Genomic DNA, 288,358 nt, shown 5'->3' with positions numbered 1-288,358 from the left:
GGGATGATTTGAGGGTGGAAGGAGGGTGAGGATGGAAGAACTACCTGTGAGGTACTATGCTTATTACCTGGGTGATGAAATAATCTGTATACCAAATTCCTGTGACACACAATTTATCTATATAACACACCTACACATGTGCCCTGAACTTAAAATACAAGTTTAAAAAAAATGTGGTACATACATACTATGGAATACTATGCAGCCCTAAAGAGAATGAGATCATGTTCTCTGCAGCAACATGGATGGAGCTGGAGGCCATTATCCTAAGTAAATTAACACAGGAACAGAAAACCAAATACCACATGTTCTCCCTTATAAGTGGGATTACACGTGGACACAAAGAAGGGAAAAACAGACACCAGAAACTACTTAAGTGTAGAGGGTAGGAGGAGGGTAAAAATAAAAAAACTACCTGTAGGGTACTATGCTCATTACCTAGGTGATGAAATAATCTATACACCAAACACCTGTGACATGCAATTTTCTCATGTAACAAACCTGCACATATACACCATGAACCTAAAACAAAGGCTGGAAAAAAATTGCTAGATTATTAGTGCCAACATCTACTTAATAAATACTTCTCTATGAAAAACCTCTCAATGCTATAATGAAGAAATCACAGATTTTTAAAATAGAGACTTCAGTTCATATCCTCACTCTGAAACTTTGTGAGTGAGTGACTTAGGACAAGTAACTTAAGCCTTCTGAGTCTCAAATTCTGTAATTGAACACTGAAAGTGGTAATCTATCTCATTATACTGTCAGAAGATATTAAGGTATATGGACTGACTGTTTTCACTTACATGAGATGATCCCAGACAGATGAACTCTTGTAGCTAGAATTTTTTTTCTTACACATTACTGTCTATAGTGAACTTCTTTATGTTTGGGGAATGCCTCACTTCATGAGTTTGGGCTGCAATCCAAGACCAGCTCCCTTTATAGGAGCACAATATGTTGGATACTTATTTCTCCAGCCTCCCTTGCACCGAGAGTGAGGCATGTTAACCTTGAATCTGCCAATCAAAGTGCCAGACTTAGAGTCTAGACATGGGACATAAGACAGCAAAAGCCTAGGCGGTTTACATTTTCTCTCCCTGGCAGTGTGTACAGAAGCGAAGACTACAGGCTGAAATTCCTGATGCAGAGGTAGCTGCATTGCAAACAGTCACTTCTGGTGCTCAGATACAGACCAGTTTACTCATGAATGGTTCTGCAGCTTGATTTTGAATCTGGTGCTTGGGAACTTTGCCTTGAGCCCTATTCTCCAGTCCTTCCAATGACTCTCTAATCTAGCCAATATACTCAATAAACACCTCATTGCTTGCAACTAAGAACCTAACTGATAGGCTGCACAGTTTTATTTTCTAATATTGTTATCTTTTCTAGCAATCCTTGCTTCTCCCTAACCTCAAATCTTCACCAATAAAAACCAAAGATGTCCAGAAGAAAACAGAGAAGTGTTTTAAAACAATGTGGTTCTATATGACCAGAGTTTGCCATTGTGATCACAGAATTGAGAATAAGATAAACGTGAATCATGCAGAATGAGAGAACCATAGAAAGATTAGAATCAGGGAAAAGATGCAAAAGAATAGGACAGCTCCAGAAATTGAAGGAAAGTTCACCCTACCAAAGTTCAAGAAAGGAATACTAAAGTCAGCCTCTAGAAGAGTTTCTACCATATATCATAGTATGACTTTATGAGCTTTTTGGGAAATAAAAATAACATTCACTATAAGCCACCATAAATTCACCAGTAAACCATGATAAATTGACCTTATTTTTTTCATCTAAATAAATTAAGCTGGTAGATTATGGGAATCCAATAGATATAGTGTAAATGAATTTCAACAAGACATTGGACAGGGTTTTTGATATGCTGTGAAAAAGATAAAGAAATATGGCTTGTATGATGTTGCAGGCAGACAATCTGCAATCAGTTGAAAGATTATTTCACAATGGATTAATTGATGGACTCATAGCAACTGAAGAGAAGTTTCACAAGGCTTTATTCATTGCTTGTCCTATTCAAGTGTTTGCCTGAGGTAGGTAAATGCACTGAAAGTCTGCTTATAAAATTTCTGGATGATACACATTGCGGATCAAAGACATTATAACCTTATTGCTTACAAACCAATCAGTCCCCATGGCATCCAACTATTCACTGGATTAAGCAAATAACATACCTCAGTTGGCTACACTGACAGAGTTCAGAGCCTATAGTTTCATAATATTCTTTTCAGTGCCTCATCACTGTATGTAAGCTAATATTTTGTGCTGATGTCATCAGCATTCAATGGCTTAATATACATGAAATGCTTAGAAAAGGGCTTGGCTCATAGTCAGTGTTTAATAAATATTAGCTGCTATTATTATTATTGTTATGGTTATTAAACCTAGCTAAAAACGACTTGGCTTTATGCTCATAAATATAGATTGCTAAAAAAGACCATGATAAATGTCGTAGTTACAATAGGCACAGATCTCTAACCACAGAATCACTCAGTCTGAAAGGGAGGTGGTATTACTGAAGGAATCACAACAGGGCTGAAGAAACCATGAAAGAAGCTCCAGTAAAAAACCTGCAAGGAGACACACATGTAATATATAGGCTCTCACCTGTGCTTCCCTGTACCTTGTATTTTAAAAATATCTGTTGATTGAATAAATGAGTACATGTTAATTGGGAAATTTACAGGGCATAGACAATGAGAAAGAACACTAAGAAAGAAAAAAGAGCCATGGGGTGTCTGTGTGTATGAAGCAGACTGTAGTGAGGTTGTCTTAACAAGAGTGAATGGCAAGTATTGGAAAGTAGAGGAAATAGGTGGGATAGAGAAAATAAATGGGTCCAACTAATGTGTGATCACAAATACCAAGCTAATAATGAACTTGGACTTGACTCTGTGATATGGCTTGACTCAGTGTCCTCACCCAAATCTTATCTTGAATTGTAATCCCGTGTCGAAAGAGGGAAGTGATTGGATAATGGGGGCGGTTTCCCCTATGCTGTTCTTGTAATAGTGAGTGAGTTCTCACGAGATCTGATAGTTTTATAAGGGTGCTTCCCCCTTCGCTCCCTCTCTCTTCCCTCTGCCTCCTTGTGAAGAAGGTGACTGCTTCCCCTTCGCCTTTCGCCATGATTGTAGGTTTCCTGAGGCCTTTTCAATCATGTGGAACTGTGAGTCAATTAAACCTCTCTCCTTTATAAATTACCCAGTCTGGGGTGTTTCTGTATAGCAGTGTGAAAATGGACTAATACACTTTGGTTCTTAAAGAGCGGAGATAACATAACTAGAGTCATGTTTTAGGAAGATTTTAGCAGACTGCTAAAGGTCATGAGCATGCCACACAAATGACATAATTCTAAAGTGTGATGAGGACATTCACATGTTGAGATAAAGTACAGACATAAAAGTCTTTATTACATCAAGCTTTAAAAAAATTGTATCTCATTTTTAATTGACAAATACTAATTGCATATATCTATGGAGTACATGAATATGTTAGCATTAAGTCAAGCTAATTTCACATATCCATCACCTCCACATATTTATCATTATTTTGTGGTGAGTCAATTTAAAATCTACTCTTTTAGCTACTTCAAAATATAAAATACTTTATTATTAACTCTGATCACTATGCTGTGCAATAGATCACTGAATCATATTCCTCCTCTCTGAAATGTTGTACCCTTATCCCCTGGTAACCACCATTCTACTCTTTATTTCTATAAATTTGACTTTTTTAGATTCTACATTTAGGTGAGATGATACAGATCTACATTTAGGTGAAATCATGAGATCTTTCTGTGCCTGGCTTATTTTACTTACTGTAATGTCCTCTGGATGTATTCATGTTGTCTCAAATGACAGAATATCTCTTTTTTTTTTAAGTTAAATAGTATTCCATTGTATATATCTACAGCATGTTTTCTTTATGTATTCATCTGCTGATAGACACTTAGGTTGATTCCACAAAGTGGCCATTGTGAATAGTGTTGCAGTGAACATGGGAACACAGGTATCTCACTGACAATCTGATTTCAATTCCTTTGGCTATATATCCAGAAGGATTCCTGAATCATATGGTAATTCTATTTTTAGACTTTTTTAGAAACCTCCATACTACTTTTCATAATGGCTGTACACATTTATGTTTCCACCAACAGCAGGCAAGAGTTCCGTTTTCTCCACATCCTAGACAACACTTATTATCTTTCTTTTTTTTGTAATAAGCTATTTTAACAGGTATAATGTGATCTTATTATGGTTTTAATTTTCATTTCCCTGGTGATTAGTGATGTTGAGCATTTTTTCATACATCTGCTGGTCATTTGTATCTTTCAAGAAATGTTTAACCAGGTTCTTTGCCTTTTTTTTTTTTTTTTTTTTTTTTTTTGAGACGGGGTTTTTGCTCTTGTTGCCCAGGCTGGAGTGCAGTCGTGCGATCTTGGCTCACCGCAACCTCCGCCTCCCGGGTTCAAGTGATTCTCCTGCCTCAGCCTCCCGAGTAGCTTGGATTACAGGCATGCACCTCCATGCCTGGCTAATTTTGTATTTTTAGTAGAGATGGGGTTTCTCCATGTTGGTCAGGCTGGTATTGAACTCCCGATCTCAGGTGATCTGCCCGCCTCAGCCTCCCAAAGTGCTAGGATTACAGGCGTGAGCCCCCACGCCTGGCTCTTTGCCCATTTTTAATAGGGTTATTTGTTTTCTTGTTGAGTAGTTCGAGTTCCTTGTATTTTGGGATATTAATTCCATATCAGACATATGATTTACATATATTTTCTCCCAGTCTGTAGGGTCTCTCACTCTGTTGTTGCCTTTGACGTGCAAACTTTTTAGTTTGATGCAATCCTATTTTTAAAAATTCAGATTGTATAAATCTTTCACCTTTTTCTTCAAACTTTAAATGGGTAATTATTCAATTTCCATTATTTAGTCAACTTAATTTACTTTCAAATTAAAGTTTCATGTTAGCATGTAGTAGCAGCTCCAAAAGCTTAGAATAGGATATGTTCTGATCTGTTGGGATAATTAATATCTCTTAAAGAAACTACATATTTGAACGAAATAGAATCTCATACTTTCTGCAGGTGGTGGGGAATGTTAGAGCTGAAGGAACTGTAGAGGTCATCTATTCCAACTTCAATGTGGGGCTAATAGTTTATCTTGATTAGGTAAATTCAGAAACCATTGGTAAAAAGAATTTATTTCCAGTGTGTTAACTAGAAACTTTATTTTTAATAAAGACATGTTAATTATTTTTGGTATCCTGGTTAATTTTTACCTTCCTCATCCTCTGATTATTCTTTTATTTCCATTATATAGTAGAAACTTTTTATACAAAAGTTTTCTCGGTTAATACACTAAAATTTTATATCCAATAATTTTCAGATTTAAGTCCATTCCTCATGTTACAGTACATTAAAATTACAGCCAGACTCCCCGTCTCTACGAAAAATAAAAAAAAATTAGCCGGGCATGGTGGCTGACACCAGTAGTCCCAGCTACTTGGGAGGCTGAGGCAGGAAAATGGCATGAACCCGGGAGGCAGAGCTTGCAGTGAGCTGAGATCGCGCCACTGCACTCCAGCCTGGGCGACAGAGTGAGACTCCGTCTCAAAAAAAAAAAAAAAAAAAAAAAAATTAGAGCCAGATTTTGTCCTGATACAACCCCTATGATAATATTCATTCTAAATTGTTTGCCTATCCCTTTGACTATGATCAAAAGTGTAAACTTCTTGTATCTGGAACCATGAAAATCTCTTCCAGATATTTGAGAAATTAAACCATTGAACAAGTAGTCAGATATGACCAAGAAAAAAAAATCTCGTGTGTTAGACAATCTGGAGGTAACATTTGTTAAGCACTGAAAGTCTTTTTGTTTATGCATGTATTTGTGCAATCTTGCAATCTAAACACTTAAATGAAAAGAGAAAAAGGTTTTTTATATGTGTTTGTGTATAATTAACATCAAGCAAAGCAATATCCAGTGATGTGTTTATATATTACAGATTAACATCCCATAAATTACCGATGTGTCATTTATGAGCAGTTTCCAATTTTAAATATTTTACAAACTTGCCAATAAGAAATAATTTCAAAGTTTCCACTCCATGTAGGTGCTTCTGAAGCACATGAACTGTGCATATTTTTCCCAGAACTAAAACTCACATGATCTATTGAATTTCCTTTTTTCTAGGGTACCATTATCTCCTGCTTCTCCACACTCGGGTCTCTTATTTTTCTCTTGTATCTCCTTCACATCTTCTTGCTGGCACATCCTAGGGTTCACCTTTTGAATTTCCCTTCTATTTTCTATATACTCTTACTTTTTTGATTATCCATCTAAATCACAGCTTGAAATTCTATCTTTACATGGGTGAGTCTGGAATGTTACCTCTAGCATAGGTTCTGTCTCTCAACTCAGAAATTCAGTGCCACCTGAGTGTCTGCTAGGTATCTCAAACTCACCATGTTGAAAGCTCAATTTTTAATATTCCTCCTTAAACGTTACTCTTGCCCCAGTTTTTCTTATCTCAGTTGATAATACATATATTTTTTCAGTGTTTCCACCAGTGGTCACAGAAATTTTTCAGTAAAAGTCTAGAGAGTACGGCTTCTGATGCACATTATTTGTGGGGTTTTTTTGAACATTTTTTAAAAATGTTAAAACCATTCTTAGCTTCTGGGTCATACAAAAACAGATCATAAGCCAGATTTGGCCCATGGGCCATTGTTGGCCAATTCCAGGCTTAGATCAAAACCCTAGATCCATCATTAATTTCTCAATCTGTTTCACAACCCATATCCACTCCATCAGCAGATGATGAGTGCTCTACTTTCAAAATATATCCAAAATCCTGCCACTTCTCAACACCTCCTCTTCCAACAACTCATTTGAACCACCATCAGCTCTCATCAGGGTGGTTGCAAAAGCCTTCTAACTGGTCTTCCTGCTTCCCTCTGCCTGGAACATTCTTCCCTCAGATGTCCAAAGGGCTTACTTCCCCTCCTTCTTCAAGTATTTACTCAGATGACAGCTTTTCAGTGATCAACATGACAAAAATGGAAACATTCCCTCAATTTCTTACCCACTTTTTCAGCTTTTCCTTTTCCATAGTACTATATAATCCACATTCATACTGTATATTGTACTCATTAATTTTGTTCATTGTCAACAATAAAGTTCCAAATGGGCAGGAAATTTTGTCTCTTTTACTTACTGTTATATACTCATCACCTAGCATATTGTAAGCATTCAATAAATACATGTTGAATTACTTAGTTAATCTAGTGAGGATAGTAATTTCAACATAGTTCAATGACTTATCAATTGTTCATGAATGTTGGATCAGGAACAGCAAGAAAAGATCAAGTCCTTTAAATACCACTGGCATCATTGAAAGCCAGGTAGAATAATGTCCTGGTTTAAGAACACATACTTAGCAATCATAGGAGTACAAATCCCACCTCTACCACTTTCTGGCCATGTGATAGAGGGAAGGTTACTTAATCTCCCTGGATCTAAGATTTGTTTAGTCTATAAAATGTGTGTGAAAGCTCTTGGATTATTAATACAGTTGAATACAATATGCATATTAAGTGCTTAGCACAGTGCATGCCACATAAATAGCCTCAGTGATTTGTAACCATCATCATCACAATTATAACCACAAAGATAAGATTAATAAGAAAATGGATGGATTAACCCTTTAGGCTTCTTTGTCCTTGTTCATGTACCTGAACCACTCAGCCCAAACGTGTCTGTTGAAAGTGCTGGACTTCTTTTAATTTACATATTAAAAATAGACAAGCAAGTAGTGAAATTGTTCTGTATCTTGATTGTGGGAGTTGTTTCACGATTGTATGCTTTTGTAGCAAAGCTGTACAATGAAAAGAGTGAATTTCACTGTATTTAAGTTATGCCTTATTTCAAAAAAATAAAAGCATTATTGCAGATGTGTGGAACTAATCATACTCATCAGAAATAATTACTTGCTTCCCCCCAACAATGAGAACCAAAACCACAAGGAAAAATTTAATTACATCAGAGATAGAAAATTTCCCCCCCTCAGGGCATAGGAAACACAAAATGGCTATGCTTGCCTGATTTCAGGCAAAAAACAGTTATTTCATAACAAAACAAAAGTATGTGCTGGCATTGCAAAATCCTGGACTGATTCTCTTTCTCTCTTACGATGCAAAAGGAAAGGTGTCAATTACAAGCCTCTATTTATCCAAATATATGAGATAATCTTATTATAATGCATGTATAACTTTATAGTTCCTAATGCTTTAGAAGCAGATGTAAATTAATGTGGAATCATTCTTAAACGTAACACCACCCAGAAATGTGTTTTTATGGTTATATGCTGAAGTATTAAAACATATCCAAATTTTTACTATTCTTTGATAAATTAACTAGCAACGCAAGTTAAAACATCTCGACTCTAATGATATTGCCAGGTCTACTGAAATTTACACAAATATGTGTCAATGAGTAGAACAGAAAAAATATTTTTAAAATAAATTTTTTTAATTTAAATGATGTAGTTTTCTCAAACATGAAAGCTATAGTTTCCAATGTGGCACCATACAATGTGGTCAACAGGGAGAAGGGAAATCCAAACATTTATTTTTAAAAGAGATTTTATTTCAAGATAAACTTCCATTTACATTCATTTTTTATTAATTTTCCCTAAATTTTTGGCAAGGCCGACTGGCTGCCATATAAAGAAGAGGAAATAAAAAACAACAACATTTTTTACTTAAAATAACCCAACTTTTGTAGGAAAGTTCCATTAGCATCCAGCTTGAAAGAAAAGAAAACCAACAATTGGAATTTTCTAATCCCTGTTTAAGGACTCAAGCCAAGATTACTCAGATATTTAGCTAGACATCTTAAATAAATATAGCAGAAACAAGGCCCATTTGAATTTAATTTGAACAGCTGTCTGTGGTGTCTAGACCATAAATGATGATACTGTATTTCAAAAACAAAATGCTAAATGGTTACGTATTTCCAGAGCTTAATCTAGAAACACAAAGTAAACTCATTTCTTTGTAAGCTGCTGGAGTTTCCTAGGTATTTCTAAACGCCTGTTCCAAAGAAATATTTTCTATGTTTAAATGGTGAAAAGATCTGAATCAAGGAACAAGGTGACTATGACATGGGCTTGAATTCCTAAACTAATGTATGTGAGACAGCAATTGGCAAGGGTAGAATTTTTTTTCTAGAGAAAGTAGTCCAAATGCAATTTAATAAAAGGCAGATGGCAAATTGGAAGAGGGGATGGTTAGAATAATGGAATATTCGCGGTTCATTTTTTGTCATGAAAAGTATTTACAAATGAAAGATCAAGTATAATTTTCTAATTTCAAACCACAGAGATTAACACAAGGCTGAGCGGTTTATGAATAGTCCTTCTCCTTGTAACACAAATCTCCGTCTTGGTACTGATGAGCTCTTACTGCAAGTGTCATACAGGGCTTCCAGGCAAGCTGGAAATCTGCTATGGTATGGAGAGAGTTTAAAATGGTTGCAAAGCAGACATAACAAATAGAAAAGTAGAAGTACTTCCTCAGACATCTCCTCAGGGGTCCTCAGAGCATCTGTGGGATCTTACTTTATACAGCATGGCATGGTCACTTCACAGTTAAATATTGTGCACATTTCTGGTTTCCACAAATTACAAGGGACATGTTGAATTAGCACAATGTTCAAAGCAAATCAATACAGATAATTAAAGGGTTGGAAAACAAGGCCTATGGGCAAAGGTGAAAGGAACTAGAACTCCCTTCTTTAGCGCCTTTGGGCAGGGCTTTTGCATCATGTCTCTTTTCCATCCCCTGATCCATGAGTGTAAAATACCAGGTGAAGGGAGTCCTTGGTAAAGTCCCATTAGTTGGCCTGGGGGGATAAAAGTGAAAAGAATGACAACAGTCTTCAGATATGTGAGGGGTTATTATTTTTTAAATGGTAACCAGCTGCATCTGCTTCCACCCAGTTTGGTGCAAAGATAGAAGGCAAAAACTAAGCAAGAAAGGTTAGCATTCATTTATAATGGGACCAGCTTGTCCAAGCTTGCCCAGGGCCTTCAGGGTTTTAGCAATGAAGATCCCATCCTGGGAAACTCCTGCACGAACCTGGACAGTGGGTCATCTGATGTTGCAAATGTTTAAAGTAGGAGAAACACTAAGTGTCATTTCATGGGCTTTCCAACCCTATGATTCTGTATCATTACTATCACATGTATAATTATCAGGGACAATAATGACAGTGATAACAATAGTAGTGATTTTATTTTCTACCTGTCAAAGTGAGTTTATCCTAATGTTAGTTCACTGAAATCCCTTTAAATGCATGTTTTGACCCTGAACAGAAGAGCTAAGCCACATCATTAAAGTCATAAGAAAATGAGTGTGAACTAAAAAAACTGAGTATTTGTAGATGCATAGCAAGCCAGTCAGTGCTCTGTCGTGCTTGAGATTGGTCAGGCCAAATAAAACATGGCCTCATGGTTAACAGGAGAGCATGGAATCATGCAGGTCTGGGTATGAGTATTACAAAATGGCCTTGGACCAATTACAGAACTCTCTAAGCATCTGCTTTCTCATGTGCAAAATGGAGACAATAACGTCATTACCTACTCACAATAACAAGTTTATAAGATATTCTTTAAGGACCCTTACTGCAAAGTGATAGCATAATGGAAAGCAGGTCTATGAAATAAGAACATATTTGGGTTCAGGAATTGAGGTCTGTGGTTATAACATATATATTTAATATACCTTATGTGTCAGAAACTTTCTCAGCACTTATCATGCATTATACATTGAATATAAGAAGCTTATAAGGATTATTATTCTCATCCTTATTTTATAGATTAGACAACTCAGGTATGGAAAACTTGAATATTTTGCCCATGATCACATAGGTAAAGAGTAGCAGAGTCCATAGTGTGTAACCCCAGGGCCTATACTTATAAACATGACAGTATATTAATATTATATCTGGATTACCCTCAGGATGACCATGAACCTTTGTGTGAATTGAAATTTTCTTTTAAAAATAATACATAAATGCAACTTCTCTCAGTAAAACTTTTAATAAGTCTTCATGGCAGTCAAATTGAGGTTAAATTATCTGACAAGTACCTAAAATACTGTATTTTATGATTACAAGAGTGAAATATTCAGACCTTCAGACATAATTTGAAGGGATAAATACAATAGCTCCAATCCATTTTTTATCTAATCCAAAACTCATTTTTATTAGTACCATGTGCTGTCTATTATGTGATAACTATTATTGATAAATTAACTGCTAATATAGCCCCTGTTGATCATTCCAGGTCCAGTTGGCTCACTACTTCATGCAGCAAGCTACTTCAAATGATAGGTTGGCTTTAGGGGTTAAAAACATTTTTCTGATAGAAACTTATTTGACTTCCAAGCAATATATTTATATTGGACAAAACTTTCCCCATAGTCATAAACTCTGGAAAAATATAAATATAAAAACATTATTTGAAGGCACTAGGGAATAATCAAAAACAAAACTGGTGAGAGGGGACTGAAAACAAAACAGGGAACTGCACAAGGTAAAATTTACATATATATGGCTTTTCACTTAAGTCCTCTACTGCTCATTTGGCATGGACAGGCTAGAACTCAAGTAGAAAGCCATAATCTTATTAGCTTGAGAAGCTCAAAGACTGAGGTTGCCAGAGGAAGCTCAAAGATTGAGGTGGAAATCTTAGAAAGGAAGGAGCAACAGAAAGGAAATATTAAAATCTACACGTATTCACGGTGAATTCTATTAAACATCTGAAGAAGAAGCAATAGTAATATTACATAAACTCCTTCAGAAAATATAGGAGAAAACATTTCACAACTTGTTTAGGCCAGTCTACAGCCTGATATGAAAACAAGAAAAAAATTACAGACCAATATCCTTCAAGAATATAGATATACATATCTTTAAAAAAAACTGGCAAATAAAATCCAAGGATATTTAAAAGAGATAATGCATCTTGACCAAATGAAGACCATTATAGTAACACGAGTTTAGTTCAACATTCAATATACAATCATTGTTTTTTATAATATCAAAAGACCAGCAAAAGAAAATATGATCTGTGATATATACAGAGAAAGCATTTGATAAAATTGAAAATCCATTCTTGGTAAAAAGCTCTCAGCAAAACTAATAATAAACAGAAACTTTCTCAACATGACAAAGGGATTTTACAGAAAACCTAAAGCTAAAATAATAGTGAATAATAATGAAATATTTAATGTTTAAGATTGGGAAAAAAAGGAAAGAAAGGATATCTACTCTCACCACTTATTTTCAACATTTTATTGGTGGTCCTAGTCAATGTAATAAGGCAAAAAAAATTAAAAAGAAAAACTGTCTCTATTTATTGACTGTAATTTTCTACATAGAAAATTCTAAAATATCTACAAAACATCTACCATAATTAAATTTATCAAGGTCATAGGATATAAGGACAATTATAAAACCAATTGTATTTCTCTATTTTTAAACAATTGAAAAACATAATTTTTAAAGCTTCTCTCTCTCTCTCTCTCTCTCTCTCTATATATATATATATATATATATATACATACACATATATATCAGAGTATTCTTTAAAATACAATACTCAGGAATAAATTTAATAAAAAACTGTGTAAGACCTCTACACTGAAAAACAATATTGCTGAAAGAAAGTAGAGAAGACCTAAATAAATGGAGAGATAAATCATGTTCATAGATTGGAAAACTCAGTACTAGATGTCAATTTTCCCCAAATTAATCTCTACACTTCAAGCTGCTCATATCAAAATTCTGGCAGGCATTGTTAAACAGAAATGTATATAAGCTAACTCAAAATTTAAGTATGAGTACAAAGAACCTAGAATAGCAAAAACGTTTTTCGAAAAGAACAAAGATGAAAGACTCATACGACATGCCTTCAAGACTACTATAAAGCTACAATAATAAATATATGGTGGTTTAACGTGAAGATAGATCAACAAAACAGAATAGAGTTCAGAAATAGACTCACAGTTATAAGGTCAATTGATTTTCTACAAAACATCAATTGTTATGTTTTGTTTCTACAAAACATAATTCACTGGGAAAAGGATAATCTTTTCAACTGGCATACAGCTGAGAAAAAAAACGAATGTTGATCATCACCTCACAACACACAAGCCAAAATAATTTAGATGGATAATAAACCTAAAGACAAATACAAAACATAAAACATCTAAAAAAAATTTTGGGTTTTCATGACCTTGGCATAGGCTGACTTTTTTTAGGTAGAATAAAAGGAAGCAAAAACCATTAATGAAAATATCTGTATATTAAACTTCATCAAAATTTAAAAATACTTCCCAAAAGTCACCATGAAGTATATGACAGCCAAACATACACTGAGAGAAAATATTCACAAAACATGTATCTGGACAAAAGATATAATAAAAATTGGCAAAGGACTTAAGCAGACTCTTCACAAAGGAAGATATACAACTGACCAATAAGCACATGAAAAAGTGTTCGACATAATTTGTCATCAGGAAAATGCGTATTAAATTAGCTAGTAAATATTAAATTGAGCAATTGGCTACTATTACACACCAACTGAAATGGCTAAAATTAAAATATTGACAACCTCTAATATTAATGAGAATGTGAAGCATAAGAATTCTCATAGACTGGTGGGTAGTGTTAAATGAAACAATCAATTTAGAAAAGTGTTTGTTAGTTTCCCATACGATTAAACACAAATCTACCTATGACCTGCATCTCACTTTTAGATACTTACCCAGGAGAATGAAAACTCATGTCCACAAAATAAACTAGTACATGAATGTTCATAACAGCTTTATTTATAAAAGCCCAAAACTGGGAACAACACAAATGTCTATCAACAGGAGAACAAATAAACAATCTGTGATATATTCATACAAAGAAATACTACTCTGTAAGAAAAAGGGGTGAGCTTTTAATACACAACAATATGGATAAATCTCATACCCAATATCCTGAGTGAAAGAAACTAGACATGGTAATCCCTGCCTTATCCTCGGGAAATATGGTTGAAGACCTGAAACCCCAGACACCACCGAACCTGATTGACCTCTAGGAATGGTATGTAATTTAAAAGTTACAAATTGTTTATTTCTGGAATTTTTCATTTAATATTTTCAGACAGCAGTTGACAGGATAACTGCAGAAAGCAAACCACAGATAATGGGAGATTACTGAACATACCATATGATTCTCTATATAAAGTTCTCCTATAGGTAAAACTATTTATTTGTGATGAGAAATAGAAAAGTGAGGAGATTAACTGGGAAGTATCTCCAGGAAGCTCTCTGGTGGATGGAAAAGTCTGTGACTTGATAGTTTATGGGAGACACATGTATTTATGTATTTGTCAAAACATATCAAGGTAGATACTTAATATTTGTACATTTAACTGTATGTAAATTTTATGTCAAAAATGTAAACAATGAAAGGGTTGGTTTTGGGGGTTTATTCCTTCCAGATTTTACCTTTTTGTAACTTCTTCATTTGTTCTGGCTCTTAACTTAGAATAACTAAAGCAAAACTACTCCTCCATTTACACATGTGTGGTCCAGCATGGTGGTTAGTCTTAAATTGTGGTCTAGTATAGTGAAGGCAAATGAGTTCCGGTTTGAGAGTTAACTTTGGTTAGTTGACAGTAGCTACCCAGGACAATATTTATAGAAAGAATTTGTGACTTTGTCCAATTCCTCTGTTATAGACTGAATGTTTACATCCCCCTAAAATGTATATGTTGAAGCCCTAATTCCCAATGTAATGGTATCTGGAGGTGGAGTCTTGGGGAGGTAATCAGATTTAGATGAGGTCATGAAGGTGAAGCCCCAACGATGGAATTAGCACTCTTACAGAAAGAGGGAGACACTCTTTCTATCTTCACCATGTGACAATACAGGGAGAATATAGCTGTCAGTAAACCAAAAATAAAATCTGCTGGCACCTTGACCTCATACTTCCCAGCCTCCAGAATTGTGAGAAATAGACATCTGCTGTTTAAGCCACCCCATCTGTGATACTTCGTTATAGCAGCACGAGCTGACTAAGACACCCTCTGAGGGATTTGAGATTAACTGCTCTCAGTGGATGAACATTATCCGTCAGGCAAACAGGAGAAATGATGAAGAGGCCCCAGCCCATTCAACATCTTCAACCCTTATCAATAGCAAATTTCGTCTAAAACATCCAAGAGGCTGCCTTTTATATACTTTTGCAACATAAATATCATTAGGTCAACATAAGGGAACATCACACACTGAGTTTTCTTCATATCATGTCATAATAAATTGCAGAGCAAACTGAGGATGAAGTCGTCTGATGACATGTGTTCCTGTCTAACTTTTTACCTAACTACATGTCACAGACCTGAAACTACTGATTATTTATTTTATTCATTTTTATGTATAATACAATACAAACATATACAATGTGTATAATCTATACATGTATTATTATAAACAATGATAAAATGAACATGAACCACCTACCACTAAGCTTAAGAAATCAAGGAATACCAAATTGGTGAACTCCTGGGTGTCTTTCCCTATTATATTCCCCTCATCACTCCTATGATTTGTGGATTTTTTTCCCAACATTATGTTTTTGAAATTAATTCATGTTGACATTGGTAGTTATGGTTCACTAATCTTCACTGCCATAAATTATTCCATCTTATCGTACTTTATCCATTCTCAAAGTAGTAATTTTTGTTGTTTCCAGTTCATCACTACTACAATTAATGCTTCTATAAACGGTGAACATAGTCAAGGGTTTTGAGAGTGTATTATAGTAGCTCAATTCCCATGCCAAAAATTGATACTCAATTTTACAAGACAATACAACTTGCTTCCCAAAATGGTTATACCAATTTACACTTCCATCCATTGCATATAAGGTATTTCTTAAAAAATTCTTAATAGTCTCCAGTGTGCTTTGTTTTTGTTTACATTGAGACAGGGTCTCACTCTGTCACTTAGGCTGGAGTGCACTGGCACCATCTTAGCTCACTGCCCTCTGCCTCCCTGGTTCAAGTGATTCTCCCACCTCAGCCTCTCAAGTAGCTGGGATTACAAGCACCCACCACCAAGTCTTGCTACTTTTTGTATTTTTTGGTAGAGACGGGGTTTCACCACATTGGCCAGGCTGGTCTTGAACTCCTGACCTCAGGTTATCTGCCCGCCTTGGCTTCCCAAAGTGCTGGGATTACAGGTGTGAGCCACTGCACCCAGCCTTCAGTGTTTTAATGTTTGACAATCTAGTGAATGGAAAATCCTACTTGACCATGGTCTTAATTTTGTATTTCATATTACCAGTGAGGCTAGGTATATATTCATGTATTTCTTGGCCTTTTGTTTTTTCTTGTAAGAAAAGTTTATCTGTCTTTGCCCACATTTTCTACTAAATTGTTTGTTTTCCTCTTATTGACTTATAGGTGGTTATTTTTCACAGGCTCAAATCCTTTGTTGGCTTTATACATTTTTCCCAGAATTGTGGTGTCTTGTTGCTTTTTAATGATGTCCTTTGATGAACAGATGTTTCTAATTTAAGCAAAGGAGAAGTATTAATCTTTTCCTTGATGATTTTGCCTTTCTGTGTCTTTCTTAAGAAAAATTTCCCTTCACGAGGCCATGAAATTTCTCTCCTATATTTCCTTCTAAAAATTTTTAGTGTTTTTATATTAATATATTTTAAATATCTGCAATAAAGTTTTTAGTATAGTGTGAAATAGAAATTTTACTTTTTTTCCATATGGGTAACCAATAACCCAAGCACAGCTTATTGAAGAGTTCACCTTTCTTCCTTTGCTCTATAGTTCTTTGCTCATTGTATAACAGATTTCTAGGTATGAATGGGTCACTTTCTAATATTTCAATGTCTTCCATTGACCTATGTATCCTTTCCTGTACTATTGTTACATTATTAAATTGCTACAGTTTTATAATAACTTTTGATATCTTTAAATTAAACCCCCTCACCTTGTTCTTCAGGTGAGTCTTGGCAATTCTTGGCCTTTCGCTCTTTCATGGCAGTTTTAGAATAATTTATCAAGTTTCATGAAAAATTCTGTTATTAAATTTGCTTTGATTCCACGTATCAATTTTTATAGATCTAACTTTTTTTGTAAGTTATACTCTCTGTATCTTGCCAGAGCATAGAAATGCAATTAATCTTTCTATATTAGTTTTACGGTAAGCTTGACAAATTTTGCTGTTTTTTAATACATTGGTTAAGCTATAGTAACACAGAGACTCAAAATTAGAATGGTTTTTCACAAGATGGAATACAGTTTCTCTCTCATGTAATAATTCAAGTTAGGTAGGAAGCTCTCTCCTGTGAGGTCATCTAAGCAGGACCGTCTCTCAGAGCAAATGCAGTGGCTGCCCTGGGACCTGCTGTGGATTTGACCAATTCACCACATGTGTATTGGCTATCTGGATATACTGTTTCCTGTACCCATTCAAACATCTTGCTTATTTTCCACTGGTTATCTAATTTGATTAGGATAAATCCTTTATATGTTCTGGATATGAGTATTTGATCTGGTATATGTGCTACAAAAATCTTATCTGATTCTGGAGTTCTGCTGCTTAACTCTCCTAATAGTGGTTTGATAAACAGATTTTAAAAATTTGAATATAGTCTAATTTATCAATCTTTTTCTCTGTGGTTAGTACACTTTTTCTTCTGCTTACATAGTAATTCCTGACTCAAGATTATGAAGATATCCTCCCTCCCATATTAGCTTCTAGAAGTTGTATGTTGTATATGTCACATTTAGATTTACAATCCATTAAAGATTGATATTTGTATATGCTATGAGGCGGGTATAAGGTTTTGGTGGGTGTTATATGAATATCCATAAACCCAGCATCATTTATCAAGAAGTTCATTGGGAGGCTGAGGCGGGTGGATCATGAGGTCAGGAGATCGAGACCATCCTGGCTAACAAGGTGAAACCCCGTCTCTACTAAAAATACAAAAAATTAGCCGGGCGCGGTGGCGGGCGCCTGTAGTCCCAGCTACTCGGGAGGCTGAGGCAGGAGAATGGCGTGAACCCGGGAAGCGGAGCTTGCAGTGAGCCGAGATTGCGCCACTGCAGTCCGCAGTCCGGCCTGGGCGACAGAGCGAGACTCCGTCTCAAAAAAAAAAAAAAAAAAAAAAAAAAAAGAAGTTCATCCTTCCCTACTTCTCTACAAAAGTCACTCTTTTAACCAAGTTGTCTACCTATGTTTGAGTATTTTTCTGAACTTTATACACATATAAATGTCCCATTCATATTTCTTTAAAAAAGTCCCATTCATTTATATGTGTATAATTATACTAATGTCACAATCTTAATTATTAGTGTTTTAATAAAGTAAATCTTCTGACTTTGTTCTTCCTCCAGCTAGTCTTCATTATTTCTGGTTTTATTTACTTCTCAATAAATTTGAGAGTTTAATTTCTTCAAATTAATACTAATTTAGAATTATATAACTTCCCAGGTAACTTTATAAAACACTACTCTTTAGCTCTGAGGATGCTTTCTGCCTAAAATCTGTATTATATAATAAAATCATACTCGTACTAGTCTTTTTGCGTATATTATCCTTTTAATTATATATTATATTTTCACTTTCAAACTTTCTATGTTCTTATATTTAAAGTGTGTCCTCTTTAAGCCACAGATTTTTCAATTTTACAATCTTTGTCTATTACTTTCTCCATTTACATTTGACATAATCACTATTGTTTTTGGTATTTTGTCTAAACATAATACGTTTTTATTTGACCTGTACTTATGTTTTTTTTCCTACTCTTTCTGTTTTTTGGGTTGATTTTTTTAAAAATCAGATATTTATTGAAATAATCATATATTCACATGCAGTTGAAATAATTGTAAGAAATAATATGGAGAAATCCTTGTATTCTTTGCCCCATTTTTAAAAAAGATAACATATTGCTAAACTATAGTATAATGTCACAATCAAAATATTGACACTGATATAATCTGCTGATCTTATTTAGATGTCCCCAGTTAACTTGTGCTCATTTGCATCCATATATTAAATTCTATATAATTTTATCACCTGTGTAGGCTCATATATTCATCATCACAATAAAAATACAGAACTGTTCCAATGCCACAAAAATTCTCCATGTTGCTCCCACCCCCGTTCTTAATCCCTGGCAAATATTAATCTGTTCTTTATTTCCAAAATTTTGTCATTTTTAAAGCCTATCTTTCTTCTACTTCTTGTTTTTTTTTGTCCTAAAAATTAATGGTACATATTTGTGTGACTTTGTTCCTAGGTTTTCTATTCTGTTCCATTGAGCTGTATGTCTACCCTTCTACCAATATTGCACTGTCTTGACTACTGTAGCCATATAGTAAGACTTAATATTGGATAGAGTAATTTCCCCCAACTTTTTATTATTTGTAAAGATTGCTTTAGCTATTCTAGGGTCTGTTCCTTTCCACATAAATTTTATGTAACCTTGTCTGTGTCTACACAAAACTTTTGATGGAGCATTGGCAGGAACCAAACTAAACTGATAGATATGAGAAGAATTGATATACTTACTATATTAAATCTTCTAATCAATGGACAAGATAGGACTTTTTGTTTATTTAGATCTTCTTTCAGCTTCTTCATCGGAATTTTATAACTTCCAGCATATATACACTCCTTGTTTCATTAAGTGAATACCTAAGCATTTCATTTAGAGTGATTATAAATGGTATTATATTTATTTTTAGTTTCTGCCTGTTCATTGACAGTGTTTAGGAATAAAATGGATTTTTTTGTATGTTGGTCTTGTACACTGACACCTTACTGAATTCACTTATTTCTAGGAATATTTATAAATTTCTTGGCACTTCCTATAAATAAAATTATAAATAAAAAGTTTCACTTTTTTCTTTCCAATCCTTATGCCTTTTCTTTTTCTTGGCTAGTTCCAGCCCTATTTTGAATAAGAGTGGTGAGAACAGACATATTTGCCTTGTTTCAAGTCTAAGAGGGAAAGCATTCGATCTTTCATCCTTAAGAATAATATTAGTTGTAAGTTTGTTTGTTTGTTTCTGTAAAGGCTATTTTTCAAGTTGGAGTAATCTACTCTCTATTCTTGACTTGTAAGAAGTTTTTCTCTTGACTGAGCATTGGATTTTGCCAATGCTTTTTCTGCATCAATTTTTATGATCATATGATTTTTCTTGTTTAGCTCGCTGATTTGACGGGTTAAACTGATTTATTTCCAAATATTGAGCCAGTCTTGCATACCTGGAATAAACCTCACTTGGTCACAAAGTAAAATTCTTTTTATAATTGGTTGGCTTCATTTGCTAATATTTGGTTAAGTATGTTTGCATCTAAATTGATGAGAGACATAAATTAGTACTTTTATGATGGAAGAACCTTATACTTCTTTCGTTGCATTCACTTTCTTGTGGCTTTCATGCTCTTTCATCTTGTATTTTAGTCCTACATATATTATAAATCTCATAAGATAGTATTTTTATTATTTGAAACATCAAATATTTAGTTCCGTTTTTCTATATGTTTGAACTTTTTACTTCTCCTTACCCCTTTTCTGTATCTCTCATCATTCTTCTTCCCCTTGAAGAATACCCTTTATTATTTTCTTCAGCACAAATGTTATGGTGAAAAAAAACCCTCAAGTTTTGTTTCTTTGAAAATGTCTTCATTCTACCTTTATTGTTACAAGATATTTTCACTAAATATGGAATTCTAGATGGTGTATTTTCTTTCAGCACTTAGAATCTATTATTCCATTGTGTCCTAGCTTCCCCTAGTTTTTATTAAGAAGTCTTAAAAACATTGATGGTATTATTGTTACTCCTTTGCTCTTAATGAGTTGGTACATTTATCCAGTCAGTCATTATCAAAAAAGAAAATCTGTCATCACTTCAATCATATTAAGTTCAGCTGGTTTCCTTACAGGTCCACTTCATGTCACTCTCATTTTCTTTCATTGCCATTAATTTCCAAACTTTAACTTCCTGACTTTGATATTTATTCCCAAGGCAGTTTGAGTTTTCTATTTTACCTACCACTTTTATTTCAGTTAATTAAGTTATGCTTACTATGTTTTATTTTCCCTTTTTTGTAACCCACAGACGGGAGGCTCCTATTCTTTCTTCGTGATCTGGGCAATACATGTCTTGCTGTTATTGTTGCTTATTCAGGACACATATATTTCTCAGTGTGAAGACTTTTTAGAATGTGTATTCCATTCATATTGATGGAAGTAGGAGTCACACAGATTTCCGGTAACTGTTAACACTTTTTTAAATGAAACAAATTTGAACTTGTTTTCTTGTCAGTGTTGCTTCAGAAAAGCAACGGAGTGAAGAAAGCCCTTCTGTTGTTCACCAGGTCAGACTTAGAAGTCACACCCAGAAAGGAACTCACCTTCGACTCTTCAAAAGGATACCACATAGCCCTAAAATAAGGTAGGAAAGAAAAAAAGAGCACCCCCAAACAATTTTTATGTGAAGATACCGCTACAATACTTCCAGACCAGACTGTTTTTAGTGCTGCCATCCCAGATTCTTCACAGTGAAGTAACACACATACAGATTACTCATTTCGACTTAATTTGTGACATTTCTGACTGATACAATTCTTTCTCATTTCTAACCAGTACTTTCCTATTAGTATGAACTCCACGATGTTGATTAGAAGTTCACGGCATAGTTCCTTTAGGTACAACTCCATGACATTACCAATGGCACCTTTAATATCACTGTCTTTTTTCTATGCTAATTATCTTTTTTGTTTCTTTCATAGAACCAGTAGTTCATTAGCTACATACGGCTTACCAAAAGTATTTAAGTCATTGCTAAAGACCATAATAATAAGTCTGATGAGGATAGCTTTTGTAACTGCTTATTAAGTAGATGAAATCAAATACAAAGTTTATCTTCCTTGTGTGTCTGTTGCAACAAGAGAGAAAGGAGAATATACAAACATCTGCCACAGTTAAAGCAAACTCCAAAAAGCTCTAGAGATTAACTATATTGGACACCAACTTGGAAAAATATCAGTATGATATTTAGAAAAATGAAATCCAGAGTTGCTACCCAGCTTCTTCCAGAAAATGTTTTGCCAACTTAAGTATAAATACACATGGTAATAATCAATGCCTATGGCTTTTCTAGGTTATTATTAAATACCCACTCTAAAAGGTATGCATTTATCTTTAATGGCATATTTCTTAATTTAAAACTTAAATTCTCTATTGTTTTAAAATTATATTTGTTAAGATAAGACTAACATACTTCAAATAAAGAGGAATACTAGCAGAATGTGAAGAGAGTAAAGAAAAAGGAGAAAGCAAAAAATAGGAAAAGTAAAAACGCTAATAAAGAAGGAGAGACAATGGGAAATGAACAAAAAATGGGGGCAAAAGAAGTAGTCTAAGAGTAACAGATGGTTTGAGGTTGAGAAGCGATAGACATAGTAAAATTGCATTGGGTGGTTAAGTTATTCACCTATTTGTAAATTACTAACAAATCTATTGCTAAAAACTATACCTTCCCTCTGATCTCCAAGTTGATGTTTATGGTAATTTTCTGCACTCGCCCATGGGATGAGTCAGAGACACTTCAAAATCAACAGGTTTGAAATCACACCATCTATCCTGAACACACCCTTCTTCCCTAAACATATACATCTAAATCTGCTGCTCCCAGTATTTTTTTTAAATCAAAGTAAGTAGTACTGTACATCCTAGTCATCTACCTAGGCAGTTGTGGTAAACCCTATTTTTTTTACTTCCTGAACATAAATAGAAAATATTGCCAAATGATTTTCTTGATACTACCCTAAAAACACAGGGAACAAAAGCAAAAATACACAAATGAGATTACACCAAACTAAAAAGTTTCTGCACAGCAAAGAAACATTTAACAGAGTGAAAAGACAAGCCACAAATTAGAAAATATTTGCAAACCACATATATGATAAGGAGTTAATATCCAAAATATATAAGAATCTCAAATAATCCAATAGCAAGAAAATGACCCTATTAAAAGATATGCAAAGTACCCAGATAGACATTTTTAATAGAAGACATAAAAATGGCTAAAATAGATTGTGAAAAAATGTTCAACATTGCTAATCATCAGGAAAATGAAAATTAAAACTAGAATTAGATATCGCCTCACATCTGTTAGAATGCCTGTTATCAAAAACATGAAACAAAACAAGTGTTGGCAAAGACATGGAGAAAAGAAAACCGTGTTACACTGCTGTGGGAACGGAAACTAGTGAAATCATTATGGAAAACCATCTGAAAGTTTCTCCAAAAAACCAAAAATAGAATTTCCATCTGATCTAACCATCCCACTTCTGGATATATGCTCAAAGGAAATACATTCAGTATGTTAGAGAAATATCTGCACTCCCATGTTCACTGCAGCATTATTCACAAGAGCCAAGATATAGCGTCAACATAAGTGTCTATCAATGGATGAATGGATAAAGAAAATGTAATAGATACACACAATGGAATACTACTCAGTCTTTAAAAAGAAGGATATTCTGTCATTTGAAACAACATGATGAACCTGGAGGATATGATGTTAAGTAAAATAAGCCAGGCATAGGACAAATACCACATTATATCACTTATATGTAGAATCTGAAAAAGTTGAATTCATAGGAGCAGAGAGTAAAATGGTGATTACAAAAGTCTGGTGTGGTTGCAGGGAGGGGTGATATTGGTCAAAGAATACAAAATTTCAGTTACATAGAAAGAATAAGCTCAAGAGATCTATTGTACAATATGGTGATTATAGTTAACAACAACGTATAATATCCTGGACAATTGCAAAGGGATTCATTTTTTTTTTTTGAGATGGAGTCTCACTCTGTCGCCCAGGCTGGAGTGCAATGGCATGATCTCTACTCACTGCAAGCTCCACCTCCCAGGTTCAAGCGATTCTCTTGCCTCAGCCTCCCGAGTAGCTGGAATTACAGGTGTGCACCACCATGACTGGCTAATTTTTTGTACCTTCAGAAGAGAAGGGGTTTCACTATTTGGCCAGACTGGTCTCGACCTCCTGACCTCATGATCTGCCCACCTCAGCCTCCCAAAGTGCTGGGATTACAGCTGTGAGCCACCGAACCTGGCCAAAGGGAATATATTTGAAGTGTTCTTGCCCCCCTCAAAAAAGTATGTGAGGTAATGCATATGTTAATTAGCTTGATTTCACCATTCCACAATGTATACATGTATTGAAACATCATGTGGTATAACATAAATATACACAATTTGTATTTGCCAATCTAAAAAATATTAAAATATTGCCCAGACTTTTCAGTTAGGTGTAGCCATGTAGCTGACTCTATCAATAGCAGAATGTGGATACAAAATACATTTGTCCCTCCCAGTTCTTAATTCTTTATATTCTACCTCCCTTTGTCTGACAGCCACATGCACAGAATCCAGTGAAGACAGCAAGGCACTGAGATATGGCAAGGCACTAAAAGGAAAGAGCCCAGGTCCCTGAATGACTGTTTAGAATAGAACCATTCCCCATGACAGACTATTACTAGACTGACATATAAGGAAGAAACACTTTATTGTATTGGGACATTGAGGTTTGGGAGATTATAATGATAAACGTCTGCCTTTCCTAATTAATTGGAATCTTGAAGTGAGAAGCTATGATAATAAATACCAAAAATACATGGCATTGGCTTAGCAGTTGGAAATCGAGCAGTAAAGATAGAGCTGTCATAGGTTTTAGCTGCCATAGGTTCTGCAAAGATGGCAAATCATGTTATGCAACAGGAAAATATTTAATAAAACTGTTTCCCATGACAATTTAGAAGACAGACCACTTGCCAACAAAATCTCAAGATCTAGGAGAAGTAGCCAGAAAGAATCAGAATGCTGTGTGTTGCCTGTTATGGGCTTGCTTAGGCAAGGTATTATAAGAAAGCAATGAGTTTAAAAAAGAATTGGCTTGCTTACTAATAGAAATGGAAGAGAGTATAGAAGTTTAGAAAAAGCTACTGTTACTAGACCTTTAATAATAAGAGATAAATTGAGAAAGAAAGCAAAAAATGTCATGTAAAGCTTCTCAGTTAAACAAAACATCTCAACCTTGGCAAAAATTGATTAAGTGTCCTAACCTCCTCTCCATGATAATTATTGCATATAGACACAAGTAGCCTCTGTTATACTGAAAGAAAAACATGGAAATGAGAAATCATTTTAAAATGAAAAAAAGCAAATCTGAGAATTAGTTAGCAAAGAAACTTGAATGTGGTTATTGGCACATTGAACTATCTGGAAACAATAAAATCAGGAGGCTACTATGTTTTTTTGTTTTTTTTTTGAAAAGTTGCTCTGACAAAGAAATGAATACCCTGGTCAAAAAATGCATGTGAGTGTTCAGTGAGCCTTAAAACATCCCTCAAGCAAGAATGGGCTATGAAGCAATGCTTTCTTCAAGAAAGGCAAACTCCCCAACATCTGCTTCAAATGTGGTCAAGGAATATACAATAGGCAACCTCCCAGAGGGCAGAACCCGGGATCATAGACCAGAAGCTGCTCCCAGAGAAGAGAACCAGAACTAATCAAGGAACTTCTCCTGCATCCAAGGAAAGGGCTTTTCACAATGTCTGTCTAGTGGATTTCAGAATTGCTATACACCAGTGACTACATGTTTTCCCACTGTCTCTTTCTAAATGGGAGTGTTTATCTGTGCTTATTCAGTCTCTATCACACAATGGTATGCGGGTGTGAGGGAGGTAGAAAATTTGTTATTATAGACCGTAAGTCACCAAACTAGGAAGGGACACATCTCTCACTGTAAATCATCTGAAGATTCTGCACTTTGAGCAGAATGAGTGACTGGATGGGACTTTAAGCTGTCTCCACTGGAAAAAGAATAAATGTCTTCTAAGTGAGAGAGGAATAGTGATAAATATACTCAGTCATTGGAAAGACAGTCTGTGCTTATGTCTTCAGCAAACTTCATTTTCTTCTCCTCCTGGACACCCAGAGAGACCAACTTTTCTAGGCTTCTTTGCAATTAGGCATGGCCATATGACTCCGTTCTGTCCAATGGAATTTCAGCAGAAGTGAGATGAACAATTTCCATGCCTGGACTCTATAAAACATCTTACAATGCCCTAGGCTTGCTTTCTTTATTAACCATCTGACTCTGACCCAGAAACGGAGTCCGAAGCCCTGTGGCAGAGCCACTAAATAGAAGAAGTTTGGTACCCTGAATGATTGTATACAGCAAGGACACCCCTATCCACCACTACAAAATTGGGCTGTCCCATGAGAAAAAATAAACTTTTATTAGGTTAAGCACATTAAGATTATGAAGTTATTGTTGCAGCAGTAAATCTACTCTAATAGATCTCTCAAGCTGAACACTGAAAGCAATTCTCATTTTCCACTCTCTCTCACTGAGATGGTTTGGATTTATGTCTCTACCCAGATCTCATGTCAAATTACAATCCCCAATGCTGGAGGTGGGGCCTGGTTGGAGCTGAGTGGATCATGGGGGCGAACTTCTCCTTTGCTGTTCTCATGATAGTGAGTAAGTTCTGACAAGCTCTGGATGTTTGAAAGTGTGTGGCATCTCCTCCATCTCTCTTTTTCTCCTACTCCAGTCATGTAAGACATGGCTGCTTCCCCTTCACCTTCCACCATGATTGAAAGTTTCCGGAGGCCTCCCCAGCCGTGTTACCTGTACAACCCATGGAACCATGAATCAATTAAACCTCTTCTTTGTAAATTACCTAGCCTCATTTATTTCTTTAGAGCAGTGCGAGAACAGACTAATACACTCATCTCTTACATATGATCATTTTTATGTCTGTTTTGGCATCTAAATATTTTTCAATTTTTTCTTTTTCTCACTATCTCTATTACTACTGCCTTAATTTGGGCCCTCATAAACTTGCACCAGAATTATTGATATAGTCTCTGCAAATGAAAATAGACATACAACATACCAAAATGTATGGGATGCAACAAAAGTAGTTTTAAGAAGTTTATAACAATCAATGCCTACATTAAAAAAAATTTCAAATAAACAACCTAGCATTATGCCTTAAATAACTAGAAAGAACTAAGCCTAGAAGTAGCTGAAGAAAGGAAATAATAAAGATCAGAGCAGAAATAAATAGACACTAGAAAAAGATTGAAGGCATCAATAAAACTAAAGTTTTTTTTTGAAAAGATAAACAAAACTGACAAAACTTTAGCCAGACTAACAATAAAAAAGAAAAAACTCAAACAAAATTAGGAATAAAAAAGAGACATTAACTGATACCATAGAAATATAAAAGATCATAAGAGACTATTATGAACAATTATATACCAACAAATTGGATAACCTAGAAGAAATGAAAAAATGTATAGAAACATACAACCTACCATAACTGAATCATAAATAGAAAATTTGAACAGTTCAATAAACAAGTAAGGAGATTGGTTCGGTAACAGTCTCTCATCAAAGAAAAGTTCAGGACCTCAAGGCTTCACTGCTGAATTATACCAAACATTTTTAAAAGAATTAATGCCAATATTTCTCAAACTCTGCGGAAAACTTTCTAATTCATTTATAAAGCCAGCATTACCCTGATACCAAAACCAGGTAAAGACACCACAAGCAAAGAAAACTGCAGGTCAATATCCCTGATGAAAATAGATGCAAAATTCTCAACAAAATACTAGCAAATCAAATTCAACAGCATATTACAAGGATATTCACCATGGTCAAGTGGGATTTATCCCTGGAATGCGAGGATGATTCAACATATGCAAATTAATAAATGTGATACACCATATAAACAAAATGAAAAACAAAAACCACATAAACCTCTCAATAGATGCATAAGAATCATTTAACAAAATTCAACATCCTTTCATGATAAAAAAAGAAAAAGCACTCTTAACAAATTAGCTATGGAAGGAATGTGCCTCAATACAATAAAAGCCACATATGATAAGTCTGTAGCTAACATCGTACTCAACAGTGGAAATTTGAAAACTTTTCCTCTAAGATTGGGAACAAGACAAGGATGCCCACTATGTCATTTCTATTTAACATAGTACTGTAAGTCTTCACCAGAGCAATTAGGCAAGAGAAAGAATTAGAAGGCATCCAAATTAGAAAGGAAGAGTTAAATGTCTCTGTTTACAGACAACATGATGATCTTATACAGATGGTCCTTGACTTAGAATAGGGTTATGACCCAAGAAAATATCATAAGTCGAAAATGCATGGCTGAGAGCTGTGTCTCACTGCTTCTGCCCAGCATCATGAGAGAAGTACAGTTTCCACTAAATGTGTATAGCTTTCATACCATCATAAAGTTGAAAAACTAAGTCAAACCATCATATGTCGGGGACTGTCTGTATATACAAAACCCTGACAAATCCCCCCCAAAAAAAAAAAGAAAAAAACACTTTTAGGATTAACAAATTAAGTTAAATTGCAGAACATCAAATCAACATACAAAAGTCAGCAGCATTCTATACACTAACAATGAACTATCCAAAAAATAAATTTAAAAAAAATCCCATTAACAATAGCATTAAAAAATACTTAGGAGTAAATTTAACCAAGGAGTTGAAAAATCTATACGCTGAAAACTAGAAAATATTAATGAAAAATTTGAAGAAAACACAAAATAATGCAAAGATATCCCTTGCTCATGTTTTGGGAGATTCAAATGTCCCAAATCTCCCATCTTAAATTGGTGATGTTAAAATGTCCATACTACCCAAAGCAATCTACAGATTCAGTGCAATCCTCACCAAAATTTCAATGCCATTTTTACAGAAATGAAAAAAAAAAGATTCCAAAATTTGTATGGAGCCACAAAAGACCTCAAATAGCCAAAATGTGGAAGCAACCTAAGTGTCCATCAATAAATGAATGCATAAAGGAAATGTGAATATATATAACAAAGAAATACTAGTCTTTTTTAAAAAAAATGTCATTTGAGAAAACATGAATGAACCTAGAGGATATTATGTTAAGTGAAATTAGCCCGGTACAAAAAGACAAATGCTGTATGATTTCACCCATATGTAAAACCTGGAAGTCAACATCATGGGAGAGTAGAATGGTGGTTACCACAGGCCCAGGGTAGGTGCAGGTTGGGAGCTAATAGGGAAAAGGGGAGACATTGGTCAAAAGATACAAAGTTTCAGTTATACAGGAGGTAGATAATTATATAACATATGCTGTGTATAACACAGAGGGGTGACCATAATTAATAATGTATTGCGTATTTCAAAATAGCTGAAAGATAGATTTTAAATGTTCTCACCACAAAAAGTAATGATAATAAGTAGGGGAGGTAATGGATATGCTAATTAGCTTGGCCTAATCATTCCATAATATATACATATATTGAAACATCACATTGTACCCCATAAATGTATAAAATTATTATTGGTCATTAAAAAAATAAACAAGCTGGAAGCAGTGGTTCATATCTGTAATCCCAGCACTTTGAGAAGCCAAGGTGGGACGATCGCTTGAGGCCAAGATCTCAAGACCAGTCCGGGCAACAAGGTAAGACTCCATTACTCAAAAAGGTAGCCAGGCATGGTGGTGTGCACTTGTGGACCCAGCTACCCAGACGGCTGATGTGAGAGGGTCACTTGAGCCCAGGACTTTGAGGCTTCAGTGAGCCACGATCATAACACTGCACTCCAGCCTGGATGACAAAGTGAGATCTCAACTCTAAAAAAACAAAAAAGAAATAAAAGCACTCTTTAAAACATCAGAATTGAAAAACAATTATTGGAATAGTCTTCTAATTAATTGCCCTATATTCCAGTTCTGGACTATACCCATAATTCATCTTAGACACTGCTTCCAAAAAATGTTCTAAAATTAAAATCTTCACACTAAAAATCCCTCAGTGTCTTCTAAATAACTTCAGAGGAATTCCAAACTCCTTAGCATAGACTATAAGGATGTTTGTGATATTATCACTGTCTGCCTCTCCATCCTCATTTCCCTCCATGCTACCACACACTCTCAGAACTTCTTCCATACACAGATATTTCACAGGTTTTCCAAATATGCAGGTCCTTAAGTAACCACCTACAGCGTGTTTGCCTATTTAGGGTGTCATTAGAAAACAGATTCCTGCTCTCAAAAAATTGTCATGAAACTGTCATGCTTTATCCACTGGTAGCCTATTTCTTACTTCTCTCTCTCCCTACCTTTCATTCATTACCCCAACTTCTTTTCTTTATGCTGAATCTTGGGTTCCTTTTCCATTCATGTTTTAATTTCACACTTATATCTAGAATAGTGACTAATCCTATTTCTCCTAACTGTAGTCTGACTTTACTTGACCTTATCCCTCAATTTTGTATTCCTACTAATGTCTTTCAGCCTCCCCCATACCAATGTCTCCTCTCTCTGGTCTTTTGAAAGACCATCAGACATCTGACATTTCTCCAAGTCTGTCCACAGTGGAAGCCTTGTCCATGTTCCCCACCTTGCTGGGGTTGAGAAGAAGACTTGAGCATTTGCTTCTTTAAACTCCCATTCCAGTGTCCATACTCTTCACTCCATTTGGAATGTCTTCTTTCTATTTTACCTAGAAATGTCTACTCATCTTTAAATCCCAGCTCAAATATTACCACCTCTGCAAGATTTTTCTTGATCCTCAAAGCAGAGTTCTATCTTCTCCATGATCTCATAGCATCTTTTAAATACTCCTATTTATCACTAATGTCATTATATTTTTAACATTTTGTTTGCTGTTTATCTCCTTCTAGAGAGTAAGATCTTTAAGGACAGAAAATATTCTTCCTTATTCTTGTATCTGTGGTTCCTAGCACAATGCAGCTGTGTTTCTTAAATAACTCAACAGATAAAATCATTCTCATAAAAAATATAGTTGAGGAAGAACAAAAACAGTAGGATACAGATTGGTAGCATTAAATGCTCACAAATAGGCTAAACTGGGTCAAAAGACCTGACTCTGTCACTAACTCCAGGAGCAATGAGAAAGCATTTTATTTTTTTATTTTTATTATTTATTTCTTTATGTATTTATTTATTTTTTGAGATGGAGTCTCGCTCTGTCGCCCATTCTGGAGTGCAGTGACGCGATCTCGGCTCACTGCAAGCTCTGCCTCCCGGGTTCACACCATTCTCCTGCCTCAGCCTCCCGACTAGCTGGGACTACAGGCGCCCGCCACCACGCCCGGCTAATTTTTTTGCATTTTTAGTAGAGACGGGGTTTCACCGTGTTGGCCAGGATGGTCTCCATCTCCTGACCTCGTGATCCGCCCACCTCGGCCTCCCAAAGTGCTGGGATTACAAGTGTGAGCCACCGCGTCCAGCCAAGAAAGCATTTTAAACTGCCTAGATCATGGAGTCACTAGATCAACTTTAGGTATTTATCCAACTGCAAATTCTAGTATCACATTGCGGGGGAAGGGGAACACAGGCAACAATTTTTTATGGACAACACCAGACTCTGCAGAGAATTCCTTTGGAGTTTGGTGACCAGTTTATTTTCTCACACATTGGCAGCAGCAATTCTGTTGATTAGAATAACTTATCAAATACCATCTTCTGCCTCCAGTAAAATATAAACATGTTCACTGCTTTTTCTAAACCCTATATTTTTATGAACATGCTTTCTTTAAGTTTGTCTGATCACTGTCCAACTTCCAAATTAGCAAGAGCTTCTGCAAAGGATTATCCCCATTTCACCGATAGTTACCTCTGAATATGTAAACAGAAGTGCATTGGTTTTAGAAATAATTATTTCTAAGTCAGAAGTTAGCTGCTTCATGAGAAATATCTGATTCATAGAAGAAAATTGCCAATGATATTTGGCTTGGTTTAGTCCGACTTGGATAAAGGTTCCAAATCTGTCATAAATGATACTTGCCCAATCTTAAAGGGAGGAACATATGCATGTTATCAAGTCATTATCTCATTACTGCCGTCAGTTCTACACGTGTGCTGTACAACATGTCTGTCTACCCTAAGCGTGAGAACAAAATCTTAATGCCAAATAGTTATCAGGCCGCTGAGAAAATGGCAAAAGCTAGACTGTGGTAAGATTAAGATTCAACTATCTATGCAACAAAATTGAGAAAGTTTGGTGAATAAGTTTGATTTTATGTTCCTTTAACATATTTAAAAGTTTTAATATGCACACATAAATACATCAGTTTTCCAGCAAGGCCTGACATCTCTGCAAACTTAATAGAAAAACATTTTTTATAAAGTTCATGGTGACCATAGATTGTAGTTAGAAATGTGTCTTGAAGTTCCCATTATCTCTGGGAAAGAAATTTCATCTTGCTCCCTTTTTATTTGAGAAAGATGTTTTTAATAAAAAAAAAATCAGAAATATGAAGAATGGGGGTTTTTAACAGGAGTTTTCTTTCTTCCTACAAGGTCTTAATTACTGGGGATCCTAGATCCCCTTTCCTCCCATATCAGTGGGAGTTTCACAAATGACACTAAAGATTGTGGGAATACAGACAAAAGTCTGAGTTTTCCATGGATTTTTCTCCATTAAGCCAGCGCCACATGCAACTGGAAATTGCTGTTCCTTTGGTTACATGCTTTCAAATATATACTATCTGTTATATTAAATATAAGTGCTGGCCGGGTGCAGTGGCTCACACCTGTAATCCCAGCACTTTGGGAGGTCGAGGAGGGCGGATCACTTGAGTTTGAGACCAGTCCTGTCGACATTGCAAAACCCCGCCTCTTCTAAAAATACAAAAATTAGCCAAGCATGGTGGTGGGCACCTGTAGTCTCAGCTACTCAGGAGGCAGAGACACGAGAATCGCTTGAACCTGGGAGGTGGAGCTTGCAGTGAACCAAGATTGTGCCACTGCACTCCAGCCTGGATGATAGAGTGAGACTCTATCCGAAAAATAAATAAATAAATAAAGTGCTATATTTCTCTGCATTCAAGAAAACCCAAATACCCCAGTGAAATTCAGTAATCAGTTATGGAAATATCCAGCACCTAGGTGCTTAGGAATATTTCATAACAAATGTAATAATTGACTTCCATGTTGTGGTGACCCAATTTTCCTTCCTTTAAATTTAGTAAAAGAGCAAAACTAATGAATACATACATCAATTTTGGTATCTTTAAAAACTATTGCCGTCTCTGTTCCCTGATTGACTCTACAAATTTCTGAAACTAAAATTTTTTCAATACAACATAATGGTGCATTCAAGGAGGGGAAAAAGATGTAAATAATGCCCAAATACCTTTAGCATGAATAAGACTCTAACATCTAATGGACAGCCCTAATCTCTCAAGCCCCAAATTCTTGAAATCTTTAATGGTGGTTGCAAACTCTTTGCTGTTCCTACCATAGAGAGCTACAGTGTAATTCCCCTCTCTTTCCTTGAATATGGACTGGCTTTGGTACACTGACCAACAAACTGTATTAGTTTCAGCTGAAAGGCAAAAAGATTACAAAATGAAACAGACCTTTGAATCTTTGAATTTCCTTGTGGAGAAAGCAGGCTAAAAAACTACTCAGCTGGAAAAAGGGACTATTTATTATGGAAAGGGGTGGGAGACCAAGGGCAGAGGCAAGAATCCATGAGGAAGAGTGAATGGCCACAGAGAGTCACCCCAGGGAGCAGGTCTGGGCCCTAATTAAGAAGCAGGCCACACATGTCCAGCCAGATTTCATAATTGCTCCTTACCAGTGACTACCTATGTCGCTTCTGTTTCCCTCTTTTTGAACCAGAGGGACTATTTGGTTTTCCTAGGCCAGGTCTACTATTTTATGTTGGGTGTTGCGAGGAGGAGGAGAAAATATGACTGTAGTTCACAGGCCTTTGTTTGATACGAATTGTACCCAGGGAAGTGCACCTGAGGAACTCATGCACATCTGGACCTGATTTGGCTACTCAGATCCTAGGCTTCAAGCCAATGCTGAAAAAGAATGAGATCCAGGGGCTTTGGGATATATGAGTGTATTGTGTGTTTGGTAGGAATGTAAATAATTTGTGGCCAAAAGCGGACTATAATGGATTAAAGTTCTCCACAAAATCTTTGCTGCTTCTCCCATTGAATCTTGAATGGCCTTAATGACATGCTTGGCCCAGAGAATATAGTAGAAGTGGTATGCTGGGACTTCTGAGGCAAGTATGAAAAGCTTTGCAGATTCTGCCAGGGCTTATTGGAACACCAGTCTCTGACAGCCCTAGGCCACCATCTTAAAGCCACCTAGCTGTGGGAAGCATAATTCATCTGCAGGGGCCCTGAAGTTAGGTTGATCAGCTGGGGCTGCTATAACAGAATTCTATGAAGTAGGAGGTTTAAGTGACAGAAATTTATTTCTCAAAATTCTGGAGGCTGGGAAGTGCAAGGCCAAAGTGCCACCATATCCAGTGCCTAGTGAAGGCCTGCTTCCTGGTTTGCAGGTGTCATCTCTGGCAGAGAGCAGAGAGAGCAACCCATGTATCCTCTTTTTATAGTGCACAAATCCTATTCCTGAGGGCCGAACCCTCCTGACCTCCCAAAGGCCCCAACCCCTAGTACTATCACAATGGGGGTTAGGATTGCAACACACGAATTTGGCAGGGGAGGGAGCAAACATTCAGTCCATAGCAGTGAGACACCACGTGGAGAGAGAGAGAAAAAGGCCAAGGAGCACTGATGTGCCAAATATATGGATAAAGAAACCATCTCAGAAGTGGATGCCACAGCCTGAACTGCCCTGGAGTAATCCCTGTGGGGCCATTCCCAAACTCATGATCTACATTATGGAGAGGGAAAAGAAAGAAATGGTGACTTTAAACCACTGAGCTTTGACAGTTTGTTATACACAAATAGATAACCAGAACATTTTCCATGCTTGTTTTCCTACCATATTCCCTCCCAAGTTGAAATCTTTCCCTTTTAGAATCTTTCCCATGAGTTTAAGCTTTTAGGCCACAGTAAGATATAAAGACACATACTTCTAGAATTGCCCTAATTGTAGAACTCATTTTATAAAGAGTATTTCTCCTTTCACATTAGATAATAGTTTACAGGAAACTATTATGTATGTAGTAAAAACATTTTACTACAAACATGAGGGTTTATTATTTTATTCTTTCAAATTATGCTGCCAAAACTGAACTTGTAATTCTACAGAGGACTCCATTTTTTAACCACAGCATACATTACATGTTATCCATTCACTGGGAAATGCCACTTTGTTCCTATCCTTTTTAGTAAAAAGTAGATAAAATTTCAGTAGACTGTCTTACAATGTTGACTCAGGTAATTTTCCACATAGCTTAAAAATTACAAATTTTCTCCAACATCTGACTATTGCAACTGAAATTTAGCATCCATGTTGTGAGGAAGCCCAAGCCACATGGAGAGGCCTTGTGTAGATTTTTCAACCTACTGTTAGGTAGTAGGACTGAGAATTAAGAATGGAATTGAAAAGATACATCCAGTTGGATTTCAAAGTCTCTTTGTACCACTCATTGCTGTATTCTTCCCATTTCCCTCCCCCCATTACCCTTTTTGAATGGGAATGTCAATAGCAGTTGTCTGCACTTGCCCTCCCATGGCATATGGATTATATAAGAGGCAGGTCATTTATCTCTTTAGTTCACAGATCTTTAGACCAGGAAAAATAGGCCTCAGAGACCTGATAATCTACACCCACAGAGCCTCACCAGATATGGATTTCATTTTAATAGTGAGATTCTGAATCCCAAAACCAAGTCTGATGCTGAAACAAAAATGGGATTTTAGAAGCCTTGGAAGAGGGCAAGTGTATCTTACTATTATGTTGTAATAGTCAGAGGGCTGATGGCAGACATTTTGTTTTCCCAAAATGACCAAAGCAATATTTTCAGTCCCACATGCTCTTCCAGAAATTGCCACTCCCCCATCAAAAGGTGAGATTTCTTTTGTTGTCCTTGAAATTGGGCCACCTTTTGTGGGATTTCCTGAAAAAATAGAATATGGCAGAATTGATGCCTGTATAACTTTTGAGGTTAGGCCATAAAAGGCAATATGGCTTCCATCGCTCTTCCTCTCTCTTCTATCTCTCTTCTCTCTCAAGATGCTCACCCTTGGAACCCAGTCACTATGTTGTAAGAAAACCCAGGCCTCATGGGGGCCCATGTGTATATGTTTGGCAATGGTCTCAATCATGGTCTCAGCCAACAGCCAGCACGAACCATCAGACATGTGGATAAGCAAACTTCAGATGATTCCAGCTTCCACACTTCAAGCTGCCCCAGCTGAGGCCAAGTTGGAGAGAAACAAACTATCACCAACAAGCCTGCCCAAAATGCAGATTAACAAACAAACAAAATGTCATTTTTTAAGCCATTCACAGTTTTGAAAAATAACTGATTTTGGAACTCATCACAAAAATTATTTTTCTTTCTCCCACACCAGGAACACAAATATCTCTGTCACAACCTACGTTTATAGGAACTATTGCCTACTTAGATGAAGAAAAATTAGACTTTTCTATGAGGGTCCCCTACCCTAGAAATTCATGAGGATCATCTACCCCACACAATCTCCCAACCCTTGCCACAGTTGAAAAGAGTAATTCTATTTTTGAAAACAATATGCTCCTTGAGTATAATTAAATGTAACATGATTTGGGTGAGGTTGGGACTGAGGCTCAAAAAGCCACAGTATGAGGTCAGTCTCACTCCACACACTGCAGTACCACAGTGCTTGTGTTCAAATGATCCTTCTTTTACTTAATAATGGCCCCAAAGCACAAGAGTAATGATGCTGGCAAATCGGATATGCCGAAGATAAGCCAGAGAGTGCTTCCTTTAAGTGAAAATGTGAAAGTTCTCATCTTCATAAAGAAAGAAAAAGAGATTGTATGCCGAGGTTGCTAAGATCTACAGTAAAATAAAATATTTTGATAGCGATAGAGACCACATTCACATAATTACCATATATTAAAATTGTCCTATTTTATCATTATTGTTAGTATTGTACTATGCCTAATTTATAAATTAAACTTTATCATAGGTATGTGCATATAGGAAAAAAAAAAACATAATATATATAAGGTTCAGTACTATCTGTGGTTTCAGACATCCCCTGGGGATCTTGGAATATATACCCTGCAGATAAGAGGGACTACTGTATAGATAAAAGTTATAGACGAAAGTGGAACAGGATAAAGAAGGTTGGGGTGGTAGGAAGAGCAGCTTGCAATTTGAAACAGGGTGCCCAGGGCTGGCCTCTATGGCAGGATAGCATTACAATAAGACTTGAGGGAAACAAGGCATTTCACCATACCTGGAATGTTGTGGTCACATGTGAGTAGAGTGCAGTGAGTGAAAGGTGAGCCATAAGAGGTGAGATCAGATTTGCAAAGACCTTTAGGTCTTCATAAAGACTTTGTCTTTGATTAGGAGTGAAATCAGGATCCCCTGTAAAATTTTCAGCCAAGGAGTGACAAGATCTGACAGCCAGAATCACTGGCTGCAATGTCAACAAATAGACTGTGGGGAGCAATGGTAGAGGCAGGGAGATCAATCCAAGGCAATCACAGTGATCCATGTAAGAGATGGTGGTAGTTTGTCAACAGTAGTAGCAGTGGGTAAGTGAAAAGCAATGACTCTGAGTATGTTTGGAAAAATATAAGAAGAAAAAAGTGCTTCTTTACTGATCCAAGAGAGAGATGAGCTGTGAGTGAGAGTTCTAAGGTGGTGGCAAAAGGCAATATAGAAAGCCCAAGGAGGACCAGTTCCACCATATAGGTGGTCTCAATGGAGCATGAAATGTGCAGTACCCCAGTAAAGCAAGCACCAGTGCAGCAAAGACCTGGAGCTGGTTGTCCCAGAACTCCACAGGGAACATTAGCAGAGAAACCAGGCACACACAGCTGTTGAAAATTCTTATCCTAAGCACTGTTTGCTAAAATTAATTATATAATTTGGAAGGTCTGGCATGATGCTGTCTGTCCTGAATTCTATATTAAAACTATTAATTCAGGTTCCCCAATGGCAAAACCTCAAAATTTCATTGAGTTAATTTTTGTAGCTTATATGTTTTAATTTCACTTTAGCCAAGCACATAAAAGTATAGAAAACAAAACATTAAAGACCAGGATAAACTGCAAAACAGAAATTGAAAACTTCAGAATACACATCAGCCCTGGTAAGCATGTTCCTTGTCACAGTCTAGCTTCCAGCTTCCATTTTTGGGGTCTCTTTCTTTAACCTTTAAAAGATGCAGTAGCAGCATTGGCTTAAAGTTGTAATATATTGAGATCTCCCCTTAGATGTGTGGCAGGTATTTACATTTGGGGAAATATTTTCATTTAATATCTATCTTATTAATAAGATGAGGTTGTAATCTCCATGAAGCTCTGTGGACTTGTACATTAATACAAAGATCTCCTGAGACAATGTATTCCCATGACACAGTTTTCCACTGTTTTGTTCTCTACCCAGCCAGAGAGGTAGTCAGAACCTTGTTTCTCCAAACATCTATGATTAAATAAAGAAGAAAAAATGGGGAGCTAGAAAAGAAGGGTAGACACCATATTTGTCTTACTGATTCCTTTTCCCTTCCCCAAGAAAAAAGAGCCAACTGACACTTTTCTCCTAAATCTCCAGCAACTGTCAGACTAAAATTGTTAATGTTCCAAAAAACTTGTTTTGATAGATGAAAACATTTCAAGAATACCTTTAAATTTTTGATAAATTTCACTTAAATGGATTATACCTAGAGGGGGAAAAATGGCTAAGTGGGTTTATTTCCATCTTTAGAATTAACATTCTCCAAACAGAGAATTTGTTTTCCATTTTTTCCTCCCTCCATAGTCGTGCAGTCATGCTTCTATATTAATATTTCTTTTCATAATATGTCTGTAATGCTTTCACCACTCTTTGGTATCTTCCTTGATACCACTGCTTCCCTCTTTACCCTGAAATCACAGGGGTAGTCCTAGATCTGACTTTTGTACCTATTCTTTCCCCTTCACTCTGCCTGCCAAATTAATCTTCCTAACACATTTTTGGTAGGTCACTACCCTGCTCTGAAACCTTCCATAATTCCCAAGTACCTACAAAACTAAGCCTAAAAGCTTTACGTAGCTGCCCCCTAGTGGCCATCTTCTGACTCACTGTCCTGGACTCAGTCCCTACAAGCTGCCGAGAATGTTTTCCATTCAAGGTGGAATGGCTTTTTATGTTCTAAAGGGAGGCAAGGGTGGGAAATTAAGAAGGTAGAAAGAAGCCTTTACTATCACAGCTATGGCAAAGAACACAAAAGGGGAATAATCTCGTGCTTCCAAGGAGGCATTTGTCTTACCAAGAGCTCCTGTAGAAAGAGCTCCACATGTTAAGAATACTCTTCTGCATTATTTCCACCTTTGATGACTACGCCAACAGTGGAATTTTCTGTACAAAGCATAAAAAAAAAACGCAATACCTGATTTACAACCTAGTTGGTCCCCTGACCTTATTTCCTAAAGGCACAATGTTGTAAATCAAGACTCCACTCTTGGACTAGACCATAACATAAAAATAGCAAAATTGATCAGAAAATACACTTTTAAAAACACAAAATTTGCCTTTACAAATATTAAGAATGTAAAACAAATATTTAATGTCACTTCTCAAATGTTCCTTTGGGGTATATTTTTCTTTCTGTGGTCTGGACAAGCTAAAGTGTCTTAAGTTGTAAGTGCAAAAGGGTTTTAACGTGAACTATTTTGGTCTCAGTCTCAGCTGAGGTCTTAATACAAGGAAATGCCAGTTACTCTGACATTCAAAAATATAATCCCATATCACTTAGGCAGAATTAGCAAAGGAAGTGGGTAAAAACCAGGTTGCACCATTGACCCCTCAAGCCTATTATAAGGTGTAAAAAGGTTAAATTTGAAGAGCCAAAAGGAATTGGAAATGAGAGAGAAGATTTCTTTGAAGACAGCTGTAGCTGTGTGGGGTCTCCACCCACCCACACTTTGAGAGTGGAGTGGGAGCATCAGGTTGTCTCCTAACTTAAAGCCTAATTAAAAGGGGTTTACAAAGATCACTTAGAGAGCTTGAAATGTGTCCCCTGAAGTTTGAAAAACAGAGTGGACCTGTGTATCTGACTCATACCTGAGTACTCTAAAAGACAAGGGTCTGGTTGGGGCACAGAGAACAAACCGTAGTTTGAAAAATAATCTCATTCTTTGGACAGAGAGTCTCAGATGTGCATTTCTCATACACTAAATGTGAGTCATGAGCAAGCAAGTGGAAGAGAAGTTATCTTAGATCCTGTGCAACAGAGCCTCTGGGAGGAGCAAAGAAACATCAAAGGAAAGATGCTGGAGGAACCGCTAGCATTCTTGGGAAATGACAACTGAATCCCAATGATCATGAAAGAGGATGCATGCACCCACACTGAAGAAACTGCATGTATAAGATCCAATGCAATGGCAGGGGACAGAGAGGATGTCTCCCAAGAACCCAAGTGCCCCTGAGATGCCACCATGGTCAAAGTAAACCTTTATCATGTCTGAGATGTTTAAGAACACTTCCTTCTGCCCTTCTACCTCTCCTTTCTCCCTTCAGTTAACTGTAGAAAAACCAATCCCGGGACAAAGGGAGAGGAGCAGAGGCACTAGGCATGGAAATACACAAGGTAGCCGTGCCCCTTAATCCCACTGCATTTGACTAGACATATTTCTGAACTTAGACATTTGGTGATTAAAAGCTACTAGGAGGATTTGTATTTTTGACAAAAAAAAAAAAAAGTTATGAGTCTACATTTTATTTGAAAACAGAAAAAAAATAACATTCCAATTGTATTAGGGTTCATGAATAGTAAAATACTGGTGGTAGGATACTTGTCATGTAATTTAATTACATTTTTGTGTTTCAAAAATTCCTTATTTTTCCATTTGAGTAAGATCTACATAATTCAAGAGTAAATACTTTATAGTTGCTTCTTGTTATTATTCCAGATATTTTATAACACAAGAATTTATCTACTGTAAAATTAAGGAAAAAATGCTAGTCAACTAAAACAGTTATTTTAATATATATCAATTATGAATAACTCACGCAATGAATCCAAGATTCAGAACTTTATAAAGTTACTTTTCATTATTTTCCAAATAAATTTTTTTCCTGAGTGTGTCTGAACATGCAAAAACAAAGTCTACTTGATTTATCTGTACTTTAAGAAAATTTTCCTTGAGTCTGGAAATGTAAACATCAGAGATTAGATCATTGCTACTTTTAACCCTCAGTTAACTGTAGAATGGATCTTGCCCTAATAGCCTTATAATATGACTTAATGTGAGTTATGGCAGATTCAACATCTTTGTATCCCAGCTATAAGAAACCTCAATCACTGTTAGGTCCAGAAGGTGCCCACAGGCCAATCATACTCAGCAGGCCACAGGGGATTGGTGATCACTCCATCTGCCCCTTAAGTTGGTATAATATTTAGCAAGCATCTACTAAATGAGGGGAGAGGTAAGATATATTGAGATGGGAGGATGGGTATTAAAATTAATTGTTTGTAGCAGATTGGTTTTCACTTACTATCTGCTATTCATCTTACCAAGTGAAGAGATAAAATTGGTTTCATTTCATATGTATTTTGAAAGATAAATATGCTTTTTCAATTAGTACTACTATATCTAGAATTTACGTAGCAAATTTTTATCTACTAGGCTATAACATCTGCAAGGGAGAGGGACCAACACTCTTTTTTCTTACCCATCCAAAGATACGTGAAGTGTTGGTTATGCTAGGCTTGAACATATGAGTGAATAAGCAATCTAACTAAAATACAATTCAAACCCAAAAGTAGGAGATAAAGACAGATAGGTAAAATGTGACCTAGATATAAAGATATTGACTTCTACTTTTAGTCATCTATTCAGGGTAAAGTGGCAGGGACTGGATTAACCCATCTGCCTTAATAACAAGCAGATAAAATATATAAAACAACATATTTCAGACTTTGGACAGCAGGTAGTGTAAGACATGATCCTTGAGAGAAGGTAAACAAGGTGAGCTCTACAGGTGACCTAGCTGACTCCCGTCTCAAGCCTAGAGAGTGTTTTCAGTGTGGTAGAGGTAGAGGGAGCCCAGACACAGCCTGATAATCTCCCTGAGTAGAAGACACAGAGCTAAAAAATAGGAAGCTATGCGGCTAGAATTAGCAGGGCAGAGCACCATAGAGGAGAGACATGTGAAAGCAAGCAGGCTCAGGAATCCGCAGAGTGTTGCCTTGCTTCTTTGAGTACTGAATAGCATGTAGGAAACTGTCAAGGCCAGAGAAAGAAATACCTGAAAGGAGCAGGAGGAACCATGCCTGGAGCTCACAAAAAGATAGGAAGAGTTCCTGTTCCCACCAAGCGAGAGAAGAAAGACCTCAGAATACACAGAGCATTGAGGAGTGTCCTCCGAAGGGTTATTACCCTAGTAGCGGTGCTAAATCGGGCATAGACTACAGACTACAGGCTACTCTGGACCTGCCTAAGAATGTTTAAAAGCATGCCTCAAAAGGATCAAACTGATGCTAACCAACTTAATTACACCACAGAGCAAAGCCCAAAAAGATTTAAGGAAATACAAAAAAAAAAAAAAAAAATCCAGCAGCCAACAATGCAAAATACACACTGTTTGGCGTTTGATAAAAAATTATCAGGCACAGCAATATAAGCTATAGCTAGAAAAATATAAATTAATATAAAGAATCATAAACATCATGTGAGGTGCTTTGTACTTGGTTTCTTGAAAGGGAGAGTATGGGGTTTAAGGGTAGAGAATGAAGGATTTTAATGAAAGATGCAAGAACATAGAACCTCTGTCACAAGATTTAGGAAGAAATCTTGAAATGAGGTAATAATGTTCTGCTCAGGAACTGCTGCTTTCGAAGAAAGAAGAGATCAGTTTCAAATGTATGATCCATAGAGCTTGCATGATTGTTTACATATGGCAAGCCATGAAGAAAAAAGTTAAAAAGCTCCATTGTTTTTGAATTAATGTAACTTAGAAAAGAACGTTATCATAAACCAACAAAGGAAAGGTAGACGACGATAAGATCGGCGGATATGTCGAGTGTAAGGTCATTGTGGAGCGTGTCCAGTGGAAGATAGGCCATATGAAACTAGAAAATGATGGAAAGAACAAAGTAAATGGTGGCAGCCACTGTGCTGCAGGCTCTTACTTGCTTTCTGAGAATCAGAAGCCTCAGGCATGTGGCTTTGTTGCTATCCTATGCGTTGTTAAATCACCCAAGTAAAAACTAAAGAGGAAACCCTATTCAATTGCACAACTCCATGGAAAAACTAGACTTGCTTCTGAATGGTCTATAATTTAAAAAGGAATTTCATGTAAAATTGGACTTCTGGGAAAGCCTAGAGACTTCTGACTTGAATCTTTCATCATGGCCTCTGGACCCTGGCACTGATCCTCACTTCCCTAATTTGGGGTCTGGTTTTTATCCCCTGCTGACCTGATGCCTTTGTGCAGCTTTGGCCACATTGAGTGGGTCCTTTGTAGACAAGCTCTAGGCAAGCTCCATCCTGCCTGGGCCTTGTAGCTCACCTCCTTCTCAATCTGTGTCATTGCAATTATTTCCAGTAAGTTGATTACCCTCCCAGGTGTCTACCTCATGTTCTAACCCAGTGCCCAAGAGCTCTCAGCTAGGGGAATACCAAACCAGTGAATTGACCTGTACTGTCTTCTGTTTTACCAGCTACATTAAATTTATGTTCAGTTTCACCTGATGGGTAAGTCCTAAAGACTTGTTGGCAACCCTTTTCCCCTAAATGTCAACATAGTTTGCTTTTGTCATTTGTGCTCAATTTAGTCTGCACTGTAGAATAAAAGAGCTATAATCCTCAAAGCTTAATTTCCCCATCACAATATTTCCTATGAAAAATTATTGTATTATCTTTTAGTGGTTATCAGCCTGGGATCAGAGAACTGTAGACTATATATGATTAGTTTCCATAGACATATTATGTTTTATGTTTTATGCATACACAAAATATTATTCTGAATAGAGACTATGGGTCTCAACAAACTGTTAAAAAAATCATCGGGGCACCAAAAAAAAAGGCTAAGAAATCCTATGAAATCAATAGTCTCATTACAAAACTCTATTCTTGAACTCATTGATATATTTGAAATGTCGAGTACCTAGGAAGGCCTAAGGTAGTTTGTGGGAAAAATGGAGAAGATCAAGATGTGTAAGGCATGGTCCTGGGTAGTTCAAGTCTACTTGGGGATAATAAGCCACATATTTTTATGTGTGCCCCTCATAAAAGCTAGACAAAGTCACTCTCCACCACATGTTCCTGTTCTATTTTCATCAGAGCACTAATAATATTTGACATTATCTCATCTGTTTCCACTTTACTTACTGTCTGTCTCTCCTACTAGAATATCTATCTGTCTTATTGACTGCTAAATGTCCAGACCTAAAACAGTGCCTGGCTCATAATAGGAAGTCAATAAATATGCAACACATGTTTACATGAATAAATGAACAAATGAAAAGAAAAGTGAGAGTCGCCCTAAGACTAAACTAGATACTGGTTATGGAATGTTTATGCAGCACCATGCCAAAAAACTAAAAAACATTCCTGCTCATTATTTTCAGATAGCCATTTATTCCTCTCCCTAAAAGCCCACACTGAGAAAAGTCACTTGCATTTTCTTCCTCACCCCCTCTTTCATGGAGTCCTCTCACCCACATGCAGTGTTCTCTGTGTTATTCCTTCTTTGTCCTCCCAGAGCCAGTTCACAGCCTGCCTTCACCCACTCTGTTCTCCACAAGTGACCTTTCTTGCCAGACAGCCACTTAAAAAATCATTCTTTTCCCAAGAAGCAGCAGCCCCCAGAATTTCTGTTGGATAAAATTTTCCACCTTGCTACACAAACACGAAAGGCTAAATTAATAGTGCAATCTCGACAAGTGCGTATGAGTTCAAAGGAGAGAAATATCGGCAGGCCCTGGAGTTGTCAAGAAAAACTTCATGGCAGGCGTGTGACTTGAGCTGGTGCTTGAAGGATTAGGTTGCAAGAAGTTTGTACCATGCCCTGTCCCAGGAGAGGCTCTCATGCAGTACAGATCAGCATTTGTAGCACTCACTGGCTGACATGCAAACTGTTCAAAAAGGGAATTGGAGCTACTATTTAAACAGGCCCAGAAGGATCCTCAGTACTGTGGGTCCATTCACGCTTTAGTTCAAATAAAACTGAACTCTAAATTCTCCAAGTAAACTTCATCACCTCTCAAACACTTATCCCTTCAGCAAACCGTGGCATATTCCCTGATTTATGAAATCTTTAGAAGGTGCTAAAGGGCCTGGAGGAGGATATTCAATTGCAAATTCCTCAGTGCCTCCCTGCTCTGGGACTCTATAATGACAGGAATACTAATATTTAGATTTTGACTAGGACTTTCCACGTAAGGTACCCAAACTCTTCACACATATTATCTCCTTATAATTCTTACTGGAATTCTGCATTTTAAAAATGCTTCAGGAAGGCCTCCTGTCTCTCTAACATTTCCTTAGGTTCTAGTCCCAAAGCACCCACCTATCTGCCTCCATGATACCTGAACCATGATGGTCCTCCTTCCTTAAAGTGGTATATTTCCAACAGGTCATTTTTAAAATACCAATGCATTTTCTGGGATGGGTCAGACATCACAAACTGATGGAATACTTTGTCAGATCCAGGCTGGTCTCTTAAAAAGTAGAGAGAAAGGTATTTAAAAAATGAAAACAAAGGGAATAAATTTAGATTGTGGGGAGTAGAAAAAAGAAGACGAAACTTCCAGATCATAAAAAAAAAGCAGTATATGGGACTGTTGGGCAACACAGTCACTAAATGAAGTCAACGGAAACTCTAGGATGAATAATCTAAAAGAAAGTGGTACTCCGCAAACTCAAGCTGAGCTTATTGGACTTGTGGGGTTAGTATAGCTGCCCTGACTGCTAAGAGCAGTTGTTCAAGAAGTAATGGAGCTGGTAGTTGCACCAGAATTTATTATTCTTAGTGATGATTTTAGGAAATGCACAAGAATTTCGCTGTAAAACACGACTGAGTGAAAGTCAATTCTGATTCTGCTATCATCTCATCAAAGCTCTGCTATAAATACAGTAAAGAGTACAGCAGACCTATCCATTCTGAAATTGTTCCCAATAATAATTCTCATAAACACGCTCTCTCCACTCTTTCCAGTCTGTTCTTCCTTCCTGCTGAAAATGGGTTGGCATCTCTGCTTTCAGCTCTCAACTTAGACCTACTTCTACTCTTTTTGGGCTCTCAGTTTGGTTGCTTCTGCCACCTCCATGCCCAGCATGGTTCCTCTTAGATCCCTTCCTCTCTCTATCCTCCTCAAGGGCAGCAGCAGGTCCCCTGATGTGAATTCGCCATGCCCCTGCCTACCTCTAAAGGCAACTGAACTGACGGTGCTAAAATTCATCATCTTCCAAGTCTGTATGCTTTAAAATTAATTTATAATTCCTAAAATCTATCTCTTAGTTATAAAGTGTATTTCTCCCATGTAATCTGTATCTCTCTCAATTTAGCAAGGTGAGGTAGACAGATTCTGTTGAAAGAGATGTGTTATTTAGAATGATTATTTCCTTAGCAAATTACTATCATTTGTAGTTGTTTCCACTCTAAATAAAATAAATATTCTAAATTTCATCTTTTCTTTTCCACAACGTGCACCGTAACTCTTAGTGTCTTATTTTGGGGAACACAATATTAATCTTAGTTTTTCTTTCCAGACTTTTTAGTTCTGTGTATCTAAAATTTTCATAAAAAGATAAGCAAACACTACAGGTTCCCTCCAGAACAGAATATTCTCAATCAAAAGTCACTTGGTCTTAAACAGGGAACCCAGAACAATGAAACATGTGTTTGGCTCCCTTTCAAAAGAAATATTGCTTCCCCGTTCCTCTCACTGCCAGTCCCTCAAGGCAAGCATTGATCCCCAGAGATCTGTGAAGTTTCCACACCTCAATTACTTACTTTAGAGCTTAAGGGAAGAAATCTTTCCAAATTGCCCAGTACTAACTAATCAGTTTAGGTAACGTGCTATCATTTCTTTCTTCTAAAGTGTCATTCTCTGGGGTTGGCATTACTGCTCTCTTCCCAGCACTTCCTTTTTTTTTTTTTTTTTTTGAGACAGAGTCTTGCTCTGTCTCCCAGGCTGGAGTACAGTGGCACAATCTCGGCTCACTGCAACCTATACCTCCCAGTTCAAGGGATTCTCCTGCCTCAGCCTCCCAAGTAGCTGAGATTACAGGCATATGTCACTATGCCTGACTAATTTAGTAGAGACGAGGTTCTACCATGTTGGGCAGGCTGGTCTCGAACTCCTGACCTCCAGTGATCCCCCCCGCCTTGACCTCCCAAAGTGCTGGGATTACAGGCACGAGCCACCGTGCCCAGCCTCTTCCCAGCACTTTCATACTTTGTTTGCCTTGGATGCAAAGATTAATAAAATAATATGATAACTTCTGTGAAATAAAATCAACTGCTTTTTTTCTCTTTTTTCACCAATACTTCTTCTTGTCATCCTAAGTTACATTTTGTTGCTAAAACCAAAGATTCCTTCCTTAGAAGACCATCAAATTTATCATACCATGCTGCATTGTGGAATGAACATTCAACGACGACTCAAAACACCTTGGTTCTATGCCAGAACCAACCTATCATTATGTAATTCTCCTAGTTCCACTAGGTTTCAACTTCTTCATTAGTAAAATTAGCAAGGCAAGCTGAAAGCTACTATTCTCTTTGCAAACTTTGTTATTCATTTATTCAGTATTTATTGAGAACCTACTATATGCCAGGCACTGTGCTAGGTACCAGATATATAAAATGCCATGGCCTCCAGGAGCCCACATGAGAATGACAAGTAAACAAGTATCCACAGAAGAAGGGGAGCTTGAGAAATACACAGAGAGGAAATCCTACCTTCACCTGGGGATGGGAGTGTGGGTGGTGCAAAAGAGGTGACAGCTGAATGGCCCTGTGGGTTAAATAGTAGTCCAGGAAAGAAAAAAGGCAGGATAAGGGGCTCTGGGTGGGGAAAATTCTAAACATAGAGAAGAGAATGCATAACAAGATAATAAGCTGGAAATTCTTTGGCCTTTCCAAAAGCACAGACATATGAAAAGGAATGACAAGTTTGGGAACTGAGAGACATTTGGATTAGCTGGAACTCACTGCCTGGTAAGGCATGGCCACAGATGAGCCAGAGAGAGAAGCTGAGGCTGAGGCCACGGGGCCACACTGTGTAGCAGTCCTATGTGTATCAGGATTTAGCCTTTATCCCAGGCAATGGGAAGCAGCGTATGTTTTATGTTTTAGTTTTTTGTTGTTTTTTTGTTTTTTGTTGTTGTTGTTTTTAAAGAGACAGGGTCTCACGCTGTTGCCCAGGCTAAGTGCAGTGGCTTGATCATGGCTCACTGCAGCTTCAACCTCCTGGGCTTAAGCAATCCTCCCACTTTAGCTTCTCAGTTAGGTGAAACTACAGATGTGTACCACCATGCCAGGCTTTTTTTTGTGTGTGTGTGTGTGTGTTGGGGGATGGGGGGCGATGTTAAAGAGGGGGACCTTGCTATATTGCCCAGGCTGGTTTTGAACTCCTGTGCTCAATCAAGCCTCCTGCCTTGGCCTCACAAAGTATTGGGATTACGGGTGTGAGCTCAACCAGGCACTGGTTTTAAAGCAGGGGATCGTGTTGGCAGTAGGGTGGGGATGGGCTGGTAGAAGCAAGCCTTGCAGTGTCGAGAGCAGTTGGAATGCTCCTGAAAGAGTCTAAGCAAGACAAAAGAAGGGCTCAAAACAAGGGGGTGGCTGGGGGATATGGAGGAGGGAACATGTATGAGAGGTACTTGTGAAAGATCATTGACTGGCTTTGCTGACCACTAAATATGGACAGAGAGTGGGAAGAAGAAACTGGGAAGCTATTTGGGTGATGACCCCACTCACCAGGATGGCACAACCAGGAGGAGGAACACTTATGAGATTAAATGTTCAACTGAGGATGTGAAGTGTAGAAAGTGTCTAAGGAACATGCAAATAGAAATATCTGTAAGGTAGTTATACAATCAGATCCAGAGTTTGCTAAGTAGGGAAAGAGTTGGAGGTTAATACGGACATCAGTCATAGCACACAGAGAGTAGTTGAAGCCATGAAGCTATGAAAGTGGATATTTTCCAAAGAAAATATGTAGAGTAAGAAGGAAAGTGGGTCAAGAATGGAAACAAATAGAATAAGATTGGCTCTTAAACTGTTTTAGGTAACAGACCATTTGAGAAACTGATTATAGCTATGTACCATCTATATCCCCAGAAAAATGTTCACATAAACAAATTTTAGCATGGAATTTGAGGGATTCACTGACTGCATGGTTCAAGGATGCCAAGTCAAGGACAGGGAGCAAGAGAACACAAATAATTTCTATTTTTCCATTTTGCTGTTATAAATCATATTTCCAATGATACTAATTGCCAATAAATGAGACACTCAGAGTTTATTTTTTTTTCCTGCCACTAAAGAGTCTCTGTAGTATGATTCCTCACATGAAGAGATAGTTTCAGATTCCATACTGTGGAAGGTTTGCCTCTATCTGAACATGTCTGTCTGAGGCACTGGATTGTCCGATCAGCCACCTATTTCAAGTAATGGCAAAACCAAAATTCTGGCAGGAAAGTGGCATTGTATCTTAGAGGTAACTGTAATGTCCCAGACAGCCCATCTGCCCCACGTCTGAAGAATTTGAGACCTGAGCTCTGTCTGACATCCAATTATCGAAGGATAATTCTACTTGTGCCTCTCTTCTTTTCTCTTGGCTCACTTCATTTTCCATCCAAGTCCTTTTCTCCTTATAGAACTTGACCTTGACCCCCTGGTCCAAGAAAGACATCTGGCATCTCCCTACTTCTGAGTCCAGCACTGTTTTCTTGCTTTTCTCATTCAGCTCCCTGAGCTCCAGGGTCACAAGGTCAGGATCTCTCTAAAGTACACTATGCCTGCAGGAAGCAACAGTGCCACCACCCCCAATGGAACTCAGAAGCAGATAGATTACTGAAAAGAGCTCAGACAGAAATTGATTTTTCTTATCTAAATTATGGGCCACGTGAAAGTTTTCAATGCACTTTGAATTATAAGGAAGCTGTACTTTTCTAAGCATAAATAGGGGTGAGAGAAGTTTGTGCCCCTTTTTATCTTATCATCCTACCTTAATCCTAAACTTTCCCACCTCAAAGGGACACACAGAATGAAATGTTGCCTTGCCATTTTCTCTCCAGATTCTATCACCTTTTATCATTTACATACGGCCAACTGAGGCTGAAAACTACTGCAGCTTCCTCAATACTTGCCTGCACACATGTGCAGTAAATGACACCAATGTTAAATGTATCATTTAGTATTCAAGGAGATGAATCCCTACTTTCAGATCACACATTCATTGGTACATTATCCTGAATCTCCCTACAGAGCACTATATTCTTTTTCTCAATCCACTAAACTCTGAACTATGGATATTTCTTCCCAAGGATTCTAGGAAATAGTCTTGTGATATGGCACTAAACAAGGATGCTTTGTTTAGGAATTTTTTAATGGTCAAATTGGGAAACAGTTACTTCCCTTTGTAACTCCAGGTCCTTTTTTCAGATTACGAGAGCAAGCAGTCTTTAGTCCTGTAAGTTTTCTGAGGATTAGGAATACCACAACCATTCACGAAATAAATCAACAAAAAAGCATTCAAGAGCTCCTAATTCTAAGTCCAGCATGGTGCAGGGGATATAAGAAAAGCACTGTTAAGGAGAAAAGAAATGAAGCCAACACATCTCTCTAAGTCTCAGTCTTTTTATCTATAAAATGGAGGTGTTATCTACTACTGTGTTATGCAGTACTATGCAGTGTTCTTGAAAGAATTGGAAGACACTGTTGGCAAAGCCCTAGCCAAGGTTTGATCTCCCTGTCATATAAGTTCTTTGAACTTTTTCTTTATACCACCTACCATAATAGTAATTATATTGCTATTTGTGTAATTATTAACTGTCTCCCCCATAACACTATAGTCCTTAGAAGAAATAAGGTCCATCTTACACTATATTCCACAATGCTCAACATGTGGCACAACCTTAATAAACGTTTGTTGAATAAATGAATGGATGAACAAAGGCCAATAAGTTTTAGCTCTACTTCAGACTAAACTAAGAGTCTTGTGTATTATTTTATTTGAGTACATCCAAAACTATACCAAAAAATATAAGATAGATTTTACTATTATTTCACACATGGGATGACAGAAGTTTAAAAGGAAGCTCACCAATAAAATGCAAAGCTGAAATCCACATTTTCTGACTTCCACTTCCCAAACTCTTTTTAAAATTGGAGCAAATTGCCTCATTTGACTATTTTCTGTACTCAAAGAGTTCTCCTTAATTACTTAAATGTTATAATAAAAACATCTGTAACTAATTAGAAAAAAGAGAAATATGGGGAAAATAAGAATCACTTTTTTACCCTGCCCCCTTCTAGCCAAAACATAAACTAGAATTTATACTCCTTTCACCCAACAATATGCTTACAAGCTTTTTTCCTAGTTGTTTCATTGTTGTGTTATTTATTTTATTAACATTCCACCAGGTTCTGTCTCTTGGGGTGCTTTGTGCCTTTGGCCAGAGCCTTGTCCCATATTCCCAAGTGAAACACCATGGTGTCTTTAACGTCCCACCCATGCCACACTTTCTCTTGATAATTCCACACTCCTAAGGCATCAGGGTCCTCAGAAAATTTACAATGTCCAGTCCTCAGGAACCCAGGTAGACTAGAAGCTCCAAGCTTTTCTTAATTTCTGAATTTCTTCAAATCCATCCGTTTAATATTTGTCTCTGAAAACTATAATCTGGATGTTAGCAGGTTCATCAGATATACGTGTCTTAAGTAAATAATATGTGACCTATCCAAAGAAAACAAACAAAAATCTTAGTTAATAGATTCTTATTTTCCAAAAGCAATTGAGACTCCATTTTAAAACTCAATTGCAAATTCTGTGGAGATGTTGAGAATGATGTTGAGCATGACATGGCATGAGTCTGTTTTTATGACCATTTATGGCAACAATTTTCCAGCAGTGCCAGGGCTCATGAACACGTAGCTCATTTTTACCTGATGGACGAACACTAAGAATTGTAAAATGTGTACACAAGATGTTTATACATTCCACACGTGAGATTCCATACATATATAACTCTACAACAGTTATGGAATACTATACAGCAATAAAAACAAACAACTGGCATATGCTGTAACGTGTATGAAGCTAAAACACAATGCACTATGTCAAAAAAGGCAGACACAAAAGACTACACGCTGCGTGGTTCCATTTATATCAAATGTCCAGAAAAGGCAAATTTATAGAGATACAAGCAGATCAGCAGTTGCCTAGGATGGGAAGTGGCAGTGGGTCCTTTCCTTAAACAAATAAGGAGAAACTTTTTCAGGTGATGGAAATGTGCTAAAACAGGATAGTGGTGGTACTTGAACAATTCTGTAAATGTACTAAAAGTCACTGGATTGTACACTTACAATAAGTGAAAATTTTGAATCTAAGTTATACCTCAATCAAGTTGGTTTTAAAATGATGTCTTTGGGTCAAGTGCAGTGGCCCATGCCTCTAATCTCAGCAGTGTGGGAGGCTAAGGTGGGAGGACAGCTTATGTCCAGGATTTGAAGACCAGCCTGGGCAACATAGGGATACCCTGTCTTTACAAAAAAAAAAAAAAAAGAAAGAAAGAAAGAAAAATTAGCTGGTTGTGGTAGTATGCATCTATAGTCATAGCTTTCTGGGAGGCTGAGGTAAGAGGATTGCTTGAGCCCAGGAGGTGGAGGCTGCAGTGAACTGTGATGGCTCTAAGGCACTCCAGCCTAGCATAGTGACAAAGCAAGATCCTGTCTCAAAAATAAATAATAAATGATGTCTCTGAGAGCCAATCAGCACTTCAGGATTTAGAAATGGAGCCTTGATACTTGAATGCACTGTTTCATGATGCAGTATTTAGACTTTATATTCATAAAATCCTTCTGTACCAAGTTATGGATTGGTTCTTTTCAAGGAGTCCTATTAATCTGCTGGACTGCGTCTGTTGTGATTTTAAGAAGATTTACTCTAACAACTATCTTGCATTAACTCTGGAAATCGTTATAGTAATTCCCTGTGGTCAGGAGGGAATACGTGACTGTGAGGTTGATACCCTCAGCAGAATTCAATGAGGATCACTTCATTATGTTACCATCCCTTGGATAGTTGGAGTGGTTTGGCTCAACATAAATAATTTTTTTGTCTTTAATATTTGCTTAAGTAGAACCATCATCATTATGCCATTAGGTTGAATTTTAAGATGTAGGCTCGTTTCGTTGGCTTTTGGCGCATTTATTTTTGGCTTTCTTAGGAATTAACCGCAAACCATTAGTGAAAACAATAAAGCAGCCAGGAGAACTGTACAGAAAGCCTGGGCAAAGACAGTTGAGGAGGTCTTTAGCAAAGTCTCCCAGATTTTTGCCTGAGTTACCCAAATACATTGACAAATATCTCTATTTTAAAGTCATTAAAAAGGAAAAATATCTGGAACAATTTCTGCAGAAATCCCTCGGACTTTCCTCATACTCCCCCTAAGCCCATGCCACAACATGTACCACTAGACACACATGACAAATTACCAAGACCACACCATTTAAAAGTAAAACAAGATTAAGTTTGGTTGTCCATAAAGAGGAAAGATCTGGAAGCACTTTTTAAACTAATCTTCCACTACCACCGAGATTCTGATGAGTGCAGGAGGGAGAGATGTTAGAATATATTGGGCATGGGAAGGCTGTCTTTGGAAGAGTCTGACCCAACCTCAAGTGGGAGGGGGCATATATGGGAATTAGAGATGAAGATGAGCATGTGTCCTTTGAAAAATCTACCCAGATAGTTTGCCTGTAGGAGTTAGATATTTCCTCTTTAGTACTTTCATACCTCTTTGAATCAGATTCTATTTTAATCACAATATATTGTTGTCCTTCTTCCTCATTACATTAAAATCCTCAGAGATACAACTAACGGCATCTTACACATTGTTCTATCCAAAGTTCTGGGCGTACTGCCTCCTCCCCCGCCACCCCACTCAACTTTTAAGTTCGGGGGTACATGGGCAGGATGTGCAGGTTTGTTATGTAGGTAAACATGTGTGATGGTGGTCTGCTGCACATATCATCCCATCACCTAGGTATTGAGCCCAGGATCCATAAGCTATTTTGCTTGATGCCCTCCGTTCTCCCACAGGCCCCAGTGTGTGTTGTTGCCAACTATGTGTCCCTGTGTTCTCATCATTCAGCTCTCACTTATGAGTGAGAACATGCAGTGTTCGGTCTTCTGTTCCTGCATTAGTTTGTTGAGGATAATGGCTTCCAACTCCATCCATATCCCTGCAAAGGATATGATCTTGTTCCTTTTTATGGCATACTGCCTTTCACACACTGTGTTCAATACCCATCCCTAGGAGAAGTGTATTTACTGTAGAAAGACTATTACAGAAGTTTTTACAAATAAAAGTAATTATGTAGTGAAATGAATTTATTGGAACAACTACATTGGTTAACACATTTTACCTAGGGAAAGAATGTACTCATTTGAAGATTTTCCATCAGGTTTTTTACTTAATATCCATGTAGTTATTTTTGTAAGCCAGTTGCTTATATACAGCCAGTTGCTTATGTGCAGCATACTACATACATTTAGCACCAAAGAATCATGTCATGCTATCACTAGGAGGTTCTCTAACTAATATCATGTCAGAGAAACTTTCAAGCATGCTTTAAAAATGCTTATGTAAAATGTTTCCCTGGCCGTGATATCATGTCAAGTCTAAATATAGAACTTGCTGTCTGTAGTGTTTTTAGTCTTTGGTACTGTTCCCTTTAGCTATAGCTGTGCAACTTGTTTTGTGAACCAGTCAACCTGTTACGATGATGTCAGTATTGAAGTTATATAATAGTTTTCCTTCAAAGATTAAAGATACATGACCAATATTATAAAATATATAGATCTGACAGAATGCTTTATAATTAGATGAAATGTGCTTTGGGAAAAATTCTAATAAAACGTACCAAATAAATAATGTGACAAACCAAGCCCATGAAATCATCTCTTACTCTGTGTAACTCTTTTCGCTCGGTATCATGATTTTTTCAGATACGCAGAACTCTAATGATCAAAGGTTTATTAGTAAGACAGGAAAAGGAAGGGAGACAGAACCAAATCGGTTAATACTATATAAAGCTACTTTCTATCACATTTAAAGTATATTAGGAAAAGAAAATGTATTGATTAAATAAGTTATCACTAGTTATTCTATTACTGTTAAACAGGAAAGCTAGACTTAAAGTAAGCTGACATAGATCTGCCGATGAGTACATAGCAGGGGAAGTGGCTGCATGCCACAGTCTGCCATCTGGTGACACCTCATTGAAAGAGAGATAAGGAGCAAGAAAAATTATTGTGAACTTTCTTTATCCCGGATAGTTAGGATGTTTACTTCCACTCACCTTAATGGCTACATATCACTAGTTCCCAATATCTGACCTAGAGTAAACAGACTTTTTATGATTTATTTTACTACATTTCAGTTTCTCATGAAGACTCTATTGAGTATGAATTCTAAAAAGATTGGTCCTTAGGCAACAGGAGCGCTCAATGCCCAGTTAGAAAGATAACACAGCTGTTTGTTCAAACACTTTTCTAAGTGATCCGCAGTGGCAGCAGGAAAGAAAATGATGTCTCCTAGAAAGTAACAACTTGGCTAAAGTTAAACTAGCTTCAATAAAGAACATAAGAGAGAAAGATTCAAAAGAATGCTTGAAAAACTATCCTAAGAAGCTCAACAACCAACTTTACTTATTTAAATGTCTAAGAAGCAGACATTTGGGTGTCTCTTTAAATCTTCTAAAATAAAATGATGATCGTAGGTTAAATACAATCTGAAGTGTTAATTAAATGATTTTGTTTTTAAACCCATATTTTAAGATATATGTAATTTATTGCTTGTTTGCATTAAGTATAATTTTTTTTTAAGGCAGGATCTTGCTTCATCACCAAGCTATAGATCAGTGGCACAATCATAGCTAATTGCAGTCTTGAACTTCTGGTCTCAAGCAATCCTCCTGCCACACTGCCTCAGCCTACCAAGTAGCAGGCACATGCCACGATGCCTGACTAAATTTTTTTTTATTTTTTATTTTAGAGACAGTGTCTTTTTCTGCTTCCCAGACTGGTCTCAAACTACTAGGCTCAAACAATCCTCCTGTCTCAGCCTCCCAAAGTATTGAGATTATAGCGTCAGCTACTGCACCCAGCCCCTGAATGCAATTTCAAAGAAATATCTGATGTCAAAAATGTGTGACAAATTTTTTAACAAGCCTTTTATTTCCCCTAAGGCTTAGTAATGGTTGTTTTTCCCCAGTAAAGGTAGATCTAAATGTATTCTAACCTCAGAATAAATTCAATTAACTTAATCCATGGCCAAATGATTTTCCCATTCTTTCAGCAGATATATTCTCTAAAAAAGCAAGCATACTATAAATCGCTAGGCTTCTCTCTGGCCAAGGTGCTGCTACTTTAAAATAACCTTCTCTAGGTTTGTCCTAAAAGTCAGCCTTGCTGCATGAGAAAAGAGAATGGAGTCTAAGTAAGTAGATCTGGAGTGAAACCCAGATTTTCATCACCTACTCATGGTATGACCTGGTAAAACAGCTTATCTTTTCTTAGATCTGATTACCTCCTCTGTAAGGCTTTGTAGGCCATTGTAAAGATTAAATGAAATAGCGTATTGAGAGTATCTGGCACATATTAGACCTTTAATGAATACTAGTTTGCTTCCTTCTTCCTGTAACAAACATTGAAAATAATACATTCTGATATATCTAATGGGTTTTTATTGGCACAAGATTTTACTAACACTAGAGAAGACAGTGGACTCAGACAAAGTGCCTATCTTTGAAAAGCTTATACCTTTTTCTATGTATCGAAAGAGTTCCATGAGGTAAGACAGGATTTTCCTCTCATTTCTTTGTTCCATCCCCTCCACAGCCTGGGTGTGAAAGAAAATTCACAATAACTCATAGAAATTGCATTTTAAAGGGCTGGGCGCGGTGGCTCACACCTATAATCCCAGCACTTTGGGAGGCTGAGGAGGGTGGATCACCTGAGGTCAGGAGTTCAAGACCAGCCTGGCCAACATGGCAAAACACCATCTCTACTAAAAATACAAAAATTTAGCCAGGTACAGTGGCTCACGCCTGTAATCCCAGCACTCTGGGAGGCCAAGGCAGGTGGATCACAAGGTCAGGAGATCAAGACCATCCTGGCCAACACGGTGAAACCCCGTCTCTACTAAAAATACAAAAAAAAAAAAAAAAAAAGAAGAAGAAGAAATTGCATTTTAAAAGAATGTCAGTATAAGCTTTTAATTTATAATCATCCACGATGAAGAATCAGAAACAGTAGGACTTACAGTCTGGCGAGGGTCAGCCACATGTAGAACTGGAAGGACTCTTTCTCTCTACATTGACATGAAAGCTAGCAACAGTCTGGCACCCTCTAAGAGTACTGGCTTTGAAAGAATTGGAATGTGACACTTTAGTATGGATGCTGGGCTTTCCATGATGGATCTCAGGCACTTCTAACAGTAAAGATACCTCCAGTCATTTCAAGAGCAGAGGACATCAGCAAAAGGAAAACAGAGAGGGAGAGAGAGAGAATATGGCAGATTCCACTCATCAACTGGAACTAGTAGACTGGTTGCCTTCCCTTCGGGGGCTTCAGAAATATTTGAGTTATTCATGTAACATAAACTTTACCTTTAAACTGTATAATTCAGTAGCTTTCAGTATGGTTACAGAGTTGTACAACTGTGACCACTATCTAATTTTGAAACGTTTTCATTACCCCAAAAAGAAACCCTAAACCCATTAGCAGTTAACCCAATTTTCCACCACCCACCTGGTAACCACTCATCTACTTTCAGTCTTGACACTCTTATCAAAGTGCTTCATTTTTTAAAGAAATCGGTATGAAGTAATCTTTGGTTTTCTTCTTTGCTCTTCTTTCTCATGTATTTTTCATTTTTGTTAGCATTTTAAATCTCTACTTTGCCCTGAATTTCTCCTTGCCTGTCCTTCTTAGCTGACACTCCTGCTCCCACACTTTCTAACATGCGTCAATGTGTCTTAATTCTTTTGACTCCAAGGCTCAGAGGCAATGGCCATTTTATCATCAAAACATGAGTGAGAAAAACTAGTGTATGCTTAAGTCTGGGATTGCTAGGGCAACTATAGGTAGACTGAGAGTGTCCCTCAGGTTCTTTGAGGAAGCCATTGGAATAGTGTTATGCCAACTTTCACCCCAGACTCCAGCTGGTACTGTTCTAATTCTCAGCATTTACACAATGCCTGGCATATAGCATGCCCCAGTAAATCATTGTTGAGTAAAAGGAATAAACATCTTCCTCTGTGATGTCTACTGGTTTGCCCCTTCCGTAGAACCATCCGGCTGGAGCACTATTTATTTTCCTTCAAAAATTGTCTATTAAATGCCATCCTGGTGCTTAAAAGACTGTAATAAAATATAAAGAAATATACATATGTCAACATGGAGTATTTTTCCTAGATTGCTGAATCCAGCAAATTCAAAGCCCCTAGAAAATAATAGCCTGTACTTTTTTCTCCATAGAACATGAAAATATAAATACATTCATTTACAATGCACATTAGTTTTTCATTAGTGTTTTTTCTAGATGACTCCTCAGCCAGTGCTATTCAGGGCATGCAGAGGATTTTCCAGTCTTTGTGATATTCTTTAACATGTAGATGGGAAGGGAAGGAAAAGAGGTACGAGGCAGTGAGCTACAAGTCTCCACACAAACCTTTCTTTCAGTTCAAGTAAGAAAAGGGAGATAAAAAGCCAAATGTAGGCATACTGTACCCAGCAGGAGCCAAGAGCTACCTTTAAGATTGGCAGTTCCAAAAGGCATCAACAGGAATCCTTTTGGTAATTACCAGTTCGGAAATGTCATCCCATTGATTGTGACAGACATAAACCAGCTGTGCTTTGTTGAGGGAGAACAGAGGCCCAGCCTGAGCAGAAACAAACAGCGGGCCAGCTGCAGCCTGCACTCCGACTTCCTCCCCACAGAACTCTCCCACTTAATACTTGCCAAACTCTGAAGCAATTAATCACACAGCAGAAGTAGATCTGAAATGTCTGAAATTGCCTGTTGAAGATTAACTGAATCTATCATATTTCCAGCCTCACTGGGAGGGAGGGAAGAGCGTCTTTTCATTGGAAAAGGATTCTCAGTCAAATGAATTGCTAAGATCTCAGGCTGGACCTTCCAATTCCGACTGGAATTTAGAGAATCTTTTGGCCAGAAATCCTTATTCTTAAGTACAAGACAGGGAAAGGACATAGATATTTGCGTTTATGAATTCCTGGGGCAGAACTGAAGGCACAGCTTCAAGCCAACACACATGTCCCTACAGCCTAAATAGCTATTTGAAGAGCAATTTTTAATTTATTCTGCCTATTGTTTATAAGAAACAGCTCCTCTCCTCCAATACCCACCCCCTCTTCCTAGGTGGAGAATTGCTGTATATGTCAGGGGTGATGGGGGCTCCCGTCACATGTGCCACCCACCTCACCTTCAGGGGAATGTGGGCCTCTCAGCTGGAGCTGTAGTGCAGCTCTCAGCATCCAAAATAGCTACTGCATGGAAGTCGCACTGCTTCAGGCTCAGGAAAAATCAGCTGCTGCCATGTAGCTGCCTGGTGCAACTCACCCCCATACACCTGAGGCAAAGGCTTCTAGTGACTCCAGCCCTGGTGTATGGGCAAAGGGTGAGGGGTGGGCATCTGCCCTCAGGGCATCACTGATGTCCCAACCCTGAGTGGTGTGTCTTGGGCTAACCCAGGGCATCTTTATATCTTTATATCCTTATCTCATCACTGTCATTAGATACCCACACTAGGCCTCCAGGGAAGGCTGGGAGATTGCCATTTCTTACAGGGAAATGATCATGTCTTCTTTATACCCAACCAGAGTGTCTAGTTTAACTCTCTGCCTGTTCATTCCTTTAAAAGTGTCATCATCGTGGGATCTAGAGACAAATTTACTTCTTCCTGTTTTAAACTATTCATTTACATAACATTGATTCCTGCCAAAAATGCTATTGTTTTTATTTTTAAAAGCTTTGTTTACATAAATATCTTCTTAGTGACATGACTTCTAAACAACATCTGTGGCATGTATTAACTATCTTTTAAATAGAATGAATGGCCTATCGGTTCTTACATAGGATGAAAGCCCCAAATATGCTAGAAAGTAAAAAAGCTACCACAGAATGTTTTGTATGAGTTTGTTTTCTGAAAAATAGTCATATATATATAATATAAATATAAAATAATTTAGAAGACTGCACACTGAATTTTGACAGCAGCTATCTTTAGGAGGAAAGAATATTGGGAACTTTTGATCCCTACATTTTGTATTTCTGTCATGTGTAATGTTTTTATGTCAGTTCTTAGTAGTTGGAAAAAATAAAAAAGTAATTATGAGTCAACGCCAATCATTAGTTGTGATTTGAAAACAGAGAAAGCCTTAGCCCCACTGGGTCTTCCACTCAAAATGTGGTCCCTAGAACACGAATAGCAGTATGACCTGGGTTCTTCTTAGAAATGCAGAATCTTAAGCTCTATCCTGTGTCTATATTCATGTTCACATTAAGGTGGGAAAAGCACTGACTACCCACATTAACTATTGCCTTCTTCTCCAGGCATATGTAATTCCTTGTTATAATTAAAAAAAAAATAAGGCTGGGTAAAGTGGCTTACACCTGTAATCCATGCAGTTTAGGAGGCCAAGGCAGGAGGATTGCTTGAGCCCAGGAGTTTAAGACCAGCCTGGGCAACATAGTGAGACTCCATCTCTATTAGTCCACTTTTGGACTACTATAAAAGAATACCTGAGACTGGGTAATTTATAAAGAATACAGGTTTGATTGGCTCACGGTTCTACAGGCTATACAAGCATGGCACCAACATCTGCTCACCTCCTGGTGAAGCCTCAGGAAGCTTACCATCATAGCAGAAGGCAAAGCAGGAGCAAGCACATCACATGGCAAAAGCAAAAGCAAGAGAGAGAAAGGGAAGGCCCCAGACTCTTAAACAACCAGATCTCATGTGAACTAACTGAGCAAGAACTTATCACCAAGAAGATGGAGATAAACCATTCATGACAGATCTGACCTCATGATCCAATCACCTCCCACCAGGCCCCACTCCAACACTGGGAATCAAATTTCAATATGAGATTTGGAGGGGATGAACATCCAAACCATATCACTGTCTCAAAAAAAAAAAAAAAGGTGGGTTTTTTTTGTTGTTGTTTTTAAGTTAGCTAAGAATGATGGCACATGCCTGTTACCTGTAGTCCCAGCTACTCAGGAGGCTGAGGTGAGAGGATCACCTGGGCCCAGGAGGTTAAGGCTGCAGTGAGCCAGGACTGTGTCACTGCACTCCAGCCTGGACAACAAAGATCTTGTCTCACTAACATTTAACAAAATTATCTACGGTTACTTTATTTTAGAACTTGAACTAAGGCATAAAAAGATTTTTGTAAGAGTATATTTTTAGCCATTTGATGGCAATGAACTAAGCTCCCACTGAGTACCTGTCTTCACTGGAGAAAGTCAAGATGGAGTCCATGCCTCCAGGTGCATATAGTCAAGTAAAAGAGAGAGACAAATAAGTGGTTGAATGGGAAAATATGTAAAACTGGTATAAATACGGGCAAAAAGTGTTAAGGAGCCACAACTAATCAAATTTTGTTATTTGTATTATTTGGTGAAATGAAGAATGTTCAATAATGTCTTTGCATACCTTACTGATTTTTTTAATCACTCAGAAGTAGAGGAAGGATATTGGAGCAACAAACTCTAGACTTAATTATGTCCACTAGGGAAAAACACGTTGGAGCTATAAAAACAAAAAGGAAATGTGGGGTGGGAAAGTAGCAATATTGTCTTGATCTTATGATATTAAAAACAAAACAAGTAAACACAGAAGAGCACTGAGTACATCCAGTTGTTAGACAAGCCCCATTGATCTGAGAGTCTAAAATGAATACAGTTCAATTGGAGTGGGACATTTTGGAAATGAATCATTTGGTCTATACATCTGCCCAGAGTCCACATTGGAAAAGAACAGAAAGGGGGAAACTTTTGCAAAAAAAAAGTAAAATAAAAATATGTGTGCCTCTGTACCTAAAAGGGAGCTCTCTGGTGATCTAAAGTTTTAAAGGTCATTTACAAATAATGAAAGAATGGGCATTTGATCAAGGAGATTTTTGACACTCCCCTTTAGAATACTTATATTTGACTTTTGGCCTATGTGAAAATGGAAATAATATTTGCAATTTTGTTCTAAACCCAATTCAAAGAAGCTTAGACTGGTGAGCTGAAAATGTAAAACTCTTTGGGAGAAATCTATCTGTGTGCTCCCTTGGGAATTGGAGACTTGCATACCGACAATAAGAGAAAATGACACACTATGCTAGTCATTTTCTGAAGAAGGAAAATAAAAGGCTAGATTTTAAAAAAGGTGCTTTGAAGTATCATTACATGCATGACTTTGGTGGACAGCCCTGGAAGCTAGGGAAAAAGAGGATGCACTGACCATTTAAGAATCAGGGGCCAGTCGCGCCTACAATCCTAGATTCTGCCCACACATCTGGAACATTTCAATAAAAGACTTGGAGATAAGATTGACAGCTTCATGTCAGACACAATTAGAGGAATGAGGGTTTCAGTCCCTGATATGTAAGATGAAAGTAAAGTCAGACAAAAGCAGAAATAATAGCAACTCTTTAGATAAAAGTGAATAGGAGAGAGATATTTGTGAAATAAGTAAGAGAGAGTCACCAAAATCATTCTTTCAACTCAGCAATGTTTTGACAATGCTTGCTGACATTCCAGCACTTGAGTCTGAAGATGTATCTTAGCAGAATCTTCCACACAGTGTTCTAGTCATTTCTTATTAATACTCGTCATTTCTAACAAGCATTATCATAGTTTATTAACTGATCTTTACAATACAGTGTACCTAAATGAAAATATATGAAGATTGCATTTTAAATATGGCTCTAACACATAGCTTTTTTTCCCCCACAAAAAAAATAAGAACTTCTGATTCAACAGATAAAAAGATGCCACATCATTAGAATTATTTAATGATGGTCTCTTTCACTTGAATTTAACTTTCAACTTAAAGCCTTCAATGTTTTAAATCAGTGCTATCTGACTAAAACAATAGAATGGAATGCATTTGTTCATATTTTACCTCTTTCAAGTAAAGAAAATTTGAGGTGACTTACAGCAGAAGACGTACATGGTAAAAATCTAGTAGATATTCATTAGAATATTTAGAAACTTACAGAAAAATTAGAGCCCAGGACAAAGATATGCCTTACAGTTTGCAAGATTGTTGTGAATGAGTTGCAAGCATTGCCCCACTCTTCCTGGTAAAATATCATTGTTTTCATTATCGTGAAAAAACTTTGAACCTCTACCTATGAAATGATGTATAAAAAAGTGCATGTTGTTTGTGTCTTTCTTTTGTTAATATCATGGAAAAGGCAGAGTCAACATTAACCTCTGTCCTCAAAATCCTACAGCTGTTTATACCATTCCAAGTGTGTTCTGTGGACCAGCAGCATTGACATCACCTGGGAGCTTGCTAGAAATCCAGACTCTCATGCACCATTCCAGACCTGCTGAATCAGAGGCTGCATTTTATCAAGATCCTCACATGCTCTCCTGCATATCAAAGACTGAGAAGAACAAATCTGTAACACTAACCTTCCAGCAAAATTATCATTACCTCAGAGCAGAAACTAGCTTATTCCCTTCTTTTTTTCCATGACAAGTACAGTAGAGAAAATATTATACAGGTTGAAAAAAAGCTAAATAAAATTATTTTAAATGAATGAACAGTTATAAAACAAAAAAATAGACCAAGAGGATCAAAATTCAGGATCAAAATCAGTTCATTACAATTCAAAATTAGACTATGAGTTATACATTTTAATAATGTCATTTTAAATATTAATAATGACTAACATTTATCACTTATGTGTGACAGATACTAATAAGCACTTTTTATCATCTTCCTCACAACTTTATGAGGTAGTATTACCCCATTTTATTAGTGAGGAAATTGAGATTTGAGATTAAGCAAATTCTCCAAGTCCACTGTTTGAAAGTGGTAGAACTACAAGCTAAATACAGGCTATCTGATTACTTGGCGCTCTGAGTTTCTAAATGATGTAAAACTCTAAGACCACATGAACTTGGAAACCTTGCAATAGATCAGGTGATTGAACCTTACCAAAGTTTGGATCAAACAATTGAATCTGATCAAAGTTGATACCTGAGTAGTTCACATTTTTAAAGAACTGTAGCTTGCTTATATGTTTGTGACTGTAAAATCACAGGCCTGATTCTACAAATTTAAAAAGTATATTCTAGTATCAATGGAGATGAAAAATAGGAAATAAATTGAGTAAGAAATGGCAAGAATGCATATATATATACAAATAGATAATATCCATCCACATTTCAAAATATTTAATACATATTCATCCTTGTGGATGTTTCTAAGTATAAGCTTTCTGTTTCGCTTGACAGTAGCTGTCAAGTGTAATTAATCCTCTCTATAGCTAGAGAAACTGAGGTTCCAGTCAGTCAATGTGAATCAGGGTCCTCTTCAGGTGACGTGTGGACTCATTGTCAAGATATTCGTGTTTATCATCACTCTCTACATTTGGTTTCTCCTGTTGGTGGAAAATGTAAAAGAAGACAGCAGGTGTGTGTATCTAATTACATGAGTATGGACCATGTGTATAATGAATGCTATCACACACAGGTAGAAAGATACATGAAAGGTGGGGTCAGTGATCCATAAGGGAGAAGAGGGTACATTCCTCTGTAAGGGCGGGGACTTTGTTTTGTTCTTCATGATATCCCCAGTGCAATGCCTGGTATTTAGAAGGTATTTGATTCCTTTGATTGGGTGAATATCCATGGGGAGTTTCACCACTGGATACTCAAAAATTATCCATTGAAACTTTGTAATCAGACATATCTGGACTTGAGTATCAGTCTTACTAGTTCTATGATTTTAAGTAAGTTGTTTAATCTTTAACACCTCAATTTCCTCATATATAAAATGGACATAATGACGCTAATCACATTAAGGTAAGAGGATCAAGTGAAACACTGTGTAAATTGCTTAGCATGGCTTATGGCACTTTGCATGCCCAATAAATGTAGCTGGAGATACCAGGTCTCCAATGGGGTTACATTGAGTCTCAGTTTTTACCATGGGATCCTAGCCTAGCTTATGATTTTTCAGATGTATAGACCAGAAAGAACCATGAACTGACAGCCCTTCAGTGGTAGAACCATGACCATGAGCAGGCCCTTGACTGTGTCTAGCCCTCCTCATTCACAGTTCACAGAAGAAAGTCTTTCTTTAAAATCAGATGGGCTGGGCACGGTGGCTCATGCCTGTAATCCCAGAACTTTGGGAGGCCGAGGCAGGCAGATCACTTGAGGTCAGGAGTTCAAGACCAGCCTGGCCAACATGGCAAAACCTCATCTCTACTGAAAACACAAAAATTAGCCAAGCGTGGTGGCAGGTGCCTGTAGCCCCAGCTACTCAGGAGGCTGAGGCAGGAGAATTGCTTGAACCTGGGAGGCGGAGGCTGCAGTGAGCCAAGATCGCACCACTCCAGCCTGGGCAACAGTGTAAGACTCTGTCTCAAAAAACAAAATCAGATGTAGCGTTCTTCTCTGGATGTCTTTCACCATCAGAAAGCATCTCTTCGAGCCTCTTTCACACTCCCAACAGCTGAGTGGATTCCCACCTAAACAACAAAGACCACCCTGCAGAGGAGTTGTGACCACAAAAGTCAAAGTTGCCCTCTTCATTTGTGAAGAGGAAATATTTCACTTCCCCTGCTTATTTAGGCCACTCATTCTTGGGTACCGTGGAAATAATTCAGATCAACTACCCCTGTATTTAGATTTCCTTGATATTTAGAGGTTTTGAGTTCTGAGCTGTTTATATTCCTTTACCCAGGCCCTAAGGGGATATATCTGATAGAGAAATTACCTGGGAACTTGAACCTACTGTTGCATACTTTTATGGATGCTGAAAACAAGAGGAGGTAGATCCAACGCATGACAAAGGAAGAATTAAGCCCTTAAGATGCCATAATTTCTGAGGTTATTCTGAGTGTGACAATTACGATGTTGCCAAGAGGCAGTGTGATGGTTAGTTAGAAAGCTATGAGCTGTGAGACAAATTTGCCTTATGGTCTGTTTTTATATGACCTGCAAGCTGAAACTAAATTTTATATTTGTTAAGGGTTATAAAAGAAGAAGGAGGAGAAGCAGCAGCAGCAGAGATCATATGCGGTATACAAATAAAACATTAAATATCTGGCCCTTTACAAAAATAGTTTGCCAAGCCCTGGTTAGACTTCAGAGCTACACTGCCTGAGATCAAGTCACACTAGGACATCTTATGGTAAAAACTCTACAATTCAGCTTCTTCAACTTCTAAATGAGAAAATAGTATTTACCTGTTTCTGGCACAAAACAAACCCCAATTAAATATTTTCTTCCATTACCTATGTTGAGGCAAACAAAGCAAGATAAGTGAATTTAGCTCAACTGTGGTTTTCTTTTTCCTCTTCTAATTCTGATTTATCATTATATTTCCAGCACTTGGCACATAGTAGATGTACAGTAAGTAGTTAATGAGTATTTTATGAGTTAATGGGTATTAGAGTCTTTGATTTTTTAATGTATTTTATGTTCCAAATTAAAAATATACCTGTTGGCCAGACAAATAAATGAAAGTTTTTAAAAATAAAGTTTTTCACATGTAACTGATCTTCCAAAAAGTAAATTACAGGAAAAAAAACAAAGAGAAATCCAGGAAGTAAACTATAGATTAAAAGAGAGTTAATAAGGGTTAATAAGATTAACACAATGTATAAATCTTAATTTTGAATTAAACATTTTTTAAAAGTTATTTATAAAATAATCAGAAATGTGAACACAGAATGGATATTTGATGATATATCAAGGAATTATTATTAATTTTTACATGATGTATTATGAATCATTATTATGTTAAAAATAGAATCCTAATCATTCAGAGATAAACATTGAAATATATATAACAGAAAACATATGACATCTGGAATTTGCTTTAAAATAATATGAATCATTATATAGTCTATGCATGTAACAAAATATCACATGTATCCCATAAATATGTACAAATATTATGTATCAATTAAAAAATTATAATTGAATCAATTATTAAATGGGGAAGAAAAGACAAATCCATGCAAAAGAATTTCAAATATCTTATGTAGATACCCCCTCAAGAAGAAACATACCTTAAGTGTGGACTGGTTATAGTGACTTCCTTAGAGGGTGGGGTAGATTTACTGTAGAAAAACCTAACAAACATTACTTCAGCCAGGTGATCAAGGCGAACGTCAGCAGTCATAAATCATGCTGATAGTGCGACGTGATGTGATGTGATGAAAATGGCACTTCACCTCTGTGAATAACCCATAACCTCAATCTTATGTCATGAGAAAAAAAATCAGACAAATTCTAATAGAGTATTCTAAAAATATCTGACTGGAACTCCTCAAAACTGTCAAGGTCTTCAAAAGCAAGAAAAACTGTCACAGCCAAAGACAACTAAATACAACATGATATTCCAGGTAGGACCCTGAAACAGAAAAAGGGCTTTAGGCAAAAAATAAGGAAATCTAAATAAATGATGGACTTTAGTTAATAATATTGTATTGATATTGGTTTATTATTTGTAACAAATGCATCATAATAATGTAAGATAGTAATAATAGGGGAAATTGGGTGTGATATATATAAGAACCCTCTGTACTGTCTTCTCAATTTTTCTGCAAATCTAAAACTATTATAAAAAAAATAATTTCTAAAATATGGGATGAGGGTTGGGGGGTGGGGAATTGATGCCTGAATAGATGAAACAAGATTTGTCCTAGAACTAACAATTGTGAAAGTTGTGATATGGGTACAGACAGATTCATTACACTGTTCATGACATAGTCTACTAAACATATTTAGTAGATTGTGCTGTCTATTAAATATGTTTGAAGTTTTCCACTGAAAATGTAAAAAAAAAAACTTTCAATCAGAAGAGAAGGTTAAGAAATAGTGTCCTGAAATGTGGTATACGTATATACACCATGGAATACTACTCAGCCATTAAAAAAAAGAATATGAAATATCTTTTGCATCAACTTGGATGGAGCTGGAGGCCATTATTCTAAGTAACTCAGGAACAGACAACTAAATACTGTGGTTCTCACTTACAAGCAGGAACTAAGTTATGGGTACACAAAGGCATACAGAGTAGTTTCATGGACATTGGAGACTCGGAAGTAGGGAGGGTGAGAAGGGGATGAGGGATGAAAAAAAATACCTATTTGGTACAATGTACACTATTCAGTGATGGGTACATTAAAATCCCAGACTTTACTAATTGTACAATTTATTCATGTAAACATAAAACCACTTGTCCCCCTAAAGCTGATGAAATAGAAAAATTAAAATGGAAAAAAGAGTGTCCCAAACTACATTTTTCCTGACAGTTATACATAAACATCTTACTGATGTATACTAAGTTTCAACTATTAAGAAACCATTAGAAATAAGAAGTTCGATTTTGACACTCTAATTCAATATAAAGCACCATTTGTTTACTAAACAGCTGTCTCATGTGATATTTATAACTACTGCATGCAAGAGACAGCTGTGATCTCTATTGAAATAGATTTGTGCTATATATAAATTTGTAGATGATATGCATCTCTTTATTTATGGAAGAGTCATGCAAATTAAATTATTCCATATTAATACAAAGTTCATCTACACTCTACCTCCAATATTACTGTTTCACATTACTTTATGAACTCCATCCATTAAGCATGGGATCAAGGCTGTGCTAATGAGTTGTGAGTGACTATAATTCAGTAACCACTACAGAATCCCCAAATCATATATTTCACATAATTTGTTACATAATGGATGTATATGTAACATTCTTATTAAAGTTGAGTAAATATGAGAATAATGGTACTTGATATGTTAAAAGTCTTTAAAAACAATCATTAAACAAGAAAAAAAATTTCTCTCAGATAATTCATCTTCTAAGATACTTTGCTCTCAAATAGCTCGTCAAACAATGTAACTAAATGCAATAAAATAATAATTAGTGTAAGAGTAACTTACAAAAAGGATAGAGGTAACCCATTTTGTTAATAGGGAAACTGTGGCAATGAGAGGCGAAATCCAAACTCACAGAACTGTTGACTGACAAAGCCAGATATATAAACACAAGCTTGAGTGAAGTTAAAGCTCATGGTTTTGCACTATAACAGATGCCTCTCTTGTGAAATATTCTATACAAAAATCCAAACTGAAAAGGCTCAATTGCTCCATTACCCTAGCATCGGCCCCATCTCTTCTCCTATAAGCCAGGTCAACAAGGGTTCTGACCATTAGGCCATCAAATGTAGTAGACATGTATGTAGCCTGGGTGTTGTTCTTGTTTTCCCTCAATTTCCTTGTCAACTCATTTTTCTATATATTTCTCAACATATTATAATCATTTTTATCACTATATTCTTTGATCCCCAACAACTATTTTCACCTGTTTAACTACAACCATTGGTAAGTTGTGGATGTTTATGGAGTTAGTGAGTTCCTTCTTGTAATGCAAGGGATTTTTGCTATCATTTATTAAATACATTAGACTGATGATGTGCAAAATAAACATTTGCAATCAAGGTTGACTGTATTTAAGAAATTGCCTATAATAAGAGTTATATAGGAGTTGCAAAATCTGTACTTTCTTAATGCTTAGTAGAGTCTGCATAATAGAATGGCCTGCTCTAAGATTCCCTCAGTCATTCCAAACCTCACCTCTTTCATTCATACATTCAGTCATGTAGATGAGACATAACCCCAGAAAAGTTAAAGAAAACATTGGTTGTGAATAACATCTTCAGCCAACTATGTACTTTGTCTACACCACTTTTCTGAAGGGGTAATATTTCACACTTGCTCAACGAAGGGTTTGTTGGAAAAATGAATGAGATAATCCCTGTAAATCCTAGAAGCTTTCTGAACTAAGGTTACCATATACAGATTTTACCCAGGTAACACTTTAACAAGCTGGGTCACTAAGAAAGCGCTTCCTTTTGCCCTGAAATCATTAGTTGGTGCTTCTATATGTAAAAGCCAGTATTTTGTCAGGGGCCTCAATAACATGTAGGGTTCTCAGGAACACTGAATTCTAATGCTGTGGTTAATCCTCAGCAATTTTTTGAAAGTGTGTGTTTTAGCTTCACCTACAAAAGACCTAACAGAGATTTCCTACAGAACAAACATCAGCAGAGAGGATAATTGTAGTGCCCTTTACAAAAACAACTGTTATGACTATTTAGCCAGAGCCAGCAATGTTGGACTTGTCCCCACTTGCTGAGAAACTCAGGAGTTGTTCTACTGAGCTACCCTTACTCACACAGTAGACAAGCCTCCCAGCCTGGCTCATGATGGGTCTTGTCGTAATTCAGCTGGAGCCACTGGTAAATATCCACCTGTCTATTACTCATTAATAGAGAGAGACAGGATGTCAGCTGTTTCCGTGACTTGGAGAAACATAGGCTTTTACCACCTTCTGGCTTACTCTCAAAGTATATTAGAAACAATAAGGCAGACAAAGATAAAAAAGAGCAGGAAGATGCAATGTCAAAAATAAAAATAAATCATCATTGGCTGAAGGATACAAAGATTACAGCCTTTAACTTGCTTTGCAGGTTTTCATAATTCAACTTTGGCAGTTTAGTCATCTTAGAAGATAGGGAAAAATAGACTCCAAACTGATTTACATATAGAAAAATTTATTCTGCTAATGCTAATAGATATTATAACATTTGTTTATTAACCCCATCACTAATATTTAGATCATATAACTTGTGCTTACCTGTTTGAACAGTAAATAACTTACATGTCACAATATGCTTAATTATGATAAAATAAGGCAGACAAAATTGCTTCCTGTGTTCAATTTTAATCCCAGAAATTGTTTTCTGTGTCAGTTACAAAACTAGTGGTCTTAAACAAACTCTAAAATTCAGTGGTTCAACACAATAGTTTATTTCTCACTCATCTAATAGTTCAGGGCAGGTGTTCCAGGAGAACAGAGAGCTTCCTGTTACATGAGCCGTCAAGACTCAGGCCTCATCCATTCTGCGGCTCTGCTACCCTTTAGAACTGTGTCATCTTCTGCCTTCAGCAGGAGGAGGACATAGGGAGCATGAAGAAGACACAGCACTGATCACATTGTCCAGGAAGTAACACACATCACACATGGGACCTACCTAGAGGCAAGAGGACTCAGACATGAAGTCTTGGATGGGCAGCCACTGCCCTTGCCCTCTACACCTTGGAAAAGGAGATATATACTCCAAAGGACAGTGAGCCACCTCTTCCACAAGCACTAATCTATAGAGATGAGGCACATGAAGAAAATTATTCCCAAATGCCTCCCCGTTCATTGGATAATGCCTGAAATTTTACAAAGTTTCATTAATTTAAGACTGACCATCTGTTATAAGGCAAACATTCTTCCAACTGTTTATTTACATTGTGAATGACTTTCTGCTCCTATAGAAGAAATTTATAGCATTAAAGGGGCTTTAAAAGAAGAAATCCTGAGACTATGGAGATGAGAGAAGAGTGGCAAGAGAGCTTTGGAATCCCTCTCTCTGAGGTCACCTCAAACCTATAGGCAGAGCCCTGAGACCCCCTATGGATGCTCTCCTCCCCAACTAAACTAAGAGACACTTTCTGTCTCTAGCAGTAGAAAACTCAACAACTCTAGAAACTCATGGTTAGTCACATCTACAGCCAGTCAGGCTCTAGTCCTGTAACCAGGACTAGTACTTGGCCTTTTTTCAGCAGCTGTGACAAAGCCCATGCCTTGAAACTTTTCCTATGACTGGATCCTTACCTCCATATCTGAATAATTACTTAACTTTGCATGGGAATTCTACATATATCAGTCTCATACAAGCTTTGCAATAATTAGTAAGTGAGGTAGGTATTATTATTCTCTTACAAAGATAAAGAATCACAGGGAAGTTAAGAACACACTCAAGTTAATGCAGCTATTACATGGCAAAGCCGAGACCTGAAGTCAGACCTCACGGTCCCCAGCCAATATTCCTTCTACAATGAAATACTGTCCTACTGGATACACCTCTCTCTCTCTCTCTCTCTCAGCCTGAGGCTTGAGGCCCTGCTTGTTGACACAGCCCTCTAGCCTTCCATGTCTAGAGTTCTATTCCTTTAATGTCTTTATTGCACAGATAATTATGGATCAATACTAGGAGCCAAGCACTTGGTTTGTGACAAAACAAACATGCTGCTTCCCATTCGGGGGTTAGCCTACTCACCAAAAAATAAATGTATAATTTCACATAATCATAAGCGCTACAAAAGAAAAGTGGTGCAATAGAAGCAAGCAGGTGGCGGGAGGGCACATAGGGACAGGAAACCTATTTTGAGTGGGGCTGTCAGGAAAACCTCTCTGTGGTGTTGACATTTAAGCCAAGACCTGAAAAATGATGTCAGTGGTGAGAAGAAAGTGATGATATTGGTGGGGTAGGAGTCCCTAGATCAAGAAAGCTTTGACAGTACAAGAAAATGAGAAGGAGGCCAGTGTGCCTGAAGTATGGCAGGGAGGGGAGCAGAGATGCATTTGGAGTAGTGTGCCTGCCCAAACATAGAGGAGTTAGGATTTATCGGATTGACAACTGGGATCCACTGAAGAGTTTTAGCAGAAGAGTAATATGATCACATTTATTAAAAGATTATTCTGGTCTTTAACTCCTGACCTCATGATCCACCTGCCTTGGCCTCCTAAAGTGCTGAGATTACAGGCATGGAGAAACCCTGTCTCTACTAAAAATACAAAAATTAACTGGGCGTGACGGCATGCACCTGTAATCCCAGCTACTCAGGAGGCTGAGGCAGAAGAATCGCTCGAACCCAGGAGGCAGAAGTTGCAGTGAACCAAGATTGCACCACTGCACTCCAGCCTGGGTGACAGAGCTAGACTCTGTCTAAAAAAAAAAAAAAAAAAAAAAAAAAAGTGAAAAAAAAAAGATTATTCTGCAGGTGCTTTGGAGAATAGAGGGGAAGAAGGCATGGATGATGGCAGAGAGGCACAGCAGTGGCCCAGGGATGAGATGATGCCTTGGAATATGGTAGTGGTAGACAGAGGAGTTAAATATGTAGAGTTGAGATGCACTTGGGAGATAGAAGTGCTGATGGATGAGCTTTGAGGAGCAAGAGAAAGGAACACATTAAGTTTGGCTTCTCAGGTTTTTGCCTTTTGCAACAGGACCAAGCTCAGCTTCTGAACTGGGAAAGGATGAGACTTTGTCATTTTATAATGACCATATTTCTCAATGCTAAGATGCATTTTTTTCCTGCAATTTGGTGTTTCTGAAATCGATATGTCTTACAATCAATATCAAAGGAAAACTCCAGAGAAGCTGTGACAACATTGTCTTCCCTTACAAATATGTGAAGTTGGCCCAAGGTGGAAGACATCTATCCATTCATCAGATTGTCACCTAGGCTATTTGCACTGACTGCACAATACATGGTGCATCTTAATTTGCTTTACTTAACATGTTTGCATAGAGATTACACTACAAAGCAGCCTTGAAATGATAAGACATTGTATATGCAGAAGAACAAGAAATACATTAAGTAAATAAAGTTGGAGAACACAAATTTACCATAAATGAAGCACATATTTGCCCCTGAAAAACTTTTTTTTTTACCATAAAACAATGAGCTAGTGTTTTTCAGGCTCTGAAAATTAAAGATAGCCACAAGAGATAAACTGGGGCTCATGGCAGGGTAGTAGTGAGGCTGAAGGAGCTGTCATTAAGATATGTACAAATGTTACCTAGGCTGGGCACCGTGACTCATACTGGTAATCCCAACACTTTTGGAGGCTGAGGCAGGAGGATCACTTGAGTCCAGGAGTTCAGGGCTAGCCTACGCAACATAGTGAGACCCTGTCTTTACAAATAAATATATAAAAATAGCTGGGCACGGTGGCATGTGCCTATAGTCCCAACTACTCAGGAGGCTGAGATGGGGGGATCCCTTGAGCCGAGTTTGAGGATACAATGAGCTATGACACTGCGCTCCAGCCTGGGTGACAGAGCAAGACAGTCTCAAAACAAATATATATACACATACACACACACATACACACACATACACACACGTATGCGCATATATATGTATATATATGTATCTTGTCATATACCAGGTAATATATTAAAGGCAATACCAATTGTTCAGTTCTGAGTATTTCATAATAGGATTTTCAATGATAGGAAAGATTAACTTGAGCCTTTCAGACGCTAATTATCTATCTGACTAAAACATTCAGGTGACTTTCGAAGAAGCTGTTTGAATGCCAGTGAAACGAAGTTTGATTAATTTAGATAAGAGGATATGCCAAACATTTCAATTGCACTTCAATTTTCCCTACTTTTTTTTTTTTAAAGAGCATTTTCACTGTGTTGTGGGGAGCAGAGGGTATTCCAAGCCCCATCTAAAGAGGCATGTGGTGTCTGACATCTAGGCCTTGCCCAGTAGGCAATCCAGTGTGACAAGGAAAGACAGAACTAGCTCTTTGTATTCCAGCAGGTTGAATGCAGCCTGATCTCTGAGTGCATGACCAGAGCTAGAAAGGAGTAGCCAACCTGGGTCCTAAAACTTCAGACTGAGGAAGCAACCCCTGGCCCTGAGAAGTGGTATCTTTCATCAGGTATGACACTTATGGAAGAATCAGCCTCACAAACCATGCTGACCTGTGCCAGGAGCCAGGCATGGAAATAAATAAAGACCAAGCAAATGAGAACAGATAAAGGCTATTTATTCAGAGCTATAGGGAGGGAGTTAGCCACCATCATTTGTCTGTAAACAGAAATTCAAAGGAGTGGAAAAGCATTGTAGTGGGGAAAAAAGAGAAGGCTTCAGGTGTGCCCTGACTGGAGGCTATTGGCATGGGAAAGCTTTAGGCGGGCTGACTAGAAGCAAAGCACCCTCTGTAATTGGTTAGGGGTGTATATTAAGTTTTCTTGGGTTGGTCTGAAGTTGAATGCAGAGACAAAAATAAGAAAAGATGTTACTAATCAAGTCCTGGGCATCTGTAGCTGATTGTTGCAGGGGCTATTGTTTAGGTTTCTAGGCTGGTTGCTGGACATACTGGTCTGACTTCCTGAAAGTCTGACTTATAGATAGGCTGGTGTTCTGGGCTGGTAACTGTAAATAATTGAGTTCTAGGCTGGTTGCTGCAGATTGTAGGTCAGAGCTCGATTTCTTATATGTTCTGACCATTCTCAGTTTGTATATGTCAGTCTCTCATAGGGCCACAGAGACCTTACTCCAGTGAGGACCAGCAAAGTCTCAGGCAGAGGAAGGCTATGCTTGATAGCAACACCATCTGGTGAGAAAAGCTGGTATTTGTAGCAGCCGAGTTCCTTCAGGAGGACCATATATAGCACTGCAGTCACTTCAGGAGTAGACATTTGCTGTAGAACTTATCCAGATAAGTACTGAGTATTTATTTCAAAAGTACTGAAGAAACCTAGAAATGGATTTCAATTAATTTCGGATCTGAGCTGAATTAGGAGCAGGTGAGGAAGAGAATAGGTTTCAACAAAACAGTGAAAAGTTTTGATAGAACTCAACTCCTGTGAAATACCATCTTTGCCATCAATTTTACTTTACTTATCATCTATGATATGCATCTGAGTATAATTAAGCAAAAGCTTCTCATCATTTAAAAAGTAGCTAACAGGACTAGGTTAAATGGTGAACTACCAATGGTGGCCACCCATGCAGTGTTCTTAGACATATCTTATAGTTCTTAAGGCAACATGGAATTATACATGTGCTTCATTATGAGAAAAATAATTACAAAAAACCCAGTTCAGCAAACAAAAATGGCATCAATGTTACAACAATAATGAAAAGTACCAACAAGCAGCATATACATATATATACACACACACACATACATACATATATATATTATATATATATATGTATATAAAAATACAGATGGGATTGAGGATTTCCTTAAGGAAGACTCTATTCCTCCTTAACATTGCATTTTAGTTGAAGACAACATCAATGAAAAGTATTTTATTAACATATTTTTCTAACAATTATTTGAAGGTTCCCAACAATTGGTCTGCGTTGACCTCACATGTGCCAATATTGCATTCATTGTTTGCCTATTCTGAGCAAGGTACTGTGTTTTTTATTTTTCCTTAAATATTAGAATCTTGTCTATCACAACCATTGCATTATCTCAAAGTTCTTTCTAATAAATTTTAGAACAACCCCACACAATAGGTATTATTATTCTCATTTTACTAGTACAAAAACTGAGGCTTCAATAGGCTCTGAGACTAAATCAAAGTGAACCAGCCAATAAGTGTGAAAGTCACTTTTCTTCCCATCTAAAATAGTCTTTGTTTCACACAGAATTTTGCTTTTGAGACTTAGCCACATAAATACATATGGATCTGGTTCATTCCACTAAAGGGTTACACTTTATTTCCTTTTTTCTTGGCTACTTAAGCTGCTTCTAATTTTGCTCTTAAAAACAGCACTGCAGTGAACATCTGTATATATATTGACATGTACACTAAAATAAAAATATTTGTTTAGGCTCTGAATATATATCTAGAAGTAAAATTTCTGGATTATTGAAAATATCAACTTTACTAGAGATTGCAAAATTACTCTGCAAAGTGGTTGTACCGATTTATACTTCTCAGTTGTTCCTTTGGGTTTCTTCACTCTATATTCCTCCAAAATAAGTCAAACTGATACATATGAAATGGCATTTTATTGTGATTTTTTAAATGTACATTCTTTCATGTATTTAATGATCATACAGGTTTCCTTTTCTGTGAGCCACCTGTTATATACTGTTATGGTCTGAATTGTGTGCCCTCAAAATTTTTATGGTGAAATTCTAAACCCCAGTAGCTTAGGACATAACTCTATTTAAAGAGATAGGGTCTGTAAAGAGGTAGTTAAGATTGAATGAGGTAATAAGAATAGGACCTAATCCAGTATGGCTGGCATCCTTATAAGAAGAGAAAGGGACACCAAGGGATGCATGCACATAGAGAAAAGAGTATGTGGGGAACACAGCTAAAAGGTGGAGAGCCACTTTCAAACAGTGTTGCCTTCCTCTTCAAAACTCAGTGCTGCTGGGCGCGGTGGCTCATGCCTGTAATCCCAGCACTTTGGGAGGCCAAGGCAGGTGATCACTTGAGGTCAGGAGTCAAGACCAGCCTGGCCAACATGGTGAAACCCTGTCTCTACTAAAAAGACAAAAATTAGCTGGGCATGTTGGCACATGCCTGTAATCCCAGCTACTCGGGGGGCTGAGGCAAGAAAATGGCTTGAACCCGGGAGGTGGAGGTTGCAGTGAGCAAAGATCATGCCATTGCACTCCAGCCTGGGCAACAGAGCAAGATTCCATCTCAAAAAAAAAAAAAAAAAAGTTAGATACTGTTAAATGTTGGAAAGAATATAGATCAAGGGAATCTCATCCACTGCTGGTAGGAGGGTTACCTGGTAGAGTCTCATTTGCAAATAAAGCTGGAGGCATCGTGCTACCTGACTTCAAACTATACTACAAGGCTACAGTAACCAAAACAGGATGGTTCCAGTACCAAAACAGATATATAGACCAATGGAACAGAACAGAGGCTTCAGAAATAACACCACACACCTATAACCATCTGATCTTTGACAAACCTGACAAAAACAAACAATGGGGAAAGGATTTCCTATTTAATAAATAGTGTTGGGAAAACCGGCTAGCCATATGCAGAAAACTGAAACTGGATGCCTTCCTTACAGCTTTTACAAAAATTAACTCAAGATAGATTAAAGACTTAAATGTAAGACCTAAAATCATAAAAACCCTAAAAGAAAACCTAGGCGGTACTATTGAGGACAAAAGCATGGGCAAAGACTTCATTACTAAAACACCAAAAGCAATGACAACAAAAGTCAAAGTTGACAAATGGGATCTAATTAACTACCATCAGAGTAAACAGGCAACCTACAGAATGGGAGAAATTTTTTGCAATCTATCTATCTGACAAAGGGCTAATAGCCAGAATCTACAAAGAACTTAAACAAATTTACAAGAAAAAACAAACAACCCCATCAAAAATTGGGCAAAGGATATGAACAGACACTTCTCAAAAGAAGACATGTAGCCAACATATGAAAAAAAGCTCATCATCACTGGTCATTAGAGAAATGCAAATCAAAACCACAATGAGATACCATCTCACACCAGTTAGAATGGTGATCATTAAAAAGTCAGGAAACAACAGGTGCTGGAGAGGATGTGGAGAAATAGGAACACTTTTACACTGTTGATGGGAGTGTAAATTAGTTCAACCATTGTGGAAGACAGTGTGGCGATTCCTCAAGGATCTAGAACCACAATTTCATTCCAGCAATCCCATTACTGGGTATATATCCAAAGGATTATATATCATTACACTGTAAAGACACATGCACACCTGTTTACTGCAGCACAGTTCACAATAGCAAAGACTTGGAACCAACTTAAATCCACATCAATGATAGACTGGATAAAGAAAATGTGGCACATATACACCATGGAATAATATGCAGCCATAAAAAAAGAATGACTTCATGTCCTTTGCAGGAACGCGGATGAAGCTGGAAACTGTCATTCTCAGCAAACTAACACAAAAACAGAAAACCAAACACCACATGTTCTCACTCCTAACTGGGAGTTGAACAATGAGAACACATGGACACAGGGAGGCGAACATCACACACCGGGGCCTATCGGCGGATGGGGGGCTAGAGAAGGGATAGCATTAGGAGAAATACCTAATGTATACCATGGGTTGATGGGTGCGTGTATACCTATATAACAAACCTGCACATTCTGCACATGTACCCCAGAACTTAAAGTATTAAAAAAAAAACAACACATACTCAGTGCTCTTCCTACTCCTTGTTTCCATGAGGCAAGCTTCCTAAGTGGAAGAAATATTTAAATGAGACTATTATCAGATACACCAGAGCAAACATAAAAATGTGTGCTGTGCTTCAAAGTATTAGGCTGGGGCAAAAGCAACTGCAGTTTTTGCCATTAAAAGTAATGGCAAAACTGCAGTTGCTTTTGCACCAGCCTAATATTTACATCAGGGAGCTAACTACCTATTTGAACTTTGAACTCCGCTTTTGGAAACTGCCTTAGAACTTGTTTACATGCTTCAAAAGATAGTGAGCCTCAAGCTTATAATCACCCTTTCACTAAAATATAATCATCCCCTAGAACAGGGGTAAGCAGCTGTCTCCTTAGGGTGACTTTGAAAGGGATGAAAAATGCTTCAGTGTTCCTCCAGATAACTCATTCACCCACTGGGTGAAGCCTGAAATTCTGACCCCTCCCCATAAGAACTTAATCCCTTTAAAATTTGATCCTTTATTAAAATGGAAAACCCTACAAGAAGACTAACAAAGGATCTAAAAGCAAAATATCAAGCTGGATTGCTCTCGGTGTAATTTATACTAATTTCCTCTCTTACCATATTTGTAGAATGCTGACATATTCACATTTTTCTCACTTTGGCTCCTTACTTTGAAAACCATAGCCACACTGGACTGTTATTATATATGTCTTGGTACCTAATGTCTTACTTGTTCAAGGTAATTTGTATTTTAACAGTAGTCCTCTGTAAGTATATTTTATTGGTAAAATATTCAAGCCAATGGTAGAAAATATTTTTGCAGATGTATCTTCCCGCCCTGATCATCACTCTTTCTCAATGTCTTGAATTTCACTTCTTTGGGTTAGCATACGGTTTTGGAGATGCACATGGAAGTTGGTCAAAAATTCCAACTACAGGAAACTTCAATATATACCAATTTTTTTCTCTAGGAAATTACTGTGACTTTTTATTTAATGTGAGTAGAGCTCATTCAAAGAAATAATGATTTATACAATTTATCTGCTATTCCTTTTAGCAATCATGCAGAATTATTCATTTTGCTCCTAGAACTGGAATATCAAAAAATCTTATCTCCAAGTCACAGAATATGATATTTTAGAATTTACAATGTGGATGTTTTTATCCCCTTACATGACCAAACAGAAAGTTGTAAGCTGTGTTCATGGGACTGGACTTAAGATGTGAAAATGGACCATACTAACTTCCCATTTTGTTGTTTCCTCAAGTTCTGCGATTTATTTACTTAACATTTACTTAAGACTTAACAAGACATATTTAACATAAAGGCTTTCCACCAAAGAGGCACAATTTAGACCATGTATTTGCTTACTCTGTTTCTAGGTCCTGATGCAAGCAGCAATGAAAATTGAGCTATCTGTTCTCACACCCAGCCTGTAGTAATCAGTATTTGAAGCAAAAGGAAAAAAACAAATACCCTACTTAATCTTTAACCTTAACTTGTCCCTACTGAATGGATCTGGAGCTAACAATATTAAGAGTTTTTTAAAAAACTGGGAAGAATAAAACAAAAAAACCGGAAAGAGAACAGAGAAATAAGAAAATAAAATGGACATACCAGAGAGATTTGCACCTGCTTAATGGAAAAAAAATGATGTCAGACCCTCTTTGCCTTCTCTCCCTTAAGTACAGGGTTAGACAATTTGCAAAATGGTAGAGCAAATAATTTGTGTTTCTTCATATATTCTCCACTCTTGATCTCTCAATACTTTCAGTTAGCTTTTTGGTTCATCAAATCCTTTCCTCAGATTCTATTTAAATGACATTAACATTTGCTCACTGGGAATAGGACTGATATTATCAACTTACTTAACAAGGGCTATGAAATTTGAGACAGACTGTGGGAAAATGTTGGCTCAACGGGTAGTACTCTATTTCTGGTTCTCTTTTCTGGGCCAGAATGTCAGAGAGATAAGTTTCTGAATTCACACGAGTTACTTTCCCTGCCCTGGCTGCACATTGCATGGCAGATGGCCGAGTGCGGACTAATGTTCTTTAGTAACTTAAGTGTGGGATGGAACCAAAGCCAAATTATTATCTTCACTTTTTTTTCTTGATCAGAGAAGCAGCCTTGAAACTCATGACCCCATTCTTAAACAGTGAAATGTCTTTTAAAATACTGGTTCATTTTAAGTAACAAACCAGCAAGACACTATATTCTATGGATTTATCTCTAAGCTACAAAGAAAATCCTAAGAGCAAAGGCTTTTGATAAATTAGTGGTTACGTTTCAGGCAATATTTTTGTTTCGTCTAAAACTGTTTATTTTTAATTATATGCTATATAATACATGCCAAATAGTATATAAAACATATTATTTTATTTACTTTTTATATAGAATATATAGAGAGAAAGAAGTGTTATCAGTAGATTAAAGAACCCATGAGTACCTCTCCCTGATAACCACTTATTTCCCACTAGGGATGATCACTGTGATAAATTCATTAATTACTTCTTTTCATAATTTTGCTTTATATGTATATCTTTAATGTATGTGTATCATTGAACAATTACTGTTTTTGTTGAGCCCTACATAAATAAAATCATAGAATGTGTGTTTACATGGCTTGCTTCTTTCACTCAACAGATTTTAAGATTCATCCATGTTGACACTTGCAGCTTTCATTTATTTATGTATACTATATACATAACATATACTCTATGCTATACTACATACCATGCTATGAACATATAGTATAAATACATCAATATTTATTTGTACATTTTATAGTTGGTGAACACTTGAATTTTCCTGGTTCTTGACTACTCAGAATCATGCTGCTGTGAACATTTTTGTACATGTCTTAAATGCGCTTGTGCAGGAAATTTTCCAGGAGTTGTATCAAGGAGGGGAAGAGCTGGTCATATCCTATGCACAAATTCTACCCTTACTGGTAAGACTAAACTGTTTTGCAAAGAGACTCTACCAGGTAACACTCCTACCAGCAGTGGATGAGATTCTCATTCATCTATATTCTTTCCAACATTTAGCAGTAACTTTTTTTTTTTTTTGAGACAGTCTCGCTCTGTTGGCCAAGCTAGAGTGCAGTGGTGTGATCTTGGCTCACTGCAACCCCTCTGCCTCCTGGATCCGGGTTCAAGACATTCTCCTGCCTCAGCCTCCCGAGTAGCTGGGATTACAGGCATGTGCCACCATGACCAGCTAGTGTTTGTATTTTCAGTAGAGATGGGGTTTCACCATGTTAGCCAGGCTGGTCTTGAACTCCTGACCTTGTGATCCTCCCGCCTCAGCCTCCCAAAGTGCTGGGATTACAGGCGTGAGCCACTGCGCCAGGCCTAACAGTATCTAACTTTTCATATTTGCCAATCTGATGAGAGTTAAATGGCATTTCATTAGAGTTGTATATTTCATTTTAGGAATTACTAATGAAATTAAACATTTTTAATATGCTTAAGCCAGTCATATATTGTTTTCTATGAAAATCCATTTATGTCTTTTACCTATTTTACTACCGAGTAAATTTATGTTTCAATTCTTGATTAGTAGGAACTATTTATATATTTATAGTCACAATTATTTATTAGTTACATATGCTTGTAATATTTTCTCCTGGGTTTGGATCATCTTTTTATTCTGCTTGTAGGTTCAAAAGCTGTTAATTTTAATTGTTAATTCATCAACTATTGCACTTATAGTTTGAATTTTTTATTTTTTGGCTTCTTCTTTAATAAAGTCTTTCTTGACCAAAGGCTATAAAGTTATGCTTCTGTACTGTCTTCTAAAATTTTTACAGTTTTGCCTTTCACATTAAAGGTTTAATCCACTGGAATTAATTCACCCTGATTCCCTTAAATGTCAACAATTTACATTATCAGAGTACAGTTATCGAAACCAAGGAATTAATATTGATACAATACTATTAACTGAAAAAAATTAACATTTCACTAGTTTTCCCACTCAGGTCCATTTTATGTTTGAGGATCCAATCCAAAATCCTACATTTCATTTAACTGTTGAGGGTTCCTCATTGCTTCTATTCTGTGAGGGTTCCTCAGTCTTCTCTGGCCTTAATACTTTTGATGAGTACTGGTCAGTTATTTTGTAGAGTGTATCTCAGTTTTGAACTTTCTCATGTTTCTGGTGATTAAAATAAGATTATGCATTTTTGTCAAAAATGAGATGTGATGGTATTTCTCACTTCTTCATCTCAAGGGGTTCATAATCTCAACATCTTAACCATGATTACTTCCTTAAGGTGGTACCTTCCAAGTATCTCCACTGTAATGTTACTATTTTCCCCTTTGTAATTGATAAATATCTTGGCAGAGATACTTTGAGACTATGCTAATGTCCTACTCCTCTTCAAACTTTTACCCACGGATGTTAGCATCTACTGGTAGATCTTGCTTGCTACAATTACTGAACTCTTTGTCTAATGGGTCTTTATCACTATCATTTTTCTAATTTATCAGTTTCAATTCTTCCATAAGCCAAGACCATCCCTTATTCCCATTTATTTATGTCAATATAGACTTATGAATATCTATTTTAATCTATGGACTAAAATCCAATACTATTATGAGTATTCTGTTCTTCAGATTTGTCTAGTTTGGGCCATAGGGAACTTCAGTTTGATTCTGTGTCCTTTTGGCATGGCCCATCCTTTTTTACCTTTTTTTCTTAATCACTTCATTTTTTTTCTGCTACCACAAAATGGTACAGGCTCATCTTGCATATTCCCTGGCCCAGTCATGCATTCAACTAGAGAATCCCTAGTTCCTCTTACTGGAGAATAATAGTATTTGGAAACAAATATTTGAATGCTAGGCTTACTTTTCTGTGGTGCCATTGCCCCTATGCTTTCTGAACATGTACAGATAAGAAACATATGCATGTGTACTGACTCATACATATATCTCTATTTCTATATCTGTATGCATTTATGTTAAATAATTTGAGTTCATAATGATACTGTCAATCAGCACAATATTCATTGCAGCCTTCCCCTTTTCCTTATTTTTATATTTCTATTTCTGACCATGGGAAACCTGACTCTCATTATCTATCACACATTCATTTATTCCTTCAATCCTATTATACACATAAAATAGTTACTGAATTACTAATCCATACTCTTATAGATTTACCAACTAGAGTATGGTGTTTGTATACAGGATTGTTTTTGGTTTTGCTTTTGTTTTTTGGTCTTCAGCCTTGTGATACCCAGTTAAAATACACTTTTTCCAGAGTTACTCAGATCAGGCCTTATCTTCCTCATCCCCTTCAGTAAAATGTTATTTATTTGTAATGCAGTTAGGTTCATTTTTTTTTTTGCTATTTATATTCCATTTTTATATCTGTATATCCTGGTTAACTTAATTTTTTAGTACATGAAACATTACTATGGTTATATGAGACATTACTATGGTTATTAGAGTCAGAGCTATAGAAAAGTTGGATTCATTGAAGAGTACACCTCTTCCTAATCCACATTGTTCTACTCCCATTCCTCCCTTCTCTCTACCCTCTTTCCATTTACCTCTGTAAGTAACCAATCTCCTTGTTTACAGATTTATCTTATATTTTGCATGAACTAGCAGATACATACTTTCTTATATCTCCTTCTTTCTCATATGATTGTTGTCACACTTTAATACTCTTTAGTAGTTTGCTTTCACACTTAATGGTATATCCTGAAAATCACTAGTCACTTCCCAGAAATCACCATCCTTCAATTTTACAGCTATATGGTTTTCTGTTGGGTGAATATACCATAATTTATGATACTATTCCACTATGTATAGACGTTTATATTCCCAATAGTTTGCAATGACAATATCTCAATGAATAGTCTTGTGCATATGAATGTTCATATTGTTGGAGGTTTATAGTCAGGACAGATGCTTAGAAATGAAATCTCTGAGCCAAAAAGTAAGAGAATAGGTAGTTTTGCTAGGTCTTGCCATAGATCCCTTTAGAAGTGATGTACCATTTTTCATTCCCACTAGCAATGTATGAGAATGCCCATTTCTGCACAACCTCACAAAATATTATTGCTTTTTAATTTTTACCACTCTAAAAATGAGAACTGTTATCTCTGTGCTATTTTAGTTTGTATTTCTCTATGATTTAATTTGAATGGCTTTAGATGTTTAAGGACCACTTTTGTATCATTTTTAATGTAAATTGTTTGTTCATTCTTTTTCTAATTTTTCTATCAGGTTTTTGATCTTGTGTCCCTCAACTTTTAAGAGTTCTTTGTCTCTGCGATGTGTGGTGAATTTTCTTCCAGTTCATCAGTTGCCTTTTGGTGGTGCTTTTGATATGGGGCTGCTTTTCTATTCAAATTTTTTTATTTTTATATAGTCAGATTTTCAATCTTTTTTGTCTCTGGATTTTGAGTCATAGTTATAAAGATTTTCCCTATATCAAGTTTAATGAGAGCTCAAGGTTAATAAGAGTTCACTCATAGTTTATTCCAGTACTTGAATGGTTTAGTATTTTTTACACTTTAGATCCTAATCTATAATTTGCAGTTTATTCTTATGTATGGTGCAAGGTATACATTTAAATTTATTGTTTTCCAAGTGGCGATCTAGTTGTTCTAGCATATTTGTTAAAAACCTGCCTTTCTCCCAGTGATTTGAGATGCCACCCCAGTATCCTTTATGTCCACCTGTTGCCTATACAACAATGAGCTTTTTCCATTTTCTTTTTCCCTTCATCTCCCAATTTTTTGGTGCATTATTTCTATTTTGTTACAGTATATGGCATTTGTAAATTCATTTTCCATCCTCATTCCTACTTACATTTAGTCTTAGATGCACATTTATATATTTTCAAGTGTTCGCCATCAGTCCTTTTGCTGAACTTTTTCCAATCAGCACTTGGTGGGATTTAATCCTCTAGTAGATTCCTCAAGAAGAGATGATGAGTACAGAATTTCCTAATTCCTTGTATGTTGAGAATTGTTTTTCTATAGGCTTCATATTTGACAGATACCTTAGTTGGATGAAAAATCCTTGGCTTTCACTTTTTTTCACAGATTTTTTTTCAGTGTGCTTTCTTTTCTTACTTTGTCTGTGAGCTTTCAAAAGTCTAATGCAGCAGGGCACGGTGGCTAATGCTTGTAATTCCAGCACTTTGGGAGGCCCAGGCAGGCAGATCACCTGAGGTCAGGAGTTTGAGACCAGCCTGGCCAAAACAGTGAAACCCCATCTCTACTAAAAATACAAAGATTAGCTGGGCATGATGGCAGGCACCTGTAATCCCAGCCACTAGGGAGGCTGAGGCAGGAGGATGCTTGAACCTGGGACAGGGAGGTTGCAGAGAGCCGAGATCATGCCATTGCACTCCATCCTGGGTGACAAGAGTGAAACTCTGACTCAAAAAAAAAAAAAAAGTCTAATGCCAGTCTTTCACCTTTAAAAATTATTTGGCCATCTACCTGGAGGCCTTGAGAATTTAATCTTAACCTATGAAATTTAATAATTTATTGATAAATTATTTGGGACTTTATATGTGAATAATCATATAATCTAAAATAAATGATATTTTTCTAGCTTCCTTTCCTATCCTCTTCTTTCCCTCCTTTCTTTCTCTCTGTCTCTATCTTACTGAACAAGCCAGGACCACTTTCTTGATTATAGGCCAGTCAAGTCCTCCTCCCTGTGAATAATTCTTGTTGCCTCCTGACTGTATGCTATGCTCTTGGTTCTACCCTCTGAGTCATCCTTCCTTTTTCATAAAAAATAGCCCGAGGCCACAGCAGAGTAGTTTTCCAACTTGTTCCAGTTGGCATCAAGTTGGAAATCTAGTCTTCTTTTCATTTTGGGCAGGCTCTGCCCCCTTCAGTTCAAGCTAGTATAAACAGGTATTTAGCTTACCAATATAAAATGCTAAGACAGATGGCAATAAATTAAAAGTGTACTAAGCACTTGCATAAAGAGGTAATTAAGAAAATAAGCAGTTTGGGGCTCCGATGCCAGGCAGACTTGGGTCAAACTCGCAATCTGTCACTTACTAGCTCTACAAACATGGGCTCATGTAAGCTCTCTTTATTTCCATGTTATCATCCTAAAATGTGGATGAAGGACATAAATAAGTAAACATTTAAAATACTTTCAGGGACTGCTACATAGTGAAAACTAAATACAGCTTGGTTATTGCCAAATGGTTGTTATTCCTTCCCAAGTAGCATGTGCGTTCACCATGGAAAAATGAACATGAAAAGATCAGTGGCAGGAATTGAGCAAAGAAGAAAGAACCACAAGCTACTTAGCCATTTTGACCAACATTTTAAAAGGAATACATAACAAGTGATGGTAGATGCTTTCTTGCAAATTGTATCTTGATTCTTTTTACTTTCTTTTTGGTCAGGGGTAAAAGCAGCACCTCTGAATGCAAAAGGCATTGAACAGAAGTCAGAAGCATTGGTTTTTCATGCTGCCTCCTCCTCTGCCCAGTAGCCACTTGATGTAACTCACAACCATCCAAGGCTTAGTTTCTGTATCTACAGAATAGGAATTCTAGCCCTGTCCTGTTCGCTCTCCATGATTATTGTCACTCTGAAATGGACAATGAGGCTGTCAAAAAAAGAGAAGAACCAGCACTGAGTACCCACTGTGTGTCCGGTACTTGAAATACATGATCGCACCTACACCTCTCAAAAACCCTAAGAGGGAAGTATTATTTTTGAGCAACTTACATAGAAAGAAATTGAGACTCAGAAAGTTTAAGTAACTTGTTCTGGATTACTTGCTAAATGGTAGAGCTGGATATGAATCTAGATTGAGATAGTGAAGCTCAGTTATCAAAACTAAAACGTCACTTCTACCTAATCAGCAGGAATGACGTACTGCTGAGTTGAGAAACGCCAACCTAGAGGGATCGCCTACTGAAAATCAGAAATGGACTTATACTTCAGGAAAGGTTAAACCTGCTGGTAGGACTCAAACTGGCTTTAAAGGAGAAAGGACAGAAAAAAGATCAAGCCCATAGCGTCCATCAAGTTCACCTCACATTACTTCATGATAGTTCACACTTGCCCTCATCACATTCCAGCTACCTATTATGCTCTTTTCTACCTGCAACCTCTCTCCTGGGTCACTGAGATTTGGGCATCCTGGTACACTTGCAAATGGATTCTTTTCTTCAGGTAGCCAGCTGCTAGTTTTCACTTAAAGTTCACTTTGAAGATAGGACCCAAGCTCTTAGTTTTAGCTAGTTCCTCCAGAGTTCAATCTGCATTCCTATGGGCTCATGTTTCAGTAGCCCTTTCATTGATACAAAACCCAAATTCATAACCTTATTATTTTTGATGCAGAATATTGCCGTCACTGAAAAAAAAATGTCTAAGGTGCACCATCACCTCTCCCTGGCAGATGAGAACTTCCATATTGACTTCTCCCTGGGATTGGACCTAAACTTGTTCCTTTATCCATGAATTTATGGGAAACAACTGTGCCTCACACAATTCCATCCCAGTTTTCACTCTCTTCCCTCCATACCCTCAACGCCAATAATATATCACCTTGCTCCATCCCTAGAGTTTGGCAGAAGTTGCCATCTTGTTTCATGGCTAGAACTGTTTATGATACACAAGTGATACTTTATCCTGATTAACTGTTCCCAAATATGAACTCTGGAAAGTTGCTTTACTTCACAATAAACTTTTCAGAATAAGTTTTTTCTTATGGTCCTACAAACCATTAAAAAGCACTGGACTTTGGTTTATGGAAATTATTCATAATCCGCTCCAGTTATCAAAATAACAAAATAAAGATCACTGATCTTTCAGTATACCTATGTCCAAATACTGAGAAAATAATGCATCAGCTAAAGTGGACAAAGGAGATGATTAACAGTGTGCTGAAAGAACATCACACCAACATCAAGTGTGTCGATCACACTCACCCTCTGTGTAATAGGAAAAGAGTCATGATTAGTACAGAGGACTACATTTATTTCTCTGCTATAATCTGAACTTCATCAAAATATCTGTTGGTCATGTTTATGTCTGTCTACCACAAAATAAGAGTTAAAGAAAGCATTATCTATCTTTATTTTAACGCTTAATACAAAATGCAAATAGTCCTAAAATATCTACCAAAGCTTAAAGATCAAACTGATCATAGCAATTTCCATATTAGCTCAGAATATGTCAAAGCAGAGAGCTACAGAATAAATGCCAAGTTATATTCTAAAAAGTGAGAGGGCAAGAGAAACTCTAAATAGGTTCACTTTGAAGACTGCATAAAAAGCAGATGTCATCAGTAAAGATTATTCCTGAATTTTGTTTAACATGGAGCAAAAATTTTTTTTAATGTTTTCATCCTAATTATATTTTTTCAAAGAGGACACTGACACATTGTTGCTGCTCAGAAAATTAGTGAATGTGGAAATACAAACTCTAATAAAAATATTTTGGCTTCTTTTCAGTCCCTAACACATACTCTAGAGTTCACTTTATGGTTATCAGGAGAAATCTAAGGAAAATAAAGCTCAACAGAACTGCAGAGCATCAACTGGCTTAACCTTGTCAAGTAGGGATGAAGCCGGAAGTGCCATGTGACACTGACTGACAGAAACCAAAACCGATGAGGAAAATACACTGAAGAAAAGATGGCAAAAAGTTAATGAGGTGTGTCCTCTACCATGGCCAAGATCACAGAAAACTGATAGAAGCGTTCTATGTTTCAGCAAACTAGTAAGTTCTAGCAGCCTTTTTTAACCTTCCCACAATCCTGTTTACATAATCGTGTTCCTGGCAATGAGAATCACATGGACAGACATTTCTAATTGGAAAAGTCACATTCCTGATATCCCAATACTAAGGTTATTACAGTTTATAAGTTGTACAGTGGCATATATAAGGTCATAAAGTGGAGGAGAAAAAAAGATTTGTAGACTACAGTGCATTTTTTTTCTCTTCTTTTTTTTATTTTATTTTTTTGAGACGGAGTCTCTCTCTGTCGCCCAGGCTGGAGTGCAGTGGCGTGATCTCGGCTTACTGCAAGCTCCATCTCCCAGGTTCACACCATTCTCCTGTCTCAGCCTCCCGAGTAGCTGGGACTACAGGTGCCCGCCACCACGCCCAGCTAATTTTTTATTTATTTATTTATTTATTTATTTATTTAATTTATTTATTTGTATTTTTAGTAGAGACAGGGTTTCACCGTGTTAGCCAGGATGGTCTGATCTCCTGACCTCGTGATCTGCCTACCTTGGCCTCCCAAAGCACTTTTTTCTCTTTAAGAGACAGGGTCTTGCTGTGTTGCCCAGGCTGCTGGAGTGCAGAGGCAAGATCATAGCTCACTGCAACCTTGAACGCCTAGGCTCATGCAGTTCTCCTGCCTCAGCTTCCTTGATAGCTAAGACTACAGGCACACACCAACACACCCAGCTATATATATATTTTTTAATAGAGATGGAGTCTCACTATGTCACCTAGGCTGTCCCAAACTCCTGGCTTCAAGCTATCCTCCCACCTCAGCCTCCCAAAGCACTGGGATTACAGGCATGAGCCACAGCACCTAGCCCAATTATTGTTAGCCTTTTTGGGTTTTAAGCTAGAGTCATTTTTTAAATTGTGGTAAAATATGCATAACATAAAATTTACCATCTTAACCATTTTTAAGTATACAGTTTAGTAGTGTTAAGTACATTCCATTGTTGTACAATCAATCTCCAGAACTCTTATCTTGCAAAACTAAACGCTGTACCCATTAAACAACTCCCCATTTCCCCACTCCCCAACCCCCTAGTAACCACCGTTCTATCTTCTGCTTCTATGAGTGTGGCTACGCTAGGTTCCTCATTTACGTAGAATTATACAGTAATTGTCTTTTTACAACTGGCTTATTTTACTTAGCAAAATGTCCTCAAGTTTCATCCATGTTGTAGCATGTGTCAGAATTTCCTTCCCATTTAAGGCTGAATAATATTCTGTTACATGTATATACCGCATTTTATTTATCCATTTATTTATTAATCAGCGGACATTGGGGTTGCTTCTACTTTTTGGCTATTGTGAATAACGCTGCAATGGACTAGTGTTTCTGTTTTAATCCCATGCTTAACTGTGTCTCACACCCACATTCATTAAAACAAACCTGCAACCTCAAGTGGCTCACATTCCGCTGAATGGGAAGATTGAGTAACATGGAACGATTAACCACAAAAATGTGATATGCACTTCTATTAAAATATTAAATTATATTTTAAAAGATTCCCCATACGTTATACTTCATGCCTAGAAACTTTTCTTGTTTTCTGCTTTTTTGTTGTTGATATTTGTTTAATGATATGCAACTTCAGTTATATCATTCAAACATTTTGTTAAAACAACTAACACTCAATACCTGTTGGTTGGTCTTGTCAGGATATAAGCCTGTGATACTGAGGAAAGATAACTAACAGTTTCTCTGAAAGAAAAGAAACTTATTACAACAGTTAGCATTATATCCTGAAGTTCACCGAGAATAAAAGGTAGATTTAAAATTATCATTTTAAATACAAGGATACACAAGAAAAGAAGAGAAATACATGATTGGAAAGTTCTAGACATGTAAAGACTAAATGTAACAGTATCAGAACATGGATAAGCATTTTTTTAAAGGCAAATTCTTGCAAAAACAAGTGCAGCAGTTCCTCAAATAATATTGTTTTATTCAATGTCATTTTTTTATAAAGTTAATGAGAGGAAAAAATTGCCTAGAGTAAAACTGGTTTCATTAAATGTTGTTTTACTTGAAGTTTGCAGTTTCTAAGAATATATTGATGATGTTGCGTGAGGACTTACTATATTCATACCACATTAACTCTTGAGCAGGATTGTTGGAATAAACACTGTTATTACTGTTTCCTGTGTGAGAACCATGAAAATATCTGTCAGAAGCAGTCAGTGAGGGAACTGCTACAAGATTCAGGATAGTTGCCCCTGACTACAACATTCAAGTTAGCTTTAAAATTACTTCAATTTTAATCAATCTCATTGTACTTTTGTGGGACATGAAATGAACGTAAAACAAATAAAAGTACTGTTAAAATAACTACTATTAAGATATGAATCAAATGATTAAACTTGAGGTTAAGAAACTATTTTCTCACTGAAGTAGAAACACAGTATTGGTATATTGAAGAGCAAAAATCTGACTGTCACCTTCATTCATTCAAGGGTATGTAGACTTCACAATTTTCAGTTCAGTTTAAGTGTCTCATCAATGGTGACAAATGAACTGACTGTGCAAATCTGAAATCTCAAAAGCCCCCTAAAGGGAAGGGAAACTCATATTTAATAATAACTTTCTTTTACTAGGCAACATAGTAGTTGCCTTTAAATTTTTTCTTATTTAAACCTTTTAACAATTCTTTAAGAAAGGCAAGATTAGCTCCATTTTGCAGGTGAAAAAATTGGAGATCTGGTAAATTATTAAATTGGCCCAAGGTCATAGAGCTAGGCAATTATTAAGCCCCAATAAGTACTTAGCTCTGTTTGAATCTCTAACCCACAGCCTCCTGAACAGTGAACTTAAATTTTAGAAACTCCTCCCCCTATATTACTGCACTAGATGACTTCATTTCAAATGTCTTACTTTTAGCCACACCTTTTTCCAAACACTTCACAAAGTCAAACCAACGGAACCATAAGAATCTAATAAATAATTGTGTGATAAATAAAAGACATGAGATTAAACTGCATGTACAATATTTTCTGAGCAGCTTCATGATTCTAAGTTACTATTTGAGAATGTTGTTTGAGGTTTTCTTTTGCATGTATGTACCACTTGTCATATAGCAAAATCACAAAATAATGTTGTATGAAAGGATATAGCAATCATCTCATTTTGTTATTATCTTCTACATTTAATGACTAAGAATTTATTAAATGAGTAATTGAATGAATATACCAATATGAATAAATTTTATAAACAAAGTGGTAAAATGGCATACCATCTTCTATGGAAGGTTCACAGCAACTCCTCCACGAAACAGAAGACATTCTGTGATTCACAAAATCTTTTTAAAGCACAGAAAATCTGAAAAACGGCCAAGCAAAATCAGACCCGCTATATCCTTTATTGAAAGTTCAGTAACTTAGCAGGTTCCTGCCCATTGAAAGCTAAGCATGTCTTCCTCTTGCCTAAATCTTAATGATGGTGAATCTGTTACTTTAACACGCAATGATAGTTCAGGCTACATAGATGGCCTCCATATTACTTAGTTGTCCCCAGCTTATTTCCCCAATCAATCTGTAGGTACTCATGCTACTAACACCTGTACTTCTTAAGTTAACGTGAGTCCCTGAAAATTACTTGTAAGCCCTCCTAACACTATGTAGAGAAGAACTGTCTTCAAATGAGGGTTGAAGGCTGGGGTATCAGAATGTCCCGTGAGAAATTTCAAAGCTATACAACTTTGCCCTGCCCCCATTCTTTTACCCCTTTCATGTTTTGATATGTACTATGGGATACCTGCCAAAATCCTGGGGAAGACACACAATGTATTAACTTAGAAAAAGTAGATCCCAGCCTGGGAAAAGGGGGATATGTCAAATCTGGGGCAAGGGGTCAATGTGAATAACTTGACGAAGCTCCAAAGTTATTCTGATACATATAACTTCTTGAGACCTACATCAGTGGGTCCCTGGCCAGTAAAATATGAAAAAAATTCCTAAAAGAAAAACATTCAAAATTAAATAGTTCAGAATTTAAGACAGTTCCTTAAATGTAAGAAATATAACTGGATAAACAACTGACTTGTTTGCCATGAATGAAAAAGAACTTGCTCAGTTACATCACACCCATAGGATCCACTTCGCCCACACCCTCTGTCCTGTGTAATTAGCATCTCACTAGTTACAAGCCAAGCCCCCTTCCTTCCTGCCCCATGATGTTCACCATGCCTAAGGGACAGGAATTGTTATGTCCATTTCAGGGACAAGGAAATTCATGCTCTAGTTGGGTAAATGTGTTGCCCAAGGCAACATGATCAGGAACTGGCAGAATCCAAAGTAGAACCAAGCACTTTTGTGTGGAGCACGGAACTGTTAAGTGCTGAGAAATTTTGTAACAATTTACGACGCAAAATTTTCCCTGTTAAATATAAAAATAAATAAATCAAGAATTTGTAGTTTGTACATCTTAGAGGTTTTTAATTTCATTTTTCTCATAATTGTATTCTAAAAAGTATTGGTCCACAAGAATTTGAAAATAAAAAAAAAGGAATGAATGCTTCACGACGGTGTTATTGAACAGAACTGGGGCCCGTGTACCTGGTGCAGCAAAGCCAAACACTGACATCAGGAAAGCCGTGAAATAAAGTGAGGCATTTATTGCAAGATGCCAATCAAGGAGAATTGGGCATCTCACACTTAAAACTCAAACTCCCTGATAGCATACAGGTAAGAATTTTTAAAAGCAGAGAGGCAGAGGTTACAGGCAAAGTCATAAGTCAATACATGGAAGCTAAACATTAATTTGACCTAAAAAGACAGGACATCTAGAAGTGGGGACCCCCAGATCATAAGTAGACTTCAAAGACTTTCTGATTCATCATTGGTTAAGGACGCAAAGCTTTGTCTAAAAACTTGGGATCAGCAGAAAAGAATGTTAGCTCTGGCTTGTAGGCATGACCTCCTCCAGGTCCCTCAGGAAGAAATTAAGAACAAAAAGCAAAGGTCAGAGTTCAGTCCTTAGTTTCCCCTTATCTGAGGTCTACGTGCCAGTGGATCTATTTGGTGTGGGTCTGGATTCTGAAAAACAACTCAGTGACATGATTAACATGTTAGCTTTAGTTTCTATAGGGAACAAAACATCTCCTGACTCTAACCTCCTTGGTGATTGTTTTAAGTTACTATTACCTTCTTACTTATGAGGTTGCTTGTTTACTTTTCAAGGCTAGCTAGATGCCTGGAATTTCCCTCAAGGGAGCTCAAGATTTTCCTTTATTACCCTGTTTTGGGGGGCCAACAAGCCCCTAAGAGGGGTCCCTGCTCTGTCTCAACAGGGACATTCCTCCCAAAAGTAAATCAACACTTAAGCTACAAGGGTATGGGTGAAAATAAGTATATATTAGGAATTCCATATACTATTTCAAAATACTTTATAAGTAATTAAGGAATGCAAATATTTATCAAATATAAGCATTTTCTGACCAGCTTACAAAAGCAGCATAAAACGCACAAAGAGTACAAACACTTTAAAATAGCAGAAGAGTCAAAGACAGAATCCTAAAACCAAGGTTATTCAAACCAAGGTTCTTCAAATCAAGGGCACAGTATGTGTTTGACATTCATAGCTTCTTCATCACGGAACATAAGAGTAAACCACAACCCTGCCCAGCCCCTGCCCAGCCCCTGCCCAGCCCCTGCCCCTGCACTGACCACTCCAGGTGTCCTCTGGTGTTCAGCTACCCTCTTTGGTCACTGAACCTCTTTCCTGGAGGGGATGTCCAGGGCCTTTCCTGTCACCTTGGGTCACTTGCAGGCCGGGAATAAATGGCAAAAGGAGTGTCCCTGGTGCCCAGCTGAATGATGATGTAATCTGTGTAGTACAATCCCATAGCATTTTTCATAGCTAATATCTGAATTCAAGTTCAATACAATTTACAGCATAACAACAAGAATATTTTTGAGGTAATGAAACTATGTACTGCAGTTTTTGTCTATTGTAAAATGGTCCTTTAACACCACAAAGTTGATAATAGACCTGCTGTGAACTTTCTTGTAAACATGAATTGTTTCATACTCCAGCTTTTCATTGTCTTAATTTTCATGTAATTATACTCCTTTGTTCTACCCCAAGTAGCACTTTACCTTCCTTGATATTTAGACATCCAAATAATTGCACATGGTTATCAAGGTCTATCTTTGCTTTCTCTAAGCCAAGGTGAACCTATTTAATTCCTTTAACCTGTCCTCCTAAGTCAGTGCCTTCAACCCCTCAATCATCTTCCTGACTTCTTGTTTGAACTTTTTCCAAGAAAATGTCTACATCTTTCCTGGTCTCAGGCTCCCAGAACAAATGTGGTTTTCAGGTGCCATTTCATCAGAATCACTTCCCTACCCTGGGGTAAATCTCTTGAATTCTTCACATCCCTTTGGTCTTTTTCTCCCTTTCGATATCCAGGGTGGGTCCAAGGTGTTTCACTGCCCACGGCAGAATGAAACTTCTTTTATGCCATGTAATTGGATTCATTTCAGAAGGGCTCACACTCTCTGTCCTCCACCCTCTCCTCCCCCTTCTTCTGCTTCTGAATTATAGGTAAACTGCTGAGTTATCTGGCTGCAAGAGACTACAAATAAATCCCAGGTCTTGTAGTATTAGAAAAGGTCACAGGCCCTGGGAGGCAGAATTGTGGAATCTGGCAATTCATTTAATTCCTAAGAGCCTCAGTGTCCTCATCTTTAAAAGTAGGCAATAATAACTGTTAAAATAATTAATTGGGAGGTCATCAGACTGAGGTGGCTCCTGCACCCTGGGTTCCCATGTAATCAAATTGAAACCCGACTCAGTATAAACAGTAAAACAAAATTTAAGCTTAACCAAGCAGAAACTGTCAACTAACCTCTAACTAGGGACTTTCCACTGAAATGATCCAAATAAGGCTACTGCTCCACTATGACCAATCAAATACTGTTTGCTTTGCTTCCATGTTCACCCTATAAAAGCCTTCCCCTCATTCCCCTTGGGCAGAGCCTCCAGCCACATGTGGTCTGTTTGGAGCTGCCCAATTCATAAATCAGTCTGCTCAAATAAACTCCATAAATTTTAATGTGCCTAAGTTTATATTTTAATATAACAAAAAAGTATATAAAAATAAGAAGTATACAAAATTATGTGAATAAAGTAAGGTTTGGGGGATTGTTTTGTTATAATCAGAGTTTGTCAGAAAAAAAACAAGGCAACAAAATGACTTAGCAAAAAATTAATATTACATATAGAAGAAATGCCACCAGTAATGCAGACATCTTGCTTTCTCCAAAAACCCTACAAATTATGAATGATCTCTTCTTTACACATGTACCAAGTAAGTTTTAGTCCTATCAGAGAAGAAAAATTAGCACTCTTTAGAGTCTGTGCATGGTATCTTCACTTACTCCTAAGAAGCAGGCTTTGTGTGCCTGTGAAACTTCTTGTTTTCAAAAATCACATTATAAAAGCTACTCTTTCAGCCAGAGTCTAAAAAGAAGGAACTCATAATGTACAGAATATCAAACTCATTGAAAAAGTTATTATTTTTCTGTAGGAAACTTTTAAATAAAGTGTTTGCTATAGCTAGCTTTTAAAAAGCCAGACCAATTTACTGAACATACTCAATGTTGAGAACTCCCCACCTTTTGTTCAAAAGAAAAGGCAATTTCTTCTCTACATCTTTTCTGCACATTCTTTATCCCTTTAACAATCTTATTGTTAGGATAATCAGCCTACTTGTGATTCCTGTACCTCCTTCCACAGGATGAAGACTAAACTCACTAGAAAGGGAAGACCTGCCCCACCTCTCCATGCCCACTGAATGCTTGAAGGTCCCAAATGCTAGCCCAGATCCTGCTCGAGAATTTACTCCCCAGTTGTTGTGTGCATTGGTGGCCAACCATTCTCAGCCGCATCCATCTCCAGGCATTGTCCTGCATTAAAGACAGCTCCCTCACCCACTCCTTGCTTCTAATGACTGGTCAATCAAAGGCATTACAGGCCTCAGGGTTGATTGAGGGCTTTGTTGCAAGTGCATTGTAGTTCAACTTCTGGGTACAATCCTGCTTCCTAGTCACCCTAGATGTTGAACTCATGCACTTTTTGATAAAGTTATTTCACCCAAATCTGTCTCAGATGTTGGTCCAAGGAAGCAGACTCTGAAGTGGGATGTTGTATCAGCTGTATCAATAGCTGGCCAGCTCACAGGACCCCTTCATTAGTAGTAGGGGGAGCACAGAGAGCCCCTGGCATAAGTAACAGTTCAATTGTCAAAATTTTCCTCAGTGGAGAGCTAGACCTGTGTACCAGTGGAAGGGAATGCATGGCCTGATGCAGCATAGCAGGGATTTGTAGTTCATGTTGGTAGGATCAACTGATGTTTTGGGGAAAGACAGTAAATAGCTGAGAGTGAGTAATCATTAATTAAAGTATAATTATTCAAGCAGGGTAGAGGGGGCCCTTCCTAGGTAGTATATAAAGAGATTCTCATTTTTTACAACCAGATGCCGTATCAGTTCGTTCTCACACTGCTATAAAGAACTACCTGCAACTGGGTAATTTATAAAGAAAAGAGGTTTAATTGGCTTGTGGTTCCACAGGCTATACAGGAAGCATGGCTGGGAAGGCCTCAGGAAACTTACAATCATGGCACAAGGCAAAAAGGAAGGAGGCACATCTAAATGGCTGGAGCAGGAGGAAGAGAGCAAAGAGGGGTATGGGGTGTGCTACACACTTTCAAACCACCAGATCTCGTGAGAACTCTATCATAAGACAGAACCAGGGGAATGGTGCTAAACCATCAGAAACCATCCCCATGTTCCAATCACCTCCCACCAGGTCCCACCTGCAACACTGGGGATTACAATTCAACGTGAGATTTGGGTGGGGACACAGAGCCAAATCATATCATTGGGTAAGAAAAACTTGGGAGGGTTAGACTCACGACTTAATTTAAGACTAGCAGAGCTCCAGGGGAAGTTGTACTCTCAACTTTGACTCATTTGCTACACCAAGATCAGAGCCCTGACTGGGAAGTAGCGGGAAGTTAAAACATGGGATATCTGCATTGATACATTCAAAAATCTTATATCCTCAATTTTTCCTGAGCCCTTTGAGCCTGCAGAAGTGGCCCACTCCTCCCAGTTAAAGTCTAGTGACCCTCTCGTTTCTTAAAAAGTATTAAGAGACTTCTGCCTTATAATATTAAACACACACACACACACATGAATACACAGGGCACTCTTGATCTACTCCCACCTCCTGGCCACCAGACCAATAACCAAGTCAAACTATAATCCCACTGAAGTAGTATTGGGTCTGCTAAGAAAACAAAGGGATTATACCTTAATATTGCCACAAGACCCCAAGAGGTCCCACAGAAACCAGAACAGTACACAAAGGACTGGAGCCTAAGAGTACTAGATCACCAGGAGCAGAACGTAAACTGGACAGGGAAGAGTTTATGTCACAGCAGCACTCCTGTGACATAGAACTTACCACGTTGGCAAGGATCCAGGGAGACAATCCAAACGCATTGGTAGGGTGGCTCCGGGAAGCTTGGAGAAAAAGATAGCCCTCACTAAATGAAATAGAAATGCCAGAGTTATCAAGGCAGGTGGTGAGGAAGGAATTAAAAGACTCAAGAAGTGGGCACATCAGAGTGGAATAAATAAATCACAGAAAAAATAAATGAACAAGTATCTTACTTTTCCTTTGTAAGGTACATTCATACATTGTTGCCAAAATTATCTTTTGAAACTCATTTCTGATCATGTCACTCCTCTTATCGCATACTGAATAACATTCAATGCAATTGTTTTAGATTATTTTTATTATATGTGCCTGCCACATTACATAGGTGCTCAGTAAATAGTTGTTGAATAAATCAATGGATCTCGTAAGCCCTCAAGACTCAGCTCTTCCTGTTACCTTCTCTTTCAATATCTATCTCTCTGTCTATTTATTTATTTATTTGTTTGTTTTAGAGACAGGGTATCTATCACTCTGTGGCCCAGGCTGGAGTACAGTGGCATGATCATAGCTCACTGCAGCCTGAAATTCCTGGGCTCAAGCGATCCTCCTGCCTTAGCTTCCCAAGTAGCCAGGACTACAGGCAGGTGCCACCATGCATGGCTAATATTTTTGTAAAGACAGGCCCTCACTATGTTGCCCTGGCTGGTCTCAAACCCCTGGCTTCAAAAGATCCTCCTGCCTCAGCCTCCCAAAGTTCTGTGATTACAGACATGAGCCACTGTCCCTGGCCCAAATACCTCTCATTTAAAAGGACAGACCAAATGACTTTCTCACCATTCCCCAATATGACAGCCATTCACAGCCTTTGCCTTTGTATAAGCTGATTCTCTGCCTCAAATGCTATTTTATCATTCTTTTATTCATGCAGCCAACAAACGTGTATTGAATGCTACACACACACATACACACACACACACACACACACACACCCCCTGGAAACTCCCATCCACTCTTCATGTCACCATCTCTGAGAAGGGATTCTAGGCTTCCCCAAGCAAAATATGTCCTCTGGGCTGTGGCATTTTGGGCCTGCCCCCCCGCCCCAGAACTTTCCCCTTTGCCATTTGTCACCGTTCATATTTTTCTCCCCCACTTTACTGAGTGCACACACAGTAGAAAGACCACTATCTAGCTCAGACCCCAACAAACAGGAACATGTGTCAGAGATACCTGTTTTGTCTACCTAGATGGACTTTCAACATTCTTCTTGTAACAACACTCCTACTTCTTTTGGTGAACTACCACCATCTCCTCACCTTCCCCCTATACTCTATGTGTCTCTAACTGCTAATTACAATAATTTATACCCTTAGGCACAAAGGTGGGTATGTGGCCCAGCCCTGGCTAGCAATGCATCTCCTTGGCCATTATACCTGGGCCAAGGATAGACACATGATCCCAGCCAGACCAATAGGAACACAGTCCTTCTCCGGGATGCTATAAATAGGCTCTATAAAGGGAGGAGATCCCTCTTCCCTTTGGGTCCCTAACTTAAAGCAGCTTATGGCCATGAACTCCTGCTCTCACCACATGAAGGAAGTTCGTCTGAAATAGGGAGAATGTGCCAACCAGCAGAGAGAAACAGAGCAGGATGAACAGAGAGACAGACCTAACAACACTGTTTTAGTCTTTGAAATCCCTGAGGCCAGCTACATCCCTAGTTATTGAGGTAAATCTATCAAAAAGAATTTGTTGAATGAACACAAATTAAAAAAAATTAACTTTCAAAATTGTGTTCGTTGTCAAATCTCAAGTCAGACATATTAAATTACCCCATAAGTTTTTACTGAGCCTCTACTATGTGTAGGGTATTCTGTTAGGTGCAGGTTGGCACCTGCAAGCACCTTATTATTTTCATAATGTAATGCCATTTTATGATGCTATTTGAAATTAGCACTTAACTCCGAAAAAGTAAATAAATTTAAATGTTATTAAATATTTATATTTTAGGGTGATAAACCCAACCTCTTTTATTTTACTTATATTCTTGGTTATGGGGGTAATTTCTTATATCATTTCACATAAAAGCAGATAATACCAAAAAAGTGGCATAGATATTGGATTAGTAATGTAAAAGTCAGCTAACTAGTAAACATATCAAATGAGGCCAGGAATAACAATGCATGCTAAGTATATGTACCTACTAAAAGTTGAGATTGATTTTATTCTTGATAGAGAAGGAATGATCATATAAGAATCTGATTGCTTTTTAAGGCTGTCTCTAATTCTGCCACCTAAACGGACTGACACGTTTTCCCTGAAGGTAGATTAGCAGAGTATAAATGTCAGATTGCAAATTCAAGTGATAGTGTTCCACTTGAAAAACTAGTGCTCCAGTGTTCAAAACTTAACACCCCTAAAGAGGTGAATATATGGCCAATTCTTCGTTTTCAAGCAGTAGGTAACTCATTTGAACATTTCTAGGCATTAACTGATTCACCCTAATTAAACCTTAGGGTCAGGTCTAGGAATACCAACTAGAAAGAGATCCCACAGCATCATCTAATTTTAACAGAAGAATCTCTTTCCAGGCTTTTCAGTTCTCATCAGTTTTTCTAAATGTTGAACTATATATAAGATTAATTTCAACAGAAAAATATAATAGTAGGTAAGGATTCAGAAGATTTTTTTCTCAATAAGTAGTGGCATAATACAATGTGTATCAACCCTATTCGTAATTTCATCTTATCACATCTGAAATTTTAATATATAATATTTTTTTCTACACTATCAAGTTTGCTGGTCATTAATTCATGAATCATATCAGAAGTAATAAATTCAGAAGTAATAAATGCTGTGTTCAAGAAAGATAATATGTGCTATAATTTTAAAAACGGGTAGTATGGAAAAAATAGAAATCAGCATTAAAGAAAAATTTTATTTTGAGTATATTAGAGCAAATATTTGGAGCACATTTGCTAATATTTTTATACTCTTTCTACTCAGTTAACTTTCTCATTCAAAAAAAAAAAAAAACTAACCTCCCCTAGGCTGCAAATTTTTTCTCAAAGCAGTTAGCTCTCAAGAAGCTCAATGTTCCAAACCTTTATATTTGAAAAAAAAAAAAAAGGCAGAGGCAGCAGGGAGGTCAAAGACAAAAAGGAGTTCAATAGTTTGAATCTCTTTTTTTTCCTGTTTAGAAATGACAAGTATTTAAAACTAAAGAGTGACATATGAAAACAAAATTTATGCCATATTGCATGGTATTAAAAAATACTAAGGATATTTATAATTCAATATTGAGTCACCCTAAAATGTTTTATTTAACACCCTCATTTTTCTTGGAAGAAGAAAAACTTGAAAGGGCATACAGTAAAAGAATCTTAACAAGGTTAAGAAATGAGGTTATAAAATAAAAACTAATAATTGAGGAGAAAGCAAATGTGTCAACCATAGGTATAAACATAACTGAGAGTAAAACGTATCCATGATTTTCCTGAGAAGTAGGATGAAAATAGACACACTTACCTATGATGTTCTTTTGAACATAAACATTCAAAGCATAAAGCACATCAATTGCTTGTCTAAATAGTAAATAGTATTAATATCATCTAGGATTTTATATATGTACGTTGTATGCTTCAAGAGTTAATGTTCTTGACAATTTTTCAACAAATATAGAAGTTTTTTTTCCTTTAATGACTCTTCTACATCCCCTGTTTTCTAGAGAACATGTCCTAAGGGTAGAAATTGGTTCCTGATAAAAGTCCAATTCCATCCCAGTTGAGAAAGCTCAGCCCATTTCAAATTCCTAAACAAAAGAAAATTCCCAAGAAGGGCCTTCTTGGCTAAAATGAGGCATCCACCATTTCCTCTCCTGTTTCTGCAGTGATAGCTCCTATCACTACTGAGGACAAAAGTGGCAGCCATGTTACTGCAGCTCTCAGAAGTGGTCATCACCAGTGGTTGACAACACCACCAATAACATTGCTTAGACCCATCAATATGCAAGTCAAGGCTGCCTCATATCATAAGTGCTGATGTCTGTTCCAGGACCACCATCTCCCATTTCTGCAGAACTTCTGTCCCTTGGACTGATAAATGTTGAATCAATGGAGATGTTATTGAAAGTGTTTATTTTTATTTTTATTGAGGCTGTTATTGTATCCCCCTTACCCTAGGACATGTGGCCTAAGCTAGAAGATGAGGTGGTATACACAGGCTTACCAACCCTAACTTTGGCTTCTTTTCTTTCAAACAAATAAAGCACCTTGACTTCTCTTAGGCTAGGCTAGTTCTTTCTCAAGAGGCTTCTGAGCACTCATGTAAGTAGATTCACCCAAAGAACTGCCCCACCCATCTTCCAGACATACTCAGGCATGTCTGAACCTCTGACTTTTCCCTATTTACATCTCCATCTGGATATATTATCTTCAACATGAATATTTCCATATCTACCCCAACTTAATTCTTCCTCTAACCTTATCTCAGCAAATGGCTCATTCATCTATCCAGTTAATCAAGCCAAAATCATAGAAATCAACTGTAATTCTTCTGTTTCCTTTATCCCCTACATCCAATACCCAGTGAGTTATATGAGCACTATGTCCAAACATACTTCTGTGAGGGCCTCCTAGTTAGTCCTTCCACTTCTACTCTTGCCTCTGTGCTGTTAGTTCCCCCACACAGCTGTCAAAGTGATCTTTTAAAATGTGGTCATATCCTTCCCTATACTGTAATGAGAATACAAACTCCTTACCATAGCCCATAAATCTCAATATGATCTGACCCTACCTATCTGTATTATTTATCTATTACTGTATAACAAATTACCCCAAAACATAGTGACTTGAAATGACAACATCTATTATTTCACAGTTTCTGTAAATAAGAAATCCAAAGACAGCTTAACTGGGTCCTCTGTGTCAGGGTGTCATTCAAGCAATTGCATAGGGCTGCAAGTCATCTCAGTGCTCAACTTAGGGAGATCCTGTTCCAAACTCACTCATGCGGTAGTTCATAGGATTCAGTTCATTGTGGGCTGTATGTGTGAGGGCCTCATTATTCACTGGCTATTGGCCAAAGGCCACGTCTAGTTCCTTGGATATAGATCACAGATCTCTCCATAGAGCATCTCAAAACATTGCAGCTTGCTTCACCAGAAGGGGCGAGCCAAAAAGAGAGACAAAAAGCCAATGATACAGTCTGACAGTGTCCCCACCCAAATCTCACCTTGAATGTCAATAATCCCCATATTTCAAGGGCAGGGTCAGGTGGAGATAATTGAATCATGGGGGTGGTTTCTCTCATACTATTCTCATGATAGTAAATAAGTCTCACAAGATGTGATGGATTTATAAATGGAAGTTTCCCTGCATAAGCTCTCTTCCCTGCTGGCATGTAAGATGTGCCTCTGCTTCTCCTCTGCCTTCCACCATGATTGTGAGACCACCCCCAGTCATGTGGAACTGTGAATCCATTAAACCTCGTTCCTTTATAAATAAACCAGTCTCAGGTATGTCTTTGTTAGCAGCATGAGAACAGACTAATACAGTAAAGTAGTATCGAAAGAGTGGGGAGCTGCTGTTCCAAAATTGTGGAAATGACTTTGGAACTGGGTAACAGGTAGAGGTTGGAACAGTTCTAAGTGCTCGGAATAAGACAAAAAAAGTAGGAAAATTTGGAACTTCCTAGAGACTTGTTGAATAGTTTTGACCAAAATATTGACAATGATATGAACAATAAAGTCCAGGTTGAGGTGGTCTCAGATGGAAAAGAGGAACTTATTGGGAACTGGAGTAAAAGTGACCCTTGTTATGCTTTAGCAAAGAGCATAACATTTTAGCAAAATCCTTTAGCATTTTGCCCCTGCCCTAGAAATGTGTGGAACTTTGAACTTGAGAGAGATGAGTTAGGGCATCTGGCAAAAGAAATTTTTAAGCAGCAAAGTGTTCAAGAGATGACTTGGGTGCTATTAAAATCATTCAGTTTTATGTATTCACAAAGATATGGTTTACAATTGGAATTTGTGTTTAAAAATGAAGCAGAGCATAAAAGTTCAAAAATTTGCAAACTGATGATGTGATAGAAAAGAAAAAGCCATTTTCTGAGAAGAAATCCAAGCCAGCTGCAGGAATTTGCATAAATAATGAGGAGCCAAATGTTAATCGCCAAAACAATGGGGAAAATGTATCCAGGGCACATCAGAGACCTTCATGGCAGCCCCTCCCATCACAGGCCCGGAGGCCTAGGAGGAAAAACTGGTTTCATGGGTCAGGCCCAGGGCCCACCACTGTGTACAGCCTAGGGAGTTGGTGCCCTGTGTTCCAGCTGCTCCATCCATGCTAAAAGGGACAAGGTACCACTCAGGCCATGACTTCAGAGGGTACAAGCCCCAAGCCTTGGCAGCTTCCATGTGGTGTTGAGCCTGCAGATATACAGAAATCAAGAATTGAGGTTTTGGAACCTCTGCCTAGATTTCAGAGGATGTATGGAAACTCTTGGATGTACAGGCAGAAGTTTGCTGTGGGGCACGGGGTGGGGGGAGGTGGGCTGGCCTCATGAAGAACCTCTGTTAGGGCTGTATGGAAGGGAAATGTGGGGTTGGTCCTTTCCCCATGGGAGGACATAGCTACAAGGTGCCATTTATGAAGCAGAGACTGAGCCCTCACTAGAAACCAAATATGCTAACCTCTTGATCTTGGACTTCCCAGCCTGCAAAACTAACTTCTAGATGGAGAGATCATGGCAGATGGGAGGCAGGACTAGATTTAAGCTCCCACTCAGGTGCACAGAACAGCACATGGAGGCTTTCAGCATGAACTTTGACTGCAGAGCAACTGCAGGAATACATTAGGAAAGCCAAGAGAACACACAGACCCTCTGAAGGAAGCAGATTGCTCCTGCAGGACCCAGGAGACATCCCAAATGCTTTGAGTGCTCAAACAGTGGAAGTGAAAAAGGGATATTGTCCACTCCTGAACACACACTCTCACTGGGGAACTTGAAGGTGTAGACTACAGGAGAAGATTCTGATGTTACCTGAAGCTGAGTTGATTTAGAGAGCTGAGTGAAATACAGGGGTAGAGGAAGCAGTGGAAAAATCCCTGTGGGCCTTCTGGGTCCTCTAGCAAGCCATTTCTGCCTCACCTCACAGGCGTCCTTAAGGATGGCTTCCAGAGGCACTGGGGAAAGGCCACAGGGAGAAGAAAACCTCCAATTGAACTTTATAACAACTTGAACTGATTGAGAAGTCTTCCCCTGCCTTGCTAGAGAACTAAAACTTCCAAATACAAGAACCTCAAAGAACACCTGGGAAATTCATCACAAAAAGATCATCGCCTAGGCACACTTCCATCTGTTATATAAAGTTAAGACAAAGGAAAGAATCTTAAGAGCTGTGAGGCAAAAACACCAGGTAACCTATAAAGAAAAACCTGTAAGATTAACAGCAGATTTCTCAGCAGAAACCCTACAAGCTAGAAGGGATTGGGGCCCTATCTTCAGCCTCCTCAGACAAAACAATTATCATCCAAGAATTTTGTACCCAGTGAAACTAAACTTCATAAATGAAGGAAAGATGCAGTCTTTTTCAGACAAACAAATATTGAGAGGATGTGCCACTACTAAGCCAGCACCACAAGAACTACTAAAATGACCTCTAAATCTTGAAACAAATCCTGGAAACACATCAAAACAGAACCTCTTTAAAGCATAAATCTCACAGGACCTATAAAACAAAAATACAATTAAAAAAAAGGTATACAGGCAACCAATAGCATGATGAGTGGAATGGTACCTCACACCTCAATACTGATATTGAATGTAAATAGCCTAAATGCTCTACTTAAAAGATACAGAATTGCAGAATGGATAAGAATTCACAAACCAACTATCTGCTGCCTTTAAGAGACATGCCTCACACATAAGGATTCATATAAACTTAAGATAAAGGGATGGAAAAATACATTCCATGCAAAGGGACATCAAAAGCAAGCAGGGGTAGCTATTCTAACATTAGACAAAACAAACTTTAAAACAACAGCAGTTTAAAAAGACAAAGAGGGTCATTATATAATGATAAAAGGCCTTGTCCAATAGGAAAATATCACAATCCTAAATATATATGCACCTAACATTGGAGCTCCCAAATTTATAAAGCAATTACTAATAGACCTAAGAAATGAGATAGACAGCAACAGAATAATAGGAGGGGACTTTAATACTCCACTAATGGCACTAGACAGGTCATCAAGACAAGGTCAACAAAGAAACAATGGATTTAAACTATACCTTGGAACAAATGGAGTTAACAGATATTTACAGAACATTCTACCCAACAACTGCAGAATATACATTCTATTCAACAATGCATGGAACTTTCTCCAAGATAGACCATAGGATAGGCCACAAAATGAGCCTAAAAAATTTCAAGAAAATTGAAATTATATCAAGCACTCTCAGACCACAGTGGAATAAAACTGAAAATCAACTCCAAAAGGAAACTTCAAATCATGCAAATACACAGAAATTAAATAACATGCTCCTGATTGAGCACTGGGTCAAAAATGAAATCAAGATGGAAATTAAAAAACTATTTAAACTCAATGACAATAGTGATACAACCTATAAAAAAACCTCTGGGATACAGCAAAGGTGGTGCTAAGAGTAAAGTTCATAGCCCTAAATGGCTGCATCAAAAAGTCTGAAAGAGCACAGACAATTTAAGGTCACACCTCAAGAAACTAGAGAAACCAAGAGCAAACCAAACCCAAACCCAGCAAAGTAAAGGAAATAACCAAGATCAGAGCAGAACTAAATGAAATTGAAACAAAAAAATACAAAATATAAATGAAGCAAAAGGTGGCTCTTTGAAAAGAGAAATAAAATTGATAGACCATTAGCAATATTAACCAAGAAGAGAGAAAATCCAAATAAGCTCAATTAGAAATGGAATGGGAGATATTACAACTGACACCACAGAAATATAAAATAATATTCAAGACTACTATGAACACCTTTATCTGCATAAACTAGAAAACCTAGAGGAGATGGATAAATTCCTGAAAAGATATAAACTTCCTAGCTTAAATCAGGAAGAATTAGATGCTATGAACAGACCAATAACAAGCAGCAAGAATGAAATGGTAATAAAAAAAATTACCAACAAAAAAAGTCCAGGACCAGATGGATTTACAGCAGAATTCTACCAGACATTCAAAGAAGAATTGGTACCAATCCTATTGACACTATTCCACAAGACAGAGAAAGAGGAAACCCTCCCTAAATCATTCTATGAAGCCAGTATCACCCTAATACTAAAACCAGGAAAGGACATAACCAAAAAAAGGAAAACTACATACCAATATCCCTGATGAACACAGATGCTAAAATCCTTAACAAAATACTAGCTAACCAAATCCAACAACATATCAAAAAGATAATCCACCATGATCAAGTGGGGATGCAGGGATGGTTTAACATATGCAAGTCAATAAATGTGACACACCACATAAACAGAATCAAAACCACAAATCACATGATCATCTCAATAGATGCAGAAAAAACACTCGACAAAATTCCACATCGCTTTATGATTAAAACTCTCAGCAAAATTGGCATACGAGGGACATACTTCAATGTAATAAAAGCGATCTATGACAAACCCACAGCCAACATAATACTGAATAGGGAAAAGTTAAAAGTATCCCTCTGAGAACTAAAACAAGACAAGGATGCCCACTCTCACCACTACTCTTCAATGTAGCACTGGAAGTCCTAGCCAGAGCAATCAGACAAGAGAAAGAAATAAAGGGCATCCAAATCGGTAAAGAGGAAGTCAAACTGTTTGCTGATGATTTATTGTTTACCTAGAAAACCCTAAAGACTACTCCAGAAAGCTCCTAGAACTGATCAAAGAATTCGGCAGTTTCTGGATACAAAAATCAATGTACACAAATCAGTAGCTCTTCTATACACCAACAGTGGCCAAACAGAGAATCAAATCAAGAACTCAACCCCTTTACAACAGCCACAATAAAAATAAAATACTTAGGAATATACTTAACTAAGGAGGTGAAAGACCTCTACAAGGAAAACAACAAAACACCACTGAAAGAAATCATAGATGACACAAGCAAATGGAAACACATCCCATGCTCATGGATGGGTAGAATCAATATTGTGGAAATGACTATACTGCCAAAAGCAGTTGACAAATTCAATGCAATTCCCATTAAAATACCACCATCATTCTTCACAGATTAGAAAAAAAATCCTAAAATTCATATGGTACTAAAAAAAACACCCTGCATAGCCAAAGCAAGACTAAGCAAAAAGAACAAATCTGGAGGCATCACACTACCTGATTTCAAACTGTACTATGAGGCCATAGTCACCAAAGCAGCATGGTATTGGCATAAAAATAGGCACATATACCAACAGAATAGAATAGAGAACACAGAAGTAAACCCTAATACTTACAGCCAACTGATCTTTAACAAAGCAAACAAAAACAAAGTGGGGAAAGGACACCCTATTCAACAAACAGTGCTGGGATAATTGGAAGCCACATGTAGGAGAATGAAACTGGATCCTCATCTCTCACCTTATACAAAAATTACCTCAAAATGGATTAAGGACTTAAATCTAAGACCTGAAACTATAAATTTTAGAAGACAACATTGGAAAAACCCTTCTATACATTGGCTTAGGCAAGGATTTCATGACCAAGAACCCAAAAGTGAATGCAATAAAATAAAAATAGGTGGACTTCATTAAACCAGAGAGCTTTTGCACAGCAAAAGGAACAGTCAGCAGAGTAAACAGACAATCCACAGAGTGGGAGAAAATCTTCACAATCTATACAGCTGATGAAGGACTAACATCCAGAATCTACAATGAACTCAAAAACAAATAAGCAAGAAAACAAAACAATCCCATTAAAACATGGGCTAAGGACATGAATAGACAATTCCCAAAAGAAGATACACAAATGGCCAACAAACATATGAAAAAATGTTTAACATCACTAATGATCAGGGAAATGCAAATCAAAACCACAGTGTGATACAATCTTACTCCTGCAAGAATGGCCATAATCAAAAAATAAAAAAAAATAGATGTTGGCATGGATGCAGTGAACAGGGAACATTTCTACACTGCTGGTGGGAATGTAAACTAGTACAACCACTATGAAAAACAGTGTGGAGATTCCTTAAGTAGAACTACCATTTGATCCAGCAATCCCACTACTGGGTTTCTACCCAGAGGAAAACAAGTCATTATATGAAAAAGATTCTTGCACATGCATGTTTATAACAGCACAATTTGCAGTTGCAAAAATGTGGAATCAACCAAAATGCCCATCAATCAATGAGTAAAGAAACTGTGACATATATATATACATATGTATATATATATATACACATATATATACATATGTATATATATATATATACATATATATATATACACATATATATATATATTTTCTTGCCAATTTGTTTGAGTTCATACACATATATATATATATATGTGATAGAATAAAACTCAGCCACAAAAAGCAATGAATGAGACTGGAGACTATTATTCTAAGTGAAGTAACTCAGGAATGGAAAATCTAACATCGTATGTTCTCACCCATATGTGAGAGCTAAGCTATGAGGATGCAAAGGCGTAAGAAAGACACAATGGACTTTGGGGACTCAGGGGGAAAGGATGGGAAGGGGTGAGGGATAAAAGACCACAATTTAAGTGCAGTGTGTACTGCTTGAGTAATGGGTGCACCAAAATCTCACAAATCACCACTAAAGAACTTACTCATGTAACCAAACACCACCTGTTCCCCCAATAACGTATGAAAATAAAAAAAATTAATTAAAAAATAGAAATGTGGGGTTGCAGCCTCCACACAGAGTCCCGACTGGGGCACTGCCTAGCGGAGCTGTGAGAAGGGGGCCACTGTCCTCCAGACCCCAGAATGGTAGATCCATCGACAGCTTACACCATGCACCTGGAAAGCCAGACACTCAACACCAGCCTGTGCAAGCAGCCACGAGGGGGCTGTACCCTGCAAAGCCACAGGGGCAGAGCTGCCCAAGGTTGTGGGAGCCCACCTCTTACATCGGCGTGACCTGGATATGAGACATGAAGTCAAAGGAGATCATTTCAGAACTTTAGATTTGGTTTCCCCACTGGATTTCAGACTTGTGTGGGGCCTGTAGCCCCTCAGTTTTGGCCAAATTCTCCTATTTGGAATGGGTGTATTTACCCAATGCCTATATCCCCATTGTATCTAGGAAGTAACTAACTTGCTTTTGGGTTTACAGGATCATAGGCTAAAGGAACTTGCCTTATCTCACATGAGACTTTGGACTGTGGACTTTTGAGTTAAGATTTTGGGAGACTGTTGGGAAGGCATGATTGGTTTTGAAATGTGAGAACATGAAATTTGAGAAAGGCCATGGCGGAATCATATAGTTTGTCTTTTTGTCCCCACCCAAATCTCACCTTGCATTGTAATAATCCCCACATGTCAAGGGCAGGGCAAGGTGGAGATACTTGAATCATGAGGGCAGTTTGCCCCATACTGTTCTCATACTAGTGAATAAGTCTCACGAGATCTGATGGTTTTATAAATGGGAGTTCCCCTACACAAGCTCTCTTCCCTGCCACCATGTAAGATGTGCCTTTGCTTCTCGTTTGCCCTCCACCATGATTGTAGATAATATATCCACATGGAGATAAAAACAGAGGAAGGTCAGAGATTGAGTGTCTGAGGCCTCCCCAGCCATACAGAACTGTGAGTCCATTAAACCTCTTTCCTTCATAAATTACTCAGTCTTGGGTATGTCTTATTAGCAGCATGAGAACAGACTAACACAGGGAGAGAGCAAAAAGTCTTAGTTTTTTATAAACTAATCCCAGAGTGATATTGCATCACTTTTGCCATATGCCATTTGTTAAAAGAGAGTCACCAAGTCCAGCTCAGAGATAAGGGAGGAGATTACACAAGGGCATGAATCCCAGGAGGTGGAATCACCAGGAGCCACCTGCACACCACATCTATTCTTGAACTTCATCTCCGACTCCTCTCACCTTTGTACTCCAGGTGCCAGACACTTTGGCTGCCTTCCTGTCCTTTGAATACACTAAGCTTGACTCTACCTTAGGGCCTTCTCCCTAACTATTCCTCTGCCTAAAACCCCTTCCTCCCCAGCTCTTCGTGTGGCTGACTCCCTTTCAGGAATTCATGCATCTGCTCAGACATCACTGCCTTCTGAACACACTAACCACAGTATGATCTTCACCCATCCCTCTCTAGTCCATACCTCAGTTTTATTTTGGATTTGAAACCAAGTCACCAAAACAATCACTCTTTCTTTCTGATTCTTCCTGAAGGAATAAAAAACAAATCGGAACAAAAAACAAATCAAAACAAAACAAACAAGAACACTTAAGAGCTGGCCAAATTAATAGACAGATAGTAGAATAAGTTCCCTGAACGTGTGCTGCATTAACTAAATTAAGAGCAGCCAGTACCCTCCACTTCCACTTTTATGTGGGCATGAAGCTCATCTTGACTTCTAACGCTGCCATGGGCCCTGACTGGATGCTGTGCAGCTCCACAGCAAGAAATGAGAAAGTTTCAAATACATTTCAGGATGTTTTTCTCAAGTTAAATGTTTGCATGAAATAAAGTTAATTTACATTAACCTTTAATTTTCCATTCATCCCCAAAGTACAATCGATATTTATATATGTTTATATATAAAATAGAAAAAATACTGATCCCTAGAATAGAGGTACTGGCCTAACAGCTGCAAACAGGAGTAATTTCAATTAAAACTCTGATGTATAATGCATAATAATTTTAAATTACACCTCTTAGAAACAGCCACTCTTAAATCTTAAAGCAGTGAGGAATGAAGAAAGTTTGGTTAGCTGTGAGAGGAAGTACTTTATTTCATGGCAAGTCAGAGCATGCAGAGAAGTCAGAACTGTTTCATAAGATTTGCACGGTGGCTCCTCACAAACTGAAAGGGATATTTGGCCATAATCTACGTTCTTCTCCAAACAATGACACTATGATTATAGCACATGCCCAACATTGATAAGGATGTTTTTGTTACCTAGGGAGTTGATTTCAGGAAGGTTCAGGTTTCACATGCAGAATTTAAGACAAGATTTAAACAAGTTAATAAGTATTTGTTTAGTTTGTCCTCTTTGAATGTTGGCATGAGAGTGAGGCTGATTAGGAAATGTAAACATGCTGTGTGCCTTGGTGGTGCTTGATCTGGGGACCTCACCATTGCTATTGAAGTCCTAAGCCACAATAAGGTATATTAATCCCTGGCAAACAGCCATAGGATACCCTAGAAGAACTTGCAAAACACTGAAAAAGGAGATTTGGCATTGCTGTGATTCAAGACCAACTACTCACAGAACTTTATAAAAGCAAACTTTTTTTTCCCATTATAATTTCATCATAAAATCGGTGAATGAGTTCAGGGTGAATATTTTAGCCAAATCTAAAGACCAAAACCAAAAAAAAGGTATATATTTTTTCTATTTCCTAAAGACAAATTTCCCCTGAGAAAGAGAATCAAACATTCTTTAGTTTAAAAACAAAAACTAGGAGAGAAAGGTGGAAAGTACATATACTGTTCCCTTTGATAGAAAGGCAAAATGTCAACTAGGATTTCCGTGTTATAAATTTAACTTAATTCTAATAATGATACACAAGGATTTTTTTAATTTGATAAACTGATGAAAAAGCAAATAAAAATTTAAAATTAAAACAGTAAAGATAACCACAAAATTTCTGAAATGATAATGGTGGTCAGGGGACATTAGCCTTCCTAGGGATTAAATCAATTATAAAGCTACAGTTATTATAAACAGTATTAAAATGCTCCACATCACTAATCAGAGAAATGCAAATCAAAACCACAATGAGATACCATCTCACACCAGTCAGAATGGCTATTAATAAAAAGTCAAAAAATAACAAGTGCTGGTGAGGTTGTGGAGAAAAAGGGATGCTTATACACTATTGGAGGGAGTATAAATTAGTTCAACCATTGTTGAAATCAGTATGATGGTTCCTCAAAGAGCTAAAAACAGAACTACTATTTGACCCAGCAATTCCATTACTAGGTATACACCCAAAGGAATATAAACCATTCTATTATAAAGATACATGCACTTGTATGTTCGTTGCAGCACTGTTCACAATAGCAAAGACACAGAACCAATCTAGGTGTCCATCAGTGGTGGATTGGATAAAGTGTAGTACATATGCACCATGGAATACCCCATAGAATACTACACAGCCATGAAAAAGAATGAAATGTCTTTTGTAGCAACATGAATGCAGCTGGAGGTCATTATCCTAAGTGAATTAATGCAGAAACAGAGAACCAAATACCACATGTCCTCACTTATAAGTGGGAGCTAAACACTGGGTAGTCACAGACATAAAGATGGCAACAATAGACACTGGGGACTACTGGAGGAGAGAGGGACAAAGAGGGAAAAGGGTTGAATAACTATTGGGTACTATGCTCAGTACCTGGGTTACAGGATCAACCATACCCCAAACCTCCGCATCATGCAGTATACCCAGGTAACAAACTAGCACATATACTCCCTGAGTCTGAAATAAAAGTTGAAATTTTTTTTTTAATTTTAGTGCACATACTTTTCACCCAGGCATTCCACCTCTAAACATTTATCTTACAGAAATACTTACAAAATTACATTTATACAAAGATATTCACTGTAGCAAAAGTTTAGAAAGTGCCATCAATAGTGCATTTTACTAAATAAGTAACAGATTATTCAAACCATGGCAGATACTGTGGCTTGTCTTCTATTTGGCCAACAGACTAGTTTCACTAATCCTTTCCCCAGCCCCAGGAGATTAATCTTGAAGAGACTATGCCAGCAACAGTCATTCCGTTTTCCTTATTGGAATGCAATAAAATATCCCAAACCACTGCCTCTGGGTGAACTGAGTAGCTGGGGGATAGAAGAAAATAGAAGATTTACTTTTCACTAAATACCCCCTTTGAATTCTATGAATTTTGTTACATGGGCATGTACGTGTGAAAAAAAACATAAAAGTTGTAAAAAGCATTGTTGCCCATTTTTAATTAAAAAACTAAAGCATAAAAATTCAAATTTTATAGGTTTTGAAAGCAGTAGTAGAAATAAAACCAAAGCCTACAATACATTATCTCTAGTATGAATTCCAGCACGTCCCAACATTTGCAGATACATCATTTGCTGTTAATATCATCTCTTGCCCAGTGATTATACAGAGTGGTTTACAGGCTGGTGACTATAAAATCAGGCAGACAGGCGACACGGTGAGATTCCGTCTCAAAAAAAAAAAAAAAATCAAGCAGACAAGTTCCAATTCATTTGTGCTGATATAACAGAATACCTAAGACTGGGTAATTTTTATAAAGAGCAGAAATTTTTTACTCACAGTTCTGAAGACGGGTAGTTCCAAGATCTAGGTGCCAGCAGGTTCAATTGTTTGGTGAGGGCCAAGTCTCCACTCTCAAGATGGTGCCTTGTGTATGGTAGATGCACCTGACAGCAATAATTTAAGCATACCCTGAGAATGACCCTGCATGCTAGATTCACCTGACTAATAATGTTACTTATAAGATGAGGGTTACCACATGGAGGTTGCTGGGGAGGGTTCTGAGTGAAGGTGCTGTATCAACTGCATGCTTTTTGCAAGTGGTTGTGGGTCTCCTGTCTAGCCTGCCACCACTGGACCGTTCCTGTATGGTGGATCGGTCCTGCCACCACTGGACCGTTCCTGTATGGTGGATCGGTCCTGCCACCACTGGACCGTCCCAGTAAGACTCTATGTCTTGTTTGCTGGCTCTGGGTCTCTTCTTCAGCCTCTTGAACCTGGTGCCATCCCTACTGAAGTTTGCAGGGGTCCAACACAACACCCTGATGCTGCTTCCTCTGGAGGGTAGGAACACCGCACCTTCACTTGGAAAAAAAGCAGAAAAAAAAAAAAAGGTGAACTCATTCCTGCAAGCCCTTTTTATAAGTTTCCTAATTTATTTACAAGGGAGGAGCTCTCAGGGTCTATCACCTCCCAGAGGCCCCACCTTCCAATACCATCACCTTGATGGTTAGGTTTCAACATGAATTTTGGGGGGGACACCACATTCAAACCATAGCAGTCTCTGCCACCCTTTACCAGTTGTATGACTTTAGGCAGGTAATATAGTTATTTAAATCTCAGTTCACAGATCATGGAACAGGATGATAATTTAGATAAAGCCCTTAGCCCTGTGCTGGGCTTTTATGGGTGCTCTAGTGGACACTGGCCATTGTAGTGTGCTCATCTAATTAAGGCAGATCCAGATGAATTTTCAGCTCAATATTTAGAAACTTTTTCAGCACTTCTTAAAATAATCAGAAACACAGCATAAGGGGGTCATAAAACTAAGATTGGGATAACTCCTGTTGAATTAGCAAAAGAAGAGTATTCTGGGCCATGTTTCTTACACTTTAACTTTGCCTCAAACATTGGAATCACCTGAGGAGTTTTTTCAAATTACTGATGCCTGGGCTCCACCTTCGAAGATTCTAATTAAATTGGTGTGGGCTGCTGTCTGGATGGCAGACTATTTTAAGTTCCTCAGGTGATTCTAATGTGCAGCCAAGGTTGAGGACCACTGGCATAGACGCTTCATTAAATCATCTGTTCTTAATTAAGTCTTAGCTATTCTTATGCTGGTAGAGGTTTAAAGGGCTTATCCATTTCCCCCATAGGTTAGAAGTTTCATCAGGGCTTTATTTCTTAATTTTTGTTTTGTTTTGTTTTTTAACCTCTGCCTTTTATTTTTCTTTTAGCCTGCCTAAATGTCTTGTAGAATCTCATCATCACTATTGATTGACTGTTCAACGCAAATGGTGACAGCAACTGGAAGCCTCCCTCCACGAGGCTCTTCTTCCTCAGGTGGTCAGCCTGCTTAATGAGAATCCCAGTTAGGTGTAGCACACCATTGCACTACTGTTACTGCTTCTGCAGGCTAATATTTCAGAAACTGGTTTGATTCCTCGCCATAACAGTCATTTTCCCATTGTCTATCTTTTCCTCCCATTTGTTTTCAACTTTTAATGGATTAAATAATTTTGTACATAAAACCATGCCCAGAAATAACTTATTATTATTATTATTTTGCTTTCAGATGTTTAGAGAGGGAATGTGCTATAGCTAAAGAGGGTGGGATTTGTAGTCAGGAAATGAGTTCAAGTCCCAATTTGCCACTTACTGCTGAGGAGTCACTTTGCATCATTGTGAGAGGTGGCAGCGTGCTGGCAGTCCTCACAGCCCACGCTCGCTCTCTGTGCCTCCTCTGCCTAGGCTCCCACTTTGGCGGCACTTGGGGAGCCCTTCAGCCCACCGCTGCACTGTGGGAGCCCCTTTCTGGGCTGGCCAAGGCCGGAGCCCGCTCCCTCAGCTTGCAGGGAGGTGTGGAGGGAGAGGAGCGAGCGGGAACCTGAGCTGCGCGCTGCGCTTGCGGGCCAGCTGGAGTTCCGGGTGGGCGTGGGCTTGGCGGGCCCCGCACTCGGAGCAGCCGGCCGGCCCTGCCGGCCCTGGGCAATGAGGGGCTTAGCACCCGGGCTGGCGGCTGCAGAAGGTGTACTGGGTCTCCCAGCAGTGCCAGCCCACCGGCGCTGCGCTCAATTTCTCGCTGGGCCTTAGCTGCTTTCCCACGGGGCAGGGCTCGGGAACTGCAGCCCGCCATGCCTGAGCCTCCCACCCTCTCCGTGGGCTCCTGTGCGGCCCGAGCCTCCTCGACGAGCGCCATCCCCTGCTCCACTGCGCCCAGTCCCATCGACAACCCAACGGCTGAGGAGTGCAGGCGCATGGCACGGGACTGGCAGGCAGCTCCACCTGCAGCCCCAGTGCGGGATCTACTGGGTGAAGCCAGCTGGGCTCCTGAGTCTGGTGGGGCCTTGGAGAACCTTTATGTCTAGCTCAGGGATTGTAAATACACCAATTGGCACTCTGTCTCTAGCTCAAGGTTTGTAAACACACCAATCAGCACCCTGTGTCTAGCTCAGGGTTTGTGAATGCACCCATCGACACTCTGTATCTAGCTACTCTGGTGGGGCCTTGGAGAACCTTTGTGTCAATACTCTGTAGCTAACTAATCTGGTGGGGACGTGGAGAACCTTTGTGTCTAGCTCAGGGATTGTAAACGCACCAATCAGCACCCTGTCAAAACAAACCACTGGGCTCTACCAATCAGCAGGACATGGGTGGGGCCAGATAAGAATAAGAGCAGGCTGCCCGAACCAGCAGTGGCAACTCGCTCGGGTCCCTTTCCACACTGTGGAAGTTTTGTTCTTTAGCTCTTTGCAATAAATCTCGCTGCTGCTCACTCTGTAACACTCACCGTGAAGGTCTGCAGCTTCACTCCTGAAGCCAGCGAGATCACGAGCCCACCGGGAGGAACGAACAACTCCAGTTGCGCCACCTTAAGAGCTGTAACACTCACCGCGAAGGTCTGCAGCTTCACTCCTGAGCCAGCGAGACCACGAACCCACCAGAAGGAAGAAACTCCAAACACATCTGAACATCAGAAGGAGCAAACTCCGACACGCCGCCTTTAAGAACTGTAACACTCACTGCCAGGGTCTGCGGCTTCATTCTTGAAGTCAGTGAGACCAAGAACCTACCAATTCCAGACACAATTGCTAGGCCTCAATTTTCTAATTTATAGTAGGATAATAATAGTATAGGGTTGTTAAGATACAAGGATCATATGTATAAAAAGCATTTTATAAAATATAAAACATTTTTCAAATATTATGATTGTGAAAGGAATAAGTGAAACCTTATACAACCGATAAAATTGTGTATAACAATTAGTATCACTCATTTAGAATAGACATAACTTTCCATTTGTCTGTCCTTTCTCATTTGCCTCATCTATCAGATCCCACATCCCTGTCTAAATTTTAACTCAGTTACCTTTATTTTCAACTCTACTGATATTTGTCATATAAACTCAAAACAGATGTGTCATTATGAACAAAAGTATTCCTTTTCCCAAGGACCTCTTTAGAAGAAAGCTAATAGGTACTGTTCAATCATTCATTAGGCAGATGTGTACTGAGAACCTGCCAGGTGGCAGGCACTGTGCAAGGATCTGTGGTTGAAGAAATGACCAGGACAGGACATTGGTAGAGCTTAAGTCTAGCAGAAATGTAATCAATGTTGCAACTGGAAAAGATTATTTGCAGGGACCTCACATAGTCAAGGGTTAGAAAAAATCACTTCGAGCCAAGTGAAGCTTAGCAAATTTGCCAGCCCAAACAGAGCTAGACAGGGTTGGTGCCCAGGCATGGAGAACAGCAAGGTCTGAGTGACAGAGACCACAGTTCGTTAGGGTAACTGAAAGAACTTCAGTGTACCTGGAGTGTGAGAGAGGGAAAGTGTTGAGTGAAGAGGCTAGAAAGGTCAACATTAACCATAAGCCTCAGAACCCTATCAAGGGATTTGGATTTTATCCTAAGGGCATTGGGAAGTCATTAAAAGATTTGAAACAGGAGAGTATGTAATCAGATTTCTAGGGGTTTTGTTTGTTCTGTTTCCTTTGTCTGGTTGCAATGTGGAGTATGTGTTTGGGAAAGGAATAAGGCAAGGAGACCAGATGTAATACTCCTGAGGTCAGATGTTGTGATCAGGCTTCGTATTATGATAAATGGGGTTGGAGAGACATAGAAGGGAGCAATTTTTGTAAAACATAGATCTGATCGTGTCACTCCCATAATCAAAACTCTTCAAGCCTCTCCCATTGTACTTAGGATAAAATTTCAGAATTCTTAACATGGCCTAAAGAGCTCTTTGTGTTCTGGCCCCGTTCCTCTTGCACACTCACCCTTTCTGTTCTTTATAGGTACCAAGCTCTTGGGACATGAGGAGGATCACTCATAACCTACCTAAAAACTTTGTATGAGACAAAACTGTTTGGTTCACTGCTTTATTCCAAAAGCAGTGAATGAATGAAGTGTGTGGTTTAAGACATATTTACAAAGTCAACAGAATTTGGAGGGGAGATGAACAAGGAGATGTTAAAAGATGAAACAAAGGTTCTGGCTTGAATAACTGGGTGGTTTACAAAAGAGACAGAAAAGATGGTTCAATATAGCTTATGTTGAGTTTGACATGCTGCAAGGTACGCAAGAGAAGATGTTAAATGGGCAATTGGATACAAGTATTTAACATGTACCAGATTCCGTTAGGTCCTTTCACACGTATTTTCTCACTTAATTAACTAAAGACAAATGTAGATAGAAACAATTAACTATATGACCTAATTTTTAAAAGTACTTTCTACACTAACTATGTTAATGCAGACTATGAATATCCCCATACCTATTTATCTGGGGAAATGAGCAATTTATCATGGAGAAATTTAAAAACTGTTTAAAAACTGATTTGAAACATTTCATTTATAAAGTATCCCTGTAGCACAATTATGGGAAGACTTAAAGAAACAAAAACAAGTACAAATTGTTGGGTGAATAATTTCAGTCCCATGGAGCAATTTTAGCCTGTTCTATTTATTTGCATGAGTAATCATGGGGCCCAGCTCATTTTAAATCAGCACAGTTGAGGTAAAGAAGAAAATAACCTATCAGTCCTACATCCAACAAGACTCATTACTCCATATCACTTTCTAAATCAATTTATTCAAGAGTTCCCTCTTCCTGCTTTTGGCAAAGTATTAAAAGCCAAGTCTGTGAAGTATTTCTTCTTCTTAGTTTATATAGTTTATACATTTTTGTTTCTAGATTCAACTTTATGCATTGAGGAAGCAGTTCCACTGCATCCTTCAAACCTTCCTATTCTAAGCCCATCAGCAATAGAACTAAGCTCTTGGCTCCATCATATTTTAGAACAGTGCTTCTCAAAGTGTGGTCTGTAGTCAAGCACATTGGAATCAACAGGGCTGCTTTCTTAAAACACATACTTGGGTCCTTACCCCCAGATCCACAAAGTCAGCATTTCTCAAAATGGGGAAAACTCAAGAATCTGCACTTTTAAATAGCTGCCCAGGTGACATTTATACACACTAAAGTTTGAAAATTTGGATAATTCAAAACCACGTAAGGTAGCTAATTCTCATTACACACCTTGCCATCAATAATAGCTATGAGCTACCTTCTCACAGAAGTAATATACCAGAACAATAAATACATTAAATGAAGATTTGAATTCAAGTAAAAACAAGAGGCTGCTCGAACACTCTGAATCAGACTCCATGAGAGAAGTTTTAAAAAGCTTTTATTTACCAACTGGTGCCACTACAGTAATTGCTGGAAAACTGAGTTACAAGTATTTTACATGGAACTACTAAATACCAGATTAGTATTCACTGATTACAAAAAAAAATAAGCTAATTGAACGTAAACGTAACCAAAGGGGGATGCTTTACATTTAAGATGTCTTGTTGAGAATAGGGAAGACACATGTTACAAAATGATTCCTAGGTTATGAGGTTTTAATTTTTAGATTTTGTTGTTGATTTTGTTTGTTTGCCTTTCTGCAAGTGCCTTTCAGTGAAGTTTCCTAAAACGTACGGCAGAATTGATTCACTGAATTTAACTCAGTTATTGCCCACAAACCTTTATTCAATGTCTTTATTGTTACTCATAGAAAAATTGTGTGTATAATATATACAATTTTTTAATACTCCATCCAAAATAGGGATATTACAGTTTGGTTAAAACTTTTGTTTTCCAAGACAAATAAATACTGTTATTTGAAAGATGCTAGGAAAATGGAAGTATATGAGACTAGATTTCTGCTTAAGTGTCTAGTCTGTACTTTTTAAATTTGTAAAAGAGAAGGAAAAATCATTTCTGTGAACATTTTTATTCACAAAACTGCAGTCTTTTTTATTCAGATACTAAAAGGTTAATTTTAAGTGCTTTTCTTTTGCAAAATGAGTAGAAAATTCCATTATCCATCAATTAAACATAGGTAAGAAGTAACAGACAGTGAACAGAAGAGAGATACATATTATGCATGCAAGGAAAATTAAAACTTGGGATATTGAGGGGGGGTGCGCTTTGATGTACAAAAGAACCATTGTTAATGTGGGACAAAACCTCCCCAGTATGGAACAGAGATAAAAAGGAGGGAGTTTCTAGCAGATCAAGGTCAACAGAGATATGTGAATAACATAAATGCTATTAATCTAGTACCGAATGAATCACAGGAGTTCAGCAGGGTATGGTTATGTGGCAGAGTTCATGGCAGGAGTTTTTTATGTCACTTTGTATTAGATAATGAACATATTCATCAAGATTCCTAAATACCATCCAAAGTGGCATAGAAGAAGCTTTAAGGAGCTTGAGAGAACAAATCAAAGCACTAGATCTGAGGCTCGGAAAGGTAATAGGGATGTTCAAACAGTGCAGCAAGTTTAGATACTTGCAGGCATCCATACAATCTCACTCTGCAGGAAATGGCGTGAGAAAGGATTTCTTAGTTGGATGACTAGCAGCTTATTATGTATAATGTCATCTCACTCATTATGTCCTAGTTTAATAGTTGGAAAAGATGCAGACAGTATTACCTTAAAAGACTGTATGCTGGAAAACATGAAATTCTTTTCATCTTATAACTCATTTAAAATACAAAATGAACTGCTTCTCCTTTCTTCAGATAAACTATAAAATGGCTAATTAAGTATCATCCTCTTTTCTCAGATTCTGCCCAAATGTTTCAGACTCCTTTGGTCTAAATCTTATTTAAGTGTACAAGACTTAAATAATATTTAAGTCTTATTTAAGTCATTATATATACATGTATACATATATATATGACTAATACGTATTAGTAATATGTACTAATATTTTATACATATAATTTATATATAATACTAGTATGTGTATATATATACACACATACATACACATACATGAACATCATTCTAGGCTCATGCCTTTTAAAAGGACAATTATGAGGAATTGAAAAAAGAACTAAGAAGAAAACAGAGGACTAGTAGCTGGTAATCCAACAGAAAATAAAAAAGGAAGAAACCAAAGAAAGAGAAGAAGAGAGAAAGTAAAAGTAAGAATTTAAGGATAAGTTTTTCAAAAGTAGATTACAAAGTAATACTGTTTTCAATGGTAGGTTACATTTCCATCTATCCAATGAGGCATAGGAGCTTATATAAATATATCGAAAACTCTAAGAACAAGCATCCCAGATTGGCCCATGAATGACATCTTAATTTGAATGTCTCTGGCAACATGTAATGAGTTCCTATCATTTCAACTTCAATCATTTTTTAAATATTAAGTGCCTTGAATGTACTAGGCATTGAGAATCCTGTAGTGAATAAGGCAGACACGATTCCTGCCCTCATAAAGCTTATTGTTTTAAGATTGATGTTGGTGGTTACAGTAAGTTGAAAAGTGTAACTCAAAAAGTCATGTCCACTCAGAACCTCAGAATGTGGTCTTATTTGGGAATACTGGTCTTTGTCAATATAACTAGCTAAGGATCTTGATTAAGTCACCCTGGATTTAGGGCCCTAAATCCAATGACTGGTGTCCTTATAAGAGGAGCAGACACAGAGAGACACACAGAGAATAAGTCAACTGGAAGATGGAGGCAGAAATTGGCATGATGCCTCTATAATCCAAGGAAGGCCAAGGATTGCCAGCAGCCACCAGAGGCTAAGAGAAAGGCCTGGGATGGTTTTTCCTTAGAGGCCCCAGAAGCAAACAATATTTGCAACACCTTGATTTACTTTCTGGCCTCTAGAGCTGTGAGAGAATCCATTTCTGTTGTTTTAAGCCACCATGGTAATTTGTTATGGTAATTGTTCATGGTAATTTGTTGTGGCAGCCCTAGGAAACTAATACATGGTGAACAGAGTTAATGCAAAAATGACCACCCACACTGAAGTCTCCCTTATCACAGTGCCACTGAGCATGGGCATGGCCTGACAAAAACAAAGATGCAGATGTGGCATGGTCTTTAACAAAATCCTCAAAAAAGAAACCAAAGAATGAGGAATAGGTTCACTAATAGTTGCACAGACTCTTAGTGTTGGAAGGGACTTTGAGACCAACTAGAGTCATCCTGTTCATTTGACGGCAGAAGAAACTGAAATGAGTTGTCTCTTGGCTTCCTCTCCCCTTTGCCTCAGGAGAGATGCAGATGGTCTGTCTTATCTCCGGCAGGAAATCTCCATCTGGCTGGCACCCTAAGTGATTCAGCTGGATTCCCAGGGAGGGGGAATTTCTCATGAGTAAGATGGTAACCACAAAATTCATTTATTCCAGTTATTCTAGAGCATCTACTCTGTAAGTCACAATGGGAGAAGCAAGAAATACAAACTCCTGTTTGTTAGAAACACATACACAATCCCAAATATAACCCCTCTTACATTTAAATTATAAGTAAAGTCAGAACAAGTATATTTTTGGTTCATTGGGTTAAAACTAAAGGTTGGAAACAAGGCAGACAAGAACGGAAACTTGCCTTGGTCTTTTCTGGCTTCTATAATGGAATACCTTAGACTGGGTGGCTTACAAACAACAGAAATTCATTTCTCACAGTTCTGGAGGGAGGGAAGTCTAAGAACAAGGTGCTAACAGGTGTGGAGTCTAGGGAGGTCTCACTTCCTCGCCTGACACCAAATCTGTCTGGTGATGGCAGATGGCAGTCTTCACATGTGTCTTCACATAGTGGAAGGGTAAGAGGGATCTCTCTGGATCTCTTTTATAAGGGAACTAATCCCACTAAGGGATTAGTTATGATCTCTAATTAGTTATGAGTGCTCTGCTCTCATGACCTAATCACCTCCCAAAGGCCTCACCTCCTAATGCCATCACTTTGGGAGTTAGGATTTCAACATAGGAATTTGGGCAGGGGGCAGGGGGAGGACATAACCATTCCGTCTATTGCAAAACTATAAAATATTTCCAACTGTGGTAACTAAAACAAGGGAAGGACTTTGCTTTCTGACTTATAGCAGAGCAATGCTTCTATTAGTCTTAGAAAAACTAGAAAAGAAGGACAACAAACACAAACACACAACCCTGTTTAATGGCATTGAAGAACTATAAAAGTAGTCAAATTTCAGGGGTAAAGATCCTTGAAAGAAGAAAAAATTAAGCCTAAGCAGAGAGACTGAGAAGCTGAGCAAAGCTTTTAGCAACCCTATGGGGCTGGAGAAACAGAAATTGAAGTTCAAGACTATCAAGAGTCCCATGTTGAGAGAAGCCAAGATTCTAGAGAGAAAGAGAATAACTTTGATATTCAAGCTACTATTCCTCTGGAGACAGTCATCCATTTCTTTGTGGCTTAACCCAAGAGGGAGACAAGCTGATCCAAGAAGTGCTAGGTGGCTGAAAAACTGAGCAGAGCTATTGGCAATCTCAGTGTGCTAGGGGGAATTTTTTTTTTTTTTTTGAAATGGAGTCTCCCTCTGTCACCCAGGCTGTAGTGCAGTGGCACGATCTTGGCTCACTGAAACCTCCGCCTCCTGGGTTCGAGCGATTCTCCGGCCTCAGCCTCCCGAGTAGCTGGGATTACAGGCGCACACCACCATGCCCTGCTAATTTTTTTGTATTTTTAGTAGAGACAAAGTTTCACCATGTTAGCCAGTCTGGTCTTGAACTCTTGACTTCAGGTGATCTGCCCATCTTGGCCTCCCAAAGTGTTGGGATTACAGGCATGAGCCACCACGCCTGGCCAGGGGGTTTTTTTAAATGGCATTCAGGGATTTGTCAGGTGGAGGTGCTCAAGGGTATTATTAGTCCATTTTCAGGCTGCTGATAAACACATACCTGAGACGGGGTAATTTATAAAGAAAAAGAGGCTTAATGGACTCACAGTTCCTACATGGCTGGGGAGGTCTCACGATCATGGCAGAAGATGAAAGGTACATGTTATATGGTGGCGGGCAAGAGTGAAATGAGAGCCAAGCAAAAGGGAAAACCCCTTATAAGATCATCAGATCTTGTGAGACTTATTCACTACCAAGAGAACAGTATGGGGGAAACCACCCCCACAATTCAATTATCTCCCACTGGATCCCTCCCACAACACATGGGAATTATGGGAGCTACAATTCAAGATGAAATTTGGGTGGGGACACAGCCAAACCATATCATCAAGTAAACAAACTAGGGTTTCATTTGAGACTTTCTACACCCTAGACATAGGGTGAACCCAAGGTAGTCAAAACCTTAAAGACAGGCACAGCCTCAAATGGCTTGCTCCCTAATTAGATGAATGTGATCTGCTGATATACTAACAGCCTCCCAGAAGATAAATAACATTCTTTCTGAAGAAACAGAACACTGTCTAGACCCTCTACCATTTTCCACACACAATGTCCAGACTCCCATGAAAGATTATCAGACATACCCAGATAGACAATTAAGAAACAAACCAGACTATAGTGATTCAGATATTGAAAGGATCAGACACAAACTTTAAAACAAGGGCAAATTCCACTCCCACCCCCAACCACAGATAGTTTATAAAGGATCATAGATGAATTTGTAACACATGAAACTGGAAGTGGACCTGGCTAGAAATTTTGGTAACTCAGGAATGAGCTTCTCCTCTCAAGGCTGTTGTTCTGAACTGTCCTTGTTTAACAAGAGGGAACTTTGACTATTGCCCAGAGGTTCATTTCTTTACTACTTAGTGATTGTTCATGAAGCCAGGACCTCTCAAAGCTCTGAGAGTCTGGAATTATTGAACAGTACTTTAATTTTGTTTGTTTGTTTTGTTTTTGAGACGGGGTCTTGCTTTGTCGCCCAGGCTGGAGTGCAGTGGTGCAATCTTGGCTCACTGCAACATCCAGCTCCTGAGTTCAAGCGATTCTTCTGCCTCAGCCTCCTGAGTAGCTGGGACTACAGGCCTACACCACCATGCCTGGCTAATTTTTGTATTTTTAGTAGAGACAGGGTTTCACCATATTGGCCATGCTGATCTCGAACTCCTGACCTCATGATCTGCCCACCTTGGCCTCCCAAAGTGCTGGGATTACAGGCATGACCCACCGCACCCAGCCAGAACTTGAATTTTTTAATGGTAAAGCTGAATTGTGTGAAAGGATGGGAAATTTAGGACAGACCCGGTAGGTGAATAATAAGGGCTCAGAATATTACCATTGTGTTTCCTATGAGTTACAGTGGGGGTCAGACGCCAACACAGACTGTGGGAAGAAAGTAAATGGAGTTCCCACTTAGATTTAATCAACAGTCCTTTATTTTTATTCATCAGAGGATATGGGAGAAAATGGGACGGGGGCTCTGAAAATTGTAATTCCCTGTCCTATCTTCTGCCTCCACACTCATTAAGCCACAAATTAAAAATTAATAAAATTAAGACAAGCCACCCCATTACCTGATTCAGTTTACTTTTTTTGGTCTTTTCTCTCTTGCTTTTCTTTCCCTGGTTTTTGCCATAGACACTGCATTTTGTGCTCTTCCCTGAAGATGTCCTAAAAGCTATGCACACTCTTCTATCTTCCCCAAAGTCCTGGCATGGAATTGTCCCTGAGGTAACAGTTTCTGGGACCAAGATCAGCACAGAGGAAATGGGGCAGGGTGGGGGACACTCAGCCTCCTCCCCTGGCATCATTAAGAACTTTCAGAATAAAGGAAGAGCTCTAACCCTGACAAGTTCCTGCACGGGGAACGAACCACTCACTCTGCTGTAACAGGGCAGCTTTGCTCTGGGTACCACATTTGTGCAATGTGTGTATTTCTAGGCTGAAAACAAAAGAGGTTTTTACCTTCTCAATCCTTTCCCATAATTACCTTTAGTGGTGAAGCAGTTAATGCAGTATTCCTCCTCTTGGCTAAAAGTTTTCATTTTTTATTGGCACCATTTTACCCCTGGAGACAATAGCAGATTGTTTCTGGTGTGTGCAGAAGATCTTGTTCTGGCAGGCAGGCTTCCAGTCAACAAGCTTAACATCCTCTGCAAAGAACGTGTGAGTGTCTTGTTCAAACCTGACTTTCAAGTAACTTTTATAAAGACAGTCATCCTAATCACAACCTGCCATGGTGTTAGAAACTGGCACAAAACCGAAACCAAAAATACGCTCAAGAGAGTCTGAGGTAGAAGTAAACCCAAAAGGGTAGGGGAAGGAGGCTGTTAATGAAATCCTTGGGTCAAAATGCTTCTGACCTCAGACTGTCTTCATAGCACCCGATTAGAAAAATCCTTTCTTTTTCTCATACCTCTGACCTGGTTAACAGCCTTCAAACATCTATATTGGGTAATCTTAACCGCAGCAATCACCCCAGATTGGGAGTGTACCAAGCAGAAAGGGAAGGAATTTAAAGCAATGCAGGACTCCTTACTTGGGCCTGTCTGTCCCCAAGGCAGAAATCACCAGTCTCCACCCTACCTTAATTAGGGAGGAGGGCATAATTCCTCTTCCACTAATAGCTGCTCAAGTACTCCTGATACCCAGTGGAAAGGCATTGTTTAGGTGGCCTCCATGAGAGGATCTCTCTGAGGGGACAAGGAATCTGAATTAGGAGAAACAATTACTAAGACCTTCATATAGTCATACTCTATAAAGCATAAAGCATTTTGCCTTACCATATCTCACAAAATTATGTGAAGAAGACAGAGTTGAAAGATAGGGAAACAAACTCAAGGTAAAGGGACTTGCCAGAGGTAGCATAGATAGCAAAGACAAAGCTGGTTATTAAAATCAGGTTTCCAGGGGAGAAAAGACAAATCTCCCATGAAGAAAAATACCAAATAAGTTATGGAGCTACTGTGTCCTCAAGGAAGTGGAACATAACTCTCCACTCCTTAAGTATGGGCTTTGCATAATGACTTCCTTCCAAATTATGGTTGGGAAGTGAAGTCATTTCACAGTGGAGAAACCCAACAAACACTATCTCAAACAGGCAATAAAAGTCAACATCAACAGTGATGCTTCATGTTAACAATATACCCTTGAATTGATGTGATAAGAATGGTGCTTGACCTCTGTGTTCTTCCTCCCAAAATCTCTTAACCTCAAAGTAATCATGAGAAAAACATCAGACAAATTCCAATTGAGGGACATACTACAAAACACCTGCCCAGTACTCATCAAAAGTGCCAAGGTCACGAGACAGGGATGCCGTCTCTCACTACTCCTATTCAACGTAGTGTTGGAAGTTCTGGTCAGGGCAATCAGGCAAGAGGAAGAAATAAAGTGTATTCAATCAGGAAAAGAGGAAGTCAAATTGTCCCTGTTTGCAGATGACATGATTGTATATCTAGAAAACCCCATCATCTCAGCCCAAAATTTCCTTAAGCTGATAAGCAACTTCAGCAAAGTCTCAGGATACAAAATCAATGTGCAAAAATCATAAGCATTCCTATACACCAATAACGACAAACAGAGAGCCAAATCATGAGTGAACTCCCATTCATAATTGCTACAAAGAGAATAAAATACCTAGGAATCAAACTTACAAGGGATGTGAAGGACCTCTTCAAGAACTACAAACTGCTGCTTAACGAAATAAAAGAGGACACAAACAAATGGAAGAACATTCCATGCTCATGTATGGGAAGAATCAATATCATGAAAACGGCCATACTGCCCAAGCTAATATATAGATTCAATGCCATCCCCATCAAGCTACCAATGACTTTCTTCACAGAATTGGAAAAAACTACTTTAAAGTTCATATGGAACCAAAACAGAGCTCATATAGCCAAGACAATCCTAAGCAAAAAGAACAAAGCTGGAGGCATCACACTACCTGACTTCAAACTATACTACAAGGCTACAGTAACCAAAACAGCATGGCACTGGTACCAAAACAGATATATAGAGCAATGGAACAGAACAGAGGCCTCAGAAATAACACCACACATCTATAACCATCTGATCTTTGACAAACCTGACAAAAACAAGCAATGGGGAAAGGATTCCCTATTTAATAAATGGTGCTGGGAAAACTGGCTAGCCACATGTAGAAAGCTGAAACTGGGTCCCTTCCTTACACCTTACACAAAAATTAATTCAAGATGGATTAAAGACTTAAATGTTAGACCTAAAACCATAAAAACCCTAGAAGAAAACCTAGGCGATACCATTCAGGACATAGGCACGGGACACCGGGGCCTGTCATGGGGTAGGGGGATGGGGGAGGGATAGCATTAGGAGAGATACCTAATATAAATGACGAGTTAATGGGTGCAGCAAACCAACATGGCACATGTATACATATGTAACAAACCTGCACATTGTGTACATGTACCCTATAACTTAAAGTATAATAATAATTTTAAAAAAAAGTGCCAAGGTCGCCAAACCCAAAGAAAGTTTGAGAAACTAAGAGCCAAGAGGCGCTAAGAAGACGTGATGACTGAACATAAATAATGTGGTATCTTAGATGGAATCCTGGAACAGAAAAAGAACATTATGTGAAAAAGGAAGAAAATCTGAATGGAGTATGGACTTTAGTTAATTAGAACGTATCAATATAGTCACACTAATTGTAACAAATATACCAAACTAATGAAAGATATTAATAAGAGGGGAAACTGTGCTGCACTGCATATATGAGAATGTTATTAATGACTCTCAGTTTTTCTGTAAGTCTAAAACTGATGTAAGATTAAAAAGTTATTAGACAAAAAAAATCAGGCTCTCTGTCCCAACCCTCAAATCTTTCCATAAGAGTAAGCACACTGTTCTGCCTCATATGAAGCAAGCATTTTCCTGAGAAGTCTGTAATTCAATTAATGTCTCCCCAACCAGAATCTGTAGGCTCTGGGAAGGCAGAGACCATGCCAATTTTTGCTGAGCATTAAATCTCTAGGACCTTGTACAGTGCCTATCATGTAGTAGACACTCATAAATATGTGCTGAGTGAAGGAAACTGGGTCCAGGGAGTTTAGAACTGGTTTGTCTAAATTAAATTCAACACATTCAATCCTAGGTCAAAAAGGATGCTAAAATATTTTAAATATCAAAATAGGAAAATAGAATTACAGAGCCTCTTTCAATAAGGTTTTAATTCTGATAGTAGGGTTGAATATGGACATTCAAGAACAAAGTGAAAACTGGAGCAAAGTTAAATACGCCAATTAAGGCCAGGTACAGTAGCTCACACCTATAAATCCCAACACTTGGGAGGCCAAAGCAGGAGGATTGCCTGAACCTAGGAGTTTGAGACCAGCATCTCTTCAAAAAATTTAAAAAATTAGCCAGGCATGGTGACATGTATCTTGTAATCGCAGCTATTCAGGAGGCTGAGGTGGGAGGATTGCTTGAGCTCCGGAGTTCAAGGCTTCCATAAGCCATGATTGCACCATGGTATTCCATCCTGGGCAACAGAGCAAGACCCTCTCTCTAATAAATAGAAACACCAGTTGGAACCCACATAAGAAAGAGGAGGAATAGAAGAGTCAATGAACTGTCCTGACTTGAAATACATATAGACAATATGGTGCCACATTAAAAGCCATTGATGGCAGTGTGTACCCACAGAGAAAGGCCACATTTGTAAGCCAAAAAGTTATCCTTTCACTTCCTTGGCTTTTTAGATTTCCTCAAAATCCGTGGAGTTTGAGTTTCCCTACAGAAAAATAAATATGAAATATTAAAATTAAAGAATAGATAATACCCCTATGAGAAAAAGCTCAAAAAGTTGAGAAAGTTTAGCTAGAAAAAGGAAAAGTGAATATATGATTCAATAAATTCACTTAATATATAACAAGTTTTTGTAAGGAAGACACTGATCATTTCTACAGCTTCATATAAGAACAGACAAGAGAGGGATGAACTTAAATTGCAGTAAGCCTTTAACAGTAGAAACTTCCTCTTTTATATCCTGGATAGCTTTAAAAACAGAATGGTCAAACATCTGGTCTACAGGACCATCATGGAAGAAGGAGGGTGCTCATTAAAGTCCCTTATACCCTTACTGATCCATGATTCTACTATTTCAACTCTGTCTTTACTCTGCAACCAAAAATGATGGCCGCTATGCATTCTTCTGACACCAACCAGACCACTACCTTAATGTGGGCAGAAATCATTTCTGTTTTGTTCACCTGTCTCCTCCACACCTAGCTTTAGTGCCTGGCAGCTGATGCCCAATAAATACTTGTTGAACAAGCAAACCATCTTGAACCATGAAAGAAGATGACCAATTACATTCTGCTTTTTTAGACTCCTGAGAACATGATATAGAAGAACAGAAACAAAAGAACATTGTTAACCTTAATTTCTTTCTTTCTTTTTTTTTTTTTTTTTTGAGACAGAGTCTTGCTCTGTCACCCAAGCTGGAGTGTGGTGGTACAATCTCAGCTCACTTCAGCCTCTGCCTCCCGGGTTCCAGAGATTCTTCTGCCTCAGCCTCCTGGGTAGCTGGGATTACAGGCACACGACACCACGACCAGCTAATTTTTGTATTTTTAGTAGAGATAGGGTTTCACCATGTTGGCCAGGCTGATCTCGAACTCCTGACCTCAGGTGATCTGCCCGCCTAGGCCTCCCAAAGTGCTGGGATTACAGGCATGAGCCATTGCACCCAGCCCATTAATTTATATTCAATCATCTAAAAGAACATAAGTAAATATTCTAAAGCACAGAAAAAGGTATTAACAGGTCCTGACACATAATTGGCAAATTGTATTTTCTAAAGGTGGCCACACTTAATATCTATCCCATCCCATATGCTCTTCTTACAAAGTGATATCAGCACACAGACCTTGTAACTGTCCCAACTGATAGTATGTTACAAAAATGAAGCTGCATGACTTCTGAGGGTAGATTATATGAGGCAATGCCTCTCTCTCTCTCTGTCTCTCTCTCTCTTGCACACTCTATCTCTCTCTCACACACACATATAATCTTACTCACTAGATGATTAACCTTGGAACCGAGCCACCATGTTGGGAAGAATCCCAAGCCACATAGAGCTCCTAATGGTTTGTTGATAGCTGGATGTGATGAAGTAAATAGGTCTTTAATGTGAGATTTTATGTTTGTCTGGCTAGGAGTTAGGCTGTATTAATTGTTTGCTGTAGACATAGGTGTCAGAAGCTAAAATTTTTCCTAATGTCCTCATTTTTTCCTCCTCTGCTGTCTTTGGGCTTCCCTAGAGACTCTTGCTTAAATAGAGTCTGAGGTTTGCAGTCCGTTCAGGTGTAATTCCCCATTATTATATATACAGGGGCCTGATTTATGTGGTGGTAATGCATGGTAATGCATAGGAGAGGGGAAACTTTCTCCCCTCATTAGGTCCTTGTCTTTGTGAGCCTGTGTCCCTGGGCTGTGACCTTCACAGTGCTTGTCAATGTTTTTTTCATCTTTAGGTAAAATAGAAAGGCTAGAGGGGGATGAAGTTGTATATTGCCCTTCCTCTAGATCAGTTAGGCTCTAATGAAACCCATGATAATTAGGTTCTGGTATAATAATTTCCCTTGAGAGAAACAGAATGTTCTGGGCATATTTCAAAATGGCCACTCCCTTTCACTCTACCAGATTTTTCTCTAATATGCATGCTGAGAGCCCAGTGGGGCTCCTGGAAGTAAAATTCACACACAAAAAAATGGAAAACCCCTAAAACTTGTCCTCCAGAGTGTTTAACTCTTAAGTTCGTCCAGTAATTTGTCAATTATAGTTCAAGTTTTCCTACCCAATACTGGCTTCTGCTCACAGTAAGCTATGATTCTCTGTATTTGCCTGTCTCTCCAATTTTGTGGGCAACATCTGGCCCCATTACCTCAATCTTGTGACGGATCTAAGAACTGTTAGTTTTGATAGCTTTCAGTTTGTTTAGCTTTGTCTTATTGTGAGGACAACCATGGTGACTTCCAAGCTTTTTATATCTCAGACAAAAACCAGGCATCTCACAGTTCATTCTGCAAGCTTTTAAATTTTATAAATAAAACTTTATAATTAAAATATTTGTGTTCCCTTCTACCTAAATAGTACACTTACAGTATCCATGGAAAAGGAAAGAGAGACAAAATCAAAAGTAATAGGACTGACTGGGATGAGGGGTTTCCTGATGGGCAAGGCATTGACCACTGGTCTGGATGGGTCACTCCAGGGGACAGAGCTGAGAACCAAAAAAAAAAAAAAGCAGCTGTGCAGGAGGATGTGCTGTCCCATAAGTGCTCTCTAAAACACCTTTATTATTTTTCTTCTGTAATAGTAAAAAATGTACAATTTACAGAATTGGCAGGAATAAGCCATAAAAGAGCACCTGGAATCTTAATTTTACTTTCAAGTCACCCGAACATTTTCTAAACACATCTGCAGATATGAATGTTCTCTAAATCAGATTTTAAAAGCTTTCAAGAATATTTTCAACTATAATCTGGGATAAGGGCTAAGTTGTATAGGTCTGGCTCATCAACATTTGTGAGCTGATTTCAGAAAGAACACTTTGTATTATGTGTGTTCTGTATGTGTTTGAAGAGGGATGTGAAAAGTCTTGTATATCCAGGGAAAGAGGCCACCACCCCAGTCAAAATCTGATTTCACCCAAGACATCGTAGTAGGGCCTTGTTGCCTAAGGTCAATTCTTTCTTTTCATTAAGTGAAGATATTATTGTAAGAAGAATGATTTGGGACTCTTTCAGTTTTAAGTACCAAAAACCAATGTAGCTAACTTAAGGAAAAACAATGGAAAGATTTTTAGACTGGCTCATGAAATTCAAAGATTTTTGAAAATCAAGGCTTCAAGACTCCAGTGGGAACCTCAGTACATGAGTTCCTACCTCCCCACATACGTCTCAGCTACTAAAACTCCTAGTCTGTGTATTTTACATTTTGAATTTCCAGAAGAGAAAATCAGATTGACCTGGCTTGGGTCAGTTGTCCACCTTTGAGCCAATTATCTATGGCCATGGGACTGTAGAAACACAACAGCTGAAATAGCACATCCATGGTTTATGGGGAAGGCTCTTCTCATAGAAACAGATGCAGAGGCATCATTACAGGGACCCAGTATTTAGGATTTAGATTTTCCCAGAAAGGGGAGGGCAAAACCTAGCTGTAGCCTATTGGCTCTTCTGAATCAAGGTCTTCATTTAAACTTAGTTTTACATTACAGTATTTTTTTCTCCACCAAGAAAACTACTGTAATAGCACTGACATTTATTTCACAAGAACACTGTTGAAATTAGAATGGGAACCTTTTCCAAATGTATTACATCTTGATGGAACTAAGCTATAAAGTGAAAACCTCCTCCCCAAAGGTTGATATTTAAACTTTTATATATACTTTAAGATATTTTATTTTATTTGAATGTGTAAGATTCTGATATAAATTTTTGACTAGGTCTTTACACTAATAACTATGTAGAGACACTGAATCTCATAGGCTGCAATTCAGGCATGTAAAAAATATTTTTCCAGAAAGTGAAAAGATGGCTGACTAGAAGGAGTAGCAGTCAGCAGCAGTAGCAATCAGAAGCTCCCATCAAAAAGAACCATAATAGCATGTAAATCCTGCACTGGCAACCATGGTATCCAGGTTCTTTCATCAGAACTGACTAGGCGGCTGGCATGATCCACAGGGAGGAAGGAAGAGCAGTATGGTGCCCACCTGACAGCCACACAGGGCAAGGGAGCCCCCACCCCCCAGCGGAGGGAGGTGGTGAGTGAGCATGCTACCCAGCCGGGAAAACTGCTTTTTCCATAGAACTGTGCAACCCATGGACTGGCATATCCCACTCTCAAACCCATGCCACTGGGGCCTAGGATCCCAACCCTGGAGCTGCACAGATTCTCAACAGCTACAATCTGCTTAAGCCTGCCAAGTTCCCAGTGGGAGGGGCAACCAGTACCACAGCTGTGGCTGCCTGCTGTCTAAGCTGTTTGAGCTCCTTGGGACAGAGGCAGCAGCCAGCACTGGGACTCATAACTGCCTAACTTGCTAAGCTCCCTGGGCAGGGGAAGGGCGGCATCCATCTCTATAGCTCCAGGCTGTGCTTTTACCCTGCTGGAGCCAGGGAGGCTGGATGGCCTGGTCCCAAGAGGTGTCCCCCACAGCCCAACACACTGGCTGTGGCAGACTGCGGCCAGAGCGCCTCTTTAGGCCTGACCGTGACTCATCCATCCTCACTGGGTGGGGCCTCCCTGCAGGAGCTCCAACAACTCCAGCCAGAGGCTCAGGGACAGAACCCTGATCCCCCTGGGCCTGAGCCCCTAGAAGGACAGTGCTCACAGTCTCTGCAGACAAGCAGACTTAGCCTTTCCTCCTGGTAGTTCTGAGGAATCTGGGCAGCCCAGACTAGTGGGTTTCCCCCAGCGAAGCACACCCCCTCCACCAAGGGACAAAGTGCTTCATTAAATGAGTCCTATTCCCCATGCCACCCAACTGGGTGAGACCCTCCAACAGGAGTTGTCAGACACCTTATACAGAAGCAATCCTACTGGTATCAGGTTGGTGCCCCTCGAGGTCAGAGGTCCAAGAAAAAGGAGCAGGCACCCATCTTTGCTGTTCTCCAGCATCCTTGAGTGACATTTCCAGGCATGGGAGCAAATCAGATAAATAGGGCCTGAAGTGAACCCCCAGCAAACTGCAGCAGCCCTACAGAAGAGGGATCCAACTATTAAAAGAAAAACAAACAAGCAGAAGGCAACAACAACAGCTTCAACAATAACAACAAAAATCCCCCAGAAAAACCGCATCCAAGGGCCTCAAAGACCAAAACTAGACAAACTAATGAAGATGAGAAAGAATCAATGAAAAAATGCTGAAAACCCAAAAGGTCAGAGTGCCTCTTCTCCTTCAAATGATCACAGTGTCTCTCCATCAAGGGCACAGAACTTAATGGAGTATCAGATGGATGAATTGACAGAAGTAGGCTTCAGAAGATGGATAATAAAAAACTCCAATGAGCTAAAAGAACATGTTCTAACCCAGTGCAAAGAAGCTAAGAACTTGATAAAAGGTTAGAGGAGCTGCTAACTAGAATAACCAGTTTAGAGAGGAACATAAACAACCTGATGGAGCTGAAAAACACAGCATGAGAACTTTGGGAACTATATACAAGTATCAATAGCTGAATTGACCTAGCAGAAGAAACAATATCAAAGTTTGAAGACCACCTTGCTGAAATAAGGCATGCAGACGAGATTAGAGAAAAATAATAAAAAGGAATGAACAAAGCCTCCAAGAAATATGGGACTACATAAAAAGACCGAACCTATGATTGATTGGAGTACCTGAAGGAGACAGGGAGAATGGAAATGAGCTAGAAAACACACTTCAGGATATTATCCAGGAGAAATTCCCCAACATAGCAAGACAGGCCAACATGCAAATTCAGGAAATATGGGGACCACCACTAAGATACTCTATGAGAAGATCAACCCCAAGACACATAATCATCAGATTCTCCAAGGTCGAAATCAGGAAAAAATGTTAAGGGCAGTCAGAGAGAAAGGCCAGGTCACCTACAAAGGGAAGCCCATCAGACTAACAGTGGACCTTTCAGCAGAAACCCTATAAGTCAGAAGATATTGGGGGTCAATATTCAACATTCTTTTTTTTTTTTTTGAGATGGAGTCTTGCTCTGTCACCCAGGCCGGAGTGCAGTGGCGCGATCTCGGCTCACTGCAAGTTCCACCTCCCGGGTTCATGCCATTCTCCTGCCTCAGCCTCCTGAGTAGCTGAGACTACAGGCACCCACCACCATGCCTGGGTAATTTTTTGTATTTTTAGTAGAGACGGGGTTTCACCGTGTTAGCCAGGATGGTCTCGATCTCCTGACCTCGTGATCCACCCGCCTCGGCCTCCCAAAGTGTTGGGATTACAGGCATGAGCCACTGTGCCCAGCCAATATTCAACAATCTTAAAGAAAAAACACTCCATCCAGAATTTCATATCCAGCCAAATGAGCTTCATAAGTAAAGGAGAAATAAAATCCTTTTCAGACAAGCAAATGCTGAGGGATTTTGTCAACACCAGACCTGCCTTACAAGAGCTCCTGAAGGAAGCACTAAATACAGAAGGGAAAAACAGGTACCAACCACTGCAAAAACACACCAAAATATAAAGACCAATGACACTATGAAGAAAGTGCATCAAGCAGTGTGCAAAATAACCAGATAGTATCATGGTGACAGGATCAAATTCACACATAACAATATTAACTTTAAATGTAAATGAACTAAATGCCCCATTTAAAAGACACAGAATGGCAAATTGGATAAAGAGTCAAGACCCATTGGTGTGCTGTATTCAGGACACCCATCTCACAGGCAAAGACACACATATGCTCAAAATAAAAAGATGGAGGAAATTTTACCGAGCATATGGAAAGCATAAAAAACAGGGGTTGCAATCCTAGTCTCTGACAAAACAGACTTTAAACCAACAAAGATCAAAAAAGACAAAGAAGGGCATTACATAATGGTCAATGGATCAATTCAACAAGAAGAGCTAACTATCCTAAATATATATTCACCCAATACAGGAGCATCCAGATTCATAAAACAAGTTCTTAGAGACCTACAAAGAGACTTAGACTCCCACACAATAATAGTGGGAGACTTTAACACCCCACTATCAATAATAGATCATGAGACAGAAAATTGAAAAGGATATTCAAGACCTGAACTCAGCTCTGGATCAAATGGACCTAATAGACATCTACAGAACTCTCCACCCCAAAATTAACAGAATATACTTTCTTCTCAGTGCCACATAGCACTTATGCTAAAATCGACTACATAATTGGAAGAAAACACTCCTCAGCAAATGCAGAAAAAAAAACCTAAAATAATAACTAACAGACTCTCAGACCACAGCGCAATCAAATTAGAACTCAGTATTAAGAAACTCCCTCAAAACCATAAAACTACATAGAAATTGAACAACATGCTCCTAAATGACTCCTACGTAAATAATTAAGGCAGAAATCAAGAAATTCTTTGAAACCAATGAGAACAAAGAGACAACGTACCCGAATCTCTGGGACACAGCTAAAGCAGTGTGTAGAGGGAAATTTATAGCACTAAATGCCCACATCAGAAAGCTAGAAAGACCTCAAATAGACACCCTAACATCAAAATTAAATGAACTAGAGAAGCAAGAGCAAATTAATCCAGAAGCTAGCAGAAGGCAAGAAATACCTAAGATCAGAGCAGAACTGAAGGAGATAGAGACAAGAAAAAACCCTCCAAAAAAATCAATGAATACAGGAGCTGGCTTTTTGAAATTATTAACAAAATAGACCACTAGCTAAACTAATGTAGAAGAAAAGAGAGAAGAATCAAATAGACACAATAAAATATGATAATGGGGATATTACCAGTGACCCCACAGAAATACAAACTACCATCAGAGAATACTATAAACACTCCTACGCAAATAAACTAGAAAATCTAGAAGAAATGGATAAATTCCTGGACACATACACCCTCCCAAGCCAGGACACATACACCTAAATTCCTGGACACATACATCTTCCCAAGCCAGGAAGGAGTCAAATCTCTGAATAGACCAATAACAAGTTCTGAAATTGAGGCAGTAATTAATAGCTTAGCAACCAAAAAAAGCCCAGGACCAGACGTATTCACAGCTGAATTCTACCAGAGGAACAAAGAGGAGCTGGTACCATTCCTTCTGAAACCATTCCAAACAATTGAAAAGGAGGGACTCCTCCCTAACTTATTTTATGAAGCCAGCATCATCCTGATACCAAAACCTGGCAGAGACACAACAAAAAAAGAAAACTTCAGGCCATTTCAGTTCATGAAAACTTCATGAACATTGATGCAAAAATGAATGCAGCAGCACAGCAAAAAACTTATCCACTGCTATCAAGTTGGCTTCATCCCTGGGATGCAAGGCTAGTTCAACATATGCAAATCAATAAGTGTAATCCATCATATAAACAGAACCAAAGACAAAAACCACATGATTATCTCAATATAAGCAGAAAAGGCCTTTGATAAAATTTAACATTCCTTCATGTTAGAAATTCTCAATAAACTAGGTATTGATGGAACATATCTCAAAATAATAAGAACTATTTATGACAAACCCACAGCCAATATCATACTTAATGAGCAAAAGCTGGAAGCATTCCCTTTAAGAACCAGCACAAGACATGGATGCCCTCTATCACCACTCTTATTCAACATAGTATTGGAAGTTCTGGCCAGGGCTATCAGGCAAGAGAAAGAAAGAGTATTCAGACAGGAAGAGAGGAAGTCAAATTGTCTTTGTTTACAAATGACATGATTCCATATTTAGAAAACCCCATCATCTCAGCCCCAAAACTCCTTAGGCTGATAAGCAACTTCAGCAAAGTCTCGGGATACAAAATCAATGTGCAAACATCACAAGCATTCCTTTACACCAACAATAGACAAGCAGAGAGCCAAATCATGAATGAACTCCCATTCACAATTGCTACAAAGAGAATAAAATACCTGGGAATACCGCTAACAAGGGATGTGAAGGACCTCTTCAAGGAGAACTACAAACCACTGCTTAAAGAAATAAGAGAGGACACAAACAAATGGAAAAACATTCCATTCTCACAGATAGTAAGAATCAGTATCGTAAAAATGGCTATACTGCCCAAAGTAATTTATAGATTCAATGCTATTCCCATTAAACTACCACTGACATTCTTCACAGAATTAGAAAAAACTACTTTAAATTTCATATGGAATCAAAGAAGACCCCATATAGCCAAGACAATCCTAAGCAAAAAGAACAAAGCTGGAACCATCATGCTACCTGACTTCAAACTATACTACAAGGCTACAGTAATCAAAACAGCAAGGTACTGGTACCAAAACAGACATATAGACCAATGGAACAAAACAGAGACCTCAGAAATAAAACCACACATCTATGACCATCTGATCTTTGACAAACCTGACAAAAATGAGCAATGGGGAAAGGATCTCCTATTCAATAAATGGTGCTGGGAAAACTGGCTAGCCATATGCTGAAAACTGAAACTGGACCCTTCCTTACACCTTGTACAAAAATTAACTCAAAATGGACTAAAGACTTAAACTCAAAATCATAAAAACCCTAGAAGAAAACCTAGGCAGTACCATTCAGGACATAGTCATGGGCAAAGACTTCATGATGAAAATGCCCAAAGGAATTGCAACAAAAGCCAAAATTGACAAATGGGATCTAATTAAACTAAAGAGCTTCTGCACAGCAAAATAAACTATCATCAGGGTGAACAGGCAACCTACAGAATGGGAGAAAGTTTTTGCATTCTACCCATCTGATAAAGGTCCAACATCCAGAATTTACAAGGAACTTAAATAAAATTACAAGAAAAAAACAACTCCATCAAAAAGTGGGCAAAGGATATGAACAGACACTTCTCAAAAGAAGACATTTATGCAACCAAGAAACATATGAAAAAAAGCTCAACCTCACTGATCATTAGAGAAATGTAAATCAAAACCACAATCAGATACCATTTCACACCAGTCAGAATGGTAATTATTAAAAAGTCAAGAAACAATAGATGCTGGCAAGGCTGTGGAGAAATAAGAATCCTTTTACACTGTTGGTGAGAATGTAAATTATTTCAACCATTGTGGAAAGCAGTATGGCGATTCCCCAAGGATCTAGAACCAGAAATACCATTTGGCCCAGCAATCCCATTACTAGGTATATACCCAAAGGAATACATAGGAATATAAATCATTCTGCTATGAAGACACATGCACACATATGCATTACTATTTACAATAGCAAAGTCATGGAACCAACCCAAATGCCCATTAATGATAGACTGGATAAGAAAATGTGATACGTATACCCCATGGAATACTATGCAGCCATAAAAAGGAATGAGATCATGTCCTTTGCAGGGACATGGATGAAGCTGGAAGCCATCATCCTCAGCAAACTAACACAGGAACAGAAAACCAAACACTGCATCTTCTCACTCATAAGTGGGAGTTGAACAATGAGAACACATGGACACAGGGAGGGGAACATCACACACCAGGGCCTTTTCGGGGGTGTGGGGCAAGGGGAGGGAACTTCGAGGATGGGTCAGTAGGTGCAACAAACCACCATGGCACATGTATACCTATGTAACAAACCGCACATTCTGCACATGTATCCCAAAACTTAAAATAAAAAATATATATATTTTTCCATAACTAAATTTCTTTCTTGTGCCGTTATCCTATGAATGACATAAAATTAATGCTAGTCAAGTAGAATTTCCTCTGCCAGTTCAGAACATTTTCCCCATTCTCTTTCCATTTCTCTGAGATTGATTCTAAGATGCAAAAGGATCTCTAATATCCAGGCATGGGGGCAGGGTGGTGGTCAGATGACTTCTGACCACCACCCTGCCCCAATCTGTCCATGCTGGTATATCTTGCTGGTCCTTGCTCTCACTGGCCCCTAGTGTGAGACATCTATATAGCTAACACCCACCAATGACCTCAGTTCCATTTGGTCTTCAGTCTACACTCCTGAACTATTTCTCTGTCACCCTTGTGCTAACCTTGGGGCTCTGCAGGCCCAACAGCCTTCTCTACCTGTTTCTGTGACCATCTTAAAAACAGGGCAATGTTTTGGATGTTATCCATGTCATGTTGCCTAGATACTATGACCCGCACCATGATGTGGAAAAAATTGGAAACCTTACCCCTCTCCTAGATCCACCCAGGAACAAAGCAAAGTTGCAATGCACTCCTGTATCCTTAAGTGTGCGCATGGAGTTCTTTATTCCCTCATACCATCCTCTAACCATGGCTCTTTTTTTCTATTGTTTCCCCAAACTGCAGTAACATTATCTAGTCTAGGAAGGTGGGCTACCTGGATCTGTCCAATATTATTCCATGCCTCTCGTCTTTGGCATAGACTTCAGTGTTCTGATTTTGACATCAATTTTCTTACAACTCAAAACCTCTTTCTCTTACACTACTATCCTTGCCATGAATGTCAAGTGTGTGTTTGAGAATCTGAAACTGAACATTGACTTTTTTTGTTAGTTAAGGCCTTTACTTGTTATTCTTTGCACTGCTATAATGAACATACCTTGAGAACTGTTGGTACTACCTTCTCTGCTGTCTGACTAGGGAGCACATGGCAGGAAGTCACAAGAAAGACCAAGGAATAAAGCACCGATTAACACTTCAGGCTATCATCTCACTGCACTAAAGAAGTTTGTAATTATTCTTGATATTTTATTTATTTTTTTATTATACTTCAAGTTTTAGGGTACATGTGCACAACGTGCAGGTTAGTTACATATGTATACATGTGCCATGTTGGTGTGCTGCACCCAATAACTCGTCATTTAACATTAGGTATATCTCCTAATGCCATCCCTCCCCCCTCCCCCCCACCCCACAACAGGCCCCAGTGTGTGATGTTCCCCTTCCTGTGTCCGTGTGTTCTCATTGTTCTATTCCCACCTATGAGTGAGAACATGCGGTGTCTGGTTTTTTGTCCTTGCGATAGTTTGCTGAGAATGATGGTTTCCAGCTTCATCCATGTCCCTGCAAAGGACATGAGCTCATCATTTTTTATGGCTGCATAATATTCCATGGTGTATATGTGCCACATTTGCTTAATCCAGTCTATCATTGTTGGACATTTGGGTTGGTTCCAAGTCTTTGCTATTGTGAATAGTGCCGCAATAAACATACGTGTGCATGTGTCTTTATAGCAGCATGGTTTATAATCCTTTGGATATATACCCAGTAATGGGATGACTGGGTCAAATGGTATTTCTAGTTCTAGTTCCCTGAGGAATCACCACACTGACTTCCACAATGGTTGAACTAGTTTACAGTCCCATCAACAGTGTAAAAGTGTTCCTATTTCTCCACATCCTCTGCAGCACCTGTTGTTTCCTGACTTTTTAATGATCACCATTCTAACTGGTGTAACATGGTATCTCTTTGTGGTTTTGATTTGCATTTCTCTGATGGCCAGTGATGATGAGCATTTTTTCATGTGTCTTTTGGCTGCACAAATGTCTTCTTTTGAGAAGTGTCTGTTCATATCCTTTGCCCACTTGTTGATGGGGTTGTTTTTTTCTTGTAAATTTGTTTGAGTGCTTTGTAGATTCTGGATATTAGCCCTTTGTCAGATGAGTATATTGCAAAAATTTTCTCCCATTCTGTAGGTTGTCTGTTTACTCTGATGGCAGTTTCTTTTGCTGTGCAGAAGCTCTTTAGTTTAATTAGATCCCATTTGTCAATTTTGGCTTCTGTTGCCATTGCTTTTGGTGTTTTAGACATGAAGTCCTTGCCCATGCCCATGTCCTGAATGGTATTGCCTAAGTTTTCTTCTCAGGTTTTTATGGTTTTAGGTCTAACATTTAAGTCTTTAATCCATCCTGAATTAATTTTTGTATAAGGTTTTATTTTAAAATAAGTATGCCATTAAAATTATAAGATATTTTCCTTTAACTTACCATAAATGAGTGAAATGGAACATTTATTAATGATATATCAATGAACAGCAAACCTATCCATGAACCCTCTGATCCATCTCTAGTTGGGGGTTTTATTTTGACATATTTTAAGTCTTTATTAAAGGTAATGACATTAGTTAAAACATTTCTTAAACATATTTCCAGTGCAATGGAATATTTGAAAAGCATCTAAGGAACAATATCCAACCGTATCCAATGAAAACCCAACACCTCAATTTGACTTGGCCAATTTGCCCAACTTATATGAACATAGATCGGAACTCAAAGACACCCTGCCATCAGTCATAATCTTGGCTCTTTCTGTTGGAGAAACAATTGCAGTTTGTGCTCAGCACAGGCAGCTGAAAATTCTGAACTAAATTGGACCAGCCTCACTCAGGCTGTCAGCATCCAGCATTTCAAAGCAGTTTAATCCAGTCTCTCCACATTGTTTCTTTACCTATCTCCTCTGCCGGTTTCCACAGCCAGGTGACCTAAGCCAACGCAGCACATTAGTCCTTCCTTATAGAAAAACCTGATGGGAAAGAATAATGTCTACAACTTGTCCACTCATTTCTACTTGTAGTACTGCCAAATATGGGGGTTTGTTTCACTTTTGTTTTGCTCTAAATGTCCACAAATGGTTGGGCTATTCCTGGGCCTCCTCTAGTTCTATAATTCAATCTGTTAAGAGACCTAACACAGGAGGCAGCAATGAAAGATGAATCAAACCTCCCGTGAAATTCAGCTTGACTATCAGAGCCCTTGAGCTGACCAAGAGCCATGATTAGAATCTTCATTCTTCTGGCTACTGTTGAAAGCACTGACATCATATTCCATCCAGTGTCGTACAGGCCACGATTTACCACTGCCAGACAAGGAACATGCTCATCCTGCTATTTTCCTGAATAAGGCTACCATTAACATCTTTATATATTTTTTCTTCTGTTGAATTTTTTCCATGTGTTAAATTCCCATAAAGGAGATTGCAAAAATGATTACAAATGATAATTATGACAATTGTATAAAAATAGAATTTAAGATAAAACATTTAAGAAAAACAGAATGCAAGTTTACCTGAATAAATAACAATAACTGTGCGTGTGGTCAAGGGCCTGGAAGGAACATGCCAAAATGAACATTATACCAAGATAATGGGGTTATAAATAGTTTCCTTTTTCTTTAGAAAATTTATAAAATGATGTTAAATTTTGCTGGAATTTTTTAAAAGACCACTGAAGTTTTCTAATTAGAGGAGCACTTTAGTTTCTCATTGAAATGATTACTCTGATTCTGTAAAGAGCATATGGAAAAAGAATGACTTTTTTTTAGCGCATTATAGCTTTTTAATGACAAACTGTACTTGCATTGTTTGCTGGAGGTTTCAATATTTGAAAAGTCTCGAAGGAACAATAACAGTAAAAAAAAGAAACAGTACCCTTTTTTATTGTACTACTCTTCCTCATAAATATGCATATTCGGGGGGTTGTAATATCAGCTGATCTACTAATTAAACATAGATGAATAGTAATTTTTTATAGTTTAGTTCTTGTTTATTCAGATTTTAATTTAATTTACATTTTGTATATAAATTCCAGAGGAAAGATAAACAATAAGAAAGAAATAAAATGGGGATGGGGTTTAGTGGCTATTCTTTGTGTGGACAAGTGAATAAAACATTTTCTGTATTTGTAAAATTATCTTAAAAGACAGCTAAGAGCCATTAATACATGCTAGTTGCCTACTTTAAATCAAAATAGAACAGACCCCAATCCTTTCTTTCTTTGTTTCCAAGTATCATTATATGTCAGTTTATCTCTACACCTCAACAATTAGGTACGTTCTAGCACTTCATCAAGAGCTTTTGTTTTACATCAAAGACTTCCACATAGGCAAAAGCAGATACTGTTAAAAAACAAAAACAAACAAACAAACTAAACAATGTGCCTAATTCATTTCCCTCAGAAATCACAGCACAAAAATGCTGTGGACTGCTGTTTTGAGTCCTGTATTTTTTTATTTTTTATTTTTACTTTTTAAAAGTTTTTTTGGCTGATGAGTTTACTCTGTGTGTGTGTGTGTGTGTGTGTTCCCTCTGGTAAGATTCAATAGGGGAAAGTATAAGGAAAGGGAGGTTAGAAGAAAAAAGGCATTGAAGTTCTCTATCAACTTGTATTTGCCAATCTGGAAGGGAGTTTTACAAACAGGTCACTCATTAAAAGTTTATAGGATGAATTCAGGAAGGCTGATCCTGAGAACAACAGTGAAGGTTTTATAGAGCATTCTGGGTGGGCATAAGCATTGAGCAGAATCCAACGCCTACAGAAACCATTTTTTTTTTTAGATATTCATCTAGCCACTCAGTAAGCATTCAGTTAGTGCTTACCCTTAAGTAAACACATGTAATCTCTGTTTCTTCTTCTTAGGAATCAAGAGAAGAAAAACTTGGTGACACAATAATTAATGAAGTCATTTCTCCCTCATACCCCTTCTGCAGATGTGTGAATGCTGATGAATGCCAGACCTAGGGGATGGGGGGATGTAAAATAAGGAGTTAGTAGTGCTTTTTTTTCTTAAGAATGTCATCTTTTTCTATTTTAAAAAATGTTCAAAATTTACCCAAAACTCTGTGTAAAAATCAACAACAATGTACACTAGAGATAAAAATGTTTAAGACTTTTAAAACATTTTAAAATTTTACTAACATGGGCAACTAACATATCTACTTAGAAAAATACAAAAATCTTCTCCAGTAAAAGCTACAAATACTTCTACTTCTCTTGCTTTGTTTTCCAGATATTTCTAGAAAAAATTACAAGTATACAGGTCTCATCCTGTCCGGACACTTTTCACCTCATCACTGAAGGTCACTGAAGGTCACTACTTCATGGTTCTCTGGATGATCTTGCTTCCTTTCTTTCATTCTCCTTCCAATCTCTCATCATGAGGGCTCTTTTTATGTGTTCAGCACAGCATCAAGTTCAAAGCATAATAATCACAAGGTTGTACCTGCTTCTCTCTAGTAACATTCTTCAAAGACACTGAAACAAATAAATAACAAATGATTGTAATCAGCTGTATTTTTTTTTCTCCAATCTAAATCACCTGTGGTCAGGTACAGTGGCTCAAGCCTATAATCCCAACACTTTGGGAGGCCAAGGCAGGAGGATTGCTTCAGGCTGGGAGTTCAAGACCCCATCTCTACAAAAATTAATTAGCCAGGCGTGGTGGTGAACATCTATAGTCCTAGCAGCTCAGGAGGCTGAGGCAGGAGGATTCCTTGAGCCCAGGAATTGGAGGCTGCAGTGAGCTATGATTGCACCACTGCACTCCAGACTGGGTGATAAAACAAGACACTGTCTCCTCTCCTCCGCTATCCCCCCAAAAAATTTTAACAGTCACATGAGCATTTATGGATTTTTTTCCTGGTTTTAGATTTTTAGTAACTGCAAAACTGAAATCCTTGTTATGATGAGTAATTTCTGTAAAATCTGATCATTTCATATTTTAAGACTCTGAATGTTACTTAAACATTGTTTTTGCTGGTTTTCTCTAGCAAAGGAAGGGAGTTATTGCTTCAGTTACTACCTAATGGAGGTATAAGTCCCTGTTGTCAACTCAGCCTACTTTGATGCCTGAGAATGGGCACTCCTCATTACTGCTGGGGAGGGAAGGGCATTTCAGCTCCTTCAGTGGTCTCCACCCACACCAAAGAGGAGTTTATTTTGTTACTGCTGGGCATTGAGGAAGGTCCTGATTCCCCACTAGGCAGCCTCTGATACCTTATTTGGTCTTCTCACTCCAGCTGGGGGTGTAGGGTGCCTGTGACAACCTGGCAAGTGTGGAAGTCTAGGCTTCCCATTTCATTGGTGGAGGTATGGGTGGGACCAAAATTTTTCCTGTGTTATTGGTTGCAGTAGAGTAGCTATTGTCTAGAAGTTTTCCATCTGCTAGTCTGTCCCTTTCCTGGTCCTTTGCATAGAGAGGCCAGAGTTTTGCAGGGGGCCTTTTGTGTCTGTGCCCTTTGATATTTCTGGGCTGCTGGCTTCTTCAGTTCCATGTCTGGGATAACTCAGAAAACTCACGGAACTTCACCTGTGTTGTTTCTCATATCATAAGGCTCCCAGCCAATGTACTGCCTTCTCTCCACCTTTTGATGTCTTCCAGTGTTCATTTTTACATAATGTCCTGGGTCTTTAGTTGTACTTAGTGGGAAATAGGAAAAGTGTATCTACTTCATCCTCCTAGAAGCAGAAGTTCTCAGTTACTATCTTTTAACCTGTGTATACCTAAAACAAATGCTAAAGAAACTATCATTACTAGAGGTCCATATTTTAAAACTCCATTTAACTTCAAGCCCAAATATGTTGTTTTTCAGTCAGTTCTCACCAAATATGTGAAAGGTCATCCTAGGCAGGGCGGATCCTTCAGTTTGGTCATGTTTCTGGGACCAAAAAGTGTACTAAAGATACCAATAATTTTCTGCCCATTTCTACACAAGAATATGTTCCTACCAAGGCTCCGAATAAAAGCAGATATGACCCTGCTCTTTGCCCAGTGCCAGATGGCATTATGGATGAACACCACTGACCAAAGGAGTTGGAGGGTTTCTGGGAGAGAGGTACAGTGGATTCTATCTCCTGTGAATTTGAGGTTGGGACTTGAGAGACTTCATAAGTTTGTTTCTGTCAAGTTCATGCAGTCAGGTCAATAAAGGGCTGAGCCAGGCATTTGGAGGTGACTGTGATGAGCCAGGTACAAGTGGAATAAACTGAAGAAACCAACCTACAGAAGGAAAAAGAAGAAAGCAGACACCCAGAGAGCAGAAGAAATAAGAAACTCTGGAGTTCCAGAGAGTGTTTGTATGAATGTGTTTCTGACTTGGCTCCTCATCACTATTCAATTGCTAGTTCCATGTTCTTGTGCATCCAGGCTACATGCCCTGCCCTTGGGTTTCACGAGTCAGATACCCCTATAACCTTCCAATAGCTTGCTTATGTTTCCAATATGTGCAAAAGCTTCTCAGCCTTTGCACGGAGGATCTCTACGTAACATTCTGGGTGAGCATGGGCCTTTGATCTTGCTGCTGCACCTCTCCATATGGAGACTGTTTCTCATAATGGCTGTAGAGAGTCACTCCCTCCTAGTTTTCCTCATCTCTTCCTTTGCCCCACTTTCTCTATTGTTCTTCAACATAATTACGGAATTTTGAGAAATATTACATTGTTTCTGGGAAACAAAGACCAAAGGGAAATATAACTTGACAAGACTTGCCAAAAGGCCATCAGAGAAGATAAGCCAAAACCAGAAATAATCATAACACATGGTAGAAAACAAAGCATTTTACAAAAGAAGATCCAATAGACAGGTATGGAAGTTCAGAGGAGAGAGACACTCACTCAGATCTCCTCCTGCTTCACTAATCTGGAAGTCATGTTACTGCCAGCGTCAAGGACCCATTAGTATATGTCTGGCATAAATAATATAGACTGTAAACAGACACTGTGGAATTTACTGACTATTGGGCATCCTAAATCCAAATGACTGTGCAGACATTATAAGATCAATAAATTGATTGTATTGGTTCAAGTGGTAAAATTATCGGAAGGGACAGTGGGCTATTTTTGAGGGGATAACTTCTTAATTTCTTCTGAGCCTTCTACTGGCAAGCCAGGTGGTATCTGTTTGATGATCTTGGAAAAGAAAAAAAAATCCTTATCTAAAGGACTTCAAATATAAGAGTACAGATAGTCTTGTATTTGATTCATTTATATTGAAGGTGGCTAATGGGGCATCTAGCCAACAGCAGATCTAATGGGATGTATACTGTGAGTCACTAAGGATTCCAATACAGCACCCTTCTTTCCCACCTGAGATATGCATAAATAATTAAACAAAGCAGTGGCACATAGACAACCAAAATATTAACTTTGCTACTGATAAAAGTAGATTGGAAAAAATAGGTTAACTAGATGAACTCCAGAATTGGGCCCCCTTGTACCCTACCCAGGAAGTGGTGGACTGTGAGCCACTTCCCTGGGTGGGGGTACAGCAGAGCCGACCCTGAAGAACAGAGCATAGCAGCAACTCCTGTGAACTGTGAGCTCCCCAAAGGAAGAAGAAGTTGAGCAGAGCATATTCAGGTATTTACATCTCAAATTTACCCATCAAATAAATGACTCCCCTGGGGAAGAACTAATAAAGAGGTGGAGGAAAGTCAGGAGTTAGACTATCACATTCCCTCCACATGGAAGGAAACATCAAAAGTAAGAGGCGAACTTTTTCCCTCCCCACTTCCCAACAGTGTACTAAATCTAAAAAATAAAAATTAAAATTAACCTCTAGTTCACAGACAGGTAAGATATTAGCATTATGAAAAATGAGAAACATTTTGCTAGAATTCGAAGACCCAGAGATTTGACAATGCATATGAATGGCTAAAGTTAACATACTCATATTACAAGTAGGTTTTTTTCAATTCTCTTCCAGATTTTTCTTTTCCAGAGACAGTGTCTCTGTCACCCAGGCTGGAGTGCAGTGGCATGATCAGCACTCACTACAGCCTTGAACTCTTGGTCTTCTGCCAAGAGTTCAAGGTGAACTCCCGCCTTGGCCTCTCAAAGCCCTGGGATCACAGATGTGAGCACTGCACCAGACCTCTTCCAGATTTTTTAATATTTGAGCTTTACTCCTGACTTCAGGCAATGATACAAGAAAATGGTGAGAGGGAGGAGGGGAGAAGGAAGAAAGGCCAAGAAGGCAGTAGGAACAAAAGAAGAAAAGAGTTAACACCTACTGCTAGCAAATAGGTGTAAGTAGTCCCAGACTTTTTCTATGCATCTCAACTGCATTCTGCGGAGTTAAGAGAAGGTCGAATTCAGAATCTGGAACCTGAACAAGCAAGAGGTGTGTCTCTCTGTAGGACTTCTTTACATTTTTTTTTTAATTTTTAAGTTTAGGGGTACATGTGCAGGATGTGCAGCTTTGTTACATAGGTAAACGTGTCATAGGGGTTTGTTGTACAGATTATTTCATCACCCATGTATTAAGCCTAGTATCCACTAGTTATTTTTCCTGGTCCTCTCCCTCCTCCTACCCTCCACCCTCTCTTCGGCCACTGTGTGTTGTTCCCTCTATATGTTCATGTGTTCTCATAATTTAGTTCCCACTTATAAATGAGAACATGTGGTATGTGGTTTTCTGTTCCTGTGTTAAGTTTGCTAAGAATTATGGCCTCCAGCTCCATCTATGTCCCTACAAAGGACATGATCCTGTTCTTTTTTATGGCTGCATAGTATTCCATGGTGTATATATGTACCACATTTTCATTATGCAGCTTACCTTTAATGTTCAGAATTTAGGTTGATTCCATGTCTTTGCTATTGTGAATAGTGCTGCAATGAACATACATGTGCATGTGTCTTTATAATAGAGTGATGTGGGGTATATACTCAGTAACGGATTGCTAAGTCAAATGGTATTTCTGTTTCTAGACAATTCTTTGAGGAATCGTCAGGCTGTCTTCCACAATAGTTGAACTAATCTACACTCCCACCAACAGTGTAAAAGCATTCCTTTTTCTCCACAACCTCACCAACATCTGTTTTTTTTTTTAATTTTATAGTCAAAATAATAGCCATTCTGACTGGTGTGAGATGGTATCTCATTGTGGTTTTGATTTGCATTTCTCTAATAATCAGTAATGTTGAGCTTTTCTTCATATGATTGTTGGCCACATGTATGATTGCTGGCAGCATGAGAAGTGCCTGTTCATGTCCTTTGCCCACTTTTTAATTGGGTTGTTTTTGGCTTGTAAATTTAAGTTCCTTATAGATGCTGCATAGTTTGCAAAGTTTTCTTCCATTCTGTAGGTTGTCCATTTACTCTGCTGATAGTTTATTTGGCTGTGTAGAAGCTCTTTAGTTTAATTAGATACCATCTGTCAATTTTTGCTTCTGTTGCAATTGCTTTTGGCATCTTGCAATTGTTTTTGGCATCTTCGTTATGAAATCTTTCCCTGTGCCTATGTCCTGAACAGTATTAACTAGGTTTTCTTTTAGGGTTTTTATAGTTTTTAGTTTTACAGTTAGGTCTTTAATCCATCTTGAGTTGATTTTGTTATATGGTGGAAGAACGAGGTCCTGTTTCAATTTTCTGCATATGGTTAGACAGTTATCTCAGCACCATTTATTAAATATAGGGAACCCTTTCCCCATTGTCTGTTTTTGTCAGGTTTCTCAAAGATCAGATAGTTGTAGGTGTTTAATCTTATTTCCGAGTTCTCTATTCTGTTCCATTGGTCTATGTGTCTGTTCTTGTACCAGTACCATGCTGTTTTGGTTACTGTAGCCCTAAAGCATAGTTTGAAGTCAGGTAGCATGATGCCTCCAGCTTCGTTCTTTTTGCTTAGGATTGCTTTGGCTATTCAGGCTTTTTTTGGTCCCATATAAATTTTAAAAAGTTTTTTCTAGTTCTATGAAGAATGTCAGTGGTAGTTTAATGGGAATAGCATTGAATCTATAAATTGCTTTGGGCAGTATGGCCATTTTCACAATATTGATTCTTCCTATCCATGGCATGGAATGTTTTTCCATTTGTTTGTGTCATCTCTGATTTCTTTGAGCAGTGGTTTGTAGTTCACCTTGTAGAGGTCCTTCACTTCCCTTGTTAACTGACTTCCTAGGTATTTTCTTTCTGTGGGAATGATGAATGGGAGCTCATTCATGATTTGGCTCTCGGCTTAACTGTTGTTGGTGTATAGAAATGCTAGTGATTTTTGCACATTGATTTTGTATCCTGAGACTTTGCTAAAGTTGTTTATCAGCTTAAGAAGCTTTTGGGCTGACACCATGGGGTTTTCTAGATATAAGATCATGTCATCTGCAAGCAGGGATAGTTTCATTTCCTCTCTTCCTATCTGAATATACTTTATTTTTTTCTCTTGCCTGGTTGCCCTGGCCAATGCTATGTTGAATAGGAGTGATAAGAGAGGTCATCCTTGTCTTCAAGGATGTCAGTTTTCAAGGGGAATGCTTCCAACTTTTGCCCATTCAGTATGATATTGGCTGTGGGTTTGTCATATAATGGCTCTTATTATTTTGAGGTATGTTCCTTCAATAACTAGTTTATTGAGAGTTTTTAACATGAAGGGATGTTGAATTTTATCAAAAGCCTTTTCTGCATCTATTGAGATAATCATGTAGTTTTTGTCTTTAGTACTGTTTATGGGATAAATCACATTTATTGTTTTGTGTATGCTGAACCCACCCTCCATCCCAGAAATGAAGCCTACCTCATTGTGGTGGATAAGCTTTTTGACATGCTGCTGGATTTGGTTTACCAGTATTTTGTTGAGGATTTTTGCATTGATGTTCATCAGAGATACTGGCCTGAAGTTTTCTTTTTTGTTGTTGTACCTCTGCACAGTTTTGATATCAGGATGATGCTGGTCTCATAGAATGAGTTAGGGAGGAGTCCTTCCTTTTCAATTTTTTAGAATAGTTTCAGTAGGAATGGTACCAGCTCTTCTTTGGACATTTGGTAGAATTTAGTGTGAATCCATCTGGTCTTGGGCCTTTTTTGATTGGTAGGCTATTTATTACTGCCTCAATTTCAGAATGCATTATTGGTTTATTTAGGGATTACATTTCTTCCTGATTCAGTCTTGAGAGAGTGAATGTACCCAGGAATTTATCCATTTCTTCTGGATTTTTCTAGTTTATATGCATAGAGGTGTTTCTAATATTCTCTGATGATTGTTAGTATTTCTGTGGAGCCAGTAGTAATCATTTCTGATTGTGTTTATTTGAATCTTCTTTCTTCTTTATTAGTCTGGCTAGCAGTCTATCTATTTTATTAATTTTTTCAAAAAAAGTTCCTGGATTCATTGATCTTTTGAATTTTTTTGTTTTTTCTGTCTCTCTCCCCTTCAGTTCAGCTCTGATTTTGGTTATTTCTTGTGTTCTACTAGCTTTGGAATTTGTTTGCTCTTGGTTCTTCAGTTCTTTCAGTTGTGACGCTGTTAACTTGAGATCTTTCTAGCTTTTTGATGTGGGCATTTACTGCTATAAATTTCCCTCTTAACACTGCCTTAGATGTGTCCCAGAGATTCTGGTATGTTTTATCTTTGTTCTCATTAGTTTCAAAGAACTTCTTGATTTCTGCCTTATTTTCATTATTTATCCAAGAGTCATTCAGGAGCAGGTTGTTCAGTTTCCATTTAGTTTCATGGTTTTTAGTGAGCTTCCTAATCTTGAGTTCTAATTTGATTGTGCTGTGGTCTGACAGACTGTGTGTTATGATTCAGTTCTTATGCATTTGCTGAGGAGTGTTTTACTTCTGATGTGATCAGTTTTAGAGTACATGATGTGTGGTGATGAGAAGAATGTATATTCTGTTGTTTTAGGGTGAAGAGTTTTGTACATATCTATCAGGTCCACTTGATCCACAGCTGAGTTCAAGTCCTGAATATCTTTGTGAATTTTCTATCTCTTCTAATATTGTCAGTGGGGTGTTAAAGTTTCTCATTATTATTGTGTGGGAGTCTAAGTCTCTTTGTAGGTCTCTAAGAACTTGCTTTATGAGTCTGGGTGCTCCTGTATTGGGTGCACATATATTTAGGATAGTTAATTCTTCTTGTTGAATTGATCTCTTTACCATTATGTAATGCCCTTGTCTTTTTTCATCTTTGTTGATTTAAAGTCTATTTTGTCAGAAGCTAGGATTGCAACCCCTGCTTGTTTTCCATTTGTTGTTAAATTTTCCTCCATCCCTTTGAGTCTGTGTGTGTCTTTGCACATGAGATGACTCTCCTGAAGACAGCATAACTTGGGTCTTGGTTCTTTATCCAGCTTGCTACTCTGTGTCTTTTAATTGGGGCATTTAGCCCATTTACATTTAAGGTTAGTGTGTGGATTTCATCTTGTCATCATGATGCTAACTATAAGGTTATTTTGTAAACTTGTTTATGTTGTTGCTTTATAGTGTCACTGGTCTGTGTACCTCAGTGTGTTTTTATAGTGTCTGGTAACAGTTTTTCCTATCCATATTTAGTGCTTCCTACAGGAGCCCTTGTAAAGTAGGTGTGGTGGTAACAAATTCTTTCAGCATATGCTTGTCTGAAAAGGATCTTCTCTTTCATTTATGAAGCTAAGTTTGGCTGGATATGAAATTCTGGGTTGGGGTTTCTTTTCTTTAAGAATGTTGAATATTGGCCTCTAATCTCTTCTGATTTGTAGAATTTCCACTGAGAGGTTGGCTGTTAGTCTGATGGGCTTCCCTTTGTAGGTGACCTGGCCTTTCTCTCTGGCTGTTCTTAATGTTTTCTCTCATTTTGACCTTGGAGAATTTAAAGATTATGTGTCCTGGGGATGATCTTCTCATTGAGTATCTTACTGGGGTTCTCTGCATTTTCTGAATTTGAATAGTGATCAGTCTAGCTAGGTTGGGAAAGTTCTCCTGGACAATACCCTGAAATATGTTTCCCAAATTGGTTCCATTCTCTTCATCTCTTTCAGGTACCCTAATCAGTTGTAGATTCAGTCTCCTTACATAGTCCCATATTTCACTGAAGTTTTGTTCATTCCTTTACATTCTTTTTTCTCTATTCTTGTCTGCCTGTCTTATTTCAGAAAGTCTTCCAGCTCTGAAATTCTTTCCTCCACTTGGTGTCTTCTGGTATTAATACCTGTGATTGAATTGTGCAGTTCTTGTAATGTGTTTTTCAGCTCTATCAGGTTGGTTATGTTCTGTATACTATTTTGGCTGTCAGTTCCTGCATTGTTTTATCATTATTTTTAGCTTCCTTGCATTGGGTTACAACGTGCTCCGCTAGCTCAGTGAAGTTTGTTTTTATCCACATTCTGAAGTCTACTTCTGTCATTTCAGCCATCTCAACCTCAGCCCAGTTCTGAACCCTTGTTGGAGAGGTGTTGCTGTTATTTAGAAGAGGGCATTCTGGCTTTTTGAACTTTTAGCGGTTTTGCACTGATTCTTTCTCATATTTGTGGGCTTATCTACCTTCAATCTTTGAGGCTGCTGACCTTTGAATGGGATTTTTGGTTTTTTTATGTGTTTTTTTTTTTTTCTTTTAACAGTCTGGACACTTTTCCATAGGGCTGCTGTGGTTTGCTGGGGGATCCACTCCAGACCCTAGTTGACTCAGACTTTCCAGTACTTGGAGGTATTACCAGTGAATTACCTGGAGGTATTACCAGTGAATTACCTGGAGGTATTACCAGTGAATTACCTGGAGGTATTACCAGTGAAGGCTGTGATTCAGCAAAGATGGCAGCCTGCCCCTTCCTCTAGGAGCTCCATCCCAGCGGGGCACAAACCTGTTGCCAGCCTGAACACACCTGTAGGACGTGGCTGGAGGACTTGGCTGAGGTCCCACTCAATGCAGAAGAATGGATCAGGTCCCACTTAAAGAAGCAGTTTGGCCACATTTTGCTAGAGCAGCTGTGCTGTGCTGGGGGATCCCTTCCACACCCAGTCTGTTTGGACTCTCCAAAGCCTGCAGGCTAAAATGGCTGAGTCATCCAAATAGCAAAGATGGTGGCCTGCTCCTCCCCCAAGAAGCTCTGTCCTGTCTCAGGTAAGTGCTACACTGTTGCCAGTGGCTGGCTGGAATTCCAAGCCAGTCAGTCTTTTCTTGTGAGGTACCATGGGAGTGGGACCCACAGACCAACACTGCTCAGCCCCCTGGATTCAGCCCCCTTCCTAGGGGTATGTACGGACCTCCTGCTTTGCCTGAGTTGCAGTCACCTTTGTCAGGAATCTCAGATCCCAAGTATGTAAAGCTCTTGGATCTCTGTGCGTGCCTGAGTAGCTGTTTTGTTGAGACTCGATGCAGCTCTATGTGTCAGACCCAAGGCCCTGGTGAAATGGGTTCATGAAGGGATCTCCTGATCTGAGGGTTGCAAAGATCCATGGGAAAAGCATGGGTTCCTGAGGTTGCACACTCACTCACTGTTTCCCTGGGCCAGGGATTGGGGATCTCTTGATTTCATGTCACTCCTGAGTGGGCCATCACTCTATCTTGCTTTTCTCCATTCTCCATGGGTGGAGCCATTTCCCTGATCAGTCCCAATGCGCGTACTTGGATGTTTCAGTTAATGGTGCTGTATGTACTCACCCCTTTCACTCCCTTCTGTGAGAATCACACATTGTAGCTGCTTCTGGTCAGCCATCTTGCCTCACTCCTGCCATATTTTCTTTAACTCTTCTCTAAAAACCCAACATTATGTATTTGGGAGCTGTACTACCATAAAAGGGAGTGCTGATTTCACCCAGCCATTCTGATTTGTTTTTCCAAGCAGATATTTGAAAATGGCACCAGCTTTCCCAGCCAGGAAGGTGGCCAAAAAAAGAAAAAAGGGAAGGGAAGGGAAAAGGAAGGGGGAAGGGGGAAGTGGAGGGGAAGGGAAGGGAAGGGGAAAAAAGAAAATGGCACCTGCTTCCCTTGGCAAAGTTTTGTTGGTGGTCAATGTGGACAGCTCGGAATGACCTTTGAGATAGTTGTTGAAATCATGGCTGCTGACATTTTCACTAAGCCATTCTCTAGAAGCGACTGGGAAGTACTGGGTTGCCAACTGGGACACAATTGGAGAATAAAGGGGCGACAGTCAAGCAGATATAAACCCATTACTTAAACTACTTACACACTGCCACAGTAGTGAGTTGATTGAAAATCAAACCATGCGTGAGGAGTCTGGGTGGTAACCCCTGTGGGATGGTAAGACTTGCAACTCTTTTTTTTTTTCATGTTGGGGCTTGTGAAGGCCTAAGCAGCTCTCCTGTAAATTCTACAGAACAGAGGTTACTGTAAGCACTTTTAAAAATAAGGTGCAAGATTTTGCACATCATTGTGAGCCATTGGCTTAGCCACTGAGGATCTTACTTACTTCAGTCTTGTTAAGAGCAACCCAAACTGTTTATCACTACACAGTACAGAGAACTCAAACTGTGTATCTGCGTCCCACTTCACCTCCAGATATCATACTGGCATTCAGGCAGGAAAAATTTGGGAAGAAGATAGAAGGGTGTGGTGGTTAATTTTATGTGTCAACTTGACTGAGGTAAGGGATGCCCAGACAGCTGATTAAACATTATTCCAGGTGTGTCTGTGAGGGTGTTTCCGGAAAAGATTAACATTTCAAACAGTAGACTGAGTAAAGAAGATCTGGCTTCACCTATGTGGGTGTGCATCTTCCAATCCATTGAGAGCCAAAATAGCACAAAAATATGGAAGAGGAGTGAATTATCTCTCTTTTCTTGAGCTGGGACAATTCATGTTTGCCTGCCCTTATACACTGGAGCTCCTGGTTGTTGGGCCTTTGGACTCCAGACTTACACCATTTCTTCACCCCACTCCCTCCCACCTTCCAACTGGGACTGGGAGTTACACCATAGGCTCTCCTGGTTCTCAGCCCTTCTGACTCCTGACTCAGTGAATTACATCTCCAGTTTTCCTGGTTCTCCAGTTTGCAGACTGCAAATGGGAGGACTTCTCAGCCACCATAATCAGATAAGCCAATTCCGATAATAAATACCTATACAGATGGATCTATTGACCATACATATATACATACATACACAGATCCTATTGGTTCTGTTTCTCTGGAGAACACTAATACAGAGGGATTCCAAATGTCTGTAGGTTTAGTCAGAGAACAGTGATTGCCATATCCTGGGACACACTGGTCCTAAAACAAAGGGAATTCACTTTAAGCCCAGCACCAATTATTTATTTATTTATTTATTTATTTATTTTATTTTATTTTTTGAGAGGGAGTCTCACTCTGTCACCCAGGCTGCAGTGCAGTGGTGTGATTTTGGCTCACTGCAACCTCTGCCTCCTGGGTTCAAGTGGTTCTCCTGCCTCAGCCTCCCAAGTGGCTAAGATTACAGGCGCCCATTACCACACCCAGCTAATTTTTGTATTTTTAGTAGAGACGGGGTTTCACCACGTTGGCCAGGCTGGTCTCGATCTCCTGACCTCATGTGATCCACCTGCCTTGGCCTCCCAAAGTGCTGGGATTACAGGCGTGAGCTACCACGCCCAGCCTAAACCCAGCATCATTTTAGTCTTCTCTCAGCCTACCCAGGCTGGACTTTCTTGTCAACTCTGATCTTTTCCCTCCAAATGACCTCATTTCAGAGAACTTCTCACCAAATGGAGTTGTAAGGTGTTCATAAAATAGCACATTTACCTGCTGCATGTATCAGATCCTGGAACAGTTCAGCTCCCAACGGCCTTGAAACCACAAGTCATTCTTCATCTAGAGACTAAAGGACCAAGAAAATAAACCTTGGTTTCTCAGTAAATAAACTATGTTTGCAATAAAGAAACACTACTCTCCCCTGAGAGTGGTATCCTATAATTACAAAGCAAGAGGTACACTTTTTCAGACATAACTGGGATCCTCTCACCTTCATAACCAGAAGTTATGCTGACATCATAGAGCACAGGCTCATCCTAGTAGAAAAATCTACACAGAAAACATCTGTAAGAGCGTGTAATAAATTGTTAATAGTGGTTACTTCTAGAGAGGGAGATGAAGTTGGGAGATATGTGAAAAAGATGTTCGCAATTATTCTACTTACTTCTTGCACAGTGCATTTGGAGAAAAGGAAGTCTGTACCACTGTGGACACCTGCAGTGGTATCTGCAGTGGTAAAGTGAGTGGCTCACAATGATGTGGAAAATCTTGATCTTTTAAAGGTGTTTAGTATGTGCTAGGCCCATTGGAGGCTATGACTCTACACCTCACACAGATCCTGCCCTCAAGCAGAAGTGGTGAGGCATGAATGCAAAGTACTGAGATACACAGTAGAAAGCGGTTTAATAAAGAGCCTCAGAAGAACTGTTATGAGAATTGGAAAGATAATTCCTTCCTTCTGAGGAGAATCAAGGAAGGCAGAGAACATCATGCAAGAGATGGAAAAATATGAGAATGTATGAAATGCTTAAACACAGTGCACACTTCTACTTATTCTTTAACATCTAGTTCCAATGTCACCTCTGCAGTGAAGACTGCCCTTTTTCTCCTGGAGTTCAATTGCTCTGACCCATGATTTTTGTTCCTACCTGAATACTAGCCAATTTTCCTGTTTATAAATCTTCCTCTATTAGACACTAAGTTAAAGGCCAGAAGGCATTTTATATATGCCAGTACATACACACAGCCTCACTCTGGCATCCATCCTATCCAACCATTCATTAAATGTATTGAGCTTTGTGCTTAGGTGTTGTGGGGCGGGGCGGGGGGGGGGGCAGTGACATGCAAAATTGAGTAAGATATAATATCTACCATTGAGGATAGTAACCTAAAAATTAATACTCCCAGCACTGTCTCATAAGTACCTTGACAGAAATCACACATAGGGCTATGGAAACCAAGATGATCAAAATTAAAGAGGATGAGAGAAAAAGGTTTCCTAAAAGAGATAGCAATTAAGGTTTTTGGTTTTTTTTGTTGTTGTTGTTGTTTTTTCAAAGAAGGTGGAAAGAGGAATAGAGTAAAAGATGGATTTTATGTGGTAGTAACAGCATCATCTCTTCAAGAACTATTAACAGGCATTCGAAAATATTTCAATGATCCAAAGGACGATCAGGGTAGAGTCTGGGGAATTTGATTCCCATCTAAGTATTGCCTTTTTGACATAACTGCCATTTTTAAAAATAAACCCAAGGTTGACCTATGATTGTAAGAGAAAGCTGGTGAAGTAATTTATCCTAGAATCAGAAAGAACATGCCCACCAACTTATTTCCTGATCACTTCTAACAAGGATTTCAGTGCAGTGGCTCTTTGAGCAAAATAAACATGTCACTAGTTATAAAGTAGTATCATCTAAATCAATTCAGATTAAAAATCTGAGGGACCCTTTTGCCTGGAGAGATCTGTGCAAACTTCCACTTTTCTTACCAGCTAGAATACTTTACTGCTTGGTAAACAAGCAACTGCCTTCCCCTCTTCACCTAATTGCGTCCCTTAAGATCAAATGTCATCTAGGTAACTTTTGCTTTAATTCCACTTGCAGGAGAGAAGACTTAAGGAGCAAATACGAAGTTAATTAGGGAGTAGTAAAGTGGTTCTTTGCAAGCATGAAGAGATAGAAAACCCCTAAGATTCCGTGAACTGGAAGTATTGCTTTGGTTTGCTATAACCTCCGCTGTTAAAGGAGTAATACCCCATATATTCTCTGTTTAGGTGTTGATTTTTTTTTTAAATAATAGTTTCTACTAAAACAAAGAGAATTTTTTTAAAAGCAAGTAACTCAATCTCTCAAAACAAAAATAATGAAATATAAGCTCAAAACATTAAAAAAGTAAAAGAAGCAAATATTCTGAGCTTAAACTTTAAAAACATATTTTTAAAAGTATGAAATGAGTTTTCTATTTTTCTTAATTACTTGCTGGAAATTTTCACGTTAGGTATTATGTCCCAAATAAGAATTCAAACCCATAAGCAGGTCTGACGTAGGTGACCAATGATACTTTACAAAGTAGAAATGAACATAAATTATTTTCAAAAAGATGATATTTTGTTTATTAAAATTAAACCACAATCTGTCTCCTGACATACAAATAACTGAGAAGTTAAAAGATGTTGCAACCCCAACCTAATTTCACAAGTGTTGTTTTCATCTCCAATCTTGAAAGGTTTGTCACATAAACAGTTTAGTGAGGTCACAGTCATGATAATATGCGAATCTTAAACTGATTTTGAAAAGGATGCATCACAGGTTCACACTTCCACATCTATACAACTTTATTAACAAGTAAAATACATGCCAGCATGTTTTATATATGGGCAAGGACATTCCTATGATAATGAATGGCACATTATCATCTAACAATTGACCTTTATCAAATATATGTTTTCATATGACTATTTGAAGAATTAAATAATAAACAACTAATAAATGCTAAAATAACATTTAACAGCAGTTAAAAATATAAAAGCCATTCAGTTTAGTATTTACGATAAGCTGGAATCATTCAAATACAACTATTAAAAAAAATACTATTCCTCTTCTACAGGCCAAATGGTTCATTAGAAAACACTGTGGCAATAATAACTGGCTCCTGCCCTTACCCCAGTTCCATCCCTCAAAGGGCAGTGGAGCTAAGGTAGTTGCTTCTTGGTACAGTCTACAATTATACACAGGATGATCATATAACTTATCCTCCAAATTAGAACACTTTTGAGAGTACGATGAGGCACTATTAAGCTGAGAAAACAGGAATAACCAGGACTCTTTTGAGCAAACTAAGGATATATATTACCTTAGTTAAGTATGGTATCACATTCACTATCATTACTTTTTGCACTTCTTGAAATAGTACATACTAGATGAAAAAAATTATATTTAATGAAGGAACTCTGAATTTTTCTCCAATTGGATATTTTGAACTCCACTTTTCCTGTTAGGAGAGGTTTTACTGGAAATAATATTGTTTTAGCAGGTAAAAATCTGTGAACAACTTAGAAGGCATGTCTAAAATGAAATATATCTTATAGACTCAAAATAGGCTAAAGATTAGTATTTTTTCCATTAAGCAGAGATTTTCATTTTAACCAAATGTAATGGGATTTGTATTTTAATCTAAGTTTCTAAAATCTGTCCTGCATACACTATATAGAAAAGTGTTGTTTTTGCCTTAAAATTCAGTTTATTGCATAAATACATGAAAATGGATTATCCTAGCCATGACTAGCTTATTCATTTACAATAGAAATAATTTGAAATTTTTTTGTATTAACTTCCAATCCCCAGTTCACACTCAAAAATGTTTAGATACCCTAACAAGAGTTTTGATTTTTCAATCTTTAAGGCAGAGTGCAAAGATGATCAAGCATCCCCAAAACACAACAGCAGCTGTTCAAGCTCACAGGAAATGAAGTATGCAGGATTTTATATATCTGAAGGGAACATTAAGTTCTTGAAAATAACATTCTGATTCCCCTGCTTACATGATGAGATTTAAGGCTACCATTGAATTATGCCAATTATAGAGGATTCAGTAATATGTATACTTGAACCTTACAGATTTGGGGGGAAAAGTCAAAACAAAAAGTGAAGTTTTGATGCTGGATCAAAAGTAACATGTATCCATATTCAGAAAACAAGCACATATACCATAAAAGCTAAAATGAAATTTTAGTAAGTCGATGTTTGATAGCTAAGCTTCCTAGTAATTATTTAATTACCATGTAGCAAAGCTTAATTTCATTTAAAAATTATTGAAAGAATAAAGTACAGGTCTATAAGAAATTAATATGAAAGAGATCCAGCATGAGTTTGAATATGTTATTAGTACAGTTTAATTTTAATTAACTTCCAAATTAGGCAACTAAACTAAATATTTTTTCTTTACCCCATGCTACTGTCTTACTTCAAGGGGTGTAACACAGGTACTTTAATACAACAATAAAAATTTTAATATAACAATAAAAATTCTACGCAGGAAAGTAAACTGAATGAGACAAAACAAAAAATAGGCTATATTAGCAAAACAAAACTGTTTTATTTATCAAAGACAATGAAAAAATTAGAAAATACAGAAGAGGTTATAAAGCATAATAAATTTTATTTTTTGGAAATGGAAAAATGTCCCTGAATAGTTAGATGTACCTTTTAGTAGTAATGTCTAATAATAAATAAGAAATCAATTTTATAAGGTCCATATAGCTGTATTAAATAATTTTTAAGTTTAAAAGATAAAATACCATCATTTTAAATGTTGGTATTCAAAACCAAAGATATAACCGAAAGGAAAAACAGATGAGACATAAAATGATTTGCAAGATGGGAAATATAGTAGTTTATGAATGTAAATTAAATTCCAGTTATAATAGTGGCTACACACTCTCACTACACACACAGACCCCACAGTCCTATATGCCACAAACACATTTCCATAACTTGAAAATGAGTATTTTGCATATCTCAGTTCAGGATATGTTTTTTACAAGTTAATCCTAAAGTCATAAAGCAAGAAGCTATTCATAGTACAAGATTTTATTTGCTAAGCTTTACAAATTAAACTCTAAAAAATTATTACAATGATACTGAAAGATATTTTATTGGCCTTTTAAAAGACAAACACAAATGAGAATTATCTTATTTAGAAAATTAACTTTGAAAATTATCTTAAATGAAATAAATATAATATCTAATACAATCTCTTCCTGCAAGATCTCTTAAGATGGGCAATCCTAAAAATGCAGCTTCCCATCTGAAAATCCCTAAAACTAGTATGTCCCTTAAAATAAAATTTATTTTTCTTATAAAGGACATTTGGTATTCCCACATTTTCTTAAAATTTGTCCTAAAACAAATTCTATCTTTAACACTCACGTTTCTAAATATATATATGTGTGTGTGTATATATATGTGTATACATATACACATATATATTTAGTTCACTTAATTTAAAATTAGTGAAAGCTATCTGGACACAATTTCTAAGAAAACATTGCAGAAAGTAAGTTATGCATGGTTATTTACAGGAAGAGTTTTCCTAAATAATAATGTAAATATCATGTTCAAAAATCTGACAAATCCTTTCTAATAATCAGCACTGCAGGTTTCAATACACCTTATATAACAAAAGATGTTTCATGTGTAGAACTGCCAGATGAGTCTAAGAGCCAGAAACTAAATCATTTGACATGGTTAAGAATTTCATTTTTATTATACTAAATGTCAGGTCAGAAGTCAATGGCATTTACAAGCTGGAAGACTGTTTATCCACTCAACTCTTTCAATTATATCAAACACTGATTAACCAAATGTGACTGGACTTAACTGCTACAACTTTATGGTTTCTATCAAGTATATGCAAATATCTTAAATGGGCACATATGCATATGTGCAAAACAAATGAAATATAGATACTTAAAGAATGAACAGAAATGGCTTGTAAGCAAAAACCACCCTGCCATTCAATTTCGAAACTCCGTCTTTTCTTCACTAATTTGTCTTCTGTTATTAGTAGTCTTCTATTAAAGTTGTAGGTTTACAGATGATCTGGAAATTTCACATTGGTATAAGAAAGGAATGTCGGGTTGATGCAGTCTGGAGACAAAGAAGGAATTAGTCTTAAAATGTATTAAGTTGTCTTTATCTAAATCATAGTATAATACAACACATTTTATAGAAGAATTATATTAAGTATATAATATTCTCTTCATTAAAGTCTACATATCAGAATACATTCTAAAGTGTAAGGCTTCTATAGCAGATTTTCATCTAGAAAATATTTGCATTGTATTTTAGACTCTTCAAAATGCATAGAAGACAATCACACAAATTAGTAAAACAGCAAAATTACTTTGCCTTTTAATCTTATTATTAATACTGACAAATTCTTAATGCCAGTGTCTGCAAAGATATTTTGCTTGTTAAAATAAAAAAGCGACTTCTTTGGGAGTGGTTGGGGGAGACTTTAGTAGAACACTTAAAATGATACTTTAACATGATCTAGAAATACAAATGTATTCATAGTACTCTAGCAGAAATAAGTAAATTATATAAGCTTATGTATAACTTATATAAATGATAAAATGTAAGCAACCAAATCACAAAGCATGCAGTTTATTTATTTGAAAAAAGAATACTTAATAAACTTGAAACACTTTGTTCCTTATAGTCCTGCATTCAGAAGTTAAGTACTAGTAGACATTTTGGTAATAGAGTTCAAATGCTTTATAAGTTTACCTTATTTATAGGTATAAAGTACATGGTACTTGCTTTAAAAAGTAGAATAGGGAGTATGAGGTTACTTTATGTGAAGATACTCCCGCTGAACAATAAATAAATACTATTACTATACCCACGACCTCCAGAAATTCACTGGATAACCAGTAAGACAACTTCTACTCATTTCTTCATATTCCTACTTATTCAAGTTGTAGCCTTCATAGTTGATAAAAAATCAGCACACATTAAGAAAACAATAACAGAACTATTTTCTTCACATGACTTTTATTCCTTAATCCAGACTGTTAAAAGGACTGCAAGACAAATTGTTTTTCAATCAGATTTTTTTCTCCACCAGATGTCTATGTGAATTTCATATTGTTTTAGACAAAAATGCTCATTCCTTCGGTCTAAGTACTATGTCATATTTTGTTTTTTCAAGCCTTCAAATTTTGTGCTGGTGGTTACTTCATATACATTCTATGGTTAATCTTTAAAGAGAAGTTTTAAAAGTCTGATTCAAAATTTCAGTTCACTCGCTATGTATTTTAAAAATTAAAATTTATGAAATTCAATTTTAAAAATCTAAAAGTTATCTAAAAAGGTCTATGACTTATCAAATTTCAATAAGCTGACTGTTAGCAGTATTAAAAAATATTAAATATGCTAACAGTAAAAATCATGAATACACATTAGGCATTTAATATGTATCTGGCAAATTTGAATACATAAAGGGAATAGGCAGAGTTCACAGATTAATATTTCTTACCTCTACAATAAGAAGAAATACCTTGTTCTATGAGCAGCTGCCATACTTTCAGACATGTTTCTGACTTTTAGATAATTAACAAATCCTCTGAAGAAAAGGAGCAGGCCTGAGAAGGTTGAAATAATATGGATATACTATGTTTTTATACAGAAAAGGGCAAGATAAATTTAAAGTAGACAATTATAAACAAGATCCTCTTGGCTTAAGGAATTTTACTTGCAGACTTCCATTCATTTCTGTAATATATTTTACACTATAAGGATAAACTCTGTCACAAGGAAATACAATTTTTCAATTTGTTAAGCCTAGATGTACCAAAATTAAAGCAAATCTAGCTATAAAAATCCAGAATTACATAAAAATATACATTTAAGTGATTTTCTTCAATAGTAAAGTTACCTGACGCACTTAAACTGATTCAACTCATAAAAACCCCATTGAACCCATGGGCTCAATCTTTTCAATTAATATAACTACTGGGTGAACTAAGACATATTTATTTATATAAAGTAGATAAAAAGGAAATATATACATGAGGTTACTAACAATTATGAGGAAAAAAACAATAAGCCTGTATAGTAATATCAAGTGCCTGTCATCTGTGAAATCTGTATTTGAAGATACGTGCATTATGTACATATTTTTAATTATGAGTTCTTATTTTGAAGTAATAATAAAAAACTAACTTATAATAAAAAATTAAGATGAGTTAGAAAAGACAACTTGGAAGACAGTCACTCTAATGATTTAGATTATTTGGGATACATCTTATATCTACCTCAGTTTTCTCCTTTGTAAAGTAGTATTTTAAAATAACAACCACAAATATATTTAATAATTTAAAAAGCAATACCTGTAAAATTCTCTAAAGTTTCACATAAAAAATATTAGATAAGTATAAAACATTACCATTACTAGTATAAGCCTTTGAAATACTTAAGCATATGATTCTTAGGGAAACATTTATTAACTCCAGCAAATTTTTAACCAGGAAAACAGGGTGGGGGGGATCCAAAAACAAAAACAGAAGATATCTACTGTATGTGTATGACTTTCCTCACCAGGAGGAAAAGGAGTTTGTGAATTTAAAATATGAAGTCTCAAACTAAATTTGTACCCCAACTGCAAGACAGTAATCAAATCACTAAAAACAAGAAGCATGTGTGTAGTAAATTGGAGAGGAAAGACAGAAGAGAGATACAAATGATGACTTAAATGGTATAAATTACAGCTAAACCCAATCGCATCTGCTTCCCATATCCTAACTCCCTCCTTTTGGGACTCCTTCTGAATTCCACCCTCATGCCCTTCCAGATGCTGTTCAAAGATAATAATACTGTTATCCAAATGTAAAAATATTATTGAAAAATGTAAACCAACTTATTTGTGGGATCCCTTCCTTTGTCTCTAAAGCTGCTGTTTTCTAACACACATTTTACTTCTCAGGCATTTTCTAAAAGAAGCCACCCAGTTCATACCTAAAAACCAATCGCTCAGTGGCTACTGTTTCTCAGCATTCTACAAAGTGCTCAACATTCTTTTCAGCATATGTGAGAGCAACATTTTTATCACTGATTACATTTTCACATTCCCCTAAATAAATAAACACTAGATTATGGCTCTGAAGTGGAACTGGCATTGTCCTCTGTATTCTACTCTGCCCCACACTAACCTCCTTAAGATTCCTCCAATCTCTAAATAATATATATATACACACAAATGTACTCATTTAATATGCTTAAATACTTAATAGACTTTATAAACCTTCTCACTTTTAGGTAAGAAACTCAATAAAGAACACGGCATTCAGGCAGTTAGAACACATAATATAAAACTGGCTTCACCTCCAGATGCATCTCAACAAAGTCACAACACTAAAATAATTTCAATATAGCTATTAAAGAATTAAGTGACCTTATCTGACTAACAATAATTTGTTTCCCAAAAGATCCTAAAGATCCAACAGTATGACTAAATAAAAACTCAGAGAGAAGACTGCCACCTACTGAAATGCTGTTATTTTCTGGTAAAATTCTGAGTGAAACATGGGCTTTTACTCTTAACTAGAAACAAAAGGTATTCCTTATGTCAGCAAATACATCTGAAATGTGGATTAAAGATATAATGTGATTTAATGATTAACTTAATTATCTCACATTGAAGGTAAAAAACAAAAGGGAACAAAAATTGAAAATCCATAAAATTCCATCAATATTAATAAAAAGACACGTCTTATAGGAAGACAACTCAACAGAAGCACTGTGATCATTAGGCATAAAGCCTTTCCTTATGCCTGGCTGATTAATGATTAATTCAAGGCACATTTCAAAAGCATAAAGAATGTTTCCATGATCAAAAAATAAGAGAACAGATAGAACAACCAAACTATCCAACTCTCAAATTTCCTAAGATCATTAAAAGAAGTCATTTGTGTATGTTTTCTGAGATAAATGCTAAAGACAATTTTTTATCACGTTGTTATTTTAAAATTTTTTAGCATTCAATTATCATCCCGCCACTGACTCTTTACACTGATAGCCTCTGGATTTTAAATCTAAGAAATCTGTAGTGCTATATAGAATAGTTTAAAAACGTGAGATGATGTGTTTGAATATGAGAATTTTACAGAAGAAAAATAATTTCCACATAAATTGCAACACAGTTTATTTACATCTTACAGTTTTTGGAAATATCCAAGTTAAACTAAATGCATTAAGAATAAACTTACCAAGTACAAGAAATATCCACCAAAGCCAATACTGTCCATTGAAATATCCAGTAAAATAATCAGAAAACTATGGAGTGAACATAAATATATTAACCGAATTCATACACCTGAATTTGAAAATCATAAATTATCTTCAGTTTCATAATGATTTACTTCAAATAATCTTTAACACTTAAAAATGGCACAAAGGAAAAATAAAAACACTTAATGGCATACACAGCATACACATATATAAATTATTTGAGAAAAAATCATCTTATGCAATAGCAAAAAAAAAATTGGAGTATTTTTAGAAACAAAAACCAGTTTCAAACTCCCCGCAAGAAACAGTAAATGCTGTATGTCTGAATCACACATTTTCTTATTAGAAATTTCACGTCAGTCCTTTTTTCATAATCTCTCAAAACCACAACTACCATCCCAAACACACTACAGCAACCCGCTGCTTCAGATATTAACACCAAAAGCCACATTAGTTTAATCTTATCAGATGGGGGTGTTCTGCTGACCTCCAAAAGAAGAGCTTTTGACCTTCTGTACACCCCCTACTGTTAATCACTGCCAAAAATACTAGGTGCATAAAGACCCCCATTAGAGTCTTTTTATTTTCAAACTAGATGCTCTAGCATTCAGTTCCCAACAGAGAGCTGAGAACAGCTAAATGAACCTTAAAGTGGCATTTCAACAGTTCCTATTAGTGGCCATGGTAGACAGTTTTATATTCTCCGTGGTGTGGGAATATGAACAGGCAGATGGAAGGCAGAATTTGATGATATTGGACACAGTTATCCTTTCCTTGATTAGACTCTAGACATCACACTTCATTAATTTTAAAAGGTTTTTTAAAAAATCAATCTAATTTTCTTCAGTTACTTCAGATAACTTTAGCACCTAAAACAATGCCTCAAATGATTACTTTTTAAAAAGTGTTTAATATAACCTACTCTAAAACTGTTAAAAATTAGCTTGTGTTTACCCACCCTGTTTCCACTGGTCTGCAAACTGAATCTGATGTAACTAAAAATGATTCCACTAAATGCAGACTTGCTCTCAAATCTAATACTAACTAAAAGTATTTGTAACTTTATAAGTAAAGATTTCCAATTATTTGTTGGTAATTTCTATATAAGCTTAAAAATCCTAGGCTGTGGCAAAAATAAAAAATGCTTACAAATTGTAAATAATGTTATCATTTAGTAAGCATATCAAATAAAGATTATCTAAGTCTGTTTTTTATAGCCTTTTAAGTATTTTCTCAGGAAGTATTTCCAATTAATAAATAAACCATTTATAGTAATTTCAGTATTTATAGTAATTTCATATTTTAAATTTTATAGTAATTTTTTAAAATTTATAGTAATTTCAGAGATTTAAAATTTCAAAGTACTACTAAAAACATAAATCCCATGTACACCTACATCTTTAAAATATATGTACAATGAAGGAGGGACTTGAAATTGAAAAGATACAGCTTATACAGGATGGTACTATACTATTTTTTAGTCAAGTGATTAACAGTTAGAAATACAACATTTTCATATAGGTCTTAAAGGCTGTAAGAACAAAAAAGAATAAAGAACAAAGGCAATACATTTTTTAAATTTCTGCGTGTTACCCAGTAACAGGTAACCTGAACATCAAGAACAGTCATTCTTCACCAAAAATGTTTACCATAAAACTAGTTCTTATTTACTCCCTAGTGAAAAATATAATTACCTTCACCCTGATGTCAAAGAGAAGGATTTGCTATGTAAAAAGGATAAAGAAATGCTTTTGGACTCATTACTGTGTTAGCAAAAATGTTTTAAAATACTAAAATCATAAGCCTAAGCCAACTGTTGTTTTTTTCATATAAGTAAACCAATCATGTTGATTGGCCAGTCACAGGCTAGAGAAATCAAATTTTGGAAAATAAATTAATGAACATTATGAATTCATCTGATTTTATTATATTAATGTAACATCACTATTTCATTGTTTACATCCTGTCTACTTTCAAAATGTACTTTGTTAGTTTTTAATAAAACACATATGTATTTTTAACCACATAATAAAAAACCTTAGATAGAAGTAGTATCAGAAGGCTAGGCTAAAGATATTTACACAAAATCCGAGGTTCATCGCAGCTCAGATACAAAATGGACAGCGGCAGTATGATTTATAAATTACTTATTGTCTAATGAAAGGGAACACCAGGTTTTTAGGAGAAAACTTTTCTCTCAGCACTAAACTCTAAGAGGAATGTTTTACTTGGAGCATTATAGTAAAAGTCAAAGTACAGTGTAACAGAGGCAGTACAGAAATAGGAAAATAGGCAATGAATTGAGACCAAGGTAGATGTCAATTCACATTAAAAACTGTGAGACTGGCCTGGCGCGGTGGCTCACGCCTGTAATCCTAGCACTTTGGGAGGCCAAGGCAGGCAGATTGCCTGAGCTTGAGATCAGCCTGGGCAACGCGGTGAAACCCTGTCTCTACAAAAATACAAAAAATTAGCCAGGCGTGGAGGCATGTGCCCATGGTCCCAGCTACTTGGAGGATGAGGCAGGAGAATTGCTTGAACCCGGGAGGCGGAGGTTGCAGTGAGCCAAGATGGCACCACTGCACTCCAGCCTGGGCGACAGAGTGAGACCCCGTCTCCACAAAAAAAACAACTGTGGGACCTTGAGCAAATTATTTGACTCTTTTTATTCTTAGTTTCATCACCAATAAAATGGCTAGATCATCACCAGCATCAGAGATACAGTTAAAGTTTGAAAATTCGTTGCTTGTAACAAATTATGCCTGGCATACACTAAGGGTTAAATGAATGGCAGTTATTGTTATTTTATACAAAAGATTTTTTTAAGTCCTTTTCTTATAACACTTCTTAGTACACACTAAAGGCATAACATTAACTCTAACTCAGTAAAAGTATTTTAAGGGAAACTAAACAGTCCTGGTGATCAAACTTGATGACAGTATTTACCTTACAAAACTGTAAGAAACTCTAGTCTTTGAATTTAAGTTCCCCATCTTATCACATCAACTAGAGGTGATAACTAGATAATCTAATCCCTTCTCAACCTGAGGTTCTTATGAGAAAATTAAGCTGTAATACTTTAAGGACATAAGTTGTATAAGATGCATTAACTTCTTTCTTACACATCTAGAATGATACTAGCAATTTACTAACAGGGAGAATTGAGAAAACAGTCCTCATATCATTTTCTATGTTCTGTGATTTAGATGAGAAATCCCATTTGAATAATAGTGCTTAATTCTATTAGTATCATAATCAACATTGGACTTATCTAGGCCCAACTTTGAGGTTTTTTTAATAATAATTTCTATAAGGGAAGGGACTGTGCCTTTATCTTTGTATGTTCTGTAACAGCTAATAGATTTATACTTGTGTTAGGAACCCACTGTACATCTTTTGCAATAAAATTAAAACAAGAAATTGTCAGGGGATAGTTCTAATGATGGCTCAAATTTTAACTATCTTAGAAGAAACCAGTCCATAGGTCCCAACCAAGAATTAACTGATTAATAATCAAAACCTATGGATTACTGAAACCCTGGAAAGCTATAAGTTTTAAAATAATGAAGAAATGCATTACATCCATAAACATTAATATTTTCATAGTGGGTACTTTTAAATCAACTTCATAATATATATTATTAAAGTGAACATTTAAGAGAAGCTAATATATTTGATCTATGATTCTACTAAAAATTTTAGGAGGATTTAGCTCATTCAATTAGAAATCAATGTTTAAATGTAGAATGTATGTATTTTAATTTATTAATTGTATAACAGCATTTAAAATGTGTAGGTAATTTTTCAAAAGACTTATTACAACAGTAAGTAAAGCACTCTTGATCATTCTCCTAGATCTTACAGTTAAAAAAAAAAAAAACTAGGAAGAAACATTTGTAAAAAGAAGTCAAAAGAGGCCTTCAAAAGGCTGGGGGATGATTATGCGAACAACACTAATGCCTATGCAATTTTTACAGAAAACTATCTGGAGACTAGAAAAGTTGTTAAGATGGGGAACTTGTCTCCCTACGCACTATCTTGTAAATTATAAGAAGGCAGGGGGTGACTTCAGGGAACAACAGGAAAATAAGGAAGGTTAGAAGAAGCATGAGGGAAAAAAAGAGTTCTGATAACCACTTCACAGGCCTTCACTTTTGAGCTCTCAATGTTTTCAAAAGAAAACAGTGAGAAGATATTTAAGGTCATGATAATGTGACTAAACGAGAAATTTTTATGTTTTAACTTAATTTAGGCATACCTGCACTATATCACAATAATAGTAGCCATGATTTACTGAGCACATATATTTGTGCAGTAACTGGATAAGGTACTTTAATTACATTATTTCCATACCTCATAAAAATCCTACAAGGCAGCTATTATCAGCCTATTATAAAGAAACTAATGCTCAGAACAATTAAATAAAGTTAAGACATATAAAAAAGATGAGATTCAAACTTAAATTTTTATTATTTCAAAGTTCTTTCCACTATATTAACAACTTCTCATATGATAAAGTTATAAAGTGTTCATACCACAGAGCTCACTATAATGATTAAGTATAGGATTTAAGAATAAGCCTTGAAATAACTGAATTCATGAAAATAAAGTGACCATTTATGAACCACACAGAAAATTTCATACATCTCATTTTAGAGATAAAAGAGATACAGGCTATCAAGACACTCACCCTGACAATAAGGATCCATTTGATCAAGGAAAGGCCAAATCCGCAGATAGCACCATACCTTCCAGCTATGGTATTGGTGATACAGAAGGATAAACAAAATCCAAGCCAGTTGAAAATAAATGCCACTAAAAGCAACAGAAACCGTTCTTTTATAAACCACAATTTGGAAACAAATTAACATAGACATATTAATAATATTTCATGGCTCAATGGAAACAGCAGCTCCCTTTCTTTTAACTCTGCCAATTAAGCCTTCTTTATAGACTATAGCCTACTTTTTGCAAATGGCTTATTTGCTATACTGTATATCAACAAATGGGTAAGCTTGGTTTCTTGTCAGTTTGGCCAACAGGAATCCATTCCTGAAAGCTTATCATTAATGGTTGTAACTGCAGTTATAAACTAGCTTAAAACCAGATCACAATGTATCTCACATGTGGTTCCACCCAAGAAGTCCAGCCTAAGCAATCAGCCAACAAAATTGGCTTTTTAAAAAAGGTAAAGCAGGCCAGGCACAGTGGCTCATGCCTGTAATCCCAGCACTTTGGGAGGCCAAGGCAGGGGGATCAGCTGAGGTCAGGAGTTCGAGACCAGCCTGGCCAACATGGTGAAACCCTGTCTCTACTAAAAATATAAAAATTAGCCGGGTGTGGTGGTGGGCACCTGTAATCCCAGCTACTTGGGAAGCTGAGGCAGGAGAATTGCTTGAACCTGGGAGGTAGAGGTTGCAGTGGGCCAAGATCACGCCACTGCACTGGAATGTGGGCAACAGAGCAAGACTCCGGCTCAAAAAAAAAAAGGAAAAAAAAGGTAAACAAAACAATAAAATTGAATACTTGACAAATACTTTATGGGTTTCCTCAGCTGTAATTACAATTCTTAGATGTTCCTTTTCTGAATTTACTTATGCTATGTAATGTCATGTAAAAGCTATATAAAAAACAGCTTTTTGTGGACAGAATAAGACATCAATGTTTTGTTTTCCAAGATGTGTCAAGATGTGTAGTGTCCAGATAACCCCTTTAAAAACTGTAACTTTTTGACTTGTATATGGTAGGTGCTCAAAAGAATAAACTGAATAAAGATGCTTAACATCAATTGTTAGGGAAATAAAAATTAAACCACAATAAGATACCATCACCAAACTATTAGAATGTCTGAAAAAAAAAACAAAAAACAGAACAACACAAAAAAACCATCAACACCAAATACGGGCAAGGACACAGAGCAACAGGAACTCTCATTCATTGCTGGTGGGAATGCAAAATAGTACAGCCACTTTGGAAGACAGTTTGGCAATTTCTTACAAATCAGAATTCACATTTCAAAACACCCTTCTAATTATTTTAAGGTTACAAATACCTTCTCTTTCTGTTTCCCTCAAGTCTAAAATGATAATAATGCAGGTGATTACTTATTATCATGGCATGCTGATGTGAAGATTCACACACGGTACAAATGGCTAAACCTCAGAAGAAAAGTTTTCTAAACAGGATCAAATAAGAGCCCATTACATTTTGAAGTACTAAAATTTAAGGTCATTTCCATAGACTGTCAATTATCCATAAACTTTTCATTTCTAGTATTTGGCAAATAACCAAATTCTGTTCCATTCTCTTAGAAAATTTCTTAAAAATAAGATCAGAGATATGCACATTAGGCATGTATCTGAGGCATTTTATGGTAACACTTTAAAAGGATTTTGAGAAGCAAAAGCATTATTACAAACATTTCTTCTTTTACATTTTCTGAACAAGAATATGCAATTATCTTACCAAATTTAAGTGTAAACTTTTTTTAGGTTATGTGAGGTAAAACACTGAAAATAAAGAAGGAAAGAATTAAGCCACCAAAAGGTTTTAATTGAAATAGTCTTATTGATATTCACTGTAATTTTACTTGTGCAAGTTATATAACCTGAAATGCTTAAGTTATAATTAAACCACACTAAAAATAAAATCTATTTCTGGACCTTTTTACCCACAGTAGCTATTAGATATTTAAGAAACACGGAAAATATAGCAAGTTGCAATTTGAAAAACAGCCACTAGATGGTAGTGATGACAAACAAATCTATGCTTATCAAGCAAATAAACTCTAGGCCTATAGCCTGCCAGAAAAAAAAATCAGGAAATACAGGTAAAAATATAAATTTACTGTTATAATGTTGGTACAATATTTGTAAAACAGGAAGCATTAAATATATAAGTTGTGGAAACAATTTAGTAAAAATTTAGTAAAATATATATTAAATCTATTAAATATAAATATATACATTTACATTATATTAACTAATATACTACCACTGGCTAAGAATAAAGTCATCCAGTGTGTCTAAGTTACCATGCATTTATAACACATCAGTGAAAGGGCTTCAAATCTAAAAAATTAAAATTAAAAAGAAGATACTGGTGGTAAGTGAAATAAACGGAGAAATAAGACTTCTGAGTTGCATAATTAGAAGGTGTCAAATAACATGTTTTTATTCCCCAGAACCAGGTATTTATACTAAAAATAATACAATATATTTAGATCCTTTCCTTTCTAATTAAGGTTTCTTAAAAGGTATAATAACAATGAAAGTAATGAATGTTTAAGCTACTCTTTTTTGTAAACAAACTGTGAGAAGTTTGTTATTAAAATGTTATTAATATATAGGATTACCAGTTAAACCAAAATTAAGATAAAAACCAAGGTTCACAGGACTAATATTACAAAACAGCACTCATTTGTAACCACAGTTTATTTCCTTTTTATTATACCTAACATTATATAACTAGAAATTGTAACTAAAACCAATTTAAGATTTAAATCTTGCATATACATTAGCTGGTTGACAACGTGAACATTACAATTAGTAAATTTGAGGAGCTGTCTGCCCTCCTTGCTCATTCCCCTCCCCGTCTTTTCTTCAGCAGATGAAAATAGAAGGGAAGCAAGAAACCATTTCAAACTTGGAGGACAGGGTTTACATGGACTTTCAGACTCAAAAGTGACAACTCACGAAGGCTGTATTTTCTACTTTTTAAAGCTGAATGTGGCACTTTAAATAAGTAAATTATTTCTCGGTTTTATGATCATAATAAAGCTTTTAACTAAATTGAATTAAATCAGCATTCTATCCAAGAATGAAAGCTTGATCATTTAACCAGATTGAGGGCAGAAATTAACTATATCATAGACTAATAAACTTACTTAAATGAATATTGGGTTTCTACCACTGGCTTTAGTAATTTAAACAGTTGATTGGGCATCTTATTATTTAATGAGTTTACTATGTCAATCCCTGTATTATGAATTGAAATAATGAAGACTTTGACACAGTCTTCCCTCAAGAAGATTAAATTTACTTTATAAGTCAAATACTAAGAATTCTGCAAGATGTTAAAATGTTACTGTTTCTGATCTTCTAACTACTTAACATTCCCCCAAATAAGACTTATACTTTCATAACTGTCTGTCCCAAGTGACACTGTTCCAGTTGCCCAGAATATCTGTTTTTCCAATCCTTCTTCTAGCTTAAGGACACTCAAATGGAAATCCTCTGCCCCAATAGTGCAATTTATAGTTTCATTCTATACGCTCCTACAGAGCTGAATGGGCACCAATATAGCAGTATTTCTCTTTAAAAATCTGAAATAGCTTAAATATGCTTATGTACTTTTACATGTCAGCATCTTCATAATGGCTGCAACGCATAAATTTATCCAACAAGAGTTTGATAAATTCTAGGATTTGTATTTAAACATATGATCACAGTATTCATTAGTCCAATATCAGGAACAATTTACATTTTAAGAAAGGTAGACATATGCTAACAATATTTGCTTCTCTTCACTATGTTACTTTAATACACATACAGCCAATTCATAAAAACAACCCAAAATAGTTTAGGAAGATTACTTACTGAAAAATGCCAGCATGAAAATGCCATCATTCCCCACTCTGAGCTGGTCTGCATCACTGAAGTCATCTCTTGGTGGACACTCTTCCTCCTGAATCTGTAAATATGTAACATTGGAATAGCTCACTAAAAATTACAACTTTATCATCTTAAATGTAAGCATAAGAACTTCAGCAACATCTAATGTTCTCAATTTGTTGTATAGACAAATGCAATAATGAGTACAATGTCTGGCACAGAGTAATCAATAAGCATTAGCAACTAATATTTTTTCACAGTCACATTTGAAAAGAGTAACTTTAAAGATAAACACAAAAAAGATAAAAGATGAATAACATCAAACTCATAAAAATGGTATCAAGAAGATACATGTGACAGTGCTCCATTAGTAATGACTGGGAAATAAGAACTTTCATAACCAGTGGTGGAGTATAAATTGGTACAACTTATATTGTTGGCAATTTTGCAATAATTATCAAAAATAAAAATGTGCATACCCTATGATCCAGCAATTCCAGTTCTTAAAATACACTGCACATATATATATATGTATACACACACACACATATTCCCTCTTATAAAAATGATGTATTAAAGATAATTCATTCCAGCAATGTTAATAAGAGCAAAAGATTAGATACAATCTAAATGCCCATCAACAGCAGACTATGTTAGGAGACAATTCTCCCCAAGTCTATCATGTTTCTACATGTCTTCCAGGTAGAGGCATTGGTGGCCTTTTTTCTGGAAAAGCTGCCGGCATTCGATGCCAGTCCCTCAAGCAGCCACAGAGCTGTACACTGCAAAGCCTCAGGGGCAGAGCTACCCAAGGCCTGGGAAGCCCACCCCTTGTACCAGTAAGCCCTGGATGTGAGACGTGGAGTCAAAGATTATTCTGGCCAGGCGCTGTGGCTCACGCCTATAATCTCACACTTTGGAAGGCCAAGACAGGTGGATCACTTCAGGCCAGGAGTTCAAGACCTGCCTGGCCAGCATGGTGAAACCCTGCCTCTACTAAAAATACAAAAATTAGCCAGGTATGGTGGCACATGCCTGTAATCCCAGCTACTCAGGAGGCTGAGGCATGAGAATCGCTTGAACTCGGGAGGTAGCAGCTGCAGTGAGCCGAGATCACACCGCTGCACTCCAGTCTGGGCGACAGTGAGACCGTCTCAAAAAAATATTATCTTGGAACTTTAGGATTTAATGACTGTCAGGCTTGGTTTCGGTCTTCCATGGGGCTTGTATCCCCTTTTGTTGGCCAATTTCTCCCTTTTGGAACCAGCATATTTACCCAATGCCTATAGTGCCATTTTATCTTAGAAGTAATTAGCTTGTTTTTGATTTTACAGGCCCGTGGGTGGAAGGGACTTGCCTTGTCTCAGATGAGGCTTTGGATTGTTGACTCTTTGAGTTAATGCTGGAATAAGATTCTGGGGGACTCTTGGGAAGGCATGGTTGTATTTTGAAATGTGAGAAGGACATGAGATCTGGGAGAGGCCAGGGACAGAATTATATGGTTCGATCTGTGTCCCCATCCAAATCTCATATTCAACTGTAATCCTCAACTGTTGGAGATTGGGCCTGGTAGGAGGTGATCGGATCATGGGGGTGGTTTCTAATGGTTTCACATCATTTTCCTGGGCGCTGTTCTCATGAGAGTGAGTGAGTGCATTATTGTTTTTTCTGAGATCTGGTTGTTTAAAAGTGTGTGGCATCACCCCTTCACTCTCTCTCTTCCTCCTGCTCCAGCCATGTAAAATGGGCCTGCTTCCCCCTCACCTTCCGCCACAATCGTAAGTTTCCTGGGGCCTCCCCAGAAGCTGCTATGCTTCCTATACAGTCTGCAGAACTGTAAGTCAATTAAACCTCTTTTCTTTATAAATTCCCCAGTCTTGGGTATTTCTTTATAGCAGTGTGAAAATGGACTAATACGGTACACATCATCTCAGTTGAGTGTGAATAACTCAATTTTGTGAGGCCAAGTCTGAGAAGCTAGGGCTCTGCTCAATATCACATAATTAGGAGGGTCAAAGTGGAACTTGAATCCAGGACACTGATGTTGTTTCCACACAATCATGGTAGTCTCACTAAGCATACTGCTATCCTGAAATAAAAAAACTTTCAAAACCATTTTATATTGCTTATTATTCGGGCACAAAGATCCCTTAAATTGTGCAATCATATATCATAGGTAAACTCAATATACTAAATTTAATGACTGGCCATGACTAAGTGCATATTTATAAAATTTTAAATAATTTCAAATTAATTCAAGAAATAAACATTAAAGCACAGTAAGAACAAAAAATTGTCAGTGTGATGGCAAAAATATATTTCATACTGTGTATTTTAAAACATCAGTCCAGGCCAGGTACAGTGGCTCATGCCTGTAATCCCAGCACTTTGGGAGGCCGAGGTGGGTGGATCACTTGAAGTCAGGAGTTCAAGACTAGCCTGACCAACATGGCGAAACCCATCTCTACTAAAAATACAAAAACAAATTAACCAGATGTGGTGGCGTGCTCCTGTAGTCCCAGCTACTCAAGAGGCTAAGGCAGGAGAATCATTTGAACTGGGGAGGCGGAGGTTGCACTGAACTGAGATTGCACTACTGCATTCCAGCCTAGGAGACAGAGTGAGACTGCGCCTCAAAAACAAAACAACCACCACCAAAAAATCAATACAGAAATTTTATCAAAAGTCATCATTTAGGAAAAAAAAAAAAATTAAGACAAGATCTCACTCTCACCCAGGCTGGAGTGCAGTGGCACAATCATGGCTCACTGCAGTCTTCATCCGGGATCACTACAGCCTCAATCTCCTGGGCTCAAGTGATCTTCCCACTTCAGCCTTCCAAGTTGCTGGAACTACAGGTGCATGCCACCACACCTAGCTGATTTTTTTTTTTCTTTTTAGTGGAAATAAGGTCTCGCTGTGTTGCCCAGGCTGGTCTCAAACTCCTGAGCTCAAGCAACCTGCTTGCCTCAGCCTCCCAAAGTGCTGAGATTACAGGAGTGAGTCACTGCAATATGCCCAAAGATGTCTTTTATAATATTAATAGAAAAAATCGAAACACAAACATTTGAAAATAATTGTTCACTCTAGAGGAATGGCCACTAAGTTTCAATAGCATATTGATTACAGGGAATTTAACTATTAAGTAACAGGGAAATATTTATATAAGATGTTTAAAAAATAAAATGGTATCTAGGCAATAATTTCAACTACATTAAACATTAATTTGTGAATCCTGAAATTGGTAAAGACATCAAAATATTTTAAAATAGAGAGCTGTAACAGAACACCTGTGGTGTTTTCCTCTTTCTATTTTCCCACATTGGCTAACACAAAGAAAGCATTCATTAACTTAATCAACTGTCATTGACTAAACAACAAAAATGTGCCTGATAAATAACTAGGTACTGGGAATGTAAATGCAAGATCTCTGTCCTGGTGTTGCTCATGATTTATCTAGTCAAAAGACAAGTTACTGCAACAATTTAAAACAAGTTACAAAAAAAGAGCCCTACCCATTATAAGATGAAATGAGTCTACCTGAAGAACAAGCCATGTTCTAAACATCTTATAAAATTAATAGTTTGGAATTAGCATTTTTCATAGAAATATTAACAATGAGTTGTCATTTTCAGAAATCTACTTAACCATTCCATAACATACGTGCAATTCTACACATCAGAAATAGGAAATAGTAAAAACAGTAGTTTTAAAGTCTCTTGACTATCTATATTCTCCCAGTGAGAGTTGATTTAGGAAACAAGCTTTCAACTCACCCAGCTGAGACTCATTTACAACTGAATGTACTCAAATGCTAATTTGATGAGACTTTTTTTCAATTTTTAAATTTTGTTTGTAATTGACAAAAACTGTATATATTTATGATGTATTACATGATGTTTTAAAATGTGTATACATTGTGGAGTGGCTAAATTGAGCTAATTACCATGTACAGTACCTCAAATATTTTTTTTGTGCAAGAACGCTTAAAATCTACTCTCCTAGCAATTTTCAAGCATTGACCAATTTTTCATCTCAATCAGGTAATGGAGACTCATATGCAAACATTCATACTCTGCACAAAGAGGGTGCTGAAGCACCGGGTTAGGAAGCACTGGTAAATTTATAAGATTTTTTACAAGACCTAAGTTAGTCTCTTGTACACAATTCTATTAATACTTTGCTGTCTATGAAATTTTCCACAATGCTCACAAGCTGGGGTTACAATGATATCAGAAGCAGGTAAAAACAGGGAGCTTTTCTTTATGGACATGTTCCAATTCTGGCTGAGGATTACATTTACTTTCTAAAACAGGGTGCTGGAAATGATGACAATGAGGGAATGGAACAGTAATACTTCAGACTTTTCTCTTCAAAAGGGGTAAAATCAACTTTTCTCAAAGCACACTTACCAAGACTTAATGCTTCCTACCTTGTCTTTAGAATTCTATCCTATTGTATGGAAGTTAGGGCAGTAAATGATCTACGGTCCATAATACTTCTTAAGGTCTCTGGGCAAACACCCCCTGAGAAAAGGAGTTATTGGGACTTTCATAGCTAGAGAGGAATCAATCTACTTCACTGAGAGATGTGCATGTTCATTTACAAATATATGTGTTCTAAGTAACCGAGAACTTATTTAGACAAAAATACCCTATTTAGATCTATCCTCCTCCTCTGTGATGTTCCCCTCAAAGCAACAAAAATTCTTATTGACTCAGCTATATTATGCCACTGTGTTAAGAGACTTACTTTCCTCCTCTGTGAAGGAAAAGGCATAAAAAATAAATTCGGAGTTTACTGTCTTTATCTACCTTCATAACTGTGTCCAAAGCTATTTATGTTGACGTTTAACCCTGTGTGTGCTGGAAGAGGGTAGTAGGAGCAGGCATAAATAGGGTTATTGCTGATCAAAGAAACACATTCAGGGCACATGCTCTTCTCTCAGAGGATCTGCTTGCTGGGCTCTGACCTCATAGCAGCTAGAGGAGAATGCCATACATGGAAGCACATCTCTCTCCCTTGACTCCTCACCTAATTCTAGCTTTCCTGGGTGAATTGATTTTTTTGTCTTTTTCCCGAACAAAATGGGGTGAATCCAGGGATCTGAAACGGCATCTCTCAAGTCTGAAGCAAGAAAAAAAAGGCAAAAAATTCTAGCCCTCCTTGCAGCCACACTAAAATGTAAATAATTTCTGCCTCTTACCTGGCTGCAGAATAGTAGATGTGTATGTATCTCACTGACTCTCCATTACTGAGACAGCCACTCCATTTACCAGAGCAAAGAGTAATACACATGTATCTCATTAACTCCATTACTAAAACATGTAGATGAGGAAGACAGAATGCTTGATCATCATTCCAAAATTCTAGAGTAGAATGTTATCAAAAAAAAAAAAAAAAAAAAAAACAGCTGACAAAAATAATTTGAAGGCCTTGTAACATTTCTCTGTGTTTTTTGGCTACCTTGAGTTCTTTCACAGTCACTAAACTGGCTATGCTAATATAGAAACATAAATAGAAAAAAAGATGATTCACAATTAAAATGATAGGCCATGGAATTCAAACTATGTAAGAAGATAAATAAGTACATGGACAGCAAAGAGGTCAGTGGACTTGAGGTCCAGGCAAAGAGAAGAACTTTCCAAGTGGTGGTAACCAGAGTGAGTGAGTTAGGATGCGAAGTGAAGGCTAACACATGAGGGGCCTGAAATCAAAATTTAGGAAGGGATAAGCGGGGAAGAGCAATAGAAAAGAGGAAGTCAAGGGATAAAGAAGGTGAATTTAACTAGGAGAATGCCAATTTCAACAAAAAGTGACCACACACATAAGCAACAGTAGAACAAATACAGTAACCCTTCAACAATACACGGGTTAGGGACACCGACCCACCTGCATGCGGTAGAAAATTTGAGTATAACTCTGACTTCCCCAAAACTTAACGACTCACAGCCTATTGTTAACTAGAAGCCTTACTGATAACATAAACAGTCGATAATACATAAACTACTATTTACATGTATTTTATACATTCATTACAGGCCTTTTCTTAATTTTTTTGATATTTCTAGGCTATGCAATTTGTCCCAAGTTTTTTCAAATTGCTGCAGATCTCCAAAATATTTTTCCAATATATTTATTTAAAACAATCTGCATACAAGTAGACCTGTGCAGTTTAAACCCATAATGCTCAAAAAAAATCTACATACACACTTACACACAAAGAACTGTTTTTAGTATTACTAAATGTATATATCAATTAACGAAAATAATTTTATCAAAAGAAATGATGAAATTTTCTTACTCTTTGAGATGTTTCTGCTGCTGCAGCTGCCATTGCAGCAGCTTTAGCCTTCTCAGCTTCATCGTATGTAGGAAGAGAGGTAGCAACGCTATAGGGAGGTGGCACGGGATAAAACTCACCGTAAACTTCTGTATCTGAAGAAAGAATTCAAAAAGAATAACCAATAAAATCTATTTAATTTTGTAGCCATAGCCATGACTTAATAATTTACAACTGGCCACCAATACAGGACTACTATTGCTATTATAGGCCTATGTTATAAGCTATAAAATATATAAATTACTATTACAATCATATATCTTACTTTAGTCCAAATTTATTATAAAGAGAAAGAATGGATAAATACCGTTTAAAGGCTAATACACTAAACAAGAACCTCTAGAATGAAATTCTGAAAAAGAGTGCCAGACAAGAGAAGTAAGAATCTCATAATATATGAGTATTCTCTATGTGCTTATTAGTATGCACAAAGAACTTAGTTTACTTGCCCACTATCTCACAGCCAAAAAAGCAAAAAGAAAAAGTAATAATAACAAACATTTACATAATACTAACCATTTCATATACCACTTCTGTATACATTGATCTTAGCATCTCTGAGGTTCAGGAAAGTTAAGTTACTTGCACAATATTAAACATTTAAGTGGCAGACACAGGAAGCTCCTGACCCCAAATACTTTGCTCCGATAACATACAAGGGGTAATTTTTTTACACATCTTGATTTCAGCAACGGCTCTAATCTCTTAAGCAAATTCAGTATTTCCCTTTGCTAAAAGATTGAAGTTTTACTTTTCCACTCTTGTCCCTTTCTCTTCCCATTTTTCCTTTATCCAGCTAGTTCTTTAGATTTCCTTTTATAAGTATTTCTCACCCCAATTTTTGAAATATAATCTCCAGAAATACATTACAATAGAAAATACAGACTGCTTATTTTAAAAATAAAACCCATCACTTATTACAACATAAGTAATAAAGTAAAGTGCTATACAGGTCAATCAACTCATTAGACTTATGCTAGAGTCACTGACACACACACAAAAAAGGGAGGTTCTAAAAGTAGCATACACCACACTGTTTGACATCACTTTTGTATTTTCCTCCATTATAACAACAGTAGTTTTATATAAGCATACCTGGTTTTATACACTTTGCTTTTGTGCATTTTGCAAATACTGTGTTTCTTACAAACTGAAGGTTTGCGGCGGCAATTCCACATTGAACAAGTGTATCAGCACCATTTTTCCAAGAGCATGTGCTCACTCTGTGTCTCTGTCCCAGTACTTCTAGCAATATTTCAAATGTTTCCAGTGCCACTATTGTATCTTTTATGGTGATCTGTGATTAGCGATCTTTGATGTCACTATTGTAATTGTTTTGGGGCACCACAAACTGTGCCCATAGAACACAGGAAACCTAATTGATAAACACTGTACGTGTTTTGTCACACGTCTCTCACTCTAATTCAAAAGCTAGAAACAATCAAGCCTAGCAAGGACAGCATGGCAAAAGCCAAGATACACCGAAAGCCAGACCTCTTGCTCCAAACAGCCAAGTTATGAATGCAAAGGAAAAGTTCCTGAAGGCAATTAAAAGTGCTACTACAGTGAACACATGAGTAATAAGAAAGGGAAACTACTTTATTGCTGATATGGAGTAAATTCTAGTTCCAGTTAGAAGATCAAACCAGCCACAACATTCCTATATGCCAAAGCCTGGTTCAGAGCAAGGTGCTGACTCTCTTCAATTCTATGAAGACTGAGAGAAGTGAGGAAGGTAAAGAAGAAAAGTTGGCAGCTGGCAGAGGTTGGTTTATAAGGCTAAATCAAAGAAGCCATCTTCATAAAAGTGCAACATGAAGCAGCGAGTGCTGACGTAGAAGCTGCAGCAAATTATGCAGAAGATCTAGCTAAGATCATTGATGATGGTGGCTATGCTAAACAACAGATTTTCAATGTAGATGACACAGCTTTCTACTGGAAGATGCCTTCTAGGACTTTCATAGCTAGAGAGGAGTCAATTCCTGGTTTCAAAGCTTCAAAGGACAGGCTGACTCTCTTATAAGGATTTAATTCAGCTGGGAACTTTAAGTTGAAGCCAATGCTCATTTACCATTCTGAAGATCATAGAGCCCTTAAGAATTATGCTCAGTCTACTCTGCTCCATAAATGGAACAACAAAGCCTAATGACAGCACACCTGTTTATAGCATGGTTTACTGAATGTTTTAAGTCCACTGTTGAAAGCTCAGGAGAAAAAGATCTTTCAAAATATTACTGCTCACTGACAATGCACCTGGTCACTCAAGACCTCTGAAGGAGATGTACAAGAAGATTAATGGTGTTTTCATGCCTACTAAGACAACATCCATTTTGCAGCCCATGGATCAAGGGGTCATTCTGACTTTCAAGTCTTATGATTTTAGAGCTATATTTCATAAGACGATTGCTGCCACAGATAGTGATTTCTCTGATGGATCTGGACAAAGTAAACTGAAAAGCTTCTGGAAAGGATTCACTATTCTAGATGGCATTAAAAACATTCAGGATCATGGGAGAAGGTCAAAATATGAACATTAACAGGAGTTGGAAGTTGATTCCAACCCTCATAGATGACTGAGGGGTTTAAGACTTCAGTGGAGAAAGTAATTGCAGACGTGGGAGAAACAGCAAGAGAAGTAGAATCAGAAGTGAGGCCTGAAAATGTGACTGAATTGCTGCAATCTCATGGTAAAACTTAAATGAATGAACAGTTGCTTCTTATGGATGAGCAAAGAAAGTGATTTCTTGAGATGGGAGATACTCTTGGTGAAGATGCTGTGAACATCGTTGAAATGACAAAAAAGGACTTAGATTACATAAGTTTAACTGACAAAGCAGTGGCAGGGATTGAGAGAATTGACTCCAGTTTTGGAAGAAGTCCTAGTGTGGGTAAAATGCCATAAACAGCACTGCATGCTACAGACAATTCTTTTGTAAAACAAAGAGTCAATTGATGTAGCAAACTTCATTGCTGTCTTATTTTAACAAATTGCCACAGCTGGAGCTGGGCACAGCAGCTGGCACCTGTAATCCCAGCTACTCGGGAAGCTGAGGCTAAAGGATCACTTGAGGCCAGGAGTTTGAGACCTGCCTGGGCAACATGGGGAGACTCCATCTTTAAAAATACTAATTTTTTTTTTAAATAGCTGTCCCTGTAGTACCAGCTACTCAGGAGGCTGAGGCAGGAGCGTTGCTTGAGCCCAGGAATCCAAGACTACAGTGAGCTATGAAAGCGCCACTGAATTCTGTCTCTAAAAAAAAAGAAAAGAAATTGCCATAGCCACCCCAATATTCAGCAACCACCACCCTGATCAGTCAGTAGCCATCAACACTGAGGCAAGATCTTCCACCAGGAAAAAGATTATGACTCACTGAAGCTCTGATGATCATTAGTATCTTTTAGCAGTAAAGTTTTAAATTAAGATATGTACATTTTTTAAACATAATGCTACTGCACCCTTAAGAGTATAGCGTAAACATAACTTTTGTATGCACTGGGAAACCAAAAAATTCATATGACTCTTTTCACTGAGATATTCGCTTTACTTCAGTAGTCTGAAAATGAACCAGCAATATTTCTGAAGTATGCGTTTATTTTTTTACATTTGTTTACAATTTTGTCTAACAGAATTTCTTGCATTTTCAACCTAAAAATACATTTTACTCTAGCAATACTTCTACTGTATTTTCATGCATATAGGTCTTAAAACAATTTTTAGTGCTATCAATAAGAGCTAAGGACCTGAAGTTAGGTCATTTTTAATCTAATCACATGGAATTGGTACTAGCAGTATAATACTGAATGTTACCAAACACAAGAGACAAGAGTCAAATTCTTAGAAAAGATTTATTATCAGGATGTAAAAACGTAAGTGGTCAAGTAAACAGATTTCTTTAGTTTTAAAAGAGTAGAAGCAAAATCTAAGTAAAAACAATGTTTACAAATTTTAAGGCAGTAACATTAAAACTGTAAATTTTAAAAACTGGAACAATGGCACACATTATCCAAGGAGATGTGATCTTTTATAATAACAAGAATGTAAATTTCTGAAAGGTTTTAATACTCAAGATAGAAAAAAAAAATCCCTACCACTAATACATGAAAGTTGGGTAGGAAAACTCAATTGCTACAGCTTTAATTTTCACTTTTAAATTTTACTTATTTTTATCTACCCTTTTAAAAGAGTGGTTCTCAACCAGAGGATTTAAAGTCTGGCAAGCTCCAGCTCCAAATCCTCCTCTTAGAAGTTGTGTGACCTCAAGCTAATCACTTAAACACTATGAAGCTCCACTTTCTCATCCATAAAACTGACACAGCAGGGCTGTTACTTGCTATTATGGGATAAAATAGAAGAGTATTCAAGAGGACTCTGTAAACTGTGAAGCATTACACAAATGTCACGTATTATTATTTATGTTACTCAGATCTATAAAAACTAGCCAAAAAGTGACCTAATGGAGAATATAATCTCTGCAAAATCTAGCAGAGCTCATGTTTAAAATACAGTCATGCATCACTTACTAACACAGATATGTTCTGAGACATGTGTTAAGCAATTTAGTTTTTGTGGAACATCATAGAGTGTACTTATATAAACCTAGAGTGTAGAGCCTACTACATAACTAGGCTATATGGTATATAGCCTATTGCTCACCGACTACAAACCTGTATAGCATATTACTGTACTGAATACTCTAGGCAACTGCAACACAATGTTAAGTATCTGTGTTATATAAATACATCTAAACATAGAAAAAGTACAGTAAAAATATGTTCTAAAATATTATAAAGTGGCCGACCTGGATAGGGCACCTACAATGAACAGAGCTTAGAAGACTGGAAGTTGCTCTGGGTGAGTCAGTGAGTGAGTGACGAGTGAACGTGAAGGCCTAGGACATTACTGTACACTACCGTAGACTTTATAAACACTGTACACCTAGGCTACCCTAGATTTATTTTAAAATATTTTTCTTCCTTCAATAATAAATCTCAGCTTTCTGTATTTTTACTTTATATACTTTTAAATTTAACTTTGTGACTCTTTTATAAGAACACAGCTTAAAACACAAACACATTGTACAGTGTACAAAAATATTTTCTTTTTTATATCCTTATTCCACAATCTTTTTTCTATTTTTTAAATTTTTTAAACTTTTTTTTGTGTGACAAGGTCTCACTCAGTCACCCAGGCTGGAGTGCAGTGGCACATAGCTCACTTCAGCCTCAACTTCCCAGTCTCAATCAATTGTCTCACCTCAGACTCCCAAGCAGCTGGGACTACGGGTGTGCATTGCCACACCCAGCTAATTTTTGTATTTTTTGTTGATGAGGGTTTCGCCAAGTTGCCCAGGCTGGTCTCAAACTCCTAGGCTGTGATCCTCCCACCTCAGCCACCCAAAGTACTGGAATTATAGGCATGTGCCACCGTGCATAGCTAGCTTTTTTATTAAAAACTGCAACACAAACACGCACACTAGCTTAGGCCTACAAAGGGTCAGGATCGTCAATATCATTGTCTTCCACCTCCACATTTGTCCCACTGGAAGGTCGTCAAGGGCAATAACACACATGGAGCTGTCATCTCCTATGATAACAAATGCCTTCTGGAATACCTCCTGAAAAGATCTGCCTGAGGCTGTTTTACAGTTAATTTGTTTTTTATAAGTAGAAAGAATACACTCTAAAATAATAATTAAGATTAATAAATATACAAATCAGTAATATAGTCATTACCATTATCAAGTATTATATACTGTACATAATTGTATGTGTTAGACTTGTACACAACCGACAGAGTATTGGATATGTTTACACCAACACTGCCACAAACACCGAGTAGTGCAACCTTACGACAGCTACCATGTCACTAGATGACAGAAATTTTTCAGCACCATTGTATACACATGCAGTCTGTTGCTGGCCAAAATGTTGTTATGCAGCATATGACCATCTTTAAAGAAAGTGAAAACAACCCAATTACTATACCATCCAGACTAAGTGATTATTTTTAACATATTTTGGAATTTCCTTTACGTGGAAATGTTCATCTATTTCTTAAATAATGGGGATCACATCATATATGTCATTTTATATTCTACTTTTTAAATTTGCTATTTCAAAGTGTGTGATATCAGTAAACAGCCTTCAAAAAACCTAATTTTAATGTTTATGCAATATTTAAAAATACTATCATTTGAAAATGTATTTAATGATTCCCCTATTTTGAGCATGTGTGATGCTTCCATTTGTTAGTTATTAAAGTCACTTGCTGTCTTTGCTTCCTCTCTACCTGTGCTCTTTTTAACCCATTATATGCTAGGTTTCTATTTGTAACACTCCAAAGAAACCATTATGGCAAAAGTCACCAGTGATCTTCAAATAGCCAAAATCACAGGACACCGCAATTATAAAACATGACTGTGGACTTTAGAATTAGATACATCTGAGTTCGAATTCTGTCTTTACCACTGAGAAGCTATGTGAACACAGGCAAGTTATTTAATTCTCCATGATTGTTTTCTCCTCTGTAAAATGAACCTCATTTTTACAGATGTGATTTACTCAGGATGGCTGGAAAATCAGATGAGCTATATACCTAAGAACTTGGGAGAAAGGGCAGGTATGCAGTAAGCACACAGTAAGTGCTAGGTATAATCTTTTTAAATTCTTGACCAGCCACTTCTTTTTAAAATTCTCTCCTCTCTTGGCTTCTAGAATATTCTTTTCAGAGTCCTCTCCTACCTGCCTAATAGTTCTTCTTTACTTGTGTTGCTAGTCTTCAAGGTTCTTGTGTTACCCTTTATCTAACTTCATTCTCCTGAAAGTCCTTGGATGACTCTATCCTAGTGTTTCTCATAACTCTCCAGCTTCTCTTTTGTTGACCTGCTAACATTCCCCTACTCACTGTTAAATGTTGTAGTTCCTCAGCATAGACAACTTCTTCCTCCTCTCTACTCTCTTCCTTGCTATTTCATTCATGGATTAAGAATTCAACTACCAACTATACACAGTTGATTTACAACATTTATTTCTAGCCCAAACCTCTCCTCTGAATTTCAGGCTTATTTGATGTGGGTCTATTTGTTATCACTTGACTGCCTATTTGATATATCCTCTTTAGTTCTCAAAGGCACCTAAAATTCAACATGGCCAAAAAATAACATTTTGATCTTCATTCCAAACCTGTTCCTTTTCAGTAATACTTGGGCATCATTCTTAACCCCTTCTCCCTCATCCTTATCCAATCTGTCACCAAGGCATTGATTTTTACTTCCCACATATTGCTTGAATCCACATACTCTTCACCACCAGCACCTTAGTCATACTACCAGCATCTCCTGTCTGAAGTTTTAGCAGCTCCACCTCTTCTCTCCATCTGCTAAGAGCATAAGTTATAGATCTCACTAATATTGCTAAAACTTCAAAATATTCACAAATCTAAATCCAGAAGAGATTAGAACATGGCATGAAAAGTGTGTATTTCAGAACATGGAGATGGCCTAGCTTAAAGACATATAATAACATATTTCATTTCATCAAAAATTAAAAGAGAAAAACCATATACAATAGTTCTGCCTTATGCACGGTTTTGCTTTCCACAGTTTCAGTGACCCCAAGGTCGACTGCAATCTAGAAATATTCAATAGAAAACTGCAGAAATAAACAACTCATAAGTTTTAAATTGTGCATTGTTCTGAATATCATGATAAAATCTCACACCAACCCACTGTGTCCTGGCCAGGATGTGAATCATCCCTTTGTCCAGTGTATACACGCTGTCAACACTACCCACCCGTCAGTCATTTAGCAACTCTAGGTTATCAAATCTACAACTGAAGTATTGCAGTACTTGCATTCAAGTAACTCTATTTTACTTAATAATGGCTCCAAAACACAAGAGTAGAGATGCTGGCAATTCAGATATGCCAAAGAGAGCCATAAAGCGCTACCTGTAAGTGAAAAAGTGAAAGTTCTTGCCTTAATAAAGAAAAAAAACGTAGGCTGAGGTTGCTAAGATCTACAGTAAAAACGAATCTTCTATCTGTGAAATTGTGAAGGAAAAAGAAATTTGTGCTAGTTCTGCTGTCACATCTCAAACTGCAAAAGTTTTGGCCACAGTGTGTGATAAGTGCTTAGTTAAGATGGAAGAGGAAGTAAATTTATAGGTGAAGGACAAAAGCAGAAACATGTTCCGACTGATGGCAATGTGTTGCACCAGAAGGCACTGAGCCTATACAAAGATTTCAGCAAGGAATCTCCTGAAACCAGAGACACTGAGCCATTTACTGCAAATAAAGAAAGGTCACACAGATTGAGGATTAGGTTTGGACTAAAAAATATAAAATTACTGGAGAGTCTGTGTCTGCTAATGAAGAAGCTGCTGTCACATTTCCGGCAGAGTTGAAGAAGCTGATTAAGGAGAAAGGATACCATCCAAACAAGCTTTCAATTGTGATGAAACTGGGCTCTTCTGGGAGAAGATGCCTGAAAGAACTGACATTTATCAAAGTACAAAGGAGGCATCAAGGCATAAAACATGGAAGGACAGATTAACTCAGGTACCGTGTGGTGACACTGCAGGGCATATGACAGAGCCAAGCATAGTGTACAAAGTGAAGAATCCATGTGCCCTCAAAGAAAAAATGAAAAATTATCTGCCCAAATTCTGGCAACATAATTAGAAAGTATGGGTGACAGCTATCTTGTTTATGGAATGGTTCCACCAATGCTTCATCTCCCAAGTGAAAAACTACTTGGAAGAAAACAGTTGAAATTTAAAGTCCTATTAATAATAGACAATGCAGCTGACCATCCTGAATCTGTTTGCTATGAAAATGAAAATGTCAAGGTTTTACTTTGACCTGCAAATATAACCTCATTGCTTCAGTCCCTTGACCAGTGCATCATCTGGTCAGTCAAGGCCACATACACTTGCCTAGTATTTAATCACATTTGATCAGCAATCGATGCAGCCCCTAACATGACATAATACAGTGCTGGAAATCACTATTGCTGATGCAGTAACATTCATCAAAGCTGCAACTGATGAATTAAAACCAGAAACTGTAGATGTCTCCCTGAAGAATGTTTGGAGTAAAGTTATGAATGATTTTAAAGGCTTCTTGGGGATCAGCAGAGAAGCCAGGAAAATCACACAGCAAGACAAGTTGGTGGAGAAGGATTTGCCAATATGCTTGATGAAGAAGTAGAAGGGCATACTGATGGCCATCAAGAAGTGTTAATAATGAGGATATGGAAGAATTAGAGTCATCTACAGAGGAAGAGGAAGATGAAGAAGAAAATGAAGCAGAATCAGTAACGTGGCCATTACCAAAATCTGCTGAAGTGTTTCAAATGGCACGGACATTAAATGTCAAAATTATAGAATATGATCCTTAATGGGGCACAGTATCAAAGTCACCCATATGATCACTGAAGCACTACAACCTCTGCAGCAATACTTCAATGAGTTAATAAAAAAGAGACAACAACTTCCAGTTACAATGTTCTTCCAAAAGGTTTCAGCAAAATAACCTCCAACTATCAAGGATCCATACTCATCGACATCGTGATGGTTTTGCAGTCCAGGATCACCTGAAGTAGACAATCCCCCTTCTGACATATCATCAGAAGATCAATAGTAGCCTTAACACTACATCACAATGCCTATGTCATTCACCTCACTTCATCTCATCATATAAGCATTTTATCATCTCATATCATCACATGAAGAAGAGTGGGTATTCCAAGAGAAAGAGGGACTACATTCACATAACTTTTATTACAGTATTGCCATAACTGTTCTAGTTTATTATTAGTTGTTGTTAATCTCTTACTGTGCCTAATTTATGCATTAAACTTTATCATAAGTATGTATATATTAAAAAAACACAGTATGGGCTGGGCGCAGTGGCTCATGCCTGTAATCCCGGCACTTTGGGAGGCCGAGGTGGGCAGATCACCCTAGGTCAGGAGTTCGAGACCAGCCTGACCAACATGGTGAAATGCCATCTCTACTAAAAATACAAAATTCGCCAGGTGTGGTGGCACATGCCTGTAATCCCAGCTACTTGGGAGGCTGAGGCAGGAGAATCGCTTGAACCCAGGAGGTGAAGGTTGCAGTGAGCCAAGATCACGCCATTGCACTCCAGCCTGGGCAACAAGAATGAAACTCCATCTTAAAAAAACAAAAACAAAAACAAACAAACAACAGTATGTATAGAAAAAACACAGTATTTATAGGGTTCAGTGCTAGCTGTAGCTCTAGGCATCCACTGGTGTTCTGGGAACACATCTCCCTTGGATAAGGGGGCTTGCTGTAATTTTAAAATCAGGTACCAAAAGAAGACTCCAAGGTTTCTGGCCTACTGAAGCCATTTATTGAAATAGGAGAGACTGTAGAAGGAGAAGGTTTGGTGCTACGGGGAAGGGTAAGTATGCAGTTGTGAGAGTTTTAAAAGTTAGTCTTCAAGTTCTTTAAAACTCCTCTCATCAAGAAGTAGAGATGAATTCCTCTCCTCTTGAATAAGGACTAAACTTAGTGACTCATTTCTAACAACAAAATATGGCATAAGGGATACCATGTGACATTTGAGACAGTATCATAACAGGTGATAGAGCTTCCATCTGACTTTCTCTCAGAATGCTTGTTCTTGGAACCCAGCCACCATCTACTGAGGAAGTGTAAGCCACAATAAGAAGCCACATATAACTGTCTTGGCCAGTAGCCCCAGCTGTGGTCCTAGCTGAAGCCAGTATAAACCACCAAACTTGTGAAAAAAGAAGCTTTTGAGATAATTCCAACCCCAGCCACCATCAGACAACAGTCACATAAGACTCTAGGAGAGAAGAGCATAGTTCAGTCCAGTCCACTCCCAGAACAGTAAGAATTAACAGTAATAAATGATTGATATTTTACTCTATTATATTTTGGGTAGTTTGTTACACAGCAATAGCAATGGTATCACAATTGCACTCTTAAAATTATTCATAGTATCTTTCATTACTCAGACAAACATCAGTAGGAAAACAACTCATTTTCTTTCTTCAAAATTATAATCAAATTAATTTTTTTAATCTAAGGTAGCAAAGTCTTATTATTATATTGTGAAAACTTGTAAAATATTGAAGAATTACTATTTAGCATATAATAAATTTTAACAGGCATCAAACCAGCTGTTAAATCTTATAGCTAAAGACAAAATTGTTATCAACATAAAAACTGTGCATAAAACTGGGCAATGAGCAAGCATAATCATCAAATAAACATTTTATACAAATAAAAGGAGTAGGCCAGGCACGGTGGCTCACGCCTGTAATCCCAGCACTTTGGGAGGCTGAGGCAGGTGGATCACGAGGTCAGGAGATAGAGACCATCCTGGCTAACATGGTGAAACCCTGTCTCTACTAAGAATACAAAAATGAAATTAGCCAGGCGTGGTCGTGGGCGCCTGTAGTCCCAGCTACTTGGGAGGCTGAGGCAGGAGAATGGCGTGAACCTGGAAGGCAGAGCTTGCAGTGAGCCGAGATTGGGCCACTGCACACTCCAGCCTGGGCGACAGAGTAAGACTCCGTCTCAAAAAAAAAAAAAAAAAGCAAAACGAAAACCAAATAAAAGGAGTAAGCATGTATTAGCTTCATTAGTGAGGACACCATGAAAAAATGATTTTCAGTAACTACACAAAAAAAGTAAATGAATTTGGTAGAAGAAATATTGAGTTTACACATTCCAAATGCAAAAATGCTAACCAGAGAAAGCTGGCATTAATTTGAGAGCAGTAGATGATGTTAAATACAGAATAAGATGAAAAGTTCTAGTGAAAAATTTTTTCTGTTAAAATATTTTTCAGTAACTGATTTTTAAAATGAAAATGTTTCATAATGAGTATATAAAATATTTAGAGAAGTTATTTAGAATTTATTTAGAAATTATTAGACTAGAGAAGTTATAATCACATATAAAATTAAAGAATCATCAGATAGTATACTAAATCACACTGGTATACAAAACTGATCAAACTGAATAATTAATCATTGCTTAGGAAATAAAAATTGTAGCCAGAAAAATAGATTAGTTCTTTAGAGTGACCTGAATAAGATGAACAGTAGCAAACAGGAATTATTGCCTTGTATTCAGTAATTATCATATGTATGGGATATCACTACGTACACCCTTCACCTACAGTCACATATACCACATTCTCATTCACACTCACCATCATCTTGTTTTATGGTTATATAAGTACGTACACATATATACATACACACATATATATGTGTGTATACATCTGTATATTTATATGTGCACACAGTATGTATATACATATATAAATATCCATGTGTATATATGTTTATAAGCCCATTAACAGACATGATAATTACACAAAACCAAAATGTCAAAAAAAAAAAAGAACTAATAAAAACATTACTAGATGTTTCATACCTGAAGTTGTAGGTACTTCCACAGTAATACTACTATATGGTGGAGGGGAAGAGTCAGTTTCAAGTGCTGGTGCTGAAGACGCAGCCTGCACAATCTGCGGTGCTGGGTTTGAAGTAGGTGGCTGCTCTATAGCCGATGATTCTGAGTTATCCTCTTCATTAAGAAGCTAAGAGAACAAAAGAAAAACAAAACATTAATGTAATGCTAATTATTTTTTAAATTTTAAGCTGATTTTATCATTTCAGACACAGTATCGCTTTTTGGCCAAACACAAAGAAAATGGCATTTTTAGATAGTATACAAAATCACACTAGTATTTCAAAGTTTTTAAAAAACAATTTGTAAAGACTTAGTTATTAAGAAGTTCAGAATTTTCAGTTTCTTTACAATAAAGAGGAAGGTCAAATTAAGAATTTACAAAGAAAATATCATGATTCAAAATAAATACAAATTCATATGATCCTAAAGTAGATATCAAAGGTCTACCACATCCCTTGGATAAGGGGGCCTACTGTAATTTTAAAATCAGGTACCAAAAGAAGACTCCAAGGTTTCTGGCCTATTGAAGCCATTTATTGAAATCGGAGAGACTGTAGAAGGAGAAGGTTTGGTGCTACGGGGAAGAGGAAGTATGCAATTGTAACAGTAGAGTTATTACATACTACAAAGAAAAGCAAAAATCCTAATAACATAGCCACAATACCATCTCTACTACCATCTCTTCCTACTTATGAGCCTCCTGAAAAAATGTGTGAATCTAGAATAATCAGAAATGAAAGCTGAATTAATGAAATGGAATAAAACAGATAAACATTCTAAAAATGTGGAGTACGCTAAGTAGGTTTTCCCAAGTACAAAAAAAATTATTAAAGCAAGGCTGGGCACAGTGGCTCACACCTGTAATACCAGCACATTGGGAGGCCAAGGTGGGTGGATCACTTGAGGCCAGGAGTTTGAGACCAGCCTGGCCAACATGGTGAAGCCCTATCTCTACTAAAAATACAAAAATTAGCTGAGTGTGGTGTCGCACACCTGTAATCCCAGCTACTCGGGTGGCTGAGGCAGGAGAATTGCTTGAACCCGGGAGGCAGAGGTTGCAATGAGCCAAAATTGCGCCAATGCACTCCAGCCTTGACATTGTCAAAGTGACAGAGCGAGACTCCGTCTCAAAAACAAACAAACCAACAAAAAAATTACTAAAGCAAAATAAGTTGATGTGTATATAAAATTCTAGCAAATGCTCTTCGTCTCAACAAATTCCTTGAGAGTTAATAAATGCTAATAAAATGTTGAGATCTTGAATTACTTAACTGAATCTCCACAACAACCTAGGAGATCCTAGGAGACAGAGACTGTTATTATCACCAATAAAAGGAAAACAACAAACAGGAAGTGCAGAAGCTAAAGTAACTTGCCATATGTCACAACAGTAAGAAAGAGTAGAGTAAGGAATTAAAGCCAAGCAGTGTGACTGAAGACGTTTTACTTCATTTATGGTAAACTTTGAAATGGCCATTCCTCACGAATTGGTAATAACTACATGCAGACAAACTAAGATGAGTCAAAGGCATCAATACGATAAAAAGTGATTCATCAAGAAGTACTTTGATCCTTAAATATATTTGGCAAAAAGTCTTATTAAAAATTTTTAAGATACTTTTAAAACTGGAATCTCTATTTCAAAAGAAACTACTAGTTTTCCATATTATTTAATTTTCATATTTTAATTTATTCCTGTTACTCTAAGAAATTCAATGTTAAAAATAATCTCCCAAATAAATTTTGTCACAAAGCTAGTATACATACCAATTTGAATGTGATGTAGCAAAATGAACATGAATTTTGGAATTTAGAAAGAACAGCATGTTGGACTGGGCACAGTGGCTGGCACCTGTAATCCCAGCACTTTGGGAGGCTGAGGGAAGCGGACTGCTCGAGCTCAGGTGTTCAAGACCAGCCTGGGCAATATGGTGAAACCCAATCTCTACCAAAAAATACAAAAAATGGTCAAGTCTGGCATGTGACTGTAGTCCCAGTTACTAAGGAGGCTGAGGTGGGAGAATCACTTGAGCCTAGGAGGATGAGGCTGCAGTGAGCCGTGACCACGCTACTGCACTCCAGCCTGGATGACAGGGTAAGACAGTGTCTTAAAAAGAAAAAAGAAAGAAAGAAAAAAGAAAGATCAGCATGTAAATTTTTGCTCTACCTTTTAGGACCTCTGATAAAATCTTCTCCATGTCTTAGTGTTCACCTATTAGCTCTGAATGCAGCCAAAATCCTCATAGGCTTGTAAAATAATATTTGGAAAGCATCTAATATAACAACCAACACACTGAAGGATTTAACAAATACTATTCTCCCACTTCTTCCCTTTTATTTAGTTTATTTCATCACCTTAAAGAGAAATTATGTGGTACTCTCTAACAATCCAATCAGTAGTCACTCATCTCTGAAATAAATAAGTAAATGCAAAGTAAAACAAGAGGTCAATTTACTACACATTGCTTTTTCCATGTCTTGGTAAATGATCACACTAGCAAAACATTTTTGTGAGATAGTGAATGTATTATAACTTAACAAAACTGTCATAACCATGCCTAAAATCATTTATGAAGTTACTAAGACCACTCTTTCCACAAACATCATAACATTAAGATTTACATAATGAGATCAATTCACATAAATTGAATTCAAAAACCAAATAATCGTAAGTGAATTTTATGATTATGAGCCTAATGAAGTTTATATTTCTTGCAGCACTTTTCCAAGTAGGCACTAAATGACTACCCTCTTGACTAGTGACATGTTGCACTTGGTATTACCATCCGTCTCCCATGTCTTCCTACTACATGGTACCCAGGAGAATTCCTCACTTAATTATCTTTAACTGATAATATTTTAAGACCAAAAATGTTAGATCAGCAAGGTAAGCCCAATAAAAGTTAATACAGATGTCTACTTGTTAATATCACCTAAACAATTAATTGTGAAGGTGTCAAAAAGGGAAAACCACTTTTCCACATCTCTTATTAAAGCTGCAAATGCAGATACAGCGAGCTTTACAAACGAAAAATCTTATATGCAAAACAGCACTCTTCCAGTTTCTCAAAAAAAACACTCTTTACTACATTGAATACATAAATGTGCTCCCCAGAATGACCAACTTACTTTCAAAAACTGTCAAAATTTACTCAAATAACTAAAATGAAAGGAATAACTACAAACACTTTTATATATAAGCTCCAAAATAAAGCTTTGGAGCCTATAAAACATGCCCTAATTTATTTCAACTGCCCTAGCTAACACCTACGGTTTTGACAAAATTATAATATGTGAATATTACCATGCATCAACAGTAAAACCCACTAACTCAGTCAACAACCTCTGCCTACTGTAGCATATATAACTTTCAATTTACTTTAAATAAAATTCTGTAATTTTGATATCTTTGCCGGCAATAAAATTGCCTCTGTGAATTAACCAACTTTGACTGCCTTTTAAACAAATCCATCACGAGGGTTAAAATAAAGTCATATTTATCAAATTAGACAATTCTACTTGAGAATAATTTTTCTTAATCATGTTCTCCAATGGTTCTATTTGACATTCATTAACAATCATCTAAACAGCAAAAAAGGGAGGAGAGGGGAGACAGGAGAGGAGGGGACCTACTTGTATACAGTGATGCCTAAGCTCTGTGCCCTATTTATACATCACCTCAAAAGCCATCATTCCTGCTCTTCCTACTTATGAGCCTCCTGAAAAACTGTGGGCAATATAGCACATGAAAACAAAACTGTCTTTAATGTATCAACCAGGGTGGTGAAAAGTTGTATAGTGAATGAACCGAAATTGTTTTTTGTCTAAAGAAAAAAAAATGACAACAGAGCTCTCTTAAAAGCATTTGTGGCTAGTCTTTATAGATATATACTGAGCATTTTTAATAACAAGAAAACTGTAAGCATTATGATTAACTCTAGCTGGAAGTACAGCCTTCCAGTGCATAAAGATTGTTTCTTTTACTTTTATTGGCATGTATCCTATATAATAACCTTTCATTCTATCTTAAGGTGATAAAACATTAATGTAATAACTGGATGCTTTCCTTTTGAGAAGCTAGAGACCTCACTGAATGTTCTCTAAAAGAACCAAGATAAGAATGTGTAGATGTGCTATCAAGTGTTGCTTGGCAAGCAGTGCACTACATTAGAGTCTGGTGGGTCAGCCAGCAATGTGACCTCTTCTTGTTTCTTTTCTGTTTTAATTTGGATGTAGGTTAGACCTACAGGAAGAGAACTGTAATTTTTAAAAAATCATTTTTAAAGTAGTAAAAAAAAGTGATCTAAAAAACCAATGAATATGTATACTATCATATTATTACTATATTTAGCATCAGAGGGCAGATCCAGGAATAAGAGTCATTGCAATGAGATAAATATTAGCTCAATAAAAAACTTGGCTGAGTGTAGTGGCTCACACCTTGTAATCCCTTTGGGAGGCCAAGATGGGAGGATCACTGGAGCCCAGGAATTCAAGACCAGCCTGGGCAACACAAGGAGACCCTGTCTCTACAAATAATAAGTAGACCTAGCTACTTGGGAGGCTGAGGCAGGAGGATAACCTGAGCCCGGAAGGTGGAGGCTGCAGTGAGCAGTGATCGCACCGCTGCACCCCAGCCTGGGTGACAAAGTGAGACTCTGTCTCCAAAAAACAAAACAAAACAAAACAAAAACTTTTTTACTATTGGAGCTACCCATGGCACTAGATTTTTAGTGAAGCAACAAATACTTTCATGCAGAGTTTGGATGATGATCTGGCAAGGCTGTGGTATAACTAGAGTGAGCATACACCTGTTTTTCCCAAGATACTTCCACTTTATACTTGTTGTTCCAGGGTCCCACCCAATTCATCATGTTCCAATTTTGTAAAATTAAATAGTCAATCTATATATCATGAACCTCTTGTCCTCAGTGGAATATTAGAGCAGATGACAAAGGCTCCTTCTAACTCTAAGATACTATGACCCCTGCCCCCCACCCAAAAAAAAAAAAAGAAAAACCTTAGAGTATATCATTCTGTGTCACCTTTTTAACACCTGATTTAGGGGAAAAAAAAAACAGATTAGAATTACAATAAAATCAAATAGCAGAGTCAAGCTACTCATTGAAGTTACCCAAGAAGAAGGTGAGCTACCTCATCTGTGCTCCTAGGAATTAATAGCAGGTGATAAGAGATCTCTGCAGACAGCCTAAGTGTTCTAAACCTACAGCTCAGAAGAAATGTACCCATTAAATAGTGCTGCTCAGCATACTGAGCTAGATTTTCTACCAATAAAACTGACTTATGGCAGTCGTTCTCATATAAACACTCAATTTGGCAAATTAGAATTTTCTTAAATTTAGGGTTATTTTCCAAATGTCTTTTCCACTAAACCTCTGCTGTCTCTAGACACTTTCCTGCTAGTGGGAGCTAGCATATGACAAAGCAAAAATATGAACCATTAGGAAACAAATCTATAAGCTGAAAATAAATATTAATGTAAAAGCTGCAAGTTAGCAAATCATGCCTAATTTTCAGCTTCTTGTTTTGAAAACAAAGTGATGTGGTTTTAAATTTTATAATATAACACAGGTATATCTTCTGCTAGTAAAAACATTTCTTGTTAGTATGACAGAACATATCTGTACAGTTGTATGCCACATAATGACGTTTAGTTCAACGATGGGACACATATAAGATAGTGGCCTCATAAGATTATATCAAACTTTTACTGTACTTGTTCTATGTTTATATATACAAATACTCACCATTGTGTTACAACAGTATTCAGTACAGTAACATGCTGTACAAGTTTATAGCCTAGGAGCAGTAGGCTATACCATACGGCCAAGGTATGTAGTAGGCTATACCATCTAGGTTTGTGAAATTAGTCTACGATGTTCACCCAATGAGATGAAATCACCTATTGCATTCTCAGAGCATATCCCCATTGTTCAGCCACACATGACTGTATTTTATGGTCTACACAAAGAGCACCATGAGCTCCAATCCAGATGCTCAACTGCTATTGAAAATGATATAATCTGGAATTGTAACCAAACAACTTCGAAGAATGCAAATCAGAAAGAGTATCTTTTTAAAAAAATGTAAGGGGGGGATAATTAAGCAGGCAAGAAGTGATGAAAGAACAGAAAACAAAACTTTATTGTCAGACTAGACTGTTTTTCTGAGCTCCAGGACTGTATAACCACTCACTAATCCTTTGCTTTAAATAACACTAAGCATAATCACATACAAAAAAGGAATCTGTATTTATATATGTTCAACTATTTTCCTCCTAACCCTCACTGCTTAGCTAACTCTACATATTGTTCAGATTTCAGTTTAAAATCAAGTTCTGAGGAAAGCCTTTCTTGTCTCCCAAATGTAGATTAGAACTCTTTGATATAATCTTAACTTTAACCCTGTTCTTCAGAGTACTTATCACAATAGCAATTTTATTTATATAATCACTCATTTACAACCTTTTTCCCAGCTAAAGTAACAGCTCTCCAAAAGTGGAGGTTATGTCTGTCTTGCTGAACACTGTGAAAATATTAAATAAAAGTAAGTCCCCCAAAGTACTCTGCTTCAGCTTCCGTTAAAATTTAAAGAAAATATAATATAGGTCACCAGTCATAATGACATAAGATGGAAAGCCCTGAGAGAGAAGAACCTTGCTAACACAAGTATTCTGCCATCTCTAACAGCTAGTACTACTTTTCTTAATATGTTGCCATTACTTTTAATGGCAAAACCACAATTACTTTTGCACCAACCTAATACATTAAAGGAGAGAGGGCTGGAGAACATTAACTTCTCAAAACAAAGAAGCCAAATGGGTGGGATAAAGATCTTATATAAATTTCTATTTAAAAAAGAATCACAACTCTGGTCAAATTCCTTTTCATGTGTTAAAACTGCAACATAAATATACTAAATACCAAGATTCCCTCATGGAATACAACATGCTCTATATGGCACATTCATTAGTTGTGTTTACACTGCTTTAATTAAAAGAGATATGCTTCTTGAAATCTTACAAAATATCAACAAAAACATACTCTCTTCAAAATTCTATTTACCTTACTCAGATCTTAGCCAAGAAAAAAAGTATTTACAAATCTGTCCTACAATTATGACTTTTTATCAATAGGTCAATGCGATCTGAACATATTAATAGCTTGCTGATCTCCTAATCCTTAATGGAAAAAAAAAAAAGAAGAGAAAAAAACTAACATAAAGGAGAGGAAAACATGAGTGTGCTGGGTTGACACCTTCTCACACTTTCTTTCCTCTAAGGTTGTCTATCTTCCAGGACGCTGCTCCCTGCTGGGCTCCACTCACCCTCTCAAAGTCTTCTGAAAATCCAACAATCTAGCTCCCATCAATTTATCATGAAAAGCCCACAATGTATGTCATTAATATCTATATGTTTCATCATGGGATGATGTTCAGCTCACTTTTTGTAGTTTTATATCACAATATGTGTTAGATATATTTTAAGTTTACTTTTAAAAGATGACATTTTTTGAAGTCTGGCAACTAACTTGAGTTTGTGTCTCTCCATAGTATAATATCTTGATTTCATTAAGGCATGGAACTTTTTGAATATTTGCTGGTGACTATGCTGTGTGTTAAACAAAGTAGACATGTGACTGTCTCCCTAAAATCCTTTCCATAACTCTTTCATTGTAAGTCCACAGTAATTTCTGTGGGAATTAGCCCACCTGACTCCAAGGCTAACCCCAACTACATTAATCAGGATACTCCTTTGGCATGGCAACTGGTTGGTACCCAGCCAGCATGGCTCTCCTCCTGGGCAGGATACCTGGGTCAAAGGTAGGTGATAAGGTAACCTAAAATGATCCAATTATAGTAAAGACCATGGCACATTTTAATATTCATGTAAATTAACCAAGCTAATTTCCAAGACAAATATGGCTTCCATCAAATTATGTTTTAATAAAATGACAACACAGAGTAATCCTGGTTTTTAAGATTTTCCTCCTTAAGTGGCTTGGAGACCATAATTTAGAAACCCAAATAGAGAAGCTACAACCACAGGACCAGCCCAAACTGGGCCTACTCTGTCAATAACAAAATGTCAAGTACCTTTTAGGTGTAACAGATTCAGAGACTGCAAGACATGTAGCCTGGTCATGTGCAATAGAAAAAGCTTGATTTCTAACAATCCCCACAACCAAAGAATCCTCCCCTCAGAACCAAGAAGACTGGGATGTGACCAAAAAAAAGGGTTCATTGGCCCAGAAGATCTGAGGCTACAATCTGCATCAATATACCTTTCCACAAATGGTCAAATGTGCAGCTCTCCAATCAGACCCTGCCAAGCCAACATTCCTAAATCCTTTTCCTGGCCCTCTGATCCCTTAAGAGTTGCCTTAGAACCTAAACTGGGGAGACAGATTTGAATCTGTTCCTATTTTCTCACTTACCAGTTTTGCAATAAAGCCTTTTTTTTTTTCCTCAAAAGCCAGTGCCACATACTATTGGTCTCTGTGCATCCATAGGCAGCAACGGCAAGCCCATGTGCTTGATAACAAAGCTGCTTCGATGCATTTTTTAAAAGCAGAAGACATTTTAAATGATAGTGTTTGAATTTATAAAACAATTTAAATTTTTAAGTCTTCAAAATATTCCAATGCTTTGGTTTTCACAAGCTAACGTAGTAGTATTCTATCCAACAAAGGCATTGACAATATAATGATAATGGTAACTGGTAATCAAAGGTTTTGTTGCCTTAATCAAATTAAGTAAGGACATTTTGACAGATTCTCCAGAAAGTTTCTGATTTGCATGTAACAAAAATTAGTCAAAAATGGGGTGGCTGGTAAAGTTTTAAAAGTAAAATTGTGCAAAGAATATATGCATAATTCTAAAAGACTGAAGTCTCACACATTAAAGCATAGAAAAATATCAAAATATTCAGCAATCAGAATCTGAACATTAAGAGGTTTTAAAAGCAAAACTATTTAGGGAGAACAGAAAACAAGAACTAGTAAATTCTAACTGCAACCATTTCCTTCCAGGAAACATTCACTTGCAAGTCTGTGCTGCTTTCTGAGCCCCTGGGGTCTTAGGGACACCTCGCAATCTCTAATTAGATTTGGGAATACGTCTGCCTTCCCAATCAGATCATAAGCTTTTGATATTTAGGAAATATGCTTTGTTCATCTTGGTATCCCCTAAATTAGCTAGCAGAGTTTAGGGCATAGAATTGGCTTCATATTAAATATACTGTCCTCTAGGCCTCCTAGAGTTTTTCCCTCATGGAAATGGGAGCTTGTCAAATAATGGATGCAATATGCACTGAACACCTCAAGATTCAGTATCACACACCTCACAGATTTCTATGATTCCCACAGTGCTTTACATATATAAACCTGAAATATTTCATCATTCAACTGTTACGAGGCAGTCACCATAATTTAGTAAGTAAATATCTGACCCTAAAAGTTTACTAAATTAAACAATGGTTTCTGAAAACTACAGGTCACTGAATATATATCCCAAAGAAGAATGTAAATGCCAACCCCACATCACCCAAGTCTTTATAATAACTACTACTTTTGTGATGGCCATGCTTACCATAGCTAGATGAGAAAGCTAAGGAAATCAAAATACTGTACCCCAAATTATACGTCTTTGACATAATTTGAGATTGCTATTCAGAGGGCCTGCAAATAGAAGTAGCCCTGAAAAGCTATCTTTTGTGGGAGATTTCCATTTATAGAGAAAATCTACATTGATGCAGCCAGGCCTTCTCTGAGGGCCTTCCGTTGTCCAATCCAGGAAAGTTTAACTGAGAGTCTGACACCTTTAAAGTCTAAAACAAACATTCACCATCTGTTGTCTGAGGGCTGCAACCCATGAGGTTTCATCTATATAACAAGGCCACCTTTTTTTTTTTTTTTTTTGAGACAGAGTCTCGCTCTGTCACCCAGGCTTGAGTGAAGTGGCAAGATCTCAGCTCACTGCAACCTCTGCCTCCCAGGTTAAAGCTATTATCCTGCCTCAGCCTCCCAAGTAGCTGAGATTACAGGTGTGTGCCACCAGACCTGGGTAATTTTTGTATTTTTAGTAGAGACAGGGTTTCACTATGTTGGCCAGGCTGGTCTCGAACTCCTGACTTCAGGTGATCCGCCTGCCTCAGACTCCGAAAGTGCTGGGATTGCAAGCTTACAAGCATGAGCCACCGCACCCGGCCAATAAGACCATCTTTGATAGCCAAGTCCTCCTCTTCTCTCCATCCCATTACCTGTTTTGCCACTATAACCTATTTTGCCCACAATCCAAGCCCCATTCTTTCTATAACCTCAAGATGGTATATAAGCTTCTGAATCCATTGTGGGGTTGGCAGTAATCACTCTGTGGTTCTCCCCTGTGTGTATCTTCATAAATTTTTACTCCATTTTTCCTATTAAGCTGCCTTTAGTCAGCTGATTTTTCAGAGAACTTTCGGAAGGCAATGGGGAAGTAGTTTTCCCTTGGCTCCTACACAGCCAAAAGTAAAAAGGGTCAAAAAAAAAAAAACAAAAAAAATCACCATGGGCTCACCTTCTCCCATCACAGAATCAAAGAGTAGGCTACGGTCAGTGGATTAGGGATTAACTGCCTAATACTTTTAATACACTGATGGAAAAAGCATCAGTGACTTACAACACAGCAATAATAGCAAATGTTCATATACAGGACTTCTGCCTGTCAAAAAAAAAGTACACTCTTAAAAAACATACAAAAAAGAACAAAAATAGATCACAAAAGGGACAACTTTTTATGCAGATTTGTATAAACCAAACATAAAATTCTAAGCCCCCCAACCATCTGAATGGACTCCTGTGATAGTTAATACTGAGTGTCAACTTGGTTGAAGTATGCAAAGTATTGATTCTGGGTGTGACGGTGTTGCCAAAGGAGATTAACATTTGAGTCAGTGGGCTGGGAGAGGCAGACCCACCCTTAATCTGAGTGGGCACCATCTAATCAACTGCCAGCGCAGCTAGAATATAAAGCAGGCAGAAAAATGTGAAAAGATGAGACTGGCCTAGCTGCCCTGCTTACATCTTTTTCCTGTGCTGGATGCTTCCTGCCCTCAAACATCAGACTCCAACTTCTTCAGTTTTGGGACTCAGAACAGCTCTCCTTGCTACTCAGCTTGCAGATGCAAGGCCTACTGTGGGACCTTGTGATCGTGTGAGTTAATAAACTTCTCTCTCTCTCTCTCTATATATATATATATCGATAATATACATCCTATTAGTTCTGTTCCTCTAGAGAACGCCAATACAACTCCTCCCCTTGGCCAAGGGCCTTCCAAAGTTAACCTGTAAAACTAATTCAGGCCATGATGAGAAGAGGGAGCAGACATGCCTCTTTACCATTAAAATCAAAACAGACCTTAAGGCTGACAGAACAGACTCTGTAGGTCTGATAAGAAGCATTTATAATCTATTCTCTCTGAAGCCTGTTACTTGGTGGCTTCATCTGAATGATCAAACCTTGGTCTCCACAACCTCTTATCATAACTTCTTTCTACTGATTCCAAGTCTTTAGATAATAACTCAACCAATTGCCAATCAGAAGATCTATTAATCCACCTATGACCTGAAGTCCCCACTCTCCACTGCCCCCCTACCCATTGTCCCACCTTTCCAAACCAAATAAATGTACATCTTACACATACTGATTGATATCTTATGTCTCTCTAAAATGTATACAAGCAAGTTGTAGGCCAACCACCCTGAGCACATGTTGTCAGGACCTCCTGAGGCTGTGTCACTGGCATGTCTTTAAGCTTGACAAAATAAATTCCTAAATTAATTGAGACCTGTTTCAGATACTTTTTGGGTTACATAGTTTTAATGTTTAAATTAAAAAAAAATGCTAACTCTAGAATAATTTTATTACACAAAACACATAAAACAACAGCACACAGAAGAAATGTAAATCAATACAAATAAAATATTTCTAGTAATGAAGGAAGTAAAACTGCATGTTGGAAAAGAAGAGAGTTGGAGTTGAATTATTGCTAGTAAGAGTATAAGTTAATTGAATCACCTTGAAGAACAATCTGGTAATTCCTACTGTCAGAGATGTTTGAACCAGAGCAACTCCATCTTGAATAGGAACTGGGTAAAATGAGACTGAGACCTACTGGGCTGCATTCCCAAAAGGTTAAGGCATTCTTAGTCACAGGATGAGATAAAAGGTTGGCACAAGTTACAGGTCATAAAGACCTTGTTAATAAAACAGTCTGCAGTAAAGAAGCCGGCTAAACCCCACCAAAACCAAGATGGCGAAGAGAGTGACCTCTGGTCGTCCTCACTACTACACTCCCACCAGCAAGCATCTTGACAGTTTACAAATGCCATGGCAACGTCAGGAAGTTACCCTATGTGGTCTAAAAAGGGGAGGCATGAATGATCCACCCATTGTTTAGCATATAATCAAGAAATAACAATAAATATGAGCAACCAGCAGCCCTGAGGGCTATTCTTTTGATTCTTTACTTCTCTAATAAACTTGCTTTCACTTTACTCTATGGACTCACCCTGATTTCTTTCTTGCACGAGATCTAAGAACGCTCTCTGATCCAGACCCCTTTCCAGTAACACTAGTAAAGGTAAAAGTGTGCAGGACCCAACAGTTCTACTTCTAAATGTTAATACTAGGAAATTCTCACATGGAAATAAAGAGGCATGTACAAGAATGTTCAAGGCAGCAATATTTGTAATAGTAAGAAACTTAAAACAACTTTCTAGCCAGTAGGCAATAAATAACTATTATCCCATGATTTATAAGACTAATTAGATCTGTATTAACCATCACAGATAAATCTTCAAAACATACTAAATGAATAAAGCAAGCTCAAAAAGTATAAAACAGAATACTAAAACAAATACATTTTCACATAATCTAAAACTAAAATATACATTATAATAAGGCATACATGTAAGTATTCAAAGAAAAGCAGAAAAACATTCACAAAAATGATAAATATCAACTTCAGGATAATGTTAAAGGGATTAAGAGATGAGGAAAAGCATAGAATGTAAAACTTTATTTCATTTCTTAAAAAAAAAAAAGTTCAAGATCTCAAACAAATACAGCAAGATGTTAACATCTATTATGTCCACGGTGGATATAGAACTATCTTTTACTTTATGTTTGAAGTGTTTCATAGTTTTAATATTTAAATTTTAAAAAAAGTTGATCCTGACAAGTTGTATTCCACGAATAGACATTTTTAAACATGAAAGAAGACAGAATACACAGCACCCATGTGTCCTTGAAAAAGCAACTACCCCATGATGAAAACAAGACAACTAAAAACTCAATCAGAGGCCGGGCGCGGTGGCTCACGCCTGTAATCCCAGCACTTTGGGAGGCCGAGGCGGGCGGATCACGAGGTCAGGAGATCGAGACCATCCCGGCTAAAACGGTGAAACCCCGTCTCTACTAAAAATACAAAAAAATTAGCCGGGCGTAGTGGCGGGCGCCTGTAGTCCCAGCTACTTGGGAGGCTGAGGCAGGAGAATGGCGTGAACCCGGGAGGCGGAGCTTGCAGTGAGCCGAGATCCCGCCACTGCACTCCAGCCTGGGCGACAGAGCGAGACTCCGTCTCAAAAAAAAAAAAAAAAAAAAAAAACTCAATCAGAACAAAAAACACAGAAACAGAAAATCCATGGAAAAGATATAATGGTAAGCACTGAATCCATTTAAATATAGAACTAAGGTTAAACATAGAGCTAAAGACTAACTTCTGGTAAACAGAAAGCAAATATTATATGCCCTAAAAAAGCAAAAATACAACATAAAATTCAGAACTGAAGAAAGAGATGACAAAACGTATGAACAGCACTCAACTTCATCTTTCATGGCAGGGATTTCATATCTCATCTAAATTTTAAACATGCAGTTTTAAAAAATACTCCGATTTCTTACTGTTTTTTATAAACTATTTTCCCAATTTTAGTGAACTCTTACAGAACCTAAGATTTTTGTGGCAAAGAAACCTTTACCTAGAGTTCAACATTTACCTAGATCTTAAGGTATTTTTCCCTTGTTATTAAATTCAAACAAAATAATAATTTAAATTTTTGTTTTTTAAAATAGCACAATCCCATAATTATGAAATTATTCCTGTCTGTCTATATGTAAGCATGAATAAGATGATGTTCACCAAATGTTAACATAGGTTATTACTGGTTGGTAAGATCTGGGTGCCTAGACTGCTTGTCTCTTTATACTTATATGTACTGCCTATATTTTTTAAAAATAAAGTATATATCGCTTATTTTTCAAACACAAAACACACATGTCAGCCTAACACTTCCCATTTTAAAACTATACCCTAGGGAACTAACGAGAAACTTAAACAAGATTTCTTTCTAATGTTGTTCATCATGATGTTACAATAATAGGAAACTGGAAAAAACAACTACTTGTCCAAAATAGAAGAGTTAAACAAACTCACCGTATCAAGACAATAAAATATTATATAGCCATTTAAAATGGTGTTTTGAAAGAATATTTAATAGTATAAGGAAATGTTCATGAAAAGATGTTAAAGAAGTAACAGAGTTGTGTCTGTGTGTGTCTGTGAGAATCATATATTATTCCAATTTTAAATAAGACAAACATGTTAAGTTTTTAAATGACTGTTAATAGACGAAATAGGTAACATGGTTGCTTACAAGTTGTATTTTCTTTTTTCTTTTTCACTCTTCTGTATTTTTTCCAAGTTCCCTAGAATAGGGATAAAGAAAGGAACATATCTTTCTGTTTTTAATGTAGGACAGAAGGTAACATGTTAAAGAGATTTCCATCTGTGCTTAAAGGAATAAGTTTCTACAAGTTAGAAAACTCATATTTGTTAGATTTCTCCATGATGATAAACAAGATCATCACAGATTCTACAACCATTCAAAAACCTCTGATAATCATTTTCGTCTTTACAAGAAAGTCAAGTACATAAACACAGATATGATGTTGGTTGCCATCAATAATTTAACACTAATAATACATAGAGTAAATACCAGCATGTATCCACTTTAAGGTGATGATTTTCTAATGAAACCCAGTTTAGAGGTTACAATGATTCATAAGGGCTTTTTTTTTTCTCTTTCCCACTTGTTACAAGATTTTTCCTCATAGTGCCCTTTTGCTGTAACTAGTTATTAGCCACACTGTATATTCATTTATATAATCTAAAATGGTATTCTATTTTCACAGCAATACTACCTATTCTTTGGGAGCTTTTTGGTTTTTGGGTTTTTTTTTTTTTTAAGGCAAGGTCTTTCTCTGTTGCCCAGGCTGGAGTGCAGTTGCACAATCTAGCTCACTACAGCCTCTAACTTCTGGGCTCAAGCAATCCTCCCGCCTCAGCCTCCCAAGTATCTGGGACAAGCAGGCACCATCATATCTGGTCAATTTATTACATTTTTTTTGTAGAGCTGAAGTCTTGCTATGTTACCCAGGCTGGCCTTGAACTCCTGGGCTCAAGCAATACCCCTGTGTTGGCCTCCCAAGGCGCTGGGATTACAACCATGAGCTGCTGCGCCGGCAACTACTTATTCTTTAGAACTCCCACAGTAAGGATAACACACCCACATTGTGAGCAACATGCCACCAAAGTTCCAACTGCTTTATTCAACAATCCGGCTAATAAAGGACTCTAGCAACCTTTCCACAAGCAATTCTGTGAGAAAATGTTCATTAGGCACCCAGCACAGTAGCAGTAAGCCATTATGGCAGTAACTGTTGTGTTGGTCAGTTTTCTCCCACTGATGCCCCATGTGTAAGTGTAAACAGTGCTTCTTCAACCCAAATTAAATTCTAGAAGTCAGACATATTCACATTATCTGAATGCTCTATGGCAAGAAAGTACAAAAATGCCAAGAACATGTTACAAGGATGCAAGAGCAGATGGAACAGGCTCCTGCTGGCCAAATCTGGGATAATCTGAGCCTCAAAATAAATTATGACAGTATCAGATTATAACTCATAGAATAAAACATGAATCCATGAATTCATACTGATATAAATGAATAGATGGGGAGCAAGAGAAAACTCTTCCTTACAGAATTCTAATTAATAAACATAGAAAAAAATGGAATTAGGAAATCACCATTTGACAACCACTAAAGTTATAACTATTTAAGGCAAGAACCACCAATGAATTTTAAAACCAGTGAGTGAAAGTATAATAAAACAGAGCTACAAAATAACTGACCTGAACCTTTCTAAAACATTAATGTAATGAAAGACAAAAAAAAAAAAATTTAGAGAACTGTTCCAGGTAAAGAGACTTGATAACTGAGTGTAATGTTTAATCACAGATCAGATCTCAATTTTTTATAAAAATGTTTTTTCTTTTGCTATGTGACATTAGTAGGAAAACTGGTGAAATATGTTTAATATTGCACCAATGCTACAGATTTTGATAACTGCACTCTATATAAGACAACATCTTTGTTTTTGGGAAATACACACTGAAACATTTAGATATAAAGAAACATCATTTCTGTCATTTACTTTAAAATGTTTCAAGAAAAAATGTACTTATATACAAATACAGGTAAAGAACTCATCAGAAAACAAATGTGATAAAATATTATTTGGGGAAACTGGGTAAAATATACACAGGAATTCTTTGTATTATTTTTGCCATTTTTCTGTGTCTAAAATTATTTTTCAATAAAGTTTAAAAAGCAAAATGCTATATAGTAAGAAAGTAGAATATATTGTATAAAAACAAATACATTAATTTAAAACTTTACAATTCAGTATCTAAAAATTTTCCCTCTATCTCTAGAACCCCTATATGATGATTAACTCCTCTATACCTTCAGCCATTTTATAAAATGATCTCTCCACATTTAACTGAACTCCAACTTTCCATGAATGGCACTACATCCCTCAAAGCCCTCTCAAATAAGGGTGCTAATCCTCACATCTCTCCCTCTTATCTGGGAACAAGAAGACAAGGAAAATTTTCTTGGATATTTTCAATTCCAAATCAAGAGGCTCTTTTGAAATTCACACTGTCCATACAGCCTGCCAGACTCTCTATCACCCTATTCTTATCAGTGGCATTGACAGGAGTCCAAATTATTCCCAGTGAGTAAGATTTATAAGCCAGCTCTCCACCCACAATATCATCCCCTCAACCTTAAATCCTACTGTAATACAAGACAACTAAACCATCCTAACACCTCAGCCACAAAACAAAAAGTAATGATGGATATCTACAGTTGAGTGGTCCAGTAAACCTCAGTTCTCTACCCTCTGACAGAATCCCTGATCTGGTCATCATCTAGAACTGCTTCTTCCCAAAAACATTACATTCATACAACTTGGTTCCTTATCCCAACCTTCTGGCCTCAACATTTTTCATTCCTTACTTCCACTGAGCCTATTCTCTGGGCCCTCTATTCCCTGCTACCTGATTTTACCTTCTATCCTATGTAGTCTGGACTATAAAATGCAAAACTTGTATGACCTTCAACTGCACCCTCAATTCTCTAGTCCGCTTATCCTTGGCCACATCTATCCCATTAAGACTCAATTTGGGATAAGTCTGTCTACTGCCTTCTGGTGGAGGGAAGACAACAAATCACGTGACTATGTAGGTGGCTGCCACAGCAAATTTAGTTTCCAGTTCCAACAAGGCCATAAGAGTTCACTGACACCATGGCAGGTGTTCCAATTCCACCAGTCTCCACTTCTAACCATGAGACTCTCAGTCAAAATCTTTGCTTCCTACTTCATGGAGGAAAATAAGCTTTCAAGCAAAAATTCCTTCAACTTCTCTCCTCTGCAGCTCTAAACTTAGCATTATGGCATCCATCCTAACTTATGTTCTTCACTCCCAAATGCCAGACAACTGTACAGAGAAGATCTTGCCTCCCAAAGGATTGTTTTTTCTTTAAATTCTCTCTCCTTCCTTTTCAACACTGACTTCTTTCTCCCTACCCACGTGTATATTCTATTCACACCATACTTCAAAGAGAAAAAAAAAAAACCTCCCCCCAGCTAAAAATAAATACTTTTTCTTCTGCTTTTTGAACTATTTCCATAGCTCCCTTCTTTCCTTTAGTGATAAACATCCTGAAAAGAAATATATATGTATGTATATACTCCCATTTTCTGTACTTTTATTTCCTCACCAATTCATTACCATGTGGCTTTCACCCAAACGTCTCGCTGAAAACAATGACCTTCTAATTATTAAATCCAAAAGCCTATTTTCAGTCCTCATACTATTTAAATATTTAATATATCCAACACACTTAACTGTACTTCTAATTAGTTTTTCTTTAGCTTCCTGATAACTATTCCCTCCTGATTTTCCCTCTATCTTCAACCATTCATTCTGTTTCTTTTGTAAGGGGCTTTATTCTCCTCAGCCAACTTTAAAGAGTCTTATCTAAAACTAAATCCAGAGCTACGGATACTGTCTCTGACCCAGGGACTGGACTGAAGCTGGACGGTGTGTAACTGGTTTGGTTTAAGTTTCATTTGCAAGGGCATTAAAGCAATTAACCCCATGTAATATTGTTAGAGTTACTGTTAGAAGAATTCTTTTGTCCTTTTTAAAAATTAGCATGATGTACTGTCTTATTTAATTTCACATATTTTTAGAAGAAAAGCTAGATGCTAAATGAATAAACTAAAAAAAGAACATGATTTGATGTCAGGAAATCTAAATTTAAGATATAGATCCACCACCTATGAGCTGGATAACCTTGGTGTTATTAATCTCTTTACGCCTCTTTTTCTTTTTGCGATTCATGCATTTTCATTCAGTCAATTAGTCATCCATCATTCAGCTAACATTTACTAAAAGCCTAATATGTTCCAGGTACAATACTGGGTGCGGGAAATAGGTGCAAATCCCATCTCATTAATCACTAAAACTTCTAGCTTCTAACAACTAGAAATTCTGAGGCAAGGCCATAGTAAGTATGACTTCAGCAAGAGGAATAAAGGAAAAGTCAACACAGTCTATCATAGGCAAACCAAAGAGCTGAAACCAGTAACGACCAGGCCTGAAACACCAACTTCCTTCATGGAAAGTTTCATTCTTCCCTCAACAAACTCAGAGAAGCTAACAACAGAATACTCAAGCAAAACTAAATACAGTAACATCAATTACTTAGACATACTGTTGTTAGTGATTCATCCAGGAAGCATAGCAAATGCCAAGACACCACTACAGATGATAGTCAAGGGGTTGATCCATCAAAGTGTTATATGCCAAAGCAAAAACTCTAAAGTTGGCCGCTAAATCTAAACACATAATTTGAATAACTTCAGAATATCGAAGACGAACACATATATACACACTATCACTCACTCTTTCTGTTTCCCTCTCTCAAAGTTAGCAATCATGTATCCCCCTATACTGATTCACCAAATCACGTTTTTAACAGACTTCACTTCTTAGAGATTTAGATCCACAGGAAAAGTCCGCATAAGGTACAGAGCTTTCCCATACACCCCCTTCCCCAACACAGGCAAAGCCTCCCCCATTAACAACATCCCCCATCGGTGATACATTTATTATAACTGATGAACCTACAATAACACATCATTGTTACCCAAAGTCTATAGTTTACATTAGAGTCACTCTTGGCGCTGTTTCCATGGGTTTTGACAAAAGTATAAGGAATCCACCATTACAGTATCATACAGAGTACTTTCACTGTCCTAAAAATCCTCTGTGCTCCACCTATTCATCCCTCCCTCCACACTAACACCTGGCAACCACTGATCGTTTTACTGTCTCCTTAGTTTTGTTTTTCCAGAATGTCATACAGTTTAAATCACATAGTATACAGCCTTTTCAGACTGGCTTCTTTCACTTAGTAATATGCATTTACATTTCCTCCCTGTCTTTTTGTAGTTGGATAGCTCATTTCATTCTGGTTCTGAATAATAATCTGTTCTCTGTATGTCTCACGGTTTATCCATTCACCTATTCACGGCCATCTTAGTTGCTTCAAAGTTTTGGCAAATATGAATAAAGCTACTATAAACATACATGTGCATGTTTTTGAATGGACCGTAAGCTTACAACTCCTTCGGGTAAATATCAAGAAGCATGACTACTGGACTACTGGATAGTATGGTAAGAGTATGTTTAGCTTTATAAGAAACTGTCAAACTATCTTCCCATGTGGCTATATCAGTCTGACTCCCACCAACAATGAATGAGAGTTCTTGTTCCACATCCTCAGAAGAATCTGTTGTTGTCAGCGTTCTGAATTTGGGCCATCGTAACAGGTATGTAGTGGTAACTAGTTGTTTTAACCATCATTTCAAAATGATGCAGAGTATCTTTTCATTTGCTTACTTGCCATCTGTATATCTTCGGTGGTGAGGTGTCTCTTAAGGTTTTTGTCCTGTTTAATAGGGTTGTAGTTTGAGAATTCTTTGTATATTTTGGATAGCAGTCCTTTATCAGACGTCTTTTGCAAAGATTTTCTCCCAGGCTGTGACTTTTTATTTTCTTGGCAGTATCTTTCACAGAGCAGAAATTTTTAATTGTAATGAAATCTAGCTTATCACCTCTTTTTTTCTAAAAAGTCATCACCACATCCAAGGTCATCTAGCTTTTCTCTTATGTTATCTTTTAGGAGTTTTATAGTTTTGCCTTTTACATTTAGATCTGTAATCCATTTTGAGTTAATTTGTGTAGAGGGTGTACAAGTCTGTGCTTAAGTTCATTTTTTTTTTTTTTTTTGCATGGGGATCTAGCTGTTCCAGCACCATTTGTTGAAAAGACTATCTTTGCTTTACTGTGTTGCCTTTACTCCTTTGTTAAAACCAGTTTACTTTAATTTTGTGGGCCTATTTCTGAGTTCTCTATTCTCTTCCACTAATCTATTTGTCTGTTTTTTCACAAACACCACATTGTCTTGATTACCATATATCTATAGTTAACTCTTGAAGTTGGGTAGTGTCAGCCCTCCAACTCTGTTCTTCTCCTTTAATATTGAGTTGGCTACACTGAATCTGTTGCCTCTCCATATAAATTATAGAATTTGTGCGTCAATATTCACAAAATAGCTTGCTTGGATTTTAATTTGGATTTCACTGCATCTCCAAGTCAGGTTGTGAAGAACTGGCATCTTGACAATATTGAGTCTATCTATCCATGAACATGGAATATCTTTCCATTTATTTAGTTGATTTTTTTTCAAAGTTTTGTAGTTTTCCTCATATAGATCTTGTCCACAGTTTGTTAGATTTATACTTAAGTATTTCTTTTGGGGGGATGCTAACAGTATTATGTTTTTAATTTCACATTCCACTTGTTCATTGCTAGCATTTAGGAAAACAGTCTTTTGTATATTAACCATTTATCCTGCAATCTTGCTATAATCACTTATTAGTTCCAGGAGGGTTCTGTTTTATTTTGGTTTGTCAATTCTTTCAGATTTTCTAAATAATCAACTCCTGTGTAAACAAAGACAATTCTATTTCTTCCTTCCCAATCTATAACTTTTATTTCCTTCCTTGTCATATTGCATGAGCTAGAACTTCTAGTATGATGTTGAAAAGCAGTCAAGAGGACATCCTTGCCTGGTTCTTGTTCTAATCAGGAAAACTTTCAGTTTCTCATTACTAAGTACAAAGTATGACGTTTGATATAGGCTTTTAGTAGATGTTCTTCTCTATCACTAGATTGCTCAGCATTTTTATCATGAATGGGTGTTGGACTTTAATGCTTTTTCTGAACCTGTTATACGTCATGTGATTTTTCTTCTTTAGCCACTGATGTAATGGATTACATTAATTAATTTTTGAATCTTGAATCAGCCTTGCATAGTTGGAATAAATCCCATTTGGTCATGGCATATAATTAATTTTACACATTGTTGGATTTTACTTGTTATTTTGTTGAGGACTTTTACATCTGTATTTATAAGAACTATTGGTCTGTAGATTTCTTACAATGTCTTGTCTGGCTTTGATATTAGGGTAATGCTGGCCTCAGAGAATGAGTTAGCCTTCAATTTTCTGGAAAAGACTGTAGCGAATTGAAATAATTTTTTCCTTAAATTATTGTTAGATGCTATGGTTTGAGAATGTCCTCCAAAACTCCCGTGATGGAAACTTAATCTCCAGTGCAACAATGTTGAGAGGTGTAATCTCCAAGAGCTGATTTGGTCATGATGGCTCTGTCCTCATAAATGGATTAATGTAATCAGGGCAGGAGTAGGTTCTTGATAAAAGGTGAGTTCAGCTCCCTTCTTCTTTCTCTCTCATAATCTCTTCCCTTTCTACTTTTTGACATAGGATGACATGGCATGAAGGCCCTCAACAGATGGCAGCACCTTTAATAATGAACTTCCCAGCATCCAGAACTATGAGAAATCAATTTATTTTCTTATAAACTACACAATCTGTGGTATTGTTATGGCAGCACAAAATCAGACTAGGACAGAAGAATTCTCCAATGAACCCATTCAGGACTGGTGCTTTCTGTTTTGAAAAGTTCATATTTCTTTATTTTTGTATAAATAATACCATTTTCAAGTTATAATGATCATTATAATGCCATATCCACTAGAAAATTTAAAAACACTGCCATACTGAGGTTTTTAAAGAAAACAACATGACTAGCATTTCCTAGTAAAAATGTAAAAACTTGAATTTCATTACTTCATTTGTCTGCAATGGGAACTAAAATGAACAAGACAAAAAGATTCACACCTAGGTTTTACTGTCTCTAAATTCAAGCTCTTTCTATTTTAAGATGCCTCCAATAAAAATTCACAGGTAGTAATCTACCCTGCCCCTCCCTCTCAGCACAAATTCACCTTTATGAGTATTTGTAATGCTGATTTGAATGCACACACTCAAACACACGCATACACACACATCTTTGAATCCATCCACCCACTTCTCTTCAGTGCCACTACCCTAATCCAAGCCACTATTATCCTTTACCTAAACTACTGCCATAGCTTCCTAACTAAATTGCAGACATTGACATTTGGAAGGCCCCCACAGAAAAGGCTGGTTCACCAAGACATGATAAAACTTTGAAACCAAGATCAACAAGTACACACATACACACACACACACACACACACACACACACACACCCCCCACAGATAAAGGATTTAAATGGGCATGGAAGGAACACCCAAATTTAAAGAAAACTTCCAACATGAAAGAAAAACAAAACAAAAATACTAGGGAGAGAGTTAATGCAAGGAATAGAAAAAAAAAAAAAAAAACTCAGAAATCTACAGTTGGCTCTAGTTTCAGCATGGCAGTAACCCCCTACAGTCCAACCTTCCCAACGGAGAGCAACTATGAACTTAGGACAAAAATACAAAAAGAATTTAAAAAAATAAAAAAACACAACTACCTGGGCATTCTGAATATTAAAAAAGACAGGCAGGGATGTAGCAGGAAGCTGAAACTTGTAAAAGTAACCTGCACCAGGTAAGTTTCCTTTTCTTTTTGCAGCTTTATTCTAAGGTAAAGCCACAGTAATGGAGAGGAACAGAGGCATAGGATGCTAAAACTCCACTAGAAACCCTATTCTAGCCAGAGGAAGCATGGAATGGAGCCCATGCAAACTAGAAAGTAAGGGGAAACCATTAACCCTTAAGCCATGCACATGTAGGACTGATCCAAAACCGATACCAGTAAAGGCCTAAGGACCTGAGCCAAGATTTGAATCACTGCACACAGCATAAGAGACCCAGCTTACAATCTGAATCTATGGGAGTTGATTGCCTGCTAAAACAAAACAACCAACATTCTCCAAAGGACCACAGCAAAATATTCAGAAGATCCAGAATAAAATCAAAAATTACTAGAATACTCAAAATATAAATCATTCTCTGGGGGAAAGGCAATCAGTAGATGCCAATCACAAGATGATTCAGGTTATAGTTAACATATAAGGATTATAAAGCAACTATTACAACTACGTTTCAGGAAACAAAGCGAAATTACCTTAAAATCAATTAAAAGACAGGGAATCTCAGCAGATAAATAGAAAATGTAAAAAATAAACGAAATAAATGTTTTAATATGGAAAAATAATAAATATGAAATAAAAATTCACTAATGGGATCAATGGCACAATTAAGAGGAAAGAAATGGTAAAATTATACAATTTACCCATTATAAAAAGCAGAAAAGAAAAAAGATCAAATAAAATTGTAATACAACAGAGCCACAGTGAGTTTAAACCCTTTAAAAGTTTTTTTTATGTGGAATTTGGAGCTCAAAGGACATGAGAGAGATTAGGGCAGGAAAAACATTTGAAGAAATAATGGCCATAATTCCTCACATTAGTAAAAGAAGTCAATTTACAAATTCAACTTTAGTAAGCCCAAACGGAACAAATTTAAAGAAAATTACACCTAGACTTATCATTACACAACTTCAAAAAATCAAAGATAAACAGAAGTTACTAGATGCAGCCTGTGAAAACCAATATATATAGAGAAACTGTGATGCAAATAATTACAGCTTTCTCATCAGAAACCATGGTGGTCAGGAGGAAATGAAAGAATGTCTTTATAGACCTAACAGACAAATACTCAGCCAAGAGTTCTATACCCTAAGATATATATCTAGACACTTAAGGAATTGAGGCAAAATAAAGACATTTTCAGATTAAGGAAACTTCAGAGAATTGACTAGCAGCTGATCTGCACTTTAAGAAATGCAGTTCTTAAGGAAGTTCTTCACATTAAAAAGAAATTAATAATACAGGGAAACGTGTCTTCAAGAATGAATACAGGATACAGAGAATGGTAAATATCTAAGGAAATATAAAAGATTAATTTTTTCTCTTATGTTTTTTAAAATGTTATGATTTAAGACAAAAATTATAACATTATCTGGTGGGATTCCCAACATAATACATATGACAACTATCACACTGAAATTAGAAGGGGCTGGAGAGTAAATGGACCTTTGTGGTTAGGAAGTTCTACATTTTTTATGAAGTGATACAATATTAATGTTAAATATACATGCCTAACCTTCACACTTTCTTGTAATCTAAGAGCAAACATGGAAAGCTAAAAGGCAACAGAAATATTGAAAGGGACACTAAAACTTTTTTCATAAATCAAATGATCCAAAAGAAGATAGAAAAGGGTAAAAAGAACAAAAAGCAGAAAAGACAAATAAAAAACAATATAACAGTAGACGTAAACCAACCATATCAACAATTACATTAAATGCAAACACTCCAATGAGAAGGCAGAGGCTGTTAAAAGTAAGACCTAACTATAAGGTACCAACAAAAGACACATTTAAAGGACCTAGATAGGTTGAAAGTAAACAGAAAAAGATACACCACACAAAAATATTTAGGTTGTTGCAAAAGTAATTGTGGTTTTTGCCATCTGAAAGTATTTTAAAGTAATGGCAAAAACTGCAATTATTTTTGCACCAACCTAAATATAAAATAAGAAGGCTTTATTAATATCATGTAAAATAGACTTGAAGACAAAGATCACTATCAGAGATAAAGTGGGACATTTCATAAGAGAGCAGAATTTAGAAAACAAGAAACAGATCATTAAAGGATCATTAAATCATTGCAGATTTTAATAACTCTTCTTCAGCAATTAGTAGAACACAAAAACAAAATCAATACAGACACAGAAGATCAGAACAATATTATGAACCTGATCTGACATTTTTAGAACACTATATGCAACAACTGAAGAATATACATTATTTTCAAGTGCACACAGTATATTATCAAGTTGGATATATTAGCCCATAAAAAAGTCTCAAGAAATTTAAAGTGAATAAAATCAAATTAGAAAATAAGATTTCTAGAAAAGTATCAAATAAGTAGAAATTAGACACACAAAAAAGTAAACCATAACAGAAAGAGAAAAACAGTAAATAAATAAGGTAAAAACAGAAATCAGTAACACAGAACAACAGAAATTTAACAAAGCCAAAAGATGATTCTTTAAAAAGATGAATAAAATTGACAGAAAATCACAACTAGACTATTTAAGGAAAAAAGAATTTAGAAAATCTCCAATATTGGGAATTAAAAAGAGGTTATTATCACTACAGGTATTACAGACATTAAAATGAGCTTTATGTCAGCAAACTCAATGTCTTAAAAAATGTTTAACCTCCCAAGTATCCTTTCTTAGGAACCTACTGGAAAACATCTTCCACCAAAATGAAAGAGTAAACAAAACAACAAAAGACTTAGAGTGCGACAAACAGGAAATATAACACATCTACAGGGAAAAGTCTCAGTATGATAGCTGTGCATCAGGCTTAGAGAGCAAACAGTACTGATGAAATAGGAGAATAGAAGGCTCTAGGAAGAATGTCTTCAAAGAAAAAAGGAACTAATCCAATGCCTTTGACCATGCAAAAATTAACATGAAAAGTAAGTTTTGGAAAGTCACCAGAGGATATGCAAAAAATTAACAATAAATATATAACTAAAGAAATAAAAATTAAGCAACTCCATGAAATATTTTTAAAGTTATACAAAATATACTGCTTAACTCAGTGATGAGTTAGTATTTTCAGTCATAAAATGTAAATACTTGTCACTGATTTAACCAAAAATTAGATGGTTTTCATACATTTAATGCTCACAGTAATTCTGAGATAGAATTCTGTACTGTCTTTACTTTACAGATGAGGGATGAGGAAACTACAACATAGAATAGTTGGCCCAAGATCACAACGTTTTTGAGAAGTCAAGATTTGAACCCAAGAGGCAGGACTACAAAGATCATGATTTGGGTAGGGAAAGCAAGGACATGTAAGAAAGCAAAGTAAAATTAATAAAAATAAATTAGTGGCTGAAACTGCATATGTTAAAAATACACAGTAAAATAAAGCAGCTGAAATAGTTAAAAGGTTTTTTGGGTTCTTCCCCACCAAGGAGAAAAACTTACAAGATAAAGGGTGAAAAGGAGATTGCTGTTTTTAATTATTCGTCTTTTGGTGCTCGGAATTTTAAAAGTGGACATGTACTATTTGATTTTTTTTAATATGATGGTTAAAGAAAACACCTACAAGCTAAATCCAGCCCAATGAAAGATTACCGAGGTGTGAGTGCTACACAATTGGCTGGGTTCATTGTAGCTAGATGATACCAGACTTTTTAAGCTATACCATTCATGCTCTCTATGTCTGGCATTGCCATAAATAAAAGAAACTTAGCTATCATAAAGGTTTTATTTCCCAGGATCCTTGATGTATTTTAACTCTGTTGCTACGTTTACGGTAATAAAATCTGTCCTCTAAGCTTTCCTGCATAACCTTGAACAGAACCTCCCTCGGATAGTCTTCTGTAAAATGAGAAGATTGAAGAAAATGATCATTAAGGACTCCCCTATTTCCACAATATCTGGAAACAATTTCCTTTTCTCTTTTCCATGGGTAGACCAAATAACCTAACCATGGTTACTATCTTGCAAATGCAAGCCACTGGTTACAAGAGGAATTATTCAAAAATACCAGAACTCATCTAAACTGATTCATCAGCACTATTATAAAAGCAAAGGATATACCCTAATTATGAACATCAAGAATATCAACAGTGCATAGGCTGTGCAAAACATTATTACTTTTATAGCACAGAATTCTGTAAAACTACATATCACTTTATAAACATAATAAAATATACCAGTATCGCCATGCACACACTTGGAATCATTCAGAAAAGACATTCATTTATTTCTTTAATAAGTATTTATTTTGCACCTATAACAGGACCAGAACAATGACATAAACTATTATAAACAAGACAGATCTAAGCCCTGCTTCCCACTGAGTTTACAATCTAGTGGGGAAATACACACCATGAAATAAGGGCTATAACAAGGATAAGTGCACACAGTTAAAAGAACACGCAGAACTTGAAAGTAAAGAGCAGGAAATGGAGATGGGGAGGTAAAAGGGAAGGAAAGGTTTTTTGAAGAAAATAACATCTAAATATAGATCTGAATACACAATTGAAATTAGTCCTGGAAGAAGGAGGGAGAAAAGAAAAAATGGGAAAGATATATTTAAAAGCTACAAAGCAAGAGATAGCATGATTTGGGGTGGTGATAGAGAAACAAAAGCATTATAGTTTAAAACATGGCCAAAGTATGCAATGCAGTAACAACGTAGGCAGGGATGAGGTATGCAGGTGCTCCTGTTGTTCTCTAAAGGTTAAAAACAAATACTTAAAAGGGCCTTAAGTGTGGCCAGGAACAGTGGCTCATGTCAGTAATCCCAGCACTTTGGGAAGCCAAGGCAGAAAAATGATTTGAGAACAGACTGGGCAACATAGTAAGACTCTATCTCTAAAAAAGAAAAAATTCAGCCAAGCGTGGTGATGCATGCCTGTAGTCTCAACTACTTGGGAGGCTGAGGGGGAAGACCGCTTGAACTCAGAAGGTTAGGGCTGCAGTGCTGTGATCCACCAGACTGCACTCCAGCCTGGGTGACACAGCGAGACTCTGCCTCAAAAAAAACAAAACTCTCAAGTGTTATTTCAAGACTCTTCCCTTTTGACAGAAATCACACAAAAAGTCATCTGATATAGATGAAAGCTCTCCCGAGGTGAGGAGAACAAATGTTCTACAAAAGCTGTCACTTTGAACACTTATAAAGAAAGGAAAAAAAAAAAAAAAAAGGTGTCACTACTGGATTTCCTCAGTCCAATATCCAAAAGGCTATATGTCCTAAGACCCCCAAAATTAGTAAAGGGGTTAATACCATCACATTAGAAGATTCTTTTACAAAATGAAATCCAGTTCACTCCCTTATTCTCAAAACCTCTGTCCAAATAGCACAATTTCTTTACATAATGTTATGAGTAATTCTGGAGAAACATCATAGATGAACTAAACCACAGCACATTCCTGAACTTTTAAAATATTAAACTGTACATGTTCAAACAAATCTTAAAAGCAAGCAAGTCAAAACCCTGAAATAATCTGACAGTAAATCTTAGACTACTGCAGCATTTCCCAACTTGCATTTGGCACGTCTTTAACAAGAATTTTACCCACACCCTAATTCCAGCTAAGTGATCAAACATCTGAAAGAAACCATAACAACATGGCCCGAAAACAGAGACATACGATGATTTACAATTGCATAGCCTTAATTACAGTGATCTTGTCAGTAAATTTACATTGACTAAACGTCAGTAGAAGATTCCATACCATTCCACAGTTAATTAAACTCAAGTCAGGCCTACATATATAGAATACATACAAAATCCTAAAATAACATATTGCGAATACACATACAATTGAGCAATGTTTTAGAATGAAGGTCAGATATTAAGAAAATAGTAAGAAGAAAATAGTTGCCAAGTAATCAATATAAAAAAGATAAGGAAAATCAAACCAGTATTCACAACTCCGCAGTTTATGAAGGTGATAAGCAGGGCCACTGCATATGGCTTCATGGGCTACTTATTGAACAACTCTAAAGGACACCATTCAGAGAGAGAGACAGAGGAAGACTAAGCAATATATTTCAAGCTGGAAGAGAATGCAAAGAAACAACCACCACCATCACCCCCACCTTAAAGAGCCCAGGTCTCAGTAGCAGAAACAGAATAAATATAAAAAGGAATAAAATAACATAGGCAAGGTTTTATGTCTATAAAATTGGCCTTGAACTAGCACCATTCATTCATCTTTATCAAATACTGAAAGTCTACCATATGGCAGGTATGGAAAGATATATACAGTAGTGAGCAAAACAGACAAAAATCTCTCTACCACCATGAGGCTTAAATTCAGGGAGAAAGAAGGGAGGTAGGAAATAAATAAGCAAAATATTTGGAATACCAGAAGATGATAAGTACTCTGGATAAAAACAAACAGGAAACAGCGATAAGGAGTACTGTGAATGGGATATAGTGATTTAAAATAAGGTAGTCAAGAATGACCTCAATGAGGCAATCACACTAACAGAATGAAGATTCTACCATATTTGAATAAGCTGTTTTTGACACTCTCACAGGGAGTATTATATTCTCTTCTACTATCCACTCATATCCATCCCAATTCTAGGACAGACTAGGTGCTTGGCTGATTATCAGGTGCAAGTAAGGGATGCAAAACAACCTCACCACATTGTTAGGAATTTATTTAGAGACTGGGTGAAATAAAAAATTAATTTCTTAGAAGCGTCCTTCAACATGCCAAGCTTCAGGCCTATATGAGGTACATTCCTATAACATCTACATTGGGGTGGGCAAACTAGAGCAAGCAGGCCAAATCCAGCACACTGTTTTTGCAAATAGTCTTCTGGAACACAGCCCATTTGTTCATTTTCATATTTGGTATGGATACTGCTGCACTACAATGGCAGATCTGAGTAGCTGTGACAGAGACCACATGGCCTATAAAGCCTAAAATACTATCTAGCCCTTTACAGAAAGGGTTTACTAATCTACTAACCCCTGGTCTACATCACCACCACCACCACCCCAAGTAACATAGGCTTCAGGGTCATCTTCACGAGCATGTGATCACTCTAGTCACATGAGACCACCACTCAGGAGGAATCCATGATTGGGGTTTAATACCCTGTGATCACTGTCTTAAAATTCTTAATAATTTTATCTCTAAATATCAGTTTTATAAGTAAACTCCAATAGGACTCCAATGGAGCATGTGCCAGGGGCCTGACACCTCAGCTCACCAGTGGTCTGCCTCTCCAGGAAGTGTTCTCACTCAGTTGAACCCTGTGGCTCAGTCTGACCTCCTAATCCTCACCCTACAACTAGGGAAAGGCAAGGTGACAGCCATCCCCATCCTAGGCTAGAATCACCCTGGCACATTCAGAGGGTGGCCTCTTGCCTATCACTGATGTAGGTAATGAGCATGTCCTGACATGGAGACTACATATTTGCTTGGGGGTCCACAGACCTATACAAAAACAAGGTCTACAGAAAGGGGAGATTGACTTCCTCATCACAGGCCAGGGCCCCACATTTTCATTCGGCATTAGACCTTGCAAATCATGTAGGTGGACCTAACTGCTTTCATGAAACAATTATAAACTAGAGTTATAAATGACAGTTCCATTCTTCTATGAAATCCAGCATAAAATTTGTTTCTGTTTTGTCCCATTCCACTCTAGGCCATCCCCTTAACTTTGCTGCAGCCATACAGCTTTCCTCCTATATCTTCAATCAACAAACTCATTTCCACTACAGGTTATTAACACATTTACAATACTCATCAACTAGAACTAGATCTTCACATTTCAATCAAGTCTGCGTGACTGTCACAACTTAAGAGTGGATGGAGTTACCTGACTAAGCTGATCCCTATCTACTAAGGGGTCAAATTGACTGGTGTGGCACATCATCTCCAAAGATGGCCACTATCACATTCTCCCCTCCATGTATGTGCAAGTTTCTCCCCCACTGACAGATGGAATTCATTTCTTCTCCCTTTGAATTTGGGGGGTCTTACAACTGCTCTGACCAATAGGATACTGCAAAAATGACATTATGAATTTCCAAGCCCAGGCCTTAAGAATGGCAGCTTCCTCTTCCTTCTATGCTGTGGGAAGCCAAGGTCACATCAAGAGGGCACACAAAGGAGAACTGAGATGCTGAAGTCAATAGTTCCAGCTGAGCTTCCAGAAAATAGACAACATCAACTGCAGCCAAGTGAGTGAGCCATCTTGGAAATTCCAACCCAACCAAGCCCCAAAATGGCTCCAGTCCTAGCTAACACTATGTGGAGTAGAATCAACAATCTCCTGATCACACTCAACCCATGGAATCTTAAAAGAAAATAAATACTTGTATTTAGAGATGTTTGTTACACAGCAATATAAAACTAAAACACCCAAGTCTGAATACCAGCTCCATCACAGCTGGGCCTATTATTTAACTTGTTTGTGTCTCATGTTTCTCACCTGCAAATTGAGGATAATGACATTATCTACTTCATAGAAGTGGAAGGATTAAGCGTGCTAATATGTACAAAGCATTTAGCAGCATTTTATTAATACAATGTAAGTACTGTTCTATTATTGCTATTTCATAATTGATAGAATTTATTATTTATTCCATCAACTTGCTTTATTTTCTTCAAAGAATTTATTACTATCTGACATTAGGCTTACTTATCTATCTGCACTTCTCCACCAAAGCATGAGCCATGAGACAAAAACTTAACTGTCTTATTAACCAACACCTAAAACAGAAGCAGACAGAAGTACTATAATATATAGCTATTATATATCAGATGAATGAGTTATAGGATATTTGTTTCATAATCAATAATGATATCTAAAAACTGCTCCCTTACCTTTAGCATAAATCTGACAAAGGGCACTCAAAAACATAAGCTATAAATTATAATATGGTATTTTCATGATACAATTCCAATACATTTATTTGCCACTACACATATAGTACTCCAGTATTAGATCATGTACTGCTCAAATGTGCCTAAGCAAAGGCTACCATTTGATTCAGCACTGTTCAGGTGTGTACTCATTTGTATAATTTTTTTTTAATGAGCTAAACTCAACCAAATAACGTATTTACAGTTAATATCAAGACATGCACAAAAATAGCAAGAGAAATTTTAATCTGGGGTATGTTTAAAAGCAATTTACCCTGGCAACCCAAATTGACATAATACTGGTCTTCAAGTTATAAGCAACAACTTGGTATATAACACATTTGAGTATTGGTATACAACTTGGTGTACTACTTAGTATACAACATATTTGAGTGTACATTTCCTCAATTAGTTTTTTCAACATACAAAGATCTATTTTAAAGATGAAATAAAAATCAGACATTGACAGAACCCTAACACACCTTTGAGAAAAAGCAGTAGTCTAGAAGGTTAGAAAGACACACAAACACATAATTCAGTATAACAAGTTATCCTAACTTTCTTCTGCCTTGATGCTGATGACAGAGGTCAGAAACTCTCTCTACCTCCTTCTTTCAATTATAGATTCGAAGGAGTTTTTACATTTAAGAACAGGATTTTATGAGGCAAACAAACTAGAGAGAGTACAGAACTTCAGATGAGAAATCAGTGCATAAAAATTAAGAAGACAGAGATATGTCACTGTACAGGTAGGGAGGGCCCATTCAAAAAAACTTGTATGCTAAGAACAGGAATTTTAAACTTCAAAAATTTAATAAACCCAGAATGGTTAAAATTAAAAAGATTGACAGCAGCAGAATGTTTGCAAGTGTGTGGAGCAACCAAAACTTCATACATTGATGGTGGAAGTGTAAAATGGCATAATGACTTTGGAAAAAAGTCTGGTGGTTTCTTATAAAATTGAAACATACACCTACCCTATTACTCAGTAATTCCACCCATGGAAAATAAAAACATATGTCCACAAAAAGATTTGTACAAGAATATTCATTCCTATCAGCTTTACAGAAAGATTTGTACAAGAATATAACAGCTTTACTCATAACAGCAAAAGAAAACTAAAAACCCAAATATCAACAGCAATGGATAAACTGCAGTGTATTCATTCGATTTATACGATGAAAACTATATGATAAAAAGGGATGAGCTACTGATATACACAAAAACATGGATCAATCTAAAAAACTTCATGCTGAATGAAAGAAGCTTTGTAGACTACATGCTGTATGATTCTAGAATAGGCAAAACTAGGTAATTTGAAGTGAAAAAATCAGAACAGTCACCTGGGGGGTATGAATTGATCTAGTAAGGATAATAAGGGAACTTTCTAGGGTGATGGTAATATTCTGTATCAGGTCATTAAATTTATCTGTAAAGGGCAGTGGTACAAACTGAATGTTTGTGTCTCTCCAAAATGTATATGTTGAAACCCTAATCGCCAGAGTGATGTTATTTGAAGTTAGAGCCTATAGGAGGTAATTAGGTTTAGATGACGTCATGAGGGTGGGGTCCCTATGATGGATGAGTGTCTGTGCTAACATCAGAGAGCGTACTTACACAAATCTAGATGGTATATATAGCCTACTACATACTATGCCGTATGGTCTAGCCTATTGCTCCTAGACTACAAACCTGTACAGCACGTTATTGTATTGAATACTGCAGGCAACTGTAAAACAACAGTATTTATCTAAACACATCTTACAGGACCCCAGTATATAAGGTCCCTCATTGAATGAAAAGACATTATGCAGTACATGAATGTCCTCAACCCTACCACCGTAAATGAATGGGCATGGCTGTGTGCCAATAAAATTTATTTACAAAACCAGGAGTTGGACCACAGTTTGCTGATCTCTGCTCTACATGTCAAAGGTGGTTTGGGTTACATGAGTATCTGAATTTGCCAAAGTTCATCCACTAGGCCATGTAAGATTTGTGCATTTTAATATACATTGATTTTACCTCAAAGAAAAAGAACCATAAACAAATATTAAAATGTAGGCTAATGATAAACATGTGGCTTGCATGCAAGTACACTGATCCCTGCAACTTACTTTGAAAGGATCGAAAAATAGATGGATTGATAAATACACAACAATACAAATAGAATAAACTGTTAACTGTAGAGCCCACAATTTGTATGGAGGTTAACTGTACAATTCTTTCAACTTTTTTAAAAATTTGGAAGTTTTAATATTAAATGTTATTAAATGTTGGGGGCAGATTCAGTAAGGGGCCACTGAAGGTTTTTGAGCAAAAGAACAAAAAATTTATACAGGTTGAGTATCCCTTATTTAAAATGCTTGGGACCAGAAGTGTTTTGGATTTCAGATTTTTTTTGGATTTTGGAATATTGCATATACGTAATGAAATATCTTGGGAATGGGACCCAAAGATGAACGTGACTATATGTGCATGAAACAAAGTTGTGTTGAATACGTACATGTGGTATTTTCCACTTGTGATATCATGTGGTGTTCAAAAAGTTTCAGATTTGGGGGCATTTTAGATTTCGGGTTTTTGGATTAGGAATACTCAACCTATATTCTACAAATATGATTCACACGATGCAAACAATTCCTGAAGGATGGTCAAATGAGGAAGAAAGTAACAGACAATATTCCATGCCAGGTAATGCATCAATATTTAAGGAGAATGGATTAAGTACAAAAAGAGTTCACTAAGACAAGAAAAGTCAGAAAAAGTCAAGAGAAGTAGAAAGCTTCTTATTAACTGTATCAGGAATAAGGACGGAGTTTCAAAGAACATTCATACTGTCAGTATAACAGAGAAATCAAGCAACATGAGAACTGAAAAGTAGCTATCAGACTATGCAGTTGGGTAACCTTGATTATGTAAAAGAGGTGTGGTAAGAATATAAGCCAGATAAAGTATACTGATAAATTCAAAAGAAACAAACAAGAGACGATCAAAGGAATAAGGCTGGCAAGAAAAGGTGACAACTAGAGAGTAAGGAAAGGTAAGAGCCTGCAACACTTCTTTCCAGTGGAAAATGAAATGAGTATAACTAAAACTCATTATACATTATCTCATCCAGAACATGTACTATTCAGTAAGGCAGTCAGCCATGGGCCTGAATGTCCCTGCACATTCTTGCTGAGTGTGTGTAAAGCTTTCCATTTCCTCATACTGAGCTGTTTCTTCTAATAAGTTACACAGGGAACAAAGATCAGGCAACCACAGTGTGTAACTGCCATCCCAGGAGAAGGTGAACTAGTTTGTTTGTTGTTTGCTAAGATATTTGCTGCTTGCTTTAAAAAAAAAAGAGCTGCACCCTTGGTTCTGAGTTTCTGAGTTCCTCAGCTGTGATGCAAACCCACTGCACGAATCCATATGGACACCCAGCCCCTCTGTGGAATTTGGTAGCTAGGAAAACCTACACAAATATGCTGATGTTCGTGCTGCTTGCTATGTCATGAGTAATGATCAGTCTTTAACCTGGAGGTCACCTCTTTTTTGCCAGAAACCGTGAAACATTAACACACTAACTTATTAGCTTGTAAAAAGGGTACTTATTTATCATGTACCAGTCTTTACATGTTTTACACATGTATTATATTATTTCTCACAATAATCTTTGTCAGGTAGATACTAATATAAGGAAACTGAGGCTTCAAGATGTAAAGTAACTAAGCAAGGTCTCACAAATTGCAAACAGCACAATCTAATATATAAGCCCAGATGGCTTTAAAACCTGTAGGTTTTTTACCCGTTAATAGTCAGGCCTCCTTCAAGCCTCCTTCTCAGCTAATTTATCGAGGGCAACTCTAATTCCCCAGATACAAGAGCAAAGTACTCAGATCTTTGTAGAATGAATACTTCAAATTATGTTCCATAGAAAATTGATATTGTAGAAATGTTAACATAATCTTAAAATTTTAAAAACAAAGAACAAAACAAAACAAAGATTAGGAAGAGCTAGGTTAAAGAAATCCAAATCACTGTCTTTACTGCAGAATTTTTCATGGTTTTAATATGCTAATGTATTATAAATCTTCCAGTTACACTTACTATCATTCTGAAATACAGTTTGGGAAATTACTGCTACAATCAACACTGCCAATTTAACTTGTACACAGAATAAGAAGTCAGCTTGGTACAGGTACAATCTTAGAAGTCAGCTTGGTACAGGTACATAATCCTTTAAAATAGAGAACTTTGGCCGGGCTCTGTGGCTCACACCTGTAATCCCAGCACTTTGAGAGGCCAAGGCGGGCAGATTATTTGAGGTCAGGAGTTCGAGACCAGCCTGGCCAACATGCTGAAACCCCATCTCTACTAAAATACAAAAATTAGCCAGGTGTGGTGCACCACACTTGTAGTCCCAGTGACTCAGGAGGCTGAGGCAGGAAAATCACTTGAACCCAGGAGGCGGATGTTGCAGTGAGCCGAGATCACGCCACTGCACTCCAGCCTGAGTGACAGACACTCCATCTCAAAAAATAAAAATAAATAAATAAATAAATAATAAAATAACGAACATCAAAGTTAGAATGTGGTCTAGCAGCTGCAAGCCAAGTCAACTTCGTCATAGTTAGCAACACTGCTCATTTACTAACAAACAAAACTGAATTTCCCATAAAATTACGTGTCATACCTGGCTTTTTCTGAAATTAGAAGGGTAACAATCAAGAATTTTTGTAGCTCTAAACTGTTATCCACTGCTTTACTCAATAAATTTTGGATGCTTTTAACAATGAAAGGAAAGAAGAGATCACAGAAAAAGCAGTTTCTAGATAAAGCTTGTGCATTGGCTAATGGTAGTAAGTCCTTCTGATGACCCTGAGCATCACTGCTAGCTTTCCAGTATGAAAAGCTGTTTTTAAACTCTTTAAGTAAGTGAAAAATTAACATTGCATACCATCTCACCCCTAAGTATACTTGCCTATCTCCTGACTTAGTCATCCCTTAACATTCAACAACTCAAGTGGTTTATTGCTCCAGTTTATTAAGCATTCCAGTTTTCCCAAAAACTGAGCTAAAGGCAACCACAAAATAGTTGTGTTCATCATATAAGCCAGAGCTGAAGACTGATCCCTAGTTTAAAAAGTCTATTGAAAATGTCAATTCAGCTTTTTCTCTGGCATACACTGATGTTATTAATCAGGCCATTATAAACAAAACCAAGAGTTATACTAGATAGGTTAAATGACTACGTAAATTGTGTAACTCTAACACTAACATTGCCTTACAATGTTAGTTGTAAGTTGCCTTACAAGGAGAACAGATCGATGTCCTACCTAAAGTACTACCTTTAGAGGGACTGGTAGGCTTTATCTTTAGAAGAACTGATTTTTGCCCTCTGTTCTCAAGGAACATTCAAAGTCTATGTAGGACACATCGTCAGTTTGAAAAAAACGAGGGGAGGGGGCAGCAATAAAATATGCCCATTTATTTTGAAAGGAGTTGTTGGGAAAACAAATATCTTAAAACTGAGAGCTACATAAATTAACAGTGTTTTGGGTAGTGACGTCTGTAGGAAAAATGAAACAAGTTTCACTGCTGATATTATTCAATATTTATATCATTTTATTTTTGCTAACATTTACAAACCTAGAAATGCCTTTCAAACCATCAAAAGGGTGTACACTGACAACTTGAAAAACGCTTTCCATACTGGGAGAAACAGTATTTCCCAAGTTGTTGAGAAAAGCTGATAAATTTTCAAAGAATTCGGAATATGGACCTTTTGTAGGTTTTAAGGAATGCAAACCAATTGAAAATGGAAGCCTCATGAGCTTTTATCTTAGAAAAATGCAAAATTACATACTTTAGGATCTCATCTTACAGTTCCTTCATATTTGCCAAAATGTACTTATTAATAGAAAGTCTTGGCTTATAACCTGTCTTACATGTGCAAATAGATTTGAAAGTTGAAACCTGGGACTAACATACCTAAATTTGTAAAATTTTATAAACCATAAACTGCATCACCAGTGCTATGTATTGTTTTTCTCCTCTCCCTCAGTAAATGGGCTGAAAGTTTGTAGAATGACATGCTACCTAGCTGCAACAGCACAACAGCAGAGTCAACTATTGCTCAGTCCATCTTTAACTAAGGTTTACAACAGGAATCTCCAACGTCACCACCAGAATACACAAAGAAAAATATATTTAAAAATTGACACTGAAAATATAGAGGAACACATTTCACTTTTTTCAACATAGTTACCAAAGTTTACACAGTTAAGCTGGAAAACCTTGTATTTAACGAAAAATAATTTTTCAAACAAGATTAGAATTTGTTCTACTAAAACTACCTCTGTTTCCCCTCTAACCAAAAAAAAAAAAAAAAAAAAAAAAAAGAAAGAAAGAAAGAAAGAAAAAGTGGGGATTACCAAAAAATACAGTCATTTTTAATACTAACATAATGGAAAAGGACAAAATGACAAGGTTAACGAGCAGAGAGACAAGATCAGCATTATGGCTAGTCTTTCTCTACAGTTCCACAATTCCTAACCCACATTTTTGCCAAATCCACATCCCACCCCACGCAGTACTTACACCTCCACCCACCTACTCACCCACCCCATTTATGACGGCGATCACCTTCCGGGCAGGTATGTGAAGTCAGCCCCATTTCCAGTAGACAATCGACTAGAATGTCTCAGGAGTGACTGAGTCAGAGAATAAGAAAATGATAAAGTGAGAAATTAAAACGGATACAAGTTGTAAGGTGTGTGGAGGGAGGGCGTCTCACAGCGGGGCTAAGGGTGCGGGTGAGGAGCTAAGCAGACTTGGGGCGAGAGAGAAGGGTTTCGAAGGAGTCCTAGGCAGGAGTGCGCAGGTGAGGCGAGTGAAGCAGCTCCAGCCAGAAGATCCAAAAAAACAAAACAAAACACAACAAAAAAAAGCCACAGCTTTTCCTCCGGGAATAACCTGAGGAAAGGGACTCTCGGGACGCCGCGGCGGGAGGCAGTCCCGGGAGGCACAGGAGGCCGGGAACTCACCACCTGGTAGCGCCCAGTCCCCGGCTGGTGGTGATCCATCCTGCCCGGCTCGGGATCCGGCTTCCGAGAGAGGGAGTCTTCTCCGTGCTCAGCTCCCACGGCCACCCCCGTCGACGACGTCGTCGCCGCAGGGCCCCTTCCGCCTCCGTTCCTGCAGCCGCGGTCTCCCGGCGGAAGCTCTTCACTTCCTGTGGCTCCCGCAGCGGCCGCCGAGACCTCCGCGTTGGTCGCGGTTCCGCGGAGAAGCTCCGGGGCGCCGCGCGCGCTATTGAGCATGCTCGGACCGCTCGCGCAGACTCGCTGGCTCCGCCGGCGTGCCATCCGCGCCGCCAGTGGGAGGGTATAGCTGGGTGGGAGGAGATGGAAAAGTAAGGCAAGTCCGGGGGAGCTGTCTAGGTTGTCAACCTGTCGAGTGGGCGGTCGCAAAAGGCGCGCGGGGGGCGGGAATGACCCGTCCTTGATTGGTCTTTTCTGTGTGCGCGAGTTTCGCGCAGGCACGAGCCAGTGCGCCTTCTCACCACACAGAGACAGAGGCTGACAAGGGATGGGGCCGCGTTCCTAGAACACCTGAGGACAGGTCGCCCGGGTACCCGACACTTCCTCACCCAGCGTAGGACATGGGGAGGAGATTCATCTCTAGAACATTCCCAAAACGCTTATTCAAAATCATTCGTAAGATAAGCGATTTTTTAAAGACTAATATAGAGTAGTTAGAGTTTACAGAAAAATTGAGAAGTTACAGAGATATCCCATATACACTTGGCTCCTACGCATGCATAACCCCCCACCATTATCAACATCCCCCCTCAGAGTGGTACATGTGTTACGACTGATGAACCTGCATTGACACCTCATCATCACTCAAAGTCCATAGTTACCTCAGGGTTCACTCAGGTTGTTGTATACTCCTCGAGTTAGAACAAATGTGTAATGGCAGGTATCCATCATTATAGTATCCTACAGAGTATTTCCACTGCCCTGAAATTCTTCTGTGGGGTAATTTTTGTTTTTGTTTGTTGTTTTTTTAGAGATGGGGTCTCACTATATTGCCCAGACTGGAGTGCAGTGGCTGTTAGCAGGCGCAGTCATGGCTCACTGTAGCCTCGAACTCCTCGGCCCAAGCTATCCACCTGCCTCAGCCTCTGGAGTAGCTGAGACTACAGGCACTAGCTCTTTGGTTACTTTTTAAACTCTTTTTTCCACTTTTTGGTAATAAGAGATTTAAAAATCCAACGGACTCTCCAGACAACTCTCAAAGAAAGAGGTCTCTAGAGTTCTAGGTTACTGGAAGGACGTTAGAAGAAAGTAATGAAATCAGATAGGATTATTTTGTGGTAATACTCAATAATTCCAATTGATTTAACAGCAAGGAATCACTTGGGAGCACTGTTAGTAGTATCTCACTGTCTGGTTAACCACACATGACACGGCATAAAGCATATTTCTCTAGCAAGTAGAAGAGTATGACAGAGCAGCGAAAAGTACCTTTTAACCTGAAGACCAACGTTCTATACCCTAAAAACTATGATGCTGCTTGATGTGGCCCAGCTATGTTTTTAACATAACACCACATTTTCCCTAAATGATCTTACAGTGGAGCGCCCTGAAGGGAAGGAAAGGGATCTGGAGCCCCATTTATTTCCTTCATGAATGTCCAGAGGAGATCCTTGAAATGAAGACTGCCACTGGGTGAGCCTAATCAACTGGTTAAAATAGCAAGATAGAATAAAAACAGAAACTCTTTGAGAGATTGACAACTAAAAAATGTAAGCCTTCCTCATAGTTCTTTTTAAAGCATTCATCAACTCTTCCTATTTGTGCCGTTTTGACATGTCTAATAGCATAAAGCATTACTGTGCTAACAATAAGAGGCAGTGATATCTCATACTTAAATATTGTTAAACTTGCCTTGTTTTGATCTTAATGTATTTTAGTTTCTAAGCCAATAAACATATGCCATTTTATTGGTATTACTGGTACAAACGCTCACTCTCACAATTTCACTCCAAATGGTATTGCCTCTCGATGACCAAAACAACAGCCAGTATCAGCAAACTGAAATTAGATCCTTATATCACTTACGATCTATAAGATTTATTTAGAACTTAATTTTATATGCATATGTGTTTTCATTAATCATTCATGTGTTCATCTGTTTCTCAAATAGATGGCTGCTCAGGGCAGAGACCATTTCTTACACCCAATGCAGCACTGAGAACATAAAAGTAAAAATCAAAGATCTGACCAAAAGCAGACATCTTGAATCCTGATAGAGTAACAGATTCTTTCTATTTTACCCTCCTCCCAGATTCTCTGAACATTTTGCTAATCTAGTGGAGTAACAAATTCAGCAGGAAAGCGTATTTGTAATGAGGAAGAGAAAGAGGGGAAGGAGAAGTAGAACAACAGCTTACTAGTATAGAGCCCTTTCTAAGCCAGTACTATACATCTATTATTTTAGCCTCACCAGAACTTCATGATATAGGCACAGTTGCACTCCTTGGTTAACAGATGAGGGGGGAAAATAAGGCACAAGGAGTTTCATGAACTTGGCTAATGCCAAATCACTAGTAGGTGATGACAGACATCAGAGCCTCCACCATATTAAGCACTATATTAAGCATAATGCACCTAATAAAGAAGAGTCCTTGTCTCTTTCCTCTTCCTAGCCACCACTACTGTGAAACGTGCAGAAGACATAAAAAGATAGCAATGTATCACAAAGAGCCAATCTGACTTCTTTAAATCCCACCTTCTTGATCTATGTAAAATAATAATTCTTATTCATCATCCCCAAAAGAGCCATTCTGAGCTTCTTTTGCCCACTTTACAACTAAGCCCATGTGACCTGTAATGGACCATTACAAGCAGAGGCACTGAGTTGTCCCACTAGGAGAAACTTACTTGAGATGCAGTGGGAATAACAATATTCTTTACCATTTTACAGACCTTAAGCAACATCCAATAATATTTTCAATCCCTGGTATTATGGCGACAACTCTAGTTATCTAAGGAATTTGCAGTGGTGCAGCACTAGAAGCTACCTCAAGTAGAATTGTAGAATTTTAGTGCACTTCACTAACACCTCTCATTCTGGCTTGATCAATTTTCATCTCCAAACACACAGCCACCCAAAATTTTACTAGTGCTGCTCTGCAGTACTGGAGTAGACATGGAGATAAGCTGCCCAGATTCCCTTTCAAGAAAGCACACTCTGCCCAGCTGGAAGGAATGTGGCTGTCAGACAACTTCCAATTGGTAGCTTTGTCAGGGTCTCCCTCAGCTTTCAACCTGAGGAGGTGCTATTTTCAGGGTGGCACCCAGCCACTAACTGAGCAAGGCAGTGGTACAAGGCTCTGGCTATTTTTGCCAGACACTGAAGCCCTTAAAGGGACAAACTTTCAGAGTTCCCTGTGAAGCTGGCAGAGACTTTTTCAGCTCTGCAGCATGTTGCGACAGCTCCCCCTGCCCAGTCCTTTTTATTTTAACAGACATTGCTCCGCAGTGAATCTCTTGCACTGAAAACTTTATATCAGCATCTGCATCCCGGAGAACCCAACTAAGACAAGTACCAATATGTACAGTGATAGAGCAGTATTATCAAAATTGTGTTAGATAATTACAACTATCATTTTACATGGTTGGTGTTTCATCTTCAGAATAACCCTCAGGACTCTACATTGTTAGCATTTTCTCATGTGGATGTAATGTATCTGTAAGCCTTCCTACTAAGAATGATTTTGATGTTGTTCTATAGTGTGATGCTATATAGAGTTCATGGGGACCTCTTTGCCTGAGGCGTACTTCCCGTTGGGAACCCCTCCCACCTTCCCAGAAGCAGGGCCATTCCCTCTAGAGGTAAACTAGCAACTTAACATTCATCATCCTCTTTCTTATATCGTCAGATATATTGAGCTGCACACCCAAATGCCAGGATTCTTCGTTGGGAGTCCCACCAGTTAAAGAGCAGTAAGACATGCCATTGCCTACAGAAAGCCGTCTACACAGGCCTAAATCACAGGGAGGCGATGTTCCAAATTTTCCTTACCACTTCACTGATTTTTAGTTTTTTATCACTTCCTCTACCACAAAGAACTACTCAAAGTGGCTATTGATGGTTAGTGTGATCACAGATCTTAGTAATGAATTGCATTTGGAATATGTGTGGTTTTTGTATAATTACCTGTAGAATGACTGGAAAGAGGTAAAATTACATTATCTGAAAATTTCTATTTCTACCTAATGAAAATTCACTAGCAATCATTTTCTGGACATTAAATTCTAAAGCATATTTTAGAAATATAAGAAACTATTGCTTTTCACATATAAATGAAAATTAACACAATAATGACTCCAGTTTTATCTCTGAATCTTTTATAATGTATATATATCTTTTAATCAGTTTGTAGGCTTGAACCTCAGTTTAGCTACACATAGTGTTTCTTATTTAACTGGTTCTGAGATTCCGTCATCTGTTCAGCTCTATAATTTTAGAGAGGATATCTAAGTGAGCAATTTTACAAACAAGTATCTACTTCTTTTTCCTCTCTTTATTCTCCTCCAGTATGTTGAAAGAATCTGAAATAAAACTTTTTATCAGTCAAGATTCAACTAGAGAAACAGAGTCAGCAGAAGACATATCCTAAGAGATTTATTGCAAGGAATTGGCTTACACAGTTCTGTGGGCTGGTCCAGCAAGTCCGGAATCCAGAGGACAGACCCCTGTAACTCTAGGGTTGGAGCTGAAGCTGCTGTCTACAGGCAGAATTTCTTCTTCCTCAGGGAATCCTCAGTTCTGCTCTTAAGTACATTTAACTGACTCAATCAGACCCACCCAGATTATTGAGGATAATCTTCTTTACTTAAAGTCAACTGATTCAAGACTTTAATTACATCTATTAAATCACCACAATGCCTATGTGAGTGTTTGAATAATTAGGGCTGTAATCTAACCAAGTTAATAGAGAGAACTGACATTCCCTGTTTATTTAAATACAACAAACTAATATAGTATCTATATAGTAAAGATAAAAGATAGAGGAAGGAACAGGAGAAAGGAATGAAGTACCAGAGAGTTACCTTAGAAATTTAAATGAATTTCCTAAATTTAAGTTTTCCTATCAGCCTTATATAATACATATATATGATGGCATCACCAGTAAACACTTGGAAAAGATCTGAATTCTGATAAGCTGCATCTCAGTCCTAACAATATTTTTATTTAGCATTTTCATTTTTCCTTTGTTTGGTAATAGGCAACAAATGTGAGCAAATCAGTAGCCATTTTGCTTTGGGGAATTCATATTTGAACTTAGAATAACTCATAAGTTATTAAAATAATCTTTGCTTTACCTTAGGTATGGAAGGCTGTTCTCTGACCATGCTAAAGCAGGACTTTCTATGTTGTCATCTCCTTTTTACTCTGTAAGCCATAGAAGAGCAGCACTGTCACTGAGGATAGGGCTGTTATGACAGGTGTCCCTTAACTGGCTAATGTGATTATTGTATAAGAAGACAAACACTGTGTGTGTGTGTGTGTGTGTGTGTGGTGTGTGTGTGTCTGTATGTGTAAAATATTAGGAAAGAGAAATGTCTCCTACACATCCAGATCTTCTTAACATGTTAATGTGCATTTGCTCTTTTTCTTTCATAACAGAAACCAGGCCTCATTTGTTTAACACAGTCTAATGTCAGTACACTGCTTCACCATTAGCAACATATTCTGATACAACAATAAGGTCACTATATAAGAAAGTTGCCTGATTTCCGCCCTCAGGATAAAGGTCACTCAATATCTGAAGGATAAAATGACAGTGATAATCAGATGGAATAACTTACCAGATGCTGCCTTTCTAGAACTAAGAAGAAAATTATACTCATTTCCTGGCTTTAACATTCAAATAGGTGAAAAAACTAGTGGCCTGACAATGCCAAAGTAAGCCAAGATAATGTCTGGAAAAAAAAAAAAAGGAAGTTCCTTTTGTATCTGGCTGGTATATCCTAGAAAAAATAAAATATTTATATTGCATTTCACTTCACCTAAATTATATGTGAAATTCTCATAAAATATCTATAAATTCTGTTTATGAAGATGATTGTTGAGAAATCTGGCATGATTTCCCCAGTAAAGGTGAAGACACCAAGTGGAATTCCAGATACTGACTTTTAAAAACAAAAGCATACATTTAAGTCTTTAATCCATCTTGAGTTAATTTTTGTATAAGGTGTAAGGAAGGGATCCAGTTTCAGCTTTCTACATATGGCTGGCCAGTTTTCCCAGCACCATTTATTAAATAGGGAATCCTTTCCCCATTGCTTGTTTTTGTCAGGTTTGTCAAAGATCAGATGATTGTAGATGTGTGGTGTTATTTCTGAGGCTTATGTTCTGTTCCATTGGTCTATATGTCTATTTTGGTAACAGTACCATGCTGTTTTGGTTACTGTAGCCTTGTAGTATAGTTTGAAGTCAGGTAGCATGATGCCTCCAGCTTTGTTCTTTCTGCTTAGGATTGTCTTGGCTATGCAGGCTCTTTTTTGGTTCCATATGAACTTTAAAGTAGTTTTTTTCCAATTCTATGAAGAAAGTCAGTGGTAGCTTGATGGAGATAGCATTGAATCTATAAATTACCTTTTCTTCCTATCCATGAGAATGGAATGTTCTTCCATTTGTTTGTGTCCTCTTTTATTTCGTTGAGCAGTGGTTTGTAGTTCTTATTGAAGAGGTCCTTAAATGTAAGACCTAACACCCTAAAAACCCTAGAAGAAAACCTAGGCAATTCCATTCAGGACATAGGCATGGGCAAAGACTTCATGACTAAAACACCAAAGGCAATGACAACAAAAGCCAAAACAGACAAATCGGATCTAATTAAACTAAAGAGCTTCTGCACAGCAAAATAAACTATCATCAGAGCGAACAGGCAACCTACAGAATGGGAGAAAATTTTTGAAATCTACACATCTGACAAAGGGCTAATATTCAGAATCCACAAAACTTAAACAAATTTACAAGAAAAAAACAAACAATCCCATCAAAAAGTGGGCAAAGGATATGAACAGACACTTCTCAAAAGAAGACATTTATGCAGCCAACAGACATATGAAAAAATGCTTATCATCACTGGTCATTAGAGAAGTACAAATCAAAACCACAATGAGATACGATCTCACACCAGTAAGAATGGCGATCATTAAAAAGTCAGGAAACAACAGTTGCTGGAGAGGATGTGGAGAAATAGGAACGCTTTTACACTGTTGGTGGGAGCATAAATTAGTTCAACCATTGTCAAAGATAGAGTGGCGATTCCTCAAGGATCTAGAACTAGAAATGCCATTTGACCCAGTGATCCCATTACTGGGTATATACCCAAAAGAGTATAAATCATGCTACTATAAAGACACATGCACACATATGTTTATTGTGGTACTATTTGCAATAGCAAAGACTTGGAACCAACCCACATGTCCATCAGTGATAGACTGGATTAAGAAAATGTGGCGCATATACACCATGGAATACTATGCAGCCATAAAAAAGATGAGTTCATGTCCTTTGCAGGGACATGGATGAAGCTGGAAACCATCATTCTAAGCAAACTATCACAAGGACAGAAAACCAAACACTACATGTTCTCACTCATAGGTGGGAGTTGAACAATGAGAACACATGGACACAGGGCAGGGAACATCACACACCGAGGCCTGTCAGGGGGTGGGGGACTGGGGGAGGGATAGCATTAGGAGAAATACCTAATGTAGATGACGAGCTGATGGGTGCAGCAAACCACCATGGCACATGTATACCTATGTAACAAACCTGCACATTGCGCACATGTACCCTAGAACTTAAAATATAATAAAAAAAAGCATAAATGTTACAAAACCACATGCACGCACACACACACACACACACACACGCAAATACTGCACAGGTAGTAGAAAATCAAAATTAATTTTTTTGTCTAAATGGGACAGATGATGTGGCTCCCTGTAGTCCCTGTAAGTTCTTTAGAACTCAGTTGTCTAGAAAAGAAAGAAAATGCATGTTTTCTTAGAACCATAAAACTTTAGCCTTTATTTATCCTATAACTTTGAGATCACCCACCCCAACAGCTTAATTTTAAAGATATGGAAACTGAGGCTTAGAGAGGTAAATGCAGCCTCAGAGTGATATCTAGGAAGCAACTCCATCTCACTTCCAGCTTGATTCAAATGTGGTAACTAATAAAACAATCCAAAATAGTCTATTGACCGTTCCTACCTCATCCAACTAGAAATAGCCTTCTAAAACAGCACTAATAAAAATCAGTATTATAAAACTCAAACACATTATGAACTCAACATGTCAAAAATGTTTTTGGAAGAAACATTGCAGGCATTGTATTGTCACCAAAAAGGATAAATTCTAATATAGTTGTGAATCCTCTCAGGGGTTGATGCTTTAAAACAAGTAAAACATCAACTTTTAAAAGTACAATAAAAGTGTCCTCCACAAATAATCATTGAAAATACAATAAGTACCTAACATTAGTTGTATGTATTCAAGCTTAAAAACCAAAGAATCCCAACTCCACACATACATTTCCATTTATATAAGGTTGGGATAAAAGAGAAACTAAACACGTAAAGTATGTGGGAGCCTACCTCGCTTAGTCCAGCCTCCAAATTTTGACCATGGGACTTTACCATGATTCCTGAAACAATACAACTACACTGTCCAATATAGTAGCCACTAGCCACATATGACCACTTAAATATAAATATTAAAATATTAAACATTCAGTTCTTCAGTCATACTGGCCACATTTCTAGTGCTCAGTTACCACATGTGTCTAGTGGTTACCATGTGGGACACAGCAAATATAGAACATTTGCATCATCACAGAAAGTTTATTGGATATCATTGCTCAAGCAAATATTCTCTTACTATTCACCTTGCATTATTCTCCTTCCAGCTGGGCTCACACCTGTAATCCCAGCACTTTAGGAGGCTGAGGCAAGAGGATCACTTGAGCTTAGGAGTTAGAGGTTGCGGTGAGCTATGATCACGCCACTGCACTCCAGCCTAGGTAACAGAGTAAGACCCAGAGATCAGCCTCAGCAACAAAGTGAAGCCTCTGTCTCTACAAAAAATAAATGAATAAAAAAATTAGCCAGGTTCAGTGGTGTGTACCTGTAGTCCCATCTGCTTGGGAGCTTGAGGCAGGAGGATCCCTTGATCCCAGGAGTTAGAGGTTGCAGTGAGCTATGATCACATCACTGCACCCCAGCCAAGTTAACAGAGCAAGACCTTGCCTCAAAAACAACAACAACAAAACATCTCCTTCCTTCACTTACTGAATTATCCAAATAATTTTGTAATAGCCATGGTCCCAACTCTGCTGTATATTAGCAAGGTGATCCTGGATAAGTCACTTAACCTGCTGAGCTGGTTTGCTCATCTTTAATGTCAGAATATTAATTCCATCCCTATCTGTCAGGTTGTTGTGAAGCTCAACATATATTTGTATATATGTTATATTTGTATATAACCATACAAGTATAAAGGCTTATAATTTTCCAGTGGCTCTCAAAGAAGAAAAAAAAAGAAAAAATTTAAAATATTTTGCACTTAAAATATGGAGTAAAAATTGTAATTCAGGGAGGGTGGAGACTATCTAATAGAACAGACAAGTCAATTAGGTCTCCCAGCTTGACTCCATATTTTTTCTACGCTATGTGTCTGGACTTCTACCTTACATAATAACTCGTCACAAAATTCGCAATAGATTCCAGTGTGTGTAACCATAGAAAATATGTCGCTAGTTGTTTATCCAGAAGTGAAACTATTACTATGTTTGTCGATCATAATATGGCAATAATAGCTAACATTTATTGAATACTGCTAGCATTTTGCTAAGTCTTCATATGTATCAAGTCACAACTTCATATGTGTCAACTCACAACAAACATATAGAATAAGTACTATTACCATTACATATATCAGGAAACTGAGTCTTAGAATCCTAAGAAATTTTAACAAAGGTCACAAACAACTGGAGAAGGGAGATTTGCTGGCTTTTTTTTTTTACTTTAACAACTTTTTATCACAATATACACCAATACAGGAAAGTACACGCCTTGTGTATACTTTTATGTACTTGTACCCCTTGATGATTTTCCACCAGCTGAATAAACCCATGCAACCAGCACCCACATTAAGAGATAAAATATTTCCAGAACCTCAAAAGACCCCCTGGCACACTTCTTGCCTCTACCTTTGTACAAAGTATAACCGTTATCCTGACTTTTAACACCATAAATTAGTTTCCACAGTTTTTTAACTTTATGTACATAGAAGCATACTATATGTATCCTTTTGAGTCTGATTCATTTTCATGTTTGCAAGATTTATTCATATTGTTGGGTGCAGTTGTAGTTTATTCATTTTTGTTGCTGTATAGTATTTCATTGTGTGAATACGCTATTTATTTACCTGTTTTACTAAATAAATATGACTGGTGAGCATTTGAGTTCTTTCTGTTTTGGGTCTTGCATTAGTTTCCTAGGGCTGCTGTTACATAGCACCACAAACCAAGTGGCTTAAGCAACAGAAATTTATTGTCTTATAGTTCTGGAGGCCAAAAGTTCAAGATCAAGGTGTCAGCAGGTTGATTCCTTTGAAGGGCTGTAAGGAAAAATATGTTCCATTCCTCTCCCATACTTCCTGGTGGTTTGCTGGCAATCTTTGATATTCCTTGGCTTGTAAAAGTATCACCCTGATCTCTGTCTTCATCTTGGTATGGCATTTTCTCTACGTACATTTCTATATCCAAATTTTCTCAATTTATAAGGTCAGCAGTATAGTGGATTAGGGACCCACGTTTTTCCTGTATGGCTTCATCTTAACTAATAAAATCTGCAACAACACCATTTCCAAACAAGATCACATTCTCAGCCCAGGACTTTAACATGTGAATTTGGAGGGTGGAGGGGACACAGTTCAACCCATAAGAGAGCTATTACGAACAATGCTGCTAAGAATACTCTTGTACATGTTGTGGTGAATATACGCACTGATTTCTGATGAGTATATTCCTACAAATGAAAATAGTGTGTGTATTCAGCTTTAGTAGATGCTGCCAAATGGTTTTCTAAAATGTTTATACCAATTTTTCCTCCCATCATCAATGTATGGGAATTCCAGGTGAGCCACAGCTTCACAAACATTTTATATTGTCTCTGTTTCTTATTTTAGGTGTTCTGATGAGACTATAGTTGTATCTGGTTATTTTAATTTGGATTTTCCAATGACTGTTAAATTCTTCTTTATATGCTTCTTGACCATCTGGAGGTCATCTTTGCTGACCTATTTATTTGTCTATTTTTGTACTGAGTCTCCTACTTTTTTTCTTGGATTTGCAGCAACTCATTATTTTTCGGGAAATGGGTCCCGTGTTAGATATAGAAATGCAGATAGAGATATTGACGTCCCTTTTCATTCTTCTTGGCTTCAGGAACCAGGCTCAGGCGAATGGTCAGATGTGGTAGATTTCCCTCACTTTCTGCTTCTTTCTCTACGCCTGTGTTGAAAATGCCCAAGGTAGAAGAGGAAAAATCATATTACAAAATAGGGAGAGGAGGAATAAATTGGTACAGAACTGTCCATCAACAGATGGGCTCTTTGAAGTTTTGTTTTGTTTTGTTGGTTCTTTATTTGACCTTTAGTTTCAGGGAGCGTGTTTGTCTATGTGAACATCCCGGGGACTATCTGTCTCTTTCTTTTGAAGTTTCCTTCAGAACACCTTAGCAATTTTGCCTGCTCATCTCTTTTCTTTATAGCTTTTTATCTGGGCTTACTTCCCCTGCCTTCCAGCTCTGGCTGCAGAGGATTGGATGTTTCCACTTTCAATACCTAACATAAGACCTGCATAGAATAAGGCCTCATTATTGATTTGGTGACTAAAATTGGTTGAAGTTTCCCTTCCATTGCTATAAAGAAATAACCATAAGATGCTGTATCATTTCTTAAGAATTTTTAATTTCAACAAGGAAATATTCCAGGAGGTTTTAAAAAAGTATCATACTTTGCAAATGAGGTTTAGAAAACTTCTAATAGTTCTCCATGAATTTTTCTCTGATTTTCTCTAAGTAGAGTTCTCTAAATTTTTCCCTGATTTTTCTCTAAACAAAAATAGGTCTGACCACTTAAATGGTACCTCATTAATGATCTCCTTTTATTTATTATTACAGATAGTCTCTTGTGATCCTCAACCATGTGTTGGTTCTATAATGAGCTAGAACTCTACTGAAGAGACTTTATGGGTGACTGTTTTACTCTGATAAAATATAAATAACATAACATTCATGATTTTAACCATGTCTACATGTACATTTTAGTGACATGAAGTACATTCACATTGTTATGCCACTGCCGCCACCACCACCACATCTCCAGAACTTTTTTATCACCCCAAACTGAAACTGTGTACCCATTAAACACTAGTTCCCCATTCCCATCTCCTTTCAACCTCTGGCAACCACATTTCTACTTTCAGTCTTTATGACTTTCACACTTCTAGGTACCTTATATAAGTGGAAGCAGGCAGTATCTGTCCTTTTGTGTCTGGCTTACTTCATTTAGCATAATGTCCTCGGGGTTCTTCCATGTTGTAGTATATGTCAAAATCGTATTGCTTTTTGTTTGTAGTATGTGTCAGAATTTCATTCCATGTTGCAGTAAGTGTAAGAATTATTTGGTTAAATAATATACATTTGCATTATATACCACCTTTCCTTTATCCATTCATCCACAAATTAACATTGGGTTGTTTCTACTGAGTTATTTTATTTAATCTTCATAACTACTGCCCTTGGCAGAACTAAATTTTAGAGTTGCTTCTGTTACTCATACAGCAGCTGGCCCTGGCCAAGTTGAATTTTCGCTTTGTATCTTAATTTCCTCATTGTAAAATGGAAGTGAAAATATCCACCTCACTGGACTGGAGTGAGGATTTAATAAAATAATGAGATACCTAGAATAAAGTCTGCAAATAGTAGGTATCCAACAACTGACAGCTAGAAACATGACTCCTGTTGAGTGGAGACAATTCAAGACAGTTCCATACATCTCAGGAGTCCAGACTAAGGTAAGCAATGTGTCTCTTGCTTTATCAAAAGTCATCTTAGGTTGTACATATGTGGCATGTCCTGAAGATATTTTTATCTTGTAAAGTACTAAAATCAGTGAAAGAAGACAGGAATCATTTGTGAAACATGAACTTTTTCTTCTGCCCACAATCTATTTGCTAACCTCAGAAAGGTCAAGTCAAAAAGTTCAATTTAAGGAGTACTAATGATTTGTCTGTGGAGAGAACTGTTTTACTTTGTTTATCTGAAAAACAAAATCATATCTTTAAGAAATATAGACTTAATAACTCATTATAAATAAAAACATCTTCAGATTCAACTAAAACTAATCTAAGTATCAGGGTAAGCATCTGAGGAAATAAAAGGCCAAACCTTTTCAGCTAGATTTTTTATGAACTTTTATAAAAAACTGGATTTAGATTGCCTCTAACTTAAAATATTACTATAACCATAAATAACTTTTAAATTATCTTCATAATTTTAATAACTAAAGTTTTATAATAAACACTTTTCTGATAAAAGAAATTTTGAACATACAAAAGGTAGACAACAGATTTATTTCAGGTCTTTTTTTCTAAGCATAGTTTTTTGAGGGGAGAGGGGAGATTAAACATAATGAATAATTCTCTATATTCAATTTTATGTCCTTTTTTCACTTAACTTTATAATATAATTACCTACATGGGATTTTTCCAAAGTGATGAGAAACTTCATGAACACATTTTTAACAAGTACTTAATCATTCTCTCTTAATCCTTCTCTAAGCAAATTATTTCAAGAGCAATAGTATAGCAAAGCAATTAAAAAAGGATTGAAACAAATTTCTGGGTTAAAATTCTGTCTTCCACCAGTTGCTAGCATAAACTTGGGGAAGTTACTATTTCTCTGTCTCAGTTTCTTCGTTGAAAAATGAGAATGTTAATGGCATACCTAGCTTTTAGGGTTGGTATAGGGGTTAATATGTTAAAACATATAAAATGCTTAGAATAGTGCCTCACATATGGTAAGCATTCTATAAATGTTGACTTATTATCATTAGCTATTTAAAATCCTTGGTTTGATATGTAAATAATGAAATCTTAAAAGAAGGTAGATTAAAATGAACTAACTACAGTTAAAATTTATATCATTATTGTTGTGGACTGAATTGTATCCCCTTAAAATTCATGTGTTGAAACCTTAACCCCTGAGTGACTGTATTTGAAGATAGGGCCTTTAAGCAAAGTAATTAAGTTTAAGTGAGGTCACAAGGATGGGGCGCTAATCTGATAAGATTGTTGTCTTTACAGGATAAGGAAGAGACACCATAGATCTCTCTTTCTGCATGCATGCACAGAAGAAAGTCCATATTAGGACACAGTGAAAAGATGGCCATCTACAAGCCAGGAAGAGAGGCCTTATCAGACACCAACGCTGACAGCACCTGGATCTTGTACTTCTAGCCTCCAGAACTGTAAGAAAATATATTTATGTTGCTTGAACCACCCAGTCTGTGGTGTTTTCTTATGGAAGCTCTTCAGACTAATACAGTTGTTTATAGACAACTTATTTATAATGCTTTTTCAGTATAAGTTTTAACATCAAGAAAATATTTGATGTCAAGTAGTATAACTACTAATTCCTGATTTTTTCATCTACGGACTTTTTTATTTTATTTTTCACTTGTCCAAAGGATGTATATCTTAACTGAAAAACATAATTTGTCAAGGCCAGGTGTGGTGGCTCACACCTGTAATCCCAGCATTTTGGGAGGCCGAGGTGGGTGGATTACCTGAGGTTGGGAGTTTGAGACCAGCCTGACCAACATGGAGAAACCCCGTCTACTAAAAATACAAAATTGGCTGGGCGTGATGGTGCATGCCTGTAAATCCCAGCTACTCAGGAGACTGAGGCAGGAGAATCGCTTGAACATGGAAGGTGGAGGTTGTAGTGAGCCGAGATAGTGCCATTGCACTACAGCCTGGGCAAGAAGAGCAAAATTCCGTCTCAAAAAAACAAAAACAAACGAACAAACAAACAAAACATAATTTGTCAAATCTTCTAAAGAAAAGTGCTTAAACATATAAATGATAATCAGTAAATTTAAATGTTTATTTCCCAGTTGCATTAGCCACTCAACAGTTGTACTAGCCACTTTGTTGCACTGGTCAGTTCAATAGCCATATGTGATTAGTGGCTAGCATATTAGACAGAGCAGATACAGTACATTTTCATCATTGCAGGAACTTCTATTGTACTGAGCTGTACTATGTCTGTAGCCAGAGAGTGGCATGCTTGGATTATGCATCATTTCAAGAGTAGTGTGTTTTTGTCACAATTTTATGCAACTCATTATGCAATATTTAGACATTAAAAATTGTTTATAGCTAGGCAAGGTGGTGCACACCAGCAGTCCCAGCTACTTGGGAGGCAGAGGCAGGAGGATTGTTTAAGCCCAGAGTTCAAGTCTATCCTGGGGATGGAAGGAAGGAAGGAAGAAAGGGAGAGACAGAGGGAGGGAAGAGGAAAAACTTGTTTCTAGTATGAACCAAGCTTAATATCATTTGAGAATAATCAATCATCTATGGTAAGAATAAAATACAAGTAAAGCAATATGTGAGTACAATATACAGGTCTTATTTTACATTTTTCTTTTCTGCATTAAGTGAAAAACAACTCTCAATATACTTACCAATGTAATCTTTTCAAATACTTAATAATTAAACAGATTTAATACAGCTTTTTTTAAAAAAAAAAGTCTTTAAAATTAAAAATTATAATTTGCCCCAGCTACTCAAGAGGCTGAGGCAGGAAAATCACTTGAACCCAGGAGGCCGAGCTTGCAGTGAGCCAAGATCACGCCACTGCACTCCAACCTGGTCGACAGAGTGAGACTCTGTCTCAAAAAAAAAAAATTATAATTTGCTCAGAAGTAGAGAGACCAGTATAATAAACCTTCATGAATCTATCACTCAGTTTCAATGATTATCAATTGATTACCAATCTTGTTTCATCTATAACCTCCCTCTTCTCACCACCTGCCCTCCACTGGATTGTTTTGAAGCAAATCTAAGACATGATATCATTTAGTCTGTAAATATTTTAGTATGTGTTATGGTCTAAACAGTTGTGCCTCCCCAAAATTCATATGTTGATATCCTAATGCCCAGTGTGATGATATTAGGAAATGAGACCTTTGGGAGGTGATTAGGTCTTGGCTGAGCTCTCATGAATGGGATTATTGCCCTTAAAAAGGGGCTCTAGACAGCTCTCTTGCTTTCTTTCTGCCATGTAATAATATAATGAAAAGTCTGGAACCAGGAAGAGTGCCCTCACCAGAACCCAACCATGCTGGCAGTCTGATTTTTGTATTTTCAGCCTCCAGAACCATGAGAAATAAATATCTGTTGTTTAAACAGGGGTCCCCAAACCCCAGGCCGCGGACTGGTACTGGTCCATGGCCTGTTAGGAACTCAGCCACACAGCTTGAGGTGAGCGGTGGGGAAGCGAGCATTACCGCCTGAGCTCCATTAGATTCTCATAGGAGCGCGAACCCTATTGTGAACTGCGCATGCAAGGGATCTAGGATCCACATTCCTTATGAGAATCTAATGCCTGGATGATCTGAGGTGGAACAGTTTCATCCCCAACCATCTCCTCACCCACCACCGTCTGAAAACACTGTCTTCTACGAAACTGGTCCCTGGTGCCTAAAAGGTTGGAGACTGCTGGTTTAAACCACCTAGTCTATGGTACTTTGTTACACAGCCTAAACTAAGACAGCACGTACCACTAAAATATAAGAACATTTTTAAACGTAATCACAATATCCATTATCATAGCTTGAAAAAAAAGCCTAAACAGTAATTCTTAATATTATCAAATATATAGTCATTAAATGTGACCTTTTTTAAAAACAAAAATACTTAGTTTTTCTGACTTTACCACAAAATATCAAGGTTGGGAAGTGCCTGTGATTATGTCATCAATTTAAGGTCACTGATCACTGATCATCTGATGTTAGAAACACTATAGATCTGGAACTTAAAAGTTGAAAGAAAAAAAAAAAAGAAACACTATAGTTAAGTATTCAGGAAATGAAAGCAGTATGTTTTATCTATCATTTGCCAACAAAAACAAAATGCTTCAGAAGCAAACTAAAAAATTATCAGTAGAAACAAAAGTACTTTAAGCTATCCAATTAATCAATTTAGGTAAAATAATCCTAATAATAAAAACAAATCACCCCTTCACACCCACTAGGATAACAACTGAAAAAAAAAAAAAAAAAAACAGAAAAATAACAAGTGTTAATGGGGATTTGGAGAAATCGGAACACTTGGGCATTGTTGGTGGGAATGTAAAATGGTACAGCCATTGTGGAAAATAGTATGGCCATTTCTCAAAAACTAATATGGTAATAGAATTACCATATAATCTAGCAATTTATTAATAACTTCTGGGTATATAAAACCCCCAAAAGTGAACATAGGGTCTAGAAGAGATATTTGTGCACCCATGTTCATAGTAGCATTATTCAAAATAGCTAAAACATGAAAGAAAACTAAGTATCTTTTATGGATGAATGAATAAGCAAAATGTGGTATATACTTAGCACATTATTACTCAGAAGGAAATTCTGTCACATGCTACAAGATGGATGTATATTGAGGACATGATAATAAGTGAAATAATTCAATCGCAGACAAATGATTCCATCTATATGAAGTACTTAGAGTAGTCAAAATCATAGAGACAGAAAGTAGAAGGGTGGTTGCCAGGGGCTGTAGGGTTGGGAAAATGGAGGGTTATTATTTAATGGGTAGAGTTTCTGTTTTGCAAGATGAAAAGAGTTCTGGAGATGGATGGTGATGACAGTTGTACAATAATATGAATGTAGCTAATACCACTGAACTGTACACTTAAAAACAGTTAAGATGGTAAATTTTATGTTATGTGTATTACCACAGTAAAAAAAATTGGAGGGAAAAAAATAATACTATCCTATTTGCAAGAGAAGACAAATCTTGTGCATAAAGGGTGATACAAGATAGATTAATAAATATTTTGCACATGTGCTTGCAAATCCAACATACATACACCATACACAAGTGATCCCTGTATATCTTGAAGAAAGATAATATTATTTACATCATTTTTGCTTCAATATTGTATAATTTCTAGTTAATATGGAGATAATTATTAATAATAAAAATGATTGTGAAAACATGAAAGGTTGATGATAAATGTCTGCACAGGTGGGAGGAAATAGACTGTTCTACTCTGTTGAAATATCCTACTCCCAGGCCAGAAGTAAGAGCTGGACAATGGATTGTGAAACATTTGACCTATTTAGCACAGAGGCAAATAGACAAGGCATACTATCATTTGAATTGAGGTTACTAGCTGGAGTTACTAGATGCATTAGAAAATTTTGTAGCCCAGTAACCAAACCAGCATGATACTGATACCAAAACAGATATATAGACCAATGGAACAGAACAGAGGCCTCAGAAATAACACTACACATCTACAACGATCTGATCTTTGACAAACCTTACAAAAACAAGCAATGGGGAAAGGATTCCCTATTTAATAAATGGTGCTGGGAAAGCTGGCTAGCCATATGCAGAAAACTGAAACTGGACCCCTTCCTTACACCTTATACAAAAATTAACTCAAGATGGATTAAAGGCTTCAGTGTAAAACCTAAAACCATAAAAACCCTAGAAAAAAACCTAGACAATACCGTTCAGGACATAGACATGGGCAAAGGCTTCATGACTAAAATACCAAAAGCAACTGCAACAAAAGCCAAAATTGACAAATCAGATCTAATTAAATTAAAGAGTTTCTGCACAGCAAAAGAAACTATCATCAGAGTGAACAGGCAACCTACAGAATGGGAGAAAAATTTTGCAATCTACCCCTTTGACAAAGGTCTAATATCCAGAATCTATAAGGAACTTAAACAAATTTACAAGAAAAAAAACAACCCCATCAAAAAGTGGATGAAGGATATGAACGGACACTTCTCAAAAGATGACATTTATGTGGCCAACAAACATATGAAAAAAGCTAATCATCACTGGTCATTAGAGAAATGCAAATCAAAACCACAATGAGATACCATCTCACACCAGTTAGAATGGTGATTATTAAAGTCAGGAAACAACAGATGCTGGAGAGGATGTGGAGAAATAGGAATGCTTTTACACTGTTGGTGGGAGTGTAAATTAGTTCAACCGTTGTGGAAGACAGTGTGGCGATTTCTCAAGGATCTAGAACCAGGAATACCATTTGACTCAGCCATCCCATTACTGGGTATATACCCAAAGGATTGTAAACCATTCTACTATAAAGACACATGCACACATACATTTATTGCAGCACTTTTCACAATAGCAAAGACTTGGGACCAACCCAAATGTCCATCAATGATAGACTGGATAAAGAAAATGTGGTACATATATACCATGGAATACCAAGCAGCCATTAAAAAGAATGAGCTCACGTCCTTTGCAGGGACATGGATGAAGCTGGATTTCAGCAAACTAACAAAGGAACAGAAAAACAAACACCACATGTTCTCACTCATAAGTGGGAGTTGAACAATGAGAACACATGGACACAGAGAGGGGAAGATCACACACCAGGGCCTGACGTGGGGTTGGGGGCAAGGGGAGGGAGAGCATTAGGACAAATACCTAATGCATGTGGGACTTAAAACCTAGATGACGGGTTGATGGATGCAGCAAACCACCATGCCACATGTATACCTATGTAACAAACCTGCACGTTTTGCACATGTATCCCAGAACTTAAAGTAAAATTTAAGGCCAGGCACGGTGGCTCACACCTGTAATCCCAGCACTTTGGGAGGCCAAGGTGGGTGGATCACAAGGTCAGGAGTTCAAGTCTAGCCTGGCCAAGATGGTGAAACCACGTCTCTACTAAAAATACAAAAATTAGCTGGGCCTGGTGGTGGACACCTGTAATCTCAGCTACTCGGGAGGCCGAGCCAGAGAATTGCTTGAACCCGGGAGGCCAAGGTTGCAGTGAGCCGAGATTGTGCCTCTGCACTCCAGCCTGGGCGACAGAGCGGGACTCCCTGTCAAAAGGAAAAAAAAAAAAAGGAAAATTTGGTAGCCATTGTAGGACTTTATAGGGAAGAGGAAGATAAAAGAAATGTGAGAGAGCCAAGGGTAAAAAACAAAACAAGAAACAGGTAAATACGCTCCCAGTTGGTTTTAATGAGGTGTATATATAAACCTGAGTTACTTTTTTTTTTTTTTTTTTTGAGACAGGGCCTCACTCTGTCGCCCAGGCTGGAGTGCAGTGGTGTGATCTTGGCTCACTGCAGCCTATGCCTCTCGGGTTCAAGCGATTCTCCTGCCTCAGTCTCCCGAGTAACTGGGATTACAGGCGTCCACCGCTGTGCCTGGATAATTTTTGTTTTTTTAGTAGAAACAGGGTTTCACCATGTTGGCCAAACTGATCTCGAACTCCTGACCTCAGAAGATCCGCCTGCCTCAGCTTCCCAAAGTGCTGGGATTACAGGTGTCAGCCACTGCGCCCAGCCCTGTGTTACATTTTGTATTTTAATTTTTTTTTTAAGTGCCAGCATTTGTAAAATTGATTATATGAACTTTGAAATCCTGTCCACTTCTAAATCTATATCCTAAGTTTCAGTTGCCTTTAGAAATTTTAATTTACATTCTAACACTTCTTCCCTCGGAAATAACTTGTTGGATTTAAATATATACATATGTGTGTGTGTGTGTGTGTGTGTATATATATATATATATATATATATATATATATATATATATATATTTTTTTTTTTTTTTTTTTTTGAGACAGAGCCAGGCTGGAGTGCAGTGGCGCAATCTCGGCTCACTGCAACCTCTGCCTCCTGAGATAAAGCGATTCTCCTGCCTCAGCCTCCTGAGTAGCTGGGACTATAGACGTGCACCACCATGCCCAGCTAATTTTTGTATTTTTAGTAGAGACGGGGTTTCACCATGTTGGCCAGGATGGTCTCGATCTCTTGATCTCGTGATCCACCCACCTCGGCCTCTCAAAGTACTGGGATTACAGGTGTGAGCCACCCCCGGCCTTAAATATTTTTTAATTTAATCATTCAGTGGTTCATCTGGGCATTCTTTCTTTTAACAAGCAGCTACAACAGTCTATTAAATATTATGACCTTGTGGTATACAGTGAGGGCCACGAAAATGAATCAGATACCTTGTCTGTTCTCAAGGAGCTCACTGTTGGTAGTAAAGGCAGACAGGCATATGAGTAATTCCTGTGTCTTAGAGGATAAGGAGGACTGGGGTTAAGAGGTGGACTAAAGGTTTTCCAAGTAGAAGCAGCTTTGACGTTGTACAAGTAAAACCTGAGAAACAAGAAGGTGCAGTGCCTGGAGAAATTGCAGGTGATTAAGTATTCTTGGGGGGTGGGGAGTGATGAATGATTGGGGTGCACAGTTAGGAGTGGTGACATAAATAGGAGCTCTGCTAGGCATGCCAAGGAATTTGGATTTTATCCTGAAGGCAAAGAGAAATCCTTTAAGGACTCAAATTAGGAATGTGACAAGATGTATGAATTTATGACGTTCAAATTGAGGATCAGTTGGAAGTGTGTTGCAGGAGAGTAGAGGCATGTAAGGCATGGTAGAGCAGCTGAAAGAGAGCTACAGTATCCCTAGCAGGAGTCATGCTTGCCTGAGCCAGAGCAGAGCCAGTGGGCACTCAAAGGCAGAGACAGAGCCCAAAGGGACTGAAGAGGTAGAACTGGCTAAGCATAGGAGGGTCCTTCCCTGGGATTTAGTAGGTCTGGAGAGGGACCTTGAACGAATAGTTTAAATAAATTTCCCAGGTAATGCTGATGATTAGTCAGGTTTGGGACCCACCAGTGCAGACTGCTTCTCAAAGAGCTTGAGTGTCCAAGAAAGAGTGACAGAAAGCCAAGAGGGGCCTTTGGTTAAACATCAAAGAGCCTGGATTGTTTATGTGCCAAAGAAAAAGAAGCAGCAGGGAGCAATAAGTTGGAGATGAAGCTACACCCCTGAGTAGCTGAGTTTCTGGAATCCACGCAAGGGAAAGATTTTCTTTCTTTCTTTCTTTTTCTTTTTTTAGATGGAGTTTGGCTCTTGTCACTCAGGCGGAGTGAAATGGTGTGATCTCGGTTCACTGCAACCTCTGCCTCCTGGGTTCAAGCATTCTCCTGCCTCAGCCTCCTGAGTAGCTGGGATTACAGGTGCCCACCACCATGACTAGCTAATTTTTTGTATTTTTAGTAGAGATGGGGTTTCACCATGTTGGTCAGGCTGGTCTTGAACTCCTGAGCTCAGGTGATCCACCCACCTCAGCCTCCCAAAGTGCTGGGATTACAGGCGTGAGCCACCGTGCCTGGCCCAGGGGAAAAATTTTCAACAGGAAGACCTCAGATCTGAGACAAGAAGAAATGGCTCAGGGATAGGAAAACAGGCACAAACATTTGAGGAGAGAGGGTTAGGGAACAGGCTGAGGGAATTCTACCTAAGCTCTCCCTGCTTCCCCTTTTCCCTTTTCTGAGAAAGCTAAGATGTTTGAAAAAACTATAAAGGTCATGGAGAAGATGAGAGGGGACTCATAAAAGAGAAAGAAAAGTGCTATTGCTAAGCCAGCAGAGTGGCACATGTGTATAGTCCCAGCTACTCTGGAGTCTGAGGCAGGAACGATTTCTTGAGGCCAAGAGCTTGAGTCCAGCTGGAGCAACATAGCAAGATCTCTGTCTCTTACGAAAAAAAAAAAAAAAAAAAAAGGTGAGGTAATGTCCTGTTGAGGTAAGGAACTTTATATTAGTCCTGGTACCAGTGGGCACAATTGTGTGATTTTCTTGATGTAAGTTCACCCATTTCAGCAAATAAAAATTCAGTTCACCAGCTAAATTTGAATTTCAGATAAACAATGAATAATTTTTTTAGTATAAGTATGTCCTATGCAATATTGCAGATATAAACTAAAAAAAATTCCTTAGTTATTTGAAATTCAAATTTAACTGGGCATGCTGTATTTTATCTGGCAACTTTATAGGGGAACTTGAAAAATCAGATGTGAGGATTATGACTTAATACTTAAAGTTGGAATTTATTATGCAAATCATCTTCATTTATTAATGTTTATTTATTTGCAAGCATGATTCACTGCTAGTAGCAGACAGGGCCATGAGCACATACTCGTAACATGGCAACAAACACAAGCGGGACTGATTAGATCATGAAAGCTGAGCTGCATCTCTCCTCCTACTTCTGTCTCATTTCCTGAGACATTCACATTCACCTCTGACCCCAGAAATCAGCATTTTCTATCCCAATCTGCCTTGACCATGCTGGGGTCCTTCAAGCCCATATCTCTGTGTTTATCATTAAGCTTTAATTCTCATGAGAATTACAATATTTCTCTCCAAAAAAAACCTCATCTTCATGACTTAAATTATTTTTTATGTAAAATGTAAGACTTTGCAAAGGAAAAGGTACATTTTTCATATTTTATTCTATATCACATTTTAGTTCTTAGAACATTCTCATGGGAAAAGTATGTTAATTATCAGATCATTTTTTTCTAGGCTAATTATTAGTGATGTAATTTTTAAATGATTGGATCAAGGAAAGAGTTGATCCTTATATATAGGCTGGCTTCATTCCTTATATATATTGTACCAATTTGGAGATATCCTATGATCCATCAACGTACAGAATGACAAAATACATATATATGTCTGTACATATTTGTGTGCTAAATGCAAAACATAAATGACTGGCAACCTGTTTTACTTTCAGAACTCAAAAATCTTAGTTTCATACCTTGAAGTTAATTACTCTCATGCAAACAAACTTTAAGGAAACCTGCATTCTACTGGCTTTGGCATATCTTTCACAGGGGAAAAATTGAAGATAACTTAATTTTGGAGCCATGCTTTGATCAATTAAACCATCACTGTGATGGCAATGTTAGAGTCCTAATTTACAGTTATGAAAGAGACAAGCTGTCAAACCAATATTGATTCTCTTCTTCTTACCAGGTAGAAGATATGATCAGCTAAACTACTTTTCACAGCCTCCATGGCAGCTGAACACGAAACTCCTAGAAAGGCTTCTTAAGAGAAGCATAGCCAGATTGCATGAACTCTTTTTTACTTTTGTCCCTTTCCCTTGCTTCTTACCTGGAACTCAGACATGGTGGCTGGAGCTCCAGCAACCACCTTGGACCATAAGAACACCTTAAAGATAGAAGCATGCTACAAATTGCACAGTAGGAATGTAAGAAGAGGCTGGGTCTCTGATAAGTATGGTACCACCCTATGGGGTACAGATCCATTAACCCTCAAATTTCTTTTACTTGAGACAAAAACAGTTAAAGATCATGTTATTTTTGTTGTTTGTTACTAGCTACCAATGTAAGTTCCAACAGAGGTACAGCTATTAATGGTGAATTTTAAAAAGATGAGTATTGCTTGGCTTAGTAATAACAGTAAAGCTTATTGAGTATTTACTGTGTGCCAACCTCTGACATACTTTCTAAAGGTTGTCTCATTTAATCATCACAATAACTCCATAAAGTAGATACTGTATTTAGTTCATCTTTCATATGAGAAAACTGAGCTTAGGAGTAACTTGCTCAAAGCTATACTAGGAGGTGGTGGTGTTGAACTCAAACCCAGACAAGTTTCCATAAGAGCCCTGGCTCTTAACTTCTCAGAGGTGGAAAGAATAACGTTTTCAATGACAGAAAGCAAAGCACATTTTACAATGTTTAATAGATCAGCCATTCGTTTGTACATCGTTGGGTATTTTTAATGAGCCTTACTTGTTAGTAGAAGCTGATTATGTAGAAATGAATACGACACGTGTCCCATCTTTGTAGCTCCTGGTTTATGGGAGAGAATGTTTAGGAAATATTTGTTGTATCACTAACATCTACCTCAGCACCATAGGAAAAGTAAAAAAAAAAAAAAAAAAATCTACTGAATATCCTTAAAATTCTACTTTAATAATCTTAAGTAAATTATGAGATAGGGAAAGTTTTTCTTCAGGGCCCTCACAACCCTCATCTCTCCTATCCCCACCTTTAGTTATAGGCAGGGCTGTTGCATACAGTTTTGCAAGATTATGCAATGCTGGATTCTGGGGAGAGCTGTTCACATCCATTGTCTTCACTGAATTTTGGTATTTATCACCGTGATGTTCTGGCTGAAGGCAGTAAAATGTCTTGAGAAAGCATGTTTTTTTTTGTTTTTGTTTTTGTTTTCCTAATTTGCACAAGGACACCCTTTGGTCTAGTGGCAAGTCTGGTTATATGCTTCTGCTTCCCACTTCAGGCACTCTGGCTTGTGATCTTCCACTGGAAGCACCCCAACATCCCTAACCCCAATCCTATTCCAACCTTAACCCAACAAGCTCTGTTTCAGAGAGCTTACAACGTGTTGGAATTAACTCTCTCATCTGACAAGTCAATGAAGTCCATAAACTCAATTACAGTAAAAATAGAAATTAGTTTGCATTCTTGGTTTTCTCTCTTGTATAGACACACTTGTATAGTCAAAGTCTTAATTCAGAAGGATGTAGGGATGTGTGTCTGAGAGAAAGAGAACTCTTAGTGAAGTACTGTAATAACAATTTTAAAATTATAGTACTCCCGTAATCCCTTGCCCAATTCCATCTCATTCCCCAGAAGAAAGTATTTTCAACTGTGATCTGAGAGACAAAAATAGATGCCCCTTTACTGACTAAGATGAACTCTAAAGTTAAGGAAATGAAAGGTACCTATGGGTGGAAGATTCAGGGCCCTGCTGCATGACAGATTTCTAAATTCCTAGGGCCACAAGAAGAACCACATTCTTGTTAAATTCCATATAGCGGCCAGGCACAGTTGCTCATGCCTGTAATCTCAGCACTTTGGAAGGCGGAGGCGGGCGGATCACTTGAGGTCAGGCATTCAAGACCAGTCTGACCAACATGGTGAAACCCCGCCTCTACTAAAAATACAAAAACTAGCCGGGCGTGGTGGCAGACACCCATAATCCCAGCTACTTGGGAGGCTGAGGCAGAAGAATCGCTTAAACCTAGGAGGCAGAGGTTTCAGTGAGCCAAGATCATGCCATTGCAATAGAGCGGGACTCCATCTCAAAAAAGAAAAAAAAAAAAATTCATATAGCTCCTATCAGACCCCTCCTAACTCTGATTTACAACACTGATCGGACAGAGGACTGGCCTTACAAACATTCTTTTCTAATAAGAAACTGCAAACCTTGAATCAGTTTCAGCCAGCTTAGAGGCTGAGCACAAATTGTCTTTGTGTCTAATAGTTCACCTTTTGACATAAACAACAAAATTTGACTTCATTTTAATGCTAAAACTCCCCTCAAAGTGAATATGGGATGTATATTACATCTATGTTTACCTATTGCACATGTGTTTGGCACCTCTCACAGATATGTGTAGCTTTTCCCCCTAAACCTGCTAAATATGTATGGCTCTATTGTGTAATATGGGCACTCTGAGGCATCAAAATCAAACCTACCCTTCCCTCCTCAAAGAGAGACCACCTTTACTATATGCTGGAGACTATCTCTTCCTGGTTTGCAAACTGATATGGCTAATAAAGCTCTTCTTTCTACTATTTAGCCAAAAGACCTTGGATGACACAACTCATACAGGGTTGTTTTGGTATTTACCTCCATATTTCCAAACAATCTGCTTATACTGGTATGTCTTGTTTATCAATTTCAAATTTATTTATTAATATCCTATTAATAATAAATATGGATGTACATCTCTTATACCACCAGTCCCACTTTCCTTATATCTCTCACTCTCCCGAGATAGTTAATTCAATACTTCTCAGAGGTAGAAGGAATAACATTTTTAGTGACAGAAAGCAAAGAGGATTTTACAATGTTTAATAGATCAGTCATTCATTTGTGAAACTGTCATTGAGCGTTTATTATGAACCTTGCTCATTAATAGGAGCTGATTATGTAGAAATGAATAAGACATATCCCATCTCTGGGAGTTTTAGCTATGCCAGTATTCAGTGTTGACATTTTTATGATTGGTAAATGTTGACCCTTCAGAGCCAAGTTCTTTCATATAAAACATTGTTTTTCCTAGTGTTAACAATTGCCACATTTTGTCATTTCTTAGTATTAATAAATGCCTCATTTCTTGATTTCTCATCAAAAATTTTTATATGTGCTCCATCGCATCTCTCAAATACTTATCAATATTTTCCAAGTGCTCAGATATATCAGATAATCTGTCAATTCTATTTTTTCCTGGAGGCTCTTCCCAGTCCTCCTGCTCCAATCTTGAGTTATTGATTTCTGGTTTGTTACACAGCAGTCATGTAGGACACCCTTTCGCTATTATGTGAGACTGTCCTTTGCCTCCTGCCTGCATTGGATCTCTTCCTTCTTGTGGACCCTGGAGTCCTCTGTCATGTATGCTCCTTCTTCTGTTGGTATATATTCTCCAGTTGTTTCCTACAAAAGTTATATGTTTGAATTATGTGTCTTTGAATGTCTCTATTTACCCTCATACTTGACCATTAATTTGTCTAGGAGAAAATAATTGTCTCACAAACATTTGAAGTATGGCTTCATTTTCCTCTAGCATCCTCTAGGATGGCAAATTGCTGCTAGCAAGTCTGATGCCATGTGGATTTCTATTCCCTTGCATATAGACTAATTTTAAAGTCATTTTCAAGATTTGTTCATCTTTGATGTTCTGAAATTTCATGACAGTATGCCTTGGTGTGGATCTTTTTAAATTTACTCTGCTCATATCAGTGGCCTTTCAATCTGTAGGCTCATTGCCTCAGTTTCAAGAAATTTTTTCTCTTTTTCTGGACTCCTCTTACTTCAGATGTTCTTACAGTTTGATCATTAGAATCTGTTATGTTTTCTCTACTAATGTCTTTTTATTTGTTTTTTTTTCTTGTTTCTCTGGGAGATTTGATTAACTTTATCTTTAATCTCTTCTATGAAAGGTTTTCTTTTATATATTATGCTTGTAATTTCTAAGCACTCTTCTTTGTTATTTTTCATTTTATCCTGTGTTTGTCTTTGTTTTTTATGGATGCAATATTTTGTGGAAGGAAAGGTATATAACAGGATATGGTACTTGGGGATCAGGTTAGGAAAAGATGGTTGGCAGCCTTCTTTAGAGAAATCTGAGGACTTATTACACTAAAACACTTTCTATGAAAATACCAGGAATAACATAGAATCAGACTTCTTACTTCTCAAAGTGGCTTCAGGACTGTGCTTGTTTAATGCTATGGAATAATGATATGTTTTTCATTTAGATATAAGACAAATCTGTAAATTAGGTTACAACAGGTATTAGATACTCTAATGGACTGGATAATGATTTCTAACCAAATAAGATTATTTTCCTAGTATTGGGCTCTCACCAATACCAAACGATCCAGTTAGATTTCAGTTTGTCTTCCAATTTTCTGGCTGCAGGATTCCTTAAGTTCAGAAATAATTCAGACAGCTTTGCAGGGGAGAGAAAAATGGCTCCCCTCCATCCTTGTAGGTTCTTTGGCTGGGCTACAAATTAAATTGACATAAGACAGATTAACTGAAGAAAAACCATTTTAGTTATGTGCATATGCATGGGAGTCCCGGAAAACATGAGACTCGAAGAAAGGCCAGATGATTGAAATTTATATAGCATCCTGGGGCTTCTTGTGGGAGGAGGCACCAAGTTATGGAAGGGTGATGGGGGAAAAAGTATGGTAAATGAAGTTTGTCTTGCTATGCAGATAAGTCTCTCAAGTAATAAAAGTTGTCTGGAGCAGCCCTCTTCCTGATACAAATACTTTTGATAACTTAGATTTGTTTTATAGATGTAAATTTCTCTTACACAAGGGGAGCTTTTCAGAGCTACTCCTGTGTCTGTAGATTCTCAGAATAACCAGCTCAAAATATGCCAAAGAAGCATATTTTGGCATGGCATATTCTTGTCTCCTCCAGTCATATTTTGGGATGGTATGTCTGAGTCCCAACAATGTCCTAGAGATTATAGATATTTGCTCAGTTTTCTCAGTTTCAAGAGACACATAAATGCACAATAATAATTGAGATTCACAAACTTTATCACACGGAATGATTTTCCTCAGTTTCTTGTTTATTACTCTTATAACTGGGTAAATTTTACACTCTGTAGTTTGCTTAGGTTTTTTGTTTTGTTTTGTTCTGTTTTCAGATCTATCTTAAAAGAACAGCCAGGTAGGCAAAACTCTTTGTACCTTATCTGGCCGTCAAGTTAAACTCGATTAGTATCTCTCTCTTTCTCTTCCCATAAATGATCTAACTGTATTAATTTCCCTTTATGAAGTTCTGCACCAGCTTGAGCTGGGACAAACATCACAGACTCACGCTTCATTCCAGCTAATGGACCAAAGTTTCTATACAGGTGGAATTGCATTAACATGAAGATTAGTGGCAACTGGTGTGTTTTTTTAGGAAGAATAAGGGAGAGACAGTCCAACCTTTTCCTTTGAAGATGATGGAGGCTGTCATGTGCTGATAGTGTAGATGCAGATCTCAGGTCTGTCTTTCGAAGTGGCTGAGCCATTTCCTCTCTTGCTGAAGAGAGTCTCTGCCCTGAGTCACCGCCCTGTGGTTGCTAGGGGCTTGTTAGCTGCGTGGTAACCCTCTCCACCACCACCTCCCACACACTGAGTTCTGGGGAATTGCCCCAGTTTTCAGCTCTGCTGAGGGTGGTTTGTGACTCATCTTCTTTTCTCTTTAGTGACCTTTTAAAGGTCATTTCTCTTGTAGGGCTTTTTTTAATTTATTTGAACACAAGCAACAATGGTCTAAAACCAATACATTCATTTTGCATACCATTTATGTAAAATTGGCTTTCTATTCTGCTTCAGATAAAATATTTACTTTCCATTAGGGAAAAAAAAGTGCAGGATGATCTTATTTCCTATGGGACAGTCAAGATTATATTTCCCAAAAATGTTATCAGTAAGTGTCCAAAACAAGGTAAAGAGCCACAATCCTAGGAGTCTTATTTAGAACCTGTTTATTCCTAGCTTTACATACAATACCTTCCCTGGAACGAATAGGATTGCCAGTGCAAGCAAAGTTGAAGCATCCAATCTTTGCAATATTTTGCAATAGTAAGTAATTTTTTTTAATCTTTTTAAAAAATTTGTATAAATTTAAGGGGTACAAGTGCAGTTTCATTACACGCATATATTGCATAGTGGTAAAGTCTGGGCTTTTAGTGTAATGATCACCTGAGTAATATATATTGTGTCCACCAAGTAATTTCTCAACCATCACTTCTCTCCCACCCTCCCACCCTTCCAGGTCTCCAAGATCTGTTACTCCACACTCTATGTCCATGTGTATAAATTATTTAGTTCCCACTTATAAGTAAGAATAAGCAACATTTGACTTGTTTTATTTAAGAATTTAATCCTAGTATATATATTTCTTTGTTTTATTTTATTGTTATAGTTTAAAGATGTTATCACAGTTAAATATCCTCCACCTTTTAGAATTGAAAACCTCCTTGCCAATATTTCATAAGTCAGAATTCTTGGCATGCCGATTAGCAATTTAACTCCCCATACAGAGGAGAATATATATGGATGGGATATGGAAGATATGCCTTTGCTATGCACTTAACTCTTATCCCTAGTAACCAACTGGGCTAGAGAAGTGTAAGCAGCCCACTTGTGTTGGAATATAAAGTGTGAAGGTGAGAATGGCCGATGATATAAGAGAGACAGCATTAAGGAGCTTACATTTTTGTCATTTCATTTTGAAATTTATATTCTTAAATTTAGGAAATTTGTAAAGTTCAGAGGAAAAACATGTAAGACTTTAATATAATTCAAGAGAGTTAAAAACTACAGAAATATATTTCTCATTATATAATTCAAATGGCACAGTAATCACACTAATACTGAGTAGATGCTAAGTAAATGCTCTATACTAGAGTTTTATTGGTTTAGCATATGTGTGAATATGAGAGTGAATGGGGAAATATCAAAAGAAACAATATGATTCAGAGTGTACTTTTTGGTAATCTCACATTTAAAACTTCACAGTTTTATTATGTATACACACGCGCGCACACACACACACACACACAGACATGTATACATCGTGAAAATAAAAACACATAACCAAGGCAACCCTAGGAGTCCTAGGATACCAAATGCCTAAATAATAAACTGAGATTAATTTTTAAATACCATACATAGTAAGTTGTTTCTTTCCTTCCTGCTTGCCTCCCTTCTTCACGCCTTTCCTCTCTTCTTTCTTCCTTTTCTGTTACATTTGACAACAGGAAGGAAGGAAGGAGGCAAGGAAGGAAGGAAGGAAGGGAGGGAGGGAGGAAGGGAGGGAGGAAGGAAGGGGAGGGAGGCAGGGAGGGAGGGAGGGAGGAAGGAAGAAAGAAAGAAAGAGGAACTTCAAGAGGGGTGAAGATCAAATTTGCATTCCCAGCGCTGGCATGTGAATGTGGTTGGTCCGAGCTGGCCACCCCTTGAGCATGTTTGCAGATTGGTCATTGTTGCCTAGTGCCAATGAGAAATGATTGCAGTGCTAGTGTACACGGACAAGGGCAATCATTTTTATGGACCATGTAGCAAGATTGTGTCTATGACATTAAAAAACTGTACCCAGAACCGGGATGATGATCCAGATAGCATAGTTTGCTTAAGACAGGTTTAGATGCCATGTAAGTCATCATACAGTTTGTTGGGAGAGCCCTACTTAACAAGAAATAAAAACTGACAAATGCAATATTTCTGTGCTCTCTCCCAAGGCCTTGGGAAAGGCTCATGCAAGTGAGAGATTCTAAAGCTTAAGCTTAAATATTCCTCTGCTCCAATAGGGCACGTTCTTTGATGTGACACAACCTTCCCATGGACGATTACAAAACTATTGCCACCAACTGTCTTAGTCCATTTGAGCTGCTATAACAAGATACCTTAGACTGAGTGGCTCAAAAACAACAGCAATTTATTTCTCACAGTTTTGGAGGCTGGGAAGACCAAGACTCAGGTGCCAGCTCACTTTCTGGGTCACAGATGGCATCTTCTCCCTGTCTCCTTGCATGAGGGATGGGGCAAGACAGCTCTCTGAGGTCTCTTTTATAAAGGCATTAATAACTTCCTAAAGCCCTTACCTTCTCACAACCATCACCCTGGTGATTAGTGTCTAACATATTAATTTTAGGGGACACAAAACTTCAGACCATAGCACCAACCAAGCACATGTCCTCTGGGGGACTCAAGAAGCCACATTCTCTGCTCATCTGAGCCACACAACATCAAAAAATGATTTCAGTGACAATTTTCTCTATTAGCCCAAGATGGTCACATAACTAATACCTCTCCAGACGTATAGGATAGAAGTTAATTATTTGTATATTATGGATGTATTAGTGCAATAAGGACTAATTCTCTCATGGAACTAGTTGAGAAATACTCCTTTATTCTCATATCTTGTTATCCTTTGCTGAAAATGTATCACTGGAAGTTATACAATCAAATGTATAAAATACATGTGTTAGAGTACTGACTGGTAGTACTCTTCAAGCCAATTTCTGTGAGACTAATTTATCACCCTGGACTACAGTCCCAGGAATTGGGGTTACTCAGATTGGGCACATATAGGCACATATAATCCTCTGGTTAGTACTAGAAGAGCAATCTCAGTCACTAGGGCCAAGAGGCAAAGATGAGGTCATAAACAGGAAGTGAGGAAAAGCAGCAGGAACCATGGTGGTCAGGAAAGGAAGTATCAAGTCTAAACAAGGAAGAAATATTGCAAACCTGTTCTTAACCGGCCTAAGTCCCATGGTACAAACATGAACTTGACAGAATGAGTCCCAAATGAGAGTCAGTGGTGTGCTGACACAGAGAAAGGATAGTCCTTATTACTTATTCTCATGTTTTCCAAAAATGGAGAACAATCTTTTAATGAACAATCATGAAATTAATATTAGTCAAGAGTAGAAAGTCACAATTAAAGAACAGGTTGCAAAGAGCGTATCAATAATCTGAATGAAGTCTGCTAACTTGCATAAATTCCATGTCAGTTGTGAGATGCATATTAGCTATACCAACGTGGAGAAGAGCATCTAGGAGGAATTCTCAGAAAAGGCAATGCTTAAGATGAATCTTAGAGATGAATAGAACATTTCAGGATAGATTAAGCAGGATAAGGACAACAAAGTAATGTGAATAAGAACTTGTGTATCAGTGTACTTGAGGGACTGTGAAAGATGCAGGAATAAAATAAAGATTATCTAACATTCAAAAGAGATAGGAAGATCATTCCACACATTTCCCAAGGGGGATTCTAAATTGGATTATTAAAGAATGCTTCAAGGTCTTCTAGTTCCCAGCATGGATTAATTTGAAAAGATCAACACATCCTAATCTCTCTAAATCCCACTTCAACCATTCATTACCGGCATTAGAGAGTGTGCCTGTGCGCTTGCAGAGGGAGTGGTGGGAAGGAGAGAAGGAGAAGAGGAACATTGACTAAGGGGCTGCAATGAAAATTAGTGCAACATGACACTGGGGACTGAAGCAGACAACAGAAAGCCTATAGCAATGAGAGATGTTTAGGCCAGATGATTAAGAAAAGAAAAAGAAAAAATTAGCCAAGTTTCAAAAATACTAGAAAAAGAGTTGCAGGAATTGAAGGCAGAATTCACTACCAAAAATATAGATCCCAGGAAAATAATAGCACATGCAAATAGTTTGGGATGAAATAGGAGGAAAGGGTGAAAATGGGAGGAGATAAACTCTTGCTCTAAAACATTGGTTCTTAAAGTTTGGTTCCTACACAAGCATACATGAAAATTTGTTAGGAATGCAAATTCTACTGAATTAGAAACAGGGTGGAATCCAGAAGTCTGTGACTTGATAAGCCCACCAAGCAATTCTAGTGCACACTGAAGTTTGACAACTGCTTCCCTAGAGCATCAGCTAGAGTTCGCAGCTTATTTTAATGGGATTAAGGAGCTCAGTGTAATTCCAATGGCCAGTTTCTGCCTCGTTATGTGTTAAAATTGTTTTTTTAAGAAAAGCCATCCAAAATCTTTGCCCTGCGTTTAGAGTCCAGGGATCAATCACAAATCCTTTTGCTAAAAAGATCTGCTACACAAAAGAATGCCAGCTTTTTCCTAACCACCGAGAGTTACAGTGCTTTTTATAGTTCTGAAAATAAAAGACCTAAAAAGAGAAAACTTAGTGAACTTGCTGCTGATTCATTTGTATGAAAATTTAGTGAACTTGCTGCATCAAACTTTATTGACCAACCAATACAATTTATGAACCACCATCAGTTTTCACTCCAGCTATTGTATTATGACTTTTGGCAATTATTTGCAATAATATTTCATAAAATCTTAATGTTAATTCAACTATCTAGGTTCCTATTGTGTATTTCATAATAGATAAAGTCAGGTTCCATAGCACATCCTCTTCTTCTTCTTGGGGACAGGAGCTTAGAGAAAAAAACACTATACACTATAAAACAAAATGCAGTCTGATTTAGGACCTGTATTTCTAACCTAATAAATCCAATGAGCAAAAGACAATTTGCTTGGAAAAAAAAACCATACATGATTTCCTTTTCATAGGGTTTATGAGTCAGGGTCTAGGCAGGAGACAGAATCACAGCAGTTATCTAAAAGCAAAAGTTCAATATAAAACATTATTAGTTGAAGATGGTTATCTGTGAACATGGGCAAAAGGAATACAGAAGTATCAGGTGTAAAACAGCAGCTACTACCTACCTATTGCCTGTGAAAACACAGACAATAAAAGAACTAAGTAAGTACAAAGAGAAGGCTGCTTCCTGAGCGCAGGCTGAGATTTTGATCTCTTCAGATGGGGAGCCGCTGCCATGGAATGCAACAGCCTGCAGGTGGTGAATGAGGTTGCCAGAGTGGAGGTTGGCTCTAGTCTATAGAAGAGGCTTACAGGCCGGGCGCGGTGGCTCAGACCTGTAATCTCAGCACTTTGGGAGGCTGAGGTGGGCAGATCACCTGAGGTCAGGAGTTTGAGACCAGCCATACCAACGTGGTGAAAACCCATCTCTACTGAAAATACAAAACAAAACAAAATTTAGCCGGGTGTGGTGGCTGGCGCCTATAATCACAGCTGCTTGGGAGGCTGAGGTGGCAAAATCGCTTGAATCTGGGAGTCAGAGGTTGCAGTTAGCTGAGATCACACTGCTGCGCTCCAGCCTGAGTGAAAGAGCAAGACTGTCATAAAAAAAAAAAAAAGGGGCTCACAGTTGCCAGAAGGAGAGAAGGAGTGGGCAGAATAGTGCTGCTCAGAAGTGGCTTCTGGTAAGGAAGGAGATCATGGGCTCAGGGTATGACTAGAGCTCATCTGCACGGCTGGCTACTGGTCTCCTGTTCTGAATAATACTATTTAAGGACTGGTATATGGAAGGGGAAGGGTCTTCCTGCTGCTATTTTCCTGGCATGGTTATGCCTGTGCCCACTACTGGCGAAGTCTAACATTCCCCTGGCAGGCAAGTGGGAACTGTTGAGTCCAGCTGCAGTATCATAAAACAGGGCAAAGAATAGTGCATTTGGAGCTGAGAGACAATAAATTGATAACTGTACAGCCCACCCTTTGGCTACGTAGCTTCCACATACAGTTTTCTACACACATTTAAACTTCTACTCAAAAACAAAACCACTGAAGTTTTCCACCCAACCAGATGTAGCTATCCTTCATATACGTGAAGTTCTGACCTTCTTCCCAAAATGAAAGGACACACTATTCTAAGGGTTATTGTCATTCAAAGTCCCACCAAATACTCTGTTATCTAAAGGCTAAATTGTAAATGCGACCTTCAGAAACTTGTATGTAAAATAATAAATGAAAGAGAGAGAAGAAAATCACTAAGACATACAAATAAATGTATACACATACCAAGCAAACAGAAAATCTACAAAGCCTCTATAGTCCTTGTTTCTGGAATAGGCCATGAGGCTGTAATTGCTATCTACATTATTCTTCAACTATCCCTTCCACATTTCTCTTGCTTTCAGAAAAATGCCAACAGGCTGAGCCTCTTTACCTGGTGTAATAACCCAAAACCATGGGTAAGATATTCATATTTTAAAAAGTTGATATAAAATCTTTTTCTAATAGATGACATGGATCACATATTTGCATACATAATACATAAAGTAGACAATATTCTCCTTCTTTCCTTTTTCTCAGAAAGTTATGACATGAACTTCTGATGATCCTAATCTTTTTTGTTTATACTAAACTTTCTATATAGTTTGCCCTTTTTATTTTTTCACTAGTTATAAAGCCAAAGTTTGTCAGTGTCAGTTTCTCACATAAATGAAATGGCTTTAATTATAATTACAACAATGAAAATTAGTCTTGTGAAAAACACTTCCAGAATTTTTCTTACTAATATTACACTCAATGTAATTTTATAATTTAATATTTATTATTTTATTTTATATTTAATATTTATTATTTAATATTAACATTTAATATGTATGCTGAAAATATAATTTACTATATTTATAAATATATAATATTTATGCTGAAAATATAATTATCTTGTTTATGAAACACATGATGTATTGCAATACCAAATACCTGTTTCAAACATTGTTAAATGTTTCCATTACAAAAAAGAAAAAGCCCAGATTAATTTTAATCAGACAGTTCTATATTCTATTTATATGGAGAGTTTAGGAAATGAAAACTCAGTTTATCTCATCAGCCTTATTAATATTTGCTTTTCCCCAGATAGAATGTTAATATAGCTTATAACAACTACTGAATTGTAATTAGTATGTATGATTTTCCAAACAATAGCTAGAAAAAGGGCGATTTTATAATTCATATCTTTTATTTTAAAATAATTTGTACTTATGTTTTATTTTCTTTTAGCATATAAACTTGATAAAAGTCAAAACTATAAGACCAATATAAAGAAATATTATGGGCTGAATGTGCTTCCCCCTAAAATTCATATATTGAAGCCCTAATCCCCAGTATCTTAGAATGTGACTGTAGCAATAGGGCCTTTAGAGGTAACCTAAATAAGGTCATATGGGTGAGCCCTAATCCAATAAGAATAATGTTCTTATTAAAAAAGGAGGATAGGAGACAGACATGTGCACATACACACAGCGAAGAAAGACCAGGTGAGGACACAGTGAGAAAGTGACCATGTATAAGCCGAGGAGAGACCACAGAAGAAACCAGCCAACCCTGTGGATACCTTGATCTTGGACTTCTAGCCTCCAGAACTGTGAGAAATACATTTCTCTTGTTTAAGCCATAGTCAGTCTGTATTACTTTGTTATGGCAGCCATAGCAAAATAGCCAAGGAGTTTTTGACATTTTTCTCAACCTGTGTTGAAAATGCCTACTATATACTACACGCTATGAGAAACACAAATGTTTTAAGGAATGATGGTTTCACTCACGTTTAGAATATTCATACTTATTGGGGTTGAAGACCACATTTGTAGATCTTATATTCTCTAATAAACAGATGAGAAATTTGAGGGTTTTTTCCTTCATGATGGCTAAAATACATCTGATAGTGTTTGTTTGAACTCCAATACATAAAATCTTTCAATAACATGTACATATAGCTTATTCACAGAAAAAGTATTAATGAAAGACAAGATATTTTTCAGTTCAACTGCCCTATCACAAGGAATAGCAAAGCAAAAGCAGTGAAACTTATACTGCCTTTAAGTGAGAATGTCCCAGCAATTTCCAAACAGGTGCTTATTACCAACTGAACACCCACTGAAAAATAATAGTTTGGGGCCAGAGGACTGATAACTAGAACTGAGTAGTGAGCGCAGTCCAAGCACCAATGGAACTATCTTCCCATCTGTAATATCCAGGATTTTTCTTTTCTTTTCTTTTCTTTTCTTTTTTTTTTTTTTTTGAGATGGAGTCTCATTCTGTCACCAGGCCAGAGTGCAGTGGCATGATCTCGGCTAACTGCAACCTCCACCTCCCGGGTTCAAGCAATTCTCCTACCTTAGCCTCCTGAGTAGCTGGGACTACAGGCATGTGCCACAATGCCCAGCTAATTTTTGTATTTTTAGTACAGACGGGGTTTCACAGTGTTGGCCAGGATGGTCTTGATCTCTTGACCTTGTGATCTGCCTGCCTCGGCCTCCCAAAGTGCTGGGATTACAGGCGTGAGCCACCGCGCCTGGCCTTTCTGTTCTTACAAAACAGGAGTGGTTCTGGTATTTGTTATTGTTCTGAAGAGTAATTACAGAGAATTTCTCTCCAGTAAGAAGTTTTAAAGCTTACACAACTGTTTTTATCCACTTAAAATAAAAAAGAAAAAGAAAAACCTGGGGTATTACTTAAAAGAAGATACGTTAGTAAATGAGAGTTTCGTCTGTTCTCTGTGGATTGGTACAAACTGTATAATCTGTTCCAACCCACTCATCTACATTACTCATCTCTATCACTGAATAATTGAAAGTTAGCCTCACTTTTGGGCACTTACTGCATTGTCTTCTCATACATTATTAATTCTGTATTGCTAATAATGTATTAGCAATACGTTGTTGATAATGTACCCCCTTATATTAGAAATAAATAATTAATCAAAGGTGCTAAACTCTGGGAATATGAGCTGTCAGCTTTGCTTTCCTCCCTAAATATTGAGTTCATTACTTTTATTACTTGAGCCAGTGGTTAGAGTTAGCCCATTCTCTGCTGAATATTAAATAAGCATTTGGGGGAAGCTCCTTCTGGAAATGAACCAATTAATTTTATCATAAAGAGACAGAGGCAGATTTACAGACATGTTTATTTATAGTACTTGCTAAGAAATGTCCCCAACACGTACTTATTGCTGAATGTGAGGCATTCTTAGGCTGTGTCTCTACCTTTTATTATTAAATTAAACAAGATTAATTCCATTCATTCATTCTGTCAGTCCACAAACATTTGATAAATGCCTGTGGTAAGATATTGTCTACATTAAGTTCCCTAGAAGCAGAGTGTGAGATGGGGATTCTTATTTATTTATTTAGAGACAGAATGCAGTGGCTTAATCTCAGCTCATTGCAACCTCTGCCTCCCAGCTTCAAGCAATTCTCCTGCCTCAGCCTCCCAAGTTTTTGGGATTATAGGAATATTCCACCATGCCTGGCTACTTTTTGTATTTTTAGTAGAGACAGGGTTTCACCATGTTGACCAGGCTAGTCTTGAACTCCTGGGCTCGTCTTGAACTCCTGGGCTCAAGTGATCCGCCCGCCTTGGCCTCCCAAAGTGCCGGGCCTGTCCCGCAGACCCTGGCTGACGGATGAAATGAGTACTCCAACACAAGTATGCAGTGTAAGAGCAGCTAGATGACTGCCTGGCTCTAGTGGCCAGAGAGCAGCCCCAAGAACCTGGAGCTGCTTGCTTTTTTTCAGTGCAGGCATAATGCCAAAAACCTGGAGCAAACACAACCTATAGGTAATTAACATTTATTGTTCCCCTTTCAGGGAACATCATGCGCACGGATGATCAAAGGTCAGTTTCTGGTCAACATAAGTAAACAAGCCTGTTTAAGATAAATTCCCCTACACTTCCTTGTACCTACTCCTTGCCCTCTGCCTCTCGGTTATAGAACAGCTGCCTTCAGCTCTTCTCCCCAGGGGCTCTGCAGAACCTTCCAAACTTTCAGAAGGTTTGCATCCTTTCCGTATAGTTTTTCCCACCACTCTGACCAATTTCCTACACCAAAGTGCTGGGATTACAGGTGTGAGTCACTGTGCCCAGCCCAAAATGGGGATTCTTATTTAAATGATTAGTTGAGAAAATGCTCTCGGAGAAGTTGGGGTGGGAGGTAAGAGAGTGCAGGAGGAAAAAGCTTAGCAAGGATGTAGTCTCATTAGGACACTGCTTTCAGGCCGGTCCAATGGGAAACTCTGGACCCTTCAGGGAAGGGAGTCACCTTTTGTGCCTCATGTCAGTCAATTATTGGAAGGGGTTATAACCCTTGAAGGTGTGGCTGCTCTAGTCTTCTGTTCTACTGAGAAGAAGAGACCAATTCTCCCGAGATAGTAACAGTTGTGAGTTGTTAACAGCAAATACTCAGAAGAGCTAAGGAATAAACCAAGGCCAGGGCACCAATAGCATCCAGTAGATCAGGGGTCTCCAACTCCTGGGCCATGAACCAATACTGGGCTGCACAGCAGGAGGTGAGTGGCAGGCGTCGTCTGTATTTACAGCCACTCCCCATCGCTCACATTACTGCCTGAGCTCTGCCTCCTGTCAGATCAGCAGCAGCATTAAATTCTTATAGGAGTGCAAACCTTATTGGGAATTGCTCATAGAAGGGATCTAGGTTGCATACTCCTTATGAGAATCTAGTACCTGATAATCTGTCACTGTCCCCCATCACCCCCAGATGGGACCATCTAGGTGCAGGAAAACAAGCTCAGGGCTCCCACTGATTCTACATTATGGTAAATTGTATAATTATTTCATTATATTACAATGTAGTAATAATAGAAATAAAGTGCACAATAAATGTAATGTGTTTGAATCATCCTGCAACCATCCCCACCACCTTGGTCCATGGAAAAATTGTCTTCCACGAAACTGGTTCTTGGTGTCAAAAAGGTTGGGGACCACTGCACTAGATGACTGTGTTAGATACGATAATGACTTATTAAATTTTACAGGTAGAAAGTACCATAGAGATTATATAAGAAATTACCACTCCTTTTCCAATAAGGACAACTGAGTTGAGACACAGTACCAGAAGCACCCAATTTGGCATAATTTGTATTAAAGCACAAATCTTATTTCCAGCAAATGTAATTTTTATTATATCGTAATTCTTGTTTACTTCCAGAAACTTTTCTTTTGATTAATATATAGGTAGCAGAAATCTTATCTCTAATGTGTTTCAGAGAACTAAAGGACTAGATAACATATTTTGGGACTGAGTGTTGTAATAGGAAAGAATTAACTGCTCATGAACAGGTAACTGGATGACTTCTTCCTACAATGAGTTTAAGAATTCAGCATCAAAGTTTATACGAAAATGCAAAAAATAATAATAATAGAGCCCCAAACTGGAAATACGAATAAGAAACGAGAGATCAGTTTCTTCCTATCCTAAGTGACAAGGCAGAAAAACCCCAGGGCTGGAATAATGCCTAGAAATGGAAGAGCTGAAAGAGATATCTCATCAACAATTTTTTTTTAAACACCATTAAGTATTTTGACCATATTTTATAAGGTGGAATCTCGAAAGAGTGAGGATTCTATATTCAAAGCTTTGGAATTGACATAGACAAAACCAGGAATTTTCCTTTTCTCTTAAAATGTCCCGGCTTTATAGGTATATTTTTTGCAGTCTTTAAGGATTCTGTAACTATACCAAATAGCCAAACTGTGAGAGTCATAAATTCTATTTATCTATCTGTTTATATCAGGAGTTCTTAACCTGGAGTCCTTGGATGTACAAAGGGTCTACCTGGATGGAATTCAGAGGGTCCTTGAATTTGAATGAGGAAAAAAATTACGTCTTTATTTTCAATAACATTTAACTGAAATGTAGAAAATCCTTCAAGTATGAATGCTTGCAAGAATCTTAGTCCCTATGACCTTGCCACCAATAGAAATTACAGATACTTTCCTATCACAGTGAATGCGTGAGTGCATTAGATCTCAGCCTTCCTGTCTACAGACACTCATGCACTGGAGCTGGCCAACCAGAGTGCAATGCTGGGCCTGCAAATGGTGAAGCTGTATAACCTCATAATAGAAGTTTAACTCAATGGATTTGGATAATTTTCATATTTGCAATGGACTGAATGTTTGTGCCCCACCAAAAAAATTTACATGTTGAAATACTAACCCCCCCAGTGTGATGGTATTAGGAGGTGGGGCTTTGGAGGCGTAACTAGGTCATGAGGGTGGAGCCTTCACTAATGGGAATAGTGGCCTGATAAAAATATATGAGAGAGCTTTCTTCCTCTCTCTCTGTTCTCCACCATGTGAGAATACATGAAGAAGCCAGTGGTCTTCAATCCATACAAGGGCCCTCACCAGAACCTGATCATGCTGGCACCCTAATCTTGGACTTCCGGCCTCCAGAACTGGGAGAAATATGTTTCTGTTGTTAGCGTCACTTGTTTATGGTAGTTTGCTATAGCAGTCCAAACTGACTAAGACAGTATTTCTTGAGATAACCTGTTTCTTTTTAAGCAAACTATGGAAACTTTAATTACATTTATGGTAACATATTTTTAAGAATCAGGAGGCCAGATGTGGTGGCTCACGTCTGTAATCTCAGTGCTTTGGAAGGCCAAAGCAGGTGGATCGCTTGAGGCCAGGAGTTTGAGACCAGCCTTGCCAACATGACAAAGCCCCATCTCTACCAAAAATGCAAAAATTAGCCAGGCGTGGTGGCACACTCTTGTAGTCCCAGATACTCGGGAGGCTGAATAGGAGGATGGCTTGAGCCCAAGAGGCGGAGGTTGCGGAGTGAGCCGTGATTGCACCACTGTACTCCAGCCTTGGCGACAGAGCAAGACCCTGTCTCAAAAAAAAAAAAAAAAGAATCTGGATTATCAATACTTGAACTAAAAACACCAAAAGCTAGAATTCAACTGGCTTTTACACGACATGCGCATTGCCTTATCAAAGTTTATTGTTCTTTTTCATTTTTAGCAACAACAGCCTCACACTGATGAATATGGTAAAAAAAAATTTAACTTTGACTTGCCAATATTTTAAACCTATTGTTATTTAACACATTTTAAAAGCTCATATTTTGCTACCTAATAAAAATATTTTAGGGCCAGGCGTGGTGACTCACGCCTGTAATCCCAGCACTTTGGGAGGCCGAGGTGGGTGGATCACCTGAGGTGAGGAGTTCAAGACCAGCCTGGCCAACATGGTAAAACCCCGTCTCTATGAAAACTACAAAAATTAGCTAGGCATGGTGGCACATTCCTGTAATCCCAGCTACTGGGGAGGCTGAGGCAGGAGAATTGCTTGAACCTGGGAGGCCGAGGTTGCAGTGAGCCGAGATCACGCCACTGCACTCCAGCCTGGGCAATGAGTGAAACGCCATCTAAAAAAAAAAAAAATATATATATATATATATATATATACACACACACATATACATATACATATACATATATGCAATTGATTTTCCATGTAATCTTATATGTTTCTTATATATTTTATATACTCCAAACATTTTCTTAATAGGGGTACATTGGCTTTACCAGACTGACAAGGGCCCCATGATATAAAAGAAAGTTAACAAACCCTGGTTAGGTATAAATTACTTTCTATCTATGTAAATAATGACATTCACTGGCCTTTGCTATCACATTTTCACTTAAATAATTCTATTATTTTCAACTCATTTTTTTTTCCTATTTTTAACACCTTTAACAAAATATATCATATATTATAAAATTCACCTATTTCTTGTGTAAAATTTGATAATTGTAATAACTTTATCAAGTGGTGCAACCATCACCATAAGTCACCTTTAGAACATTTTCATCTCTGCAATTAGATCCTGCATGCCCATTTATGGTCTTTAGCTCATTATTAGGTATATTGAATGAAATTGCATTCCACCTAGGATGCAATTGATTGTAAATATTTTTATGTTACAAAAGTGAGTCTATAATAAAAATTCTGCAACAGTGCTGACACTTACCATAGCATCACATTTTAGAAACAAAATTAATTAAAAAATACTCGTTCTAGGTTAATGGTTACAAACATGCAGTTAGAAGAAACAGGTTCTAGTGTTTGATAGTACAGTAGTTTGACTATAGTTAACAATATATTATATATTTCAAAATATCTAGAAGAGAAGATTTGAAATGTTCCCAATACAAAGAAATGATAAATGTTCAAGGTGATGGATATCCTAAATACCTTGACTTGATCATTATACATTCTATATATGTATCAAAATATTACACATATACACTATAAATATGTACAAATATGTATAAATACAAAAATTTAAAAATATTCATTCTAATTGATTCTGGCAGGAGTCATCAATGGATACAAAAACTAGTGTGATAATGTTTGAGGAGTAACCGGATAGTTATGTAATCTCAAAATATCTTTCCATAAAGCATTTATTAATTATAATGGGTAAAACAATGTTAAAGTGGAGAAACATGACAAGCATCAACTTAGCCAAATGGTCAAGGTTAACATCACCAATAATAGGACAAATTAACAGCAAATGCCTTCTAAGATGGTGCACCAAGAAGAACATAGCATCATTTGTCTGGTAATCCTGCCAAAAGTATATAACTTGAATCTAATCAGGAGGAAACATCAGACAAACTCCAATGTGAAGGACAGCATGCAAAATAATTGTCCCATACTCTTAAAAACATCAGCTTCAGTGGGCACTGTGACTCATGCCTGTAATCCCAGCAATTTGGGAGGCCAAGATGGGAGGACCACTTGAGCTCAGGAGTTTGAGACCAGCTTGAGCAACATAGCAAGACATTGTCTCTACAAAAAATTTTTTAAAAAATTAGCCAGGCATGGTGGCACCTGCCTGTGGTTCCAGCTACTCGGCAACACAGTGAGATTCTGTCAAAAAAAAAAAAAAAAAAGAGGCTGGGCGTGGTGGGATCACGAGGTCAAGAGATGGAGACCATCCTGGCCAACATGGTGAAACCCTGTCTCTACTAAAAATACAAAAATTAGCTGGGTGTGGTGGCGCACACCTTAGTCCCAGCTACTCGGGAGGCCAAGGCAGGAGAATCGCTTGAACCCTAGAGGCAGAGGTTGCAATGAGCTGAGATCATACCACTGCACTCCAGCCTGGCAACAGAGCGAGGCTCCATCTAAAAAAAAAAAAAAGTCAGCTTCATGAAATACCCGAAAGACTTTCTATAAAGAAAGCCTCAGGAATTCCATAATATAGGCAAGTAAAGAGATAAGGGCTGTATATTAAGTAATAGTATTATATCAGAGTTAATTTCCTAATTTTTATAATTATGCTGTGATGTAAGAAAATGTCCTTGGTTTTAGGAACTACACACTAAAGTGTATAGCAGGAAAAGACATTATATCTACAACTTATCCTTTTAAAAATAAATTTTATGGTGTATATTTGAGAGTTACAACATGTTATGGTATACATACAGACAGTAAAATAGTTACTATAGTGAAGCTGATTAACATATCTATTATCTCGCATAGTTTCTATTTTCGTGGTAAGAGCAGCTAAGATCTACTTCATTAAAAATTTCTAATGCAATATAATTTTATTGACTTTAGTCCTCATGTTGTACATTAGATCTCTAAACTTGTTCATCCTACATACTTTCTATTTGGTATCCTCTGACCTACATCTCCCCATTTCTTCCCCACTCTGCCTCCCCTGCCATGGTAACCACTGTTTTATTCTCTAGCTGTGTGTATTTGAAGTCTTTTTTTTTTTTTAATTCCACATGTAAGTGAGGTCATGCAATATTTTTCTTTCTCTGTCTGGCTTATTAACATAATGTTCTTCAGGTTGTTCCAGGTTGTGGAAAATGGCAGGCTTTCCTTTTATATGAGGCCAAACAATATTCCAGTGTGTATATATATATACACACATACACACCCATTTTCTTTAGCCATTCATCTCTCAACGGACACTTAGATTGTTTTCATATCTTGACCATTGTGACTAATGCTGCAGTAAACATTGGAATGCAGATATCTTTATGAGGTGGTGATTTTGTCTTCTTTGGGTATATACAGAGAAGAGAATTTGCTGGGTCATATGGTAGTTCTATTTTTAATTTCTTTAGAAACCTCGCACTGGTTTTTATAATGGCTATGCCAATCTTCATTCCACCAACTGTGTGCCAGGGTTCCTTTTCTTCCACACATTTGCCAATACTTACTATCTCTTGTCTTTTTGATAACAGCCATCTTTATAGGTGTGAGATGATAACACACAGTGGTTTTAATGTGCATTTCCCTTATTGTTAGTGAGGTTGAGCATCTTTTTATATATACCTCTTGGCCATTTTTATGTCTTCTTTGGAAAAATGTTTGTCTTCAACTTACTTTTAAATGGTTAAGAAAATGTATTTGCGTGGTGTGTGTGCGTGTGTGTGTGTGGAGAGAGAGGAGGAGGAGGAAAAGAGGAAATAAAAATTAACATTTGGGGAATCTGGGTAAAGATTATTCTGAAATTCTTTGTACAGTTCTTGAAACTTCTATAAGTATTAAATTATGTTAAATGAGAAAAAAAGCACTTAGTCTTAAGTGTACCCACTGTCATACTGAACACTGAGAGTTCTTATACCTCAATTTATACTCTACTATCAGTTATCTTTAGCTACTGGGGTAAATTTTCTCAATAGACTTTTTTTGATGTGCCCCATTTGCTTCTTTATTTGAGTCTTTGTGCTCTCTTGTTTTGTTTATTACTTCCCTAGGGCAGATGATGCTGAGTTTCAAACATATGGCCATTTTTATTTTCTGCCAATCACCTACAAAAAAAATGCTAAGAAAGACCAGTCATTGTGATAAACTAAAATAAGATATGGAAAATGTGGAAAAGAATGAGTCATGTATTTTGGGAGTCAGCAGCTTTGGTTGGCCACTGATTCAATTCACGACCTTGGAAAAAACCATGTCATTGCTTTATGCCCTATTCTCCTCATAATCTTTTCCCCAGAGCTTATATTACAGAGTGTTGACAGGATTAACTTATGATTGTGCATCTCTTTGAATCTCCATGATTTAGGTATTAAAGAAGTTGCCACAAATAAATATCCCTAAAAATAGTGTGCTTATGCAAATCCTCTTCTTGATATTTTGGTGGTTGTTTTAGAACTGTAAATGCTTTTCAGAAAACTCACAGTATTTCTGTGAGTTTTCTGAACTCACATTGGCTTGTGGTATACTTTTTCCCTGTGGATATTGTATTATTGAGTATTATTAAAGACAATAGAAAATCATACAAGAGATTTATTAAATCTCCATTATGTTTCCTGTTTTGCGTTTTCATTTCTAGACTGGAAGTGCCTAAATTATGATTTTTTTCTTCCAGGTTTTTACCTTCTGCGTCAAGCATACTATTTTTGCCTTCCTGGTGTCTATTCACTCTTTTTCTGGCATCAGCATGCTGAGTTTCTTTCAGGGAAATATGCCTCCCCCAACTTAGTTTATCTGATTTAATTGGGACTGACCCAGGGAGATGGGGTCCGTGAAGCAGATCCGACCAATCAAAGCAGCACATGTCCTATCCACAGGAACGAAATATGATACCAAGGACCATGAGTCCCACGCATAACTCTTACCAAAATTATTGAGAAACGGGTGATCTCTTTCCACTGGGATTGCTAAACTGGGAAAATGGAAGTCTGGTCTTTCTAGCAGCTATCTCACTAACCTGAGGAAAGAATATGTCTAAGCCTGTTTCCAACCGAGTTGAAAGCAGAGCTGAGAAATAAAAGGAAGAAGTTTCCTTTTATTTAACGATTATTTAAGCACCTAGATTGGGTATGCCTGTATAGAGATACCTGAGGTTTGCTAATGTGGGTCAATATATTTCCTTTCCTTTCTTCTGCCCTCCTTCCTCCTCCTCTGTCTCCTTCTCTTTCTCCTTTTTCTTCTCCCTCTTCTTCCTCTTTTTGCTTAAGTTTGTTGATAGAGCTCTGACTAAATCATTTGGTGCATGTGGTAGAGATAGCTAGTTGCTTATTCAATATCCATTTTCCCCTTTATTCTCAGCAACGTAACTTCAGTTTTATTCAAGATGTCAATGGCCCCCACTTTAAAAATGCACTTCACAGCCTCTTTCATAGATAGGCATGACCATGTAACTACATACAGGCCAAAAAGATATAGGCAGAAGTTATAGCATGGGATTTATTAGAAGGCTCTTATTAACAGAAGCTCAGATGAGTTCATTTGTTCCTTGTCCTTCTGCTTATTCCTGCCTGGAATGGACATATGATGGTTGTGTCAGGGGACCAGCTGGAAACCTCTGTGGCTGGCAGTGCCTTCTGCCTGAGTATTACTTGCTCCCACTGGGCTCATTCCACCCACTCGGCCTGGCAGGCTGCACTCAGCTCGCGCTACCGGCCCGGATCCCACACCTGCTAAATGTGAGCCAGGCACAGAGTAGCAAGGGGTGTGTGTGCGAACAAGTGCGGGGTCCAGCCGCTGTGCACACCCAGGCACACTGGCTGCTGCAGTGGGGCAGGCAGCTCCAGGCACTGGCATAGGTGCCGGCTGTGTGCAAGGCTGTGGCTAGATGAGATGTACTGCACGTGGCTTCTGCTGCAGGCACCTACATCTGGCCAAGGGGAACACAGTGCCACCTGGAAGCTTGGAGACGCCAGGAACCACAGAAACCCAAAGAGGGGGTGGGGTCATAGCCCTGGCTCGGGGAGCCCCTAGGTCTGGGATCCCCAAAGGGCCACAGCTCTTTTCTTCTTCTCTCTTCTTTCCTCATTGCCCGTAACATGGCGAGTGCAGGGGCATGTTTCAGCTCTGTTTGTGTTATAGCTCTTTTAATCCCGCCATTAGCGGGTCCAGAGTTTTTGTCCCACCTCCAGGAAGAATTAAGTATGCAGATTCTGGAGGGTGAGCAAGGCAAAGAGGTGCTTTATTGAGTGCCAGAAAAGCTCAGAGGAGACCTTCAGTGGGTAGCTCCTCTGCGCAAGCAGGTTGTCCGGTCATCTGCCAAGTCGGGTGGAGTCCGAGGTTTTTACGAGCTTCAGAGGGGAGAAAGTGCATGCTGATTGGTCCATAGGCAGCCATGGGTGGGCCCAGAAAATGTACCATATATTCTCACTCCAGTCCACAGAACTGTCAGCCAAGCCCCCAGGCTTCAGGCCATCCCTGGCTTGAAGGTGGGGCTTCACTGGGAACCCGCCCCGTTTCTCCCAGGAGCCTGTCTGCTTCCTGCTGCCATCAACCTGCCATCCCTGAACAGCAGAGGCTGTTCATGCCTACGGGTGCCTACAGGCCCATGCAGAGCTGCCCTTAACCCTCCTTGGCCTCCCTCCCATGCTTGTCGGAGCCCAAAGTCCAGAGGGGGCCCAAGTGGCAGGTGGCTGGTGTCAGCACTGCCCAGAGCATGCTCACACCCAGCCAGGTCAAGACAGTGTCTGGGCTAGGCCACAGCCTTGCTCCAAAATTGGAGCAGGGGCCAGGAGTCTGGAGAGGCCAGGCAGTGGGAGCAGGCACTTCCGAGCCTGTGGGGGCACAGGAACTTCCTGGCCCCCGAGAGTGCAGAGATGCCCAGGTCCACAGCTGCTGCTGTGCAGCCACAGCTGCACCGGGGAGCATGAGGCTCCCTCACTCTGCCAACTCAGAAGGGCTTCTGCCTGTTGCCAGCTCTTGTCCGCTCTGTGGAGCATGCAGCCCTGGCTGAGCCTCCCCTGCTGCGGCCAGCATCATGGCAGTGGCCCCTCCAGATGGGCCACCACTGTCATCAGTTGCAATTCCAGTGGCCATCTTATAACCTTGAGGATGAAAGACATGTATTAAGAAAGGCCTAGGCCTAGATTCCTGTTGTCTTTGTGGAACTCCTTATCAGTGTGGATCACCCATTTCTGAACATTTTTTCTGTAAAATAATATACTCTTAGACATTTAAGTCATTGTAGTTAGGTCTCTATTTCTAGGAGCTGACAACATTTCTAGATAATATGATACATCTCTGCAATCAGACATCAATGGTCCTTCCTGAAATACTTTGGTTTATTTCGTGTGGATGTAATATAAGGAGAAATTATATAAGAATATCTTTGCTTAAAATGATAGATATTTCTCTTTATTTTTCCTCATTTATGAATTTTAGGTGAGAAGCAATCAATAATGCTGGCCACTACTACCTCAACTTTTTAATCTCATCTTTTCCATACTATGACAAACAATTTAGATAGGTCAATGTGTGGCAGTTTAGAATCACAAAGCTTTGCCAATATGAGCTTGTAGAGATCCTCAACTTTTTACCTTCTGTTTATGTTTACTATTACTGTCCCATTTTAGGCCATCATCATTTAGTCAGTTACTTGGGGCTTCCTGTATCTAAATCTTTTTCACTAAGCCCAATTATCTGTACTGACATCTAATAACCATTCAACATACATTCTGATTTTTAAAATTACTTTAAAAACAACTACCTAAATGAACTGGAGAGTAACTAAAATCAGGCAGAAGTTGGATATAACACTTAAAGGAAAAAAAGTGGCAACAGATGAGATACAACACTAGAAAGAAATTAGCTATCAAGTCATCAAAAGACATAGAGAAACCTTAAATGCATATTACTAAGTGAGAAAAGCCAATCTGAAAAGGCTACACATACTGTATGATTCCAAATATATGACACTCTGGGAATGACAAAATTAAAGACACCAAAAAAGATCAATGGTTGCCAAAAGTTGTGGAGAGGGAGGGATGAATTGACAGAACACAGAGGATTTTTAGGGCAGTGAAACTATTCTGTATGATACTACAATGCTGAATAAATGTCATTATATATTTGTCAAAATCCATAGAATGTACAACACCAAGAGTGAGTTCTAGTGTAAACTATGCATTTTGGGTGATAACAATGTGTCGGTGTAAGCTCAATTGTAACAAATGTTCTAATGTGGTGTGAAATGTCCATAGTTGGGGAGATTATGTGTGTGGGGACAGGAGTATATGGGAAGTCTCTCAACTTTCTGATCAATTCTGCTGTGAACCTAAAACTGCTCTAATAAATAAAGTTTATTAATTTAAAAATTTTATAATCTTCCAAGAAATATGATAGAATCCAAAGTCTCTACAATATGATTTTTACAAGAACACTTAGAAAATTACTACATATGGGCCATACTTACAAGAAAAGACAATCAATGAAGACTAACCTCATGATGTTGGGATTAGCAGAGGATTTTAAAGCAGCTGTTATGCTGTGCTCAAGGATGTGAGAGAAAATATGCTCATAATGATTGAACAAATAGGAAATATCAGAGAAAAAACTAAAAAAAAATATTTGATATTTAAAAAATACTGTGT

General features: G+C 37.5%; 1 protein-coding gene and 2 long non-coding RNA genes across 5 annotated transcripts, besides 3 other annotated features; 1 reads left to right on the top strand and 2 right to left on the bottom strand.

Annotated features, from left to right (window-relative positions):
* Positions 58,183 to 60,567: an enhancer, noted in NCBI's record as "VISTA enhancer hs1471". NCBI's record gives its function as "enhancer in: limb[5/6] | branchial arch[5/6] | other[5/6]" and the evidence as "EXISTENCE:transgenic organism evidence [ECO:0001131][PMID:17130149]".
* On the bottom strand, positions 147,232 to 151,951 carry LINC01068 (long intergenic non-protein coding RNA 1068). Its single transcript, NR_125772.1, has 3 exons — positions 151,871 to 151,951; positions 147,928 to 148,115; positions 147,232 to 147,598 (listed from the first exon to the last, which is right to left on the bottom strand). It is a non-coding gene; the product is annotated as a long intergenic non-protein coding RNA 1068 (long non-coding RNA).
* Positions 156,928 to 158,127: an enhancer, noted in NCBI's record as "MED14-independent group 3 enhancer chr13:80134686-80135885 (GRCh37/hg19 assembly coordinates)". NCBI's record gives its function as "activates an origin of replication core promoter dependent on BRD2, BRD4, P300/CBP and CDK7 cofactors, and independent of MED14, by STARR-seq in HCT116 cells {active_cell/tissue: HCT116}" and the evidence as "EXISTENCE:reporter gene assay evidence [ECO:0000049][PMID:35650434]".
* Positions 162,601 to 237,523, bottom strand: NDFIP2 (Nedd4 family interacting protein 2). 3 transcript variants are annotated; one of them, NM_019080.3, is made up of 8 exons: positions 237,154 to 237,523; positions 197,703 to 197,868; positions 185,222 to 185,355; positions 178,903 to 178,996; positions 174,996 to 175,120; positions 170,284 to 170,350; positions 167,556 to 167,661; positions 162,601 to 166,162 (listed from the first exon to the last, which is right to left on the bottom strand). In NM_019080.3, the coding sequence occupies exons 1-7, from the start codon at positions 237,472 to 237,474 to the stop codon at positions 167,558 to 167,560; spliced, it is 1,011 nt and encodes a 336-aa protein (NP_061953.2). In that variant the 5' UTR covers positions 237,475 to 237,523; the 3' UTR covers positions 162,601 to 166,162; positions 167,556 to 167,557. The 3 variants fall into 3 exon arrangements, with proteins under 3 accessions (NP_061953.2, NP_001154879.1, NP_001381614.1); NM_001161407.2 differs by having other exon boundaries at positions 174,996 to 175,060; NM_001394685.1 differs by having other exon boundaries at positions 237,157 to 237,523.
* Positions 237,447 to 241,314, top strand: NDFIP2-AS1 (NDFIP2 antisense RNA 1). Its single transcript, NR_046685.1, has 3 exons — positions 237,447 to 237,526; positions 238,748 to 238,842; positions 241,059 to 241,314. It is a non-coding gene; the product is annotated as an NDFIP2 antisense RNA 1 (long non-coding RNA).
* Positions 249,624 to 249,733: a silencer, noted in NCBI's record as "silent region_5427". NCBI's record gives its function as "represses an Ori minimal core promoter by ATAC-STARR-seq in GM12878 lymphoblastoid cells {active_cell/tissue: GM12878}" and the evidence as "EXISTENCE:reporter gene assay evidence [ECO:0000049][PMID:35858748]".

Source organism: Homo sapiens, chromosome 13, assembly GCF_000001405.40.
Source record: "Homo sapiens chromosome 13, GRCh38.p14 Primary Assembly".
Taxonomy (NCBI): Eukaryota; Metazoa; Chordata; class Mammalia; order Primates; family Hominidae; genus Homo; species Homo sapiens.
Note: the sequence above shows the minus strand (reverse complement) of the source record. Positions and strands in the feature narration are given on the sequence as shown.

What these genes read in the sequence shown, in the direction of transcription:
- NDFIP2 (NM_019080.3), bottom strand. Translation starts at nt 237,474, where the DNA reads ATGGCACGCCGGCGGAGCCAGCGAGTCTGCGCGAGCGGTCCGAGCATG. An exon ending in TTTCATGCTGGCATTTTTCA is followed by an intron (nt 175,121 to 178,902) that starts GTAAGTAATCTT and finishes TGTTGCTTTTAG; the next exon opens with TGGCATTTATTTTCAACTGG. An exon ending in AATGGATCCTTATTGTCAGG is followed by an intron (nt 170,351 to 174,995) that starts GTGAGTGTCTTG and finishes TTCACTCCATAG; the next exon opens with TTTTCTGATTATTTTACTGG.